Raw genomic sequence first — 288,358 nt, 5'->3', positions numbered from 1 at the left:
ATTAATCTTGTCAATAGTCAAAGGCGTCTTAAAAAACGCATTAGGCCCTATATAGATGGAAGGAGGGAGTATGAATCCATGTTATGTCCAATTAAATTTTTTTGTTGGCTGTATAATGCATGTAACCTACTCATACCAACATTTTAGTGCATTCCAAATGTCTATACTACCGCTGCAAGTCGAACTAAATTTGAATCGGTTTCTCTATTTCAATAAGAATCTACGATCATGATTGTTGCCAACTTCAACCATCATCCGTGTATTACCTTAACAACACACCACTTGATTACTATAGAGATAGATATGAACTAACTATATGAACTCGAATTCAATTTTTTGAATACACTTGATGTTGATTCCAAATAATAGTACATTTGATGTACTAACTAATATTCATAATCTAAACATTGTTCCATATGTACACCGTGTTTATCACACAAAGTATAGTGCCCCGCCCCCTACATTATGACAAGTATTTAGCCCTGAGCTGCAAAAGCCACGCATTAGCCCAAATTATAATCAATGTTCTATATATTATATGTAGTACTAGCAAGAAGCCCATGCATTCCACGGAACATCAAGATGATCGAGGGGAGGCCTTATTTGCAAATGTGGAGAGGGGTGTGGGTATCTTTTTTCAAAATTGCCATAGTTTCCTTCCTATCCGTCAGATATAAATCGGACGTCCTATATTGTAGGATGGCATGCACACCATCATCAACAACTCCATTTTTTTATAAAAGTAGAGATAAAATATATTATATGTAGTATAACATGTCCATAACCAAACCATGTGTATCACCGTTATATATATTCACGCATGTGTCGGTTTAAAACACTATGATAAATTCTTCAAATATCTGAATTCACTTTTTATAATGAATTATGATATCTATTCGTCTTTTACGCCCACACAATCCTCTTATCTTTGTAGCTAGCGCTAAATTTCTCTCGTGCATGCACACGCCCGCATCCCTCTCACCCTACCTCAGCATTCTCTAGCTCCATCGCACAAATTCGTCTTTTTACTTTAGGTCGTTCACCCACAGTGTGTGTAGGCCCCCAGCTCCTTCTTTACGGCACAAATCGATTGATATGCCTCTCTAGCCAGGTGTGCCTACCACAAACACAAGCTTTCCCTCTTCTCTTCTCACCGTCCATGCCGCACTCCCACCCCTCTTTTCATCGATCTCGTACTCGCACACTCCTTCCCCCTCGATATAGTATGCGTCTCGCACCACCTCCTAGCCGCATCCCTCTCTCTCTATCCTTCTCCCCAGGCCTTACTTGCTTATAAGACATACATGCATGTATACCGATCGATCTCCCTACATATACCTAGGTCGACTTTAACTATTCCCCCCCCCACATCGATCAACGTACCTCCCAAGTTATGTCTTCCCTTTCTCTGACAAAGCACGATTGATCTTCCTATGTACTTACGTCTGCTTACCAAAGCCATATCGCCCCCCTCATCATTCGTGGATGCCTCCTGACCCGTCTCTCACACGCACGTGCACAGACAGGCAGCCATCCCCTCTCTTATTGATATTGCAGGCGTGCCCTCCGTTTGTCTAGCAAGCCTCTCCCACCATTTGTTAGAAGCAACTCCACGACCACCCCCTCCAACACTCTAGCTCTGTCTCTCTCCCAACCTTATTCCTCTCCTACACATATGCATGGATGTCGATCGATCTCCCTCAATACATAAGGTAGGCCTCTCTCCTCCTCCACACACATACCAACCATTGTACCTCTATAGTTAATTAGGTCTCCCCCACCACCCCCACCACACACCGATAGTCGAGCGCTGTAGGTAGGTATCCATGCCACATAGACAAACTACACCTGTCCCCTCTCATGTTCCAATAGGCCAGCCACCCTATATCTTTGACGTGGGCACACACAAATTTGATGGCCCTCTTTATCGATCGCGCGCACACACACACATCATCGTCATCACCCCTCTCTTCGATTCTATGGATACCTCAAGCCGATGATACCTCCACTATCTTCTCGTGGATCGCCCCTCTATATATATGATATATCCAGGACTCTATTTCAGACAACTTGCACATGTTACATTTTTTGATTGAAATATCATTCACATATATTGCTTGTCTATTTCTCAACCCCCACCCCAAAAAAAACACTCACAAACCCACACACTATATCTCTCTACATTTGTATCTCTCTCACACAACCCCACATAGGTGGTGTACGTACACGAAGAGAATAGGTGCATGTACTCACGCTTCGTGCCCAGCCACACCCACACGGGTACACGGTGGAGCTCATTTCAGTATGAAATGGCAGCCCACGTGCTAATTTGAACGTGTGTAGCAGTTGTTTACCTACGGAGGTCGTGTACCACGCGTGCACGAAACAAAGTTCGACTTGATGCGTTGGCGCGTTATTTTTAAATAAAGTTATATCGCTCAATGGCACGTACACAAAATATAAAACGATTTTTATGGAGAAAAGGGTAGTCCGCTTCACTATATACAATGGAGCCTGCCTGCCTGGGTTTGTTTCTCTTCAGAGTATCTCACACAAGGCGGCGGTGGCCTCTCTCTCTCGCACCCTTGATCACTGATCCGACCGCATCCCATCTGCCAATGGAAAGGGAGGATGTGCATAGTTTCTTCGTTCGATGGTGCCGAGGCAGCACGTCCTGATCTGCGGTACCCGACATTCTCTTTGACCAAGCTCCGGCGCGGTAGGGCCTACGCCACTTGCTCACTACCGCAGTATGGGCAGATCCCGCCCGCCTCCGCTCTCCTAGTTACATCCCGACGACCCCTAGGTATCCCCTTCGGCCTTGCTCCACTTCCTGTATTCCCACGTCGCTGCATGTGGAAAATCTTGCATGTGGATCTTCCATAGTTCTTTTCCCAAAACGTAACTCGTCCGACGTACTTTCCATATTGCAATCTCGTACTCACACCGTTTTAGACAAACACAACCGTGTTGGTATCTTCCCTTAGGACAATGAATATGCTTTTTTGTCGTTGTATGTGTCATCAACTGTTATTGTCCTGTAATTGTTTCCTTTCTACCTCTTTTATGCAAACAGGGCTATGCATTTCACCTTGTTGCTATTGCAACCTTTTGGTGAACTGCACAAATCACTTTTTTCTTGCGAGTGTTTTGTGCAGTTGTACTAAAATATCACATGGGAACGTCTCTACATTTCAGTGCGACTACATAAAGGGAGATTGGTTTTGCTCTATCCTCCTCATCCAACTCCGAGCCTAATCTTCTCCAACTATTTGCTTAATCTTCTCCAACTAGTTAGTCTTAAGAGAGACTGCAAAGGTGATCGGCTTCTATTTGTGTGTTTATTGTTTCATCAGCAGTCCTCTATTATTGTAAATACACTTAATATCTTTCGAACAGGGACGTTCAGCTCTATTTTAGCGGAACTGCACAAAATGATCGGAATGTTGCATGCTCCAGACAGCTACTTTTTTTCCCAACATGCCTTGTTGATTTAGACAGAGCTGGGGGGACGTTGTTGCCAATGAAAGCATGGATCAATTTTAATTTAACACCTTCTCACAATTTTTTCTTCAGTTGGGATGTAAATATTAGCTCTGATTTGCTAATCATTGAGATGCATTAGCAAGGAAGTTAGTTTTTTATTGTTTCCGAAAGAGCATGGATGGCAAGACACATGAACAGAAGCTAAAAGCTGAGAGCATTGTACAATTTAATGTCACTGGAAAATTGTTTGTATAATACGTCAATTATGTAAACAAATGTTGGACGCTTGATAGCATTGCCAAAAGCCTCTTCAGCATCCGGGTCCATGTGCCATGCACAAAATTATACTTCCTCCGTTCCTAAATATTTATCTTTTTACAAATTTCAAGTGGACATATTTTAGAGTGTAGATTCACTCATTTTGCTTCAGATGTAGTCACTCATTGAAATCTCTAGAAAGACAAATACTGCGGAGGATATGTAATTATGGAGGGAGTAGTGCACAACCGCATGGGAGACTCAGCGCGGTCGTTGCGTCACATTAATAGTGAGTAATGAGCAATCAAATCATAATCCCAACCTTTTCCCACTATAAGTTGCTCCGAAGAAGTAACCATCAATAAGCTCTTCTTTGAATCCACTCATACTACTCCCTCCTTCACTGTTTATAGAGCGCTCTTCAAAAACAATCTCTGGGACCAAGGCGGCTAGCTATCGGCCTAAAAAATAGCATTGGTAGTTATAGCACACCATCTATTACTAGAGGAAATAATGCATACACATATGCATGTAGTGCTTCCACCCCGGGTACACACATGCATGCACTTACTCCACTCCATAGTACATCGAGAGAAAAATTGTGGACTTGATTGCGGTTACCATGCCCTAATTAATTAGGCATTAAACCAAACACGTATAAAGTCTCTCTGTGGTGGAAATGCATGGAGAGAAATTCATCAGAATGAAGCGCGCCCTATAAACTGTGACGGAGGGAGGAGTAGTATGAAGGTGCAAAACCAAGTACGCGTATGGCCAGTCGGTCAACGCACTTCCTCTTGGCATATCACTGACATTTGGGACCGTAGTGTGAGCAAACCAATCTCAATTGACGGCAAAATGACCAACCCACCGTTCCTTGAGAGAGACGAGGAGCGAGAACACATAAACGGGCTCGCACAGAGGCCAAGATACATTCGAGCATGGTTGATCGATATCATCATTACATGTTGGATGCTTCTAATACTACTATTGGCCTGTTGTTTTATGCCCTTCTCCCGAATAAATGTGTACTTTATCAGTGATTAAAATAAAACAAGAGTACAGACGCTCCACCATGCGGTTCTAGTAGTAGTACTACTCGTACTACTAAACCTCGCGCTTGGCTCTTCGCCTCTTCATGAAGTCGAACAATGATGGTACTCCGCATGTTGGGTACTACAGTGTATGCCTCTGGCAATCTGACACCGAATGAACTGCTGCATGTTCACCGCCTGGGCGAGGGTAGGTAGCATTAGTCAAAAGGCGTAAGCGAGCTTCACCTTGTCCTGCAAGCTTCTCCTCGTTCTACGAGTTGACGGGACAAACCAAAAATTAGTGCTAGTCCATACTCCCTCCTTTCTAGTTAATATGGCTTAATCTTTTTTGCAGGTAAATGAGAGAGCTTTATTCATATATAAGAATTCTTAGGACGATCAGCCAAGAGACTGGTCACTAGGAAGCAAGGTACCCCGCAAAAAAGAAGAAGAAGGAAGCGAGGTGTTTCATCAAGACAACTCTCGGCCACATTCAAAGTGCAGCAAGCATGGTTTGCACAAAGATGCGCCGCAAGGTCTGCAGAACTGTTTATATGCTGAATAACAAAAAAGAGAAAAATATTACCGAGCACTCCTATTTGTAACATGATATGAGCCAAAATTAAGTGAGAATTGTGGCAAGTGTTCCATGCAATCAACTTCCATTATCACATGCGAGAACCCTCGAAGAGAACCAAATGTGTTGAAGATTGCTTTATCACATTTTAAAATGAAATAAGAGTGCACACGCTCCTCCATCCGGTTCCTAGTAGTAGTACTAGTACTAGTAAACTTTGCGCTTGGCTGTTCACCTCTTTGGGAAGTCGAACAATAATGCTACTAGTATAGTGTATGCTTCTGGCAATCTGACAGCGAATTAACTATTGCACGTCCACCGCCTAAGCGAGGGAGAGCTTGCATTAGTCAAAAGTTTCTCCTTGTCCTGCGAGCCACCGCACGCAAGCTTCTCCCATCCTGCAAGCTTCTCCTCGTTCGGCAAGTTGACGGGACATAACAAAATAATGCTAGTCCATACTGCCTCCTTTCCGGTTAATATGGCTTAATTTCAAACGAGATAAATACACCGTCTGTCACTGTATATTTGTAATAATACGGCCAGTGGACTTCATAATATGCTCATTGCACTCAATATATACATTTTCCAGTGTTTATACGGTCACTAGCTCACCCTAGCTAAGTATGTGTGTGCATGCACGTGTAGGTTGAGCACTTGAGTGTGACCGCGTCTGTTCCGTCGTGTGCTCGGACATGCATTAGGGTGTTGCGTGCGTTTTTGCGTCCATGTGTACGTGTGACTATTGCATGCATGCATGAGGTTGTAGTCCTTCACATTCACATGTTCATAAGTCAATGCTTTGTCAAAACATTGCATGCAAGGTTTAATCATTCGTTTTTCATGCATGCATTCTCGATATTAATACCTTGGTAATGACAATTTCTTGAGGAAAATGAACCCATGAATTGAGTACAAAGGGGACCAATAAGCCAGGACAGAGGGAGTAATAGTAGTGAACCGGAAGGAGGGAGTAGGTACTAGTAGTACTATGTAACAATGTGCAGTAACAAAATTCCTCTATGCGCATCTTGTCTATGTGTCATGCAAGAAAATAGAGATAAGTACAAATGAGACTCAGGAACGGTCATACACGTAGGGGGAGTACGTGAAGGGGCCACTAAGGAGCAGCCAAATCACATAGTAAGTTAGTCGGAAGAAGCAACCATCATTTCACTCTTCAATGACACGTACGCAATATAAAATTGTTGATATGGAGAGAAAAAGAAAACCACTATATATACACTAGCAGGAACCTAAGCTACAAGCAAGCTTGCTTGGGTTGCTCTCTTCACAAGCATAGAACGATGGTGGCCACACCGCTGGTCACAGATCCATCCTGATCCCGCCGCTGGGGGAAGGGAACAATGTTCTGCGTAGACGCGGTCGATATCGGCGAGGGAGAAAACCCATAGTCGGTGCGTCCCAATCGAGGGTCCCGTGGTATGGGCTGATGCTACGTCCCAACTGCCCTTCTAGCTATAGCCTAATGTCCCAGGTACATCTTCCTATTGGAGCTGGCTTGCTCCACTGCCGTAGCTCCCCACGTAGATCCGTCTCCATGTCGATCTTTCTCTACTTCTATAGGCTTCTATTTGTAATGAGTTTATGTCTCATGAACTAGTGGCAGTACTATTATTCTAATCACACTTCTTCAATATCTTTCCCATCAGGGATGCTCAGCTCGATTTTTGTGGAATTGCACAAAAGCATCATATGATACGAGGGTGCCAGCCATCTTTCCTTCGACAGGTTCTACCTAGCCAGGAAATTAAATCCCGTTTAGGGTTTAGGGTTTAAGTCGTAGTGACCCCATCAGTAGTTTTTCTTTTGTGCACGCTCTCACAACTCTTGTCTTTAGCCGTGAAGTAAATATTGGCTATGATCTATGAATCATTGAGATGCATCAACATGCGTGTTAGTTTTCCTTTGTATTTGATGGAATGTTGTAATGGGGCAACCTTGGACTAGGAATGAAAATGGAGTGGAAGTTTTCCGTTTTTCCGGCGAAAAAATGGAAACGGAGAGAAACCAGCGTTTCGTTTCATTGGATCGCGCCATTGAGAAAAACCCACATTTAATTCACGTATGTCGCGTTCGTGTCTCACCCTCCTCCACGGCTCCACCCCACACGGCCGCTCAGCATGCCACTCACCGCAAACCGAGTATACAATAACTTTCCCGCCTGCTTGTCGATGGATCACGCCATGGAGTACTAGCACTACTGGAAGAGATTGACGAGTTGGAGGAGGATAGATAGCTGTAGCACGGACTCCCAAGAACTTTTTACATGCATGTTGTGGCCGGCTATTGCGACCTTTGAACGCGGAGCAGTCGCGTGCACCAGGAAGCGGCGCGGGCGATGCTCTCTCGGCTGGCGCGCCGCTTCAATGCCGGTGCCAGTGAGAGGTCGCTTCTGCTCTGGCCGGGCATGAATGCGGCATTGCCTGTTTTAGGCGGGAAGCACGCGCGGGTGATGAAGAGGGTCCGGGTTGGTCAGGAGTGGGCGTGGCAGCGGTCCGGATGCCCACAAACAAGAGATGTTGTACGTTAATATTGCTGCGTGTATAATTAACAATGTAAATAATGTGCCAGTTGGACAAATATGATTGGAGATGGAGATGGAGATGGAATTTTACGTAAACACGGATATGCATGTCTATGTCTATGTGTGTGTGCGCAACGACTCTCGCGGCCTAGAAGCGGGGGGGGGGGGTGTTTTTGATCGAGTTTTCTTTCTTGGTACATTAAAAAAATGTCTGCTAGTTTTCGTTTCTTTTTTCCGGGAACGCGCGTATTCTATTTAAAACCATTGCTATGGAGAGATTTCTTTACTCCATTGTATATATAGACTCTTGTTTGATAGGGTTTCTCGCGTCTCGCTCTCTCACCCTCTCCATATCAAAACAAGATGACAATGTCCACTCTATCTCTCTCCTCACCGGTGGTCACAGATCCGGCCGAATCCCGTCTGCTGCGGAAGGTGTGGAGGTGCAACATTGACGTTGTCGCCGTCGGCAATGGAGGAAGCTGATGCGCACCATCCTCTTGGAGACGGTGCTGGCATGGACGAAGGTCCTCCGCACCCTTGTTCACTGCCGTCATGTGGGCAGATCCTGCCCGCCCGCCTAAGCGACAACTCACCCACCTGAGGTATAACTTCTTGTACTGTTCCAGCTCCCCAGGTCACAAAATGCGGGTTTTCTTCTATCCGACTACTCCCTAGCTCCCCATGTACAGTAGCTAGGGTTCGTCGGCTAGTCCAACATCACCTACTATTATAGAGGAAATGCCACTCGAAAAGTTGTCCTGGTTTATGCCTCGGTGGATGTATACATGTTGTTTCGACAAAAAGTACAGGGTGGCTGTGCCGTCATTGTCCATATGCTCCTATTGCTGCTGCTAATCTAATACTATCACTGGTTAAATGAAGAAATGATTTTTTTGTCAGGTATCCTGGTTTAGTTCCCATCAAGATAATCATGATGCTTCTGTTTGTTGGTGTACTTTTCATTAATTCTTGTTGAAAATTGAGATGTCGCTGTTAATCTTGTACCACTGTCAAAACAAAGTAACAACACTATATCCCTTTTTTATATTTTTGCAAACAGCAATGCGTATCTCCATACCTGGGCATGTCTTCCGCAATTTTAGCGGAACTGCACAAAATTGGACGGCCCTTGTTGTTCCGCCTCACTGTCCTCTGCCACGTGGTTCTTCCTTCCTCGAGCTTGATTACTGAGAAGAAACAGACCACAGTGAGGATTTTTCGTAGTTCATAGGTGCTTCACCCAAACTTGATGCCAAATGGATGATGCATCACCATGATGACCTATCGTTTCTCATGGTTGTGCCTCATGGTTGCATCGGCTAGTGAAGCCGATCGATTTCCAATGAAAAACAAGCTGTCTTCCATCAGTGCTCTTTGCTTGTTACCCACAAAGATGATATCCTTCATCAGTTCACCTTGGTTGCGTTGGAGACGCATTCGTCTTTCACGTTGGTGCAATTTTATCACACAATTGGCTATGAACCAAATGTTTCCTTGAAGAAGGATCGACGTTGGTACTAAGAGCATAAGTTTTGTATTGATTTCTAAGCTTTCTCACAACTTTGTCTTCAGCTCCCCTGTAATTAATTTGTCCAAGTATTAAATTTGATTAAAAAATGGTGTGGACTAAAAATCCTGATGGACGTACTAGCCCTCCATTTTTATTTACTAAAGTTTGACCATGTTTAGGCGGAACACAACAAACCATAATTATTGAGAGAGGGCAAACTATACATACTCTCAAACCTTTCCGATAATTGAAATTAAATTTCTTTATTTGCACACACTCTCACACGTTTCCAATAATTCGGCTCATGTGTGGTTGTTCACTTAAGGGAGGGTAGTGTACCGCATGTAAAGGACATGAAGTGTGACCAGGATGCGTGGATCGTTAGTTCATCGGAAGTAGTAGTTTTCTTCACTGGTACATTAAATAAAGAGTTTCATTTCGTAATTACACAATTTAAAACGATTGTTATGGAGAGAATAAGAAAACCACTCCACTATATATTAGTAGTATACATGAGTACTATATGGACGCAACTTCATTGACTTAGTGCACCCGCCTTTGGGTGTATGATAGGTGGGCCTAAAATGTGGCTAGCCCACCTGTCATACAGCCAAAGGCAGGTGCAGTTAAGGCACCGGAGTTCAGTCCATACTACAGTATATATGTGGTACTATATAAGCTGGAGCCTCAGCGCTTGTTCCCTAGGGTTTGCACTCTCCACACTCTCGCCGCACTACATATATATATACATGCTGGAGGCTCAGTGTTCCTTTACTAGGGTTTGCCATATTCATAGTCTCTCACCCTCTTCACCATATCTAAACAAGACTGCGTTGGCCACTGTCTCTCTCCCCCCTCACGGCTGGTGAAGGAGGTGTCCGGATCCCGTCGTACAGGGAAGGGGAGGAGGTGCAGCGTTCACTCTATCGCCTTCAGCGAGGGAGGCAATCCACTACCAGCTACGTTGTTCTCTTTCACCCATCGCCTATGCGTGAGGGCCACCAACCCCTTCTTCCTCGCTGTCGCACGTAGTCTGGGCAGATCCAGCCTCCCGCCGCATGCCTAGCCACATATCGACGACCCAAAGGTATAAGTTTCTTTGAAACCGTCATTGCTCTAGCTGCATGCGGATTTTTTTGATTCTGTAGTCGAATCTAGGTCTTGGTTCCATGAGGAAAGAAGGGTGCGGTGGGGTGGAGCATGAATCTAGGACGTGGTTCAATGAGGAAATGAGGGAGGGAAAGTAGTATAGACTAGCTATCCAGCCGCTTTGTTGGTGAAAAAGGGAAAAAGGGGGTAACCGAGTACACACATCTGTAAGGAACCGATCTCTTTGTTGAAAAAAGAAAGAAACTGGGGGGGGGGTCGGGTAGTTTGTACAGGACTAGATTTGCTGCCCTCACATAGGAAAAAGATGCAAAGAGAACAAATATGGGACCAACGCAGATATGCTGCTTGGCAACTTACTCTGCATCACCCATTTATACGTGTGGACGCACATGGTGCTGGCATGTCCCATGTCCCATACAACTATTTTGCTGTTGTTAATCTAACAATGCCACTGGAAATTTGAAGAAATGCCACTATTAAAAGTAAATTGCATTTTTAACGAATGTTGTTTTAAGAGAATGTCTCTGTTAATATGAATCAATGCAACTGTTTTAGGAATGCTACTGTCCTACATTCTTTTCCATCAAGATAAGTTAGATGCTTCTTTTTGTTGCCGTTTGTTTCATCCTCCTTTATTGGCTAATAATTGTTTCCTTTTTTGCCTCTATTAAAATAGGGATATCTATTCAACTTGTTGCTATATCGAACTTAAATGTCACACCGGCAACTTTGCTTGATTTCAGTGCAACTACACAAAACGAGATTGGATTTCCTATTCGTGTTGGTAGATTCGTATTTTATCTTGTCTGTCTCATGAAAGGTCACTACAGGCCTTCATCCACATTATTGTGCAGTGTGCTTTGAGATGTTGTGCTACTTGTATTGCATTGTTTTAAATAAATGTTGAATTGAAGCTATTGAATTGCTCTCTTTCCCCATTAAGTAGTGAACAAAAATGGGACCAACCCATACATGATGCTTGTTTCTTTGTTACAATAAACACTACATCACCCCCTTTATATGTGTTGAGATCTCTTTCAGGTCTTGCTCACGAGTTGTTTCAAATCTTGGTCTTGAAAGGTCAGTACCGACTTTCTTTAGAATTAACTACTGAATCTTAGTTCAAAACTGCAACACTTGTTAGGGACCGGTGGGAGTACCATTTCTATTAGGGATCGGCCGGAGTACATGTTTAAGAAATGTATTTTTTAGATAATGTCTCTATTATTATATATCAGTTACAGTATTTTACAAATGGTACTATCCTGCTTTGTAGTTCTTTCTACATGTTTAAGCAAGGTATAGTTAAGATAATGTCTCTGTTAAAATGAATCAGTCGCATTGTTTTAGGAATGGTACTTTGTGCTTTGTCGTTCTTTATACATGTTGAAAGAAGGCATTGTTAAGATAATGTCTCAGTTAATATGAATGAATCACACTGATTGAGAATTTCTACTCTCCTGCTTTGTTTCCCATTAAGATAAGGTAGATCAGTAGATGTTTTTGTTCTGGGAGTACATTTCATCAACCATTATTTCTCATTAATTGTTTCCCTTATACCTATTGTTGCTTACAGGGATATCAAAACTGAAGCTCGGTTTTATTCCGACTTGGATTTTAGTTGAACTGCACAAAAGGAGCCAATGTGTCTAAGGCAAACTACCGCATTAGTGGGTCTAGTTGGTCTTACCTCTTTGCAGAAAGAAGCAGTCACTGTTTGCGCTACATTATAGAAGGAACGATCGAGAATCTTTACATGTATCACATTTGCTCACTGGCTCTACCTCAACCCATTTTGTGAATTTGTCAACTGCCACTAAAAGATGTGTCTTTTTATCTTTGGACCTTTTGAAAGGTCCGACCATGTCATGTCCCCAAACTGCGAACGGCCAAGTGATTGGAATCATCCGCAACTCTAGAGCTGGCACATGCGCTCGTCGTGCAAATTTTTGACATCCATCAAACCTTCTGACCAGATCCTCCGCATCAGCGTGAGCCGTTAGCTAGTAAAAACCATGACGAAAAGCTTTGGCCACAAGAGACTTTGACCCGACGTGATGACCACAATCCCCTTCATGGATCTCACGAAGTATTTCTTGACCTTCTTCAGGAGAAACACAACGCTGAAACGCTCCAGTGATGCTGCGATGATACAACTCTCCGTCAGAAATCATCATTGACTTAGACCGCCGGGTTATCTGTCGGGCCAGGGTCTCGTCCTCTGGCAAATCGCCCTGGTAATGTAAGCCAGGAACGATACTGTACAATCTGGAATAACATGAAGAGCCGCCACCAACTGTACCTCCGGGTCAGGAATGGCCAAATCTTCATCTATACGCAACTTAACAAACGGGTTATGTAAAACATCCAAAAAGGTGTTAGGTGGTACCGGCTTACGCCGAGATCCCAACCGGCTTAAGGCATTAGCCGCTTCATTCTTTTTGCGGTCAATGTGTTCCACTTGATAATCCTTAAAATGCCCCGCAACAGCGTCGACCTCGCGGCGATAAGCCGCTTTGAGAGGATCCTTGGAATCCCACTTGCCTGACACCTGTTGAGCCACCAAATCTGAATCACCAAGGCACCGGACCCGGCTCAGACTCATCTCTTTAGCCATTCGAAGACCATGGAGCAAGGCTTCATATTCTGCTATGTTGTTAGTACAAGGAAACATCAATCGCAACACATAACAAAACTTGTCCCCTCGAGGAGAAGTTAAAACAACTCCAGCCCCCGAGCCTTCCAACTATCTGGACCCATCAAAGTGAATCGTCCAATATGTGTTATCCGGTTTCTCCTCTGGCATCTGCAACTGTGTCCAGTCATTAATGAAGTCAACCAGCGCTTGAGATTTTATTGCAGTACGTGGCATATACTTCAAACCATGAGACCCAAGTTCAATAGCCCACTTGGCGACTCGTCCTGTGGCTTCTCTATTTTGAATGATGTCTCCTAGAGGAGCAGAGCTAACCACAGTGATTGGGTGACCCTGAAAGTAATGTTTGAGCTTCCGGCTTGCCATGAACACCCCATAAATGAGCTTCTGCCAATGTGGATATCTTTGTTTATATTCAATGAGCACCTCACTGACGTAGTAAACCGGCCGTTGGACCGGATGTTCCTTGCCAGCCTCCTTGCGCTCCACAACAATGGCCACACTGACAGCACGTGAGTTAGTAGCTACATATAACAACAACGACTCTTTCCCAACCGGAGCAGCAAGAACCGACGGCTCAGTGACCTGTTTCTTCAGATCCTCAAAAGCAGAGTTAGCAGCGTCACTCCAGACAAAGTCATCCACCTTTTTCATCATTGATACAAAGGCATCGCCTTCTCCCCTAACCGGCTTATGAACCGGCTTAAGGCAGCGACGCGACCCGCCAACCGCTGAATGTCATTGATGCACACCGGTTTGGCCAGAGATGTAATTGCCTTAGTTTTCTTCGGATTAGCCTTAATACCTCTGTTAGACACCAAAAAACCCAAGAGTTTGCCAGCTAGGACTCCAAAAACACATTTGGCCGGGTTAAGCATCATCTTGTAGACCCGGAGGTTATCAAAGGTCTCCTTCAGATTTGTTACCAAGGTTTCCTTCTCTCTGGATTTCACCACTATGTCATCCACATAAGCATGAACATTACGCCCAATCTGACTGTGAAGACAATTCTGTACACATCGTTGATAAATCACCTGGGCACTTTTCAGTCCAAAAGGCATAGACACATAGCAGAAGGCTCCAAACGGAGTGATGAAAGCTGTCTTCTCCTGGTCCTTAACTGCCATCTTGATCTGATGATAACCTGAATATGCATCCAAAAAACTCAAACGCTCGCAACCTGTTGTAGCATCAATGATCTGATCAATACGAGGGAGAGCAAAAGGGTCGGCCAGACAAGCCTTATTCAAATCGGTGTAATCCACACACATATGTCATGTGCCATGCTTCTTGAGTACAAGCACCGGGTTAGCCAACCACTCTGGGTGAAAAACTTCAACAGTGAACCCGGCCGCCAAGAGCCGGGCCACCTCTTCTCCAATGGCCTTGCGCCTTTCCTCGTTAAACTGTTGAAGAAATTTCCTGACCGGCTTAAACTTCAGATCAAATATTAAGAGTGTGCTCAGCGAGTTCTCTCGGGACACCCGGCATGTCAAAAGGTTTCCATGCAAAGATGTCCCGGTTCTCATGGATGAACTCAATGAGCACGCTTTCCTATTTTGGATCCAAGTTGGCACTGATGATGAACTGTTTGGATGAGTCGCCAGGCACAAAATCAGCCATCTTGGTGTCATCAGCTGACTTGAATTTCAACACCGGTTCATCCTCCGTAGTTGGCTTCTTCAAAGACGTCATGTCTGCCGGGTCAACATTATCTTTATAAAACTTTAACTCCTCTGTCGCACAAACAGACTCAGCATACACGGCATCACCATCTTCACATTCCAGGGCTATTTTCTGGCTTCCATGTACTGTGATGGTGCCTTTATAACCCGGCATCTTGAGCTGCAGATACACATAACACGGCGGAGCCATGAACTTGGCATAAGTCGGCTGTCCAAATAGAGCATGATATGGGCTTTTGATCTTAACCACCTCAAAAGTTAAATTCTCAGCCATGGAATCATATTCATCCCCAAAGGCTACTTCCAGTTCAATCCTATCAACTGGGTATGCCGACTTACCAGGCACAACACCATATAAACAGTGTTGGATTGTTTAAGACTCTTATCCATCAACCCCATCCGACGAAACATCTCATAATAGAGGATGTTGATGCTACTGCCTCCGTCCATGAGCACCTTAGTGAACTTATACCCACCAACCTGAGGTGCCACCACCAAGGCCAAGTGACCTGGATTATCAACCCGGGGAGGGTGATCTTCCCTACTCCACACAATAGGCTATTCTGACCACCTCAAATAACGTGGAATCGCCGGCCCAACAGCATTTACAACCCTCTTATAAAGCTTCTAGTCCCTCTTGCATAAACTAGTGGTAAATACGTGGTGTTGCCCACTATTCAACTATTTTGGGTTACTCTGGTACCCGGACTGTTGCTACTGTTGCTGCTGATTACTTTGGACGGGTTGCTGATTATAACCACCCTGGTTACCCGATGGCCCTGACCGTGAAAACCGCCTCGACCTGAACCGCCGCCAGGTCCGTGGCTACCATCAAACATGTTGGAATTTTTAAATGCCTTCATGATCGTACAGTCCTTCCACAGATGGGTAGTTGGCTTCTCCTGGGTGCCGTGTCTTGGACAAGGTTCATTCAATAATTGCTCGATGGTGGGACCTGACCCACCTGACCGAAGAGGTGGCCTACCCTTGTGTCGTTGGTTGTTGCCCTATGCATTGGTGTTAGCCACAAACTCGTCAGCCTTACGTTTATTACCTCCTTGATATTTCGGGTCATGCTGATGACCCTTGCCATTGTCGTTCTTCTTTCCCTTCCCTGTCTTCTCTTCATCCGACGCGGGATCCTTGGTACTGTCAGAATTATCATATTTGACCAGGGCCGCCATCAACTGGCCCATGTCATTACAATCACGCTTGAGCCGCCCCAGCTTCTGTTTTAGAGGTTCATAATGGCAATTTTTCTCCAACATTAAGACCGCAGAGCCGGCATCTATCTTATCAGATGAATGTATTATCTCCTTGACTCGGCGCACCCAATGGGTCATGGACTCACCTTCCTCTTGCTTACAATTAGTCAGGTCCATGATTGACATAGGTTGTTTACATGTGTCCTTGAAGTTCTGAATGAACCGGGCTTTTAACTCCGCCCATGAGCCGATGGAGTTGGGTGGCAACCCTTTCAACCAAGTGCGAGCTATTCCATCCAACATCATAGTGAAATACTTAGCCATTGCTGCATCGCGGACCTCCAACAGCTCCATCGCCATCTCATAACTTTCAATCCAAGCCCCAGGCTACAAGTCGGTCATGTAATTAGGCACCTTACGAGGCCCTTCAAAGTCCTTTGGAAAGCGCTCACTACGTAGAGCCGGCACCAGGCAAGGGACACCTCCTGTTCTTGTGGCCACTCCTTCCTCAACAGAGGTTGCCGGATAAAACAGAAAAGCCTGATGAGCCTCCTGCTCAGCTGCCAGTTGAACCGCCTGCTCAGCCTCTTGATGGATTCTCTCCTCATCCACCAAGTTAAGGGCTCCACCCTGCGCCGGCTCATGCCTGCGCGATTGGTTACGGCGTTGAGCATTGCTCAACATAGCGGCTGAGCCCATATGCCTGCTATAGCTCGGGCTCCGGCTTGGCCGAGGGGTTGAATGGATTCTGTCTCGAGTATAAGAGTGCGCGTCCTGCTATGCCAGAGCCGTCTGAAGAAGTTCTCTCACCCTTCTTGTTTCAATTGTTGTCGAAGAGTCGCCTTCCATCGGGAGAGCCACCAATCGAGCCGGCGCAGCGATGAGATTCTCCAAAGGGTTAGAAAAGTGACCCGGTGGGTGTGTAATGAGGCGGAGCAGTATTCATATGGGGTGGCTCCATGGCCCGCGGTTGAACTGGCGCCCCAGCCCCGAGTGTCGTGATCCGGTTTGCCTCCGGCGGGTTACTTGGACCAGCCTCGGGTGTGTGGAAGAGATTCCTAGGGTCGTAAGTCAGAGGCAGACGTGACTGAGTTTTCTGGTGCCTTCTCCTCATGAGCTCGTTTGATGCGTTCAGATCCACTGAGAGCCGAAAAGTTTCTGCTTGAAGCTGCTGAGCACGAGCATCCAGAGCCGCCCGTTCTGTAGCCATCCTGACCTCTTCCGCTGCTAAGTTTTCTTTGGCCTGCGCCATCTCTTCACGTAGTCGTGCCACCTCTGCATCATGCTGAGCCTTATCCACCGGCTCCACTACAGCAGTTAACAGAGCTGTCAACTTATCCATGAGGTCCATTAGTATCTGAGTCGGAGGGCGCACGGGGTCTCCTGACCCGGCTGCTGCCGACCTAGTGGTTATAGCTACCACGTCTATAGAATTATGCCCGGGTTGAGTGCCAGCCATGAAGACTCCAGCTTGATTCGGCAGCTTAGAGGGGTCCGGAATACTGCTGCCATCGAAACAACCCCCAAGCATGCCATCTTGTAGCTGATACAAAGAATCTGTCTCGCCTGTTGACGATGCAGCATCGGAATGGATGGCCGTCTCACCATCGTCTACCGATCCTTCAGAAAACTCCCCTCCATGGATGCAACCCACGAAGGTGCACCTCACGGCAGGTTGAGCCTGGGCGGGTCTCGCTCGCTGAGCCGTCTCGATGAGGTCGGTGCAGATGTCCGGCTCAGGGCCCGGCTCACCGATCCGGCCGATGAAGACGTGGATTCTGCCGAAGGGGACCCGGTATCCATACTCAATTGAGCCGGCGTCGGGGCCCCAGCCTTCGTCATCGATGTAGAGCTTGCCGCGACGACTCTTGGTCATCCGGCCCACAGCATATCCCTTGAGCCCTTCAAAATTGCCCTTCAAGAACTCAAATCCACCGTGCGTTGGCCCCACGGTGGGCGCCAACTGTCGTGGAATTGTCACGGCAGATGTCCTAGCGAAAGGACTTAGTCATAGGGCCATCGCAACTAGGAAGATTAAAGGGGTTAATCGGGACAAAGGACACGAGAGGTTTATACTGGTTCGGCCCCTTATGGTGAAGGTAAGGCCTAGTCCAGTTGATGTTTTATTGCTAGGTTTCGATTACCAAGGAGCAAATCCGCTAGCTTGGCTATCGATCTGTTGTTTCGTGTCCTAAGCCGCCGCCGGGTCGTCCCCTTATATACACGGGTTGACACCTGGCGGCCTGCAGAGTCCTGGCCGACTCATAAAACGTGTCCGGCTCGGTGACTTATTTTATATGCCTTTCTTTACAAGTCTTTCTTTACATATGGTGGTTCACAATATTGGGCCTTAAGCCACCTCTGGGCTTAAGCTTTCTACAAGTCTTAATAAACTATCACCTTGAACGTTTACTGGGCTTCTTCTCGTTACCCGCCATTGGGGTTGACCCGGCCCCTCCTGGGCGGGTCATACCTGGTAGCTATATCCCCAACAATATTAGTAGACGCTGGTGACATGACTAGTCTATAGAGAGCATAGGCAACTCTACAACACGTGGAGTGCACTAGGCAAAAAGTGCCCAAACAAGTACAAGAAGCCAGGACAGGACTCCAGGTCTGTCAATGTCATTCTAAGCGACAATGATGGGGCATCTGGGTATGGTAATTTGTTTACCGTACTTTCAGTTTGTTAGTCCACCGATTGGTGGGTTGACACTAGGGCCAATATTCATGTGTGTGCTGATGTGTCTTTGTTTTCTTGGAGCATATAAATACGAAATCCACAGGGATGCTCAGCTTGATTTTAGTGGAATTGCACAAAATGTTCAGATGGTTCGTGTCCTCCATAATACTTTATCATGCACAATACCTCGAATGGCTCTCTAATCATTCGTTGTCACCTTGAGCCACCGGACTATCAGATGACAAACTGATGGCAAGCCCTGTCTGTTCCACAATCATAGGCATTACATATTTTGAATGGGAAAAGCTGGTCAAAGTTTAATCATTGATGTTAGCAACAAGACATTAGTTTAATATATTGGAATTGGAAAACCTTATCAAATTTTGTTCATTGATGTTAGCTAGAAGACATGCATTTGATATTTTTGAGTGGGATGCCCTTTGCTGTGAGCAATGTCGATTGTTTTTTCCAATTCATGTCTTCAGTTCAGAAGTAAATATTTACTCTACTGAGATGCATAGTCACATGAATGTTGACTTATGTAAGGTATTTTAAGAGTTTGTTCTGAATGTTGTCTATGCAATGCCAGGCCTTGTGAGTTTGATGGCAAAGTTGTGCTTGGAATGCTGTGGCATGCGGCATGACAAGTTGTTCACCGTGCCTCCTGAGAATAATGCTTCATATTGTTTTGCATGTTGAGCCAATGCCTGTGATTTGCATGTTAAGAAGAGCATCCTCTTTTGTTGTTTCTATGGTTAAGAAGTTCATTGTCTTATGTTTCATTCATAGCCTATACGACATTGTCCTGAATGAGCAGCGGTGTAACACCCCGGATGTAACATTCCATAATTGTAACTCCAACTCTTGCCATTTTCGGCTATGTGATATGATATATCCTTCGTGGTTTGGTTTTTGTCTTTGTTTTGCATTTTGTTGATGTCATGCATTTCATCTCATGTCATCATGTGAATCTCATTTGCATTAGTGTTTGTCTCATGCATCTAGTCTTTTCCCTGTTGTCCGTTTTGGAATCTGACACTCACACTTGCACCCGATGCACCCCTCAAATCTCGTTTTGTGAGCGGGAGAAAAACTTTCTCGGAATGGGCCGAGATTTGTCGAGTGGCCTTGGTACATCACCGGTAGGCCGCCTGTCAAATTTCGTTCCATTTGGAGGTCGTTTGATGCCCCAATGATTAACCGGTTAACCGCAAAAGCCCCTCTCTCTTTGCAGCCCAACACCCCTCCGAAACAGACCACTAGCCCATCTAAACCCCCTCCATGCTCTCCGTCGTTGGATCACGATCGTGTGGGCGAAAACCGCACCTCATTTGGACACTCCTAGGTCCCCTACCTATAAATATGCCCTCTCCCTCGAAATTTGCGGATGAAATCCTAGTCTTCCCCTTCCTCCACGCGCCGGACACATCCGACCGGCGCCGGACACGTCTGCCGCGCCGCCCGAACCAATCAAATGCCGCCACGTGTCCCCGCCACCGTCATCCACCGCGCGCCACCGCGGGCCCATGGGAGCCCAGATCCGGCCCTCCCGGCCGCGACCGCGCCTGCACTCCTCCACCGCCGCGCCCGACTCTGCCCCGTCACCATTGCCAGCCCTCACTGCCATGTCGCCGGCGCGTCACGCCTCCATACCGGTCGCCTCCCGTGCCCGCCACCGGACGCCGTCGCCGCAATCTCTGCCCGGATCCGGTGCTCCCCCGCTTGGATCCGGCGCCCCCTCACCGGAGCTCCTCTTCCCTGACCTCGTCGGCCCAACTCCGGCGTCATCTCCGGCGACCTCGGTCTCCGTGCCGAAACCCTAGATCTGCGAGGTTGAATATTTTGCAAGTCCCGAATCCCTCAAATCATGTGCTCACCTTTGACATGCCATATCTCCATGCTCGTAGCTCCGTTTTGCGTGCATGATATATCAAAATGTTTGTCTCGTGATGCTCTTCATGCTAGTTTCATCTGCTTGCATGTTACTGTCAATATTGATGCCTTAATCTTCGTTGCAAAAGTTCTATATGATGTTGTCTGCTGGAATTCATCATAACTTGCTGATTTGTCATTTTCATTGCATTTTTCATGTGCATCCTATGAGCATGATGAATACATGTTTTAGGATCATCTTCATGCCATATTTATAGTGGTGCAAGCCTTGTATTTTTGTGAGCTCTATGGTGACTAGCACAAGCATGCAAAGTAGGCCACATGATGTTGCTGTTTTCAGACACTTAGTATTTTTGCTAAGTCCTTTCCTATCACATTTTGATGCTATATTGACATGTTTCCACAAGTAGATCCATGCATACGGATGTTTTGAAGCTATGGGTATGCTCTATCCATTTATGCCTTTGGTTGCAATTATGGAGTAGTGTACCTTGTCATTACCATGCTCTACTTTTGCTAAATATTGTTGCTGGCAGATTGTTAACATGAAGTGCAATTTTTCCATGTGTTTTGTTAGTGACCCATGCACCCCATGAACTTTATCTTGCCATGTTTAGCTTCGTAAGTGTGTCTACTTACTATTGGTTACCTTGTTATGCCATGAAATGCTTTGTGGTGAGTGGCATGAGCTTGCATAGTTGCAATCATGAAGCTGTTTCTACCATGCTATGTTTTTCCATAAGTCTGAAACTGATCATATCACTTGCCATGTTTGCATTGATGCTACCATCTTGTCTATGCATCTTTGGTTAAAGTTCAGTAAGGGAGTTTTGTTCTTTGTCATTGGTACTAGCATGCCATTCTTAAGTTTGCCATGAGATGTTCATGTAGCATGTTGTTTGCTAGCTCTAAACATTGCTACATGATGTTGTTTATACCATGTTTAGCATTTTCACTAAGTCTGAAACCTGTTTGTCATTTGCATTTTTGCCATGCTATTTCAGTCTTGTTCTAGTGGGTTCTAGCAGGAGCTCATTGTTCATGATTTGTAGAGCTTCACATGTACTTCACTTCCATGTGCTTTTTTGCTATGTTGGATTAATGTAGCATAGTTTCATGTTGCATCCTAAGTGCTATGATGCTGTTAAGAGCAGTTTTGCATCATACTTGTCTTGCTTGTCATTTGCAAACTGTGCATCCATTTCCGATGATCCTTATATCGATTTCGACCGAAATCACTCAGTCTTTCCAGCGGCATGCTTGGTTTGCCAAGTTGATGCCTTGATCATCCTTTCCCTTCCGTAGTAGCCATATACATTACACATCATAACTTGCATTCCATGCCATGTCTTGCATCATGTTGCTTGTGCATTGCACCATGATTGATTGTTGTTCTGTTGCTTGTGTTCTTGCTTTGGGTAGATCCGGGAGACGAGTTCGTGAACGAGGAACCTGTTGAGTACGTTTACGAGGAGCAGGCTTTCGACAACTCTGAGAACTTTGCAGGCAAGATGTTTATTACCCCCGATATCACTTCTATCTTTGCTGTCTAGTTGTTCGTTCTATCGCTATGTCGCGCTACCTACCACTTGTTTATCATGCCTACCATATTGCCATGTCAAGCCTCTAACCCACCTTCCTAGCAAATAGTTGTTTGGCTAAGTTACCGCTTTTGCTCAGCCCCTCGTGTAGCGTTGCTAGTTGAAGGTGCCTTGTAGGTTGGTCCATGTTGGAACATGGATATGTTGGGATATCACAATATCTCTTATTTAATTAATGCATCTATATACTTGGCAAAGGGTGGAAGGCTAGGCCTTTTGCTTGGTGTTTTGTTCCACTCTTGCCGCCCTAGTTTCCGTCATACCGGTGTTATGTTCCTTGATTTTGCGTCCCTAACACGATAAGGGTTTATGGGCCCTCTTGATAGTTTGCTTTGAATAAAACTCCTCCAGCAAGGCCCAACCTTGATTTTACCATTTGCCTAATAACAACTAAAACTTCCATAGTGACTTTCCAGACCCCGTGGACTTAATCAACCCCCCCCCCCCGAGCCAGTGCTCCTCATGAGTGTTGGTCCAAACTAGAGCACCATGCGGGACCGCCCCTTGGCAACTTGGGTTATGTTGGTACCTGTACGCTTAGCTCATCCAGTGTACCCTGAGAACGAGATCGTGCTACAACTATCAGGCTAGGTCGCTGCATCGGGAGGTCTTGCTAGACTAGTTTTACCATTGTCGAAATATCTTGTGCACTGGGATTCCGACTCTTATCGAAGGGTCCCGCGATGGAGGATTGTCTCCGCAGATCGTGAGCTTGTCATGGGCTATGTTGGGACACCCCTGCAGGGTTTAAACTTTCGAGAGCCCTGCCCGTGATTATGTGGAAGATGGGAATTTGTTAATATCCGGTTGTAGAGAACTTGACACTTGAGTTAATTAAAAGACACGAACCGCGCGTGTAACCGTGATGGTCTCTTTTCGACGAGGTTCGGGAAGAGAACACAGTGGGGTTATGTTTGAACATAAGTAGTTCAGGATCACTTCTAGTTTTCGACCGTTGCGTAGTTTCTCTTCTTAATCTTGTACTCGTATGTTAGCCACCAAATTTGCTTAGCGCTTGCTGCAGCTCCACCTCATAACCATATCCTACCCATAAGATTAAATAGTCTTGATCTCATGGGTTTTGAGATTGCTGAGTCCTCATGACTCACAGATACTACCAAAACAGTTGCAGTTGCCGATGATACCGATGCATGTGTTGCAACCGAGCTCAAGTGGGAGTTCGACGAGGACCTTGGTCGTTACTATGTTTTGTTTCCTGATGATCAGTAGTGGAGCCCAGCTGGGACGATCGGGATTTAGCATTTGGGGTTGTCTTCTTTTCTTTTGGGTTTGTCTGTAGTCGGACTATGTGTGTAGTCTGAATGATGTATGAATTATTTGATTATTGTGTGACGTGGCGATTGTAAGCCAACTCTAATTATCCCTTTCTTGTTCATTACATGGGATTGTGTGAAGATGACCCTTCTTGCGACAAAACGAACATGCGGTTATGCCTCTAAGTCATGCCTCGACATGTGGGAGATATAGCCACATCGTGGGCGTTACAAGTTGGTATCAGATCCATCCTCGACTTAGGAGCCCCCTGCTTGATAGAATCGCTGACGTTGTTGAGTCTAGAACAAAAATGTTTTGAGTCTTAGGATTATATATATATCGGAGAGTAGGATTCTTTTTACTCCTTAGTCCCCTACGTCGCTCTGGTTAGGTCTCCTGACGTAGATGTTTTGACTTTCCTCTCCTCATTTTCAGTGAAAAAAATTAGGATCACGCGGGTATCTTGGGACCATTCCGATATTCTTGTGACGAGAACATTGTTCTTGGTTCCTCCTGACATTTAGGGGTTGTGGCAGTGTCCCGGGGAGTTGAGCTCCGAGGTGTTGTGGAATACCTGAGTTTGCCGACATCAAAAATCTCTTTTATGTAGTTAGTGGTGAGATAACCTCAACGCCACCCAGTACTGGGGAGGGAGTTCGGGAGTATTGCCACAACTTGTATAACAGATGCTTTTCGAAGGTTGAGGTACACGATTTCTGGAGTTTTCTTGGTTATGTGTTGACGAATGGATACAGTTGGAGCATAGGGCTTATTAGTTGTGTGATATATATTGTGCCTCCCTGTATCCCCAACACCAAATTGCATAACTAGAAAGTTTCGGGAGTTTATAAGTGGGAATTCAAGTAGCTCTAGTTATTCTTCCCGCAGGTATTTGGTATGTGATTGGGTGATCCTTACCATTATTTGTTCCAGTCATACCTTGTTGTTTCATTCATCAATCTCTTTTAAAGTAGCTTCTCACCCTAATGGGCATGTAATATTAACTTTGGAATTCATTCGTTCAATTCTTGTTCGAATGTTTATTGTGAAGACTATATGTTGCAATTTCTATCCGTTGATTCAGCTTGTCTATCTATCTATCTATCTATCTATCTTGGTTCTAACGGATGTCACCCTCTTGAGGATTGCTCCTCCAATGCGTCTGAATCCGGACCGCAATGATGGGAGTTAGGCGAACCCTCCGCCTCCGCCACCTCCTCCGCCTCCGGAGGAATGGCAAGTTGTCATGGCAGCCACCAACGCCAACATCCAGATGCTTTTGCAACTCTTGCAAGAGCACAACCAAGGTCAAGGCAACCAAGGGAATCAAGGCCAAGGTCAATTCAACAATCAGCCGCAGTTTGCTACCCTCAACCAGTTCCTTGCAAATCAGGCAAAGTCTTTCACCTTTTGTGGTGAGGCCACGGACGCCGATGATTGGCTCGTGGACATCACCAAGCATTTTGAATGTAGCAATGTTAGGCCTGAGGACTACGTCAAGTTTTCTTCTTTCCAGCTCAAGGACCAAGCTGCTGATTGGTATCAACAATACAAAGATTCTAGAGGGGTTCGAGTGATTACCTGGACTAACTTCTGCTGGGACTTTCGAGCTCATCACGTTCCAACAAGTGTTGTTGAGAGCAAGCATGAGGAATTCCGCAATCTCAAGCAAGGAAGCATGTCCGTGTATCAATACAACATCCAGTTTCAGAAACCTGCTTGCTTTGCTAAACAAGAACTTCCTGATGAAAAGAGCATGATCTATCACTTCAGGGGTGGCCTCAGAGAAGATCTGCAGTTAGCTCTTGTTATTGTTGAGCCTACTAAGTTCGATCAGTTACATGGCCCTCAAGCAAGAAGGTGCTCAGCTCAAGTGTGAGGCTTCAATGAAGAGAATCAGGGATGCAGTTCAGTCTTCTTCTTCCTCACAAGTGGTAGCTAAGCAACAGAATTTCTGGCTTCCTCCTCCTCCTCCGTTTCGTCAGCCCTACCAGCAGAAGAACAAAGGTGGTCATGGATCTTCCCCCCCCCCCCACCCCCGCCATCAAAACAAGTCTCAGACTCAAGCTCCGAGGATAGGTGCTCCTCCTCCTTATCATCGTCCGCTTTCAGAGGTCACTTGTCACAGGTGTGGTTTGAAAGGGCATTACTCAAACAAGTGCACCCAGAAGCGCCTTCCGCCTCCTCCTCCGGTTAGGTCAGCAAGCAATGCGGTCGTGAATCACAATCCAAAGCATGCAAAGGTGAACATGTTGAACGCAACTCAAGTAGAGGATTCTTTAGATGTGATCATGGGTAACCTCTCGGTTGACTCTATTCCTACTAAAGTTTTATTTGATACTGGTGCATCGCATTGTTTCATGTCAAGACCATTTGTCGCTAAGCATGATTTCATTTTGGAGATGTTGAGAAAACCCATGGGAGTTGTTTCTCCGGGCTCTTCTATGAGGGCTACCGTGATGATTCCTGATGTTACCATCAAGATGGGAAATTATAAATTTCTAGCTTCCCCATTTGTTCTTGGCGATTCTGATATTGATCTAATTCTCGGCATGGATTGGCTCTCTAAGAACAAGGCTTCTCTTGATTGTGCTACCAGGGATATTAAATTGACACACTCTTCTGAGGATGTGATCATCTATGCCGCTCGTGATGAAACCATTCGGTTGTTCTCCCTCAATGAGAAGGGCGAGTTAGATGCAATTTCTTAGATTCCAGTTGTTTGTGAGTACCAAGATGTCTTTGCAAAAGAGCTTTCGAGTATGCCTCCTCACCGGCCAGTTGAGTTTGTTATCGATCTTGAGCCTGGTACTAAACCCATTTGCAAGCGTTCATACAAGCTTGGACCAAAGGAGCTGAAAGAATTGAAGAAAGAACTCGATGAACAAGAGCGTCTGGGTCTGATCAGACAGAGTTCATCTATGTGGAGTTGTGGTGTTCTTTTTGTCCAGAAGAAGGATGGCGCAGACCGACTTTGCGTTGATTAGCGTCCGTTGAACAAGAAGACAATAAAGAACAAATACCCACTTCCCAACATCAATGATTTATTCGAGCAACTTAAAGGTGCAAAGGTGTTTTCCAAGCTTGACCTCCATATGGGTTATCATCAGATTCGCATTCGTGAAGAAGATATCCCCAAGATAGCATTGAGAACAAGCTTTGGTTCTTATGAATATACTGTTATGTCTTTCGGCCTTGTCAATGCCCCTCCAACATTCTCTCGCATGCATGGTGAACTTTATCTTCAACCCCTACACCAATGAATTCATCCTGGTGTATCTCGATGATATCTTGGTGTTCTCCAAGAACAAGAAGGATCATGCCAAACATTTGCGATTGGTGCTGACAAGCTCAGAGGGTATCAATTCTATGCCAAGTTCTCCAAATGTGAGTTTTTTCTTGATGAATTTCTTTACCTTGGCCATATCATCTCTGCCAAAGGCATTGCTGTTAATCTAGAGAAGGTTTCTACAATTGTGAACTGGGAACCTCCTCAGAATGTGAAACAACTCTCCAGTTTCCTTGGGCTTGCAAGCTACTGCCGAAGATTCATTGAGAATTTCTCGAAGATTGCAAAGCCTCTTTCCAACCTCCTCCAGAAGCATGTCAAGTATTCCTGGAGGCCTGAGTGTGACGTTGCTTTCAACACTCTCAAAGAGAAGCTTGTCTCAGCTCCTGCCCTAACTCCTCCTGATGAATCCAAGCCATTCGAAGTTTTCTGTGATGCCTCATTGCAAGATCTTGGTGCCGTGTTAATGCAAGAGAAGAAAGTTGTGGCCTATACTTCTCGTCAGTTGAAGCCCAATGAAAGGAACTACCCCACTCACGATCTTGAGTTGGCTGCAGTTGTCCATGCATTGATAATATTGAGACATCTCTTGTTGGGAAGGCAAGTGGACATTTTCACCGATCACAAGAGCCTCAAGAATATCTTCACTCAACCCAACCTCAACCTCAGGCAAACTCGTTGGGTCAAAATGATTCAAGAGTACAATCCAAGTATTGAATATACTCCAGGTAAGGCGAATGTGATTGCAGATGCTTTGAGCAGAAAGGCTTATTGCAACAGTGTAATTCTCAAGCCATTCCAGCCGGATCTTTGCGAAGCTTTCCGGAAGCTCAACCTCCAAGTTGTTCCTCAAGGTTTTCTTGCCAACCTTCAAGTCACTCCTACTTTGGAAGACAAAATTCGCGAGGCACAACTCGTTGATACCATGGTGAAGAAGGTGAAACGCGGTATTGTCAAGGGCTTATCCAAATACAGGTGCTAGCGCATTGATGACAAGGACACCTTATTCTTCGAGGACCGGATTGTGGTTCCTAAAGGTGATCTAAGGAAGGTCATAATAAACAAAGTGCACAATTCTCTTCTTTCCATTCATCCAGGGAGTTCGAAGATGTACCATGACCTCAAGCAGTCGTATTGGTGGACTCGAATTAAGAGAGAGATTACTCAATTCGTGAATGAATGTGATGGCTTGCGAAGTGTGAAAGAAGAACACCAACGACCAGCTAGTCTCCTTCAACCTCTTGCTATTCCGGAATGGATGTTTGATCATATTCAAATGGACTTTGTCGCTGGCTTCTCAAAGTCCAAGCATGGGAATGATGCTATCTTCGTTGTCATCGACAAGCTTACAAAAGTGGCTCATTTCTTTCCAATCAAAGAATCTATCATGGCAACTCAGTTGGCAGAGCTATACACCTCCAAAATTGTCTCGGTGCATGGTATTCCATAGTTGATCTTGTCAGACCGTGGAAGCATTTCACTTCTAAGTTCTGGGACTCCTTCTAGAAGGCCATGGGCACCAACATTCGCTTTAGCACGACTTTCCATCCTCAAACAAGTGGCCAAGTCAAGAGAGTCAATCAAATCCTCGAAGACATGCTCAGAGCTTGTGTCATCTCTTTCGGTATGAAGTGGGAAGATTGTCTTCCATATGCCGAGTTCTCCTACAACAACAGCTTCCAAGCAACTTCGGGCAAGGCCCCATTCGAAATTCTTTATGGCAGAAAGTGTCGTACTCCTCTTAACTGGTCTAAGACAAGTGAACGGCAACTTCTTGGCAACGAATTGATCACAGAAGCTGAAGAAATGTGTAGAGTCATCCATCAAAATCTCAAAGTCGTGCAATCGCGCCAGAAGAGTTACTATGATAGCAAGCACCGTGACTGGGCTTTCGATATTGGAGACCATGTCTACCTCCGCGTATCTCCAATGAAAGGCACTCAACGCTTCGGTATCAAAGGGAAGCTTTCCCCGAGATACGTGGGTCCTTTCAAGGTCATTGGCAAAAGAGGCGACCTCACCTATCAACTGGAACTCCCGTCCAACTTTGCAAATGTGCATGATGTGTTTCACGTGTCACAGCTTCGCAAGTGCTTCAAGACGCCTGAATGCACTATGAACTTCGAAGAGATTGACCTCCAAGAAGATTTGTCATATCACGAGCGCCCCATTGCTATTCTTGAAGAAACCAAGCGCAAAACTCATAACAAGTCGATCAAATTCCCGAAAATTAAGTGGTCTCACCATTCCGATCGAGAAGCCACCTGGGAGCGCGAGGATCACCTCCGTTCCGAATATTTGGAGTTCTTTCAGTCCTAGATCTCAGTTTGATATACTCTTGTAGCGGTGGAGAGTTGTAACGCCCTGGATGTAACATTCCATAATTGTAACTCCAACTCTTGCCATTTCTGGCTATGTGATATAATATATCCTTCGTGGTAGGGTTTTTGTCTTTGTTTTGCATTTTGTTCATGAAATGCATTTCATCTCATGTCATCATGTGCATCTCATTTGCATTTGTGTTCGTCTATTGCATCTGGTCTTTTTCCCCGTTGTCCGTTTCGGAATCCGACACTCACACATGCACCCGATGCACCCCTCAAATCTCGTTTCGTGAGCGGGAGAAAAACTTTCTCGGAATGGGCCGAGATTTGTCGAGTGGCCTTGGTACATCACCGGTAGGCCGCCTGTCAAATTTCGTTCCATTTGGAGGTGGTTTGATGCCCCAACGGTTAACCGGGTAACCGCAAAAGCCCCTCTTTCTTTGCAGCCCAACACCCCTCCAAAACAGACCACTAGCCCATCTAAACCCGCTCCATGCTCTCCTTTTTGGATCACGATTGTGTGGGCAAAAACCGGACCTCATTTGGACACTCCTAGCTCCCCCTACCTATAAATATGCCCTCTCCCTCGAAATTTGCGGATGAAACCCTAGTCTTCTCCTTCCTCCGCGCGCCGGACACGTCCGACCGGCGCCGAACACGTCCTCCGTGCCGCCTGAACCAATCAAATGAAGCCATGTGTCCCCGCCGCCGTCCACCACCGCGTGCCGCCGCGGGCCCCCGGGAGCCCAGATCCGGCCCTCCCAGCCCGCGACCGCGCCCGCACTCCTATACCGCCGTGCCCAACTGCACCCCGTCGCCCCGCCACCCGACGCTGCTTCTCCGGCCGCCGCCCTCGCCGCCACGTCACCGGCGCGTCACGCCATGATCGATTGTATTATAGTGGAGTTTTTATGCCCAAACTACGGATGTCGTGTTCTCCACAGGGACTAGGCGACGGCAACTATGCTTGGTTAAAGCTAGGTAGCACGATATTTGGTGACGAAAACAGAAAATAAAACCTAAACTAACAAGGTAGCTCCTGAAGATTATGGAGAAAAAAAGAAACCAACTAGCATAATGAGGTTTAGATATTACTCGCGCGTAATAATAGAGTCATAAGCCACAATTCAGTTCCCGGATCAACAATTTAAAATCACAGATACAAAACTTTTAAGATCACAGATACAAAACTAACACAGGAACTAAAATTGCAAGCCACTGATCCAATACTCACAGATCAACAAAGTAAGTACTAAACGAGCACAAGAATCTGACCAAACAAAATCACACACATCAATTCTTATGAAGTATACACACACACGAACACTCAGACACACGAATACACACACACACACACAAATACGACTATGGTATTACAGGGCACTGTTCTAATACTCTCCGATGAACAAAAACAGTTCTACTGTACTAAACAATCACAAGTCTGAAACTGAACATGTCATAGCATTATTATACAGTTATGAATCTGAACCAATAGCAGGTTTCAAGAACTATTTAAATATGAATATTACATACGATCTCAAGTCTACAGAAATTTAGAGAATGAGGGAGAGTAGCAGCAGGGGTCTGAGATAGAAGAAGAAGAAGAACAATGGCAGCGCTAAGGGAAAAGCAGCAGCAAGAGAAGTGCAGCAGCAGTAGGGACGAGGGGGAGGTTCAGAGCAGAGTTTCAGCAAGTGAGATGCAGTAGGGGGCGCAGGAGAAGGAGCAGCAGTGTGGAGTTGAGTGAAGGGCAGCAGGGAAGAGCAGCGACAGAAGGGGCAAGGGGATAAGAAGCAGCAGTAGGGATGGGGAAGAGGAGCAGCGGCAGAAGGCAGGGTCGCGCGGGTACCCAGACACCCGTCTGGTCAGGCGCGCGAGGTGCGGCGGTGGAGTGATGGCACTGTGGTGGAGATGGTGGCGCTGGTGGAGATGAGTGAATGGATGGCTGAGTGGCGCAGGTGGATGGAGGTGATGGTGGTGCTGGGTGGAGTGGTGGAGGTCGCGGAGGCGCACCACCATGCCACCCTGGCCGTTGCGGCGGCCGGAGGTGGAGAAGGAGGGGTGAGGGACAGAGATGTGTGGCCAGGTTCGGAGGGGATCGAAGGAGATGGCTAGGGATTTGACCCCTCTCGATCAGATCTGCATTCTTCTTGTTTAGCCCTCCTTGTTTTCTTCTTTATTCCCAAGTTGGTCCCCTTCTTCATCAGCTAGCCACCTGGAGGTTAATTCTTCTTCACACTCGAGTCCCTCCGCAAAATGCAGCGACCGCAACCTCTTAGACACTCCAATATAGAAGGATTTGGGCGTTTTCGCCCTTTTCTGCAAAAGATGGAGTAGTGTTGTAAATGTGACATAATATGAGTATTTGAATATCTTTCCAGTAAATAATGTGAGAATATGATTAAAATTTGATGCAAAAGGCTAAAAAGATTATATGAGGAAATGCTCTATCAAGTTCCCCCACACTTAAATCTTTGCTTGTCCTCAAGCAAAGGCATATGACAAGAGGAAGAGTATGAACAGTGAGCTGACTAGAGATTGCCAAGTTAAGTAGATCTCTAAACAGTGCATGCTTTGGACTTAGCTAGTGAAAATTAATGGTTAGGAGTGCTTCAATGCGGTAGGATACTAGTAGACTTGACCATTTTAAACTTTTACAATGATAAAAGAGGATCAACAAGTTTAAGTGATGACTGAGCCAAATGGTTCCTAAAGAGAGCATGATCCCGAGAAACACTTATTACCATGAACACAACATTGTGGTAAAACCACTTATTGAATTTGGAGGAAGCAAAAATGATAATATTTTACCGGGCTCACCAAAGGAACATACCACCGATCCCGAGAACATGGTATACACCTGGCTCGAGCAATATTTAGTTTTTTTGTTTGTCTCCCCAAAGGAACATACCACCGATCCCGAGAACATGGTATACATCTGGTTCGACAATTACATTATTTTAGTATAATTAACTCCTATCCGATCCAACCACATTTCACAAGCCACCGATCCAGGGAACTTGACATGCTACTGTTAGGTAAGATCAGATAATTATTCATTATAAGATATTTTTTTAATGAACAACACATAAGCACAAAAAAAGGAATCCTCACTTCTCCATGTCTGGTTCACATGCTACCGATCCAGGGAACATAGCATGCTAATCCATAGTGGTTAGGTGATTGCTCTCAATGGAACACACTTCGCACAAATTCAGCATCTAAACATGGTGATCTAGGTGTATCATAGTAAATGCAGAAAATGACGAAGTTTTCTAGTGTACTAGGGATTTGAGCACTCCAAACTAATAGTTCTCACTAATTTCAGCCAAGCATGCATGGTGTAGATCACTAGTTTATAAGGCATCCAGGAATCAAGTTCACAAATTCACATCAAGCACGATGCCAAAGGTGAATTTCAGCTTGACAACAAGTAATAACTGGCTCAAGCAACCCAACTAGCAATTGAATTCAACATGTATTTATGATGTTCAGAATGGGTCATGAAACAGCTCACCGGGCACTATGAAGTAATACTCGCTTGATCACTCTCTAAGCTACAACTCTCTCCTTTTTCTTCCTCATACATGCTCCAGCTTCGCTCTTCCTCATGTGTTCTCTTTGCTTCTCCTCGTCACCTTGCCGTGAATCCACCAGGATCCCAGGGAATGTCATTTCGAACTCGGTCAACTCGCCGTAAATGGTGCACAAGTGTAAACCTGAAAGAACACTCAACAACCAAGCCAATACAAGTGACAGAGAGAATGCCCTCTAAGTCATCGATAGAGTACCCTATCATATAAGTATATCTATTGAGCAAATCAGGAACATGTATCAACAAGTCACATGGTGCATAGGCAATATCAGCGATATGACATAACTTATCCAGAAAGCTGAGATAATACCTGAAACGGCCTTGGAGAAGTTTTATGACTACCTCAACTGAAGATACCATGGAAGGCATGGTAGTAGAAACTTCCACCGGGCTCGTATCGACAGGTGAAATAGTAGGGCTTTGCTCCTTGACATCTGAAGTGACCTCATCATAATCAACAATGAAGATTTCCATCTCAGGCTCAAGCGTTGAAGAATCGATGTGGCTAACATCATCAAAGGTGAACTTTTCCATATCTGGCTCTAGCAGCACATGATCAATATCAACTAAAGGTATCTCCTCAATATCAAAAGTAACTAACTGTAGCTCTGGTTCATCCACAGAAGAATCATCACAATGCAAAACTGAATCTAGAATGCTAGTATCCATATGATCTGAAGTGTGTGTGTCAACTAGGATGGTGTCATCATCATCAAAGATAATCCATGAAAGCTCAATCTTGTCACACGGAGAAACTGGTTCCGGCTTTTGTGTAAGAGATTCTTGCTGAGGTGAAGTGATTTGTTGCAAGCAAGCAACTGGGCCAGAGGTGGGCTTCTCATTGTACCACTGAAGTTGGTGGAAGGCTATGTTCTCAATCAGCAGAAAAGCATCATCATGTGTCTTGTTTGTAATAGCTCCACCCGCTGCCATATCGACGTAAGATCGAGTGTCCGAAGTCAATCCTCTATAGAATAGCTGCAGCTCTAACCATCTCTCGAGCCCGTGGTTAGGACATCTCCTGAATAAGGCTTTGTACCTCTCCCAAGCATCATACAAGCTCTCGCCTTCACTCTGAACGAAGCTGAAGATCTCATCTCGAATTGTGTACTGCTTGTGTAGTGGGAAATATTTATCCAAGAAAGATCATGGTATCTCATTCCAACTGAATGATCTTGATGGCAAGGATCGATACCAAGCACGAGCATCATCTCGGAGAGAGAATGTGAACAGCATGCACTTGATAACATCTTGAGGAACTCCATGATACTTTACTGTATCTGAATACTCCATGACTCGGAGCAAGTGCTCATAAGGGTCTTCAGTAGGCAGTCCTCCAAACTGTTGTTGTTGAACCAAAGCAATAAGACTAGGTTTCAGCTCGAAGTTCTCTGCCTCAATAGTTGGCCAAACCGGTCTTGTGATATACTTTTGGACATCCAAAGATCATGAAGCAATGCCATCTTAACCGAGTGTAACTATAGAACAACCTGCAATTAGTTCAGATTTCCTACGCACACTCATAAACAGTAAACACTAGTCAGAAAGTTAGTATCCTAATAAGCCGAAGCAACAAAAAGTAAGAAGGTAAAAGAAGCACCGAAATAAATTTGACTGGAAATTTAAACAAAAACTATACTAAGCCTAGTCTATAGCTTCACACAATCGTTCGACACTAGTCCCAAACTACAGATATCGTGTTCTCCACAGGGACTAGGCGACGACAACTATGCTCGGTTAAAGCTAGGTAGCACGATATTTGGTGACGAAAGCAGAAAATAAAACCTAAACTAACAAGGTAGCTCCTGAAGATTATGGAGAAAGAAAGAAACCAACTAGCATAATGAGGTTCAGATATTACTCGCGCGTAATAATAGAGAGTCATAAGCCACAATTCAGTTCCCGAATCAACAATTTAAAATCACAGATACAAAACTTTTAAAACCACAGATACAAAACTAACACAGGAACTAAAATTGCAAGCCACTGATCCAATACTCACAGATCAACAAAGTAAGTACTAAACGAGCACAAGAATCTGACCGAACAAAATCACACACATCAATTCTTATGAAGTATACACACACACGAACACTCAGACACACGAACACACACACACACACACACACACACACACACACACACACACACACACACACAAATACGACTATGGTATTACAGGGCACTGTTCTAATACTCTCCGATGAACAAAAACAGTTCTACTGTACTAAACAATCACAAGTCTGAAACTGAACATGTCATAGCATTATTATACAGTTATGAATCTGAACCAATAGCAGGTTTCAAGCACTAGTCAAATATGAATATTACATAGGATCTCAAGTCTACAGAAATTTAGAGAATGAGGGAGAGTAGCAGCAGGGGTCTGGGATAGAAGAAGAAGAGCAATGGCAGCGCTAAGGGAAAAGCAGCAGCAAGAGAAGTGCAGCAGCAGTAGGGACGAGGGGGAGGTTCAGAGCAGAGTTTCAGCAAGTGAGATGCAGCAGGGGACGCAGGAGAAGAAGGAGCAGCAGCATGGGGTTGAGAGAAGGGCAGCAGGGAAGAGCAGCAACAGAAGGGGCAAGGGGAGAAGAAGCAGCAGTAGGGATGGGGAAGAGGAGCAGCGGCAGAAGGCAGGGTCGCGCGGGTACCCAGACACCCGTCCGGTCAGGCGCGCGAGGTGCGGCGGTGGAGTGATGGCGTTGTGGTGGAGATGGTGGCGCTGGTGGAGATGAGTGAATGGATGGCTGAGTGGCGCAGGTGGATGGAGGTGATGGTGGTGCTGGGTGGAGTGGTGGAGCTCGCGGAGGTGCACCACCACGCCAGCCTGGCCATGGTGGTGGCCGGAGGTGGAGAAGGAGGTGTGAGGGAGAGAGATGTGTGGCCAGGCTCGGAGGGAATCGAAGGAGATGGCTAGGGATTTGACCCCTCTCGATCAGATCTGCATTCTTCTTGTTTAGCCCTCCTTGTTTTCTTATTCTTCCCAAGTTGCCCCCCTTCTTCATCAGCTAGCCCCCTGGAGGTTAATTCTTCTTCACACTCGAGTCCCTTCAGAAAATGCAGCAACCGCAACCTCTTAGACACTCCAATATAGAAGGATTTGGGCCTTTTCGCCCTTTTCTGCAAAAGATGGAGTAGTGTTGTAAATGTGACATAATATGAGTATTTGAATATCTTTTGAGTAAATAATGTGAGAACATGATTACAATTTGATGAAAAAAGGCTAAAAAGATTATATGAGGAAATGCTCTATCACGCCGCCACCCCGGTCGCCTCCCGCGCCCGCCACCGGATGCCGCCGCCGCCATCTCCGTCCAGATCCGGCGCTCCCCCGCCCAAATCCGGCGCCCCCTCGCCGGAGCTCCTCTTCCCCGACCTCGCCGGCCCAACTCTGGCATCATCTCTGGCTACCTCGGTCTCCGTGCCAAAACCCTAGATTGCGAGGTTGGATATTTTCCAAGTTCTGAATCCCTCACATTATGTGCTCACCTTTGACATGCCATATCTCCATGCTCGTAGCTCCGTTTTGCATGCATGATATATCAAAATATTCGCCTCGCGGTGCTCTTCATGCTAGTGTCATTTGCATGCCTGTTATTGTCCATATTGATGCATTAATCTTCGTTGCAAAAGTGCTATTTGATATTGTCTGCTGGAATTCATCATAACTTGATGATTTGTCATTTTCATTGCATTTTGTGTGTGCATCCTATGAGCATGATGTTTACATGTTTTAGGATCGTCTTCATGCCATCTTTACAGTGGTGCAAGCCTAGTATTTTTATGAGCTTTGTGGTGACTAGAAGAAGCTTGCAAAGTAGGCCACATGATGTTGCTATTTTCAGACACTTCGTATTTTTGCTAAGTCCTTTCCTGTCACATTTTGATGCTATGTTGACATGTTGCCACAAGTAGATCCATGCATATTTTGAGGTACTTTAGTAAGGATGTTTTGAAGCTATGGTTATGCGCTATGCATTCATGCCTCTGGTTGCAATTATGGAGTAGTCTAGCTTGTCATTATCATGCTCTACTTTTGCTAAATATTGTTGCTGGCAGATTGTTACCATGCTCTACTTTTGCTAAATATTGCCCCCGGGCCAGTGCTCCTCATGAGTGTTGGTCCAAACTGGAGCACCGTGCGGGACCGCCCCTTGGCAACTTGGGTTATGTTGGTACCTGTACGCTTAGCTCATCCGGTGTACCCTGAGAACGAGATCGTGCTACTCCTATCAGGCTAGGTCGGTGCATCTAGAGGTCTTGCTGGACTAGTTTTACCATTGTCGAAATATCTTGTGCACCGGGATTCCGAGTCTGATTGGAGGGTCCCGCGGTGGAGGATTGTCTCCGCATATCGTGATCTTGTCATGGGCTAAGTTGGGACACACCTACAGGGTTTAAACTTTCGAGAGCCATGCCCGCGGGTATGTGAAAGATGGGAATTTGTTAATATCCGGCTGTAGAGAACTTGACACTTGACTTAATTAAAAGACACCAACCGCATGTGTAACCGTGATGGTCTATTTTCGACGAGGTTCGGGAAGAGAACACAGTGGGGTTATGTTTGAACGTAAGTAGTTCAGGATCACTTCTTGATCACTTCTAGTTTTCGACTATTGCGTAGTTTCTCTTCTTACTCTTGTACTTGTATGTTAGCCACCATATTTGCTTAGTGCTTGCTGCAGCTCCACCTCATAAGCATATCCTACCCATAAGCTTAAATAGTCTTGATCTCGTGGGTTTTGAGATTGCTGAGTCCTCGTGACGCACAGTTACTACCAAAACAGTTGCAGGTGCCGATGATACCGATGCAGGTATTGCAACCGAGCTCAAGTGGGAGCTCGACGAGGACCTTGGTCGTTACTATGTTTCGTTTCCTGATGATCAGGAGTGGTGCCCAGTTGGGGATTTAGCATTTGGGGTTGTCTTCTTTTCTTTTGAATTTGTCCGTAGTCAGACTATGTGTGTACTCTGAATGATATATGAATTATTTGATCATTGTGGGACGTGGTGATTGTAAGGCAACTCTATTTATCCCTTTCTTGTTCATTACATGGGATTGTGTGAATTTGACCCTTCTTGTGACAAAACCAATATGCGATTATACCTCTAAGTCGTGCCTCGACACGTCGGAGATATAGCTGCATCTCGGGCATTAAAAGCGGGCATTGTATCAGACCATCCTTTGGGCCCGCGAGGCCCTCTTCGTTGTCCTTCGAGTTGTTGCGCTCGCCTTGGAATCGAGCATTGTCAACATGGTCAATGAACATGAAGATTCAGGAGATGACTTTATTTTGACTGGATGACAGTAGGGACCCACTAGGGCCATAGCCGTACGTACGCAAGTTCCACCTTATTTTATACAACTATAATTTTTTTGCTTCCTCTTGGTTTCCTGACATCACGATTCCACACCATCGTCAACGTATATAGTCAATAAATGAGAGAATTGCACAAGGAGCGGCCGACAGTTGGGTCCCAGCAGCTCGAGCAGTATTTGTCTTTTTAGGTGTAAGCGGAGTTTTTCTTGAGCGATGTTTTTGTTGTTGTTCAGGGCAGCATGGTATCAACTGGGCGGGCTGTGGCCTGTCTAGCACATGCTATTATTTTATGTCGACCAAATATCCAGCCTAGATATTATTTTTTCAAGGTGAAAATGGCTAGCCCAGCTATAATTTTTTTGCAAAATACCGAACCCATGTCAACTTGTTATTCTCCGCCCCGCTGGTTATAAACCTTTCCTATTAGGCCTAACAAGAAAATGGGCTTTAAGAAATAATAAATGGGATGTAATTATAAAAATGGGTTGTAAATATTCAAAAACGGACCAAGCAGGTAATTAGTTTCAAAAATATTAATGTTTGAATTTCGAAATTTTCATTTCATTACTTATTGCGAGTGTAGTATTTTTTAGATTTTTACCTAATACAAATTCATTTTGAAATTATATTTAATCTGACTCGAAATTTCGGGATAATTTTTTCCGGATCCCATCAACATGTGGGATTTTTGGTTGAATTCTATTTTGATAGGTTGGTTTAAATTATTAATCGTTGTTCTTGCTAGAAAATGGGTTGTAATTTTAACACACTATAAATGGGTTGTAGTAAATAAATTCCATTAGAATTCATAAATGGGTTGTACACTATTACAAATCACAAATGGACTATATGTTCTTTGCCACAGATGTGATGCTCACTTGTGGGCCTACTATTTTTTTGATAATTATAGTCAGTGAGGCGTACTGAAGTCTTGTGGGCCTACTAAGGCGTACAAAAGGCTTTGTAAACTTATAGTCAAGACACGATTCTAGCAGCAGTGGCCGTTGGATGTCCATCCAATGGCTATAGTGCATCTTCGATCTAGGATATTCTTGCTTCAGCCGCCCAAACCACCGCCGGCGGTACCGCCTCCCGTGGCTGGCTGTGCCGCCCACGCAGGCTTTACCGGCCCACTCTTGTCCCAAACGACGTCCAGGCCATTCCTCTACTCACCAACACCTCCTGTTCTTCAACGGTGACGGCAGTCTCACACCATAGCCGAAGTAGTGAACCCTCGTACTCCCCTCCGTGTGGGCATCCACTGCTGTGTCTTCGCCGGCTCCGGGTCATTCCCTTTGTAATACTCGCCATCGTTCACTGTGTTGGTTCTCTCGGCGCGGCGTGGTCAACTTTATCAACAAATGACAGCCATCGGGGACAGAGATCCAGTGCCTTGCCCACAGCAAGGCACGGCGTAACTGGCTGCGAGCCAGCCTATGGATAAGGGGGGTGCAGCTCAAATGAGTCATGTACGTGGATTGGTTGACAGTAGGGACGCACATGGCCCATGGCCGCATGCAGCAAGTGCCCCCGTATTATGCGAAAACAAATAATTTCTCCCCTGACAGGTTTGACCCACCAGCTACATCTCGCACGCAAGGAAGTGCTTCCTTTATTACGTGGAAATAAAAAGTTACATCTCCGTGACAGCTGGGGCCCACCAGCTTTACTATGATCCTTTGCGTGAAAATATAGATTGTACCGAAGATCCTAAATTGTTTTCTTTTTATTCTAACTCGAAAAAGAACAAATAAAAAAACTAGAAAACATCTTCACACGCAAGGAAGTGCCACCTTATTACGCGAAAAAATTGATTCCCCTGCTAACTAGGACCCACCAGAATTGTAGGCTGACTTGTGGACATACTAAGTTAACACGTACACAGGGCTTTGTCAACTTAGTCAATAAACGATTCTAGCTGCACTGGCCGTTCGATGTTAATCCAACGGCCAAGATGCGTCTTCAACCTCTGGTCTTGTTGCTCTCGCCGCCCAAACGTGCGCCCGCCGTACCGCCTACTCCAGCCTCCCGTGGCCGGCTGTGTTGCCGCGCAGGCCTCACCGCCCGACCATACTACTATTGGCCGAGCCTTCCTTCTACTCACCCACACCCCCTGTTATTCTCCACAGACGACAGCCTCAAACCACAACCGAAGTAGTCAACCCTCGTACTCCCCTCCGCGTGGGCATCCACTATTGCGTATTCCCCGGCTCAGGGACGTTCCCTTCCTAGGTCGCACCGTCGTCCACCACCTTGGTGCTCTCGGGCGCTACAGCGTCATCAACACGGTCAAAGAACGATAGCCATCAGAAGAGGACTATAAGTGGAGAGGCTAACAGTTGGGTCCATGGCCGCACACAAGGAAGTTCCTCCTTATTACATGCAAAATAATGATTCCTCCACCTGACACCTCGGACCTACCGGAAGGGCCTCTGTATTTCACGAAAAAATGTTTCTCCCCTGACAGTTGGGACCCATTGGCTTTATATTCGCATGAAAGAAACTGCCATCTTACCCCCTGACAGCTGGGACACACCAGGTTGAAGCGAAGGTAGCGTTATATGTCCGGTCGTGAATGTGTACGTACAAAGCGATCGATCAGTGTCTCTGCAGCGACGTACTGTGGCCGAGTAAGGAGTGGCACGTGTTGAAGTAGAGGCGTCGACGTAGCATGTCACATAGTTTCGTCTATATCGTGTACGCGTACGTACGTCCATAGTAAATACGGCTATGTACGTACATACGGGCGGGGTCTCTAATGCGTACAACGACTAACCCAGTTCATCGGAAGCTAACTTGCTGGGTCGGAATGGAGAAACTGCATCGTCGTGTTCATCGGGAGGCAATGGGATGCGTCGTGTTCATCGGGAGGCAACGGAATACGTCGTGTTCATCGGGAGCCAACTAGCTTGGATGGAACAGCCGATTGAAACAAGGCCTGGTGGACAGCAGAACAGAGGAAACGGCCTTGTGTTCGACCGGCCACGGTCGAAATGGGATCCTATTCATCGGGAGGGGTCTGGCGTACCGCAAAACGGAGGAAACAGACTTCTGTTTGACCTCCTACGGTCGAAACGGGGTCCTGTTGATCAGGAGGGATGTGGCTTAGCACAAAACGGAGGAAACAGACTTGTGTTGGAGTGCTACAGTCGAAATGTGGGTCCTGTGCATCGGGAGGGGTGTGGTGTACCGCAAAATGGGACTCCACGAGATACTGTTCATCTCCACCGTCGACTACCTCCACGGGCTACTGTTCATCCACCGTCGACCTCCTCCAGCCTCCACCTATGACTGTTCATCCACGAGCTCCTGTTCATCCAACCTCCACCACCGACTACTATTCAACCAGCCCTTTCCACGGGGTCCTGTTCAACCACCCCTCCACGGGCTACTGTTCATCCAGCCCTCCACCAGCTACTGTTCAACCAGCCCTCCATGGGGTCCTGTTCATCCAGCCCCCCATGGGGTCCGGTTCATCCACCCCCAACAGGCTCGATCAGGGTCCTATTCATCCAGCGGCAACGGCCTCTACTACCACGGGGTCCTGTTCATCCAACACCCCATCGGGAACTGTTCATCCAACCCCCCCAACAACACTCACTGTTCATCTAGAGGAAGCATCGATCGACTTCAGTTAGCAGTAGTAGCGAAGGAATTGCTCGATCGTGTTCAGTTAACAGCCATTGATCGATCGCTCGGGTTCAGTAACGCGTAGCTTGCAGTGCAATCGCTCGGGTTCAGTAGGCGAACGTCTCGCTCGGGTTCAGTTAGTGCCCAACGCCTCGCACCCACGCGCGTACGTGTACGAGAGAAACACGCATCGCTCGGGCCCCGACCACCGACCATAACCGGTAACTCCCTGATATTTTCCTCACCCTCGCTTCTACCACGGTTTTCTCCGTCATGGACGGCCCAAAGAATGTCATGCAGCTGCGTCTCCGGCCCGGACAGGACGAAAAGCCCATTTTTCTGTCATGATTTTTTGTCATAGAAGTAGGAGCCCACCACATCTATGATGATACCGGGTTTTGTCACAATTATCATCATAGAAGTGTCATAAGCATGACAAAAAAAATTTCGTTCGGCCCAAAATGTCACGGATGTGTCTTTTTTGTAGTGGTGCCTCGTATTACGCGTAAAATAATTATTCCTCCACCAGAAAGTAGGGACCCACAGGAAGGGACTCTATATTTTGCCAAAAAAAACCCCTGACAGCTGGGACCCACCAGCTACATCTTCGCACACAAGGAAGTGCATCCTTATTACGGGCAAAGAAAATGATTCTTCCCCCTAACAGCTGGGACCCACCAACTATATCTTCGCACACAATGAAGTGTGTCCTTATCCTCCCTGATAGCTGGGACCCACCCAGTTGAAGCGTACGTAGCGTTGTCTGTGTACATACCGGTCGATCGATCTATCTGCCATGATGAACCATGGCCGAGTAAGGAGCGGTAGCAGTTCAGGCAGTCTAGTCAAAACTGTGTACACATACATACAACCAAATGCCAAAAAATACGGCCACATACATACATACGGGCGGGGTCTCGAACGCGTACTCACGCATACGTATGACCAGGGCTCATGTACATGGAGAGGCAATGGACGCCAGCAACGGCGTCCTGTTCATCGGAAGCCAACTGAAAGTGCCAGTTATCGACTAGAGGGGGAGTGAATAGGCGACTTTTATGAAAGTCTTCAAAACACAAGGTCATTAATGACAAACAGTAGAAATGAACCTATTGATATGCAGTAGAAGGTAGACTACACTAGACAAGCCATAGTCAAGTAATCAATGAAGTGAAAGCACCAAGACTATCAGCAGCTAGGTAGTATGGATCAGGATGGAAGACAGTATGAAGCCAACAGTAAATAGTCGACACTCAGTGAAGTAAATCAGATCAGACAAGCAGGCAATGACTTCATGAAGAAAAACTGTGAAGTAAAGGGAAGTGAAGGATAGAACCAGTTGATTGGTGAAGACAAGGATTTGGTAGATCAGTTCCAGTTGTTGCGACAATTGTACGTCTAGTTAGGGAGGCTAAGATTTAACTCAGAAGACCACGTCTTCACCTTATTCCCCTCGAGCTAAGGACACCCAGTCCTCGCCCAATCACTCTAGCAAGTCTTCAAGGTAGACTTACAAACATTCACAGACTTCGTTCACTAGTGATCCACAATGGCTCTTGGATGATCAGAACGTGACGCCTAACTGGCTGGAGGATTCACAGTCCTCAAGTGTAACAAGTCTTCAGGTCACGCGGACAGAAATACTTCAATGATGCCTAACACTCTTTGGCTCTGGGTGTTTTGGGCTTTGTCCTCGCAATGATTTCTCTCTCAAATGCTTCGGAGGTGGGTTTCTCTCAAACGACAAAAGCCATGGACTAACTATGAGCAGCCACCAATTTATGGTGTAGGGGTGGGCCATTTATAGCTAGGAGGCAATCTGACCAGATTTTTCCGAAATGACCCTGGGTCACTAAGGAACCAACACGTGTCTAACGGTCGGATTTCAAACACATGCGGCAGCTTGACTTGGGCTATAAGTAATGCTGACTCATCCAGCTCTGGATAGGATTTGCTCTCATTGTCTTCGCTCGAAGACATAGGATTTTGGTTGAGCATCACATCAGCCCCTCTAACTTTGTTCACTTGGACCCCACTTAACTGTACGGTGGTTCCTATGAATCAACAAAGAAGAAAAGGAAACTACGAAACAACTATGTCTTCACACTCCATAGTCTTCACATGACTGTCTTCTCATGTCATAATCTTCACCATGAATGTCTTCACGAACCACCATTGTCTTCAATGTCTTCACACATTTTTAGGGGTCATCTCTGGTAGGTAAACAGAATCAATAACAGACTACTACCTTTGTTATCCTGCAATTCTCACAAACACATTAGTCCCTCAACCAAGTTTGTCGTCAATACTCCAAAACCAACTAGGGGTGGAACTAGATGCACTTACAATCTCCCCCTTTTTGGTGATTGATGACAAACCGGTTGAAGTTTTCAACAGGGATAAAAGTATGTGAGAGTTAAGGATAAAGGCATTGTCTTCATAAGTTACAAGAGGCTCCCCCTGAAGATGTGCATATAAGTAGTTTGTTTTTGAATGAAAATGCACATGGTAGGTTTTTCTTTGTGATGATCCTCTTCATCTTACGAAGACCATTCATCATGCATACATAAGAATAACAAAGATAATGACATGCACAATGAAAAATGGGCGTCTGGAGAATGACTTCATGCGGAATTTATCATCGCATCACAAAGTAGCAGTAAAGAGAGCAGACGACCATCGAGTTTAAGTGTTACAACTCAAAAGCCAAATAGTTTCAAAACGAGAGTTGTAAGAACTTAGCAAAAATAATGCAACCACCCATAGGGACCCGCTTGAAGACTATCAACCTCATATGCTTCTCCCCCTTTTGCCGGTAATGACCAAAAAGGTTTGAAGACATAGAGGATCTACTCGTTCCTAGTTGGAGTAGAGGATGGAGCAGGGTCGTCGTTGGAGTTTGGTGGTGCTGACGGGCCGGACGCAGGATCGTGATGCAGTGCAGCCAAGGTTGATGAAGTGGTGTCGTCTTCTTCATTGACGACTCTCGAAACAATAGTTGCAGCCAAAGATGAATGCTCAGAATCTTCGATAGAGGGACTGGGACACCAGCTTGAATTTTGAGGAGGCCTGGAGTCAAACTTGAAGTTCTCTGAGAAGTCATCTGTGTGTAGATCATCTTCAGAACAGAGCAATGTGAGGCTCTTCCAGGACCGTCGATAGGCTTCATGTGCAACATATGTGTTTTTGGTGGCCAAGTTATGAATTCGATTGACATCCACCAAGAGACTCTGCATCTGACGCTTCAGCCAGTCATGATGTTTATCTTGCTTTTGATGAAAAGCCACCAGAAGATCTCGGCATTGTGTACACAAGGACGCTTCTGAGGCATTTGAGAAATTGTGCTTGCAGTGGCTTCAGTGTTGGCTCGGTGCGGTATGTGCATGTTTCCAGCCAGAGGGCATGCAGGAGTTGCAGCATTGGGCACATGAATCCCTTCAATAGACTGCGTGAACCTCTGGAACTCTGCATTCTGAAGGTGGATTGGCTTCTTTGCTGGCTCGGGGTAGATGGCTTCAATAGACATATCAACATCAGGCAGAAAGACAATGTGGTTGTGCGCTGAGGTTTGATAGCCAATGGTTGAATGAAGCTTAATCAAGCGCATCACCCATGGAGCATAATATTTCAGGCCAAACAGATCAATCCCAGTAGCAGCAAGCTGTAGAATAAAGATATCCCGAGTGTTGATTCTGTTGCCATTGATGATATAGAATACCAAAGTCTTCATGGCGCCTTCAAGTTTAGCTTCAGAAGAATTTCCTTTAATGGGCTAGAGAGTACGCCTTAGAATATGGTATGTTGTGTGTGGCATGTACTCGAGGTCCTTGACAAAAAACTCCTTTGGGTATTCAGCGTCTTGTGGAATTGGCTTCATCATGCTAAGCATTTGGCTCATATTTGGCTCAGGCTTCTAAAAAATGCTCTGCAGCTCATTCTGATGAGGCTGACAACCAGGTTCCTATAACTCACTTGGAGTGGGCAAGGAAGTAAGCTTGATGATATCTTGAGCTTTGGCTTCGTGATGTACATCACCTATCATCCACTCAAGGATCCAAGTCTTCGGATCCCTATTGCAGCCTCAAATATGGAGAGTAGCATAGAACTGTAGCAGAAGATCTTCGTTCCAATGTTCCTTGTTGGTCACAAAGGGCAAAAGACCAACATCCCTAAAGCAGTCAAGGGCATCTTCAAGACACGGTAGCCTATCCGTAGCATCACAATCCAGACGCTTCTGCGGAAAAATCCGGTCTTGGTTGTACAGGATGCAAGAGTAATAGCTTCGCTGTAGATGGCTCCAAAATCTGTTAGAGGTGATCTTGGGCTTCGTGTACGGGTTCTTGGCGCTGTCAAGGAAAGTATTGTGATCTCTGAAGCAGAGCACACTGAATGAACCCTGGGTTGTGATAGTACTTGGAAGCCTTTGGCAGACGCGACTTTGGCTTCTGAACTTGAGGCCTCTACTCCACATGATAATCATACTGTGGCCCGAGAGCAGCGGGTGGAACCATAATTGGCCATCTGAAAGTCACTAATTCGCCATGATTGAACACACGTTCCATAGTATGTGGCCTTCGAGGAGGAAAGGCGCCATCAGAGGTGATTGGCGTCATAGTGGTGTCAGCATTCACATTGGCTTCGGGCTCCACATTATCTTCAGCCATGATGGAGTCATTGGCTTCAGTGGCGTTGTTGGTCGCAGCCTTAGTGTTTTCAACCTCCATCTTTTCAACAAAGGGAGGGTCGGGCACGATCACATTCTCTTCAAGAATGACTGGATCATTGGCAGGGGGTGTGGCTTCTCTTTCTTCTTCGGCTGGTGCAGCCGGAATGTCTTCGGCAATCTTGGCTTCAGACTCAGAGGCAGTCGCAGAAGGTGTGGCTTCAGGAAACACTTGACGTGCTACTAAGCTAGTGTGTTGCGCTTCTTCTTCTAGAATGCTTGACATGGAGATCTTTTGCCTAAGGCCCTTATGAAGCCTGCGAAACGCTGGCGACGCATTGGGAGAAGGAGTGGTCTGTTCGATGTAGTCTTCATCATCAAGCACTCAAGAGGTGACTTGATCAGAGGGAGTACGTGGTATCTCATCTTGTACTGGGGTGTCTTGTTGTTGGCACTCAGCCCATGAGCCATCTTGAGAAATTGGCATCAATGGACAGCCAATGCTAATGAGTTCACAGCTCGTGGGAGCAGGCGATGATACGGACTGGGGCTTGAACTGAGGAAGGACTTCATCATCATGCACATTGTCTTCACGACCAATGTCTTCAGCTGCTTTGGGGTCAACAGCTGGAACTTCTTCACTTTCTAGAGCCTCTGGGGAAGCAGGCTCATGAATCACAAGGCGACGATCTTGGTTGGTTGAGGCGGGGAGAGCAACAGAGATGGGTTCAACTATGAGGGGTTTTGGGGAGACAGCTCGCTCTTTCTTCGAAGACTTTGAAGCTTTCGTCTTCAACTTCTTCTTGGGCGGAGCATCATCAGATGTATCTTTGAGCTCCCTCTTCCTGGCTTCGGCTTCAGCATGCCTGGTTTTCTTCAGCTCTAAAGCTGCTGATGTGACCTTTGGCTTCGAGCCAGTCATACTGGTAGGGAAGACTATGCTTGGTCGTTCCTTCCGTTGAGCTTCAGGTTGGGTGTAAGCAGACTTCTTCTTTTGCTTGGTAGCCATTCTGGGGTCGATGCCAGGACGCCTAAGATACTTTCTCTTCTCATCTTGATTGTGTGCTGGAACACATTTATGTGAATAGTATTTCATGCGCTCGTGGGAGCCTTTGGCTTCTTCACGCTTCTTGTGAAATTCAGCCTTGAGATCATGCAACATCTTCCTGAAGATTTGCACATCACCCACACTGAGCTTGGCCATGTTCTTCTTGAAATGCTGCTTCTCATGATCAATCTTGTTCTTGAGCTCGACAATTTTCTGAGCAATGGCCACTTCATTTGGAATGGCTCCATGAAAGGTGACGCTGATGTCCACAGGCAGCTGTAGGTCATCAATGCTGATGCTCTGGTCGTGAAACCTTTCATTGATGAAGTTGTTCAGTATATCTACATCAAAGAGGGGAAGATAACTGAAGATCTCAGCCTCTTGCTTGCTCTTGATCAGCATATCTAGAGCTTCATCACAAAGATCTTCATCACTGGACAGATCAATGGTGTCTTCCTCGTTGCGCAGAACGGCAGCAGGAGTCAGGTTGTGCCCTGATACGTCTCCAACATATCTATAATTTTTTATTGTTACATGCTATTATATTATCTGTTTTAGATGTTAATGGGCTCACTTTTATATTATTTTTGCGACTACCCTACTAACCGGAGGCCCAGCCCAAATTGCTGTTTTTTGCCTATTTCAGTGTTTCGCAGAAAAGGAATATCAAACAACGCCCAAATGGAATGAAACCTTCAGGAACATGATTTTTGGAACAAACTTGATCCACAGGACTTAGAGTGGACGTCAAGAAACAAATGAGGCGGCCACGAGGCGGGGGGCGTGCCCTCCCCCTCGTGGCTCAGCCGGCCTACTTCTTCATCCTATATATGTTCACATACCCCGAAAACATCCAGTAGCACCATGAAACCCTATTTCCACCGCCGCAACCTTCTGTACCCAAGAGATCCCATCTTGGGGCCTTTTCCGGAGCTCCGTCGGAGGGGCATTGATCACGGAGGGCCTCTACATCAACTCCATGGCCCCTCCCATGATGTGTGAGTAGTTTACCTCAGACCTTCGAGTCCATAGCTAGTAGCTAGATGGCTTCTTCTCTCTCTTTGGATCTCAATACAAAGTTCTCCTCGATTCTCTTGGAGATCTATTTGACGCAATCTTATTTTGTGGTGTGTTTGTCGAGATTCGATGAATTGTGGGTTTATGATCAAGTCTATCTATGAACAATATTTGAATCTTCTCTGAATTCTTTTATGTATGATTGGTTTATCTTTGCAAGTCTCTTCGAATTATCAGTTTGGTTTGGCCTACTAGATTGATCTTTCTTGCAATGGGAGAACTACTTAGCTTTGGGTTCAATCTTGCGTTGCTCAATCCCAGTGATAGAAAGGGAAACGACACGTATTGTATTATTGCCATCGAGGATAAAAAGATAGGGTTTACATCATATTGCATGAGTCTATCCCTCTACATCATGTCATCTTGCTTAAGGCGTTACTCTGTTCTTATGAACTTAATACTCTAGATGCATGTTGGATAATGGTCGATGTGTGGAGTAATAGTAGTAGATGCAGGCAGGAGTCAGTCTACTTGTCACGGACGTGATGCCTATATACATGATCATACCTAGGTATTCTCATAATTATTCGCTTTTCTATCAATTGCTCGACAGTAATTTTTTCACCCACCGTAATACTTATGCTATCTTGAGAGAAGCCACTAGTGAAACCTATGGCCCCCGGGTCTATTTTCCATCATACAAGTTTCCAATCTATTTTATTTCGCAATCTTTACTTTCAATCTACATCATAAAAATACCAAAAATATTTATCTTATTATTATCATCTCCATCAGATCTCACTCTTGCAAGTGGCCGTGAAGGGATTGACAACCCCTTTATCATGTTGGTTGCGAGGTTCTTATTTGTTTGTGTAGGTACGAGGTGACTCGCGCGTGGTCTCCTACTGGATTGATACCTTGGTTCTCAAAAACTGAGGGAAATACTTACACTGCTTTACTGCATCACCCTGTCCTCTTCAATGGAAAACCAACGCAGTGCTCGAGAGGTAGCAAGAAGGATTTCTGGCGCCGTTGCTGGGGAGATCTACGCCAAGTCAAGACATACCAAGTACCCCTCACAAACTCTTCTCCCTCGCATTACATTATTTGCCATTTGCCTCTCGTTTTCCTCTCCCCCACTTCACCCTTGCCATTTTATTCGCCCTTCTTCTGTTCATCTTTCCATTTGCTTTGATGTCTTACTTGGCTCGTTTGCTTGTTTGGAATAGTTGTTTATTTATTTCTAAACAGAGAATGTAAGATCTATGGATCCTCATCCACTTGCTAATCTTTTTAAGAGATCCAATTATGATGAACCAATTGCTAGTGAGTTTTGTGCACTAGATTATCTTTATGAAGTTTTGCTTGAAATTCGTGAATCTGAAAATTGCGATGAAGTACTTTATGAAGTGATTCATGATAGCTCCTTGAATGAAAAGCATGATTGCAATGATATTATTACAAATTCTATTAATGTCAATTGTGTTCATGATTTGCAAAACCCCAAGCTTGGGGATGCTAGTTTTGCTATGCCTACTACTTGTTGCAATGATCATGATTGGGGTGATTCTTCTTATGATCTTGAAAATTTATTTAAGCCCCATGATGAATATGAGACTGATTATAATGTTTGCAATAATATTTAAAGTGGGTTTGGAAGAGTGTCAACTTTAGATCCCACATATTTGGAGAATGTTCAATCTTATAAAGTTTTTGATAAAAGTGGGTTTGGAGAGGTCATGACTTTAGTTAATATTAATCGCACTATTTTGGAAGAGTGTAAACTTTGCATGCATGTGGACCGTGTTGAAAATATTTTATGTGATAGCTATTTTGTTGAATCTGCTTATGATCCTACATGTAATTATTATTAGAGAGGAATATATGGTTGTAGAAATTTTCATGTTACTAAACTACCTCTCGTTATGTTGAGATTGCTATTGTTTGTTTCCGCTTCCTTGCATATGCTAGTTTTTGCTTGCCTTGATAATTTCTTTGCCTATAATATGCCTATTCATAGGAAGTATGTTAGACTTAGATGTGTTTGTCACATGTTTCATGATGCTTTCTTTCTGTTTTAATTCTTGTCTTTCTTGTGAGCATCGTTGAAATCTTATGCCTAGCTATAAGGCTTTAAAGAAAAGCGCTTGTTGGGAGACAACCCAATATTTTTCCTTGCTTTTATTTAATAAATAATTTATCTAGCCTCAGTTTTGGTTGTGTTTTTTGTGTTTAATTAGTGTTTGTGCCAAGTAGAACCGTTGGGATGACTTGGCGAAAGTCTTTTTGATCTTGCTGTAAAAAACAGAAACTTTAGCGCTCACGAGAACTGCTGCCATTTTTTAATGGAGAGTGATATTTAGTTAATTATTTTTGAAGATGATTAATAGATAAATTCCTCACGTCCTGAAATTTATTTTAGAATTTTTGGGGTTCCATAAGTATTCGAAACCTACATATTACTACAGACTGTTCTGTTTTTGACAGATTCTGTTTTTCGTGTGTTGTTTGCTTATTTTGATGAAACTATGGCTAGTAATAGAGTTTATGAACCATTGAAAAGTTGGAATACAGTAGTTTTAACACCAATATAAATCAAGAATGTGTTCATTACAGTACCTAGAAGTGGTGGTTTGTGTTCTTTTACTAACGGAACTCACGAAGATTTTCTTTTAAGTTTTGTGTTGTGAAGTTTTCAAGTTTTGGGTAAGGATTTGATGGATTATGGAACAAGGAGTGGCAAGATCCTAAGATTGGGGATTCCCAAGGCACCCCAAGTTAAAATCCAAGGACAACCAAAAGCCTAAGCTTGGGGTTGCCCCGGAAGGCATCCCCTCTTTCTTCTTCGTCCATCGGTAACTTTACTTGGAGCTATATTTTTATTCGCCTCATCATACGTGTTTTGCTTGGAGCGTCTTGTATGATTTGAGTCTTTGCTTTTTAGCTTACCACAATCATCCTTGCTGTACACACCTTTTTGGAGAGACACACATGAATTGGAATTTATTAGAATACTCTATGTGCTTCACTTATATCTTTTGAGTTGGATAATTTTTGCTCTAGTGCTTCGCTTATATCTTTTAGAGCACGGCGGTGGTTCTATTTTATAGAAATAATTGATCTCTCATGATTCACTTATATCATTTTGTGAGTCCTTTAGAACAGCATGGTAATTAACTTTGGTTATAAATTTTAAATGCTAAGAGAAGTTGGATGATTGATAGATGGTTTTGAGATATAAAGGTGGTAATATTAGAAGTGTGCTAGTTGAGTAATTGTGAAATTGATGAATACTTGTGTTGAAGTTGGCAAGTCCCGTAGCATGCACATATGGTGAACGTTATGTGACAAATTTGAATCATGGAGTGTTCTTTGATTGCTTTCCTTATGAGTGGCGGTTGGGGACGAGCGATGGTCTTTTCCTACCAATCTATCCCCCTAGGAGCATGCACGTAGTGCTTGGTTTTGATGACTTATAGATTTTTGCAAAAAGTATGTGAGTTCTTTATGACTAATGTTGAGTTCATGGATTATACGCACTCTCACCCTTCCATCATTGCTAGCCTCTTCGCTACCGTGCGTTGCCCTTTCTCACCTTGAGAGTTGGTGCAAACTTTGCCGGTGCATCGAAACCCCGTGATATGATACGCTCTATCACACATAAGTCTCCTTATATCTTCCTCAAAATAGCCACCATAGCTACCTATTATGACATTTCCATAGCCATTCTGAGATATATTGCCATGCAACTTTCCACCGTTCCATTTATTATGACACACATCATCATTGTCATATTGCTTTGCATGATCATGTAGTTGACATCGTATTTGTGGCAAAGCCACCGTTCATAATTTTTTCATATATGTCACTCTTGATTCATCGCAATCTCGGTACACCGCCGGAGGCATTCACATAGAGTCATATTTTGTTCTAAATATCGAGTTGTAATTCTTGAGTTGTAAGAAAATAAAAGTGTGATGATCATCATTAGAGCATTGTCCCATGTGAGGAAAGGATGATGGAGACTATGATTCCCCCACAAGTCGGGATGAGACTCCAGACGAAAAAAGAGAGAAAAGAGGACAAAAGAAAAAAAGCCCAAATAAAAAGAAAAAAAGAAAAAATAAATGAGAGAAAAAGAGAGAAGGGACAATGTTACTATCCTTTTTCCACACTTGTGCTTCAAAGTAGCACCATGATCTTCATGATAGAGAGTCTCTTATTTTGTCACTTTCATATACTAGTGGGAATTTTTCATTATAGAACTTGGCTTGTATATTCCAATGATGGGCTTCCTCAAATGCCCTAGGTATTCGTGAGCAAGCGAGTTGGATGCACACCCACTTAGTTTCTTTGATGAGCTTTCACATATTTATAGCTCTAGTGCATCAGTTGCATGGGAATCCCTACTCCTTGAATTGACATCAATTGGTGGGCATCTCCATAGCCCATTGATTAGTCGCGTCAATGTGATACTTTCTCCCCTTTTGTCTTCTCACATTGCCTCAATCATCATATTCTATTCCACCCATAGTGCTATGTCTATGGCTCGTGCTCATAAATTGCGTGAAAGTTGAAAGAGTTTGAAAAGGCTAAGTATGAAACAATTGCTTGGCTTGTCATTGGGGTTGTGCATGATGAGAGCATTTTGTGTGACGAAAATGAAGCATGGCCAAACTATATGACTTTGTAGGGATAAGTTTTATTTGGGTATGGTATTTTGATAAGACATAATTGCTTGATTAGCATACTTGGAGTATTACTATTTTTATGTCAACAATAAACTTTTATCTTGAATCTTTCGGATCTGAACATTCATGCCACAATAGAGAAAAATACATTGAAGAATATTTTAGAAAGCATTCCACATCAAAAATTCTGTTTTTATCATTTACGTACTCGAGGACGAGTAGGAATTAAGCTTGGGGATGCTCGATACGTCTTGAACGTACCTATAATTTTTGATTGTTCCGTGCTATTATATTATCTATTTTAGATGTTAATGGGCTTTATTTTACACTTTTATATTATTTTTGGGACTAACCTATTAACTGGAGGCCCATCCCAAATTGATGTCTTTTTGCCTATTTCAGTGTTTCACAGAAAAGGAATATCAAACGGATCCCAAATGGAATGAAACGTTTGGGAATGTGATTTTTGGAACAAACGTGATCCAGAGGACTTGGAGTGGACGTCAAGAAACGAACAAGGCGGCCACGAGGCAGGGGGGCGCGCTTACCCACTAGGCGCGCCCTCCCCCCTCGTGGGCCCCTCGGGGCTCAACCGACCTACTTCTTCCTCCTATATATGTTCACATACCCCGAAAACATCTAGGAGCACCATGAAACCCTATTTCCACCGCCGCAACCTTCTGTACCCAAGAGATCCCATCTTGGGGCCTTTTCCGGAGCTCCGCCAGAGGGGGCATTGATCATAGAGGGCCTCTACATCATCTCCATGGCCCCTCCGATGATGTGTGAGTAGTTTACCTCAGACCTTCGGGTCCATAGCTAGTAGCTAGATGGCTTCTTCTCTCTCTTTGGATCTCAATACAAAGTTCTCCTCGATTCTCTTGGAGATATATTTTATGTAATCTTCTTTTGCGGTGTGTTTGTCGAGATCCGATGAATTGTTGGTTTATGATCAAGTCTATCTATGAACAATATTTGAATCTTCACTGAATTCTTTTATGTATGATTGGTTTATCTTTGCAAGTCTCTTCGAATTATAGGTTTGGTTTGGCCTTCTAGATTGATCTTTCTTGCAATGGGAGAAGTGCTTAGCTTTGGGTTCAATTTTGCGGTGCTCGATCCCAGTGACAGAAAGGGAAACGATACATATTGTACTGTTGCCATCGAGGATAAAAAGGTAGGGTTTACATCATATTGCATGAGTTTATCCCTCTACATCATGTCATCTTGGTTAAGCCGTTACTCTATTCTTATGAACTTAATACTCTAGATGCATGCTGGATAGCGGTCGATGTGTGGAGTAATAGTAGTAGATGCAGGCAGGAGTCGGTCTACTTGTCACGGACGTGATGCCTATATACACGATCATACCTAGATATTCTCATAATTATTCGCTTTTCTATCAATGGCTCGAAGTAATTTGTTCACCCACCACAATACTTATGCTATCTTGAGAGAAGCCACTAGTGAAACCTATGGCCCCCGGGTCTATTTTCCATCATACAAGTTTCCAATCTATTTTATTTTGCAATCTTTACTCTCAATCTATATCATAAAAATACCAAAAATATTTATCTTATTATTATCATCTCTATCAGATCTCACTCTTGCAAGTGGCCGTGAAGGGATTGACAACCCCTTTATCGCGTTGGTTGCAAGGTTCTTATTTGTTTGTGTAGGTACGAGGTGACTCGCGCGTGGTATCCTACTGGATTGATACCTTGGTTCTCAAAAATTGAGGGAAATACTTACACTTCTTTACTGCATCACCGATTCCTCTTCAAGGGAAAACCAACGCAGTGCTCAAGAGGTAGCATGCCCAGAAATTTTCTTGGGCTGCTTGGTCTCCTTGGTCCTCTTGGACACGCGAGGCAGGTCTTCAGACTGCACACTGAGTTCAGGAGGTGCAGTCTTCAAGGGCTTCACAGGCGAAGCAGTTGGTGCAGCAGAGGGCTTTGAAGCTTTTGTCTTCTTCTTCTTATTATACTTCTGCCTTGGTGGTGCAGGAGCATCTTCAGAATCTGCGTCATCAGCAGACTGATCCACTGTGGCCCTCTGAGTAGCAATGTGGGAGAGGAGCCCATCGAAGCTATTAAAGGGCCCGATGATATTGGGATTGGCTTCACGAGTGCCATCCTGTCTTGGAGAAGACGGACCAGGGTTGAAGTTGAGTCCGAAGGCTTTATTGTTCTTTGCAGCTGACTCCTTAGCAAACTGAAAGTTGCGCTTGAAGAGATTGTCATCACGACACCATAACAAAGATGATGGGTCGGCATTCTCAGCTTGCAGTCCTCGAACCATGCAAGGATAGAAGTCTTGGGCAATAGATTTAGGCTTGGACTTGGGTTGTAGATTCTTATAGAGAATATCGCCCCACGGGTGCTCGATAGCGTTCTTCTCAGCATATTCAGCAGTGACGAAGTTGTACTTGAATGACAGTTCTGCCCAATATCTTCGGATCCATAATCCTAGTCACCAGCATAATCAACATCTGAGAATCCAACTAGATCAAACTCTGAGCTCTTTGGATACCATAATCCTAGTGTTAGGGTGTAAGCCAAATATCGAAGAATTTGCTTCGCAGCTAAGTGATGCGATTCCTTTGGTGCCGCTTGGAATCGGGCACACATGCAAATGCTAAGCATTATACAGGCCTAGATGCACATAAGTAAAGTAAAGAACCAACCATTGAGCGGTATACCTTTTGGTCAAACTCTTTACCATTGTTGTCGGGGCCCAATTTACCTTTGGTTGGCATTGGCGTCGTGTACCCTCCGCAGTCCTGCATTCCAAACTTCTTTAGGCAATCTTTGAGGTATTTTCTTGTGATATGAAGATGCCATTACTCTGCTGACGGATTTGAAGACCAAGGAAGAATTTCAGCTCACCCATCATGGACATCTGATATTGCTCTTGTATCATATGCCCAAACTCATCACTGTATCTCTTGTCAGTGCAGACGAAGATAATGGCATCCACATATATTTGGCATACACATAGTCACCATCATCTGTCTTCATGAAGAGAGTGGGATCTAGAGAACCAGGTTTGAAGCCTTTTCTCTTTAGGAAGTCTTTGAGTGTGTCATACCAAGCACGAGGTGCTTTTTTGAGGCGATACAGTGCCTTGTTGAGCTTTTATACCATATCAGGATGCTTTGGGTCTGCAAAACCAGGTGGTTGTGCAACATACACTTCTTCTTCAATTTTGTCATTGAGAAAGGCTGTAACGCCCAGATATACTTTCCATATTTGTATCCAACTCTTGCCGTCTCCGGCGCTAAGTTATATTTATTTCTCGGGTTCGGGTCTTTGTCTCCGTGTGTTGTTTTCTTTTTCGTGCATCTCATATCATGTCATCTCGTGCATTGCATTTGCATACACGTTCATCTCATGCCTTTGAGCATTTTCCCCGTTGTCCGTTTTGCATTCCGGCGCTTCGTTCTCCTCCGGTGGCCATTTCTAACTTTCTTTCGTGTGTGGGGTTCAAACATTTCCGGATTGGACCGAGACTTGTCATGCGGCCTTGGTTTACTACCGTTAGACCGCCCTGTCAAGTTTCGTATCATTTGGACTTCGTTTGATACTCCAACGGTTAACCGAGGGACCGAAAAGGCCTCGTGTGTGTTGCAGCCTAACACCCCTCCAATTTGGCCCAAAACCCACCTAACTCTGCTCCATGTCCTAGAGCGTTCGATCACGATCGCGTGGGCGAAAACCGCACCTCATTTGGACTCTCCTAGCTCCACTTATGCCTATATATACCCCTCCATTCGGATCTCCTCTTCCCCCGTTCAAAACCCTAAAAAAAAGATTCCAGATCCGCCGCCGGACGCGTCCGCCCGGCGCCGGACGTGTCCGCCCCGCCTCCCCGCAAATCGCGCGCCGCCACTTGGCGGGCGGACCACCTCGCCGCCGGCCCGCAGGCCCGAGGCGGGCCCTCCTCTCCACCTCGCCGGGCCCGAGGAGCCCCGCCGCCGCCGCCCTTCTTCTCCTCCTCCGGCCGCCGCCCCGCCGTCGCTCGTCGCCTCGCCGGGCCGCCGCACGCCGGCCGCCACCGGCCGGCGCCGCCCCGGACGCCCACCGCCCGCGGTCGCCGCCTCCTCCTCCGGCGCCGCCCGGCCTCGCCCCGGCTTCTTCTTCCTCCTCCCCGACCGGCGACCCCCGCGTCTCCGGCGAGCTACAGTAACTCCGGCGCCGCCTCGGGAATCCGTGCGCTGGATCTAGATCTGGGTTGACCCCTCTCCCCCGACCTAATCCCAGATTTTATGCATTCTTTGACTGCTCGTATCTCCGCAACCGTAGCTCCGTTTTGGGCATATGATATATCAAAATCTTCGTCTCGACATGTACATCATTTCATTCCATTGCATCATTTGCATTTGAGGTCATCTTGTTGCCCAAAATGCTGTTAGAAGGAGGCTTCGTGAGTTAAATTGCAGATCCGTTAGTTCATCATGCACTTTTGTCATTTTTGCCATGTTTAATCCGTGCATGATATGCCTGTGCCCCTTTGGGATGAATTGTTAAGCATTTTGTCTTCTTTCCAGAGGTGCCACCCATGCATTTTTAGGATGTGTGTGTTGTCTTGTGCAAGCTTGCGAAGAGAGGTACCTGAGATTGCTGATTTCAGGGACTTAGTGATTTTCACTAAGTCTGGGATATTTTAGTTCATGATGCTATATGTCCAGCTTGTTTCCTAGTGATCCGTGCCTCTTTTGAGGATGATCAGTAAGGGAGTTTTGATATTTATGTTATGCTCTATCCATCCATGTCTTTGTTTGCATATGTGGAGTGCTCTAGGTTGACTCAATCGAGCTCAACTTTTGCTTCGTTGTTAATCTGGGCAGATCGTCAACTTGTTTGCGATTTTGCCGATGCTACCGTTAGTGTTCCATGCATGCTATGCCTTTGTTCTTGCCATGTGTAGCTAGCATATTGTGCCTTCTTGCTGGTTATATGCTTTCCTTGCCATGACTTGCACCGTAGTGAGTGCATCGAGCTCGTTTACATGCCTTCGTGAGTTAAATTTCTGCATGTCTCAGTTTTCACTAAGTCTGAAAACTGATTGTGTTCGAGCTATGTTCGTGAGCTCGGTAGAGTATTTTGTGAACCCTTTTGGCCCCAGGTCACTTTGGGTGTTTTGTTAAGCTTGTTGAGTAGCTCCATGCCATGTTCTTACTTGTCATGTTCAGGTTTTGTATCATGTTGTTTTGCTGCTCCGAAGAGGGCTTCGTGATCTGAAATTTCAGGCTAGTGTTAATTTCACTAAGTCTGGAATCTGTTTTGCATATTCATTTTTGCCATGCTTGTTTGAACCTCTTAATGGATGAATTTGCCTATGGCTCAGTGCTAGTGTTTTGTTAACCATCTTGTGTACATCACTGCCATGTATTTTGTTTTCATGTTTGGTGGCTGTAGCATGTTCATTTCGTTGCATTTAGGAGCCTACTTGCTGTATATCGCAGATCGGTTCGTTTCGTAAAACGCTCGCCATTTCCAAACCGTAGCTCCGATTCCTATGATCTTTATATTGTTTTCAGGTGATTTCTTCCCCTCTATCCAGTGGCACACTTGGTTTTCCAAGTTGAGGCCAAGTTCATGCATTTTCTGTCACGTCTTGCATTTTGCATCCCGCATCGCATCCCGCATAGCATACCATCTTTGCATATTATTGTTGCCCTTGCACGTGGTTGATTGTTCCTTGTTGCTTGTTTGTGTTGTTTGGGTAGAGCCGGGAGACGAGTTCGCTAACGAGGAGCCCGTTGAGTGTGCTTTTGAGGATCCAGTCAACTCTGACAGCTTTGCAGGCAAGATGATCATACCCTCGAAATCACTACTATCTTTGCTATGCTAGTTTGCTCGCTCTTTTGCTTTGCCACTGCTACGATGCCTACCACTTGCTTGTCAGCCTCCCAATTGCATGATTGAACCTCTAACCTACCATTGTCCTAGCAAACCGTTGATTGGCTATGTTACCGCTTTGCTCAGCCCCTCTTATAGCGTTGCTAGTTGCAGGTGAAGATTGGAGCCGTTCCTTGTTGGAACATTTATTTACTTGTTGGGATATCATTATATTGCTATGTTATCTTAATGCATCTATATACTTGGTAAAGGGTGGAAGGCTCGGCCTCTCGCCTAGTGTTTTGTTCCACTCTTGCCGCCCTAGTTTCCGTCATATCGGTGTTATGTTCCCGGATTGTTGCGTCCCTTACGCGGTTGGGCTATAATGGGAACCCCTTGATAGTTCGCCTTGATTAAAGCTTTTCCAGCAATGCCCAACATTGGTTTTATCATTTGCCGCCTACCCCCTTTTCCCTTGGGTTTCCGGAGCCCGAGGGTCATCTTTATTTTAGCCCCCCACGGGCCAGTGCTCCTCTGAGTGTTGGTCCGAACTAGAGCCCTGTGCAGCGCCACCTCGGGGAAACTCAAGGGCTGGTTTTAGTTGTACGGATTGCTCATCTGAGTGTGCCCTGAGAAAGAGATATGTGCAGCTCCTATCGGGATTTGTCGGCACATTCGGGCGGTGTTGCTGGACTTGTTTTAACCTGTCGAATCATCTTGTTGTACCGAGATACCGAGTCTGATCGGTGTGTCTTGGGTGGAGGTCTATTCCTTCGTTGACCGTGAGAGCTTGTTATGGGCTAAGTTGGGACTCCCCTGCAGGGATTGATCTTTCGAAAGCCGTGCCCGCGGTTATGGGCAGATGGGAATTTGTTAATGTCCGGTTGTAGATAACTTTAACTAAACTTAATTAAAATGAATCAACCGTGTGTGTTACCGTGATGGCCCCTTCTCGGCGGAGTCCGGGAAGTGGACACGGTGTTGGAGTTATGCTTGCGCAGGATGTTCCTTTAGCTTCTCGCTCGTGCTTCGCCTTCTCTTCTCGCTCTCATTTGCGTATAAGTTAGCCACCATATATGCTAGTCGCTTGCTGCAGCTCCACTTATATTGCCGTACCTGTCCTATAAGCTTAAATAGTCTTGATCGCGTGGGTGTGAGATTGCTGAGTCCCTGTGGCTCACAGATACTACAACTCCAGATGCAGGTCCAGGTGTTTCTGCTCCAGTTGACGATTACGAGCTCAAGTGGGAGTTCGACGAGGACTCTCAGCGATACTACGTGTCTTTTCCGGATGATCAGTAGTGGTGCCTAGTTGGGGTTATCGATTCAGGGCCTTGTCGCATGTTGGGGGTCTTTTCTATTTTGGCACCGTAGTCGGGCCATGAGTGATTTGTATGATGGATGTTATTTATGTACTTTGATGTGACGTGGCGAGTGTAAGCCAACTACGTTTCTCCCCTTTATATTATTTATGTACATGGGATGTGTAATGATTTCCCGACTTGCGACATTGCTTTCAATGCGGTTATGCCTCTAAGTCGTGCCTCGACACGTGGGAGATATAGCCGCATCGAGGGCGTTACAAGTTGGTAATCAGAGCCTTCCCCGACCTTAGGAGCCCCCATTGCTTGATCGTTTTTAGCAGCCGAGTTGTGTCTAGAAAAATGTTTTGAGTCCTTAGGAATTATATATCGGAGAGCTTAGGAATTCTTTTTACTTCCCAGCCTCCTCATCGCTCTGGTAAGGCATCCTGACGTAGAGTTTTGACTCTTCTCTTCTCAAATTTCACAAAATTTTTTTTAGGATCACGCGAGTATCTTGGTTTTGTTCCGATGGTTTTGTGACGAGAACATTGTTCTTGGTGCCTCCTGTCTTTAGGGGTTGTGGCAGTGTCCCGGGGAGTTGAGCTCCGAGGTGTTGTCGTCACAATTTTATCGTTGCAATTCTGGTATACTTGAGATATGTGCGCGACATCAAAAATCTCCTTTATGAAGTTCGTTGGTGAGATAACCTCGACGCCACCCAGTACTGGGGCGAGAGTTCGAGAGTATCGCCATAACTTGTATAACGGATGCTTTTCGAAGGTTGAGATAGATGGTTTCCGAAGGTTTCTTGGTTATGTGTTGAAGGATGGATACAGCTGGATGTAGGATTGCTAGCTTGAGTGAGATATTATGCTCCCCTGTATCCCCAACACCTGATTGCATAACCGGGAAAATTTCGGGAGTTTCATAGGTGGGAATTCAAGTAGTCTTAGGATATCTTTCCCATAGATGTATGATATGAAATTGGGGTTCGACGTCTAGTGGTTCGCCTATTCACGGTCGATTTTACAGTGGTCTCGTTGTGTCTTAAAGAGTCCTTGGCTATGCTGACTCGGGGACGCTTCGTATGTCATCTGCACTGCCTTGTACATGATGGTGCTGTACGATCGAGCCCGTGTAGGTCCCACCACGAAAACTTCGGACGGAATTTCTATCATGTATTTGTTCCGGCTTATTCCGCAAGCCAACCCTTGGTTTTATTTCGAGTTGTGGCATTCGTTTTGCTTCGACGTCATATGTTGATTCCATCCCTCGTTGTTGTACCCCTTCTACCTGATTCTTCGTGGCTTCGCAATTTAGGAATATGTGACCACTTCAAGAGAAGTGCATTCGTTCATTTTGTTCGGATGTGAAGACTTTATGTTGCAATTTTCATTCCGTTGGATTCAGCTTCAATATTTGTCTATTTGTGTGCTAATGGTGGTCAACCTATTCAGGATGGCTCCTCCAACGCGCACGACTCCGAATCCTGACCCGCCTCCACCTCCGCCTCCTCCGGAAGCATGGCAAGCTGTGATGGCCGCTACTAATGCAAACACACAGTTGATCATGCAAATCCTCCAAGAGCGCAATCAAGGCAGTCAAGGGAATCAAGGCAGCAATCAGTACCACTTTGCTACTCTGAACCAGTTCCTCGCAAATAGTCCAAAGACGTTCAGCAATTGTGTTGAGGCTACCGATGCTGACGATTGGCTAGTGGATCTGGGCAAGCATTTTGAATGCAGCAACGTCAGGCCTGAAGATTTCGTCAAGTTCGCTTCTTTCCAGCTCAAAGATCAGGCTGCAGAGTGGTTCCAGCAGTACAAGGATTCCAGAGGTGGACGTGTGATCACTTGGGATGATTTCCGTCAAGATTTCCGCGCTCATCACATTCCTCAAAGTGTGGTTGAAAGTAAGCGTCAGGAATTCCGCAATCTGAAGCAAGGCTCTTTGTCTGTCTATGACTACAACAAGTTGTTCCAGAAGCTCGCCCGTTTTGCCAAGCAGGATGTTCCTGATGAGAAGAGCATGATCTATCAGTTCAGGGGTGGTCTTCGTGAGGAGATTCAGCTCGCTCTTGTCCTCTTTGAGCCGTTGAGATACGATGAGTTCTACAACATGGCACTGAAGCAAGAGGCTGCTCAGTTGAGGTGTGATGCTTCCAGGAAGCGTGCCAGAGATGTTACTCCGTCTTCCTCTACTCAAGTGGCCAAGCAGCAGAAGTATTGGCTTCCTCCTCCTCCGTTCCGTCAGCCGTATCAGCAGAAGAGCAAAGGTGGCAGTGGTTTCTCCCACCCACCCAACCCAGGCTTTCAGAACAAGTCTTCGTCTCAAGCTCAAAGACCGAGTGCTCCGTATCACCGTCCGCTTTCAGAGGTCACGCGCAACAAGTGCCAACAGAAGGGTCACTATGCCAACAAGTGTTTCAACCAGAGGCATCTTCCTCCTCCTCCTCCTGTTAGATCGGCAAGTACAGCTATGGTCAAGCACAATCCCAAGCATGCCAAGGTCAATATGGTGAATGCAGCTCAGGCAGAGGATTCTTCAGATGTGATCATGGGTAACCTTCCTGTTAATGATATTCCTGCAAAAGTTCTTTTTGACACTGGTGCATCGCATTGTTTCATCTCGAGACCTTTTGCTTCCAAGCATGATTTTGTTACTCAAATGTTGCCGAGACCGTTGTCTATTGACTCTCCGGCCAGCCTCTTGACATCTCGAGTGTGTGTTCCGGATGTTACTATCACGATGGGCGATTTCAAGTTTCTTGCTTCTCCTATGGTTCTTGGTAACTCGGATATCGATCTTATTCTTGGGATGGACTGGCTCTCTAAGCATAAAGCTCAGCTAGATTGTGCAGCCAGGCAGATTCAACTGACTCATTCGTCTGAGGATGTAATTGTCTTTGCTGCTCGGGATAATACCATCCGGTTGTTTTCTCTCAATGAGAAGGGTGAATTGGATGCTATTTCGCAGATTCCGGTTGTTTGTGAGTATCAAGACGTCTTCCCAGAAGAACTCCCAGGGATGCCTCCAAACCGGCCCGTTGAATTTGTTATTGAACTTGAGCCCGGTACGGAACCTGTGTGCAAACGTCCCTACAAGCTCGGCCCCGAAGAGTTGAAGGAGTTGAAGAAACAACTCGATGAGCAAGAAAGATTGGGTCTCATCCGGCCTAGTACTTCTCCGTGGGGTTGTGGTGTTCTTTTTGTGAAGAAGAAGGATGGATCGAGTCGACTTTGTGTTGATTACCGTCCAGTGAACAAGAAGACCATCAAGAACAAATACCCACTTCCCAACATCAATGAGCTGTTCGAACAACTCAAGGGTGCCCAAGTATTCTCCAAGCTTGATCTCCGTATGGGTTATCATCAGATTCGTATTTGTGAGCAAGATATTCCCAAGACGGCGTTCAGAACAAGCTTTGGTTCATATGAATACACCGTCATGTCTTTTGGCCTCGCCAACGCTCCTCCGTCGTTCTCTCGCATGATGAACTTCATCTTCAGCCCCTACACCAATGACTTCGTTTTGGTCTATCTTGACGACATTCTGGTTTTCTCGAAGAACAAGGAAGATCATGCCAAGCACTTGCGTTTGGTTCTTGACAAGCTCAGGGAACATCAGTTCTACGCCAAGTTCTCCAAGTGTGAATTTTGGCTCGATGAAGTTCTTTATCTTGGTCATATCATCTCTGCCAAGGGTATTTCCGTGAATCCTGAGAAGGTGTCTGCAATTGTGAATTGGGAACCTCCTCAGAACGTGAGCAACTCCGCAGTTTCCTCGGTCTCGCAAGCTATTGCAGAAGATTCATTGAAAACTTTTCTAAGATCGCCAAGCCTCTCTCAAATCTTCTTCAGAAGCACGTCAAGTACGTTTGGTCTCCGGAGTGTGATATTGCTTTCAACACTTTGAAAGAGAAGTTGATCACTGCTCCAGTTCTGACTCCGCCTGATGAAACCAAACCGTACGAGGTCTTTTGTGATGCCTCTCTCCAAGGTCTCGGTGCTATACTGATGCAAGAGAAGAAAGTTGTTGCTTATACCTCTCGCCAGTTGAAGCCTAATGAGAAGAACTACCCCACTCATGATCTCGAGTTGGCGGCAGTTGTGCACGCTTTGTTGACTTGGAGACATCTTCTATTGGGAAGAAAAGTGGACATTTTCACTGATCACAAGAGTCTCAAGTACATCTTCACCCAGCCTAATCTCAACCTCAGGCAAACTTGATGGGTCGAAATGATTCAAGAGTACAATCCGAGTATTGAGTATACTCCAGGCAAGGCCAATGTGATTGCTGACGCTTTGAGCAGGAAAGCATATTGCAACAGTCTGATTCTCAAGCCCTATCAACCCGAGCTTTGTGAAGCTTTCCGCAAGCTGAATCTTCAAATTGTTCCTCAAGGTTTCCTCGCCAACCTTCAAGTTTCTCCTACCTTGGAAGACCAGATTCGCCAAGCCCAGCTTCTTGATGCTATGGTGAAAAAGGTGAAGATTGGTATTGCAAAGAGTCAGTCCAAGTACAAGTGTTACCGACTTGATGACAAGGACACTCTCTTCTTCGAGGATCGAATTGTTGTGCCCAAAGGTGAACTTCGTAAAGTGATCATGAACGAGGCTCACAACTCTCTCCTCTCCATCCACCCTGGTAGTACGAAGATGTATCAGGATCTCAAGCAAGCTTATTGGTGGACTCGAATGAAGCACGAGATCGCTCAATTCGTGAATGAGTGTGATGTCTGCAGAAGAGTGAAGGCAGAACACCAAAGGCCAGCAGGTCTCCTCCAACCTCTTGCCATTCCAGAATGGAAGTTTGACCACATCAAAATGGACTTCGTGACTGGGTTTCCAAAGTCCAAGCGTGGCAATGATGCTATATTCGTCGTCATCGACAAGCTCACCAAAGTGGCTCACTTTCTTCCTATCAAAGAGTCGATCACTGCAGCTCAATTGGCGGAACTCTATACCTCTCGCATTGTCTCTCTGCACGGTATTCCTCAAGTGATATCTTCAGACCGTGGCAGCATCTTTACCTCCAAGTTTTAGGATTCTTTTCAGAAGGCCATGGGCACCAGCATCCGCTTCAGCACTGCTTTCCATCCTCAAACGAGCGGTCAAGTCGAGCGTGTCAACCAGATTCTCGAAGACATGCTCAGGGCTTGTGTGATTTCTTTCGGCATGAAGTGGGAGGACTGTCTTCCTTATGCTGAATTCTCATACAACAATAGCTTTCAAGAAAGTTCGGGCAAGGCCCCCTTTGAAATTCTATATGGCAGGAAGTTCCGTACCCCTCTCAACTGGTCTGAAACCGGTGAACGTCAGCTGCTGGGTAATGACCTGATCACAGAGGCAGAAGATATGTGCAAGGTCATTCGTGATAACCTCAAAGCAGCCCAATCCCGCCAGAAGAGCTACTATGACAGTAAGCACTGTGATATGGCTTTCGAGATCAGAGATCACGTTTACCTCCGCGTCTCTCCTATGAAAGGTACTCGTCGCTTCGGTATCAAAGGGAAGCTTACCCCCAGATATGTCGGGCCTTTCAAGATTGCTAGCAAGAGAGGCGACCTCGCCTATCAGCTCGAGCTTCCTTCAAACTTTGCCAATGTTCATGATGTGTTCCATGTCTCCCAACTCAGAAAGTGCTTCAAGACGCCTGAACGCACCGTCAACTTCGAGGACATTGAGCTCCAAGAAGATCTCTCTTACCGTGAGCACCCAGTTGCCATTCTTGAAGAGACTGAACGCAGAACTCGCAACAAGTCAATTAAATTTCTCAAAGTCAAGTGGTCTCACCATTCCGACCGTGAAGCTACCTGGGAATGCGAGGATCACCTCCGTTCTGAGTACCCGGAGTTCTTTCAGTCCTAGATCTCGGGACGAGATCTTTTCGTAGTGGTGGAGTGTTGTAACGCCCCAGATATACTTTCCATATTTGTATCCAACTCTTGCCGTCTCCGGCGCTAAGTTATATTTATTTCTCGGGTTCGGGTCTTTGTCTCCGTGTGTTGTTTTCTTTTTCGTGCATCTCATATCATGTCATCTCATGCATTGCATTTTCATACACGTTCATCTCATGCCTTTGAGCATTTTCCCCGTTGTCCGTTTTGCATTCCGGCGCTTCGTTCTCCTCCGGTGGCCATTTCTAGCTTTCTTTCGTGTGTGGGGTTCAAACATTTCCGGATTGGACCGAGACTTGTCATGCGGCCTTGGTTTACTACCGTTAGACCGCCCGTCAAGTTTCGGGTCATTTGGACTTCGTTTGATACTCCAACGGTTAACCGAGGGACCGAAAAGGCCTCGTGTGTGTTGCAGCCCAACACCCCCCAAATTTGTCCCAAAACCCACCAAACTCTGCTCCATGTCCTAGATCGTTCGATCACGATCGCGTGGGCGAAAACCGCACCTCATTTGGACTCTCCTAGCTCCACTTATGCCTATATATACACCCCCCCATTTCGGATCTCGTCTTCCTCCCCGTCCTCCTCCTCCTAAAAAAAACAGATCTCCTTCCTCCGCCGCCGACGGACGTGTCCGGCCCGCGCCGGACAGCGTCCGCTCCACCCTGCCGCCACTCAGCCTCCGCCACGTGGCCCGGGGTACCGCTTCGCCGCCGCCGGCCCTCCAGGCCCGTGGGAAGCCCTCCGCGGCCGCCACCATCGACGCCCGGCCGGCGCCGCACCCCTCCGCCGCCTCCTCGCCGCCTCCTCGTCGCCGGCAGCCGCCACGGCCACGGCCCCCTCGCCGGCGAGCTACAGGAGCTCCGGTGTGAACAGTACTCCGGCGCCGCCTCGGGATCCGTGCGCTGGATCTAGATCTGGGGTTGACCCCTCTCCCCCGAAACCCTAACTCCCAGATTTTTATGCATTCTTTGACTGCTCGTATCTCCGCAACCGTAGCCCCGTTTTGGGCATATGATATATCAAAATCTTCAACTCGACATGTACATCATTTCGTTCCATTGCATCATTTGCATTTGAGGTCATCTTGTTGCCCAAAATGCTGTTAAAAGGAGGCTTCGTGAGTTAAATTGCAGATCCGTTAGTTCATCATGCACTTTTGTCATTTTTGCCATGTTTAATCCGTGCATGATATGCCTGTGCCCCTTTGGGATGAATTGTTAAGCATTTTGTCTTCTTTCCAGAGGTGCCACCCATGCATTTTTAGGATGTGTGTGTTGTCTTGTGCAAGCTTGCGAAGAGAGGTACCTGAGATTGCTGATTTCAGGGACTTAGTGATTTTCACCAAGTCTGGGATATTTTAGTTCATGATGCTATATGTCCAGCTTGTTTCCTAGTGATCCGTGCCTCTTTTGAGGATGATCAGTAAGGTAGTTTTGATATTTATGTTATGCTCTATCCGTCCATGTCTTTTTTTGCATATGTGGAGTGCTCTAGGTTGACTCAGTCGAGCTCAACTTTTGCTTCGTTGTTAATCTGGGCAGATCGTCAACTTGTTTGCGATTTTGCCGATGCTACCGTTAGTGTTCCGTGCATGCTATGCCTTTTTTCTTGCCATGTGTAGCTAGCATATTGTGCCTTCTTGCTGGTTATATGCTTTCCTTGCCATTACTTGCACCGTAGTGAGTGCATCGAGCTCGTTTACATGCCTTCGTGAGTTAAATTTCTGCATGTCTCAGTTTTCACTAAGTCTGAAAACTGATTGTGTTCGAGCTATGTTCGTGAGCTCGGTAGAGTATTTTGTGGACCCTTTTGGCCCCATGTCACTTTGGGTGTTTTGTTAAGCTTGTTGAGTAGCTCCATGCCATGTTCTTACTTGTCATTTTCAGGTTTTGTATCATGTTGTTTTGCTGCTCCGAAGAGGGCTTCGTGATCTGAAATTTCAGGCTAGTGTTAATTTCACTAAGTCTAGAATCTGTTTTGCATATTCATTTTTGCCATGCTTGTTTGAACCTCTTAATGGATGAATTTGCCTATGGCTCAGTGCTAGTGTTTTGTTAACCATCTTGTGTACATCACTGCCATGTATTTTGTTTTCATGTTTGGTGGCTGTAGCATGTTCATTTCGTTGCATTTAGGAGCCTACTTGCTGTATATCGCAGATCGGTTCGTTTCGTAAAACGCTCGCCATTTCCAAACCGTAGCTCCGATTCCTATGTTCTTTATATTGTTTTGAGGTGATTTCTTCCCCTCTATCCAGTGGCACACTTGGTTTTCCAAGTTGAGGCCAAGTTCATGCATTTTCTGTAACGTCTTGCATTTTGCATCCCGCATCGCATCCCGCATAGCATACCGTCTTTGCATATTATTGTTGCCCTTGCACGTGGTTGATTGTATCCTTGTTGCTTGTTTGTGTTGTTGGGTAGAGCCGGGAGACGAGTTCGCTAACGAGGAGCCCGTTGAGTGTGCTTTTGAGGATCCAGTCAACTCTGACAGCTTTGCAGGCAAGATGATCATACCCTCGAAATCACTACTATCTTTGCTATGCTAGTTTGCTTGCTCTTTTGCTTTGCCACTGCTACGATGCCTACCACTTGCTTTTCAGCCTCCCAATTGCATGATTGAACCTCTAACCTACCATTGTCCTAGCAAACCGTTGATTGGCTATGTTACCGCTTTGCTCAACCCTTCTTATAGCGTTGTTAGTTGCAGGTGAAGATTGGAGCCGTTCCTTGTTGGAACATTTATTTACTTGTTGGGATATCATTATATTGCTATGCTATCTTAATGCATCTATATACTTGGTAAAGGGTGGAAGGCTATGCCTCTTTCCTAGTGTTGTGTTCCACTCTTGCCGCCCTAGTTTCCGTCATATCGGTGTTATGTTCCCGGATTGTTGCGTCCCTTACGCGGTTGGGCTATAATGGGAACCCCTTGATAGTTCGCCTTGATTAAAGCTTTTCCAGCAATGCCCAACATTGGTTTTATCATTTGCCGCCTACCCCCTTTTCCCTTGGCTTTCCGGAGCCCGAGGGTCATCTTTATTTTAGCCCCCCACGGGCCAGTGCTCCTCTGAGTGTTGGTCCGAACTAGAGCCCTGTGCAGCGCCACCTCGGGGAAACTCAAGGGCTGGTTTTAGTTGTACGGATTGCTCATCTGAGTGTGCCCTGAGAAAGAGATATGTGCAGCTCCTATCGGGATTTGTCGGCACATTCGGGCGGTGTTGCTGGACTTGTTTTAACCTGTCGAATCATCTTGTTGTACCGAGATACCGAGTCTGATCGGTGTGTCTTGGGTGGAGGTCTATTCCTTCGTTGACCGTGAGAGCTTGTTATGGGCTAAGTTGGGACTCCCCTGCAGGGATTGATCTTTCGAAAGCCGTGCCCGCGGTTATGGGCAGATGGGAATTTGTTAATGTCCGGTTGTAGATAACTTGAACTAAAACTTAATTAAAATGAATCAACCGTGTGTGTTACCGTGATGGCCCCTTCTCGGCGGAGTCCAGGAAGTGGACACGGTGTTGGAGTTATGCTTGCGCAGGATGTTCCTTTAGCTTCTCGCTCGTGCTTCGCCTTCTCTTCTCGCTCTCATTTGCGTATAAGTTAGCCACCATATATGCTAGTCGCTTGCTGCAGCTCCACTTATATTGCCGTACCTGTCCTATAAGCTTAAATAGTCTTGATCGCGTGGGTGTGAGATTGCTGAGTCCCTGTGGCTCACAGATACTACAACTCCAGATGCAGGTCCAGGTGTTTCTACTCCAGTTGACGATTACGAGCTCAAGTGGGAGTTCGACGAGGACTCTCAGCGATACTACGTGTCTTTTCCGGATGATCAGTAGTGGTGCCTAGTTGGGGTTATCGATTCAGGGCCTTGTCGCATGTTGGGGGTCTTTTCTATTTTGGCACCGTAGTCGGGACATGAGTGATTTGTATGATGGATGTTATTTATGTACTTTGATGTGACGTGGCGAGTGTAAGCCAACTACGTTTCTCCCCTTTATATTATTTATGTACATGGGATGTGTAATGATTTCCCGACTTGCGACATTGCTTTCAATGCGGTTATGCCTCTAAGTCGTGCCTCGACATGTGGGAGATATAGCCGCATCGAGGGCGTTACAAAGGCACTCTTTACATCCATTTGGTACAGAAGAATGTTGTTGTGGTTGGCACAGGCTAGTAGTATGTGAATGGCTTCAAGCCTAGCCATAGGAGCAAATGTTTCATCGAAGTCAATCCCTTCAACTTGTGTGTAACCTTGAGTAACGAGACGAGCCTTGTTTCTAACAACTTCACCATGCTCATCTTTTTTGTTGCGATAGATCCATTTGGTGCCGATGATATTGTGCTTGCGAGGATCTGGACGCTTTACAAGCTCCCATACATTGTTCAGCTCGAACTGTTGAAGCTCTTCTTGCATTGCTTGAACCCATTCAGGTTCCATGAAGGCTTCGTCAACTTTCTTGGGTTCAGATATAGAGACAAAAGCAAAATGTCCACACAAATTTGCTAGCTGTGTTGCTCTTGAATGAGTGATTGGACCAGGTGCATTGATGCTATCAATTATCTTATCAATTTGTACTTCATTTGCAACACGAGGATGAACTAGAAGAAGATTTTGCCCTTGCTGATCATTGTCTTCGTCTTCAGCATTGGCTTCAGGCTCATTAGGTGCAGAAATGATGATTTCCTCTTCAGCATGTGCCTATGAAGGTATGATTTCTCCACTACCCATAAGCTTGATAGATTCACTTGGTGTTGCTTCATCTAGCACAATTGACAGGTGCTGTCTTTGCGAGCCATTAGTCTCATCAAACCGCACATCCACAGTTTCAACCACTTTGTAGTGAAAGAGGTTGAAGACTTTGTAGGAGTGCGAGTCCTTCCCGTAGCCAAGCATAAAACCTTCATGTGCTTTTGGTGCAAATTTTGAAGTGTGATGTGGATCCTTGATCCAGCACCTAGCAACAAAGACTCTCAAATAGCTGACGTTTGGCTTCTTACCAGTCAGGAGCTCATATGATATCTTCTTTAGGAACTTGTGAAGATAAACACGGTTGATGACGTGGCATGTAGTGTCAATAGCTTCAGGCTATAACTTCATTGGAGTCTTGTACTCATCAAGCATCGTCCGTGCCATCTCAATGAGGGTTCTGTTCTTGCGCTCCATGATGCCATTCTGCTGAGGTGTGTATGGATCTGAGAACTCATGTGTGATGCCCAATGTATCAAGTGTCGAGGCCGGTGTTCTTGAATTCAGTGAAGTTGTCACTTCTGATGTGCCTGATCTTGCTGCCATAGTTGGTCATGGCACGATTGGTGAACCGCCTGAAGACATCCTACACTTCAGTCTTCTAGAGAATTATGTGCACCCATGTATATCTTGAGTAATCATCAAGAATGACGAAACCATAGAGGCAAGAAGTGGTAGTAAGGGTAGAGTAGTGAGTAGGGCCGAATAAGTCCATGTGAAGCAGCTCGAAGGGATGTGTCGTCGTCATGATTGTCTTTGAGGGATGCTTGGCCCTATTAATCTTTCCAGCCTCGCAGGCACCGCATAGATGATCCTTCTTGAACTTGACCCCCTCGATGCCTATGACATGCTTCTTCTTTACGAGAGTGTATAAGTTCCTCATGCCCGCATGCCCTAGCCTCCGATGCCAGAGCCAGCACTCTGAAGCTTTTTCTAGAAGACATACGACCAACTGTGGTCCTGCGGAGAAATCTACCGTATATAAATCGTATTTTCGATATCCTCCGAAGACTAGAGATTTGTCAGATTCCATAAGCACAAGGCAACGATATTTTCAAAATATCACAATCATGTTCAGATCACAAAGCATTGATGTAGCGCCCAAGATGCGATTATATCCCAATCACGTGAAGAAGTCATGATTTGGGCACAACCGCATTTCGAACGCATAGCAAGGCGGATATCATTACAACATACCATGTATTGAATAGATGAGAATACAAGATAAAGGCTTACACTCGCCACAAGCTACAACATGAATACAACAGTTCATCAATACATAGCAATCATCATACAGAAGAGCAGGATCCGACTATGGATGAAATCGAATGAAAAAGTAGAATGACATCCACCCTACTAGCCCAGGCTCTCCTGACCCAGAACCTATCCCTTGATCAAAGAAGAAGAAGAACTCCAAAAGCAGTCAAGCATCGCTCTCACGTCAGATCATCGCATTACCTGTACTTGCAACTACTGTTGTAGTAATCTATGAGCCACAAAGACATAGCAATCCCATTACCATAGGTATCAAGACTAGCAAAGCTTAATTGGTATGGAAAAAGGATAAGTGGTGAGGTTGCAGCAGTGTCTAAGTCATATATGGTGGTTAACTTACGAGTACCAGAGTAAGAGGTATCAAGACTAGCAAAGCTTAATGGGTATGGAAAAAGGATAAGTGGTGAGGTTGCAGCAGCGTCTAAGTCATGTATGGTGGTTAACTTACGAGTACAAGAGTAAGATGAGAAACTACACAACGGTCGCAGACTAGTAATGATCAAGAAGTGATCCTGAACTACTAACGTTCAAACATAACCTCATCGTGTTCTCCTCTCAAACTTCCCTGAAAGGAGACGGTCACGGTTACGCATGCGGTTGGTGTATTTTAGTTGAGTTTACTTCAAGTCCTCTACAACCGGATATTAACAAGTTCCCATCTGCCACATAACCGCGGGCACGTCTCTCGAAAGTTTAAAACCCTGCAGGGTTCCCCAACTTAGCCCATGACAAGCTCATGATTCGCGGAGACAATCCTCCATCTCGGGACCCTCCGATCAGACTCAGAATCCCGGTGCATAATACATTTCGACAATGGTAAAACAAGTCCAACAAGACCTCCCGACGTGCCGACACCCTGATAGTAGCCGCACGTATCTCGTCTCAGGCCACGATGGATGAGCTAAGCGTACAGTTACCAACATACCCCAAGTTTCCTAGGGGCCATCCCGCATGGTGCTCTAGTTTGGGACCAACACCGTCAGCACAGCCCCATGCTATGTAGAAAATCCTCGGGTTCGTGACGCCCTATGACAATTAATTATTAGGTTCAAGTATTATTATGGCAAATGTTAAAACTAATGTTGGGCGTTGCTAGAAGAGTTTTATTTAAAGCAAACTATCAATAGGGGCCCATAAACCCTCATCGTGTTAGGGACACAAAATCAAGTAACATAACACCGGTATGACAGAAACTAGGGCGGCAAGAGTGGAACAAAACACCAGGCAAAAGGCCGAGCATTCCACCCTTTACCAAGTATATAGATGCATTAATTAAATAAGAGATATTGTGATATCCCATGATATCCATGTCCCAACATGGAACAACCTGCAACTGCACCCGCAACTAGCAACACTATAAGAGGGGCTGAGCAAAGCGGTAACCTAGCCAAACAACAGTTTGCTAGGAAGGGTAAAAAGTTTAGAGGCTATTTCATGGCAATGTGGGAGGCTTGATAAAGAAGTGGTAGGTAGCGTGACATAGCGATAGCATCAAGATAACTAGCATAGCAAAGATAGTAGTGAGATCCAAGGTGACGGTCATCTTGCCTGAAATCCCGCTAGGAAGAAGACCGAGTCCATGAAGTAGACGAACCAACGTAGTCGAATGGATCCTCAGAATCGCAACATAACCGGAACTATCAAGAAGAAGAACAACCGGAAAGAAGCAAAAAACATGGTAAACCAACAAGCATAATCATGACATGATGCATGTCCATTTAAATAAGGCATGGCATGGAAAAGTGCAACAAACAATACTACAAGTTAAGTGGAGCTCAATATGCAACGAGTTGCATATTGGAGAAACACCACATTTAATTATTAAGTTAACTCCTATTTATGTACCAAACGATATTAAATGTTATTAAACATGGAAGGTGGTGAAGCATAAAGAAACTATCTATTTAGGCAAATTTAAATGAGGCCGGAAACATCAAACAACAATTTCGGTAAATCCTCATTTGCATATAGCAATTTGATGCAAACAACAATTTTAAGTATTTTAAATGGTGTTATCATGATGTGGTTGACATATTCATGGTTGGATGCAATTTTATGAAGAAGTCACATGAGCATGATATGAAGCATTTTTCACCATGGTGGAAAGAAAGGGTGTCACGACGACGAATCCGAAAATGATGCCACGGCAACATATCAGTTCCGATAGCTCGCGGAGATACTAGTGCAAAAGGTAGTGGGCATGAGCATGTCATGCAAGGACGGGGGGTTGATCCCGGCAACTGGGCTCCCACGGGTCGACGGCGTGGCAAGCGAGGAGGAACGTGCAACGTCAATCGCATACGGTGAAAACACATGTTTCATCTCATACATCACTCATGCATTTGTTCACGGGCGTCGTCTCGGGGTTATACCTTCGAAGCGTGCTTTTTCGGAGCGGATCGGGTTCGATGCGGTGTAGAGGTACATGGGTCCTCGGTAGAGGTTCTCGCATGCTCCAGGGTCGTCGGTAGAGGTTCTCGCGATCTCGGTGATGGTAGTGTTACACGTTTTCGTAGATGTTCGAGTCGTCGGTAGCGGTACTTGGTGAATCCTGAAATGGTCTTGGCGTCTTCACGCGTAGGTGTACTTGGCGTTTCCGTGTGGTACTTGGAAAAAATCTCGAAGATGGCCTTGGCGTTCCTGGTTCGATGGTTGTGGAGTCGGGGTCGGTCCCGACCGAGTTGAGGAGAGGAGCAGTCCGTAAGCAGGACCAGCAGCAGCGGCACAAACGCGGATATCGGCGACAGCAAGCAGAGGCGGTGGAGCGGGGCGACGAGGATGGTCGGCGGAGATGCAGGCAGCAACACGCCAAGGGAGGTGGAGCTCGTCGTAGGAGGGAGCAGGGCGTGGAGCAGGAGGCAAGATGGCACTGTGGCGAGGATGAGCACGACAGGAAGGACACACACGGCGCCTCCAGTCGCCAGCGGTCATGGTTGCAGAGGAGGTCGGCAGGCGAGGAGCAGCGCTGCTCTCTCCCTGTCTCTCTCTCTCTCTCTCTGACGGCACACACATAGGAGGGAGGAAGGGATCAATGGGGAGGAAGAGAGATGGCTGGAAGGGAGATGGGGATCGAGGAGAGGGGGAGATGGATCGGGCAAGCGGCAGCGGGCAAAGGGAATGAGGGAGAGAGTGGGGGTTCGGTCGGGGCTAGGCTTAGAAGGTCCAGATGGGCCTTGGGCCAACTGGTGGTGGGCTGGCTGATGGGCTCCCTTCTCCCTCTCTCTTCTGTTCTTAAAATAGGAAAAAAAGGAAGGAAGCAAAAGAGAGAAAAATAAGGATTAGGGGAGGAATTTGGGATTGGGGTTAATTTTCCTCGACTCGTGAAAATGCGAGGAATTTGACAAAATTAGCCTGAGGATTTTTAGTGGAAGTAAAATCCACGCCTGTTGGATTTAACTCACAAGTTTGAATTTCGAAACCCATTCAAATAAACTCCAAATGGGTTGAAATTATCGGGGGTGACCCTACACACCAGATGTGATTTATGGGCACATTTGGAACATTTATGGGAAGTAAAATTGCAACTCAATTTTACTAAAAGGTCGAAAAGGAAGGATAGGAAGTTGAGTCAGATAAAAGAAGAGTTGAAGAATAATGCAAGTGTGTTATTGGTGATTCCAAGTTAATGAAATATTTATTATAGCTTCCTGATAATAGTAGGAGACTTTTATATGTTTTAAACAGAATTTCACCATGTGAATCTCCCTCGATTTAAATGGATCGAAGATCCATATGGTTTATTTAGATGATTTTTAAAAGGGGTGCAAGATGACATGATGCAATGCACATGATGCAAAGATGCATGCAACGAACCAAACAAATCACACGACAAATCTCGGAATCCATGGAAGTCATCTGGAGCACCAGTTTTGGGGCGTCACAATTGAGACAGACATTAAGTTGAAACCAAGGGATTCAACAAGCATCACTTTATCCATGTGTTGATCCTTTGAGATTGCAACTCTACCTAGGCCGAATACCTTGCTTTTACCAATGTCAGCAAATGTGATGTGACTCTTTTCAGGCGGACGTAGGGTTGAATCCATAAGAAGACTTCGATCACCAGTCATGTGGTTAGTGCATCCACTGTCCATAATTCACTCAGAAGCCTTTGGTGTCGTACCCTACAGCGCAGTTTGGGGGATAGGCTTCGCCAAGGGAAATGTGAAGCATAAACATTTGACGAACAAGCATATTATCAATGTTCAGATCCTTGTTAGGGTAGATAGGATGTTTGTCAAGAAATCCTGCGACGAAATACATAGTAAGACCATTTTGGCATTTTATCTTGTGTCCCAGAAGATGTTTTAGGTCCCCGGCATAAGGATCAGAAGACTTTGATTTCCGACTAGAGACCTTTCCATGCAAAAGACAATTAATTTTTCTTAACCACTCACATCTTCAGGGGTGGCTTAGAAGCAATGAGTCTAAGTGCAGCATATGAGAACTTTGGCTTTGGAACCCTAGCAAATAGCCTTGCAGGTGGTGAATAATACTCATAAGAATAAGCAGAAAAGTTCTTGGTCTTATGAACATTGCAGTTTGATGAAACACGCTCATATTCATAAGTCTGAGTATGGTTTCCCTGCAAAACATTGGCGTTAGGGTGACCCTGGTATGTTCTCTATCTGTATGAATCCTTTGAACCATATGACGCCTTTGGTGTGGGGTTTGTCTTCTTCCCATGTGGTGTCATGATGGCATTCACAGGAAGCTTATCAAGACAACTTTTAGGCACCCAAATCTTCTTCAAAGGAGGCCCATTCCTGTAGTTAGTACCAATATACCTGGCAAACACTTCACCATTATGATTCTTAAACAATTTATAGTTTGCACCAAAGGATTCATCAATGACAATCGGGTTAGCACAAGTGAAACCAGATAAGGTAGATGGATCCACTGAAGGACCCTTTGAAGCAACCCATGTGGTTTTGGGGTACTGCTCAGGCTTCCAGTATGAACCATCAATGTTCATTTTCCTCTCGATCCCAACACCCTCTTTCCTAGGGTTTCGGTTCAGAATTTGTTTCTTGAGGACATCACATAGTGTCTGATGCCCTTTGTGGATTTTGTACATCCCTGTTTCAAGCAATGTGTCGTGGAATTGTCACAGCAGATGTCCTAGCAAAAGGACTTAGTCATAGGGCCATCGCAACTAGGAAGATTAAAGGGGTTAATCAGGACAAAGGACACGAGAGGTTTATACTAGTTCGGCCCCTTATGATGAAGGTAAAAGCCTACGTCTAGTTGTGTTGGAATTGCCGGGGTTTCGATCACCAAGGAGTTAATCCGCCGGCTTGGTTATCGATCTCCTATTTTTTGTCCTAAGCCGCCGCCGGGTCATCCCCTTATATACATGGGTTGACGACTGGTGGCCTACGGAGTCTCGGCCGGCTCATAAGACGTGTCCGGCTCGGTGACTTCTTCTATATGCCTTTCTTTACAAGTCTTTCCTTACATATTGTAACACCCTCGATGCGACTATAGCTCCCACGTGTCGAGGCACGACTTAGAGACATAATCGCATTGAAGGCATATGTCGCAAGTTAGGCAATCTTCACAACATCCCATGTAATATGAATAATAAAGGGGAGAACATAGTTGGCTTACACTCGCCACGTCAATCAAGAACATAAATAACATTACATCATCCAAACACTCATGGCCCGACTACGGCACCAAAATAAAAGAGAACCCAACATGCGACACGGTCCCAATCACCCCCAACTAGGCACCACTACTGATCATCGGGAAAGGAAACATAGTATCGTTGAGAGTCTTCGTTGAACTCCCACTTGAGCTCATACGCGTCTCCTGGAGCAGAATCATCAGGCCCTGCATCTGGTGTAATAGTAATCTGTGAGCCACGGGGACTCAGCAATCTCGCACTCTCGCGATCAAGACTATTTAAGCTTATAGGTGTGGCAAGGTAAAATATGAGTGAAGCTGCAGCAAGCGACTAGCAAGTATGGTGGCTAACTTATTCGCAAAAGAGAGCGAGAAGAGGAGGCAAGGCACGAGCGAGAAGCTAGAGAACAACCTGCGCAAACATTACTCCAACACCGTGTCCACTTCCCGGACTCCGCCGAGAAGAGGCCATCACGGTAACACACTCAGTTGATTCATTTTAATTAATTAAGGTTCAAGTTGTCTACAACTGGACATTAACAAATTCCCATCTGCCCATAACCGCGGGAACGGCTTTCAAAAGTTCAATCCCTGCAGGGGAGTCCCAACTTAGCCCATGACAAGCTCTCACGGTCAACGAAGGAATAGACCTCCTCCCAAGACGTTCCGATCAGACTCGGTATCTCGGTAACTCAAGACACTTCGACAGGTTAAAACAAGACCAGCAACACCGCCCGAATGTGCTGACAAATCCCGATAGGAGCTGCACATATCTCTTTCTCAGGGCACACTCAGATTGTCTTAGGTACGGGTAAGCCAGCCCAGAGTTGCCCCTGGTGGCCACCGGCAGCTGACAGGTGGACCAACACTCAGAGGAGCACTGGCCCGGGTGGGTTAAAATAAGATGACCCTTGAGTCTGCAGAACCCAAGGGAAGAAAAGGCTAGGTGGCAAATGGTAAAACCAAGGTTGGGCATTGCTGGACAAGCTTTAATCAAGGAGAAATATCAAGGGGTTCCCATTATAACCCAACCGCGTAAGGAACGCAAAAATCCGGGAACATAACACCGATATGACGGAAACTAGGGCGGCAAGAGTGGAACAAAACACTAGGCGAGAGGCCGAGCCTTCCACCCTTTACCAAGTATATAGATGCATTAAGATAACATAGCAATATAATGATATCCCAACAAGTAAATAAATGTTCCGACAAGGAACGCCTCCAAACTTCACCTGCAACTAGCAACGCTATAAGAGGGGCTTAGCAAAGCGGTAACATAGCCAATCAACGGTTTGCTAGGACAATGGTGGGTTAGAGGTTCAACATGGAAATTGGGAGGCTGACAAGCAAAAGGTAGGCATCGTAGCATTGGCATAGCAAAAGAGCGAGCAAACTAGCATAGCAAAGATAGTAGTGATTTCGAGGGTATGATCATCTTGCCTGCACAGTTGTCAGAGTTGACTTGATCCTCAAAAGCAAACTCAACGGGCTCCTCGTTAGCGAACTCGTCTCCCGGCTCTACCCAAACAAGACAAACAAGCAACAAGAATACAATCAACCACGTGCAAACTCAATCAAAAAGATGCAATGATGACATGCTATGCGGGATGCGATGCGGGATGCAAAATGCAGGATATGACAGGAAATGCATGAACCTGGCCTCAACTTGGAAATCCAAGTGTGCCACTAGAAAGGTGGGATGAAATCGCTTGAAAACGATATAAAGAACGCCGGAATCGGAGTTACGGTTTGGAAATGGCAAGCGATTTAAGAATGACACCGGTCTGCGATTTACAGCAAGTAGGCATCTAAATGCAACGAAATGAACATGCTACAGCCACCAAACATGACAACAAAATACATGGCAGGGATGCACACAAGATGCTTAACAAAAGTCTAGCACTGAGCTACGGCCAAATCATCCATTATGAGGTTCAAACAAGCATGGAAAAAACGCAAATGCAAAACAGATCTCAGACTTAGTGAAATTAACACTTGTCTGAAATTTCAGATCATGAAGCCCTCTTCGGAGCATCAAAACAACATGCTACAGGACCTGAACATGAAAAATAAAGACATGGCATGGAGCTACTCAACAATCTTAACAAAAGTCCCTTAGTGACCTTGAGCCAAAAGGGATCACAAAATATACTAACAAGCACACGAACATAGCAAAAACATAATCAGTTTTCAGACTTAGTGAAAACTGGGACATGCTGAAATATAACTCACGAAGGCATGTAAACGAGCTCGATGCAATCACTACGGTGCCATTCATGGCAATGCAATCATACACCCATAAATAAGGCACAAAATACAATCTAGACATGGCAAGAACAATGGAATAGCATGCACGGATCAACTACAATAACATCGGCAAAATCGCAAACTAGTTGACGATCTGCCCAGATTCACAACGAAGCAAAAGTAGAGCTCGATTGACTCAAGCTAGGGTGCTCCATAATTGCAAACAAAGAAATGGATGGATATATCATAACAAGATTAACAAAACTCCTTTACTGATTATCCTCAAAAGAGGCACGGATCACTAGGAAACAGCATGGACATATGGCATCATGAACTAAGTAATCCCAGACTTAGTGAAAACTACTAAGTCCCTGAAAACAGATTTACCGGGTGCCACACTTTGCAAGCTTGCACAAGTCACCACACACATCACAAAAATGCATGGGTTGCACCTCTGGAAAGAAGACAAAATCCTTAACAAAACATATGAAGGACTCACGGGCATAGCATGCACACATCAATCATAGCAAAAATGACAAAAGTCTAAGATGAACTAGCAGATCTGACAATTAACTCATGAAGCCTCCTTCTAATAGCATTTCGGGCATCAAGATGAGCTCAAATGAAAATGATGCAATGGAATGAAATGATGTACTCCCTGAGATGAACATTTTGATATGCTATATGCATGAATCGGAGCTACAGATGCAAAGTTACGGAGCCTCGAACAAAGCAACTTGGACTGAAAATTTAATGACTTGGAGAAAAAAAACAACCCCAGATCTAGGGTTGCACGGAAACCGAGGCGCGGCCGGGGCACTGTTCATGGCGGCGTGCACTGTAGCACGGCGGGGCGAGGACGGCGGCTGACGAGGACGAGGCCGGCGGAGGCGAGGTCGCAGGCGACCGGGGCGGCGGCGTAGGGCCCCGCGGCGGCCGGAGCTAGGAGCGACGCGGCGGGCTCCTGCGGCGGCTCGGGCGGTGGCCAGCCGGCGGCAAGCGGCGGGCGACGGCTCCGGTGCCTCGGGCGTCCGGGCGCGAAGAGGAGGGCGGCGGCTGGCGGTAGGCGGCGGGGCGATGCGGGCCGGGGAGGGCCCGCCCCGGGCTTCGCGGGCTGGCGGCGCGGCGATGTGGGGCGGCGGCGGCGGCCAGTGGGAGGCGGACACGTGGCGGCGGGGCTCGGGTCGGACACGTCCGGCCTGGCAGATTTTGTCCGGCGGCGGCGGATCTAGGGTTAGGGGGGAGAGGATCCGGGAATTTCGAATGGGGGGGTGTATATATAGGCATAGAGGGAGCTAGGAGAGTCCAAATGAGGTGCGGTTTTCGGCCACGCGATCGTGATCGAACGCTCTAGGACATGGAGCAGAGTTTGGTGGGTTTTGGGCCAAATTGGAGGGGTGTTGGGCTGCAACACACACGAGGCCTTTTTGGTCCCTCGGTTAACCGTTGGAGTATCAAACGAAGTCCAAATGGTACGAAACTTGACAGGCGGTCTACCGGTAGTAAACCAAGGCCGCTTGGCAAGTCTCGGTCCAATCCGGAAATGTTTAATCCCCACACACGAAAGAAAGCTAGAAAAGACCACCAGAGGAGAACGAAGCGCCGGAATGCAAAACGGACAACGGGGAAAATGCTCGAATGCATGAGACGAACACGTATGCAAATGCAATGCACATGATGAAATGATATGAGATGCATGACCAAGACAACAACACACGGAGACAAAGACCCGAACCCGAGAAAATAAAATAACTTAACGCCGGAAACGGCAAGAGTTGGAGTACAAATATGGAAAGTTACATCCGGGGTGTTACACATATGGCGGTTTACAATACTGGGCCTTAAGCTGCCTCTGGGCTTAGGCCTTCTACAAGTCTTAATAAACTATCACCTTGAATATTACTGGGCTTCTTTTGTAACCTGCCATTGGGGTTAACCCGGCCCCTTCTGGGCGGGTCTTACCTGGTAGCTATATTCCCAACATTAGGCCCCAGGTTGACTTGAACTTTGTTCTTTGTCAATCTTCAATACTTAAACGAAATCCATCTTCCTCTCTCTGTAAAAACTATGTAACCCGCCATGATGTCATCTTCTAAAAACACGAAATCTTGCTATGACGTCATCTTCAACGGATCTTTTATCCTTAAATGTCTTCCGAGAATCGAGGCGTCCGTTTAGTTGGATAATCATTATTTGGGTCTTCCTCGATTTTCACGCCTGCCTGTTCGCTTATCCCCTTATAAATAGGCATGACCTGGTCCTTCCTCATTCTTACCTCTCTTCATCTTCTTCCTCTCGCAACCCTACTGCTTCCCGAGCTCCGCCGCCGTCACAGAGCACCTCGTCTTCGTCGACCCTGGCCGCTGCATCAGCCTGAATCGGACCAGAGAACGGCGGCGACCCTCCGCAGAAGATCTGTGGCTGTAAGTGCTTTACCTTCTTGCTCCTTCGATCCGCATTAGGGTTTCTAGGTTTCTGCATGTTCTTCATAGTTCATCACAGTTTCTTCATAGTTCTTCCACTGCAACTTCTTCTTGATCCAAAAAGAACATAGATTGTGCGGTAGTTGTTTTGTACCCATTTTTAATACTAGTAGATCCCTTTTCCTGGTACAAAGACCTCATTAGAACTCACGAACTCATCTGTGCTAGATTTTTAGGTCTAGAATATTTTCCATTTTTGCACGGCCATTTGATCTAGAATAATATCAAAAAATTAGAAAACTTCTTCGCCTCAACACTTGGCCAACTCTGTTTCTGGCATTGTTCAAATTTCCGTAGTTATGGAAGCTTATTACGCCAGATTACTTTTACCTTATATGACATTAGCCCTTACTTAAGCCACCATTATTCATTTGCACCATCATCATTTAACTTCACCATTGAATTGAACCGGCACATTATTTTCTTTTCAGCTCGTCCTTTGATCATAATGCCGTCAAAAGAACCAACTGTCTGCAACTGGGTCCCCTCCACAGTCACTGAGGATAACTTGAAGGAATTATTCACCATAGGATTTTTGCCAGGGAAGAATGTTATTTCTTACCGTGCACCTGACCCGGACGAGGAACGGCCTAATCCCAAAGACGGTGAAGTTATTGTCTTCTCTGACCACATGAATCGGGGTTTTTCACCACCCGGCTCAAAGTTCTTCAAAGACGTTCTTCATTTTTTCAAACTCCACCCTCAAGATCTTGGACCCAATTCCATATCCAATATTTGCAACTTCCAAGTTCTCTGTGAGGTGTATCTTCAAGAAGAGCCGACTATGGAACTCTTCAGAGAGTATTTTTATCTGAACCGCCAGAACGAGTGTACCAATGGCCATAGCTTGGAGCTTGGTGGAATCTCAATTCAGCGCCGACAGGGCGCTGTCTTTCCCTTAATAGTCTTACCGAGTCATCCTAAAGAATGGAATCAGACCTGGTTCTATTGCCAAGACACGTCTCCAGCCAATGAAAAACCACTGCCGGGTTATCGTGCGGAGCGTCTAGATTCCAAGTTTGCACTCCCTGATAAGCTTACTACCGCTGAACGCAAGAAGCTTATTCCATCTATCAAAAGGATTAACGCCTTATTGGGGAATGGCTTAACCGGAGTTGACTTGACCCGCTGCTAGATCTCTGTGGCACCCCGGCTCAGAGAATACTGGAACGCCCCGTATTCCAGCCCAGAGATCGAGGAGAAGTCTTCTGGAATACGACACTGCTTAGCATAGAACAAACTAGCTTTCTATTATTACACGAATATGATTACAAGGTCTCTGATATTACAATGAGTAACATCGGCATGGCGACACTACGCCATCATCAGTTGCTCTATGCAAGCAGCAGAACAACTCGAAGCAGCGGAATAACTGTAGCAGCGGAAAAACTGTTGGCATCGGAACAACGGCGACGGTGGTGAATGGACTCCAATCCGCAGGGACTCTGGCTGGAACGCTTATCCTAGCTCGCGAACACAGGAACAACACCAAACAAGCAAGCAATCCAGGCACGACCTGCAAGCTGGCATGACACGCCAGGTCAGTACATTGAATGTACTTGCAAGCTCACAATTAACCAGAAGCATTCAAGACAAACAACAACATGGCAATTACAGGTTAAGCAGGAATTAACATGAGATCCTTATAACAACATGACATGAGCACATGATATCCAAAGTAATACTCCAAATTAATACCAGATACCATCATGAAAATAATCATAATAGCCACTAAGAATCCAAAGGCAACATGAACCTGATACAGCTAGAACAATATTAACATTGCATGAACATATAGATTTGACGCTACTAGCACGCAACATGATGACACTACATGCACCAATTATTCTGCTCGGGTTATCTCGCAACCATCACGCGCATCACTTACCCACCTCGGACATTACACGATCATCTCAGGATCAAATCAAGCTTGGCATAAACAATACCGTAGTAATCATTAAATGGCCACAAGGAGCTTGATCTTTACCCATGATTCTCGCACAACATCACGAGTATCCAACAACTCGGTATCCTCGATACCACGGGGATCATTCCGGCGATCACAACCAAAGTAACTCATGATCCTTACAGTGATCATCACCAAAGTAACTTGTGATCCTTATGGCGATCACCACCAAAGTAACTCGTGATTCTTACGGCGATCACCACCAACTTGTTTCATCACCGAACCGGGGTTGTCATTAATCAAGTTATTATTAATACTGTTGACTCACGGTGGGACCGACACGAATTGGGCCCTTATCCGCGAGCGCGGCTATCGATAGATTTAATATACACTCTGCAGAGGTAGCACACTGTACCCACACCACGAAACCCATGGCCTCGCACTCCCATTCGGGTGGACCAACGACGTTCTGACAAAACCGATCTATTGCCGTGACACTCTCCCGGCCACTCCGATCCACTGCCAACTGGGGCTAGTCCTGGGTGGCCCCGTGTCTACCAAAGACACCTCGACCACCGTCGTGGTCAAAACTCCGTCACGGGGACCGGATCCATAAAAATAAAAAAAACAACGGACACACAAGGTTATGTCCGCCTACCTGATTAGGTAAGCATGCCCATAACCTTCCCTCGTGGGAGGCACCGGCAAGATGCACGGCAATAGACCCAGTTAGGACCTTACCCATACAGTAAGAGTGGTTGGACTGGTCAGTTTCGATATGGTGGCACCATGACTCAGCCAACAGTTGTTCAAGTTCAATTAAATCCGGTTAAACTTGAATGCAATATGCTGAGCCATGATAAAATAACATGATGCATTTACAAAGCATGAGCATGATATCAACATAATCATGGGATGCAACATAACTATCCACCACATCAACTATGAAATAATCTCCAACTGAACATGGGATAATGACGAGCATAAATATTACAAGTGCAACACTACTCATAGTATAACATAACATGACCACTAGCATCAACCATAAATAACATGCAAGAACTTATCAATAACATCACCGAGTAACACTTAACCAACTAACATCAACGGAACAATTCCTATTACAGTACTCGGTAACCGACGTTAGTCATGCACCGTAGAGCAAGACCAACCCAACATGTACTACTATAAAGCATGGCAATATGAAAGTAATACTAGCAACTAGCAGGGCATGATAACCAGGTGCATAACAACATAGCAAACAAGTAAGCACAATCCCAGAAGCATTTCCGAAACAACAATAACCATATTTTAAACAAGCAATCATTTAACAAATATTCAAGTTGAAAACCATGGCTCCCACATGACTATCATGCAAGTGGGTATTGTGGCTTACCTGGGGGTGAAGAAGGCACCGAGAAGGAGTGTGGTGAAGCCGCGTAAAGATTTGCCGGAAACTGTTCTCTCTCGGAGGGGCTGTTTACGTGCAAGGGCAAAAAGGTCATTTCACAGTGTCAAACCATAGTGAAAATGAAACCAACAGAACGGGCTCGACGAAACGAAGAAGTGGGCTTTGGAATCACCTCATTTGGAATTGGGAGTAAAAAGATATGAGGTGTTTTCTGCCAGGGACCCATCTCTAATGAAAATATTTACAGACTGGGCCAAAACAGAAAAGCTGAAAGCGCATTACAGGAACTACGCTTTCGGGACAGTGAAGGCGTATTTTCGGCCGAAGCCGTAGCTGTTTATGCTTTCACTAAAACGAAAGCGTATCCACGGGATTACGCTTCCACTAAACTGATGTGGCAGCACGGGGCCGGGCTTGAGGCACTGACAGGTGGGGTCCGCAGGGAGGGGCCCATCGACCTGACTGTCTTCAACCTCCCGCTCGGGGAGCTCCTGGCCGAGGGGAGAGGCACGCCCAGACGGCGATTGCCGGTGCTACGGGGCATCTCCGGCGAGGCTCAGGCTATGGATGGACTCAGCGCTCAACGACGCATCCAAAGATCCTATCCACGGCCGGTGGGAGGACCTGAGACGACGATCAGCTTGGTGCCGGCGGACAGGTGCTTCTGCCATCGGAGAACTCCTGGCAAGAGGCAACCGGAGGAGGACTAGGGGTGCTGGGGTGGATCTAGGGTGTGGATGGGGGCCTCTAGAGGTGGAAGGAGAGGGGGAGCGGCTTGCCACTACCGAAATCGTGGAGGACAGAGACGGCGACCACTGGGGGGGGGGGGGGGGGGGGGGGGGGGGGGGGGGGGGGGGCTCAGGAGCTGTTGGAGCCCAAGGGAGGGGTTGGGGAGGACTGAGAGAGTGAGTCGACGCTGCTGGTGAAGAGAAACGCGCTCGGGGTGGCCTATATATAGCCGGGGCGAGAGGGATGGGCTCGGGTGCCGCCGCTCGCGCTCGGCCAAGGCTCTGGCGATGGTAGCGATCATGGGAGGGCGTTGGATCACGACGAGGGAGACGAGGACGTGCTACAGAGGTGCACAGGGACGAGGAGAGCTCGGGGACAAGAGGGGAAACGACCACGGTGCCATTAATGCTCGGTCGGCCACAGTACGCCTGTGAGCGCGCGGCGACGAGCACTGCCGGAGGGGCTGACGGAGGGGAAGATGGCTCTAGGAGAACTGCGACAACGCGGGCTAGCTCCTGGACATGCCCGTGCTCGCTGAGATGCCGAGCAGAGAAGGGGCCCGAGCAAGAAGCCATTCTGGGCGCGGCTATTGCATGCCAAAACGGTGGTCACCGCGTGCACTGGTGCACACAGTGCTACGAGCTAAGCCAAATGATGTCTGGGGTGGAGTTCTTCCTAGGGAGGTTGCATCTGAGGTGGCAGTTTGGTTAAAATCGCTCTGGTTAAAAGGTAATCAAACTCTAAAGTTTATTGCAGTAAACTTGTTCGAGCACTGCTGATCCACAGAGACTTGATTGAGGTCAATGGAGTTGTGTGGTAAATTGAGGTAAAGAAGGAGTTACATCCTGGTAATTTTGAGAAGAATTGGACCACTAATTAATATAGTTGCTTTACCACTAAGTAATCTAGTCCAGAATGAAGATCATGATGATGCTCTCAAATGGAGGAGCCACTTGAGCTGAACTTTGGCAAGGCAGGCTTATTTGGCCATATTAAGATGCTGCAAAAGGTTTCATACCAATTGGATAAACCAAAATGTTACTTCCTTCACAAACATTTCCACTGACCAGAAACTTGAAAAAATTCTAGAGGACAAATGGCTTGATGAAACATGTCCAAAATGGGTGGAGGTTGGTTATATGGATAATAGAAGGCCTAGAAAAATTGGCAGCCATAATGGAGCAAGATACAATATACTTGCTTCACAAACTGAAATTTCGGACAAAATCAAAGAATTGATGGTGAGCTAACATGGAGGCATGACCTGAGCTCTACTTTGGCGGAGAGTGATGATTTGGTTATGTGAAGGGTAATGCAAAATTGCAACTCTTTTGAATATGCCTAGCTTGTACTTCCTTCACAACCACTTCCCTCAGACAAAAACTTTAGAAAAATCATAATTAAATAATTACTAGGAAAATGAGGTTGCACTTTGGCATGTGGCAATGATATGGACAGGAAAAGGTGTCCAAGGAGTTTGAGGTCAATTGGGAAAAGATAAATGACACTTGCTTCACATTCTGCCATTCAGGACAGAATAGGAAATGAATTATTTGAGCATGATGGGGAACATGGCAAATTAAATATTTTGCCATGTTTGATGAAGATAGGACCCAAACAATTTATGGGAATTATTTGGGAATTTTAGGAGTGATAGAAATAAAGGTTGCTTGACAACCTAGGGCAATTTGAGTTATTCCTTTAATAGAAAAGGAATATTCTCAATAAAAAGAATATTGGGATTTGGGCTAGGATGAAAATGACAGGGTCTAGGGAAGGATTTGGGTATGACAAGCCACTCTGGAAACAAAGAAGAGGGCATCTTCTTCACTTTCCAGACCATAAAGCCACGGAAAAAGAAAAATCTTGCAAAAACCTCAGAAAAACAAAACAAAAAGAAAGGGCCAAAAATCAGGCTGTCACAAACCTTACCCCCTTAAAGAAATCTCATCCTCGAGATTTGGTTACTCAGGGAACAAGTATGAAAATACTGACTTAAGGAAACTGTTTCCAACTCGGGTATCCTTTTTCTTATTTTTGTTCCCACTAAATTTTTATCTGACTGGCCCTGGAGTGGTTTGCTTTAATATATCTATATTCTGACAGATCTTACCTTGCTTGTTCATGCTTACACAGACTCGAGTTTCTTTTTAGATCTGCTGACTTAACTGGCTGTGATGGATTCTCACGACTGAAATATATGTCGGTCTCACAAATCCAAGAGTGATTTCCGTTGGGTGTGTCATCCGGAACTGACAATCTTTCCTGAAGTGGTGATCAGATTTTCCTAGTGGACACCCAAGCTCTAACTCCTTGCATTGGGTTTCTCCACTAAATGCAGGTCCTTTGGGTTCCAAACAGTGAATTGGGTCATAACTGCTTTCCTGACAAATTCTGGCTTATCGCGGAAGTTTCGGATTCATCTTAACTAGTTCCACTGTCTTGAGTATCGGATCCGTACCAAATATTTGATTGTTGCCTGTCGTGGCTAACATAGGAGTTTGACCTGTAGGCTAATATCTGCAGACTTGACTGGCGGCGGTTCTGCACCACGCGGGTCTTGCAACAATTTTCATACCCACATTACTGGTCTTGCTCCTTCATTATTGTTTTCTTGGTCTGGATCTTGGTTGAAAGAGCTGGGTCATATTGCTTCCTTGTATCACCATAGGTATTGTCGGTGCAATTTTTCTTCAATTGCAGTTTATCCTCATTTTTCTGACAGGGTACCCCATTAAATGGCGGTTTCAACTCCCCTCAAGTTCTGACTGATTCTTGCTTCTGACCAAAATTTTGCAGATCTGGTTCTTGGGATTCACTGCCATATGCTGTCAATTCATAGCGTACTACATTGTACCAATGTCTTACTGAGGAAGATTGGCTGGCTTGTGCTTGAAACTTTCATCGGACAGCTTGCTGAAGAAGACTGGGTATCGTGCTTCAGAAGTTTACCCCCTTAAAGACTTTGCTGGGGAAAGACTCAGTACCTTATTCCGGAATCTTTTGCGGTTGCTTACTGAAGAAGGAAGAGTACCTTGTATGGAAAATCATCCATATATCATACTGAGGAAGATAGATGAATCTTGCATTGGAAGCTTTTAAGGTATCTTGCGAGGGAGACTTGGGTTGCTTACACCAGAAGCTTCTTATTGTGATATGCGGACCGATTTCCACATATATAACTATCTTACAATTTTTGTTATTGATTTCTTGAATGAAACGGGGTTTTGCAGGACTATCCTCCTTTCTGAGTACATGCCATATTCTTGCTTGCTTCCAGGTACGTCGGGTTCCAAAATCATCCTCAACGAAAAATTAAACTTGTATCTAAGCCATACCTATGATGATATTTTGTCAACCTTGCACACAATTTATCTTCTTGCTGATTTGATCATTTCGGCTATGAGGAGTGCACACTGAGGCACACTTGACACTCAGTAACATGATCAGATATTCCCCAATCTGAATGCAGTCGGCTGAGAATTCCATATTGTGGTGTGGAGTGCATGCTAATGCAAACTTTATACTGACATTCCATCCAGGATTTCTTTTGTATTCAGACGAGCTATTTCCAATTTCACTGCAGTCTGCTGACAATTCCAGTTTGTTTAGCTGAGTTTCCAAATATATGCATTTCTTGCTGACTCTTCGGGTCCGGTGTTGGCTGACGAGCAACTTTAATAGGGAAAAAATTTGTAACACCGAAGGCCCAAAGAAAGAAACAAAAGAAATGAGTAAAACAAAAGCACACAAGCATACTACTAATATAATTAATCAAACAATCATCACATATTACTGCTACTCACACAATAATATGCATGCACACCTAAGCACACATATCTCGCAGAAACTCTGGTATTACGGTCTAATATGTGTGGCGGTGTGCATGAAAATTATATCCATGCGTGGAAGGAGTTGGCGTAACCGAAGCTACACCAAGCACTGGCTGAACAGTGGCTGGATCTGGATGGATACACAGGTAAGAATGGACTTGACAATCAAGTAGTGAGACACAAAAGTCACGACCACCTCTTCATCAAGCGTACGAAGGGAATCGTACCCGTCCAAAGAATGACAAGGCAAGATAATAGTGGAATACTGGGTTTATTGGCATTGCCCTTTTTTTGATAACCAAGATCAGTAAGGGTTTCCAAGGGAACGAGATGGAGGGCAATGGATGATGATATGGTCGCATCACACCGAGGAGCAGGCATGCTAAGAAAGATGGTGCAGGCGGTCGACCGAAAACTATGCCACCTACACTCACAAGATTAATCGTTAGCGACAAAATAACAATCTATATGCATGCTATGCGTCAAACAAATGCAACAATCAAGTGCAACAAACCAACTGGGGTCTATACTACCGCTTTCTAATGTTCGCGCGGGCTAGGGCATCCTACAGCCAGACCTGCTCTGATACCAAGCACTGTGGCACCCCGACTCAGAGAAAACCGGAATGCCCCGTATTCCAGCCTAGAGATCGAGGAGAAGTCTTCTGGAATACGGCACTGCTTAGCATAGAACAAACCAGCTTTCTATTATTACACGAATATGATTACAAGGTCTCCGATATTACAATGAATAACATCGACATGGCGACCCTACGCCGTCCTCAGTTGCTCTATGCAAGCAGCAGAACAACTCGAAGCAGCAGAATAACTCTAGCAGCGGAAAAACTGTTGGTAGTGGAACAATGACGACGGTGGTGAATGGACTCCAATCCGTAGGGACTCTAGTTGGAACGCTTATCCTATCTCGCGAACACAGGAACAACACCAAACAAGCAAGCAATCCAGGCACGACCTGCAAGCTGGCATGATACGCCAGGTCAGTACATTGATTGTACTTGCAAGCTCGCAATTAACCAGAAGCATTCAAGACAAACAACAACATGGCAATTATAGGTTAAGCAGGAATTAACATGAGATCCTTATAACAACATGACATGAGCACATTCTATCCAAAGTAATACTCCAAATTAATACCAGATACCATCATGAAAATAATCATAATAGCCACTAAGAATCCAAAGGCAACATGAACCTGATACAGCTAGAACAATATGATCATGGCATGAACATATAGATCTGACGCTACTAGCATGCAACATGATGACACTATATGCACCAATTATTCTACTCGGGTTATCTCGCAACCATCATGCGCATCACTTACCCACCTCGGACATTACACGATTATCTCAGGATTAAATCAAGCTTGGTATAAACAATACCGTAGTAATCATTAAATGACCACAAGGAGCTTGATCTTTACCCATGATTCTCGCACAACATCACAAATATCCAACAACTCAGTATCCTCGATACCACGGTGGTCATTTCGGCGATCACAACCAAAGTAACTCATGATCCTTACGGCGATCATCACCAAAGTAACTCGTGATCCTTACGGCGATCACCACCAAAGTAACTCGTGATCCTTATGGCGATCACCACCAACTTATTTCATCACCGAACCGAGGTTGTCATTAATCAAGTTATTATTAATACTGTTGACTCACGGTGGGACCGACACGAATTGGGCCCTTATCCACGGGCGCGGCTATTGATATATTTAATATACACTCTGCAAAGGTAGCACACTTTACCCACACCACAGAACCCATGGCCTCGCACTCCCATTCGAGTGGACCAATGGCGTTCCGACAAAACCGATCTATTGCCGTGACACTCTCCCGGCCACTCCGACCCACTCCCAACTGGGCTAGTCCTGGGTGGCCCCGTGTCTACCAGAGACACCCCGACCACCGTCGTGGTCAAAACTCCCTCACGGGGACCGGGTCCATAATAATAAAAAAACAACGGGCACACAAGGTTATTCGCCTACCTGATCAGGGTAAGCACGCCCATAACCTTCCCTCATGGGAGGCACTGGCGAGATGCACGACAATAGACCCAGTTAGGACCTTACCCATACGGTAAGTGTGGTTGCACTGGTCAGTTTCGATATGGTGGCACCATGACTCAGCCAACAGTTGTTCAAGTTCAATTAAATCCGGTTAAACTTGAATGCAATATGCTGAGCCATGATAAAATAACATGATGCATTAACAAAGCATGAGCATGATATCACCATAATCACGGGATGCAACATAACTATCCACCACATCAACTATGAAATAATCTCCAACTGAACATGGCATAATGACGAGCATAAATATTACAAGTGCAACACTACTCATAGTATAACATAACATGACCACTAGCATCAACCATTAATAACATGCAAGAACATATCAATAACATCACCGAGTAACACTTAACCAACTAACAGCAACGGTACAATGCCTATTACAGTACTCGGTAACCGACGTTGGTCATGCACCGAAGAGCATGACCAACCCAACATGTACTACGATCAAGCATGGCAATATGAAAGTAATACTAGCAACTAGCAGGGCATGATAACCAGGTGCATAACAACATAGCAAACAAGTAAGCACAATCCCAGAAGCATTTCCGAAACAACGATAACCATATTTTAAACAAGCAATCATTTAATAAATATTCAAGTTGAAAACCATGGCTACCGCATGACTATCATGCAAGTGGGTATTGTGGCTTGCCTGGGGGTGAAGAAGGCACCGGGAAGGAGTGTGCCGAAGCCGCGAAAAGATTTGCCGGAAACAGTTCTCTCTCGGAGGGGCTATTTACGTGCAAGGGCAAAAAGGTCATTTTCATAGTTTCAAACCATAGTGAAATGAAACCAACAGAACGGGCTCGACGAAACGAAGAAGTGGGCTTTGGAATCACCTCATTTGGAATTGGGAGTAAAAAGATATGAGGTGTTTTCTGCCAGGGACCCATCTGTAATGAAAATATTTATAGACTGGGCCAAAACAGAAAAGCTGAAAGCACATTCCAGGAACTACGCTTGCGGGACAGTGAAGGCGTATTTCCGGCCGAAGCCGCAGCTGTTTACGCTTCACTGAAACGAAAGCGTATCCACGGGATTACGCTTCCACTTAACTGACGTGGGAACGCGGGGTCGGGCTTGAGGCACTGACAGGTGGGGTCCACGGGGAGGGGCCCGTCGACCTGACTATCTTCAACCTTCCGCTCGGGGAGCTCCTGGCCGAGGGGAGAGGCATGCCCCGATGGCGATTGCCGGCGCTATGGGGCATCTCCGATGAGGCTCCTGCTACGGATGGACTCAGCGCTTAACGACGCATCCAAAGATCCTATCCACGGCCGGTGGGAGGACCCGAGACGACGACGAGCTTGGTGCCAGCAGACAGGGGCTTCGGCCATCAGAGAACTCCTAGCAAGAGGCCACCGGAGGAGGACTGGGGGTGCTGGGGTGGATCTACGGTGTGGATGGGGGCCTCTAGAGGTGGAAGGAGAGGGGGAGCGGCTCGCCACTGCCAAAATCGTGGAGGACAGAGACGGCGGCCATGGCGGCCATTGGGGTGCTCGGGAGCTCTTGGAGCCTAAGGGAGGGGTCGGGGAGGACTGAGATAGTGAGGCGAGGCTGCTGGTGAAGAGAAACGCGCTCGGGGTGGCCTATATATAGCCGGGGCGAGAGGGATGGGCTCGGGTGCCGCCGCTCGTGCTCGGCCAAGGCTCTAGCGACGGCAGCAATCACGGGAGGGCGCTGGATCACGACGAGGGAGAAGAGGACGTGCTACAGAGGTACACAGGGATGAGTAGAGCTCGGAGACAAGAGGGGAAACGGCCACGGCGCCATTACTGCCCGGTCGGCCACAGTACGCTCGTGGGCGCGCGGCGACGAGCGATGATAGAGGGGCTGATGGAGGGGAAGATGGCTCCAGGAGAACGGCGACAACGCGGGCTAGCTGCTGGACATGCCCGTGCTCGCTGAGATGCCGAGCAGAGAAGGGGCCCGAGCAAGAAGCCATTCTAGGCGCGGCTATTGCATGCCAAAATGGTGGTCACCGCGTGCACTGGTGCTCACAGTGCCACAAGCTAAGCCAAACGATGTCTGGGGTGGAGTTCTTCCTAGGGAGGTTGCATCTGAGGTTGTAGTTTGGTTAAAATCGCTCTAGTTAAAAGGAAATCAAGCTCTAAAGTTTACTGCAGTAAACTTGATCGAGCATTGCTGATCCACAGAGACTTGATTGAGGTCAATGGAGTTGTCTAGTAAATTGAGGTAAAGAAGGACTTACATCCTGGTAATTTTGAGAAGAATTGGACCACTAATTAATATAGTTGCTTTACAAATAAGTAATCTGGTCCAGAAAGAAGATCATGATGATGCTCTCAAATGGAGGAGCCACTTGAGCTGAACTTTGGCAAGGCAGGCTTATTTGGCCATATGAAGATGCTGCAAAAGGTTTCATACTAATTGGATAAACCAAAATGGTACTTCCTTCACAAACATTTCCACTGACCAGAAACTTGCAAAAATTCTAGAGGAGAAATGGCTTGATGAAACATGCCCAAAATGGGTGGAGGTAGGTTATATGGATAATAGAATGCCTAGAAAAATTGGCAGCCATAATGGAGCAAGATACAATATACTTGCTTCACAAACTGAAATTTTGGACAGAATCAAAGAATTGATGGTGAGCTCACATGGAGGCATGACATGAGCTCTACTTTGGTGGAGAGTGATGTTTGGTTATATGAAGGGTCATGCAAAGTTGCAACTCTTTTGGATATGCCTGGCTTGTACTTGCTTCACAACCACTTCCCTCAGACAGGAACTTTGGAAAAATCATAATTAAATAATTACTAGGAAAATGAGGTTGCACTTTGGCATGTGGCAATGATATGGACAGGAAAAGGTGTCCAAGGAGTTTGAGGTCAATTGGGAAAAGATAAATGGCACTTGCTTCACATTCTGCCATTCAGGACAGAGTAGGAAATGAATTATTTGAGCATGATGGGGAAAATGGGAAATGAAATATTTTTCCATATTTGATGAATATAGGACCCAAACAATTTATGAGAATTATTTGGGAATTTTAGGAGTGATAGAAATAAAGGTTTCTTCACAACCTAGGGCAATTTGAGTTATTCCTTTAATAGAAAAGGAATATTCTCAATAAAAAGAATATTGGGATTTGGGCTAGGATGAAAATGGCAGGGTCTAGGGAAGGATTTGGGTATGACAAGCCACTCTGGAAACAAAGAAGAGGGCATCTTATTCACTTTCCAGACCACAAAACCACGGAAAAAGAAAACTCAAGCAAAAACCTCAGAAAAACAAAAGAAAAAGAAAGGGCCAAAAATCAGGCTGTCACAATCTCATGGCGGGTCATCCCTCTAAGCCGCTGATCCAAATTGATGTATGACTATGGCGGAGGCCCAGATGACTCTCTTCGTCACAGCTCTGTTCAGCTAACTAAAGAAGATATTGTTTCAATGTCAACCCTCCTGGTGAAAGGCAAATATGAAGACTGCAGTAAAGTCGGGTTAAACCCCTTCTGCAAACTTAACCCGGCGCCAGAGGTAAAAAACTCCTAACCTCTTTCTCTTTGTATTTTCCTCAGCAGTTTTAAATACTTGCATGACCTTTTATCTTGTTTATTTGTTTACAGGCCAAATCTGACTTTTGGAAAGCTAAGTATGACCATGAAGCTGCCAAGAAGGCTAGAGCCGCCGCCATAGCCGCCAGGAAGAAGACCCGGAGGTCCAAGAAGAAAAAGAGCACTGCTGAGGACCTGTTAAAGCTTGACGATGATTCTGAGTCGGAGGTAGCCCTTGACTGCCTTGGCCAGTTTTTTAATAACCTTATTGACACTAACTATTTCCAGGACGACACGGGGCCAGTCAGGCCGTAGAAGAAGAGGTAACTATTTCCTCCGACTCAGCCCATTTGCCAAGACAGAAACTTTGACTAGTAACCTAGAAAGTAATGTTTTCGCACCCTTTAGCTTATTTGGACCCTCATTTTCTTTTGAAAAAGCAGCAACATGAGAGCCGCCATCAAGCACGTAACGATGATGAACCGCCTTCCATTGTACACCAAACTCCTCAAAAACGCCACAATGAGGTCTCTTTTATCTTCATCATCTGCTTTTCTTAATGAGTCTATTCTCTTGCATTACTGGCATTATTTTACCTTTTGTAGGAGGTTTCTCGCTCTTCTGGTGACTCATCGCAGACTGAATTTCCGGCTTTCAAGACTACCCCCGGGTAAGGAAAAAATTGTCTTTCCTCTGCATCTTTAAAATTGCATCATTGTACTAACTGTCTCATAAAATCTTTCTTTAGTGGTCAAGCCAAGTCCAAGAAGGACAAGGTGATTAAACCGGTAGAAGACCCGTCAGTTCTTGCACCTGAACCGGCCATGCCAACTTCTCCCCCTCGAACTGAAGCGCTAGAAGACCCGGCTGTTCATACTCAATTGGATCCATCTGAGCCGTCAGTTGATGATACCATTGTTAATCCCCCTACCGCCAGACCATCCAGTTCAGCTAACCCGCCATCATCTTCTGATCATGATGTTCTGATCTCTAGTAGCCGTTTTGTTGAACCGGGGACTCCCACTATGTTAGCTCGGCACACTGCTAAACAAGAAGCCTTGGAGAGGCAGAAAGTGTGTTTTGATATCTCTCACTACACTCATCTGAATGCTAGTGATATACTTTCCGGCTATCTCAGTCATGTTCATTCCAGCCGTGAGTCAGACATTGAGATGGTCAAGCAATTGCAGCTAAAGTATGAGGTATGTTCTCCGGTTCACTTATACTCTGCCAGCCCCCAAATCTTCAGATGATGAACCTAAATGATCTGTAGATTTTATGATATAGGTTAATACTTTGTCTCTAAGTCCCACAAAGTAGCATAAACTTCACCTGTAGTCCCCAAGGACCGGCACAATTTATCATAAAATGAACTGGTACTTAAGTTCATAACTTTCCTTTACTGGTCTATTGCAACCCGGCTCAATCTTGATAAACTTTCTGAATGTCATGCATTAGCCCCCAAGTGCCAAGTGTTATTACTTTGTAAAACACTTGGGACTTGAAACATATAAGAGTCATAAAAGATTGTTTTGGCAGACATTAGCCCCCAAGTGTCAAGTGGTATTGCAGTGCAAAGTACTTGAGACTTGAATATTTGAGTTTAAGCCTTGACACACCTGTGTATGTTTTGTAGAACACCCTATCTGAATTAGGCTCCCAATTGACTGAGCCAAAGACCCAGCTGGTTGATCAGGAGGCAGAAATCAAGATTGCTAACTCTAAACTCCAACTGAGTCTTTCTAAGACAGAAAAATTGAAAACCAGCCTGATTGCCAAAAGGAAATCCTGGGCCGAAGAAAATACGCTGCTGACACAACATGCTGAAAAAGCTGAAGCGGCTCTTGAGGAGGTTACCATGGAACTCACCGGCTTAAAGAACCGGGTGTCTCAAATGGTCTCCGCCATCTTTGGTAAAGTCATCTGTATTAATCACTTATGCCTTCTTGTGACCCGGGAAATAAACCGCCTGCTGACCCATTGTTTAAAAAATATTCGCAGGTCCGCTGAAAGGATCGAGAAGAGGTGTCTAGAGGGGGGGGGGGTGATTAGACACTAAGTGCCAAAAGTTGCAGTTTTTAATATTGTTAAGTTTAAGTGGAGTTTAAGCACAAGTTTAACAAACACAATACATATCAAGCAAGCATGCAATGAGTATATGAGCAACGGAAAGTAAAGCATGCAACTTGCAAGAATGTAAAGAGAAGGGTTTGGAGTATTCAAACGCAATTGGAGACACGGATGTTTTTGTCGTGGTTCCGATAGGTGGTGCTATCGTACATCCATGTTGATGGAGACTTCAACCCACGAAGGGTAACGGTTGCGCGAGTCCACGGAGGGCTCCACCCACGAAGGGTCCACGAAGAAGCAACCTTGTCTATTCCATCACGGCCGTCGCCCACGAAGAACTTGCCTCACTAGCGGTAGATCTTCACGAAGTAGGGGATCTCCTTGCCCTTACAAACTGCTTGGTTCAACTCCACAATCTTGTTGGAGGCTCCCAAGTGACACCTAGCCAATCTAGGAGACAACACTCTCCAAGAAGTAACAAATGGTGTGTTGATGATGAACTCCTTGCTCTTGTGCTTCAAATGATAGTCTCCCCAACACTCAACTCTCTCTCACATGATTTGGATTTGATGGAAAGAAGATTTGAGTGGAAAGCAACTTGGGGAAGGCTAGAGATCAAGATTCATATGGTTGGAATGGAATATCTTGACCTCAACACAAGTGTATGTGGTTCTCTCTCAAAAAATGTGTATTGGAAGTGTAGGTATGTTCTGATGGCTCTCTCCACGAATGAAGAGTGGGTGGAGGGGTATATATAGCATCCACACAGAATCTAACCGTTACACACAATTTTCCAAACTCGGTGGGACCGAATGGTTAAACTCGGTCGGTCCGATTCAGCAAACCTAGTGACCGTTAGGATTTTCGGTGGGACTGAGATGCAACTCGGTAGGACCGATATGGTTAGGGTTAGGGCATAACCGTAATCTCGGTGTGACCGATTACACAAACTCGGTGGGACCGATTTTGGTAATAAGCTAACCAGAGAGTTGGTCAGGTAAACTCGGTGGGACCGATTCGCTCATCTCGGTGAGACCGAAATGTTACAAAAGGGAAACAGAGAGTTTACATTGCAATCTCGGTGGGACCGATCGCTCATCTCGGTAAGACCGAAACGTTACGAAGGGAAACAGAGAGATTACAATCCCATCTCGGTGAGACCGAGATCCCTATCGGTGAGACCGATTTGCCTAGGGTTTGTGGCAGTGGCTATGACATTTGAAACTCGGTGGCGCCGGATAGAAAGAATCGGTGGGGCCGAGTTTGACTTTTGGTTTAGGTCATATGTGGATGTGGGAAGGTAGTTGAGGATTTTGGAGCATATCACTAAGCACTTTGAGCAAGCAAGCCATTAAGCAACACCTCATCCCTCCTTGATAGTATTGGCTTTTCCTATAGACTCAATGTGATCTTGGATCACTAAAATATAAAATGTAGAGTCTTGAGCTTCAAGCTTGAGCCAAACTTTTTGTCCTTAGAATTTTGAGGTATCCACATCCTCTAGTCCATGCCACTCCGTTGTTGAACTTATCTGAAACATACTAGGTAAAAGCGTTAGTCCAACAAGAGATATGTTGACATTCATTACCAAAACCACCCAGGGAGCACTTGTGCTTTCAATATCCCCCTTTCTAGTAATTGATGACAACATACATCAAAGATTTAGATAAAGGTATAGAGAATAGCAAGTAAAGCTTTGGAAAGACATGTAATATGCATAGGCTCCCCTACATGTATGCAATCATGTGAATATTGAATATAGGAGCATGTGAATGCGTAAACATGACAGAGTAAGCAATGTGTTACATGTATCTTGGCTATATGCATCAGAGCACATGATGTGAATGTGAGAAATGTACCTTCATGCTCATGAGTCCTTCTTGCAAACAATATGTACATCAGCAAGAACTTCTCATTCACATGACTGTGATACATATACTTACCTTGTGGTCTTGAGTTGGCTTAGGATGGGATGAACCTGTGCAAACAAGGTTAAATAACACAGATACACCTACTGACCAGAGCAAGCAAGAGAAACCACAAGAGAACCAAGACTGGGATGACATGTAGAGTGAGTACTAAGTACCACATTGGATATAGACATGTCCCCAAAGATAAAGATATGCAACAAAATCAGAGATTTCCATCCCTTAGATGTCTTGCTCCCCCTGAATCTGCATGGGATATTGGGAGAAGATAGGGAATAGAAAATCAGAGCAACAAAAAAAGGAAACAACAGAGTTTGAGCTAAAGCAAGCAACCAAACATGTCTTTCCCCTCTTAAAGACATGTGACATCTCTCCTCTTGAACACCAAGCATCTGGGGTCTTTGATGATATTACTTTCTCCTAGTTGAGAAACTCTCTCCCCTTGAGTATTCTCTCTTTCTCCCCCTATAGGAAGGATTAAGCTTTGATGTGATCTCTCTCCCCCCCTTTGACATCAATTTCCAAGAAGGGCTCTTCTGGACATGTGATACAAATGGGTTGGTCCTTGAGTCATAGAGCAAAGCAGCATGTCTAATATGATGCTGGTAGAGGACAAGAATCATTGAGTGGAGCTGGAGCAAACAGAAATCAGGAATAAGTGGCAAGTTGGTTTTCCTGTGATGGAATCGGTGACTCCGAGTTGTGTGCTTCGGTTGCACCAAAAGATTTCGGTTGGCCCGAAGAGAACAAACCGGTGTGACTGAGTTCATCAGAGTGAAACCACTTGTCACCTCAGCTCACTAGACAAGTAAGATCTCACAAGGATATGCAAGGAATTTACTGAAAGATTTGCAATGAATTGGATGCAGAAAATGCAGAACAAAAAGGAAAGAAAAGAAACTAAAAGTTCTAGATGAAGTTTTTTTTGAAAGGGGAAACAAATATGCAAATGCAAAAGCACGGAGAAACACTAGAGAACTTCATCTAGAAATGGTCGGTGACAAAGTCACCTATGTTAGAGTATATTGACTTAGGAGTCAAGTGAGAGCACTTGATCATAGGTCATACTCATCGTTTAATCTCAAGATGGGGTTACCATTTTTCGTTTAAGCATCTTGATGTATTCACATCTTGTCGAGTTGCTTTGACTCATGACTTGGAGTAAAGCTTCTCTAAGATGGAATAACATACCTTGGGTGGTGGTGTTGATCTTTATCATGTAGTTGAACTTGTGTGGGTTGCTCAAGGTTGATGTAGTTCATCAAGAGTTGGGAGCACCACTTGGAGTTTGAGTTCATCTACCTACATGGGTTAGCTTTGCAAGGAAGAGCACTTGTGTATCCAAAATGACAATCATGAGACTCAACATAGAATTTGCCAAAGGATATGTTTGAATGGTTTCGTGCTTCCTTGTCTTCAACCACCATTGTGTAGAGGCTTGGTGATGTAGAAATTTCTCAAGATGTGAGTGTGTGGCAATCTCATAGATTTAGATTCATCCAAGTACCTACACGGGTTAGATAACATGCAAGGTACAAATATATCCAAGACATATGAATAGCATCATAAGAGAAATATCGAGGATTAGTCATAGGCTCATGCCTCACACGTATAAAATGGAGTTCCTACTCCAAGTTTGAAGCATCAATGATGTTCAATTCACCTCTCAACCTGCAAAACACTTTCTCATCAAGTGGTTTAGTGAATATATCCGCCAATTGCTTATCGGTGCGAACATGCTTAAGGTTAATGTCCCCTTTTGCAACATGATCTTGAATGAAATGATGATGAACTTCAATATGCTTAGTTCGAGAATGTTGCACGGGATTGTGAGCAATCTTAATAGCACTTTCATTGTAACATAGCAATGGAACATGTTTCACATATATCCCATAATCTTTAAGAGTTTGGGTCATCCAAAGTAATTGAGCGCAACATGAACCAGTGACAATGTATTCCGCTTCGGTGGTGGATAAGGATACCGAGTTTTGTTTCTTGCAAGACCAAGACACAAGAGATCTACCAAGGAATTGACAAGTACCTGAAGTGGATTTTCTATCAACCTTGTCTCCGGCATAGTCCAAATCAGAGTAGCCAACAAGATCAAAAGATGACCTCTTAGGATACCAAATGCCAAAATTTGGTGTATGGATTAGGTATCTCACTATCCTTTTCACAGCCTTAAGATGACACTCTTTAGGAGCAGATTGATATCGTGCACACATGTACACACTTAGCATAATATCGGGACGAGAGGCACATAGATATAACAATGAACCAATCATAGAGCGATAAACCTTTTGATCAACCGGTTCACCATCTTTGGTCAAATCAAGATGTCCACTAGTAGGCATGGGTGTAGTCATACCTTTTCATTCTTGCATATTGAACTTCTTGAATAAGTCCTTGGTGTACTTCGTTTGAGAGACAAAGGTACCTTCCTTAGTTTGCTTGATTTGCAAACCGAGAAAGAATTTGAGTTCACTCATCATAGACATCTCAAACTTCTCCGACATTAGCTTTCCAAACTTCTCACTAAAATGAGGGTTAGTTGAACCAAATATGATATCATCAACATAAATTTGGCACACAAATAGTTCTCCATTAACCCTTTTAGTAAAAAGAGTAGAATCAATTTTACCAATTTCAAAGCCTTTTTCAATAAGGAACTTGGTCAAGCATTTATACCATGCTCTAGGAGCTTGTTTAAGACCATAAAGGGCTTTGTGAAGTTTGTAAATATGATTAGATTTCTTAGGATTGACGAAGCCGGGAGGTTGCTTAACATAAACTTCCTCCTTGATTTTGCCATTTAGAAAAGCACTTTTAATGTCCATTTGGTACAAGGTGATATTATGGTGATTAGCATAAGCAAGTAAGATGCGAATGGACTCAAGTCTAGCAACGGGAGCATATGTCTCACCATAGTCCATACCTTCAACTTGTGTGTAGCCTTGGGCGACGAGACGTGCTTTGTTGCGAACCACTTTTCCATCTTCATCTTGCTTGTTGCGAAACACCCATTTGGTACTGATGATGTTGTGGTTGTTGTCAGGCTCTCGACCAATGTCCACACTTGATTTCTCTCAATGTTGTGTAGCTCTTCATGCATAGCGTTTATCCAATCCGGATCCTCCAATGCTTCTTCAACCTTCATAGGTTCAATGCTAGAGATGAATGAGTAATGTTCACAAAAGTTAGCTAAACGAGTTTTAGAGCGAGTGATTCTCCCGGTTTGGATATCATTGTAGATTTGCTCGACGTGATGATCTTTGGTAATTCTTGCTCGAACTCGTGAAAGCTTTTGCTTGGGTCGGGGTGGAACATCCTCTTCATCTTGTTCTTCTTCTTGGCCTTCTTCATTGTTGACGTTGTTGTTCTCTTATCGTGGTGGAGAAGGGGGTTGTTGATGTTCATCTTGGTGCGCTTCCTCGTTTTCTTCATCTTGGCATGTCCCACTTGTGGATGCTTCCGTATCAACTCTTGGTTCACCTTGTCGTGAGGTAGAAGCTTCCACTTGGACGGACGAGGTACTCTCCTTCACTTCCGTTGGAGGAATCTTGCCAATGGACAAGTCTTGAATTGCTTCCGAAGGGTCTTTGTCTCCTACATCAATTGGCAATTGCTCTACTTGCGAGCCGTTAGATTCATCAAACTTCACATCTACCGTTTCTTCAACCTTTCGGGTGAAATTGTTGTAGACACGGTAAGTGTGAGAGTTTGAGCCATAACCAAGTAGGAAACCTTCATGAGATTTAGGAGCAAATTTAGAACGACGATGCTTATCAAGAATGTAGCACTTTGAGCCGAATACTCGAAAGTATCCAACTTGGGGTTTGTTACCGGTGAGGAGCTCGTATGCCGTCTTGCTGAGTAGCTTGTGAACAGACAAGCGATTTGTTGCATGACAAGCTGTCTCAACCGCTTCCGCCCAAAAGTGCTTTGGCGTTTTGTACTCATCAAGCATCGTTCTTGCCATCTCGATAAGAGTCTGGTTCTTCCTTTCAACAACTCCATTTTGTTGAGGTGTGTACGTAGACGAGAACTCGTGTGAAATCCCTTCTTCGTCAAGAAAGGTGTCCACATTTGCGTTCTTGAACTCCGTTCCATTGTCGCTCCGAACCTTCTTGATCTTCACGTCAAACTGATTTTGGGCCTTCCTAGCGAAGTTTTTGAAGATCTTTTGGACCTGCGATTTGTCATCAAGAAAGAACACCCACGTAAATCTTGAAAAATCATCAACTATGACTAGACCAAATGAGTTACCACCGAGACTCTTGTAGGCATTGGGACCAAAGAGATCCATGTGAAGTAGCTCGAGTGGTCTTCTTGTGGTCATGATGTTCTTCGCACGGTGACTTCCTCCAACTTGTTTCCCTGCTTGACAAGCACTACAAAGTCTATCCTTGTCAAATATGACATCTTTTATTCCAAGGATATGATCACCTTTAATAAGCTTATCAAGATTTCGCATACCAACATGACCTAGTCTTCTATGCCACAACCAGCCTTTAGAAGATTTGGCAATTAAGCAAGTTTTGGGTTGAGCCTTTTTAGTGAAATCAACAATGTAAAGATCTCCTCTACGTATACCGGTAAAGACCATTTTATGATTATCTCTACGAAACACTTGGCAGTCTACTTCAGTAAATAGGACATTGAAACCAAAATCAGCAAGTCTAGATACTGAAAGTAAGTTGTAGCCAAGAGATTCAACGAGCATGACATTTTGTATGGAGCTATCATGTGAGATGGCCACCTTACCAAGGCCAACCACCTTATCCTTTGAATTATCACCAAAAGTGACATACTTTCGAGGGCCGTCATTTTTAGCAAGCTCACGGAACATGTCTTTATCTCCGGTCATATGATCAGTACATCCACTATCAAGGACCCATTCCTTTCCTCCAGCCATGTAGCCGCGAAGATTTGCCATAAGACCAAAGTGTCTCATCGCATCATCGAGATCATAGTCACTATCATCATCATCATCATCCGAGTATTCATGTTCAACATCATCTTGTGATTGATCAATTCCTAGAGAGGGCAATTCATTAGATAAATGATCATTTCTATAGTTATCTTTATGAATTCTAATAGCTCTGGAAATGATATTGCTAATGATTCCAACATCTCCTTTGGCACTCGTAAGATTAGTAAGCTTAAATAAGCAGTCACCAAATTTGGGATCATTGGAACTCATCTTAATCAAAGCAATAGACTTATGGAGGATTTCATCTAGATCTTTCAAGGAGTACTTAGGAAAGAGTTCCTCAAGAAATTTCCATATGGTGTAGGCACACTTAAGAGTCGGCAAACATCCAATCAAGTTTCTAGGCAAGCCTCTAATGATGAGCTCAACAGTTCTAAGATTACGAATCATGTCAATATCTTGTTTTTTTACTATTCATGTCAATATCTTCATCTAGGGTAGGGTGCAAAGGATCAACATGAGGTGCACAAGGGCTAGTAATGTACTTGTTCAAATGGTATTCATTGAAAATCTCAAGCATTTCATTTTTCCACTCATGAAAATACTCTCCATCAAGAATAGGCACTCTATGTCTAAGACTCCCCAAAGTAGACACATCCATCTTCCTCCAATGGTGTTTAAACCAAGGCAATGGAGACCAAAGCTCTGATACCAATTGAAAGGATCGAGAAGAGGTGTCTAGAGGGGGGGGGGGGTGATTAGACACTAAGTGCCAAAAGTTGCAGTTTTTAATATTCTTAAGTTTAAGTGGAGTTTAAGCACAAGTTTAACAAACACAATACATATCAAGCAAGCATGCAATGAGTATATGAGCAGCGGAAAGTAAAGCATGCAACTTGCAAGAATGTAAAGAGAAGGGTTTGGAGTATTCAAACGCAATTGGAGACATGGATGTTTTTGTCGTGGTTTCGATAGGTGGTGCTATCGTACATCCATGTTGATGGAGACTTCAAACCACGGAGGGTAACGGTTGCGCGAGTCCACGGAGGGCTCCACCCACGAAGGGTCCACGAAGAAGCAACCTTGTCTATTCCATCACGGCCGTCGCCCATGAAGGACTTGCCTCACTAGCGGTAGATCTTCACGAAGTAGGCGATCTCCTTGCCCTTACAAACTCCTTGGTTCAACTCCACAATCTTATTGTAGGCTCCCAAGTGACACCTAGCCAATCTAGGAGACAACACTCTCCAAGAAGTAACAAATGGTGTGTTGATGATGAACTCCTTGCTCTTGTGCTTCAAATGATAGTCTCCCCAACACTCAACTCTCGCTCACAGGATTTGGATTTGATGGAAAGAAGATTTGAGTGGAAAGCAACTTGGGGAAGGCTAGAGATCAAGATTCATATGGTTGGAATGGAATATCTTGACCTCAACACAAGTGTAGGTGGTTCTCTCTCAAAAAATGTGTATTGGAAGTGTAGGTATGTTCTGATGGCTCTCTCCACGAATGAAGAGTGGGTGGAGGGGTATATATAGCATCCACACAGAATCTAACCGTTACACACAATTTTCCAAACTCGGTGGGACCGAATGGTTAAACTCGGTCGGTCCGATTCAGCAAACCTAGTGACCGTTAGGATTTTCGGTGGGACTGAGATGCAACTCGGTAGGACCGATATGGTTAGGGTTAGGGCATAACGTAATCTCGGTGTGACCGATTACACAAACTCGGTGGGACCGATTTTGGTAATAAGCTAACCAGAGAGTTGGTCACGTAAACTCGGTGGGACCGATTCGCTCATCTCGGTGAGACCGAAATGTTACAAAAGGGAAACAGAGAGTTTACATTGCAATCTTGGTGGGACCGATCGCTCATCTCGGTAAGACCAACACGTTATGAAGGGAAACAGAGAGATTACAATCCCATCTCGGTGAGACCGAGATCCCTATCGGTGAGACCGATTTGCCTAGGGTTTGTGGCAGTGGCTATGACATTTGAAATTCGGTGGCGCCGGATAGAAAGAATCGGTGGGGCCGAGTTTGACTTTTGGTTTAGGTCATATGTGGATGTGGGAGAGTAGTTGAGGATTTTGGAGCATATCACTAAGCACTTTGAGCAAGCAAGCCATTAAGCAACACCTCATCCCTCCTTGATAGTATTGGCTTTTCCTATAGACTCAATGTGATCTTGGATCACTAAAATATAAAATGTAGAGTCTTGAGCTTCAAGCTTGAGCCAAACTTTTTGTCCTTAGAATTTTGAGGTATCCACATCCTCTAGTCCATGCCACTCCGTTGTTGAACTTATCTGAAACATACTAGGTAAAAGCGTTAGTCCAACAAGAGATATGTTGACATTCATTACCAAAACCACCCAGGGAGCACTTGTGCTTTCAATATCCCCCTTTCTAGTAATTGATGACAACATAAATCAAAGATTTAGATAAAGGTATAGAGAATAGCAAGTAAAGCTTTGGAAAGACATGTAATATGCATAGGCTCCCCTACATGTATGCAATCATGTGAATATTGAATATAGGAGCATGTGAATGCGTAAACATGACAGAGTAAGCAATGTGTTACATGTATCTTGGCTATATGCATCAGAGCACATGATGTGAATGTGAGAAATGTACCTTCATGCTCATGAGTCCTTCTTGCAAACAATATGTACATCAGCAAGAACTTCTCATTCACATGACTTAAGTGTTAAAAGAGATACGTTGACATTAATTACCAAAACCACCCAGGGAGCACTTGTGCTTTCATCCGCGAAAAAATCTGAGCCAAGATAGTGTGACCAAACTGAAGGCGGTTTACACCTTAGTGGAGCAGTTGTATACTGGCGCTCAACGAGCACTTGCTGCTATCTCTCCTGCCAACCAAGGACCCAATCGGCTGAGCGATGTCTTGAAGAAATTGTCAATCTTACCCGCCAGGTTTCGGGAGGTCAAATGATCATGTGCCAGAGCCAGAGCCCTGACTGCCCTGAGCCGCTCCAAAGCCTGGGTGCCAGATCTAGACCCCGTGGATGTGGCTAAGGGGTACCCCACTTTGAAGGAAGAATGGACTCTATTTGAGCAGGATGACTTCATTGCCTGCGTGAGGGGAGTTCGACCTCAAGCCACCGTTCTTGAAGATGAGACTAATGTTGATAAATATCACCCGGCTTTTGATTTGGAGAATAAGAAGATGGCGACTCCCTCTTATAAAGTGACCGATCTTATCCCGCAGGTTCGCCAACATACATTTGCCCCAGAGATTGATCCGGCCGGCTTAATTGATGATGAGGCTGAGTTCATTGCTCTGAACGACTTTGATTGGTCTAATTCCGGCTTTCAACTAGTGGAGGAGATGAACCGGCCAAGGGGGAGTCGTAACCATTTGAACAATCCTGCTTTTAGCTTAGGACCTGTCTTAAGAGAGAGAAACAGTAACCTTTTGGGCTCTTAATGCTTTGTAATAGGTTAGTTTAAAAAATTGCATATTTTGCCTATGCCATCATGCATAAGATGCCGTGTGTGACTCTTTGTTCCTGATGTCAATATATGCGTCACCTCTATGGTTACATCTGCAATGTTCTAACTTTGCTCCTACAAAAAATGAAAGATCTGGCCTGGCGGTTTAACACCGGACGGGTCAAAAACACTAGGTATATGTTTTTATTTGAAAAGATAAATAAGGCTGAAAAAACGTGTTCATGAACAACACTGTCATACCTGTGTTTCTGGACTACCGGTTTGCATGATCCGGATGATAAGGTTGATGACCCAATCTTTTTGAGAAGTCAATGCTTCCATAAACCTGATGGTTATTATGCCTTTGGCGGCTTATTGTCAAATAATCAAGCCGACTTTAAATAAAAAACCATATTGATAATTGAAATTCGAGACAATAAAAAACTAATAAGGCAAAATAGCAGATTTACAATGACATAAATTTGGGGGTTTCTGATTCGAATACGATCAGTAAACCGGACCAAAGGGGTTAAGCCAAGATTCGAATACGATCATATAGCCCCCAGTGGCTTTGGCGTTGCACCGATCAAGAGGGTACCGACAGCTATGCTCTGTTTGGTTCGAATACTACCCATGTTTGAACAGGAAGCCCCCAAATGACCTTGAGAGGTGTTTAACAACCCTGCTTCGGATTCGATCCAAGTCGGACCCAAAAGGGGTTAAGCTATGATTCAGATACGATCAGGAAGCCCCCAAGTGAGTTTTGCTTTGAGCCGATCAAGAGGGTTACGACAGCTATGTTCTCTTTGGTTCGAATACGACCTATGTTTGAACAGGAAGCCCCCAAGTGATTATGAGATTTACAGGTAGATTCGAATACGATCATAAGCTGGACCAAAAAGGTTAAACTAGATTCAGATATGATCAGCTCCTTAATAGTCATGTAAATAGTGAAAATAGTAAAAACATATGATCTTTAAAGAGGAAAAAGGCAGAGGTCCTGCTTTATTACTTATCATAATATATACAATGTCAAAGTATGTACATGACGAGAGCCGGTAGCTCAGGTGTAGTATGGCCGAAGCTGAGCAATGTTCCACGGCCGGCGGGTCTCCTCCTCCGACTTACGTGAGTCTTTGTGCTCTCGAACGTCAATGAGGTAATATGACCCATTTTTTAAATTCTTACTGACCACAAAAGGTCCTTCCCAATGCGGGGATAATTTGTTTGCATCTGACAGATCCTGAATGAGCCAGAGCACCTAGTCACCTTCTTGAAAGGTCCTGGATTTAACCCGGCGGCTGTGATAACGGCGCAGGTCCTGTTAATAAATTGCTGATCGAGCCACTGCCAAGTCTCTTTCCTCATCTAACATGTCAAGCGCATCTTGTCGGGCTTGCTCATTATTAGCTTCAATGTAAGCCGCCACGTGGGGTGATTCATGACGGATATCACTGGCAGCACCGCTTCCGCTCCATAAACCATGAAAAAGGTGTATAACCTGTAGACCTGTTAGGAGTGGTGTTGATACTCCACAGCACCGAGGGTAATTCCTCTACCCAACAACCCGGCGTCCGTTGTAAGGGAACCATAAGCCGGGGTTTGAGACCTTTTAAGATTTCCTAATTTTCTCTCTCAGCTTGACCATTGGATTGAGGGTGAGCTACTGAAGAAACATCAAGCCGAATATGCTCTCGTTGACAAAACTCCTCCATAATACCTTGGGACAAATTAGTGCCATTGTCAGTGATAATGCTGTGTGGAAAACCAAAGCGAAAAATCACCTTTTTCATGAACTGAACCGTCGTGGCTGCATCACACTTACACACTGGCTCTGCCTCAACACATTTTGTAAATTTGTCAACTGCCACTAAAAGATGTGTCTTTTTATCCTTGGACCTTTTGAAAGGTCCGACCATGTCAAGCCCCCAAACTACAAACGGCCAAGTGATTGGAATCATCCGCAACTCTTGAGCCGGCACATGCGCTCGTCATGCAAATTTTTTACATCCATCACACCTACTGACCAGATCCTCTGCATCAGCGTGAGCCGTTAACCAATAAAAACCATGACGAAAAGCTTTGGCCACAAGAGACTTTGACCCGGCGTGATGACCAGAATCCCCTTCATGGATCTCATGAAGTATTTCTTGGCCTTCTTCAGGAGAAACACAACGCTGAAACGCTCCAATGACGCTGCGATGGTACAACTCTCAGTCAGAAATCGTCATTGACTTGGACCGCCGGGTTATCTGTCGGGCCAGGGTCTCGTCCTCTGGCAACTTGCCCCGGGTCACGTGAGCCAAAAACGGTACTGTCCAATATGGAATGACGTGAAGAGCCGCCGCCAACTGTGCTTCCGGGTCAGGAACAGCGAAATCTTCCTCTATAGGTAACTTAACAGACGGGTTATGCAAAACATCTAAAAAGGTGTTAGGTGGCACCGGCTTACGTTGAGATCCTAACCGGCTTAAGGCATCGGCCGCTTCGTTCTTCCTACGGTCGATGTGTTCCACTTCATGACCCTTAAAGTGTCCTGCAACAACGTCAACTTCACGGCGATTAGCCGCCATGAGAGGGTCCTTGGAATCCCACTTGCCTGACACCTGTTGGGCCACCAAGTCTGAATCGCCAAGGCACCGGACACGGCTCAGACTCATTTCTTTAGCCATCCAAAGACCATGGAGCAAGGCTTCGTATTTAGCTGCGTTGTTAGTGCACGAAAACATCAATCGCAACACATAACAAAATTTGTCACCTCGGGGAGAGGTTAAAACAACTCCAGCCCCCGAGCCTTCCAATTGTCTGGCCCCGTCAAAATGAATTGTCCAATATGTGTTGTCTGGCTTCTCCTCCGATATCTGCAATTCTGTCCAGTCATTAATGAAGTCAACCAGTGCTTGAGACTTGATCGCAGTGCGTGGCACATATTTTAAACCATGAGATCCAAGTTCAATGGCCCACTTGGCGACTCGTCCGGTGGCTTCTCTATTCCGAATATTATCTCCTAGAGGGTAGAGCTAACCACAGTAATTGGGTGACCCTGAAAGTAATGCTTGAGCTTCCAGCTTGCCATGAACACCCCATAAACCAGTTTTTGCCAATGTGGATATCTCTGTTTGGACTCAATGAGCACCTCACTGACGTAGTAAACCGGCCGTTGAACCGGATGTTCCTTGCCGACCTCCTTGCGCTCTACAACAATAGCCGCGCTGACCGCATGTGAGTTAACAGCCACGTACAACAACAACGGCTCCTTCGCAACTGGAGCAGCAAGAACCGGTGGCTCAGCGAGCTGTTTCTTCAGATCCTCAAAAGTAGACTTAGCAGCGTCACTCCAGACAAAGTCATCCGCCTTTTTCATCATTTGATACAAAGGCATTTCCTTCTCCCCTAACCGGCTTATGAACCGGCTTAAGGCAGCGACGCGACCTGCCAGCCGTTGAACGTCATTGATGCACACCGGTTTGGCCAGAGATGTAATTGCTTTAATTTTCTCTGGGTTAGCATCAATACCTCTGTTAAACACCAAAAAACCCAAGAGTTTGCCAGTTGGGACTCCAAAAACACACTTGGCCGAGTTAAGCATCATCTTCTAGACCTGGAGGTTATCAAAGGTCTCCTTCAGATCTGTTACCAAGGTTTCCTCTTTTCTGGACTTCACCACTATATCATCCACATAAGCATGAACATTACGCCCAATCTGATTGTGAAGGCAATTATGCAAAAACCATTGATAAGTCGCCTGGGCACTCTTAAGCCCAAAAGGCATAGACACATAGTAGAAGGCTCCAAACGGAGTAATGAAAGTTGTCTTCTCCTGGTCCTTAACTGCCATCTTGATTTGATGATAACCTGAATAGGCATCCAGAAAACTCAACCGCTCACAACCCGCCGTAGCATCAATGATCTGATCAATACGGGGGAGAGCAAAAAGGTCAGCCGGACAAGCTTTGTTCAAATCGGTGTAATCTACACACATACGCCAGGTGCCATTCTTCTTGAGTACAAGCACCGGGTTAGCCAACCATTCTGGGTGAAAAACTTCAAGAATGAACCCGGCAGCTAAGAGCCGGGCCACCTCTTCTCTAATGGCCTTGCGCCTTTCCTCATTAAACCGTTGAAGGAACTGCCTGACCGACTTAAACTTTGGATCAATATTCAGAGTGTGCTCAGCGAGTTCTCTCGGGACACCCGGCATGTCAGAAGGCTTCCATGCAAAGATGTACCAGTTCTCACGGATGAACTCGATGAGCGCACTTTCCTATTTTGGGTCCAAGTTGGCACTGACGATGAACTGTTTGGATGAATCGCCAGGCACAAAATCAAGCATCTTGGTGTCATTAGCTGACTTGAATTTCAACACGGGCTCATGCTCCGCAGTTGGCTTCTTCAAAGACGTCATGTCCGCCGGGTCAACATTATCTTTATAAAACTTTAACTCCTCCATCGCATAGACAGACTTGGCGTAAGCAACATCCCCTTCTTCACATTCCAGGGCTATTTTCCGGCTTCCATGTACTGTGATGGTGCCTTTATAACCCGACATCTTGAGCTGCAGATATACATAACATGGCTGAGCAATAAACTTGGCACAAGCCGACCGTCAAAACAGAGCATGTTATGGGCTTTTGATCTTAACCACCTCAAAAGTTAACTTCTTAGCCCTGGAATCATATTCATCCCCAAAGGCTACTTCCAGTTCAATCTTACCAACTTGGTATGCCGACTTACCAGGCACAACACCATGAAAAATGGTGTTGGATTGTTTAAGACTCTTATCCGTCAACCCCACCCAACGAAACGTCTCGTAATAGAGGATGTTGATGCTACTGCCTCCATCCATGAGCACCTTAGTGAATTTATATCCACCAACCTGAGGTGCCACCACCAAGGCCAAGTGACCCGGATTATCAACCCGGGGAGGGTGATCTTCCCTGCTCCACACAATAGGTTGTTCTAACCACCTCAAATAATGTGGGATCGCCGGCTCAACAGCATTGACATCCCTCATATGGAGCTTTTGGTCCCTCTTGCATAAACTAGTGGTAAATACATGGTACTGCCCACTATTCAACTGTTTTGGGTTGCTCTGATACCCGGACTGTTGCTTTTGTTGCTGTAGATTACCTTTGGCCGGGTTGCTGATTATAGCCACCATGGTTACCCAGATGGCCCTGGCCGTGAAAACCGTCCCCTCCTGAACCGGCGCCCGGGCCATGAAAGCCGCCTCCACCTAAACTGCCGCCAGGCCCGTGACTACCATCAAACATGTTGGAATTTTTAAATGCCTTCATTATCGTACAGTCCTTCCATAGATGGGTAGCTGGCTTCTCCCAGGTGCCGTGTCTTCGACAAGGTTCATTCAATAGTTGTTCGAGGGTGGGACCTGACCCGCTTGACCGAGGAGGTGGCCTACCCTTGCGCCGTTGGTTGTTGCCCTCCGTATTGGTGTTAGCCACAAACTCATCAGCCTTACGTTTATTACCTCCTTGATTTGCCGGGTTATGCTGGTGACCCTTGCCGTTGCCGTTCTTCTTTCCCTTCCCTGTTATCTCTTCATCAGACACGAGATCCTTGGTACTGTCAGAATCAACATATTTGACCAGAGCCACATTCAACTGGCCCATGTCATTACAGTCACGCTTGAGCCACCCCAGCTTCTCCTTCAGAGGTTCAAAACGGCAATTTTTCTCCAACATTAAGATTGCATTGCTGGCATCCATCTTATCAGATGAATGTATTATCTCCTTGACCCGGCACCCAATGGGTCGTGGACTCATATTCCTCTTGCTTACAATTAGTCAGGTCCATGATTGACATAGGTTGTTTACATGTGTCCTTGAAGTTCTGAATGAACTGGGCCTTTAACTCCGCCCATGAGCTGATGGAATTGGGTGGCAACCCTTTCAACCAAGTGCGAGCAGTTCCATCCAACATCATAGTGAAATACTTAGCCATTGCTGCATCGCTGACCTCCAACAGCTCCATCGCCATCTCATAACTTTCAATCCATGCCCTAGGCTGCAAATCGGCCGTGTAATTAGGCACCTTACGAGGCCCCTTAAAGTCTTTTGGTAAGCGCTCATTACGTATAGCCGGCACCAGGCAAGGGACACCTCCTATTCTTGTGGCTACTCCTGCCTCAACAGAGGTTGCCGGATAAGCCGGAAAAGCCTGATGAGCCGCCTGCTCAGCTGCCAGTTGAACTGCCCGCTCAGCCTCTTGACAGATCCTCTCCTGATTCTCCAAGTTAAGGGCTCAACCCTATGCCGGCTCATGCCTGCGCGGTTGGTTACGGCGTTGAGCGTTGCTTGACATAGCGGTTTAGTCCATATGCCTGCTATAGCTCGGGCTCCGGCATGGGTGAGGGGTTGAATAGATTCTGTCTCGACCGTAAGAGAACGCATCCTGCTGTGCTAGAGCAGTCTGAAGAAGTTCTCTCACCCTTCGTGTTTCGATTGCTGCCGGAGAGTCGCCTTCCATCGGGAGAGCCGCCAAACGAGCCGACACAGCAATGAGATTCTCCAAAGGATTGGAAAAGTGACCCGGCGGTATTGGTGTATAATGAGGCAGAGCTGTATTCATACGAGATGGTTCCATGGCCCGCGGCTGAACTGGCGCCCTTGCCTCGCATGTCGTGATCCGGTTTGCCTCCAGTGGGTTACTTGGACCAGCCCCGGGTGTGTGGAAAAGGTTACTAGGATCGTACGCCAGAGGCAGGCATGACTGAGTTTTCTGGTGCCTTCTCCTCATGACCTTGTTTGACGCGTTCAGATCCACCGAGAGCCGGAAGTCTCTGCTTGAAGCTGCTGAGCACGAGCATCCAAAGCCGCCCGCTCCGCGGCCATCCTGACCTCTTCTATTGCTAAATTTTCCTTGGCCTGTGCCATCTCTTCGTGTACCCGTGCCACCTCCGCGTCATGCTGAGCGTAATCCATCGGCTCCACCACAGCAGTCAACAGAGCCGTCAACTTATCCATGAGGTCCATTAGCATCAGAGCCAGGGGGCGCACGGGGTCTCCTGACCCGGCTGCTGCCGACCCGGTGGTTACTGCTGCCGCAGCCGTAGAGTTCTGCCTGGTTTGATTGCCAGCCATGAAAACTCTGGCTTGATTCGGCGGCTCAGAGAGGTCCGGAATACTGCTGCCATCGGAATAGCCCCCAAGCACGTCATCTTGTAGCTGATACAAAGAATCAGTCTCGCCTAAGGATGACTCACTGTCGGAACAGATGGCCGTCTCTCCGCCATCCACTGATCCTTCAGAGAACTCACCTCCATGGATGCAACCCACAAAGGCATGCTTTACGGTAGGTCGGGCCTAGGCAGATCTCGCGCGCTGAGCCATCTCGATGAGGTTGGTGCAGACGTCCGGCTCGAGGCCTGACTCATCGATCCGGCCAATGAAGACATGGATTCCACCGAAGGGGACCCGATACCCGTACTCAATTGAGCCGGCCTCGGGGCCCCAGCCTTTGTCGTTGATGTAGAGCTTGCCGCGACGACTCTTGGTCATCCGGCCCACAGCATATCCCTTGAGCCCTTCGAAGTTGCCCTTCAAGAACTCAAATCCACCGTGCGCTGGCCCCACGGTGGGCGCCAACTATCGTGGAATTGTCATGACAGATGTCCTAGCAAAAGGACTTAGTCGTAGGGCCATCGCAACTAGGAAGCTTAAAGGGGTTAATTGGGACAAAGGACCCGAGAGGTTTATACTAGTTCGGCCCCTTACGATGAAGGTAAAAGCCTATGTCTAGTTGTGTTGGAATTGTTGGGGTTTCGATCACCAAGGAGCTAGTCCGCCGACTTGGTTATCGATCTCCTGTTTCTTGTCCTAAGCTGCCGTGGGGTCGTCCCCTTATATACATGGGTTGACGCCTGGCAGCCGACGGAGTCCCGGCCGGCTCATAAAACATGTCTGGCTCGGTGACTTCTTCTATATGCCTTTCTTTACAAGTCTTTCCTTACATACGGCGGTTTACAATACTAGTCCTTAAGCCGCCTCTGGGCTTAGGCCTTCTACAAGTCTTAATAAACTATCACCTTGCATATTACTGGGCTTCTTTTGTAACCCGCCATTGGGGTTGACCCGGCCCCTCCTGGGCGGGTCTTACCTGGTAGCTATATTCCCAACACAATGTCTTCAACCTAGCATTATCATCAGCAATAGTAGTGGTATCCTCAAAAGAGGGGTTAGTTACCACATTAGCAGTTGAAGATATAGCAATAGTAGCAGCAGTAGAACATTCAGCAACAGAGACAACATTATCACACTTAAGACATTTTAAACATGGTGGCCAAGAGTCTTCCTGAGCGGTACTAATCTGTTGAGCGCGAAGTGACTCGTTCTCCTTTTGAAGATCTTCATGAGACGCCCTCAGGTTCTCAAGTTCTTGCTTCCTTTGAAGATAATCATAGGAAAGCTTCTCATGAGTAGCTGAGAGTGTTTCATGAGGACTTTCAAGTTCCTCGTACTTAACGTGAAGATTTTGAATGCCTTCAATTAAGGACTGAGTTCAGGTCATTTCTGTCTCCAACAGGCCATCACTTTTGTCTAGCAACTTTTGAATATGTCCCATCGCATTTTGTTGTTCAGTTGCAATTTTAGCAAGTGTTTTGTAGCTAGGTTTAGATTCACACTCAGAGTAAGTATCGCGTGAGTTTACCTTGGCACCACGTGCCATGAAGTAGTAGGTAGGAGCAGAGTCATCCTCATCATCAGCATTAGCATCGCCGACGAAGCCATTGTCTTCGGTGTTGAAGATTGACTTGGCGACGTAAGCTGAAACTAGAGCCAGGCTTGCCACGCCTGAATCGGACTCCTCCTCAGACTCCACCTCCGCCTCCTCAGAAGCAGACTCCTCCTCTGAATCCATCTCCTTGCCAACAAACGCACGAGCCTTGCTGGATGAGCTCTTATTGTGAGATGAAGACTTTGAAAAAGACTTTGAGGATTTCTTCTTCTTCTTGTCATCGGGATAATATTCCTTGCTCTTCTTCTTCTTCTTATTCTTGGTCTCATTGTCCCATTGAGGACACTCAGAGATGTAGTGACCGGGTTTCTTGCATTTGTGGCATGTTCTCTTCTTGTGGTCGCGAGTGGAAGCTTCATCATTTCTTGAGCTGGATCTTAAAGACGTTCTGAAACCTTTCTTCTTGGAGAACTTCTGGAACTTCTTCATGAGCATAGCTAGCCCCTTTCCAATGTCTTCAGGATCCCCAGAACTGTAGTCAGATTCTTCTTCAGATGAGGACACAACCTTTTCCTTCAAAGCCCGTGTTCGGCCATAGTTGGGGCCATAGATGTCTCTCTTCCCAGATAACTGGAACTCATGTGTGTTGAGCCTCTCAAGTATGTCAGACGGATCGAGATTTTTGAAGTTAGGACATTCTTGAATCATCAGGGCCATGGTGTCGAATGAGCTGTCAAGTGATCTCAGGAGCTTCTTGACGATTTCATGCTTGGTGATCTTAGTGGTGCCAAATGCGTGAAGCTCATTTGTGATATCAGTGAGGCGATCAAATGTGAGCTGGACATTCTCATTGTCATTTCTCTTGAATCAGTTGAAGAGGTTACCAAGAACATCAATCCTTGAATCTCTTTGAGTTGAAACGCCTTCGTTGACCTTGGAGAGCCAGTCCCAGACTAGCTTCGCAGTTTCTAGTGCACTCACACGGCTATACCGTCCTTTGGTCAGATGAACATAGATGATGTTCTTGGCAGTCGAATTTAGCTGAATGAACCTCTTGATATCAGCAGTGGTGACACCTTCACCGACCTTGGGAGCGCCATTCTTGGCGACATACCAGAGGTCGATATCAATGGCTTCAAGATGCATGTGCATCTTATTCTTCCAGTAGGGGTAATCAGTGCCATCGAAGACTGGGCACGCAGAAGAGACCTTGATTATCCCTGCAGTTGACATAGCTAAACTCCAGGTGGTTAAACCGAATCACACATAACAGGTGAGCACCTTGCTCTGATACCAATTGAAAATGCTAGTTATCGACTAGAGGGGGGGTGAATAGGCGATTTTTATGAAAGTCTTCAAAAGACGAGGTCTTTGAAGACAAATAGTAGAAATGAACCTATTGATATGCAGAGGAAGGTAGACTACACTAGACAAGCCATAGTCAAGTAATCAATGAAGTGAAAGCACGAAGACTATCAGAAGCTAGGTAGTATGGATCATGATGGAAGATAGTATGAAGCCAACAATAAATAGTGTACACTTAGTGAAGTCAATCAGATTAGACAAGCAGGCAATGACTTCACGAAGACAAACTATAAAGTAAAGGGGAGTGAAGGATAGAACAAGTTGCTTGGTGAAGACAAGGATTTGGTAGACCAGTTCCAGTTGCTGTGACAATTGTACATCTGGTTAGGGAGGCTAAGATTTAACTCAGAAGGCCGCGTCTTCACCTTATTCCCCTTGAGCTAAGGACACCCAGTCCTCGCCCAATCATTCTGGTAAGTCTTCAAGGTAGACTTCCGAACCTTCATAGACTTCGTTCATTGGCGATCCACAATGGCTCGTGGATGCTCAGAATGCGACGCCTAACCTGCTCGAGGATTCACAGTCCTCAAGTGTAACAATTCTTTAGGCCACGTAGACATAAAGACTTTAGTGATGCCTAACACTCTTTGGCTCTGGGTGTTTTGGGCTTTATCCTCGCAAGGATTTCTCTCTCAAATGCTTTGGAGGTGGGTTGCTCTCCAATGACAAAAGTCGTACACTAACTCTGAGTAGCCACCAATTTATGGTGTAGGGGGTGGGCTATTTATAGCCAGGAGGCAACCCGACCTGATTTGTCTAAAATGACCCTAGGTCACTAAGGAACCGACACGTGTCCAACGGTCGGATTTCAAACACATGTGGCAGCTTGACTTGGGCTACAAGTAAAGCTGACTCATCCAACTCTGGATAAGATTTGCCCTCATTGTCTTCACTCGAAGACATATGAATTTGGTTGAGCATCACATCAGTCACTCTGACTTTGTTCACTTGGACCCCACTTAATAGTACTGTGGTTCCTATGACTCAACAAAGAAGAAAAGGAAACTACGAAACAACTATATCTTCGCCCTCCATAATCTTCACATGAATGTCTTCTCATGTCATAATCTTCAACGTGAATGTCTTCACGAACCACCATTGTCTTCAATGTCTTCACACATTTTTAGGGGTCATCTCTGGTAGGTAAACCAAATCAATAAGGGACTACTACCTGTGTTATCCTGCAATTCTCACAAACACATTAGTCCCTCAACCAAGTTTGTAGTCAATACTCCAAAACCAACTAGGGGTGGCACTAGATGCACTTACACCAACCGACTGGGTCAGAATGGAGAAAATGTGTCGTGTTCATCGGGAGGCAATGGAATGCGTTGTGTTCATCTGGAGGCAATGGAATTCGTCATGTTCATCGGGAGCCAACCGGCTTGGACGGAACAACCGAACCGAGGTCTGGCGTACCGCAGAACGGAGGAAACGGGCCTTCTGCTCGACCGCATACGATCGAAATGGGGTCCTGTTCATCGGGAAGGGTCTGATGTACCATAAAACAGAGAAAACATACTTGTGTTGGAGTGCCTACGGTCGAAACAGGGTCCTGTTGATCGGGAGGGGTGTGGCGTACCACAAAATAGAGGAAACGGACTTGTGTTGGAGCTCCTACGGTCGAAACGGGGTCCTATTCATCCACCGTCTACTGCCTCACTCCAGCCTCCATGGGCTAGTGTTCGTCCACCGTCGACCTCCTCCAGCCTCCACGGGCTACTATTCATCGATGGCTTCTGTTCATCCAGCCTCCACCAGCCGTTGTTCATAGAGTCTCCACAGGGTCCTGTTCATCCACCCCAATCAGCTGGGGTGCGGCGGCCTCCTCGGGGTCTTGTTCATCCAGCGGCAACGGCCTACTACCACGGGGTCCTGTTCATCCAACCCCCACCGGGAGCTGTTCATCCAGAGCCAACGAACCGACTTGACTCACCATGTCTTGACTCGTTCTACGTACCGCACGCACGGTAGCAATGGTCACTGTTCATCAAGAGGCAACCCAACACTGGCTGGCTACGTCTTGCACGGGGGCTCGATCGGCTTCAGTAAGCAGCAGCAGTGATGGCTCGCTCGGGTTCAGTTAGCACAAGTAGCGAAGGAATCTCTCGGGTTCAGTCAGCAGCAAATGAATCGCACGGGCTCACTTAACAGCCATGGGATCGATCGCTTAGGTTTAGTAACGTAGCTAGCAGTGCGATTGCTCGGGTTCAGTTAGAGCCAATGCCTCGCACACACACGCGTACATGAGAGAAACGCGCAAACCACAGTGCATCGCTCGGCCCCGACCACCCACCATTACCGGGAACTCCCCAATATTTTCCTCGCCCTCGCTTCTACCATGATTTTTTCCGTCATGGACGGCCCAAAGAATGTCATGCAGCTGCATCTCCGGCCCGCCCAGGACGAAAAGCCCATTTTTTGTCATGACTTTTTGTCATAGAAGTAGTCGCCCACCATATCTATGATGATACCGGGTTTTGTCACAATTATCGTCATAGAAGTCTCATAAGCATGACAGAAAAAAAAATTGTTCAGCCCAAAAAGTGACGGTGTATCTTTTTTTGTAGTGGGAGCGGGATCGCCTGGACAAGCTAAAGAGGGAGGTGGAGAGGGCCCAGGCGTCCCATGCCTAGCTCGTCTCCAAGGCGACGGACCAGCCGGAGGCCAGGGAGAAGACCCTCGCCACCGCTGAGAAAACGACGGCCCTGGAACACAAGGCCTTCCTTTAGCTCGAGCTCAGGTGTCGCGAGGCGCCGCGCTCCATCCATGGGAGAGGGGTACGATGAGACGTTGGCAACACCGGAGGACGGCCTTGATGGGCTTCTTCCCCATCTTGCTAATGTGCTTGAGGGTGCCATCGCTGGAGTGGACTCCTAGGTGGAGGGGGAGTGTCGCACGCTCTTCACCGCGGCCGCGATGCGCGTCTTCAGCCACCTCCACATCCAGGACCCAGGCTTCATCACTATTGGTCACTGAAAGGTCATTGTTTTTCATCTGCGACATTTTTGTGACCAAAAATAGAAGGTCAAAAGCTGGCGGTCGTAAACTGAAATTAACAACCTTCTCTGTAGGAAGGTCATGGAATTCCACGACCAAAACAAAAGGTCGTTGATTCTATGACCTTCTGTTTTGGTCGCTAGCTCTCTGCCTAGACCATGTCGGATCCGACGTGGCAATCTGACGTGGCAAAATTGCGACCAATTGAAAAGGTCATTGATAAGATTCAGCCCGATCCGATTAGGTGTCTATATGGGTCGAGCCAAACAATTCAGCCCATTTAGTATTTTTTTTCATTGAATGTTTTCGGGCCTTTCTATCATGGGCCTTTACCTTTCTGCATAGTTCATTTCCTTTTTGTTTCTATTTTCTATTTGAGTCGAGGCCTGCTTATAGTACTTCTGAATAGCTTTTCCACCCAGGTTATTTTGGGCCATGGCATGTTAATAGTACAAGTATATTTGGGCCGTGGCCACTATCAGGTCCTGTAAGAACATTTTCTGGAGAATTTAATGTTCAAGTACATACAACAACAGATAAAATTTCATTTCACTCCTATAGCTCACTACATCATAGACAATACATGACAATCCTTCAATTTTTTACTAGGCAGTAGACGAGTACATCTCATTTCAAATAAATAGTACTACTCTTGGAAGCAAAATAGGCCGCCACACGCCATGGTGTGCCATCTTATTCGATCTGGCCCCAAGTAACCAGCAGCGCTGCTTGCTCCCTTGGCCCAGCTCCTTACTGCCGAGGATGGATGAGACTCACATGCGGAGCTCCCTGCACATGACATATTGTGTCAATGCTTGCAGCAATAGAAGGAACTCACATACCATAGAACTTGCACAGTAGTGTATCAACACCCCAAAGATTGACTGAATTGAATGGTTATATAACCAAGTTAGAGATGGCAAAAGTTGCAGGTAAATAAACATCCATAGAGCTAACATGCTGTATTTCTGTAGAAAGAAGCATCAACTCACTATTCTACACAAAAAGCTAGACCATACATGCAGAGACACCAGAACGGTACATAGAATGAAGCACAGGGCTAGTACTTGCTACCCTGACATTTCAGGCATTCTAGTGTTTAGGAGATTTGACTTCTAGTAGAAAACTAAGTCAATCAACAACCCTAGCTAATAATAGCAAATTAAACTGTATACTACCAGGCCAGACACAAACTGCGAGTCCTGATATGAAGTGCAAGGATCTTAAGTAGTTGAATCTAACACATAGTCATATATCAACCGGTAGTAAGGGGCAAAAAGAACAGGCAACAACGAGGTTATACCTGATCTTCTTGAGCCTCTCAAGATCATCCCTGAGCTTCATGTCGATGGCGTTGGAGACGACCTGGGCGAACCTCCCATCCTTGTAGTCCTTCTTCCTGTTCAGGAACCAGTCCGGCACCTTGAACTGGCGTGGGATGTGCACCGCCGCCATCAGAAATCCCTGTCATTTTAACATTCAGTGTGTGCATACACTAATTACATATTAATACAAAGGGCCAACAACAACCATGCTAAAATCCTTGTATGTTCATAGGAAAGCTTTATAAGCATATGAAAGTTCCAATTTGATCAAAATTTCTAGTAGACTACCAGTGTTACAATTTATTTAACACAATGACCACCACTATCACAACATGGTGTTTATATAATATCTTAAGTGATCTTAAATATCTAGCAACAAAGTCTACTGCAATATCCCAGTCAATTAAATCACATACGGTGGTGGGACTATGATTAACCAAAACAGTGCAAATCAATCTATTATAAGACAACATAATGCTCATTTAACAAAATATCAACACCAAGCACTCATTCAACTGCACCAAATTAACAGTACCATAATCTGTATGGTTAATTTTCAAACACACATGTGAAATCATATTGTCAAATGCATGCACATATACCACTAATATCTTTGCAGCAGCATTTGCCTGCCATTTTACACATTAAATAAGATTAAGAATGTGAAGCAGTGCATCTCCATTTTCACGACACTGAGAATGGTAGCAGAAAAAAAATCGACCAGGTTACAAAGAGGTAGCAAAGTAAGCAAGCGAGCAAGCAAAATCCTGCAGCTCGAACAATTTCTAGCGGATCCAGTGGCCTTCTTTGCACTCATCTGTTAAATGAAAGACACTTGAACACAAGTCTAGGAGCTAGAATCAGAATCTACATTAAGCTAGATAGGAAACTAATTCAACATACAAAAGGCATGTGGAGTATAAAGATTAGAGACTAGAACTAGATTAATATGTAGCTGCCACAACAAGAATGATTAATTCCAACAGGATAATCAGGTCCATATATTTATGTCAAGATGGCAGCATGGAGCAGCAATAGCCTTCCCACTTCTGTCTTGTCCATGCCAGGAGCTTGCTAGTGTTCGAAACCAGCAGTTTATGTAACAAGTAACTGAAACTATGTAAATGTAAAAAAAAGAAATCTAAAGATGTATGAGAGCACATCAATCAAATTTAGGATTCGGCTATACCTCCTCGGACAACCTTTTAGATGGTGACTTGTCAACATTGATGGGTGGCAGCGTGGACCGGTGAGCACCTGCGAAGAGAGGAGAAGAAGACGTCGCTGCAGCATGCTGCGTGCAACAACCCGATTCTCCTCATGCATCGCATAAATCACCAAAAGTTGAGAAGAGCCCCTGGCTTGTCATAACCGGTATGGTTATATGTAATTTTTAATTCCAACAACTATATGTTTTGAGTTGTAATAAACAAGTAGATGTTTACTGCTTATTCTCCTTTTTTTTCTCAATTTCTTGGTGTAACGAACTTTGTTGGATAAAAAATATTTTGAAGTGGCAAGTCATGTTATAAATAAGAATAGTTGAATACAAATAATCAAGCTACACAATATTACTATGTTATAAATCAGACATGGGTTAGACAGAGTAATTTCTTATGTCAGGATCAGATTGCATGGCAGGACTACAGTATATAGGAGATCCAGGCTTGGATAAAGTAGTACTACTTCAGAAGCAGAACAAGACAACATCACTAAGAAGTAAGAAGATAATCAGAACCAAGTTGCTGTTGGACGGTTGACAAACAACATCTTATAGATGCAGTTCCAATTACTGGTTGAGCATGCACATTAACCATTAGCATGTGTTGATATGCAACATCGTTTGAACAGGGTACAACCTAGGAATTTTTAGTTTTTTCGTAAATACCTAAGAGCAATAGTCTCCTCTAACCTTGGACAAACAACATCTTACAAAAGCTGACAGGAAGACAGTGAGACAAACGTGCAAGGGTTGGCATCTTCTTTGTAGCAGGAAGAACAACAGCTTAGGACTTGGTCTTGAATGGGATCGCTCTGATGACCACCTGCTGGTAGACGACGGCCATCGTGGTGCCGATGAAGGGGCTGACCCAGAAGATCCACTGCAAAGTCTAAATATTTGAGGAAAACAGTTAGCACTTATAAGAAGAACAATGCTAAATTATTTCCTAGATGACATTTTTTTAAATCAATTCCTAGATAATATTAATCTATAATGGGCACTCAAGTCACTGTCCTACTACCAGAAGGCAACAATGGTTGGGTGCCACGCTTGTTGGGGAACGTAGCAATAATTCAAAATTTTCCTATGTGTCACCAAGATCAATCTAGGAGATACTAGCAACGAGAGAGAGGGAGTGCATCTTCATACCCTTGAAGATGGCTAAGTGGAAGCGTTACAAGAACGCGGTTGGAGGAGTCATACACGTAGAGATTCAGATCGCGGCCGAATCCGATCTAAGCACTGAACAACGGTGCCTCCACGTTCAACACACATGCAGCCCGATGACGTCTGCCGCGCCTTGATCTAGCAAGGAGGAGGGAGAGGTTGAGGAAGAAGCTCCAACAGCAGCACGACAGCGTGGTGGTGATGGAATGGCAGTTCTCCGGCAGGGCTTCGCCAAGATCACCCGGAGGAGGAGAGGTGTTGGGGAGGGGAGGGGCTACGCCTTGGATGTGGTGCTGCAGCCCTCCCGTCGCCCCTCTATTTATAGGTACAAGGGGGAAGGGGGCTGACCCCTCTAGATGAGACCTAGAGGGGGGCGGCGGCCAAGGGGGAGGGGGCTTGCCCCCCAAGCAAGGGTGGCGCCCCCCTTTAGGATTCCCCCCAAACCCTAGGCGCATGGGTCCTATGGTGGGATGGCGCCCAACCCACTAGGGGCTGGTTCCCTTTCACCTATAGCCCATAAGGCCCTCCGGGGCAGGTGGACCCTCCCGGTGGACCCCCGGAACCCCTCCGGTGGTCCCGGTACAATACCGACATACCCTCGAATATTTCCGGTGACCGTATGATGACTTCCCATATATAAATCTTCACCTCCGGACTATTCCGGAACTCCTCGTGACGTCCGGGATCTCATCCGGGACTCCGAACAACATTCGGTAATCACATACAAATCTTCCTAATAACCCTAGCGTCATCGAACCTTAAGTGTGTAGACCCTACAGGTTCGGGAACCATGCAGACATGACTGAGACAACTCTCCGGCCAATAACCAACAGCGGGATCTGGATACCCATGTTGGCTCCCACATGTTCCACAATGATCTCATCGGATGAACCATGATGTCGAGGATTCAAGCAATCCTGTATACAATTCCCTTTGTCAATCGGTACATTACTTGCCCGAGATTCGATCGTCGGTATCCCAATGCCTTGTTCAATCTCGTTACTAGCAAGTCACATTACTCGTTCCGTAATGCATTATCCCATGACCAACTACTTAGTCACAATGAGCTCATGGTGATGCATTACCGAGTGGGCCCAGAGATTCCTCTTCGTCATACGGTGTGACAAATCCCAGTCTCGATTCGTGCCAACCCAACAGACACTTTTGGAGATACCTGTAGTGCACCTTTATAGCCACCCAGTTACGTTGTGACGTTGTGACGTTGTGACCTTTATAGTCTCCTAATGATGTGATCCCGTTATCAATGACATCCAATGGCCATGGTCAGGAAACCGTAACCATCTATTGATCAACGAGCTAGTCAACTAGAGGCTTACTAGGGACATGTTGTGGTCTATGTATTCACACATGTATTACGGTTTCTGGTTAATACAATTATAGCATGAACAATAGAAAATTATCATGAACAAGGAAATACAATAATAACCATTTTATTATTGCCTCTAGGGCATATTTCCAACAACGCTGCGGCAAGTCTCGGCATTTCCCTTGAGATCAGGGTAGACTTTCCATATCTGAATAACCAGCAGATGATACAGTACCATCATCAGCTATAACTGCTCGATTATTGCAGCTACTGTCACATTGGTTCACCAGATTGATAAACTTCCCAATCTCACATCGGGTATTTAGGTGTGCAATAGAGAGTAGCTAAGCGGCTGCATCAACTTTAAGTTACTTCTGAATGCTACCACATGCCCGCAGTTATTACCACTACTGCAGAAAACAAGCAAGGGCCATGCTTTCAAGTTCAGATAAAGGAAAGGAGGGGTGTTTGGTTTCAGTTTCGGTTTTAGTTCACTCACGTGGTCTGACCAGGCGTGCTCCCTGTTGTAGATGATAGCCGCGCCGAGGCTCCTCGCCGGTTTGATATCGGTGCTGATGATGGCGATGGTGGCCAGGTGGAGCAAGAACACTTCGAACCCGATTGGCGGCGTAGCAACTGTCAGATCCTTCTCCGGCCACGGACTCTGAACCGCCTGCGCCCGTTCCTATCAAATCTGATTGGGCGCCGATCATGGAGTTTACCTCCGTGGATATTTTTCAGCACTCGCCCTCTGGCGACATACTGAACTCATTAAGGTCTCTCTCCTTATCAGGAGGATCCTGGCCGAACTATTTCCGGCAGGACTGGGATGCGGACGACGAAGAAATTCGCGACCCACCCACCACCCACTTAGTAGCCACTGTCGATGACTTAACCAACATGCTCGACTTCGACTCCGAAGACATCGACGGTATGGACGACGATGCGGGAGACTAACAGGAACCACTGCCCACAGGGCACTGGACATCCACCTCATCACATGACGTATACATGGTAGACACACCAAAGGAAAACGACGACAAGGAACGGAAGGATGCAACGAAGGGTTGTCCCCTCGAGAAGCAGTCAAAGCGGCGGCGTAAGCGCCGCCCCAAATCCGGCCTCGACAGAAACAATGATCATACAGACCCAACGTTAGAGCAGGCGAACCACTGCAGAACCACGGCAACACGGAGAATCAAACCGAACAAACCAACTCTGTCAAGGATAATAGTCCGGAGGACATAACACCGGACAAACACCCGGAGCAACAAAATGCCCATCAAAGGCTTGTTGCCACCGCCAGGAGTCTAAAAAGGCAGAAGCAAAGGCTCAAGGCGGCGCAAGACACACTCCAAATCAGATGGAGTAAAGTACTCAACACAGCAGCGAAGTATGGCGGTAATCGCCTCACCAAGAGCTACCCGAAGCGGAAGTTGCTACCTGAATTCGATGAGGCCTTAGATCCCCCGCAACCAAAAATTAAAACGGCCACCCGGCCGGATAGACGACCTCACGGCCAACATGGAGCGGCAAGCAACGCCGCACAGAAGCCAATACGCGATCCACGCAAGTGCTCGCATCAAAAGGACGGAGCAACTAGATCCATCTATGGACCGCGCAAGCGCGCTCCAGCACACGATGCAACACACCAAACATCCGAACACAACGGCACGACCAGATACAGGGGCGCCGCACACCCCCTATGTTTCACCGATGAGGTGCTGGACCATGAATTTCTAGAGGGATTCAAACCCGTAAATATAGAGGCATACGACGGAACAACAGACCCTAGGTCTGGATTGAGGACTATATCCTCCACATCCATATGGCTCGAGGAGACGATCTCCACGCCATTAAATACTTACCCCTCAAACTCAAAGGGCCAGCTCGGCACTGGCTTAAAAGCCTCCCCGAAAACTCTATTGGAAGCTGGGAAGAGCTCGAAGACGCTTTTCGGGAAAATTTTCAAGGGACTTATGTCCGACCTCCGGACGCGGACGATTTGAGTCATATAACTCAATAGCCCGGAGAGTAAGCCCGAAAGCTTTGGAATAGGTTTCTTACTAAAAAGAAACAAATAGTCGACTGTCCGGACGCCGAAGCCTTGGCAGCTTTTAAGCATAGCATCCATGACGAATGGCTCGCCAGACTCCTCGGCCAAGAAAAGCCAAGAACAATGGCAGCATTAACAAACCTCATGACCCGCTTTTGCGCGGGTGAGGATAGCTGGCTAGCCATATGCAGCACCAGTGACCCTAGTACATCCGAAGCTAGAGATGGAAACGGGAAATCATGGCGCAATAACAATAACAAACGCCAGAATAAAGAAGAAAACACAAAGAGCACGACAGTAAACGCCGGATTCAAAAGCTCTCGGCCAAGTCAGCAAAAGCCGCCCTCTAAAGGCGCCAGAGACGAACTGTCCAGCCTAAACAAAATTCTGGACCAAGTATGTCAGATCCATAGCACCCCTGGTAAACCCGCTAATCATAACCACAGAGAATGTTGGGTCTTCAAGTAGTCCGGCAAGCTCAACGCCGTACACAAGGGGGAGGATACACCAAGCGAAGACGAGGATGAGCCTCTCAAGCAAGACATTGGGGAACAAAAGAAGTTTCCACCAGAAGTCAAAAAGTCAACATGTTACACGTGATCAAGGGAAGCAAAGCGGCAGAGGGAGTCCTGAACTAGGGGGTCTCCGGACAACCGGACTATCTCCATTGGCCGGACTGTTAGACTATGAAGATACAAGATTGAAGACTTCGTCTCATGTCCGGATGGGACTCTACTTGGCGTGGAAGGCAAGCTAGGCAATACATATATGGATATCTCCTCCTTTGTAACCGACCTTGTGTAACCCTAACCCTCTCCGGTGTCTATATAAACCGAAGAGTTTTAGTCCGTAGGACAACAATCACAACATACAATCATACCGTCGGCTAGCTTCTAGGGTTTAGCCTCTCTGATCTCGTGGTAGATCTACTGTTGTAACACCCATATCATCAATATCAATCGAGCAGGACGTAGGGTTTTACCTCCATCAAGAGGGCCCGAACCTGGGTAAAACTTCGTGTCCCTTGCCTCCTGTTACCATTCGGCCTAGACACACAGTTCGGGACCCCCTACCCAAGATCCGCCGGTTTTGACACCGACATTGGTGCTTTCATTGAGAGTTCCTCTGTGTCCTCGCCGTTAGGCTTGATGGCTCCTACTATCATTGGTAGCGATGCGGTCCAGGGTGAGACTTTTCTCCCCGGACAGATCTTCATATTTGGCGGCTTTGCACTGCGGGCTAATTCGCTTGGCCATCTAGAGAAGATTGAAAGCTACGCCCCTGGCCATCAGATCAGATTTGGAAGTTTGAACTACACGGCCGACATCCGCGGAGACCTGATCTTCGACGGATTCAAGCCACAACTGGGCGCGCCACACTGTCTCTATGGGAATGACCTAGCTCTGCCACCGGACGGTACTCCAGAGGCCGCGCCCACACCAGCTCCGACCCTTCGCCCGGAGCCAACTGTGCCAACCAAGGACGGGTGGCTAGACACCGCCTCAGTGGCTACAGTCTTGACGGCGATCGAGCCAAACACCAGCATAATCCTCTGCGCAGCCAGTGACTCCAAGTTGCCGGACTCTCTTCCGGACCCCGAACCATCCGCGCCCCAGCCAATCGAATCCGAGTGGGCGCCGATCATGGAATTCACCGCCGCGGATATCTTTCAGCACTCACCCTTCGGCGATATTCTGAATTCACTAAGATCTCTCTTTGTCAGGAGAGCCCTGGCCGGATTATGGCCAACAGGACTAGGATGCGGACGAAGAAGAAATTCGACGCCCACCCACCACCCACTTTGTAGCCACTGTCGATGATTTAACCGACATTCTCGACTTCGACTCCGAAGACATCGACGGTATGGACGACGATGTAGGAGATGAACATGAACCAGCACCTATAGCGCACTGGAAAGCCACCTCGTCGTATGACATATACATGGTGGACACACCCAATGAAGGCAATGGCGACGAGATAGCGGAGTATGACCCCTCCAAGAAGCAACCTAAGTGCCGAGGACAGCGGCGCTGCTCTAAGTCCCGCCAAAGCAAAAGTGGTGATACCGGCGCAGGAGATAATAACACTCCGGATAGCACCGAAAATAACGAAAACCCCCTCTAGCAAGAGTTAGATCAGGAGGATGAAGGTGCCAGCTCTCCGGAGAAAGCGGCTAGCGGAGAGGAGGAGGATGACAATTAGATGCCCCCCTCTGAAGACGAGGCAAGCCTCGGCGACGATGAATTCGCCGTACCAGAGGATCCCGTCAAACAAGAGCGCTTCAAGCGCAGGCTTATGGCCACGGCAAATAGCCTGAAGAAAAAGCAGCAACAACTTCAAGATGATCAAGATCTGCTAGCTGTCAAATGGACTGAAGTCCTCGCAGCCGAGGAATATAAACTCGAGCGTCCCTCCAAGAGTTAACCAAGGCGCAGGTTACTACCCCGATTGGAGGAAGAAGCGTATGATACGGCTGACCGGCCACCTCGTGGCCATGATAGAGAGGCATTCCTGCCGAAAGCTCAGCCTCCACCCCAACGCCATCCAAATAAAAATGCATGGGGAGATACGCCAGACTTGCGAGACATATTGGAGGACAAAGCAAAGCACTCAAGATCAATCTACGGATCACGAGGGCGCACCACTCTACGAGATGGTAAACGTCACGCCGGATACAGTAAAAGCAAATCCGGTCGGGCCGAACATAGCAGGCAGGACCCATACGAGCTATGTCGTGATATAGCCCAATACAGAGGCGCCACACACCCTTTATGCTTCACAGACGAAGTAATGGAACATCAATTCCCAGAAGGTTTCAAACCTGTAAACATTGAATCATACGATGACACAATAGATCCCGCGATATGGATTGAGGACTTCCTCCTCCACATCGACATGGCCCGAGGTGATGACTTACATGCCATCAAGTACCTCCCACTAAAACTCAAAGGACCAGCACGGCATTGGCTTAATAGCTTGCCAGCGGACTCCATTAACTATTGGAAAGATCTGGAAGCCGCATTCCAAGACAACTTTCAGGGCACTTATGTGCGACCACCAAACACTGATGACTTGAGCCACATAATTCAGCAGCCAGAAGAGTCGGCCAGGCAATTCTGGACTCGGTTCCTTACAAAGAAAAACCAAATCGTCGACTGTCCGGATGCGGAGGCCTTAGCAGCTTTCAAGCACAACATCCGAGATGAGTGGCTAGCCCGGCACCTTGGTCAGGAAAAGCCAAAATCTATGGCAGCCCTCACAACGCTCATGACCTGCTTTTGTGCGGGAGAAGACAGCTGCTTGGCTCGCAGTAACAACATATCAAAGAACCATGGTACCTCATATACCAAGGACGGTAACAGCAGGTTGTCTCGCAACAAGCATAAGCGCCGCATTAATAGCGAAAGTACTGAGGATACGGCAGTCAACGCCGGATTCAACGGCTCTATACCCGGTCAGCAGACAAAGCCATTCAAACAAAGTACGCCGGGTCCGTCCATCTTGGACCGTATACTCGATTGCTCGTGCCATATACACGGCACCCCAGACAAGCCAGCCAATCACACCAATAGGGATTGTTGGGTGTTCAAGCAGGCCGGCAAGTTAATCGCCGAAAACAAGGACAAGGGGCCACATAGCGATGACGAGGAAGAACCCCGGCAGCCGCACACTGGAGGAAAGAAAAGGTTTCCCCCGCAAGTGCGGACGGTGAACATGATATACGCGACCCACATCCCCAAGAGGGAGCGGAAGCGTGCGCTCAGGGATGTATATGCGTTGGAGCCAGTCGCCGCAAAGTTCAACCCTTGGTCCTCCTGTCTGATCACCTTCGATTGCAGGGACCTCCCCACTAGTATCCGTCTCGGCGGATTCTCTGCACTAGTCCTAGACCCAATCATCGACGGATTTCACCTCACTCGAGTCCTTATGGACGGCGGCAGCAGCCTGAACCTGCTTTATCAGGACACAGTGCGCAAAATGGGCATAGACCCTTCAAGGATCAAACCCACAAAGACGACCTTTAAAGGCGTCATTCCAGGTGCAGAGGCCCACTGCACACGCTCAATTACACTAGAAGTGGTCTTCGGATCCCCGGATAACTTCCCAAGCGAAGAGTTAATCTTCGATATAGTCCCGTTCCGCAGTGGTTATCACGCATTGCTCGGACGAACCGCATTCGCTAGATTCAATGCGGTACCACATTATGCATACCTCAAGCTCAAGATGCCAGGACCTCGCGAAGTTATTACAGTCAATTGAAACAAAGAGCGCTCTCTCCGAACAGAGGAGCACACCACGGCCCTCGCAGCAGAAGCGCAAAGCAGCCTCTCAAGGCAATCTACCAGTTCGGTGTTTCAAAGCCCGGACACCTTCAAGCGCGCTCGGGGCAATCGGCAAATAGACCGCCTGGCGCGATCTTAGCTCGTGTAGCAATACGACGGCTACCCCAATCCCAGCCCAACGATGTTGTTCGTGCCACGCGTACATCATTACGCATTAAAAATACCATGGGCACAGATGGGGAGGGGGAGGCACAACTACGGCACGTCCCAAAACGCGGCCTAAACCGCACCAGGGGCTTCCCGTTTGGTTCTTTTTCTTTTTCTTTCAGGACTTCAATCTCTGGAAACACTGTCCGGCAGCTCTATTGCCAAACACATGATACAGCAACCAAGGAGGCCGACGACTACCGAATTCCCAGGTGGATTACAGATTTCACATAATTCCTCAGCTCGCCCTTGGAAGGGACATAGTCCTACTCTTTTGCTCATTACACTATCTATATCATTCTGCTTTAATGCAATTTCTTAATATACAATGCATGACATTATGCTTATTATCGCACTTTTGTTATATGTATACATATCTATGTGTTCATTAATGACGCCTAGCAACCGTACACTCTGGTACGGCCAATGCACCAGGGGCTTACGTACCCACAATATGGTGTAAAAAGTCCTAACACTTTCACAAGTGTGGCACCCCAAACTTATAGCATTATATGCATCAACTCGAATCATGTCTTTGGTCAAATGTTGGGTTTGCCCGGCTCCTATGTTTTGGTACCTTACATTCCGCTCTATCGGCTAAGGTAGCGCTAGGAGAACTACTGCGATTGTGCCTCGGTTCTGCCGGGCAGAGCACCTCAGTAGAGAAAGCTAAAACTGACTGTCATGATAAGGCGAGAGACTGGTCGTTGTTCGGTGAGGTTTTTCGAGTCCCTAAAGACTTATGCCGCTGAGGGTGAGGGGCCAGCTCCGTCCGGCTTACAGGCGTGTATCGCGCCACGAATTCGGCCTTCCGAATACCAGGGGCTTCGCCGAAATTTAAAATTATAGAATTCTATGGCTAAGTGAGAGTGATAAAGCATTATTAGTCCGGTTGCCTTGTTTGTTGTGCTGAGCACCTCCATCGAAGGACCCAAACATGGGAACAAGAGTGCTCAGGTTTATCCCGAACACCCCGGCACTCGTGGCATGGGGGCAGAAGCCGAGGACTAGCCATCTCTCAGATTGGATAAACAGCCAAACAAAAGGTAATATTTTAAATTCACACAAGCATTGCATACCGCATATGAAACAAGTTTTCATTACACATGATAAAAAACGAGCAAGTCTCATTCAAATATTACATTTTGTGAACACTCATCCGCGATAAGACGGGCGCCCAGCAGAACACCCTCATAGTACATCTCGGGGTGGCGGTGCTCCTTGCCCTCCGGCGGCCCCTCCTTGATAAGCTTCACGGCGTCTAGCTTGACCCACTGCGTTTTCACATGGGCGAAGGCCCGACGTGCACCTTCAATGCAGACGGATCGCTTGACGACCTCCAGCCGTGGGCAGGCATCCACAAGCCGCCTCACCAGGCCGAAGAAGCTGTTCGGAAGGGCGTCGCCAGGCCACAACCGGACTATGAAGCCCTTCATGTCCTGATCGTCCGCCTTGTGTACCTCGGCCATCTGCTTTAGCTGGTCGCTCATTGGCACCGGATGTTCAGCCTAAGCATACTAAGACCAGAACAACTTCTTTGTCGAGCTTTCGTCCTCGGCCTGGTAGAATAGTTCGGCATCGGACACACTGCGGGGCAAATCTGTGAATGCTCCTGAAGAGCTCCGGATTCGAGTAAGTAATCGGTAATTCACCCTTGCATGCTTGCTTTGCATATAGAAAGCCTTACCCTCCACTATCTTCTTCATCGCGTCGATCTCCTGAAGGGCCTTCTGGGCCTCGGCCTTGGCATTCTTCGCGCTCTCACGGGCCGCGGCAAGCTCAGACTCTCTCGTCTTCAAGTCAAGCTCCAACGCCTCGTGCTTCGTCACAAGAGCTTGGAGCTCTTGCTGCACCTCGCCCACTCGAGCCTCGTGCCTCTCTCGCTCGGTGCACTCCTGGGCCGCCTTTTCTTCGGCCTGGGACAACGCTTGCTTCCGGGTCGCCACCTCGGTCGTGGCCCCTGGCAAACATACAATGATCCTGTCATTTAGCAATCGCGTCCGTTTTTCTCATCTATAGACGGGGTATTACTTACCCTTGTTCTCCTCGAGCCGCCTCTTAGCAAGGCCGAGCTCTTTCTTGGACCCCTCGAGGGTCTCCTTCAGCACGGAGACCTCCGCAGTTAGTGCGGCGGACGCCAGCAGCAAAGCCTGCATATGCATATTGACATACTTATATTAGACTCCTGCGATATTATTTGATCCTCTATTCGGCTTTTCTTTGTGAACACCGAACACAACATCAGGGGCTACTGTCTATGCGGTAACACTTCTACTACATTTTAAAATACTTACCTCGAAGCCTGTTAGAAGGCTAGTACAGGCTTCAGTCAATCCGCTCTTCGCGGACTGAACCTTCTGGATCACCGCACTCATGATAGTGCGGTTCTCCTACACGATGGAAGCGCTGCGAAGTGCTTCCAACATAGTGTCCGCCGCCTCTGGGTGGACAGAGGTCACCGGCACTGGTGTCTCACCCTCCTTAGAAGGGGACTGCCTACCCGAGCTCGGATCTGTTGGAGGGTCCGGCGCGGTGTTCGACTGAGCGCCAAACTCAGAGCTTCCGGGGACCTCGTCCCCTCGGCTCCCGGAGTCCGGAAGGTCGCCTTGAGGCGCCTCCGGGATTGTCCCCCCCTGATCCGGTGCCTCTTGAGACAGCACCTCGGTGTCGTCGGCCAGATGAGGGGAGGTGGCCGTCGGGACTGGATCGCTATCCATGTCCGACGCGCCCAGGGAGCCGTCCGAGGATACCTCGATATTGGCTCAGGGCGGCCTGCACAATTGAGTTCGGCATTAGGGAAAGCAATGCGATAAAGGAATCCTATGGGTTACTTTGGTATCCGAATACTTACGATCTCCCCTGGGGCTTGCCCCTGGGTAACCACTCGTCTTCACTTTCATCGGCGGCGGTGGAGCTGTCCGGAAGGAGCGTCCTTCCCTTCTTGGACCCTTCGGCCTCCCCAGTTGGGGCGGCCTTCCTTTTCTTGTCTCCCCCAGTCAGTGGGGGAGCCTCTTCTTCCTCTTCCTCGTCTTTGGGGGAAGTGTGCACCGCAGAGTCATCGAACGGTGAGTCCGATGACGCCTGGCGTTGGGAACTCTTTCGAGCTCCGTTGGCCTTCTTGGTCTTCTCCGGCACCTTATAAGGGGCCGGAGTCAGCATCTTCATCGGAAGAGCATCTGCGGGGCCTTCGGGCAAGGGAGCCGGACAGTCGATCTGTCCAGCCATCTTTTGCCAGTCCTGTCAAAATTACTGGAGTTTAGATCCCGCATAGAGCCAATCTATATATATATATATATAAAATATCCTGTAAGAGGTAAAACAACTTACCGCACTGGCGTGGCGCTTCGTGCTGAATCCGCGATCCTCAGTAATGGGGGGAGGGACTGTGGCGCCCTTGAATAGCACCCTCCAGGCGTCTTCATGAGTCGTGTCGAAGAGCCTGTTCAGAGTTCGGTGCTGCGCCGGATTGAACTCCCACAAGGTAAACTCCCGTTGTTGGCACGGGAGTATCCGGTGAACAAGCATAACCTGGACTATGTTGACAAGCTTGAGCTTCTTATCCACCATGTTCTGAATACATGACTGGAGTCCGTTCAGCTCTTTTGAATTACACCAGGACAGGCCCTTCTCTTTCCTGGAGGTGAGCCGCATAGGGATGCCAAATTGGAACTCGGGGGCCGCTACCCATGCGGGGTCGCGTGGCTCGGTGATATAGAACCACCCCGATTGCCACCCTTTTATGGTGTCCATGAAGGTGCCCTCGAGCCATGTGATGTTGGGCATCTTTCCCACCATGGCGCCTCCGCACTCCACCTGGCGGCTGCTCACTACCTTTGGCTTGACATTAAAGGTCTTCAGCCAGAAGCCGAAGTGGGGCTTGATGCGAAGGAAGGCCTCACACACGATGATAAACGCCAAGATATTGAGGATGAAGTTCGGGGCCAGATCGTGGAAATCCAGGCTGTAATAAAACATGAGCCCCCGGACGAAGGGATGGAGAGGAAATCCCAGTCCGCGGAGGAAATGAGTGAGGAATACCACCCTCTCATGGGGATCGGTGGTGGGGATGAGCTGTCCCTCATCTGGGAGCCGGTGCGCGATGTCGTCGTGCAGGTATCCGGCTCTCCTCAGTTTCCTGACATCTCCCTCCATGACGGAGGAGACCATCCACTTGCCTCCTGCTCCGGACATGGTTGGAGAAGGTTGAGGGGGAAGTGAGATCTTGGGCGCTAGAGCTCGAGTATGCGGGAGCGGATGAGCAGAGGAGGAAGAAGGCGTGGATAGAAAGGTGAATCATTATCCCTTTATATGGGCGGACAAAATTAAACGTCCCCACTTGCCTAGTAAAACTCGCTTATCCCCCAAGCGCTGCAATTGATGGCGCGGTTGGGTTACCCATGCCCGTATTGATGAGAATCCCGTAATAGTGGGTCACGATCTCTGCGTTGACAAGACGTGTTGAAAAACTGCCTCGCGTTATGTGTGGGGCTGGTTAAAAGAAACGGTTCGAATAATCACCGAGCCATGACGTAACGTCATGTTGCCAAAGCAAGCTAGCGGATTAGATCTACAAAGCATTATTCTCTCTATGGTGGAATGTGGAACTTATTTTGCAGGGTCGGACACTATCCTCGTATTCAAATTCTTCTGTGATGTATTCGGAGAAGGAACCCGCCTTGCAATGCCGAAGACAACTGCGCGCCGGACTCATCGTGATTGAAGCCTGGTTCAGGGGCTACTAAGGGAGTCCTGTACTAGGGGGTCTCCGGACAGCCGGACTATCTCCATTGGCCGGACTATTAGACTATGAAGATACAAGATTGAAGACTTCGTCTCGTGTCCGGATGGGACTCTACTTGGCGTGGAAGGCAAGCTAGGCAATACATATATGGATATCTCCTCCTTTGTAACCGACCTTGTGTAACCCTAACCCTCTCCGGTGTCTATATAAACTGAAGAGTTTTAGTTCGTAGGACAACAATCACAACATACAATCCTACCGTAGGCTAGCTTCTAGGGTTTAGCCTCTCTGATCTCGTGGTAGATCTACTATTGTAACCCCCATATCATCAATATCAATCGAGCAGGACGTAGGGTTTTACCTCCATCAAGAGGGCCCGAACCTGGGTAAAACTTCATGTCCCTTGCCTCGTGTTACCATCCGGCCTAGACGCACAGTTCGGGACCCCCTACCCGAGATCCGCGGGTTTTGACACCGACAGCGGCACTCCCAGAGAGACATGCCCAAGGGCCTATCACAGTGAAGTCCTACCACTGGTCGTCTCAAACGATCACTTTTGACCATCGTGATTACTCAGCAAGTATCCGGCGTGCAGGATGGGCTGCCCTGGTATTAGACCCAATAATTGACTGATACCACTTTACACGAGTCCTTATGGACGGTGGCAACAGTTTAAACCTGATATACCAGGATACAATCCACGAAATGGGGATACACCCAACGAAAATCCGCCATAGCAACACTACCTTTAAAGGAGTAACGCCAGGCCCAGGGGCTCACTGCACGGGCTCCCTGCTACTAAAGGTTATATTTGGCTTCCTCGATAACTTCTATAGCAAACATTTAACCTTCCACATTGCTCCGTTCCAAAGTGGTTATCAAGCACTACTTGGACGCGAAGCTTTTGCTCGCTTTAATGCAATACCGCATTACGCTTCCCTTACGCTCAAGATGTCCGGTCCACGTGGCATCATTACAGTGAATAGAAATATTGAGCGATCTTTGAGCACTGAAAAGAATGCGACTGCCTTAGCAGCCGCACACTAAAAACGGCCTCACCAACTAAAGCATTCGATAGGTCGTCAAGACCACGGACACGGTTAGACGAGTCTGGTGCAGCTATATGTAATTCATACCGGATTGAGGGCCACACCCCTATTACAAATACAAGGGGCTCAACGCGCGCAGACAAGTGGCAATTTTTTACTCATTTTTTATTATATATGGTTTCTTTAAAAAACTACCTTTTTGCACGACAACTTTTTTCACCTAAGTTCCTCTCTTTTACAGATGACCATCGTGCTACACCCGTCCAGGATACGGCACAATAGAGACACAAGCGGAGACGTGCAGCAGGGACCCGCTCCAAGGATTCTTTCTAGATTAAGACCCTGCGTAAACCTTTTTCACTGTCTCTTATTGACACACGTCCCTCGGTTTCTCAGCACAATTGAGAAGGATGCTGACGTCTTGGCATGTGGCCATGTCAGAATAATGCACGTACCTGGACACAAGGGGCTTCTTACAAAGGGCACTATTTAGGCCTGGTTTATACCATAAAGACCGAATACCTTAGGGAGTGTTCGGCATCGCGAGTTTGGCCTTATATGCATCAGCTCCGAATCATTGTCTTTGGTCAAATGTTGGGTTTGCCCGGCTCTTGCGTTTTGGTGCCTTACGTTCCTCTTTATCGGCTAAGGCAGCACCAGGAGAACTACTGCTATTGTGCCCTGGTTCATCCGGATGAGCAGCTCAGTAGAGAAAGCTGAAAACTGACTGTCATGATATAGCATGAGACTGGTCAACCACTCGATGACCTATCGGAATGTTAGAATTCCTCCGCCTTAACGAAGGGCCGTTTTCCGGCCAGGCATGTACGCACCCCGAGATCGGGAGAGTGCGGAGCCACCAGGGGCTATCTAGTAGCCCCACTATCAAACTCCTATGGCTAAGTGAAAGTGTTAAAGCATTATAGTCCGGTTGCCTCGTTCACTGCGCTATCTCCTCCTTAATAGGACCAAGACGTTGGGTTAAGTGTGAACACGCGTTTTTTGCGAGCACCTCTATATGCGTGCGGTTTGAAGCCGACGACTGCAATCTTTCAGGTTATATACATATATACATAAACGGCCGCACAGGAGGCATCATATTACTTTCCGGCAAAAGTATAAATACAGCCTTACTACATTTCATAAAACATTGTGTTTACAATGGGAATACATGTCACTCAAACATAATATTCTTCAAGCACTGGTACTCTATCAAACGAGCACCCTCAAGAACCTCTTCAAAATAGTGCTCGGCAGCTACTCGGCCTATGGCCGAACCTTGCGCCGCAACAGTGGTAGCATCCATCTCCGCCCAGTATGCCTTGACACGGGCAAAGGCCATCCGCGAGCCTTCTATGCACGCCGACCTCTTCATCGCGTTGATGCGCGGCACCGCACCAAGGAACTGCTGCACTATGCTGAAATAGTTGTTCGGCTTCGGCTTCTCCGGCCACAAATGATCTACAACGGACCTCATGGCGAGTCCGGACAACCTATTAAGTTCGGCCCATTCGGCTAGCTGATCAGTCAAGGGAAGCGGATGCTCTGGAACGTTAAGTTGCGACCAGAACAGCTTGTCTACTTCATGATCTGACTGATCTCGGAAGTATTCGACCGCATCGATAGCGCTTGCCGCCAAGTCCATATATGCGTCTGTCGAACTCCACAGCCGATCCAGAGGGGCATACCGTGGATCTCCGAACTTACTCTATAGCAGAAAGGGCTTCCCAGCCACAATATTCCCGGCTTCGCGCAACTCCTCCTTCTTCGCCCTCATAGCAGAGCGAGTGTCCTTGGTCGCCATCGTGGCCTTCTCAAGGTCCGCTGCCTTCACTCGGTTCTCTTCTTCAGGGAACTGGCAACGGTCGACAGTGCCTTTTAATTCTACGGCCATCTTGGCCATATTTTCTTTGCTTTCGCAATGGGCGGCCTTCTCGGCTCTTAACTCTTCGGCCGCCTTTAAAGCAGCCGTGTTACTAACCCTCGCTTGTTCCTTGGCTCGGGGGAGTTCCGCCCGAAGGGTCTCCACAGTGGCAGCTCCGTCTGCAGTCACAATATATTAAAGATACTGGCATCATGCTGCTCTTATTATGTGACATTCACCAGAAAACATTACTTACCCTGTGATTCGTCGAGCCGCTTGTTAACAAGCTCGATGTCAGCGCCTGCCGCGTCCAGTTGCCGCTTTAATTCGGCAAACTCACTAATCCGTCTAGCCACCGGAGCTTCCACCACCTGCATATAAAGGCAGTCTGGTTATTGCCTGGGACTATGATCCTCTGTTTGCCGCCGTTCTCGATGACAACCAGAGTCTCAGGGGCTACTATCTACACAGGGCACACCTAACATGTGCGGTACTATCAAATATCATTTCACGTACCTCAAAGCCTGTCAGTAGACTCATAAAGGCTTCATGTAATCCGCTTTTGGCGGACGAAATTCTTTCCATCACAGTAGCCATTAGCGCACGGTGTTCTTCTGAGATGGCCGCTCGCTCCAACAGCTCCCTCAGAACGTCCGACCGCATACCAAACGGTGTCGGACTCTTTTGTTTGCTCTCTTTGAGAGCCGGACGCTGGGGACTTCGGGTGACTATGGGATTATCTTCTGGCCTCACCGGATCTGGAGAGGCCCTCCGTGATGACATTTCGGGGTCGCCCGCTTCTTGAGCGGAGGAGTCATCATCTCCGGAAGAAGATCCCCCGAAGACGAGCTCAGCTGAGAAGGGCTAAGACCTGAACTGCATGATATATGCGGCGGTTATTTTCCTCAGAGGAAAGGTAGTATACCTTCACTATTAAAGTATTTTTTGAATCACTTACGACTCGTTGGAGGGCTGATCCCCCCGCGGACTTTGTGCGGCAAGAGCACCCCCCGAGGCAGGACCCTCTGTTGGAGACTTCTTCTCTCGTTTGGAGGCCTCGGCTTCCGGATCCTCAGAAGCAGTCCTCTTCCGCCCCCGATTATCCTCCTTTATGGAGGTGCTCATTCCCTCGATTGGAACTGGCAGCGATGGGGGCCCGCTTTCGCCCATATTATTCCCCCTGTATCTTCCTTCGAGGGCTTCGGGCAAGGTGCGAGCTCGAGCATCTTTTCCAGCACCCGATTTTCCAAACCCTCAGGGAGGGGGACCGAACACTGAATCATCTTCGCTTTTGTTAGCCAGTCCTGGTCAAAGAGCGATTTCTTAGAGATGACGTCATGATGAATAAAAGACGATGTGTTCGGCTAGAGGATTACTTACTTGTTCGGCGGCGCGGTTACTGCTTAGGCCCACGTCCTCGGTAGTGTCCGGACACTCTATTTGAGGTCCGAAGAATGACTTGTACATTTCCTCGTGCGTCAGGCCGTGGAAACTTTGAATAGCATGCGGTCCTTCTGGGTTGAACTCCCATAAGCAAGGGGCCGGCGTTTGCAGGGCTGGACTCGACGAACCAGCATAACTTGCATTACCATAACCAAATTAAAATCTCCCTCGAAGAGATCTTGAATGCGGCTTTGCAGCGTAAGCACGTCCTTGGCTGGACCCCAGCTCAGCCCTCTGCTAATCCATGACATCAGTTGTGGTGGGGGGCCTGAGCGGAAAACAGGGGCAACCGCCCACTTGGCACTTCTGGGAGCTGCGATGTAAAACCACTCCCGTTGCCATAATCCGGACACCTCTGGAAAGGAACCTTTCGTCCACGGAGCTCCTTCCATCTTGCTTATTGGTGCGCCTCCGCACGCTGCATGTTGCCCCTCGATCATCTTCGGCTTCATATCAAAGGTCTTGAGCCACAGGCTGAAGTGAGGGGTAACGCGGAGGAAGGCCTCACACACAACAATAAATGTCGAGATGTGGAGAAAGGAGTCCGGAGCTAGATCGTGGAAATCTAGCCCGTAATAGAACATCAAACCCTTGACGAAGGGATCCAGAGTGAGGCCTAGGCCTCAGAGGAAGTGGGAGACGAACACGACGTTCTCGTTGGGTTCGGGAGTGGGGACGACCTGCCCTCGAGCAGGCAGCCGATGCGAAACCTCGGCGGTAAGGTATCTGGCCTCCCTCAACTTCTTGATATCCTCTTCCGTAACGGAGGAGGGCATCCATCGGCCTTGAAGGCTAGATCCGGACATGATTGAAGATCCGGAGCACCTGACCTGGGCTTTGGGTGTTAGAACTCAAGGCGGGGGAAGGGTTCGATTGAGCACGAGAGGGAAAAGCGAAAACCATGTCCCTTTATAAAGAGGGTGAATATCAAGCGTCCTCTCCGTGGCCGTTTGGACTTGCCTATAATCTAGGAGTCCTAGGCACAGTTGGGTTACCCATGACAGTATTAATGAGAATCCCGCAATTAGGGGAACACGATCTCTACTTTGACAAGACGTGTCAAGAAACCGCCTTGCGTTATGTGTGGAGCTGGTTGAAGAAAAACGGTTCGAATAAGCACCGGGCCATCGCATGATGTCATATTGCCAAAACGTGTCAGCAGATTAAGATTTGTGGAAATATTATTCTCTACGGTGGTATGTGGAACTTATTTTGCAGGGTCGGACACTATCCTTACATTCAAAATTCTTCCGTGGTGTATTCGGAGGAGGAAACCTCCTTGCAATGCCGAAGACAATACTGCGCGCCGGACTCATCGTCATTGAAATCCTGGTTCAGGGGCTACTGTGGGAGTCCTGGATTAGGGGGTCCCCGGACAGCCGGACTGTATCGATTGTCCGGACTGTTAGACTATAAAGATACAAGATTGAAGACTTCGTCTCGTGTCCGGATGGGACTCTACTTGGCGTGGAAGGCAAGCTAGGCAATACGGATATGTATATCTCCTCCTTTGTAACCGACCTTGTGTAACCCTAATCTCTTTGGTGTCTATATAAACCGGAGAGTTTTAGTCCGTAGGACAACATACAATCATACCATAGGCTAGCTTCTAGGGTTTAGCCTCTCTGATCTCGTGGTAGATCTACTCTTGTACTACCCATATCATCAATATTAATCAAGCAGGACGTAGGGTTTTACCTCCATCAAGAGGGCCCGAACCTGGGTAAAACATTGTGTCCCCTGCCTCCTGTTACCATCCATTCTAGACGCACAGTTTGGGACCCCCTACCTGAGATCCGCCAGTTTTGACACCGGCAGCACCTCTTCCCATTGCAAGATAAATAGATCAAGTTGGCCAAATAAAACCCAAATATCGGAGAAGAAATACAAGGCTATAAGTAATCATGCATATAAGAGATCAAAGAAACTCAAATAACTTTCATGGATATAAAAAGATAGATCTGATCATAAACTCAAAATTCATCCGTTCCCAACAAACACACCTCAAAAGGAGTTACATCATATGGATCTCCAGGAGACCATTGTATTAAGAATCAAACAAGAGAGAGGAAGCCATATAGGTACTAACTACGGACCTGAAGGTCTACAAAGAACTACTCACGCATCATCGGAGAGGCACCAATGGAAGTGGTGAACCCCTCCATGATGGTGTCTAGATTGGATCTGGTGGTTTTGGACTCTGCGGCGGCTGTAGTTTATTTTCATTGACTCCCCTAGGGTTTATGGAATATTGCGGTATTTATAGAGGAAAGAGGCGGTTCGGGGGGCAACCGAGGTGGGCATAACCCACCAGGGCGCGCCTGGGCCTCCTGGCTTGCCCTAGTGGGTTGTGCTCTCCTCGAAGCACTGCCGAGGCGCGGCCTTGACCCATTAGTTGTCTTCTGGTCCATAAAAAATCTCTGTAAAGTTTCATTGCATTTGGACTCCATTTGGTATGCTCGCAAAAAACAGCAACTGGCACTTGGCACTATGTCAATATGTTAGTACCAAAAATGATATTAAATGAATATAAAACGGTTATAAAACATCCAAGATTGATAATATAACAGCATGGAACAATAAAAAATTGTAGATACGTTGGAGACGTAACAGCATCGCCAGGCTTAACTCCTACTCGTCATCAAGTAGGTAAGTGATAAAAACAGAATTTTTGATGTGGAATGCTGCCTAACATGTCATATCATATTTTCTTTTCTTTATAGCATGGACATTTGGACTTTTATATTGTTCAAAGCAATAGTCTAATTTTGACATGATAACTTAAATACTCAAGCATATCAACAAGCAACTATATCTTTCAAAGCATCAACACTAAAATAAGGTGTCCCTAGCCCATCATGCTCAATCATTGATCCATTCATGAAACACACACGCATATTAACTACACCCAATGCTCAAGTAAGATCATAGTGCCTCCTAATTGGTGCTTTTATAAGGGAAGATGGAGACATAAATTCAAAATAAAAATTGCATAAAGTAAAAGAAAGGCCCTTCGTAGAGGGGAGTAGGGATTTGTAGAGGTGCCAGAGCTCAAAGCGAAAAACTTAGAGATAATTTTTTTTGGGAGGTGTGTCCTTCCCACCAACGAAAACGACTTAGAGTTACCAACACTTCCCATGCTAGATATATCATAGGCGCTTCCCAAACAGAAAATAAAGTTTATTCCTTTTTCCACCATACATCCACTTTCCATGGCTAACCGTATCCACGGGTGCCTTCCATACCAACACTTTCCAAGGAATTTATTATTTGACAACATAAAGTAAATTCATTTTTTCATTTCGGGATTGGGCATCCCTAATACCTTTGCCTTACTCTCGTGCAATGACAAGTGAATAAACACTCATTGTGAGAATAACACATCTAGCATGGAAAATATTAGCCACCCCTGTCGGATTTCTGGTTTCGGCAAAACCCTTGAGGTTCAAACACTGGGGTGCGCACAAAGATCTCTCCTCCCTCTAGCTCACGCCCTCACCACAACCTCAAGGCTCAGCGTGTCGAACTCACAGAACAAAGGGACACAAGATTTATACTGGTTCGGGCCACCGATGTGGTGTAATACCCTACTCCAGTGTGGTGTGGTAGATTGCCTCTTGGGCTGAGGATGAACAGTTACAAGGGAAGAACAGCTTCCTAAGGAGAGGTGCTCTTGTGCTTGGTGAGTTTGTGTGGTGGCCTTGGTGGAATGGATCTGGTCCAAGATGAGATGCCTCCCTACGGTGGTGGCTAGTGATAACCCACAAGTATAGGGGATCGTAATAGTTTTTTAGGGTAGTGTATTCAACCCAAATTTATTGATTCAACACAAGGGGAGCCAAAGAATATTCTCAAGTATTTGCAGCTGAGTTGTCAATTCAACCACACCTAGATAACTTAATATCTGCAGCAAATTTTTTAGTAGCAAAGTAATATTATAGTAGTGGTAATGGTAGCAAAAGTAACGATAGTAGTTTTTGGGTTTTATAGTGATTGTAACAGTACCAACGGAAAAGTAAATAAGCGAAAAAGAACATATAAAAAGCTCACGCATTGGATCAGTGATGGAGAATTATGTCGGATGCAATTCCTCATGTAAAAGTTATAACCTAGGGTGACACAAAACTAGCTCCAGTTCATCAATGTAATGTAGGCATGTATTCGAGTAGTCATACGTGCTTATGGAAAAGAACTTGCGTGACATCTTTTGTCCTACCCTCCCGTGGCAGTGGGGTCCTATTGGAAACTAAGGGATATTACGGCTTTTAATAGAGTACCGGACCAAAGCATTAACACATAGTGAATACATGAACTCCTCAAACTACGGTCATCACCGGGAGTGGTCCCGATTATTGTCACTTCGGGGTTGCGGGATCATAACACATAGTAGGTGACTATAGACTTGCAAGATAGGATCAAGAACTCACATATATTCATGAAAACATAATAGGTTCAGATCTGAAATCATGGCACTCGGGCCCTAGTGACAAGCATTAAGCATCGCAAAGTCATAGCAACATCAATCTCAGAACATAGTGGATACTAGGGATCAAACCCTAACAAAACTAACTCAATTACATGATAAATCTCATCCAACCCATCACTGTCCAGCAAGCCTACGATGGAATTACTCACGCACAGCGGTGAGCATCATGAAATTGGTGATGGAGGAAGGTTGATGATGACGATGGCGAGGTATTCCCCTCTCCGGAGCCTCGAACGGACTCCAGATCAGTCCTCCCGAGAGAGTTTAGGGCTTGGCGGTGGCTCTGTATTGTAAAACGCGATCAATCCTTCTCCCTGATTTTTTCTCCCCGAACACGAATATATGGAGTTGGAGTTGAGGTCGGTGGAGCGTCAGGGGCCCACGAGGCAGGAGGGCGTGCCCAGGGGGTAGGCGCACCCCCACCCTCGTGGACAGGGTGTGGGCCCCTGATGTGGATTCTTCGTCCACTATTTTTTATATATTTAAAAAATAATCTCCGTTGATTTTCAGGTCATTCCGAGAACTTTTATTTCTGCACAAAAATAACACCATGACAATTCTGCTGAAAACAGTGTTAGTCCGGGTTAGTTCCATTCAAATCATGCAAGTTAGAGTCCAAAACATGGGCAAAAGTGTTTGGAAAAGCAGATACGATGGAGACGTATCAACTCCCCCAAGCTTAAACCTTTGCTTGTCCTCAAGCAATTTAGTTGATAAACTGAAAGTGATAAAGAAAAACTTTTACAAACTCTGTTTGCTCTTGTAGTTGTAAATATGTAAAGCCATCATTCAAGTTTTCAGCAAAGATTATGAACTAACCATATTCACAATAACATTTAGGTCTCATGTTTACTCATATCAATGACATAATGAACTAGCGAGCAATAATACTAAATCTCAGATGACGCCACTTTCTCAAAACAATCATAATATGATATAACAAGATGGTATCTCGCTAGCCCTTTCTGAGACCGCAAAACATAAATGCAGAGCACCTTTAAAGATCAAGGACTGACTAGACATTATAATTCATGGTAAAAGAGATCCAATCAAGTCATACTCAATGTAAACTAACAGTAATGGATGCAAATGACAACGGTGCTCTCCAACTGGTGCTTTTTAATAAGAGGATGATGACTCAACATAAAAGTAAATAGATAGGCCCTTCACAGAGAGAAGCAGGGATTTGTAGAGGTGCCAGAGCTCAGCTTTGAAATAGATATGAATAATATTTTGAGCGGTATACTTTCATTGTCAACATAACAACCGAGAGATCTCGATATCTTCCATGCTACACACATTATAGGCGGTTCCCAAATAGAATGGTAAAGTTTATACTCCCCCACCACCAACAAGCATCAATCCATGGCTTGCCCAAAACAATGGGTGCCTCCAACTAACAAAAATCTTGGGGGAGTTTTGCTTGCAATTATTTTGATTTGATTTGCTTAAAGCATGGGACTGGGCATCCCAGTGGACAGCCATTTTCTCGTGAGTGAGGAGCGGAGTCCACTCCTCTTGAGAATAACCCGCCTAGCATGGAGGATACAGACAGCCCTAGTTGATACATGAGCTCTTCGAGCATACAAAACAAAATGTTTATTTGAAGGTTTAGAGTTTGGCACATACAAATTTACTTGGAACGGCAGGTAGATACCGTATATAGGTAGGTATGGTGGACTCATATGGAACAACTTTGGGGTTTATGGAACTGGATGCACAAGCAGTATTCCCACTTAGTACAAGTGAAGGCTAGAAAAAACTGGGAAGCGACCAGCTAGAGAGCGACAACAGTCATGAACATGCATTAAAATTAATCGACACTGAATTCAAGCATGAGTAGGATATAATGCACCATGAACATAAATATCGTAGAGGCTATGTTGATTTTGTTTCGACTACAAGCGTGAACATGTGCCAAGTCAAGCCACTCAAATCATTCAAAAGAGGATACCACCCTATCATACCACATCACAACCATTTTAATAGCATGTTGGCACGCAAGGTAAACCATTATAAGCTCCTAGCTAATTAAGCATGGCATAAGCAACTATAATCTCTAATTGTCATTGCAAATATGTTTTCATTCATAATAGGCTAAATCAGGAACGATGGACTAATCATATTTACAAAAACAAGAGAGGTCGAGTTCATACCAGCTTTTCGCATCTCAATCAGTTCATCAAATAATCATCATTATTGCCTTTCACTTGCACGACCGAACTATGTGGATAATAATAATAGTGCACATGCAGTGGACTAAGTTGGAATTTGCAAGCATTCAATTCAAGAGTGAAGGCAAGGTAATATGGGCTCTTTGTTAGATCAACACTAATGCATATGAGAGCCACTCAACATTTTCATTGTGGTCTTCTCCTCTTGACCCCAAAGGAAAGAAAAGAAATAAAACTATTTAAACGAGAAAGCTCCCAACAAGCAAAATAAGAACGAGAAATCTTTTTGGGTTTTCTTTTAATTACTACTACTAAAAGCATGAAAAGTAAACTAACTAAAAGCTAGAACGAATATTTTTGGTTTTTCTTAAGGTTTTTCAAACACACAAGAAGAAAACGGGAAAATGAAAATAACCTAGCATGGATGATACAATGAAAAAGTATGAGCACTGACAACTGGCATGAGTGTGTGAACATGAATGTAATGTCGGTGAGAGATACGTACTCCCCCAAGCTTAGGCTTTTGGCCTAAGTTGGTCTATGCCCATGGATCAAAACTGTAGTTGGGGTCGTACTGAGACGGGTCCTCAGATTGCCACTGACTGGCGATCTCCTCCGGATTCCATTGATAAACAGACTGACGTGAGGGTCAGATGGTGGCTCCGGCTCTGCAGCTGATATCTGGCTCCGGTAGGCATGAATGTCCTCCGGCGGAACTAGGTATATGCCTGAAAATATGTTAAACAAAGAGGGCGCAGTCAAGGTAATAAACTCACAATATTTTTTGTTAAATATCAATTTATATTTGAGTATCTTATTTTTATCCTTAACAATAAACTCATCTGCTACCATACTCTTATAACCTAAAGCAATAGGAGGCAACAACTTTTCCTCTTTCTCATAATGCCTGATAGGTATGTTAAAGTGTGCAGCAAGGCGCGAGGCAAAGATGCCTCCGAGGACGGGGCCCTTCTACAGTTCAGATTTAACCGTCTAGCAACAATAGCGCCTAAGCTGAAAGTAGTATCATGAAACAAGGTATGGCGCAAAATAGCAATATCAGGAGCACTAAGGTTCCCACAGTTCCCGCGACCAATTAAGTATCTACTAGCAAATATTGCGAAGTAACGTAGAACAGGAAAATGTATGCTAGTGATTCTCGCATAGGAAATTTTCCTTGTTTCCCCTATATCAATCATATCAATAAATCCCTCCACATCATTACGATGTGGTTCCTCTATGCAGCCGTCAAAGGGTATCAAATAGACCTGGCAAAAATCATAAAGTGACATCTCCTTATCCACATCATATAAATAAAATTCCACCGAAGGTGGTGATCTCCTAGCATGGAAATGAAAGTTTTGCACAAAGATATTGGTGAGTAAGAGATACTATTCATGCTGGTCGTGGAGGAAGGAGGTGAGGCCTGCATTCTCAGCCAAATGATAAAAATCTTCATGAATCCCAGCTTCTCTTAAGAACTCATCACAAGGCCATTCACATGGCCGAACCTCCGCAGTACGAGCGATATTATACTTGGGCTTCTTGTTCTCTTCGCTTTGCTTATCCTTCGAGCTTCGGCTCGATGAGCCCCTCAAAACTCTCTTCATCTTTTTCTGAAAATTTCTGAAATTTTTAGTAACTTAAAATAAAAGTGAACCAAACTCAACAAAATTGATAGCAACTACTCCTACAAGTGTCTAGAGGCTAAATCATGCATTAAAACTACTTTTGACCACATAAATTTGACATGTAAGATCAAGAACAGGGTCACCTAAGTAGAATTTTTTTGTAATGAATAAAGCACTAGAACAAAAACTAATTGTACCATTGGAGGAGTCACATACCAAAGAACAATCCCCCAAAGAAGTTTTGTGAATGGAGCTTTGAGCAAGGAGATCGAAAATGGCAGTAAGATGATCAAGAACTCGGGTTTGAGCTGGCTAGTGATTTTTTTGGGAGGAAGAAGGAGTGTGTGGTGGCTGGAATAAGTGGAGGGGACCCATGTGGGGTCCACGAGGTAGGGGGCGCGCCCTCCACCCTCGTGGGCACGTGGCTGCTCCCCCTACTGTGTTCTCAGTGCCAGATATTCTCAAATATTCTAGAAAAAATCATATTTAATTTTCAGGGCTTTTGGGGAACTTTTATTTTCGGGGTATTTTTATTGCATGGATAATCCAGAAAATATACAGAAAATACTAATTTTATTTTATTAAATATAAATAAAAGAAAGTAAAAAGAGGGTACAGAGAGTTGTGTTTTCTAAATTCATCCATCTCATGCTCATCAAAAGGAATCCACTAACATGGTTGATCAAGTCTTGTTAACAAACTCATTCCGAATTGCATGAAACCAAATAGCACTATGTTACCTCAACGGGGATATGCACGTCCCCAATAATAAGAATATCATATTTCTTCTTGACAGTAGGTAGAGGAAATTCAAAACCTCCAAAAATAATCGATGTAATTTTCCAATAGAGTTTATACTATGAACTTGAGGTTGTTTCCTCGGAAAGTGTACCGTATGCTCATTACCATTAACATGAAAAGTGACATTGCCTTTGTTGCAATCAATAACAGCCCTTGTAGTATTCAAAAAGGGTCTTCCAAGAATAATAGACATACTATCATCCTCGGGAATATCAAGAATAACAAAGTCCGTTAAAATAGTAACGTTTGCAACCACAACAAGCACATCCTCATAAATACCGATAGGTATAGCAGTTGATTTATCAACCATTTGCAAAGATATTTCAGTAGGTGTCAACTTATTCAAATCAAGTCTATGATATAAAGAGAGAGGCATAACACTAACACTGTGTAACGCCCTCGATGCATGAAACGAACACGTATGCAAATGCAATGCACATGATGACATGGTATGAGATGCATGACACGCAAGCAATGACATGGCAACAACAGCGAATAACTGGAGGACATAGGAGCGCCGGAATGCAACACGGACAATGACGAACATGTATGCAAATGCGATGCACATGATGACAAGATATGCCATGCATGACACACAAGCAAAGGCAAGGCAACAACAGCGAATAACTGGAAGACACCTGGCACATCGGTCTCGGGGCGTTACACACAGGCTCCAAGATCACATAAAGTAGTTTTAACATAGTTTATTTTAATGGAGCATGGTATAGTTGGTACTCCTGTATCTCCAAGTTTCTTTGGTATTCCACCCTTAAAAGTATAATTAGCGAGCATGGTGGAAATTTCAGCCTCTAGTATCTTTCTCTTATTTGTAACAATATCCTTCATATACTTAGCATAAGGATTCATTTTAAGCATGTCGGTCAAACGCATACGCAAAAAGATAGGTCTAATCATTTCAGTAAAGCGCTCAAAATCCTCATCATCCTTTTTCTTGGATCGTTTAGGAGGAAAAGGCATGGGTTTCTGAACCCATGGTTCTCTTTCTTTACCGTGCTTCCTAGCTACAAAGTGTCTCTTATCATAACGTTGATTCTTTGATTGTGGGTTATCAAGATCAACAACAGGTTCAATTTCTACATCATTATTATTGCTAGGTTGAGCATCAACATGAACATCATCATTAACATTATCACTAGGTTCATGTTCATTACCAGATTTTGTTTCAACATCCGAAATAGAAATATCATTGGGATTCTCAGGTGTGTCTACAACAGGTTCACTAGAAGCATGCAAAGTCCTATCATTTTTCTTTCTCTTCTTTTTAGAAGGACTAGGTGCATCTATAGTAGTTCTCTGAGAATCTTGCTCCATTCTCTTAGGGTGGCCCTCGGGATACAAAGGCTCATGAGTCATTTTACCACCTCTAGTAATAACTCCAACAGCATTATCATTCTTATTGTTTAATTCATTGAGCAAAACATTCTGAGCTTTAAGTACTTGTTCTACTTGAGTGGTAACCATAGAAGCATGTTTACTAATAAGTTTAAGTTCACCTTTAACACTGGCCATATAATCACTCAAGTGTTCAATCATATAAGCATTATGTTTCAATTGTCTACCAACATAAGCATTGATGTTTTCTTCCTTAACCATAAAGTTATCAAATTCATCCAAACATTGGTTAGCAAACTTAGCATGAGGGATTTCAGCTTTATCATACCTATAGAGAGAGTTTACCTTTACTACCTGTGTCGGGTTATCAAGACCGTGTATTTCTTCAATAGGTGATGAATTAAGACCATGTATTTATTCAACATGAGGTAAATTCTTAACATCTTCAGCTTTTATACATTTTCTTTCATAGATTTCTTTGCCTCTTGCATATCTTCGGGATTGACAAATAGAATACCCCTTTTCTTCGGAGTTGGCTTAGGAGTTGGTTCAGGAAGTGTCCAATTATTTTCATTAGTCAACATATTATTCAATAGAATTTCAGCTTGATCAACTGTTCTTTCCATGAAAACACAACCAGCACAACTCTCCAGGTGGTCTCTGGAAGCATTGGTTAGTCCATTATAAAAGATATCGAGTATTTCATTTTTCTGGAGAGGATGATCAGGTAAAGCATTAAGTAATTGGAGAAGCCTCCCCCAAGCTTGTGGGAGACTCTCTTCTTCAGTTTGCACAAAATTATATATTTCCCTTAAAGCAGCTTGTTTCTTATGAGCAGGGAAATATTTAGCAGAGAATTAATAAATCATATCCTGGGGACTACGCACACAACCAGGATCAAGAGAATTAAACCATGTTTTAGCATCTCCCTTTAATGAGAACGGAAATAATTTAAGGATATAATAGTAGCGAGTTTTCTCATCATTAGTGAACAGGGTAGCTATGTCATTTAATATAGTAAGATGTGCCACAATAGTTTCAGATTCATAGCCATATAAAGGATCAGATTCAACCAAAGTAATTATATCAGGATCAACTGAGAAATCATAATCCTTATCAGTAATAAAGATAGGTGAAGTAGCATAAGCAGGATCATATTTCATTCTAGCATTCAAAGATTTCTCTTTCAGCTTAGCTAATAGTTTTTTAAGATTACTTCTATCATTGCAGGCAAGAAAGTCTCTAGCAGTTTCTTCATCCATAACATAACCCTCAGGAACAACAGGAATTGATATCTAGAGGGAGAATCCTCATCATCACTTTCATCAATATTATCTGTTGGGGATATTACTACTAGGCATAAACCGGCCTACCTGGGCCGGATTAACTCCATCAGTAGTTCAAAGGTGTTAAAGCCCAAAGAGGCAGATAAAGGCCCAGGGCCCGTAGTCGGTTTACAACCTGTAGCCGTACATCAGCTTTGTGGATATACTTGTAATATAGGTTAGGAACAAGGAGAGACCAACCCGGATACGAGTATGAACCGGTGTTGGGACTCTCTGAACCGGCAGGCGTCACCCATGTATATAAGGGGACGACCCAACGGCGGTTCAGGGAGAGACAACTGGAGACATAGGCGAAGCTTGTTTGCTCCCTAGTCATCGAAACCCCATCAATTCCATCAGGGAGAGACAACTAGACGTAGGCTTTACCTTCCTCAAAGGGGACGAACTAGTATAAACTCTCTTGGGTCCTTGTGTCCGCTTTAACCCCTTCCAGCTAACCCGTCGCGATGGCTCCATGACTAAGTCCTTTCTCTAGGACATCTGCCGTGACAACCCCACGACAGTTGGCGCCCACCGTGTGGCTATCACATGATGGTTTCCGGTTCTTGGAGGGCCTCTTTGAAGGACTCAAGGGCTACGTTGTAGGCCGGATGACTAAAAGTCGTCGCAGCAAACTCTACATCAACGACGCAGGCTGGGGCCCCGAGGCCGGCTCAATTGAGTACGGGTACCGGGTCCCCTTTGGTAGCATTCACGTTTTCATTGGCAAGATTGGTGAACCGGGCCCTGAGCCGGACATCTGCGCCGACCTCGTCGAGACGGCTCAGCGTGCGCGATCTGCCCGGGTTAAACCGGCCATGAAGCGTGCCTTCGTGGGAATGATCCATGGAGGGAGTTATGAGGATGTATCGGAGCTTCGTGGGGCAATTACCGTTTGTTCCGGTGACGACTCTTCGACCGGAGAAACCGAATCTCTTTATCAGCTACAAGATGGCCGGATTGAGAGCGGTTCCGATGGTGACAGTATTCCGGACCCCTCTGATCTGCCTAACCGGGTTGGAATATTTATGACCAGAACACAAGCAGCGCTTCACTCTTCAACAGCCGCGGCAGCGATCTCCGGTTCAGCAGCGGCAACGGCTGCCGAGGCAGGAGGCCCTGTGCGCCCGCCGGCTCAGGTTCTATCAGAACTGTTTGATGCGTTGGCTGTGCTTATGGCAGAAGTTAATCCGCCAGACCAGGACGCTCACAACACGGAGATTGCAAAGGTAAAGGAACAAATCACCCAGGTCAAAATGGATCTGGTGGCTAAGGACACCAGGATGGCCGCAGAGCGGACCGCTTTAGATGCACAGGCCTACAGGCTTATGTTGGACCAGAGCGCGTCGCATGAAGTCATGAGGAGGAAGCACCGATCCCGCTTACCTCTGGTTTTCGAGGCCAGGGACCTTTTCAACACTCCAGGACCAAGAGCCAACAATCCGCTAGAGGGGAACCAGGCAGAAGCCCCTGGGACCGGTGCGCCGGTTCAGCCCCGTCAGATGGACCCGCCTCGTCAAAACACTGTTATACCTCGGGATGCTTTAACACCTCCGGGTCACTACTCCAACCCAATGGACAATCTTGTTGCCACTGCTGCACGACTGGAGGCCATTCCAGTTGAAGGTGACTCGCCGCAAGCAGTAGAGACACGACGGGTCAAGGAACTTCTGAGGACAGCTTTGGCCCAACAGGAGGCGTACCTTGCGTAGGGAGGCCGAGTTAGCAGCACAGCATCAGGTTCGTCCAACCATTTCGATCGAGCCTGGTGTTACTTCTAGTTCTTTGGGGGTGCCTTGCCTCGTCCCCGCTCTACGCAACGTGCGTTTGCCCAAGGATTTCAAAGGCCCACGCAAGGTACCAAATTATACGGCGGATCAACCACCAGAGACATGGGTAGAGAGCTATGAGATGGCCATGGAGATGCTTGATGTGGATGACACGGCGTGTGCGAAATACTTCACCATGATGCTTGAAGGAACGGCCCGTACTTGGCTAAAAGGCTTGCCCGCTAATTCTATCATCTCGTGGGCCCAATTACGAGCCCGGTTTATCAACAATTTCAAGGATACCTGTAAACAGCCTATGTCGATAGTGGACTTAGCGGCATGCGTCCAGGAGGAAGGAGAGCCAACGACTCATTGGGTGCGCCGCGTTTCACAAGTGTTTCACTCCTCAGACCGCATCAACGCTGACACCGCAGTATTAACCCTAGAAGGCAACTGCCAGTTTGGGCCCCTGAAGTTGAAATTGGGACGGATGAAGCGTCATTGCACCGACATGGGAACCCTCTTGGCCGCTTTGGTAAAATATGCTGATTCTGATAGTACCAAGGATCCCGAGTCTGATGATGACAAGACAGGGAAGGGGAAGAAGAACAGCAGCTCCAAAGGTCAGCAGCATCACTGGGTAGGCAATGGCGGAGGAGGCAAGCGTAAAGCGGATGGCAACATGGATTTTGTGGCTAATACCAACGTACAGGACAATGGCCAGCGGCGCAAGGGCAGGCCGAAAAATCGTAGTGGAGCGCCCAACCCCAACCCAAACCGCCTGAACTATTTGCTAAACCAGCCCTGTCCAAAACATGGGACGAAGGAGGAGCCAGCAAACCACCTTTGGAAGGATTGTTTTATTATGCAGGAGTTCAAGAATTCTAATAATTTCCGGTATGATCACGGATCTGGCGGCGGCTCAGGATCCGGGCCGGGTTACGGTGGAGGAAGTTCCGGTTCAGGATTTAATGGTAATCCGGGCGGGCATAATGGTCAAAATAGTCAGAACAACCAGGGTGGTTACAACTAATAGCAGCAACAGTCAGGTTACCAAAGCAACCCAAAGCAGTTGAGTAGTGGGCAGTACCATGTCTTTACCACTAGCTTGGACAAGCGATACTAGAAGGTTCAGAGGCGGGAAGTCAACTCTGTTGAACCGGCCACACCCTGTTATCTATGTTGGTCTGAACAGCCAATCATATGGAGCAGAGAGGATCACCCACTCCAGGTTGATAATCCGAGTCAGTTGGCTCTGGTGGTGGTGCCTCAGGTGGGAGGTTACAAGTTCACCAAGGTGCTCATGGATGGAGGGATCAGCATTAACATCCTATACTATGAGACCTTCCGTCGTATGGGACTAACAGATAAGAATCTCAAACCGTCCAATACAGTATTCCACGGTGTAGTGCCTGGCAGATCAGCATATCCCGTTGGTAAGATAGCTCTTGAAGTGGCCTTTGGGGATGATCATGATTCCAGGTCGGAGACATTAACGTTTGAAGTGGTGAAAATCCAAAGTCCATATCATGCCCTGTTTGGGCGTCCGGCATACGCCAAGTTTATGGCTCGGCCCTGTTATGTGTATTTGCAGCTCAAGATGCCGGGTCACAAGGGGACAATAACGGTTCATGGAACCCGCAAAATCGCTTTGGAATGCGAGGAAGGAGATGCGGCTTATGCAGAGTCGGTTTGTGCCACCGAGGAGTTAAAGTGCTATAAAGACAATGTTGATCCGACAGACATGACTCCGTTGAAGAAGCCAACTACGGAGCATGATCCGGCCCTGAAGTTCAAATCGGCAGCAGAAACTAAGCTTGTTGACTTCGTGCTTGGCGATTCGTCCAAGCAGTTCAGCATTAGTGCCAACTTGGATCCGAAATAGGAAAGCGCGCTCATCGAGTTCATCCGTGAGAATCGGGACATTTTTGCATGGAAGCCCTCTGACATGCCAGGTGTACCGAGGCAACTCACTGAGCACACACTTAATGTGGATCCTAAATACAAACCGGTGAAACAGTTCCTCCGCCGGTTTAACGAAGAAAGACGCAAGGCGATTGGAGAAGAGGTAGCCAGGCTCTTAGCAGCTGGTTTTATTGTTGAAGTTTTTCACCCTGAGTGGCTTGCCAATCCTGTGCTAGTCCTTAAGAAAAACGGCACCTGGCATATGTGTGTGGATTACACAGATCATAATAAGGCTTGTCCAGTAGATCTTTTTGCCCTCCCCCGTATTGATCAAATTATTGATGCTACGGCGGGTTGTGAGCATCTCAGTTTTTTGGATGCGTATTCTGGCTATCATCAGATCAAAATGGCAGTTAAGGACCAGGAGAAGACAGCATTTATAACTCGCTTTGGAGCCTTCTGCTATGTGTCTATGCCCTTCAGGCTCAAGAGTGCCCAGGCAACTTACCAACGGTGTGTACAAAATTGTCTGCACAAGCAGATTGGCCGTAATGTACATGCTTACGTGGATGATATCATGGTTAAATCCAGGGAGAAGGAGACTCTGATTGATGATTTGAAAGAAACCTTTGATAATCTGAGAACATACAAGATGATGCTTAATCCGGACAAGTGTGTTTTTGGTGTACCGGCAGGCAAGCTATTGGGTTTTCTAGTGTCCAACAGGGGAATTGAGGCTAATCCGGAGAAGATCACAGCTATCACCTCCCTGGATAAACCGAAGTGTATCAATGATGTTCAACGCCTGGTAGGCAGGATTGCTGCGCTAAGCCGGTTTATCAGTCGCCTGGGTGAGAAGGCAATCCCTTTGTATCAGATGTTGAAAAAGACGGATCAGTTTGTCTGGAATTCTGCTGCTGATGAAGTGTTTGAGGACTTAAAGCGGCAATTGGCCAATCCGCCTGTGCTCGCTGCTACCATTGACAAGGAGCCGTTACTGCTATATGTTGCTGCTAATTCTCGTGCGGTCAGCGTGGCTATTGTGGTGGAACGAAAGGAGGCAGGTAAGGAGCATCCGGTTCAACGTCCGGTCTATTATATCAGCGAGGTACTCATTGAGTCCAAGCAAAGGTAACCGCATTGGCAGAAGCTGGTGTACAGAGTTTTTATGACAAGCCGGAAGCTTAAGCAATACTTCCAAGGGCACCCAATTACGGTGGTCAGTTCTGCTCCTTTGGGAGATATCATCCAGAACTGGGAAGCAACTGGCCGGATTGCAAAGTGAGCTATAGAGCTGGGGCCGTACGGTTTGAAATATGTGCCTCGGACAGCGATTAAGTCTCAAGCACTTGTTGATTTCATCAATGATTGGACGGAAATGCAAGCACCTGAAGAAAAGCCGGATCATACGTATTGGACCATCCATTTTGACGGATCTAGGCAGTTGGAAGGCTCGGGGGCTGGAGTCGTATTAACTTCCCCACGAGGTGATAAGTTTTGTTATGTTCTCCGTTTAATGTTCCCTTGTACTAATAATGCAGCTGAGTATGAAGCCTTGCTCCATGGTCTTCGGATGGCTAAGGAGATGAATCTAAGTCGAGTTAAGTGCTTCGGTGATTCGGACCTTGTGGCTCAACAAGTGTCTGGCACTTGGGACTCCAAGGACCCGCTCATGGCAGCATATCGTCGTGAGGTGGATATTGTTGCAGGTTATTTCAGAGGCTATCAGGTGGACCACGTGGACCGGCGGAAAAATGAAGCGGCAGACGCTTTAAGCCGACTGGGCTCTCAGCGCAAACCGGTCCCACCCAATGTCTTTCTGGATGTGCTGCACAACCCGTCGGTGAAGATCCCTGGTGAAGAGGATTTGGCCATTCCTGATCCGGAGGCTCAATTGGTGGTAGTTCTTCATGTTATTCCGGATTGGACGCTTCCTTATCTGGCGTACAAGAACCGGGGCGAGTTGCCAGAAGATGAGGTTCTGGCCCGACAGATAATCCGGCGATCCAAGTCCATGGCTGTCATCAACGGTGAGTTACATCATTGCAGTGTATCAGGAGCTTTTCAACGTTGCGTGTCTCCTGAAGAAGGCCGTGAAATTTTGCGGGAGATCCACAAAGGAGATTGTGGTCACCACGCTGGTTCAAAGTCTCTGGTGGATAAAGCATTTCGCCATGGTTTCTATTGGTTAACTGCTCATGCTGATGCGAAGGATCTGGTCAGACGATGTGATGGTTGCCAAAGGTTTTCAAGACGTGCCCATGTACCGGCTCAAGAATTGAGGATGATTCCAATTACTTGGCCGTTTGCGACTTGGGGGCTGGATATGGTTGGGCCTTTCAAAAGGTCCAAAGATAAGAAGACCCACCTCCTGGTGGCGGTGGACAAATTTACAAAGTGGGTGGAGGCAGAACCTATTAGCAAGTGTGATGCGGCCATGGCGGTTCAGTTCATCAAAAAGGTGATTTTCCGGTTTGGCTTTCCGCACAGTATTATCACAGATAATGGTACCAATTTATCCAAAGGTGCTATGAGGAGTTCTGCGAACGGGAGCACATCCGGCTCGACGATTCATCAGTGGCACATCCACAGCCCAATGGTCAAGCAGAAAGAGCTAATCAAGAGATCTTGAGAGGCATCAAGCCCCGGCTCATGGTTCCTTTGCAGAGAACGCCGGGTTGTTGGGTAGAAGAATTACCATCTGTGTTATGGAGCATCAATACAACACCCAACAGATCAACAGGATACACACCGTTCTTCATGGTTTATGGAGCGGAGGCGGTTCTCCCCAGCGATATCCGTCATGACTCACCTCGTGTCACGGCTTATGTTGAAGCGGACAATGAGACAGCACAGCAAGATGCTTTGGACCGGTTGGATGAGGAGCGTGACATCGCAGCCGCCCAGTCGGCGATTTACCAGCAGGATTTTCGTCGTCATCACAGTCGCCGAGTCAGAACCAGAGCCTTCCAGGAAGGAGATTTGGTGCTTCGGCTCATCCAAGATCAGACTGATATGCATAAGCTATCCCCACCTTGGGAGGGGCCTTTCGTGGTCAGCAAGAATCTGCACAATGGGTCGTACTATCTGATCGATATTCGAGAGCATAAGGACTCACGTACATCAGAGGAAGAGACTAACAGGCCGTGGAATATAGCTCATCTTCGGCCTTACTATACCTGAGCCATTGGCTATACTTATGTACATACAATGTATATATTATGATTAAGTATAATAAACCGGAACCTCAGCTAAAGCAGGGTATCTGTTCTTTTACATCATGTGAGGTTACACGGAGTTGCTCTAAAATGGCCTCCGGTTTACCCCTTGAGTTCGCTTTGCTAAAAGCATCGTGTTATATCACTTGGAGGATTGGTCGTGTCCGAACCAATACCATGCCTCTTGATAGGCGAAAGCCACCAGATCACTTGGGGACTTGGTCATGTCTGAACCAGTCATGCCTCTTGATCGGCCTAAGGCCACAGAATCACCTGGGGGCTTGGTCGAACCCGAACCATGACCACGCCATTTGGTCGGCATAAATGCCACAAGAATCACTTGGGGACCTGGCTAACTAGAACCATAGTTACACCTAACGGGAGCTTGGTCGTGTTTGGCCATGGTTACGCCATTTGATCAGCTTAAATAAATCTTTTTTGGCAAAAGTTTTTGTTGTTGCTTTTGCTTCATACTTTTCTTTTAAGGGTTTTTTTGCTTTTTATTGTGTTCTTTAAACCGACAAAGTTTTTTAACCAATCAATTGACGGAACACAGTTCACGTCAATCCGGAGACTATTTGTCCAGTTTGATCCTTGTTGTTAACATCCTCTTATGGAGTAACACGATGTTTATCATAACCCGACACGGTTTACATGGTAAGCCAGCGTCATATATATATACAGGAGTTGTTATCTCCTCCAAACAGCATGGGCTTGCAAAACTCCGCTTCAAGATTGGCCAAGCCAACTTCACGCTTAATGACGGCAGGTATTATGTATCTCAAAATTTGGTCATACTTAAAATTTTGTTTTGATTTCATATATGCAGACATCATATTCCGCCTGACGGTACAACCGTGGTGGCACTTGACGAATTTTTCATTTCAGAAAGTGTTTTGGAAAGTTCATTGCCACAGGAAGAACAAATTATGCACGAAGGCATATCAACATCAAAGGTATCAGCTAGCCTATTACAAGGCAACATGGTGCCCATAATAATATAATTGTTTTTCGCGAAGAAGAGGCAGTTTTAAACCGGCGTCCGGTTCAAGCTTGGTCACCAGCCTGGCCTGATGGTTGTGGGTCATCCTGCGCCGCTTCAGCCTCCGTATCCCTACCCAGTGGCTGGAAATCCACAGTTGTCCAGTCGATTCCCATTAATGCTTGAAAAACAGCTTCATCGTGGATCACCAAGGACGGGTCAATATTGGGAGCGTAAGTATGCTTACGGATTGGAGGAATCAGATTTTCCGATTCATGGATTGGCGCAGCTATTCGCTTGTTCTGACTGTCATATTGCGCTTGATAACGAGACAAGTCTGCTTCCTTAGCCAACTGAGAAGCAAGTGGATGCACCTCCTGGTTTATCGCTCGCAGATCCGCTTCACCGAATTTTGATCCGTCTTCCTTCAAGCTGGGATAGCCCTGAGCCGCTTTAACAGGATCAAAGTCCGGCACCCAGGCTTTTGCCCGGATTAAAGCATTGATTGCGCCGGTTCGAGCAGCAGATTTCTTTAGCTCTTCAATCCGGGCAGGAAGCACCGACAGTTTCATCAAAGTATCTTGAATCAAAGTAGGCGCCGGTTTGTTATGAGAGGCGGTACAGATGATCCGCTGGGCACCAGTATACAATTGTTCAACCAATGTATAGGCGGCTTTTAGCTTCTTCCGTACATCTGACCCCAAGTGACCAATGCGTGTCCCTGAAATACCATAAAGGGTTAATAAGCCGGCGACTTTGTCAGAAGGCAGAGCCAATTCAGTAGAAAAATTGGCTTACCAAAGATAGCAGCAGTCATGGCATGCACGTGCCGCTTTATGCTGGTCAGTTCATCTGCCACTGGTTTTAGTGCAGCCTCAGCATCCTCTGCTCGTTTGATCAAAGCGGATTTCTCAGTGGCCCAGTCCTCCCGTTTCTTTTTGAAGTTTTCCTTAAGTTGTTCCATGGCGTTTAAAGCACTGGCCAATTCCTCTTTTGCTTTGGAGGTTTCATCTTGTTGGGTTTTCAGGGCTTCTTGAAGATCGATGACTTGGTTCTCTTTCGTCTTCAGCTCCGCCTGCATGCATACAGATATATGCTTCAGCAAACTGGTAGAAGGATTCAAGTACCAACCACATAACAAGTTGTGCGCTTAGTACTTGGGGGCTAATGCATATTTGATCTAAAGCGGCCTCCGATTTACCCCTTCATCTTTCGATTGTTTACAAAGTCCCAAGATCAATACAAGTATTCAACTTGGCACTTGGGGGCTAATGGCTATTTGATCATATGTATTCTGATGCGGCAGTTTCATTTACTTAAAGTACCGGTTTAACTACGGTAAGTTGAACCGGCCCTTGGGGACTACATCAGCAAATTTCAAAGCATCAAGATTCATATTATTAAGTCCCGGTTTGAAAGAATATTTCAAATCAGCCCTTAGGGGCTAGGAGAGTCAACAAGAATGAAAGCATACAAGCAAGAAGGAGCATATGGAAGTTACCTCATACTTATCCTTCATCATATTAACCAGACCGACTTCATAGTCACGGCTAGTATACAGTCGGTTCAGATAGCCAGAATGGATATCTCGGGCGTTCAGAGCAGCGTAAGCCGTCAGATCAGCATTCCACTTGCCTTTGCCAAAAGCAGCTAATTCCTCCTTGGCAGAATGTTTGGATAAAGCGACAGGGTTGCTTGGCTCAGTATGGCCAGTGCCAGTAATGACAACTTCATCATCATTCGTACCGCCGGTTTGCACTGGAACTGTTGGCTTGTCAGTAGGTTTCGCGAGACCGGTGGAGCTTTCAACCCGGAGGGAATCTGTGGGCTGATGGATAGGACCTGAGGTATCAGTAGGTCTTTCCTCAGCAGTAAGATCATCATCTGGCTGCGGTGGATCATTGGGAATATCCTCAGGAATAGCCGCTTCAAGATTGGGTGTTGTGCCTGGTTCAAGAATGACATCTTCTTCGGCCGCTTTATCCAGGCGGGCCTTCTTGCTCGGCCTAGGTTTGGCCCTGAGAAAAATAACAAAATTAATATAGCATATGTTCTAAGGCAATATAATGCAAACATCACAATAAATATAGCTTACCCAAGCACCGTTTTGAGCGGTGGGAGCTGAGTAGCCGACGACTCGCCAGAAGATGAGTGGGAAATAGCCTGATAATCGGAGTCAGACGGATTAAGAGGTTGACGAAAGCAGCCCGCTTTAGGAAAAGTACTAACAAGAGAATTAGAGACCTCGGAATGACGTTTCCGAACTGGACTGTTCGGTAAACCGGTAGAGGTAACTACCTGGCCGCTGTGCTGGGTGGTGCGGCGAGCTTCGTGTTGTTGAGTCTTCATAAGAAGTTTAGGATCCAAATAAGCAAGAGGATGAGAAAATTTAACTTTCCGGTTTGCCTAACGGATTTTTTGTGAAGGCAAAGTTTCTGAATCGGAAGGGAGAATAATTACCTCTGCAACATCCGCATGGCTGTCTTCGGCATCATCCTGACAAATATCATCATCAATAAGATGCATGAAAAATAAACCAAGTGAGTCAAGCTCTACCTCAAAGTCCGGATTATCCACCTCGTCATCAGGGGCCCAATTAAAAGATGCAGTGGTTCTTTTCCGTTGGGCAGTCTTCTTCACAACTTTAGTTTTTTGCCGGGTTACTCTTTCCGGTTTATCTGTTTTCTCTGGTTTCTCCTACGGCAGCTTTTTGCTCGAAAATGGATCATCACCCTGATTATGCAGACACTAATATTAGAAACAATGGCCAGACATATCGATAACAGATTCAGCAAAGAGAAAAATCAAAGTCTTACAGCTGGCGGTTTGTTGGTGGCGCAGAAGGGAAGCAGGCTGGTTCTAGCGCAGATGTGCTCAGGTTCATTTAGTATCTTACGCACAGCTTCCGTGATTTCTTCACCGGACAGCTGGAGTCTTGAATGTCGCAGTGGGTCATCCACACTATCAGTATATTCGCACATCAAACCGGAGCGCTGACTAAGGGGCAGTATGCTCCATGATATCCAACAGCGAGCAAGGTCAACCCCTATTAAACCATTGGCCATAAAGGCTCTCAGCTTTGACAGTTGGGGAGCATATTTGCTTCTCTCCTGGGCAGTCAATCGTAGAGGAAAAGGATGGGTATTGCTGAGCCGCTCCGGATGAAAACCAGGCAAGGGATTCTCACCAGCAGGGGAGGTGTCTTTGCAGTAGAACCATGTCTGATTCCACTCCTTGGGGTGACTATGCAGCTTGGCGTGAGGGTATGTGACCTCTTTCCTTCTTTGAATCGCCATGCCACCCAACTCCGTATTAGAGCCATCAGTAAACTCAGTATGGCAGTTTAGATGGAAAAGATCTCCGAATAATTCCACCGTGGGCTCCTCTTGAAAGAACACCTCACAGAGCACTTGGAAGTGGCACATATTTGTAACAGAGTTGGGGCCAGTGTCTTGCGGATGGAGTTGGAAATCAGCTAGAACATCCCGGTAAAATTTAGAACCGGGCGGTTTAAAACCCCGGGCTAAGTGGTCTACGAAGACAACAACCTCTCCTTCTCGAGGTGTGGGGGGCATTCTTTGCCAGGAGCCCTCCAATGGATGGTGTCTTTGCTTCCCAAGGCGCCAATCAGGACTAAATCGTCCAGTTGATCCTCTGTGACGCGAGAAGGGACCCAATTGCACTCATACACTTGCTTGGCCATGATGAAATCTACAAGGTACATTGATATGTGCAACGTTAAACCGGAAGCAGATCTATCTAAACCGGAGTTTTATGAAGCAACAACATATGGCGGTTCAACAAGGGGACTAATGGCATATACCGGTTTGGAAAATTTTCTATCAGGTTAAACCGCCTGATCTAAACATTGAAGCAATTGAGATTGCGGATGGTTAAGTATGCAGAAACAGGTTTCACAAGGTCTTGTTACGGCATTGGATCTGAAGCAAGTTCAGAAAATAAGAAAAATAGTCGAAGATCAAAGCAGAACAGTATTGAATCAATGGGCAGAAGTATATGTGAGATCTACGGTTTTGGGCAGGAAACTAATGGCGGATACTAAAAGTTACCGCTACACAAAGCAAGGGTTCACATGTGCATCCAGGAGATAGTACATGAGTATGAACAAGTGATGAACACCGCAAGAACACGAAGCCCTGGATCAGATCTATGTTGAGAAGAACAGAAGACCTACCAGAGCTCAGGAAAACGCGGAAGGTCGCCGCGGCTTTCTGGCACGTTCAAGTTGATGTAGCGGCCAAGGGTGATGCAGAAGACGACGGCGGCGGCGGAGCTCTGAGACTGGCGACGTGAGGAAGACGAAGAGGAAGGGCACGAAGGGAAGAAAAGAAATGACCCTTCGGGCCTATTTATAAGGCAAAGGACATGTGTCAGGCGCGGGAATCAAGGGACCGCAGATTTTGGAAGTAGGGCGGTCTCCTCGGTCATTGTGAATCTATTAAACAAGAAGATATCATGGATGTTTTCTTTATGACAGATGATGTCACGCCGGTTTACAGCAAACAGAGAAGATGACGTCACGGCGGTTCAACAACTACAAGAAGATGTTGAAGATGAAGATTTTTGCTAAGGATTGACATGAACCTGTTCAAATCAATCTGGGGCCTAATGTTGGGGATATTACTACTGGGCATAAACCGGCCTACCTGGGCCGGATTACTCCATCATTAGTTCAAAGGTGTTAAAGCCCAAAGAGGCAGATAAAGGCCCAGGGCCCGTAGTCAGTTTACAACCTGTAGCCGTACATCAGCTTTGTGCATATACTTGTAATATAGGTTAGGAACAAGGAGAGACCAACCCGGATACGAGTATGAACCGGTGTTGGGACTCTCTGAACCGGCAGGCGTCACCCATGTATATAAGGGGACGACCCGGCGGCGGTTCAGGGAGAGACAACTGGAGACATAGGCGAAGCTTGTTTGCTCCCTAGTCATCGAAACCCCATCAATTCCATCACAACTAGACGTAGGCTTTACCTTCCTCGAAGGGGCCGAACTAGTATAAACTCTCTTGCGTCCTTGTGTCCGCTTTAACCCCTTCCAGCTAACCCGTCGCGATGGCTCCACGACTAAGTCCTTTCTCTAGGACATCTGCCGTGACAACCCCACGACATTATCAGTTTCAATAATTTCATTCTCCTTAGCCCTAGCAAGTTGTTCATCAAGAAATTCACCTAGTGGCATGGTAGTATCAAGCATTGAAGTAGTTTCATCATAAGTATCATGCAAAACAGAAGTGGCATCATCAATAACATGCGACATATCAGAATGACTAGCAGGAGTAGGTGTCGCAAGTTTACTCAAAACAAAAGGTGAATCAATTGCAGAGCTAGATGGCAGTTCCTTACCCCCCCTCGTAGTTGAGGGAAAAATCTTGGTTCTTTGATCTTTCAAGTTCTTCATAATGATAGGCATATATAAATCCCAAGTGACTCAAAGAATAGAGCTATGCTCCCCGGCAATGGCGCCAGAAAATGGTCTTGATAACCCACAAGTATAGGGGATCGCAACAGTTTTCGAGGGAAGAGTATTCAACCCAAATTTATTGATTCGACACAAGGGGAGCCAAAGAATATTCTCAAGTATTTGCAGCTGAGTTGTCAATTCAACCGCACCTGGATAACTAAATATCTGCAGCAAATTGTTTAGTAGCAAAGTAATATGATAGTAGTGGTAACGGTAGCAAAAGTAACAATAGCAGTTTTGGGGTTTTATAGTGATTGTAACAGTAGCAACGGAAAAGTAAATAAGCGAAGAACAATATATGAAAATCTCGTAGGCATTGGATCGGTGATGGAGAATTATGTCGGATGCAATTCCTCATGTAGAAGTTATAACCTAGGGTGACACAAAACTAGCTCTAGTTCATCAATGTAATGTAGGCATGTATTCCGAATATAGTCATACGTGCTTATGGAAAAGAACTTGCATGACATCTTTTGTCTTACCCTCCCGTGGCAGCGGGTTCCTATTGGAAAGTAAGAGATATCCAGGCCTCCTTTTAATAGAGTACTGGACCAAAGCATTAACACATAGTGAATACATGAACTCCTCAAACTACGGTCATCACCGGGAGTGGTCCCGATTATTGTCACTTCGGGGTTGCCGGATCATAACACATAGTAGGTGACTATAGACTTCCAAGATTGGATCAAGAACTCACATATATTCATGAAAACATAATAGTTTCAGATCTTAAATCATGGCAATCGGGTCCTAGTTACAAGCATAAAGCATAGCAAAGTCATAGCAACATCAATCTCAGAACATAGTGGATACTAGGGATCAAACCCTAACAAAACTAACTCGATTACATGATAAATCTCACCCAACCCATCACCGTCCAGCAAGCCTACGATGTAATTACTCACGCACGGCAGTGAGCATCATGAAATTGGTGATGGGGGAAGGCTGATGATGACGATGGCGACGGATTCCCCTCTCCGGAGCCCCGAACGGACTCCAAATCAGCCCTCCTGAGAGAGTTTAGGGCTTGGCGGCGGCTCCGTACTGTAAATAGATGAATCCTTCTCCCTGAGTTTTTTTCTCCCCGAACAAGAATATATGGAGTTGGAGTTGAGGTCGGTGGAGCGTCAGGGGGGCCACGAGACAGGGGGCGTGCCCAGGGGGTACGCGCGCCCCCACCCTCGTGGACAGGGTGTGGGCCCCCCTGACGTGGATTCTTCTTCAGTATTTTTTATGTATTCCAAAAATAATCTCCGTTGATTTTCATGTCATTCCGAGAACTTTTATTTCTGCACAAAAATAACACCATGGCAATTCTGCTAAAAACAGCGTTTGTCTGGGTTAGTTCCATTCAAATCATGCAAGTTAGAGTCCAAAACAAGGGAAAAAGTGTTTGGAAAAGTAGATACGACGGAGAGGTATCAACTTGTCCTATATATAGAGGCCCGGGTCCTCTTCCCAAATATTAGGCGGGAAGGGATCCCACAATGGCCAATTTAAAGGGGGACAGCTAGTACAAGCTATCCTGACCGAAGATGGTCTCAGCCTGCCAAAGGCTCTGGTGGTGACGCCGTCCTGGGCTCCATGGTGACCTCTGTCCTACCGTCCTACTGGTCTTGGTCCCGTTGCGCTGATATTGGAAACCTTTGCCTGATGCCTCGGGACTCCTCGCTTGCGCTTGCCTCTTTAGCACCACAGAGGAAACGAGGACACCGTGCGCGCTGGCACCTGCCTGGTGCCCACCTGGCCCCGGTCATCATGGCTTGCGTCACACGAACCTCGCGAGGTGCCCCTTGCCTTGATCTCTACGCCCCTCGCGAGCCAGCCTTGTGAGGCCGCCCCCTAGGAGGTCTTGCGTCGTCCTCCTCGCGAGTCTCGGCTCCTCGTCAGGGTCTTGAGTGTTTGCTGGTGAAGATGGGTCCTACGGGGCCGGTGATGGAGCCACGCCATGGGCCGCAGGCAGGAAAGTCTGGGGACCCCCGTTCCCAGGACGCCGACAACCCCTCACTGCTCCGCGAGCAGAACGAGCACACAAAAGAGAAGTTTATTTTGAAAATTAGAGATGGCACATACAAATTTTCTTAGAATGGCAAAAGAATACCACATATAGGTAGATATAGTGGACTCATGTGGCAAAACTAGTTTAAAGGTTTTTGGATGCACAAGTAGTTATCATACTTAGTGCAAAATGAAGGCTAGCAAAAGATTGAGAAGCGACCAACCAAGGAATGAATAATCTCATAAGTGAGCATTAAGCATAATTAACACCAAATAATGCACCACAAGTAGGATATAATTTCATTGCATAATTATTGACATTCTTGCTTGCATAGGGAATCACAAACCTTAACACCAATATTCCTACTAAAGCATAATTACTCATCAACATAACTCACATATCACATCATCATATCTCAAAACTATTATGACGAATCAAGTTTATTTTGTCCAATGATCTTCATGAAAGATTTTATTATATCCTTCTTTGATATCTATCACTTTGGGACTAATTTTTATGTGTTGCTTTTGACAACCTCAAACAAATATAAGTGAAGATCATGAGCATAATATTTCTTTCTCTCAAATTAATTTAAGTGAAGCAACAGATCAGTTCTTCAAAAATACTAAAGCACAACATGCTCAACAAGATATAAGTGAAGCACTAGAGCAAGTCCATAGCTCATAAAAATTTAAGTGAAGCTTAGAGAGCAATTCTAACAAGTCATGACATAATTTTGGCTCTCTCAAATAGGTGTGTCCAGCAAGGAATCAAGACTTAAAACACAAAATAAAACCAAAAAAGACTCATATCATACAAGACGCTCCAAGCAAAACACATAGTATATGACGAATAAAAATATAGCTTCGAGTAAATACCGATGGTTGTTAGAAGAAAAAGGGGATGCCACTTGGGGGCATCCCCAAGTTTAGTTGCTTGCTCCCTTTTGGATAATAGCTTGGGGTGCCGGGGCATCCCCAAGCTTAGGCTCTTCTTACTCCTTATTCCTTCATCCATCGTAGGATAACCCAAAGCTTGATAACTTCAATCACACAAAACTCAACAAAAGCCTTTGTGAGATCCGTTAGTATAAGAAAACAAATAACTACTATAAGTTCTGTAGTAAACCAATTAACATTTTATTCTTGCATTATATATACTGTATTCCAACTTTTCTATGGCAAAAACTTATCAAAGAAAACCATAGAGCCATCAAAACAAGCACACAACGCAAAGAAAACGGAATCTGTCAAAACAGAACAGTTTGTAGCAATCTGGGTATTTCGAATACTTCTATAACTCCAAAAACTCTGAAAAATTAGGACGACCTGAGAAATTTTTATATTGATCTACTTCAAAAGGAATGGGTATTTTCTCGCTCTCTGCTTAAAAATGAGAATTATTTTTGTGAGCGCAAAAGTTTCTATTTTTTCAGCAAGATCAAACAACTATCACCCAAGAAGATCCTAAAGGCTTTACTTGGCACATACACTAATTAAAACATAAAACACAATTATAAACGTATAATAATTGTGCTAACACTCAAGAACAGGAAGCAAAAATCAAAAATAAATTTTATCCATTGGGTTGCCTCCCAACAAGCGCTATAGTTTCACGCCCTTAGCTAGGCATAAAGCAAGGATCTAAGTTTTGTCATCTTTGTTTCAATATCCATAAGATGCCCTCATGATTGATTCATATGGTGGCCAAATTCTTGTTCTAGGGAAGTATTCCATACCCTTCTTCAAAGGAAATTCGAATTTAATAGTGCCTTCTTTCATATCAATCACGGCACCAATAGTGCGTAAAAATGGTCTACCAAGAATAATTGGACAAGACGGATTGCAATCAATATCAAGAACAAAAAAAATCAATGGGCACATAATTCCTATTTGCAAGAATAAGAACATCATTAGTTCTTCCCATAGGCTTTTTAATAGTAGAATCTGCCAAGGCAAATTTAAAGAACATGATTCAATATCAATAAGACCAAGCACATCACATAAAGATTTCGGAATTGTACAAACACTAACACCCAAGTCACACAAAGAAAAACACTCATAATTTTTTAATCTTGACTTCAATAGAAGATTCCCATTCATCATGCAATTTTCTAGAAATTGAAACTTCTAGTTCCAACTTTTCTTCTAAAGCTTTCATCATAGCATCAATAATATGTTTGGTAAAAGCTTTATTTTGTTCATAAGCATGGGGTGAATTTATCATGGATTGCAAAAAATAAATACAATCAATCAAAGAGAAACTATCATAATTAAAGTCTTTGTAATCCAAAAGAGTGGGCACATCACTAGCTATAGTTTTGACCTCTTCAAACCCACTTTTATAAATTTTCTCAACAAGATGTTCACCCTCTGAAATATCGGGACGCCTTCTAACTAAAGTTGACTCTTGTCCAGTCCCTTTTTGATCATTCTTAACTTTACTTAACAAGGAATCAATAGAAGAAACACCAATCATTTTAATATCTTTATCACTTTTGCGAAAGTAATCACTAGAAAACGCTTTTTCTAAAAATTCTCTTTTAGCTCTAAGCATAGCGGTTCTTTTCTTACTTTCATCCATAGAAACATAGAGACCTTTAATTGATTCATCTACTTTAGGCACACAAATTTTCATCTTGGGATTTTCCACATCATGAGAAATTATATCAACACTTCTAGATAAATCATCAATATTATTCAACTTTTCTTCTATGGTAGTGTTCAAAACTTTTTGCATGTTGATAAATTATTTAATATTATTCTCAAGATGAGAGGTGTTCATATTTTTATTATAAGAAGGATTTCCGTAGGAATTACCATAATTATTAGAGGAATTACTAGGAAGAGGCCTAGGATTAAAATTACCTCTATAGGCATTGTTGTTGAAATTATTTCGAGAGATAAAACTCACATCTACGACATCACTACTTTGGTTAATCAAAGAAGATAATGGCATATCATTAAAAATCAATAGGAGCACTTTTACTAGCAACCATTTACCTAACAGTATCAACTTTTACACCCAAATAGGAAATTTCTTCAACCGAATTAACTTTTTTACTAGTAGGAGCTCTTTCGGTATGCCATTGTGAATACTTTGCCATAATATTATCAAGCAATTTAGTTGCTTCACCCGAAGTAATTTCCATAAAAGTACCACCCGCGGCGGAATCTAAAAGATTACGAGAAACGAAATTCAGCCCCGCATAAAATTTTTGTATGATCATCCAAAGTTTTAACCCATGAGTTGGGCAATTCCTTAGCATCATTTTCATCCTTTCTCAAGATTGTGCAACATGCTCATGTTCAAGTTTCTTAAAACTCATGATATGGGTTCTATGGGAAATAATTTTTGCGGGTGGAAAATACTTAGTGATAAAAGCATCTTTGCATTTATTCCAAGAATTGATACTATTACGAGGCAAAGAAGAGAACCAATTTTTTGAAGAATCACGCAAAGAAAATGGAAATAATTTCATGTTCACCGCATCATTGTCCACATCTTTTTTCTTTTGCATATCTCATAATTCCATGAAGATATTAAGATGGGACGCGGAATCCTCATTAGGAGTATCGGAAAATTGATCTTTCGTAACAAGATTAAGCAAAGCAGTATTAATATCACAATACTCTGCACTGGTGGCGGGAGTAGCAAGCGGAGTGCGAATAAAATCAATGTTGTTGGTAATTGAGAAATCACACAACTTGGTGTTCTCTTGAGTCATGATGACTACGCAAAAAGATTGCCCTCAAAAATAGATCCGGCAAGAAAACGGTGAACAGAAAAGAGGGGCAAATAAAACGGCATTTTTTTGTGAACTGGGGAGAAGAAAATGAGAGGCAAATGGGGAATAATGTCAATTGCAAGGAGATGAGATTGTGATTAGGAACCTGGTATATGTTGAAGATCCTCCCCGGCACCGGCGCTAGAAATTCCTTTTGATGTCGCTTGAAGCTGCGTCGATATTTCCCCAAAGAGGAAGGGATGATGCAGCACAGTGGCGGTATGTATTTCCCCCAGATGTGAAACCAAGGTTATCGAACCATTAGGATAAACAAGCAACACAACGTAAATAGCACCTGCACACAAATAACAACTACTCGCAACCCGACGTGTAAAAGGGGTTGTCAATCCCTTTCGGGTAACGGTGCCACAAATTGAAAAACAGATGTGAGATAAAATTGTAGATATTGATAGATTGAACGCCAAATAAAATAAATTGCAGCAAGGTATTTTTGTATTTTTGATTTAATAGATCTGAAAATAAAAGGAAAATAAAATAGATCGCGATGGCAAATAACATGTGAAGGAGACCCGGGGGCCATAGGTTTCACTAGTGGCTTCTCTCGAGAAAAATAGCAAACGATGGGTAAAGAAATTACTGTTGGGCAATTGATAGAACTTCAGATACTCATGACGATATCCAGGCAATGATCATTATATAGGCATCACGTCCAAGATTGGTAGACCGACTCCTGCCTGCATCTACTACTATTACTCCACACATCGACCGCTATCCAACATGCATCTAGTGTATTAAGTTCATGGAGAAATGGAGTAATGCAATAAGAACGATGACATGATGTAGACAAGATCTATCTATGTAGAGATAGACCCCATCATTTTATCCTTAGTAGCAATGATACATACGTGACGGTTCCCCTTCTGTTACTAGGATCAAGCACTGTAAGATCGAATCCACTACAAAGCACCTCTTCCCATTGGAAGATAAATAGATCAAGTTGGACAAACAAAACCCAAATATCGGCGAAGAAATATGAGGCTATAAGGAATCATGCACATAAGAGATCAAAGAAACTCAAATAACTTTCATGGATATAAAAAGATAGATCTGATCATAAACTCAAAGTTCATCCGATCCCAACAAACACACTGCAAAAGAGTTACATCATATGGATCTCCAAGAGACCATTGTATGGAGAATCAAACGAGAGAGAGGAAGCCATGTAGCTACTAAATATAGACCCAAAGGTCTACAAAGAACTACTCACGCATCATCATAGAGGCACCAATGGAAGTGGTGAACCGCTCTCTGATGGTGTCTAGATTGGATCTGGTGGTTCTGGACTCTACGGTGGCTGGAATTGATTTTTGTCGACTCCCCTAGGGTTTCTGGAATATTGGGGTATTTATAGAGCAAAGAGGCGGTCCAGGGGCACAACCCACCAGGGCGTGCCCGGGCCTCCTGGCGTGCCCTGGTGGGTTGTGCTCTCCTCGGAGCACCCCAAGCGTAGCCTTGGCCCATTAGGTGTCTTCTGGTCCATAAAAATCTCCGTAAAGTTTCCTTGCATTTGGACTCTGTTTGGCATTGATTTTCTGTGATGTAAAAAACATGCAAAATACAACAACTTGCACTTGGCACTATGTCGATCGGTTAGTACCAAAAAATGATTAAATAACTATAAAATGATTATAAAACATCCAAGATTGATAATATAACAACATGGAACAATCAAAAATTATAGATACGTTTGAGACGTATCAATTAGCTCATGCGAGAACAAGGCACCATGGACCATGGGAGGTGACATGACGGGAGCTGGCCTGCGAGACAGAGCTCGACCACTTGGGTTTAGCGATGCTGCAGGGACGGACCCGAGCACAGACGATGTGCCAGTCCTTAATAATGAGGCGGTCGCAGGCGGGTTTGTGAGGGCACACAACATTCATGGTGGAGAAGCACCGGACAGCATGTTGCAATATTAATTAATTCATAAAAGGTGAAGCCAGTTCTGATACACGCGCAAAGCGATACAGGTTCCAGGGGTGGGCCCTGATAGCTTGAGGATAATGCAGCCCGAGGGGCACCCTCAACTGAACAAACCAAAAAGTCACCTGGCACCGTCATTGTAGAAGTGTTGGAGTAGCTGAGGACGCGCGCTGCAGAGGTCGCTCCTCACGAGCCGACTGACTCCCGAGCCCCGGGAGGCTCCGCAGGGCTGGGGAGCTCGCAAGGGTCCGACACCTCCTTCGTCAGGATTGCCTGGCGCCTCACCTTGTGAGCCACCAAGACACCCTGCATGTAGCGTTGGTGTGAGGCAACCACGTTTAGCAGGACAAACGGCATGCGGATGTGGCTGCATGAGTAGCCCCTGCTCCGGCCGACGCGGGACGGCCAGAAGAGCTCCTAAGAAGCAGCCCTGTTGAGGCCTGCGATGTTGACGCAGACGTGCAGCTAGCCGCCCATGTTAGGGGCGGCGGCTGCAATGGATGGTGTGGGGCGACGCTTCTTGATAACACACAAGTATAGGGGATCACAACAGTTTTCGATAAGTAAGAGTGTCGAACCCAACGAGGAGCTAAAGGTAGAACAAATATTCCCTCAAGTTCTATCGACCACCGATACAACTCTACGCACGCTTGACGTTCACTTTACCTAGAACAACTATGAAACTAGAAGTATTATGTAGGTGTTTTTGGATAGGTTTGCAAGATAATAAAGAGTGCATAAATAAAAAGTATGGGCTGTTTAGATAAAGACACAACTAAGTTAGGTTTGGTAAAGAGCTTGTTGTTACGAGAAAGTTATTTGTCCCTAGGCAACCGATAACTAAACCGGTAATCATTATTGCAATTTTATATGAGGGAGAGGCATAAGCTAACATACTTTCTCTACTTGGATCATATGCACTTATGATTGGAACTCTAGCAAGCATCCGCAACTACTAAAGATCATTAAGGTAAAACCCAACCATAGCATTAAAGCATCAAATCCTCTTTATCCCATAAGCAAGAACCCCTTACTCGGGTTTGTGTTTTAGTCACTCACACAACCCACTATAAGCGAATCATGAACGTACTGCAACACCCTACAGTGGGGATCCGTCATGCTTGCGCGACACGGAGAGCACCATAGGACAACACCAATAATAAAACATGCAATTCAAACCAATCTTGATCATCAAATAGCCCATAGGCCAAAACGAATCTACTCAAACATCATAGGATAGCCATACATCATTGGGAAATAATATATAGCGTTGAGCACCATGTTTAAGTAGATATTACAGCGGGTAAGAGAGAGGTTACGCCGCTGCATAGAGGGGGGAAGAGTTGGTGATGATGGCAGTGAAGTTGTTGGTGAAGATTGCGGTGATGATGATGGCCCCCGGTGGCACTCCAGTGCCACCGAAAGTGAGGGGGAGAGATCCCCCCTCCTTCTTCTTCTTCCTTGACCTCCTCCCTAGATGGGTGAAGGGTTTCCCCTCTGGTCCATGGCCTCCATGGCGTGGGAGGGGCGAAAGCCCCTCCGAGATTGGATCTGTCTCTTTCTCTCTCTGATTCTGCGTTCTCAGATTCTACCCTTTCACCGTTTCTTATATTCCCGGAGATCTGGAACTCCGATTGGGCTGAAATTTTAACACGATCTCTATCCGGATATTAGCTTTCTTGCAGCGAAATAAGGGCATCAACCGCCTTACAAGGTGGCCACGAGGGTCAGGGGCGCGCCCCCTGCCTCATGGGCCCCTCAGGCATCGTCTCGCATGGATTTTTCTTCCCAAAAATCGTATATATTCCAAAAAAATCTCCGTCAGTTTTTATCCCGTTTGGACTCCGTTTGATATGGATATTCTTCGAAACAAAAAACACGCAACAAACAGGAACTGGCACTGGGCACTAGATCAATATGTTAGTCCCAAAAATAGTATAAAAATTTGCCAAAAGTATATGAAAGTTGTAGAATATTGGCATGGAACAATCAAAAATTATAGATACGACCGAGACGTATCAGCATCCCCAAGCTTAATTCATGCTCATCCTCGAGTAGGTAAATGATAAAAAAGATAATTTTTGATGTGGAATGCTACCTAGCATAATCTGGATCACATATCTAATCATGGCATGAATATTAAGACACGAGTGATTCAAAGCAATAGTCTATCATTTGACATAAAAACAATAATACTTCCAGCCTACTAATAAAGCAATCATGTCTTTTCAAAATAAAATGGCCAAAGAAAGTTATCCCTACAGAATCATATAGTCTGGCTATGCTCCATCTTCACCACACAAAATATTCACATCATGCACAACCCTGATGACAAGCAAAGCAATTGTTTCATACTTTTGACATTCTCAAACCTTTTGAACTCTCACGCAATAAATGAGCATGAGCCATGGACATAGCACTATAGGTGGAATAGAATGGTGGTTGTGGAGAAGACAAAAAGGAGAAGATAGTCTCACATCAACTAGGCATATCAATGGGCTATGGAGATGTCCATCAATAGATATCAATGTGAGTGAGTAGGGATTGCCATGCAAGGGATGCACTAAGAGCTATAAGTGTATGAAAGCTCAGACTAAAAACTAAGTGGGTGTGAATCCAACTTGCTTGCTCATGAAGACCTCGGGTGTTTGAGGAAGCCCATCATCGGAATATACAAGCCAAGTTCTATAATGAAAATTCCCACTAGTATATGAAAGTGATAACTCAAGAGTCTCTCTATATGAAGAACATGGTGCTATTCTGAAGCACAAGTGTGGTAAAAGGATAGTAACATTGCCCCTTCTCTCTTTTTCTCTCATTTTATTTTATTTTATTTTATTTTATTTTTATATATTTTTTTCTTTTTTTGTGGGCTTCTTTGGCCTCTCTTTTTGTGGGCTTCTTTGGCCTCTTTTATTTATTTTTATATTCCGGAGTCTCATCCCGACTTGTGGGGGAATCATAGTCTCCATCATCCTTTCCTCACTGGGCAATGCTCTAATAATGATGATCATCACACTTTTATTTACTTACAACTCAATATTACAACTCGATATCTAGAACAAAGATATGACTCTATATGAATGCCTCCGGCGGTGTACCGGGATGTGCAATGATCTAGCGTAGCAATGCCATCAAAAAACGGACAAGCTATGAAAACATCATGCTAGCTATCTTACGATCATGCAAAGCAATATGACAATGAATGCTCAAGTCATGTATGTGATGATGATGGAAGTTGCATGTCAATATATCTCGGAATGGCTATGGAAATGCCATGATAGGTACGTATGGTGGCTGTTTTAAGGAAGGTATATGGTGGGTTTATGGTACCGGCGAAAGTTGCGCGGTACTAGAGAGGCTAACAATGGTGGAAGGGTGAGAGTGCGTATAATCCATGGACTCAACATTAGTCATAAAGAACTCACATACTTATTGCAAAAGTCTATTAGCTATCGAAACAAAGTACTATGAGCATACTCCTAGGGGGGGTAGATTGGTAGGAAAAGACCATCGCTCGTCCCCGACCGCCACTCATAAGGAAGACAATCAATAAATAAATCATGCTCCGACTTCATCACATAACGCTTCACCATACGTGCATGCTACGGGAATCAAAAACCTCAACAAAAGTATTTATACTAATCCACAACTGCACACTATCATGACTCTAATATCACCATCTTTATATCGCAAAACTATTGCAAGGAATCAAACATATCATATTCAGTGATCTACAAGTTTTATGTAGGATTTTATGACTAACCATGTGAATGACCAGTTCCTGTCATCTCTCTAAATAGATATAAGTGAAGCAAGAGAGTTTAATTCTTTCTACAAAATATGAGCCCACGCTCTAACAAATATAAGTGAAGAAAAAGAGCATTCTACAAATGGCGGTTGTCTATGTAAAGAGAAATAGGCAATCCAAACTTCAAATGATATAACTGAAGCACATGAAGCATTCTTTAAAGCCATACTCAAAAGATATAAGTGAAGTGCAAAGAGAATTCTATAAATAAACCAAGTACTATCTCATACCAGCATGGTGCATAAAATAAAAATGAAAACTAAATGCAAAAGATGCTCCAAGATTGCACATATCGCATGAACGAAACGAATCCGAAAACATACCGATACTTGTTGAAGAAAGAGGGGATGCCTTCCGAGGCATCCCCAAGCTTAGACGCTTGAGTCTCCTTGAATATTTACTTGGGGTGCCTCAGGCATCCCCAAGCTTGAGCTCTTGCCTCTCTTCCTTATTCTCACATCGAGACCTTCTCGATCCTCGAACACTTCATCCACACAAAACTTCAATAGAAAACTCGGTAAGATCCGTTAGTATAATAAAGCAAATCACTTCTGTAAGTACTGTTGAAAACCAATTCATATTTTGTTTTTGCATTGTGACTACTGTAATATAACTTTTCCATGGCTTAATCCATTGACATAAATCGTTAGTTTCATCAAAACAAGCAAACTATGCATCAAAAACAGAATCTGTCTAAAACAGAACAGTCTGTAACAATCTGAACATTCACCATACTTATGATACTTGAAAAATTCTGTAAAAATTAGGAAAAATAAAAAATTTGTATAGAAATACATTGAAAAAAGAATCAGAACCATTTGACGTTCCAGCTAAAAATGTAAAATCGTGAACTACAGCCAAAGTTTCTGTCATGCACCGTACAAATCATCAAGCAAATGTAAACATCCTAAAGGCAAACCTTGGCACATTATTTTTATAATACAATGGAATTGTACAAGGGGATAATTATTTTTGTTGAAAATTTTCTGTAATCAAGATTTACAAAGTTGCCATGAGCATGAACAAAGTTCAAGGAGCTCTCCCACTTCAACAATTCTTGTCTTTCTCACTTTCACTTTCCTTTTTGAAAAAGTTTTGGGTTCCCCTCTTTATTTTTGTTGTTTTTAAACTATATAAAAGCACTCAACAGAAATAAATGACTCACTAAAACTTCCGGGTTGTCTCCCTGGCAGCGCTTTCTTTAAATCCATTAAGCTAGGCATATAGTGCTCAAGTAATGATTCCACCCGGATCCCAAGGTATATCAAACTACGAAGTCTAACTCTCTTCCTATGCATCGGCATGTCATAAAAGAACAATTCATGCACACATAGTAAAGGCCAATGCATAGTGTAAATAGTTTCTTGCAATTTTATCATATTGGAAACATAGAGAGGTGGAGATATAGTTCCTCTCTCATAATAATTGCAAGTAGGAGCAGCAGGCACATGCATATTTGTCGGTGTACAAAACTAGGGGCACATTTTTGTACCCCTTTACATGTGCACGAGCAGTCAGAGTCGCGCCCGTGACCACACCGAGCAGAGCAAGGGTGGTAAGCCAAGGTAAGATTGAAGCCCAAGACGAAGCAAAGCAACGACAAGGACCAAGGCCACAAAGATCAGATGGGCAAAGCAGGTTTCCCCGGCAAGGACCCTTCCCGGGGCAGCTCGCCCACGCCAGCCGAGCGAGCCACTCGAGCCCACCAACACTCGACAAATGCATTGGACAGGGCTCGGGAGGAACCTCTACGATGGCATGCAGATCTTTGTGAAGACAAAGAATAGTCAAGGTCAAATGAGGATAGGAAGGCAGCCATCCTCACCGAAGAAACCCACAAGACCACCGGAAAGATCCTTGCCGGGGACGCCTGCATGCCACGGCAAGACCCTTGCTGGGCCACCCGGCAAGGCCCTCGCCAAGCGCACCAGCAGGTCCACCGTCAGGCCCACACCAGCCAAGTCTCTGCCGCCGTTCGCATGCAGCTGCCGACCCAACCAGCCGGGCAGGCACCTACGTGGCGACATGCAGCCCTTCATGGAGACTCCACCACCGCGCCACCTCAACTGCCTGCCTACCTACATGGCACCGCATGCATCACTAGCCAGGGCGCGTGTCGAAGCTTGGAGGAGCAGCGACGGACGGGACGGGCCTCGCCCCCGCCCCCGATAAAGTGGAGGGACACATAAGCCTCGCATTTAATGTGCGTTGTCCTGTAATACCAGGATAACCTCGCAACACTGTTGCCTTTCCACCTCCTGTGCACCACTGTGGCAACCCCTTTTTCTCTAAAAGGAGGCCCAAGTCGACGAGGGGAGGGATTCGGCTTTTTGGAACACGTTACACCCCGTAGTTAGTTCAAGCACGTAGAATACATCCACGAAAGCAGGACTAGGGTTTTACGCATCCTCGTGGCCCGAACTTGGATAAACGAACCACATGCTCTCTGTTAGACCCGCTCTTCTCTCAACCCCGCGCCCCGCAACCACAGTAGGGATTCTTGTGATCCCATAGGTGTCATTTCCCACTGACATCTTTGGTGCGCCAGGTAGGGGGTGCAATTGTGAGAATCGGTTTTAGCAGTTAAGTGAGCATTTCTTCATGGAGATGGCTCTAAGAGAAGCAGGAGAAGGGGTTGAAAGATCGATGTCGGCGCGACTACAAGCAGAAGCTAAGTCACACCGAACCCTGACTACTTTCTTTCCTCTTTATACAAGGTTATTTCCCTCGGAGATGTCATTCCTTTGTATGGAAAACCTGCACGCCAGGGGGCTCTCCCGCTATCGGCAACGCCCTTGCCCTGTTTCGAGTCCGCTCAACAGCTCAAGCGGTCGCGTCGAGTGCGGCAGGGTTAGCCTTCCGCGATTGACAACGCTCTCGATTCTTACTCGAGTCAAGCTCGACAGTTCGAGCGGCCACATTAAGATTGGTAAGGTGGCTCGTCCGGCAGCACGCATAGGCAGGCCAATGGGGATCCATCCCCAAGACACCGCCTTGGGCTTCCGCGCCGGCAAGCCTCCCTAGTTGGCGTAGGGTGCGTATACAAAGGGAAATCGAACAGGGAAATAACATGCATAGTACTGAAAATGCTGCAGAGTTATGTTACATCAAATTGTTGCCGCGGTTCTAACTAGAGATAGCAATTGTCTTGGTTGTGAACCTGCAGCGGCAATGAGGAACGGGATGCCTAATCCCGGCGCTGGCCCTCCACCCTCAGAATTCTGCCGACACGGCTAATGATGGGCTTGATGCGCTCCCTGAGCAGCGCGAGGTCAACACCCTCTGGCAAGCTCTCCAGCCCGGTGTCGAAGTCGAGGTTGGGGTACCAGTGCGCCAACTTGGTGAGGACCTTGGTCATGGCGCCCTCGCAAAGCATCCAGGACTCCTCGGCCAGTGAGGCCGCCCGGTTGGCGTGGAGCTGCTCCAGAGCATGGACGACCTTCTCAAAGAACAAGGTCAGGGTGCAATGGGCGCTCACGGTCCGCTCTGGGGCATACCACACGTCCGGCATCCCCATGGTGGCTGAAGAAGGAGGGAGGAGCGGAGGGCGGCAGAAGCACAACGGCGGCGAGCGGAGGCGAAGCTTGGAGAAGAAGAGGGAGACAGGCAGAGGTTTCCGAGATTGGGGTCACGCGAAGGGTAAAAGGAACAGTGCACCCGCGGTTAACCCTTTTTAAGGGGAAGCCGCGGGTCACGCCGCCCATTTACCATGATGTGACGCCTGCGTGTGGAAACCACCCACGCATGCCACCCACGTCACGCACGCCCCTCCACCCCATGCCGCGTGCGCGGGTCGTGGGGAGCACAACGCGTGAAAAATCATACCGCGGTAAAAACCACCCCGCCTGCCCGCGCACCATTTTGGGCCTGACCCAACAACGTGTCGCACTTATGTGTGGCCCAGGTCCGGGGGCTCCTGTCGGTGTACAAAACTAGGGGCACATTTTTGTACCCCTTTACCCGTGCACGGGCAGTTAGAGCCACGCCCGTGACCACACCGAGCAGGGCAATGGAGGTAAGCCAAGGTAAGATCGAAGCCCAAGACGAAGCAAAACAACGACAAGGACCAAGGCCACAAAGATCAGATGGGCAAAGCAGGTTTCCCCGGCAAGGACCCTTGCCGGGGCAGCCTCAGCGGCCCCGGCAAGACCCTTTCCGGGGCAGCTCGCCCACGCCAGCCGAGCGAGCCACCCTCGAGCCCACCAACACTCGACAAATGCATTGGACAGGGCTCGGGAGGCATCTCTATGATGGCATGCAGATCTTCGTGAAGACAAAGAATAGTCAAGGTCAAATGAGGATAGGAAGGCAGCCATCCTCACCGAAGAAACCCACAAGACCCCCGGCAAGATCCTTGCCGGGGACGCCTGCACGCCACGACAAGACCCTTACCGGGCCACCCAACAAGGCCCTCGCCAAGCGCACCAGCAGGGCCACCGTCAGGCCCACACCAGCCAAGTCTCCGCCGCCATTCGCATGCAGCTGCCGACCCAACCAGCTGGGCAGGCACCTGCGTGGCGACGTGCAGCCCTTTGTGGAGACTCCACCACCGCACCACCTCAACTCTCTGCCTACCTACATGGCACCGCATGCATCGCTGGCCAGGGCGCGTGTCGAAACTTGGAGGAGTGGCGACAGACGGGACGAGCCTTGCCCCCGCCCCTAATAAAGTGGAGGGACACCTAAGCCTCGCATTTGATGCGCTTTGTCCTGTAATACCAGGATAACCTCGCAACACTGTTGCCTTTCCACCTCCTGTGTGCCACTGTGGCAACCCCTTTTTTATAAATGGAGGCCCAAGGCGACGAGGGAAGGGATTCGGCTTTTTGGAACTCGTTACACCCTGTAGCTAGTTCAAGCACTCAAAATACATCCACCAAAGTAGGACTAGGGTGTTACGCATCCTCACGACCCGAACCTGGATAAACGAACCGCGTGCTCTCTGTTAGACCCGCTCTTCTCTCAACCCCGCGCCTTGCAACCGCAGTAGGGATTATTGTGATCCCATAGGTGTTGTTTCCCACCGACAATATTATATTCATCAAAATCATTATGTGCAACGGTATAAGGCAACCCATCAATATAGTCCTTAATAAGCACAAACCTCTCTGATATAGTGTAGTTTGGAGAATTCAAAAAGATAATAGGACTATCATGTGTGGGTGCAATAGCAACAATTTCATGTTTAACATAAGGAAGTATAGCAAGTTCATCTCCATAAGCATAATTCATATTGGCATGTTGGCCACAAGCATCATCAAAAAGGGATATTTCAAGAGAATCAACGGGATCATAATAGTCATCATAGCAATCATCCTTCGGTAAGCATGAAGGGGAATTAAACAATGTATGAGTTGAAGAGTTACTCTCATTAGAAGGTGGGAACGGGTGATCAATCCACTCTTCCTCCTTTTGTTATTTGCTCTCTTCCTCATCTTTTTCATCCAATGAGCTCATAGTTTCATCAACTTCTTCTTCCATAGATTCCTGCAAAATATTAGTCTCTTCTTGGACAGCGGAGACTTTCTCAATAAGTGCATTAATATCGGAATTGTATTCATAATTCTCATAGCAATATTTAAGGATAGCTAAATTTTCAGGTCTATAAACCGAATCATCAAAATCTTCAAACTATTTAAACATAGATTCAATTTCATAAGCACCCATAAAAGCAACAAATTCTTCTATTTGTTCCACATCATAGTAATAATATATACCATTAGCATAAGAAGCTAAGGTTTTATTATCATTAAATTCACATGAAAAGGGAAGGTGTGGAGCCTTCACCTTAGAGCAACAAGTATAATCACATCTCAAGCATAGTTGCCTAGCATACCAATTCAATATATGAATTTGATCCCATAATAGTTTCCCTTTTTGTGTCAAGCAGTAATCCCTAAACTATTCACGTTGATCCAATGTTACTCCAATTACATAATTGAATGGGGTTTTCTAATGATTATTAAAGTAGTACATAATATATTTCACATAACCAGCATCGAGGGTTTTAGGAGGTTCCCCATCTCCATGAGCAGAAAGTACACCCAATTTTTTTGGTATTTCACGTTCCATAACCATAACTAAAGATAAAGAACAACTAAGAACAGCAAATAAAAATTACTTAGTGATAAAACAAACAAGCACGCACGAGAATATTCACCCCACGCTATTGCTCCCCAGCAATGGTGCCAGAAAAAGGTCTTGATAACCCACAAGTATAGGGGATCACAACAGTTTTCGATAAGTAAGAGTGTCGAACCCAACGAGGAGCTAAAGGTAGAACAAATATTCCCTCAAGTTCTATCGACCACCGATACAACTCTACGCACGCTTGACGTTCACTTTACCTAGAACAAGTATGAAACCAGAAGTATTATGTAGGTGTTTTTGGATAGGTTTGCAAGATAATAAAGAGTGCATAAATAAAAAGTAGGGGCTGTTTAGATAAAGACACAACTAAGTTAGGTTTAGTAAATAGCTTGTTGTTACGAGAAAGTTATTTGTCCCTAGGCATTCGATAACTAAACCGGTAATCATTATTGCAATTTTATATGAGGGAGAGGCATAAGCTAACATACTTTCTCTACTTGGATCATATGCACTTATGATTGGAACTCTAGCAAGAATCCGCAACTACTAAAGATCATTAAGGTAAAACCCAACCATAGCATTAAAGCATCAAGTCCTCTTTATCCCATACGCAACAATCCCCTTACTGGGGTTTGTGTTTCAGTCACTCAGGCAACCCACTATAAGCGAATCATGAACGTATTGCAAAACCCTACAGTGGGGATCCCTCACGCTTGCGCGACACGGCGAGCACCATAGGACAGCACCAGTAATAAAACATGCAACTCAAACCAATCTTGATCATCAAATAGCCCATAGGACAAAACAGATCTACCGAAACATCATAGGATAGACATACATCATTGGGAAATAATATATAGCATTGAGCACCATGTTTAAGTAGAGATTACAGCGGGTAAGAGAGAGGTTACACCGCTGCATAGAGGGGGGAATAGTTGGTGGTGATGGCGGTGAAGTTGTTGGTGAAGATTGCGGTGATGATGATGGCCCCCGGTGGCACTCCAGCGCCACCGGAAGCGATGGGGAGAGATCCCCCCTCCTTATTATTCTACCTTGACCTCCTCCCTAGATGGGAGAAGGGTTTCCCCTCTGGTCCATGGCCTCCATGGCGTGGGAGGGGCGAGAGCCCCTCGGAGATTGGATCTGTCTCTCTCTGTTTCTGTGTTCTCAGATTCTACCCTTTCACCGTTTCTTATATTCCTGGAGATCCGTAACTCCAATTGGGCTGAAATTTTAACACGATATCTATCCGGATATTAGCTTTCTCGTGGTGAAAGAAGGGCATCAACCGCATTACGGGGTGGCCATGAGGGTCAGGGGTGCGCCTGCCTCCCTGGGGCGCCCCCCTGCCTCGTGGCCCCCTCGGGCATCGTCTCGCATGGATTTTTCTTCCCAAAAATCATATATATTCCAAAAAATTCTCCTTCAGTTTTTATCCCATTTGGACTCCGTTTGATATGGATATTCTGCGAAACAAAAAACATGCAACAAACAGGAACTGGCACTGGGCACTGGATCAATATGTTAGTCCCAAAAATAGTATAAAAAGTTGCCAAAAGTATATGAAAGTTGTAGAATATTGGCATGGAACAATCAAAAATTATAGATACGATGGAGACGTATCAACGCTCGCCACGCATGGCTTGCACCTCCTGATGCTCCTCGATTGCCTTGGTGATGAACTCCTGAGTGCCTTGCAGTTTGCTTACGGAAGCGTGCATTGAAGCACGCCTCCATGTGGTGCCCGAACGCCTCCCTCATGATGCTGGTCAGGTCAGAGGCCCTCCAGATGAGAGCCCCCGAGCCCGTCCTAAGAGGGGTGCCGGGCGCGCCTTCCTATGTGTAGGTGGGAAACGACACCAATGGGATCACAAGAATCCCTACTACGGTTGCCGGGGCATGGGGTCGTGAGAAGAGTAGGATTAATAGTCAGCACGAGGATCGTTTACCCAGGTTCGGGCCGCGAGGATGCGTAAAACCGTAGTCCTGCTTTGGTGGATGTATTGAGTGTTCTTGGGCTCTCGAACTAGCTACGGTGGCTGTGTAGTTCAAAATAGCCGAACCCCCCTCCAGTACGCCATAGGCCTCCTTTTATAGTCGAAAGGGGCTGCCACCGTGGCACATAGGAGGTGGAAAGGCCTACAGTACTACGAGCTTATCGCCAGTATTATAGTACAAGACGCATTTAATGCATCGCTTAGGTGTCCCTTAGCTTTATCGGGGATGGGAACTAGCCCCGTCCCGTCTGTCGCTGCTCCTTCTCGCTTTGACACGTGCCCAGGCTAGCGATGCATGTAGTTCCATGTAGAGAGGCAGGTAGCTGGGGTGGTGCGGTGGGAGGGCCTTCATGAAGGTCCGCACGCCTCCACGCAGGTGCGTGCTGATTTGGCCTGGAAGTTGTATGTTACCACACAGGTGCCTGCCAAGCTGGTTGGGCTGGCAGCTGCATGCGAACGACGGTGGTAGTCTTGGCTGGTACGGGTCTGGCAGTGGCCCTGCTGATGCCCTCGGCAAGGGTCTTGCCGTGGCGTTGCCGTCATCCCCGGCAAGGGTCTTGCTGGGGGCCTTGCTGTCATCCTCGGCATGGGTCTTGCCGAGGGCCTCGTGGACTTCCACGGCTAGGATCCCGTCGAGGGTCGCCGTGTTCTAGTCCTCATCTAATCCTGAGTGTTTATCTGTCTTCACAAAGATCTGCATGCCACCATGGAGGTGCCTCCCGAGCCCTGGCCCAATGTGGTTGATGGTGTTAGAAACCGTGGGCTCAAGGGTGGCGCGCTCCGCTGGTGTTGGGCGAGCTGCCCCGACAAGGGTCTTATCGGGGCCGCTGAGGCTGCCCCGGCAAGGGTCTTGCCAGGGGAACCTGCTTCATCCCTCTACTCTTTGTGCTCTCGGCCTCGGTGTTGTCTTGTTTGCCTTGGTGCTTCGGCTTCTCTCCGGCTTCCCTCCTCTGCCCTGCTAAGTGTGGCCGGGGCGCGTGGCTCTGACCGCCCGCGCAGAAGTAAAGGGGTCAAAAGGAGAGCCCCACTTTTGTACACCGACAGGAGCCCCCGGACCTGGGCCATACATAAGCGCGACGCGTTGTTGGGCTAGGCCCAGAACGGTGCGCGAGCAGGTGGGGTGGATTTTACTGCAGTAACTTCTCATTCGCTGCGCTTCCGCACGACCAGCGTTGAACGCGCGACATGGACGGTCGTGCGTGACGTGGGGGTCATGCGTGGGACGGTTTCCTCACGCATGCGTAACATCACAGTTAATGGGAAAGGAGGCGGCTCGCGTCTTCCCCATAAAAAAAGAATAACCGCGGGTGCTCTGTTCACTTTACCCCCTTCCCTGCGTCTTCTCCAATATCAGAGTCACCGCCCCCTTCCTTCCTCCTTCTCGAGCTCTCGCTTTCTCTTTCCGCCACTGTGTCTCCGCCGTCTTCTGTCTCTTGCTCCCCCAGCCACCATGGCGCCCAAATCCACCAAGGGCAAGGGAGTGGCCAAGGATGCCTTAGCGACGGACCTGCCAGAGAGTGCGTTGGCGGTGCAGCAGACGCAGCTCGCCTACTTCCCCTTGACGGTCGACGTGTTCGAGCTCCGGGACAGCTTCAAGCCCCTGTGGGGGTGCAAGATGGGGGTGGGGGAGGAGACGGGGCATCCAGCCATGCGCGTCATCCCCGCCAACTGCGCCAAGGCCGCCCCGAATCGTTACCCGTTTTTCGTTGACTACTTCTCTTGCGGCCTCTGCCCGCCTTTCTCCGATTTCTTCAATGATGTCATGCACACATTTGGCTTCCACCTTTTGGATTTTACCCCAAATGCCATGGCATGCATGGCTCTTTTTGCTCACCTTTGTGAGGGATTCGCCGGAGTCATCCCCAACACGGCGCTCTTCCTCCACTACTTTCACCCTCGCATCCAGGGGGAGGCGCCATCTCTAATTTCATCACCTGGATCCCGAGGTCCAAAGGGGCCGCGTAACCAGATGGCACCCAGAAGGAGAGGTGGGAAGAATGGCGGAGCCGGTGGTGCTGGATCGAGGAGGACGACCAACAAGAGTTCTGCCGGGTTCGCCAGGCGCCGACGGTTCGCAGACCTGACTGGGGTGACGTCGACACCCAGGACGACAAGCTCAAGGTTGCCGTCACTCGGATTCTCCGCCTCAACGAGGCCGGGCTCACCCTTGAGATGATCGGGGCAGATTTCATCCACCGCCAGATCGCTCCGCTGCATAACAAGGGGAGGCCGGCCTGGCTCTTCACGAATGAGACCGATATCATGAGGCTTCGCCTCGGCCTCGACCACAACTTCACGGTGCTGGCGCATGCCCACTTCTACCAGCGGCTCTTCCAGCTGGACATGGGCCACGACGGCAAGGCGAAGAGGTCCGGCAAGGCCGCAAGGGCCAGCAAGGTCGCCAAGGGGCCCTTGTTTGGGTTGTCGGTGGGGGTGGGCCCGCTGAGCAATAACTCGCGCCGGAACGACATCTTCACCATGACGCCGGACTGTAATGCGCATGGCCCCGTCCCCAACTAGGCCGTACCGTCAGAGGAGCGGGTGCAGGACTTCTTCAACAATTTGGAGGAGAAGTACGTCCGCGACGAGCCGCGGCTCTTCTAGGACACCACCCAGGCGGAGCTGGACTACATCGCCGCCAGGATGGCGGAGGCGGAGCTCGCCAAGGAGGCCGGCAGCGCTGATGGCGTGGAGGACAAGGCCGCGGCGGCTGCAGAGGAGAAGGAACTGGCCCAGTGGGTGGAGTCTGCTGGGGAGGCCAGCAGCACCCGAGCCGAGGCATCTCTCATCGAGGATGACGACGATGAGTCGTCTGGGTAGGAAGCCAAAGCCGTCGAGACCCCAACCGTGGGGAAAGGGCGAGTCTTGTGGTGGGCCAGCTCCGGCGAGCCGGTTCGGCCCGGTAGGGCCGCGCGACCCCAGCACGCCCAGGAGGTGTCCGCGCGCTGAACGAGGGCCATGACGTCGAAGAAATTGGTGAAGGCCGTGGTGGCAAAGAAGAAAGTATCTGCCTCTTGTTCGTCCAAGCGTTCCCCAACCCCGTCTGCTTCCCCTCCTCCACCTGCTTCCCCTCCTCCCTCAGGCGACGACATGGAGGTCTTCTTCAACCTCGGATCTCTCAGCTCAAGGAGGAAGAGGAAGGCCGCAGAAGAGGAGGTGGAGGACAAGTAAGCGCCGTTTCCTTTTGTCATCCCCAGCCCCCTCTAACTGTGCTCCCCTATCTTGACTTGTTTTCGTCTTGGCAGGGATGCAGAGACGCTGGCCCAAAGAGTAAAGAGGGCCAGGTCTTCAGCAGGCGGCCAGCCCCCGACGGGCACCTCCAAGGCGCCACTACTGGTGGTGAGTAGCCCAGATAGCAGCCCCGGCGCAGCCCTCAACGTAAGTTTTCCACTCACTTCCCGTCGACATGTACCAAGGGCATGATCCTTGGCACTGACCTTGCCGCGATCCCAGGGAGAGGACAGCAGCAGGAGGAGCCCCTGAGGGCTACCCCCAACACGCAGCCTCCGTCGACCACGCCGCCCCGAGGGGCGTCCCCGGCAAGGGTGCCAAGCTCCGAGCCCATGCACACGGAGGAGGAGGAGGCAGGCTTGGGCACCGGCGGCCGCACCTCGGCGCCTGATGCTAGCAGAGAGGGGCTCTCTGCTCCCCAGCATGGCATGGATAAGCCACTCGCCTTCCATCCCTTCTATTCTGTTCTTCTTGAATCCTGGTCTTGGCTTCACCCCCCTTCCGATACCCAGATCCTCTCCCGGCGGACCGGGAGGACCTGGACACCGTTACTGAGGATGTCGCCAAGAACTCCGCGGCGGAAGCCGAGAAGACCACCGCTAAAGAGGCCGCCGCCAAGGGGCCTGCCGGGGAGCCCAGCAAGGCTACTGCCGAGGAGGCTGGCAAGGGACCTGCTGGGGAGCCCGACAAGCCCACTGCCGAGAAGGAGGTGGCTGATGACCAGCCTTCCTCCTCCACTGCATCTGGCTCCGACATGTATCTGAGGGTGGGCGACAACCTTTTCGTCCACCTTCCAGGGGCGTCCAGCTCCAGGGCACCCATCAAGGGAGAGGTGTTCGACAAGGAGGTGCTTGCCGCCACCGGGCTCGAGGTCGTTGACAAGCCAAACGCCGGTGGCGATGGTTCTCAGGAGGAGCGGCTTCTCCAGGCCATGGGTGCCATCTTCCGGAAGCTCCAAGCGCTCCAGCGCGCCTGCCTGGACAAGGCCAAGTCCAGGGTGGCAACGGTGGACAAGGCAGAGGCGGACCTCAAGGCGCGCATCACCGAGACGCAGAATTGGTTCCGCCAAGCTTGTGAGGAGCTCAAGGTCGCCCAGGGCGAGCTGGCCAAGTGTGAGGTCGAGCTCACCATGAAGCAGGCCGATATTGAGAAGGCCCAGGAGACGGCGGAGAGCTTGGCTGCCGCAGCCAAGATCGCTTGAGTCCAGCACCAGGCCGTGCTGAACTCCCAGGAGGAGGACCTTGCCGCGCGTGAGGAGAAGCTTGCCGCAATGCTCCGCGGCAAGGATGAGGAGGTGGAGAAGCTCGTCGCGGAGCGGACCCAGGGGCTGGAGCAGAGGCACAGGGAGGCACTCAATGCCCAGGCCCAGGTTCACACCGACAAGACGAAGGAGCTGGAGGTGGAGCGGGACGGGCTGAAAAACTAGGTCCTGGCACTGTCCAAGGAGAAGGACACGCTCAACAGCGCCCTGATGAAGGCGCAGGGCGCGGTCCTCAGCAGGGCCGGGGAGCTCTCCGAGGCCAACAACTCCATCAAAGACCTCATGCTGAAGCTGGAGGGTCTCGAGGGGATGTTGTCGGAGAGCAAGGCACGGGAGGAGACCCTGACCAAGAACCTGGAGACCGAGAAGCAGCTATGGAAGGACGACGTCCTCACTCACAAGAAGCACGTGGAGGGCGGGAACCGCTGGCTCAATCGCCTCGCCGCCGTTGCCGACAAGGCCACCAAGCAGCTGGCTACCATGGGGATAACGGATGTGAGGTACACCCCGGAGCCGAACTTGAGCACCAACTGTATCCTGACCCTGTTCTTTGAGAGGGTTGTCGGTGCCCTGGAGCGGCTTCGTGCCAACCGGGCGGCCTCGGTGGCCAATGAGGCCCGGAGGCTTTGCCAGGGTGCCATGACCAAGGTTCTCACCAAGATGGCATACTGGAACCCCAACCTCGACTTCGACGCGCGCTAGACAGCTTGCCGGCGGGTGTGGACCTCGCAACTCTCAAGGAGTGTATCAAGCCCATCATCAGCCGCATCGGTGAAATCGAGAGGGTGGAGGGCCAGCGCTGAGATTAGGCACCCCTTCTCCCACTGTTGCTGCAGGTTCATGCCCAAGACAGTTTTTATCTTTAGTTAGTACTGCAGCAACAATTGATGTACTATAACTCTGCAGCACTTTTGGTACGATGCATGTTATCTTCCTGTTCGATCTTCCCTTTGTATGTTTGCCCTACGTTAAACAGGTAGGCTTGCCGGCGCATAAACCCAAGGCTGCACCTTGAGGACGGATCCCCAATGGCCTACTGGGTGTGCTTGCTGCCGAGCGAACCACCTTACCACTCTCAACACAGCCGCTCGAACTATTGAGCTTGACTCGAGTCTGAATCAAGAGCGTTGCCGATTGCGGGAGGCTACCCTGCCACTCTCGACGCGGCCACTTGAGTTGTTGAGCGGACTCGAAACAGAACAAGGGCGTTGCCAATTTTGGAAGGGCCCCTTTGCGGGCAGGCTTTCATACATAGGGCGGGACCTTCGAGGATAATAATCTCACATAAAAAATGAAATTGCTTAAAGTTTCGGATGAGTTAGCTTTCCTGTCGCCGGATCGGCGTCTTCCGCGCTTGCAGGCAGCGGTGTCCTCTCGGCCGTCCTTTTCTCCGGAAGCCATGGCAACGAAGAACTGCTAGGCTCTCTGCTAGACCAGATTCTCACAACAGTGAGCCCTACCTGGCACGCCAAAGATGTCGGTGGGAAACGACCCCTATGGGATCACAAGAATCCCTACTACAGTTGCCGAGGTGCGGGGTCGTGAGAAGAGCAGGATTAACAGTCGGCACAAGGATTGTTTACCCAGGTTTGGGCCGCGAGGATGCGTAAAACCCTAATCCTGCTTTGGTGGATGTATTGAGTGTTCTTGGGCTCTCGAACTAGCTACGGTGGCTATGTAGTTAAAAAGAGCCGAATCCCCCTCCAGTACGCCATTAGCCTCCTTTTATAGTCGAAAGGGGCTGCCACAGTGGCACACAGGAGGTGAAAGGCCTACAGTACAGCGAGCTTATCGCCAGTATTATAGGACAAGACGCATTTAATGCATCACTTAGGTGTCCCTTAGCTTTATCGGGGACGGGAACGAGGCCCGTCCCGTCCGTCGCCGCTCTTCCTTGCTTCGACACGCGCCCAGGCTAGCGATGCTTGTAGTGCCATGTAGACAGGCAAGCGGGTGAGGTGGTGCGGTGGTAGGGCCTTCATGAAGGTCCGCACGCCTCCACGTAGGTGACTGCTGATTTGGCCTGGAAGTTGTATGTTGCCATTCAGGTGCCTGCCCAGCTGGTTGGGCTGGCAGCTGCATGCGAACGGCGGTGGTAGTCTTGGCTGGTACGGCTCTAGCAGTGGCCCTGATGATGCCCTCGGCAAGGGCCTTACCGGGGGCCCGACAAGGGTCTTGCCGTGGCGTTGCCGTCATCCCCGGCAAGGATCTTGCTGGGGGCCTTGCTGTCATCCTCGGCAAGGCTCTTGCCGGGGGCCTTGTGGACTTCCTCGGGTAGGATCCCGCCGAGGGTCGCCGTCTTCTGGTCCTCATGTGATCCTGAGTGTTTCTCTGTCTTCACAAAGATCTGCATGCCACCATGGAGGTGCCTCCCGAGCCCTGGCCCAACGTGGTTGATGGTGTTGGAAACCGTGGGCTCAAGGGTGGCGCGCTCTGCTAGTGTTGGGCGAGCTGCCCTGGCAAGGGTCTTGTCGGTGCCGCTGAGGCTGCCCCGACAAGGGTCTTGCCGGGGGAACCTACTTCGTCCCTCTGCTCTTTGTGCTCTCGGCCTCGGCATTGTCTTGTTTGCCTTGGTGCTTCGGCTTATCTCTGGCTGCACTCCTCTGCCTTGCTAAGTGTGGCCGCGGCACGTGGCTCTGACCGCCCGCGCGCAAGTAAAGGGGTCAAAAGGAGAGCCCCTACTTTCGACACTATGCAATAGGGCAGGGCGCCCAAGCAGCGGGGGCAGGTCCTGAGGCATGGTCGACAGGCGCCTCAGGCTCCTGGCGGCCCTTCAGGAGGAGCTTCTTCTTCTTCTTGGGGACGGCCTCAGGAGACTAGATGGCACCCTCGTCATCAGAGTTCTTGACCGCCGCAGCCTGGTAGGCACGCTCGAGGGAGCACACCACATACTTCTCGTCGCAAGCGACTGTGATGATATCGCCACTTCCTAGCATCTTGAGGACATTGTAGCCATGGTGTGTCACCGCCATGAACTCGGCAAGGGCCGGATACCCAAGAATGGCATTGTACGGGAGGCGAATGTGGGCAACGTTGTAGTCGATTATCTCGGTGTGGTAGTTGTTGCTATTGTCGAAGGTGACAGGGAGGGAAATCTGCCCTATGGGGATGGTGGGGCCGTCGATCACTCCCGAGAAGGGCTTGGCGGGAAGGAGCTGGTCGTAGGGCACCTAGAGATTCTCGAACGTCTTGACGGAGAGCGCATTGAGCCCCGCGCCACCATCGATAAGGGTCTTGGTGACGAGGACATTGCTGATTGTTGGCGCATAGAGCACTAGGAGCGCACCAGCGGCAGCTGAGCACTTGAGCTGGTTCGAGGAGGCGATGGTGATGACGTGCTTCGACCACCTCAGGGGACATGATGCCTCAATCTTGGGAAGGACCGCGATGAGATGCGGGGGCTTGGGCGCCACCCAGGATGCATGCGATAGCACGAGGCTCCTGGAAGCCCCCAGCCCCATCATCTTGGCGGTTGTCATCGTTTCTCCTTGGTGGCAGTGGCAGCAGAGGGAGGCCAACATTGCCCTAAGGACGGTCCTAGCGAGGCTGGTCACGCCAGGGGCCATCACGAGGTAGGCCCTGCCAGCGGTCCTCACGGGGTTGGTCGCGCCATTCCTAGTGAGGGCCGCGGTTGTCCCAGCAGCCATCACCATGGCCAAGGAGCTCGTCGCAGATTGCCCCAAGCTCCAAACAGTCATTGGTGTTGTGGCTATGGACGTTGTGGTAGACGTAGAACAGGAAGTTGCCCCTGGGGGGCTCATCATGGTCACGACCATGCTTCATTCCGGGCTCCGCGGCTAGCAGGGCAGGGCCCTTACACTTCACTTCCTGAGCCTTGGCTTTATTGTCTTCAGGATCGACCTTCGAAAGCTCTAGGAGGGAGAGGCGACCTTGCTCTTCCCCCGCGCACCTGATTGCCATATTGAACATCTCTAGAGCTGAACACAGGTCCTAATGTATGGCGTGTTCTTCCTTCATCTTGACATCCCGGATGCCATCAAAGAATGCCAAAATGATGGCCTTGTCCGACACATTTGGGATATCGAGGAGAACATTCGTGAAGCGCTGTATGTACTTGTGCAAGGTCTCTCCTGGCTGCTGCTTTATGCGCCACAGGTCACCTACCGCAGGAGCGCGGTCGCGAGTGCCCTGCAAGTTAGTGACGAAACACTCGCGTAGCTGATCCCAGGAGGAGATTAACCCCACCGGGAGGTTCAAGAGCCATGAACGTGCGCCATCCTTGAGGGCCATGGGGAACCAGTTCGCCATAACCTTTTCGTAGCCGTTCGCCGCCTTGATGCTTAGCTCATAGAGCTGGAGGAACTCTGCGGGGTTGGGAGTGCCGTCGTAGCGGGGAGGCAGGTCTAGCTTGAACTTGACAGGCCAAACGATGCGGCGCAGGTCCGGGGTGAAAGCACGACAGCCTGCCGCACTGCCCGTGGCCGGTCATATGGGGGGAGCCTGATCCTGATGCCCACGTGCCACTGCTTCTGGTGGCACGTGGTCTTGACACGGCAGCGCTGGGAGCGCACGCGCTTCTCTTTGGGGCCGCTGCACCACATGACATCTTTCTTCATCACACACCGGCGCCCTGCGCGGCGGGTCGGACCGGTGTGCCTCACGCCTAGGCTTGGGGTCAACGTCGTACAGAGGAGGAGGAGGAGCGCCGTGAGCCATGTCGCCCACCAGAGATGGCGGAGGACAAGGCGAACGGGACGGTGCAGGGGCTTTGCCGGTGGCGTTGACGAGCTCGGCGATTCGGCCAAGCCAGTCATCATAGATGTCATTGGACGGACGGTATCACAGAAGCTCAGATGCCATGAGCAGCGCAACCTACGAGTTTGCCGTCCTGCGACGAGCATGAGAAGACGACGCCGTCAGAGTGGGTGATGGAGTCGCGGTGCGGCCGTCGCGCCGCACTGATGGTGGCAGCGATGAATCCTGCTTTTTGCGGGCAGTAGGGTCGGTGGAGGCATTAGCCACCAGAGAGGCGGAGCGGCGAGGAGAGTCGTTGCCCACAGGTGCTGTTTGGGCGACACGAGTGGCCTGGCGCATGGCATGAACATGAGAGTGTCAGCCATAGGAACGAAGGGATGGCGGCATAACGAATAGTGGCGGAGAGGCTTCGACACGCCCCTACCCGACGCGCCAAATATCGGATTCAGGGCTCCGCAGACCCAAGATGGATTCAAACTCTAGGGCGTGTGCGAAGAACTCAACCTATCCGGCCTACCAGCCCGTTGCTCCACAACCTAGCTCGATGAACAAAGAAGAAGATGAACACGGCAATTTACCCAGGTTCGGGCCAGCTTGCGGTGTAAGACCCTACTCCTGCTTTGGGGTGGATTGGCCTCATGAGGGTCTGGGGATGAACTAGTACAAGGGATGAAAAACCTCGCGAGGTCTGCTCTAGCGAGGGAATGAGTCGACCGAGTTCGGATCCTCGCTACGGTGGTGGCTATCCTATACTTATAGTAGCCTCGGGCCTCTTCCACCAAAACATAAGCGGGAAGGGATCCCAAAGTGGCCAATTTGAAAGGGGCCAAGTAGTACATCTTATCCTGACGAAAGGTGGTCTTCGCCTACAAAGCTTCTGGTCATGACGCTACGGTGGGCTCAGCGATGATATCCGTCCTGCCATCCTGGCGGTCTTGGTCTTGTTGCACGGGAATGGAAAACCTTTGCCTGAGTCCTCGGGAACCCATGCCTGCACTTGCCTCCTCAGCACCAAAGAGGAAACTGCCCCTTCTGCACTTGCTGGCGCCCGCCTGGCGTTGGTCGTCACGGCTTGCGTCATCACAACCTCACGAGGTTGGACACCTACATGGAAATCTCTGCTCCTCAGGAGGCCGCCTATGGAGGCCGCTCCCTCCGAAGGTCTTGGTGTCATCCGCCTCACGAGGCTTGGTCCCTCATGAGGGTCTTGTCTTGGCGGTCTTGTAGATGGGCCATACCAGGCCGTTGATGAAGCCGTGTTTTGGGCCGCAGACAGGAAAGTCTGGGTACTCTGGTCCCTAGAACGCCGACAATGATAACCATGAAACTTGTTATCATGATTTTAATTTTGAATTGGATTATGCCTCCCATGATAGTTATTTTGTTGAATTTGCTCCCACTATTATGAATGAGAAGAATTTTGCTTATGTGGTGAGTAGTACAATTTCTATGCTTGTGGATCATGAAAATAATGCTTTATGTGATAGTTATATTGTTGAATTCCTCCATGATTCTACTGAAAATTACTATGCGAGAGGAACATATGCTTTTACACATCTCAATAATATCAAGTTTCCTCTCTATGTTTTGAAGGTTTTGAAGTTGCACTTGTTTTGCCTTCCTATGCTAGTTGATTCTCGCTCGCAAAAATTATTTGTTGACAAAATCCCTATGCATAGGAAGTGGGTTAGGCTTAAATGTGCTAGTAATATGCTTCATGATGCTCTCTTTGTGTTTCAATTCTTATATTTTATGTGAGCATCATTGAAATCATCATGCCTAGCTAGAAAGGCATTACAGAAATGCACTTGTTGGGAGAAAACCCAACATTTATCCCTACTATTTTTGTGTGTGCACATGATTAAGCTACAATATTAATCATGTTTTATAGCTTTGTTTCAATAAAGTGCCATGTAAGACCTTTTGGATGGTTTATGGTGAGAGTTGATTTCATCTTGTTGAAAAATAAAAACTTTTGCGCTCATTGAAAGAATTTTGGAAATTGACAAAATCTTGATTTTGATCTGAATTTCTTACACACAATTTATATAAAAATTTCCTAGATTGTCCTAAATTTTCAGAATTTTTGGAGTTACATAAGTATACGAAGTTTCCAGATTAATACATATTGTTCCGTTTTTGACAAATTCTGTTTTCATTGTGTTGTTTGCTTATTTTGACGAATCTATGGGCAGTATCGGAGGGTATAAACCATGGAGAAGTTAGAATACAGTATATATAACACCAATATAAATTTACAATGAGTTTACAATTGTACCTAAGTGGTTATTTGCTTTATTATACTAATGGAGCTTACGAGTTTTCTGTTGAGTTTTGTGTTGTGAAGTTTTCCAGTTTTGGGTGAAGTTTTGATGGACTAGGGAATAAGAATTGGAAAGAGACTAAGCTTGAGGATGACCAAGGCACCCCAAGGTAATATTCAAGGACAACCAAGCATCTAATCTTCGGGATGTCCCGGATGGCATCCCCTCTTTTGTCTTCAATCCATCGGTAAAATTACTTGAGGCTATATTTCTATTCACCACATGTATGAGTTTTGCTTGGAGCGTTATTTTCTTCTATTGGTATTTGATTGTTGTTATTTTGAATAAAGTTTTGCATATTCCATTTCAATAAAAGGTCAAGTATAGCCTTTACCATGCTTATTCTGCAAGTCTATATGTTGTTGTTTTGAAAACAAAAAGTTTTCTATCATTGTATGAATTATTCAGGAAACTTAGAACGTCATAAAATTTTCTACAGTATGGTAATTTTTCAGAATTTTTGGAGTTAGAAAAGTATGAATCTTCTTGCATCATTTACAGGTTGTCCTGTTTAGATAGATTGCTGTTATGTTTGCATTGTTTGCATATGTTTGCATGTTTAATGATTCTACTTGAGGATAGGAGTGTTAAATATGTAGAGGTATTTAGTAGGCAATATCAAGTTATAATTTTACTGATTTCCTACAATAGAGAATAATAAGGTTATGCATTGATTTATACTAACTCATCTCACGAGTTCTTGTTGAGTTTTGTGTGATGAAGTTTTTAAGATTTAGGGAAACAGTGATATAAAAGGAATTAAGCAGACACAAAGATCAAGCTTGGGGATGCCCAAGGCATCCCAAGATAATATTTCAAGAAGTTTCAAGCATCTAAGCTTGGGGATGCCCCGGTAGGCATCCCACCTTTCTTCATCAACAATTATCGATTAGCCTCAGTTGAGCCTAAGTTTTTGCTTCTTCTCATGATATGTGATATTCTTGAAATGTCATTTTATTTTGTTTTGCTTGTTGTTTTAATAATATCCCAAGATCTGAAATTTTTAAGTGAGAGAGAGTCTTCACATAGCTACATAAATATTCAACTAATCATTGATCTTCACTTATATCTTTTGGAGTAGTTTGTCATTTACTCTCATGCTTCACTTATATCTTATTGAGAGTCTTATAAATAGTAATGGTAACATGCATGTGTTATGAAATTGGTCCCAATATAATAGATATTTAAGAAGGATACAATAAAAACATTCATATAAAGAGCATTGAATATATGAGAAGTTTGATTCCTTGTAATTTTTTTTGAGATATAATTAAAGATGGTGATATTAGATTCATTATGTGGGTAATTGTGGACTGGTAGAAATACTTGTGTTAAAGTTCGTGATTCCTGTAGGATGCACGTATGGTGAAACGTTATGTGATGAAGTCGCATCATGATTTATTTTCGTGATTGTCATCCTTTGTGTGGAGGTCGGGAGTGCGCGATGGTTAACTCCTACCAACCTCTCCCCTAGGAGCATGCGTATTAGTACTTTGTTTTGATGGCTCATAAACTTTTATAATAAGTATATGAGTTCTTTATGACTAATGTTGAGTCCATGGATTATACGCACTCTCACCCTTCCACCATTGCTAGTATCTCTAGTACCGTGCAACTTTCGCCGATGCATTAAACCCACCATGTAACCCTCCTCAAAACAGCCACCATACCTACCTATTATGGCATTTCCATAGCCATTTCAAGATATACTGCCATGCAACTTCCACCGTTCCATTTTTATTATGACACATACCATCATTATCATATTTCTTTGCATGATCATGTAGTTGGCATAGTATTTGTTGCTTGGCCACCGTTCATAATTTTTTATACATGTCACTCTTGATCATTGCACATCCTTGTACACCGCCGGAGGCATTCTTATATAGTCATATCCTTGTTCTAGTATCGAGTTATAATCCTTGAGTTGTAAGTAAATAAAAGTGTGATGATCATCATTATTATAGCATTATCCGATGTGACGAAAGGATGATGGAGGATATGATTCCCTCACAAGTTGGGATGAGACTCCGGACTTAAAAAAAGAGGCCAAAGAGCCCAAACAAAAAAAGAAAATAAAAGAGAAAATAAAAAAATGAGAGAAAAAGAGAGAAGGGACAATGCTACTATCCTTTTCCACACTTGTGCATCAAAGTAGCACCCTGTTCTTCATGATAGAGAGTCTCCTATTTTATCACTTTCATATACTAGTGGGAATTTTACATTATAGAACTTGTCTTGTATATTCCAGTGATGGGCTTCCTCAAATTGCCCTAGGTCTTCATGAGCAAGCAGGTTGGATGCACACCTACTTAGTTTTCATTTTGAGCTTTCATACACTTATAACTCTAGTGCATCTGTTGCATGGCAATCCCTACTCACTTGCATCGATATCAATTGATGGGCATCTCCATAGCCCATTAATTTGCCTAGTTGATGTGAGACTTTCTCCTTCTTTTTGTCTTATCCACACCCACCATATTCTATTTCACCTATAGTGTTATATCCATGGCTCATGCTCATGTATTGCGTGAAGGTTGAAAAAGTCTAAGAACACTAAAAGTATGAAACAATTTCTTGGCTAACACTGGGGTTGTGCATGATGAAATTCGTTGTGTGATGGAGATGGAGCTTAGCCAGACTATATGATTTTGTAGGGATAAGTTTCTTTGGCCATGATATTTTGAGAAGACATGATTGCTTTATTAGTATTCTTGAAGTATTATTGTTTTTATGTCAATATTAAAATTTTGTTTTGAACATTATGGATCTGAACATTCATGCCACAATAAAGAAGATTAGATTGATAAATATGTTAGGTAGCATTCACACATCATAAATTCTTTCTTTTATCATTTACCTAGTCAAGGATGAGCAGGAATTAAGCTTGGGGATGCTGATACGTCTCTAGCGTATCTATAATTTATGAAGTATTCATGCCATGTTTGTAACAATTTTATATGGTTTTGGTATGATTTGATTAGAACTAACCCGGACTGACGCTGTTTTCACCAGAACTACCGTGGTGTCATTTTTTTGCAGAAATAGAAGTTCTCGGAATAGGCTAAAAATTTATGGTGATTTTTATGGACCAAAAGATACCCCCAAAGCACTGGAGCAGGACCAGAAGAGTCCCGAGGAGTCCACAAGCCATGGGGGTGTGCCCTACCCCCCAGGGCGTGCCCTGAGGGCATGTGGCCCCCTCGGGCATGCCCTAACTTGTTTCCAACACCGAAAATTCTTATAAATATAGAAACCTCCGAAAATAACCCTAGATTGGAAGTTCCACTTCCGAAAGCTCTATAGCCATGAAAACCCAACCGGGAGCCCGTTCTGGCACCTTGCCGGAGGGCGAAACCATCACCGGAGGCCATCTTCATCATCCCAGCGGTCTCCATGACGAGGAGGGAGTAGTTCACCCTTGGGGCTGAGGGTATGTACGAGTAGCTATTTGTTTGATCTCTCTCTCTCTCTCATGTTCTTGATTTGGCACGTTCTTGATGTACCGCGAGCTTTGTTACTACAGTTGGATCATATGGTATTCTTCCCCCTCTTCCTTCTTGTGATGAATTGATTCTTTCTCTTTGAGGTTTCGTTATGTTGGATTGAATATTGTATTTGAGAACACTTGATGTATTTCTGGCGATGGGATATTTGTGGTGACAATGGGATGTTCTGTTGATTCATTTGGTGTTTGTGGCACTCAACTCACAGATTCCCGGGGTGACATTGGGGTAATCTATGCATAGGGGTTGATGCACGTTTTCGTCCTACATTCTCCGATAGAAACTTTGAAGTGATTCTTTGTTGCATGTTGAGGGATTGTTATATGATCCAACTATGTTATCATTGTTGAGAGAATTTGCACTAGTGAAAGTATGAACCCTAGGCCTTGCTTTCAAGCATTGCAATACCGTTTTTGCTCACTTTTGGCACTTGATACCTTGCTGTTTTTATACTTTCAGATTACAAAAACCTATATCTACCATCCGTATTACACTTGTATCACCATCTCTTCGCTGAACTAGTGCACCTATACAATTTACCATTGTATTGGATGTGTTGGGGACACAAGAGACTCTTTGTTATTTGGTTGCAAGGTTGTTCGAGAGAGACCATATTCATCCTACACCTCGCACATATTGATAAACCTTAGGTCATCCACTTGAGGGAAATTTGATACTGTCCTACAAAACTCTGCGCTTGGAGGCCCAACACGAGTCTACAAGAAGAAGGTTGCGTAGTAGACATCATGATTCTAGTGGCATGGACTCATGTCATTTGGACATTGTGTGTTTGTGTTGAATCCTGGTCATGGGTCTAATCCAAGGGGTCCCCCGCCATCAAATTTTAGGCCTCCTTCGGTTCATAGGATAGGATTATCATGGGACTAGGACAACCATAGGAGTGAGATGAAATGTATCTCAATTCCTATAGGGAAAGACACGCCATTTGATGCATAGGATATGATTTTTTTCTTCATTGAATCTAGGATAATCTTTTTTCCTTTGAAACGTGAGAGATTGATTCATATTCATATCCTTCATAGGAATAGGAATACATTCCTACAAACCAAGGGGCTTCAAAGGATTATTTTCCCTTCAAAAGTCCTATCCTTTAGAATTTCTACAAAATTCCCATGAACCAAAGAAGGCCTATTTATTATTAATTGTTTATTATTATAAATTATAGTAGCAATGTGTAGAATATTATCTAATAGGACATCACACCATGCCATAAACCTTTCGCTGCACCGGTGTGTCGTATGGATTTAGCGCAGATCTTCAGGTTGGTGATACGCGCGTTCCAGGTGAGGCTGGGTTGACCAGAGCAGCCTTGGATCTTGTGAGGCACGTGTCTTCTCCGTTTACCTAGAAACTATTGATCCTCACTCGTTTGACTTATTTGAGCATGAGCAGCCTTTCTCCAAAGATGAGATCTTGGAGGCGATCAAGAAACTTCCATCCGATAAGGCTCTGGGGCCTGATTGCTTCACCACGGAATTCCTCTGAGCTTGTTGGCTGATCGGGAAGCATGACATGTGTGAGGCATTCCACAAGTTATTATCCCTCAAAGGTCAAGATTTTTAGAAGTTGAAAGAAGCTCTAATCACCCTTATCCCCAAGAGGGCAGACACCTCGGCGATTTTCAACTACCGTCCCATCAGCCTTATTCACCTGATTGCCAAGCTATTTGCCAAAGATTTTTTCCCTTCGAATTGGACCATGGCTTGGAGAGATTGTGTCCACCAATCATACCTTCATAGAGGGCTCCAGCTTCCATGACAAGTTCTTGTTGGTCCAGCTGATACCGAGGCAGCTACACAACCTCAAGTCTCCTCATGTTCTTCTCAAGATAGCATTGTGCGTGCCTTCAATTCCGTGTAATGGCCCTTTTTGCTTGATACCTTGGCACACATTGGTTCCGGTCCTCGTTGGCGAGAATGGGTCTCCATCCTCATCTCCATGGCTTCCACGTTTGTTTTGATCAATGGTGCTCCTGGAACGCCAAACTCACTACAAAAAAATACACTTCTGTGATGATACATGTTTGTCACAGTAGGTCGTGTTTTCTGTCATGCATGTACATCCATGACGATTTTATGACAGAATCAAGATAGTCATACATGTGCTGTCGTAGAAGTGTTCCATGACATTACCAAAATTATCATCACGGAAGTGTCCACTTCCATGACGATAAATCGCACGTCACAGAATTGCTTTTGGCAAGGGTGAGCGACACGTGGCATCCACCGTAACGGAATGCCGTTAAGCTATCGGGTCGGGTTTGGATCTAATAACCCATTAACAGCCCCGACCAATGGGGATTTTCGACGTGTAAAATCATCATTGGCTGGAGGAAACACGTGCCGGCTCATTGCTGGGACAGATGTCATCCACTCATTGGACAAAAGGCGCCTATGATACGTCAACATGTGGCACGGCCCAACAGAGGCCCATTCCTATGAAAATGCCGGCCCGTTTGACTTGGTCAAAAGGTGGCGGGCCGGCCCATGGAAACCCTGTTAACGGCATGTTCACATATAGCCCATTTACAGCCCGCTAATCCAAGGCCCGTAACGCCCTATTCGAATTAGGCCCAGTAGCGTCATCTAGCCATCCAATATGATTCCAGCCTGTTTTCACTTCTGGCCCATGTATGGCCCATGACATCTTTCGGCCCATATGAGGCCCTATGTAACTCTTGGCCTATTAACGGCCCGTGGTGAAACTGGCCCGTAATGAAGAGTGTATCACTTTACACCCATTAACGGCCCGTGGTGAAACTAGCCCGTAAAGAACAGTGTATCACTTTATACCCATTAACGGCTCATTATTCCATTGGGCCGTTTCCAGTCCATGTTATCTTTCGGCCTTCTCGGAGCCCATTTATTCTTGGTCTATTTTCCAGCATTCATTTACTTATGGCCTGTTATTGTCATTTTCTGCTTGTGGGCCAATTTCAGCCCGTGGTTACAGTCGGCCCGTTTGTGGTCCATTAATACATTGGGCCATTTTCATAGCGTCATCAAATACGGCCTATTAACGATGGCCCGTTATGGTCGGCCCATGAACGGACGATTCCAACTCTAGCCCGTTTACGGCCAGAATGCGGTCTGTTTGGCCCATGTTTGGCCAATCGATCATACGGCCTGTATAAGGCCCATTGATGATACGGCCCATAGAAGGCCCATTGTTTCTATGGCCCATAGAAGGTCCACTGTTTATACGACCCGTAGAAGGCCCAATGTCTCTACGGCCCGTAGGAGGCCCAATGTCACTACAGTAAATATTAGCCCATGATTATTGTGGCCTAGTTTAAAAAAATAGGTTATTGCAGCCACTAGCAAACCGCAGAAAAAGAACTGCACTGACTACAAGCAAACAAATAAACAAGACAACAAGGAAATAAATAAGCAAGCAACTTACACTAGGCTATCACAGCTATTACACATATTACATCCACTGGGCATCAAAGTTCGCCACCAGTGCAAATATAGGGAACACAACAGCATATAAATGCCGCAACAAAACAAGTCCAGAACTGAAACCACTTCAAAAGAGCTCAAGAAACAATATCCTGGGTACCCATGATGCTGGCAAGATGCTTAGCAAGCTTATTAACTTTCTCTTGTTTGGTGCTTAAGTCCTCCAGCGCTTGCTGTTGCACCAGAAAGTATGCATCTGAATTCTGCAGGGACTTCCTCAGTCCTTCGGCTTCCTATCGCATAACATCTGATCGATGTCTTTCAACTTGAAGTTGAGACTCAATAAGCCGAACTGATTCAGGCAACGAGTTCGAAGAGCTGGTGCCAGCAGTGGTAGCCAGTAACTCAAACACTACATCAAGACAGGACTTTGGGGTTGTCTCAGTGTCTTCAATATAGTTTTTATCAGCTCTCTTGGAGACCAACAGGGATGTCTCACTATCTTGAACGTTATCTGCATTACTTCCTTTACCATTGCATAACAGGGTAATCTTCTCCAATATTTTATCCGCGTTCTAAAAGAGAAACAAACAAACACATCTCAGGTTTACAATGTAGTATATGAAACTCATTTTGGTAAACCAGTTCAGTAGTAAGGTGGACAGGATAACAACATGAAACAAACATATATCTGTGTAGTATGGTCATTGTATGGTTTATATCATTCTAGTTTATGTTGCCAAATCAAGATAGATACAGTTCGAATCATATCTATTTAAGACAAAGCAGCATAGACAGAATATAAGTGTGGGAAACTACACAGCAATAACAACACTTGTAATGTGCATGGCATGAGAACATAACTGTTTATTCAATTGAAACTGAAATCAACATAGAGCAAGTTACAACAGCAAACAACCAAACACATTGAAGAAACAGGTTTAAAACATACATGTTGCGCCATTGGAGTTTCAATTGCATCCTTCAAATTTTAAATTAGTTGGTATCAGTAAATAGAGTGATGCAAGAGAAAAGTAGTATGGACCATAGCTACGGAACCTGACCGGAGAACAATTCTTCTTCTGCTTTAAGCATTGACTTCGGGTTTCGAGTGGTGGTCCTCGTGATTTGGGCACTGCAGTTGCCTTACTAACTGCTCGTGTTTGGGTGCTCTGTGGTGGAGACGGTGTTGTGTCAACGGGAACTGGGTGTCTATCTTCTGGGGTTGGGGTTAGAAGGGGTGTAGCTGGTTCTCTGTCCAACTGGGTAGGGGTACAATCTGCATGAGTGTGGGTTATGTGTGGTGGCGCTGGTTCTTGGGCAAGTACAACCGTGGTTCTATTTGCATCGACAGGTAGCACGATCTTTTCTAAAGACCGTGTTTTTACTTCCACAGATACTGCCATCACTCCCTCCAATTGAAATGGCTGATAAACAAGAAAAGTAATTGAATGTACAGACATTGTAAGATATACAGGTGCAACGGATAGTAGGGAAGAAAACAGGGCATGAAATAATTCACATTTATGTTGTCTAAGCAAACAGAATAGCAGGACATAATTTCACATATATGATGGCTAATTAAACAGGATAGCATGACACAATTTCACATGTATGATGGCTAACTAAACAGGATAGAATGACATACTTAAAAATATGATGACTATGTAAACAGGATGACATGATATAACTATACGATGTGTCTATTAAAGTGGTTGGCATGCCATAAATCACAAACATGTCGTTGATGGAAACATGATGGCATGATATAATTCACGGATAGAATGACATAATTTAAAATATCATGACTATGTAAACAGGATGAGATGATATAACTATATTATGTCTTTAGAAAATGGGTTGGCATGCCATAATTCAGATACATGCTGCCTATGTAAACATCATGGCATGCCATAATTCAAATATATGATTTATATACTAAGGAAGTGAGCAGAGGGCAATCGCATATATGATGTGTCAACTAAGGAGATGGCATTCAATATTGTGTCTATGATGTAAAAACTAAGCATTGCAATACAACATATGCATTATATGAGTAATATAACCCTGCCAAGTTTGAGCATACACCTTAGGGGGATAATAGGACTGGTCATCTGCCTCTGAATCCTCCTCTGAAGAGCTATCTGTAACCAGCAAGATATCTGCTTCAGTAGGTAGCATTGTCTACTCCGAAGACCTTGTTTTCACTCCAGATTTCTCCATCACCAATTCAAATGGCTGATGCACAGGAAGAGCAGTTGAATATACAAACATTGTCGACAAAAGCAATGAGAAATACAAAAAAAGGACGGCATGATATAATTCACATATATGACGCTTGCCTAAACAGCATGGCATTGCATAATTCACAAACATAATGCCTTGCAACAAGATAACATTGCATAATTCACATATATAATGTCTTGCAACAAGATGGCATTGCATAATTCACATATATGGTAATTAGACGCTAAACAGGTGGTATTCACACAAAGCATGTCTAAACTAAGCAAATGACATAGCAATGCAAGATACCATACGCACGATATGAGCAACATAACCCTGCCAAGTTAGGGCATGCACCATGGGGGGGATATGACTGGTCCTGTGAGGAGCTATCGGTAACCAGCAAGACATGCGCTTCGTCAGCTAGCATTCTCTGCTCTGAAGCCCTTGTTTTCACTCCAGATTTTTCCATGACCGTGCCGAATGGCTAATGCACAGGAAGAGTAATTGAATGTACTAAAATTGTTGACAAATTTAACACGTAATAAAAAAATGATGGCATGATATAATTCACATATAAGATGACTGGCTAACCAGGGTGGCATTGCAAAATTCACATATATGGTCCCTGGCTAGACAAGATGGCATTGCATGATTCACATATACGATAAAGAAACTAAACAGATGGCATTGACACAAAGCATGTCTAAACTAAGCAGATGACATCTTTAATGTATACAGTAAGCAATGCAAGGCACCATATGCATGATATTACCAACATCAACATGCCAAGTTAGAGCGAAGACCTCATGGGGTAAATAGGAGTGGTCTTCTCCTTCTGAATCCCCCTCGGAACAATTATCTTCCTCTTGATTACGATCCGAAATGGGTGGAGGGGGGCTGCCTTTGTGCCCACCATGGAACGACGTCTGCATGAAATTTTATTGCCACGCAAGGCTCATCTCTTTTCCTCTACATGATCAGTTCCATTGTGTACAATAACTGGCATGCATAGGAATAAAACATAGTGAGATTATGTAAGGAGTGCATGCACAAATCTAGAGTGATGGTAGCAAACTGTGGATAGACCCAAAACCAATGATAGCAGGTAGATAATAGCTTTAGTTAAAAAATATAGATAATGGCTCCTTTAATGTTTGTTTGCACCCAACATGAAACTCATAGTAGACACCGGAGATTAACCAGATAGTAGACAGATAGTACTGATTGCTGCCCCAATATGTACCCCACAACCATTTAAAAACTCAAGTTTCAGCATTAGTTTGGACCTGTCTCGAGTCTAATAGGTGAACACGACGATAATGTAGCATGTCATCATATTAAGCGACGCATAACATAAGCATACACGGAAGAGTGTGACCTCTCTTTCGGACCCGTGTAGTCCTCAAGGTCATCTGCTTAGTTGATGATGGTAATGCAGTTGTCGTGGCTGCCGGCGGCGGGGAAGAAGATCTGAGGTGGCGAACGACAGTCTGGAGAGCGGATCCCTACTGTGGTGAACCCTTCGGTCATTGGAGTAGCTGAGTTGGGGTGGAACACAACGCCGTAGGAGCAGGACAAACCACACAATGTTTTCTTTGACACATATATGTAACAGAAGTAATTGAGTAAGGGCTTGTTTGAATTTGAGGATTCTAACAATGCAGGGATAGGAAATAGACAGGAATAGGATAGGAATGCACGTGCAAAACGGGGAATTTAAAAACAAAGTATTTCTGCCAATCTGGGTGTTTGATTCACAATAATTGGAAGATCACATGATGCAAAAAAGCATGGTGAGATTAAGTCAAACCACAAGAAAATGTACGGTTTTAATGCTATTATGCTACTATCTCTTAGTCTTGTGCTTGATGAATAGGAATATGAAAAGGAGGAGAAGTGGAAATTAGAATTCCTACGATTTTTCTTTCAAGGAGACACTAAAGGAACAAATCCTACAGTTTTCCTTCGCTCCGTTCCTTTGCACCAAATTCATGAAAAGTAGTACCATAGGAAACTTTCCAATTCCGATGTTTTTCATTCATTTTTCCTTTCAAGCACTGGCGATTCTAGTAGGCAGGCTTGAGCAAGGAAAATCCTACACTAAAAAAATGTTTTTGTGCTACTTCTGTTATTTTGGACCCAGGCCACTGCCATACTAGCTCAACTCCCAGGCCCATCGACAAATGCACAGCTCAAACACGCAGAGATAAATAATGATGGCGTTCAAGAGAGTCCATCATGGATAGCTAAGTTGCCTGGTACCTCACTGCTTGTCATATAGTAGGATAAAATAATCGTATTTCCCGTTACTACGAGTGCTCAGTGGACAATATATATAACATGTAGAGTAAAAAAGAGATGCAACAAGTGTACAACCTCTTTGGTGAAGCCATGTCGATCTCAGCGTGATTGGGTTGGCCGGTGAGGATGCTCCGGCTGACTTGGCTGTCGGAGGAGGGGAAGAAGATCTTAGGCGTCTCGAGATGGAGCCCGAGGTACTGCTCCGCTGTGATGGAGGGTTTTGTCGTTGGAGCAGCTCTGGTGAGTTGTACGACACCGAGGCTGAAGCAGGACAAGAGAGACAACGAACAACGTTAACCTGAGTGGAATTCTAATAGCATCTCCAATACATGACATAAAATACATAACCACAAAGTGCTGGATGTAAAATACATCAGCCGCTCATCTTTGAACTTAATTGTCGAAACTGAATTTAACTGTCGAAACTGAACTGAACTGTCAAAACTGAACAAAACTGTCGAAACTGAACTTAACTATCAAAACTGAATTTTGCTATCGAAACTGAATTTTGCGGTCGAAACTAAACGCACTAGTAAGGTGAGGCTACACGTCGGTCGACTGAATTTTTCATCTCTGGTCAGTCGATTTTGCAGCTGTTGGATACGAAATCAAGGGCCTGCGGTTCATCTTCAACCTCCACCCCCTGAGCCACCAGCCACCACCGGCCAAATAGCAGCCCCCCACCGCCCGCGGCCGGCGGTGCGCCACACCGCCCGCCCCGAAAACACTCCCCACCACCGGTCTGCCGCCGCCCCGGCCATCCCTCTAGGCCCCCCCGTGTCGAGATTTTTCTTCGGCAATCCCCACGCCACCGCCCTGCCAATGCCCCGCCACCGCCGGCGACCACCGACCCATCCTGAACCCTAGGATAGATAGTGGGGTACCTCTCCGGCGAGCCCCCCTCCCCGCTGCGGCTAGTTCTTCCTTCACCCCGGCGAGCCCCCCCACCCCCCGAAAATCGACTGACCCAAAAGTCGATTCAGTCGACTAAAGTGTAGCTAAATCGAAGCAACATTGCAAGCAAGAGCAAGAGCGAGAGCAGCAGTGCGAGCAAGAGCAGACTAGGCAGGGGCCGAGAGGAAGAGTAGAGCAGCAGCGCAAGCGAGAGCTAAAGCAGCAGCAGCTCCTACTGACGTGGACGTCGCCGCCGAGGGAGCGACGCCATGGAGGAAGTGGCCGGCGACGCCGCCGTGGATGGAGCCGCGTCATGTCGGCTCGGGACCGAGCGCCGGCAGCACCGTGAGATCGAATCAAGAAGAAAATGCGGCGATTAGTGTACAACCTCTTTGGTGGCGCCGATTAGGCCGCAGCTTCATCCGAGGAAACAGTGATGATCATGCTCTTCCAGTGGCGCAGGTGAAGACGGCGATGTGGGAATGGAGGTGGCGCGAAAGACGAGGGGAACATCGGGGCAGCTCCTTGGAGGTGGAGGACGGGGTGGCTGAACTGACGGGACGATGAGATCGACGAAGGATCCTCATCCGGTATGGTAGATGAGGGACGTCGAGGTGTTGTTGTGGACGACGTCGTCAGGGAAGAGGCTCCGGCTGGGTGGCAGACGGAGCAGGGTGTGGGGTTTCGTCGCGGGTTTTCGTGGCTTCGGTGTACGAATGGGTGGGCGGATGGGAGAGCAGTGGGGAACCATGGCTTAGAGACGCACTTGTCCGAAATGTGGGGTAAGTTACGAAAGGACCCCCACCGATTTGAGGCGGTTCTTTCGGTTCAGGGGTACCACGGGCATTTCGCGTGTCGGGATTTCACAAGAGGTGGGAGTTTTTTCGTGCGCGTTGTAATTTCAGAATAGCAAGGCTTGGGTTGAGATGGAGGGAATTGTTGGATCACAACGAGACAAAGATATATCTTAAATATTTCGGGCTAACAAGGCGCGGGTTGAAGAGGCGGGAGTTTCGCAGCACGATAGACAGAGACGCTAGCTTGAATTTTCGGCATAACAAGGCGCGGCTTTAAATTTCGGAAGAACAAGCTTAACGTGTACCCAAAAAAAAGACAATTTGCACCTCAACACGCACAACACACACACAAACACCATTTAGACTAGAGAAAGGTACACGTGCATTGCACGCATGAGATTTGGCAACCAAATTATGAATAAATACCATGTTATAGCATGCAAGCTTTGAGTCATATATGCGTGATGTAGATGTTCATTTAATTCTTATAGTTCATTTCATTCAAAATCATCTAGTTTTTATAAGAAAGCTAATCTATTTTAAGATTCATGGAATTGTGCGTCGTAAGACATAAAGTAAAAACAAATAATGGCAAATCATGTAGAAAAACATTTGGGAAATTCTGATATGGAAGATTCTAGAACAAATAAGAAGTTCTTGTGTTTTGATGTTTGTGCATCATGCTTAAGTTCAACCATGGAGTCTTCTAGATTATACATGTGGCGAAATCTAGTGGAATCTAGATGATATCCAACGGCCAGTAGTGCTCAAATTTGCCATCTTGGGACAATCGGATTCGCCTCATCCAACGACCATCTTTCAAAGTTAAAGTTACCCGCACACAATATAAAAAAATATAAAATATAATATATATAGGGGTATAGATATAGATATGTGATGCGAAAGCCACCCATCATCTCCAATGAGAATAGTGTGTCCATGCACAGATGCGACGTGGCCATATGATGTCTGCCATCAGTATCTCAAATTCAAATCAGTCTGACCTTGTTCAATGTGTATACATTACAACATGCTCGTTTCCAAACCACACTGCGCAGATCTCCGTTATATTCATGCATGCATGGGTTTCAAACATCAGGATCTCTTATTCAAATATTTGAATTCAACTTTACATTGATTATGACCTCACCTATTCTTTTACACCCACACATTAGTCTTCTCTTTATAATTGTACCACTAACTTTCTCTCGTGCATTCATGCACACACACTACCAGTCGGCATTATCCATCGCACGCATGCAATCTTTTTCTTCAGGTCGGTCTCCCATGAAGGCACACACCCTCTCCGTCATATTGGACATTCTTTATCTCCCACGCGTGCATGCGCAACGATCGATGTTCCTCTATGTATGTGTGTATATAGCTAGGTCTTTCATAGTTTTCCACACAAACCGATCAATCAATATATCCAGTGAGGTCTCACCATCTTTCCCACATCCACATCGATCAATCTATACCTCTCTATATAGGATTAACATATATAGCAAATACACCCACATTAATTATATATCCAACGTCCCCCTCTCATCATCCATGCCTTCTGCTTCATCTCTCAGACGCGTGCACAATGGCGAAGACAGGGGGCAGTAAGGCCCCTGCCCCCTCCCCCCTAACATCACTATATATCGAGGCTAATATGAATGTGATCATTAGACAATTTCTGCTAAAAATGGTTCAAGTTCATGAATTGACCCTCCTCGTAAAGGATTAGCAATGCTTGGCCCCCTAGCTCATTTATTTTTCATGGCTCCGCCACTGCGTGCAACGGCGCATGTGTTCGCCTCCTCTCTCTAAATATCGATCTCGCACTTGTGCATTCCTTCATAATCTCCCTCCACTCGGCCCCTCGCACCATCTTCTACCCCCCACCAGATTTTGCCACATGTACAATCTAGCAGACTCCATGGTTGAACTTAAGCATAATGGACAAACCTCAAAACAACAGTGGTTCTCTTTTGTTCTAGAATCTTCTGTATCATAACTGCCAAAACTTTTTTCTAGTTGAATTGCCATTATTTGTTTTTACTTTATGCTTTACAACACACAATTCCATGAATCATAAAATAGATTAAGGGCTTCTTTGATTCAAAGGATTCTCAAAGGAATTTTGGAGGATTCTAATCATTAGGAATTTTTTCCTATCCTGGTTGTTTGATTCGTAGGATTGTAAACCATAGGAATTTTTTCATATGATTCATTTGCACTAGATTTCATAGGAAATATCCCATCCACTCAAACCTCTTTGAAAGAATTCTGCGTTTTTTCTATGCACAATCAAACACTCGTACAATCTTGTAGGATTCAAGATGACATTCCACTATAATCCCATGTTCTTCCTATTCCCACGTTCTTAGCTTTTTTATAAAAACTAATTGATTTTGAATGAGATGAACTATAAGAATTAAACAAAGGGCTACATCAGGCATATCTGACTCAGAGCTTACATGCTATAGTGTGGTATTTATTCATAATTTGGTTGCAAAATCTGATGCGTACAATGCATGTGTACCTTACTAGTACTTCGAGTATGTGCAAAACACGTAAATGAGAATACCAATGGCACGCTACACAGTGTCTCTCTTACAGTTCATGAAGCCACGTGGCACATGTGGAGGCGTTGTCGCGACCTCGTTGCGTGGATTGATCATAGTGACGTGCTGCTGGTTCCAGAAGAATGTACACGTCCTCCCTGAGCCATACTGGCGGTACATGCACGAAGCGAAGATGTGCACGCACGGCACGCACGTACTCATTCCCTCGCACGCACACACGGGTACACGGGAGGACGCAATTTTGTACCAAGATCCACCCCATGTGATAATTTGACGCGTGTAAAGTCATTCACTTCATTGATGGTCAATTAATACAGCGCATGCAAATTAAGTGGATGTGAGGGCGGAAGAAAGACATTATTACTCCACTGCGCACATGCGAGTAGTTAAACCATGGGTTACTAGTAGTACTTCCATTGGTCTCCTTCGTATTTTGTGCCAATTTTTGACAGTAACATAATATTTACGCATTTGAGCAGTGTAGTACTTGAAATTTATGTTCCGCTAAACTCATCGGGAGCCGTTTCGGGCCTCGAAACCAAAACCATCAATTAATCTTTACCTTGTTCCCATCACATTCGAAAGCCTACTCACACCTACTAGTACGTACGAAACCTGAACGTGTTCCCACTATGCAGGTATTACTACTAGTGCTAGTACTTAGGTTATAAAAAGGGGAACTACCTAACCGAAAATTACTCTACCTTTCCTCCTCATAAGTGCTTCTCCTTCGTCCGTCGTTACCATGGCCGGTGAGCAGAGCTCTAGCTCGAGAACTACTCGTAACAAGGGAGTGGCAACCAAGGCTACGAAAAAGAAAGAGAGGGCTCGCCGCCACGCAGAGACCTCGAAAGATCTCCCACGGGCAGGCGATGGCTCCCAGGAGCGCCCTAGCCGCGGAGGCGAACATGCCGAGCCGGCGGAGCTGGAGTCGGTATCCCTCGACGGCATGCCCGATCGGCTCAATAAGCACCTCAATAAGAAGAAGGAGTTCATCCAAGGCTTGATGGAGTTGTTGAAGGAGAGCCTTGATGACATGCCCGCTGAACTCAATCAGCAGGGGGAGTTGACCGCCGGCTTGGTGATGCTGCTGAAGAAGAGCATTGCCTCGGAGAAGAAGGCGATGGCGAAATCCTGCGACTTCAGGATGACAAAGCGAAGCTCTGCCACGAGATCGACCTGTTGAAGGAGAAGAACGCCGGCTGGAAGAAGCTGCATGAGAATAGTAGTTCCTCCATGAAGATGCTGCATCGAGCACCCGGCTGCTGTCAAGGTACGTAATGCGGCCGTGGAATAGATGATGATGGCTCGCGTCGAGAAATCCCGCATCATGGACAAAATGAAGAAGATGGAGGAGGAGAAGCGCAAGGAGATGGAGGTCATGGAGGCGATGAAGAAGCAGTTACAACTCCCGATGAATTAGATCATTTGGGGTGATAATCTTCGTTCTTCTTTTTCTCCCGTGTTTCATCTTTTGCTTCGGGTGTTTCGCCGCACGTGTCATGTTCTCTGCGAGGCATGAATAGAACAATGGTTTTTTTGAGGGAATGAATAGAACAATGCTAACAATGAGATGACTAGCAAATTAGATCATTTTTATCGCCATATGGCACTGGCTGCCATGTTTCGTGCTCCTCCGTCACAGTACTACTCCAGTGGAAAACTTGAGTATACTGCATGGTTCTTTGCTCCTCCTCGATCAGGTCGTTGGTGCATTTATACGAGCAGTCAAATCACAAGGCCCCGCCTTCTAGCAGTAATGAGCCGTCAAATCACAAAGGCCCTCGCCTCTCGTGAAACTGACCAAGCTAGACTGCCCCGCCCTCTAGCCTTTTAAAAATGTATACTTTTGTATAGCAGTAGTATCGATGGATTGCGCCATGGAGCAAAACTTGAAATTAAAAAAAGGTGGTACATATAGAGAGCGCTCGTCGCCAAATTATGCATATAGTACTATTAAAAAGGCTAGTCACAATAATGGTGTCCAGCACAACCCACCCCTCAAATAAAACTAAGAGGGTGCTTGGATACGTTTTAGTCCCATGACTAAAAGTAGTGGGACTAAAACCTGCTAGCCTCACCCATGCTTGGATCCAAATACTAAAAAGGCTAAAATCAAGTTAATGAGCATTTATTATCCTCCAAACCATCCAATCCAGAACTCGCCTGTGTTAAAGGAGAGGAGTTAAATGAGTAGAGAGAGGACTAATCCACATTTTAGTAGGGGTACCCCTGACTAAAAATTTTTAGTCTCAAGACTAGTTTTGGCCCCTCTTTAGTCAGGGGTGCTTGGAACTTTAGGCTCTTAAAGAGACTATTTTTAGTCAGACTAAAATAAGTCCCTTGGATCCAAGCACCCTCTAAGCATCCTGGAATTCTTTGACAAAACTAAGCACCCTGAAATTCTTTGACAACTAAACTGCTGGCTATATGATGTTGGCCATATATATTGTACGTATATAATGTGAAGAAACGAGTGGTAGTACTATACCAACTAAAAGATGAAATGTAAGAAATACTAGTGTGTACGTACTGAAGAGTTAAAGTAACGAGAAGAAACATAACATAGTTCTGCTGGGGGCTCAACACAACACACCCCTCAAATTAAACTAAGCACACCTGAAATTAAACTTTGCAACTATTCCGGTAGACACTGCATTAGAACCACCATGAGCAACGAAACTGCCACCTTACTCGGAGTCCTCGTCCACGTCCTCGACTTCGTCCTTTTCCCTCTTCCTCTTGGCCGATACTTCTTTGCTTGAACCTCACACTTGGCTGTTGCTCTTCATCCAACCCTTGTAGATATTGAAGCAAAGGTAGCCATGCATTGCAGCGTAGTGGATGTGGTCTATATCTAGTACATTTCGCTGCCATGCATGACGATGAAACATGTATCGAGGTTTCTCCAGTTTACCATACGAAGGATGAACCATGGCTCCTGCCAGGGTCAACATTGAAGGCTGATGAGAGGACACCAGCCGATTCTTCTGGAGGTCGAAGGCGTTGCCTACAACAAGGCCTATCCGACGTAGGACTTCTTTGTCGTTACCAAAGTCTACAGTAACGAATTTGACTAGGTTGCTCTGGAGGAAGTCCTTAAAATCCTGGCACTCAACGTCGGCATGGCATATGTGGTAGACCAAGCATAAGTCATGCACGCAAACCTGGATCATGGCGGGCTTCTTCCTCTCTTCATCCTTTAGATCCTTCTCTGGTCCCAGGACTGTTGTCTACTCAAAATCTAGCCCAGCGACCCACTCATCATCTGAGTCTTCGAACATGCGTCTAAAACGAGAAAGGCATCCTTTCACCGTCGCAGAAGAACGGGTGTAGATGACGTCGAACTCATTGCCGATGATGGTTCTAACCTTGTACTCACCGCCGATCATAGAAATTTGGGACGCCATGGATTTGGGAGGAGGGTTAGGATTAGTGGAACTGCCGTAATGTGAATGGACGGGACGACTAGGAGCGAACCTCCATAGTATTGAAGGACGTGCGGGGATGAGTAGGAGCGACATTAATTAATTGCATCGTCTCGCCTCCCTCCGCATGCAGCCGCATGCAAGCCTCACACGCACATCCCTAGTGCATGCTACGGCTGGGTATTTATTTCTCCCACTTAGCGTACGCAACGAGCAGCGGAATCAGTGTAATATGTGGTGATTTAATTACAGCGGGATTAATAAAAATGGGACTAATATGTGGTGATTTAATCATCTTCTCCTCTTAAACCACCGCTGCTCCTCTCTTGTTCCAATCTAAATGCAGCGCCGCTCCTCTCCTCTTCCATTTCAAAACCACCTCCACTCCTCTCCTGTTCCAGTCCAAAACCAGCGTCGCTCCTCTCTCGTTCTAATCCAAAACCAGCGCTGCTCCTCTCCTCTTCCATTCAAAAACCACCGCCGGAGAGTGAAGGTGTTGTGGAGAAGTAGATCGATGGAGGAGTACAACCGATACGTGAGGATCACAGACGGCGACCCTGTGAAGCTAGCTAGGATGTTGGAGATACAGTCTTGGTTTGACAACAAGGACCAACTAGCGGTGACGGTGACATCCATGGCCAAATATCTGCAACAGAGCGAAAAGGCGGCGATACTCCCGGAGGGAGTTGCGCCAGAGTACATAGAGCTGCTCCTCTGGGCCATGGAGCAAACAGATTCACCGAATCCGATCGTGAGGGAGCGGTGGTGGGAGTATCGATCCCAGATGGAGCATCCACCAGAGATTGAAGGATCGAGCATCTACAGGGTGCTGTTTGTGACGGTGTCCTGCCAGAGCAAGCCGGTGGAGTCTTCATCGACCGAACCCAACTACAAGACGAGAAAAGCAGTTGGCCCGACAACACTTCCCTGCCATCATCTCCCTTGCTGTTCACATCGTCTCACGGGGCGGCTGTCTGCCGCCGAGGAATAGGAGGGGGCTGCCCCCCTAGCCCAATAGTCGGGCAGGTTGTGAATTGTCAGGAGGAGCTTAGGATTGTCAGTATTTGCAGGTTGTGAATTGTGTTTTGTGTTGTGTATTTTGAGAGTACTTTCAGATATGAATGTCTTTTGAATTTCAGATTGCAGTATTGAGCATATGAAGGATTTTATGAATTCTAGAGATATATTATTATCAGTTAAAAAATGTAGTTTCATAGGAGTATAAAAGTGCAGACAATGTGATTCTCAGAGAAGAAACTGCAAGTTCCATTTTCAGATAAGAAACTGCAAGTTTAGTTTCAGATAAGAAACTGCAACTTTCAGAGTTAGAGCATTTATATTAACACGGCCTTTTCAAACAGGGTTAATATCGTGTTGTAAGTTTTATTCATGGTAGAAAATGGAACTACCAGCCAGTTAACATCATGCTGATCAACATTCATGCATAGCACATCTTCATATGATGCACAGTCAAAATGCCCACACAATGTCGAGTGTGCGAAAGTCAGAGAAAACGAGGGATGAAGTTTTGGCAAGTGTTGGACGTGGTTTTGGGCTGCCCCGTCTAGGCTTTCATTTTTAACATGCGCAGCCCACGACCTCGGATGGGAGGTCCATAGGCCTATTTGTATTTTCGTAGGGGCGTCATGTATCGACCGGCCTATGGACCTCCCATCCGAGGTTTTATTTTTGGCAGCCCAATTTATGTATTTTTTTGAAGAAAACACAGAAGTCTGTTTTATTTTTCTATATAAGAATAGGAACGCTAGGTCGAACTTATGTTTCCCTTCTAACTATATTATATATATTTAAATTATTTTATATGTTATTATATATTATTTCTATTGTCATCATATATTTAACAGATACTTACATATGTAAGAAAACAATATCCCACATCTTATTAACTTATAAAAATAATTTCATAACAAATAAAATCCTGGATTGTTTTGGCACGAAAATCCTAGTGATTGTGTACAAAAGCTTGGTAAGATTTAAGGACGAATGTAATAATATCAGTTATTATTTAAATACATTTATAACAAAATGCTCAGCCCCTTTTTATTTTTTGATAACATTGCTAGCCCAACCGAGCATTATAATTAGAATCAACCCAGCAAAATCGTGTATTTTGAGAAAGTGCAAATGGCCTGTAATTTTTTAGGAAATAAAATAAATGGGCCGCATGGACGCAACATTATTTGTTCACCCAGCCCAACTAATGGCTGTAATTCAAAAAATATATCAAATAGATTATAAATTCTACCGCACAAAAAAAAGACTGTAAATTCTAAAAAAATGGGTTGAATACGTGCCACATTTTTGGAGGCTGAAATGTGGGCCAATAGGTCGAAGCCAACACAAGTTGTTGTCAATTTAGTCAACAAATGATTCTGACATGTTAGCCGTTGGATTTACATGCAACACCGGCATCCATCTTCAATCTCTCGTCTTCTTCCTCCAGCGCCACCGGGACCACCTCCCACGTCCTACTGCTAGCAGCTCTGCTTAGCACGCTTCGCTATGAAGCGCTACTCCACCATTGGCCAGGCCATCCCTCCACCCCTCCACACCTCCTGTTCTTCTCCACCGACTACCGAACCACACCGCACTAGAACCAGTTAACCCTCGTATACCTCTCCGTATGCGACTCTACTCCCGCGTCTTCCCATCTCTGGCTCGTTGCTGTTCGGGGCCTCGCCGTCGTCCACCACCTTGGATGCACTCGGCGCGGCGTGGTCAATGTGGTCAACGAACGACACCATCAGAAGTAGACTGTGCGTGGAGAGGCTGACAGCTGGGTCCACGGCCACACACAAGGAAATGCCTCCTTATTACGCGCAAAATAATGATTCCTCCACCTGACATCTGTGACCCACTGGAAGGGCCTATGTATTTCGTGAAAATAACGTACCCCCTGCTGATATGTCAGACCCACCAGCTATCTTCGCACGCAAGGAAGTGCCTCCTTATTACGCACAAAAAAATGAATATCCCCCCTACCAGTTGGAACCCAGCATAGTCGGAGGCTGACTTGTGGGCCTACCAAGTTGACGGGGGTGGAAGGCTTTGTCAACTTAGTCAATATGAACGATTCTAGCTCCTGTTACCGTACGATGTTCATCCAACGGTCGTAGTGCTTCTTCAACCTTTGGTCTTCTTGCTCCAGCCGCCCAAACCAGCACCGGTCGTGCCGCGTGCTCCTGCCTCCCATGGTCGGCTGTGATGCCGCGGAGGCCTCACCCCCCTACTACTCCCACCGCTGGCCAGGCCATCCCTCTACTCACCCATACCCCCTGTTATTCTGCGGCGACAGTAGCCTCACACTGCAGCCGAACCAGTGAACCCTCGTACTCCTCTTTGTGTGGGCATCCACTGTTGCTTCTTCCCCGGCTCCGAGTCGTCCCCTTCCTAGTCCTCGCCGTCATCCACCGCCGTGGTGCTCTCGGCGCGGCGTGGTCAACATGGTCAAGGAACGACTTCCATCGGACGTGGACTATACGTGGAGAGGCTGACAGCTGGGTCCACGGCCGCAACAAGGAAGTGCCTCCTTATTACGGGCAAAATAATGATTCCTCCACCTGACAGCGGGGACCCACCGGACGGGCCACCGTATTTCGCGAAAAAAATATTTCCCCTGACTGCTGGGACCCACCAGCTACATCTACGCACGCAAGGAAGTGCGTCCCGGCAAAAAAACCGATTGGCCCCCCTAACTGCTAGGACCCACCAGCTACATCTTTGCATGCAAGGAAGTGCGTCCGGGTAAAAAAAACGATTCGCCCCCCTGACTGCTGGGACCCATGAGCTTCATCTTCGCACGCAAGGAAGTGCCTGACTGTTGGGACCCACGAGCTTCGAAGCGTACGTAGCGTTGTCATTCTGGTCGCGAACGTGTACGTACATATATACTGGTGGATGTAGAGGCGCGCATGTGTCGTAGTAGAGGCACGTATGTGGCATTGTAGAGGCGCGCACATAGCATGTACACGTACGTACAGCGGCCAGGGTGCAAGAAAGAAAATACGGCCACGTATGTGTACATACAGGCGGGGTCTCGAACGCCTACTCGCACATACGTACGGCCAGGGATCGTGTACATGGCTAGGTCGGAACGGAGAAACAACGTCGTCGTCGTGTTCATGGGGAGGCAATAGAATGCCTCGTGTTCATGGGGAGGCAATGTAATGCATCGTGTTCATAGGGAGGCAACAAAATGCGTCGTGTTCATCGGGAGGCAACGGAACGTGTGGGAGCCAACCGGCTGGGTCAGAACAGAATGCATGGTCGTGTTCATCGGGAGGGCTTGGATGGAACAGGCGATGGAAACGAGGCCTGGTGTACTGCAAAATGGAGGAAACAGACCTCCTATGTTCGGAACGGGGTCCTGTTGATCGGAAGGGGTGTGGCGTATCGCAAAACGGAGGAAACGGTCCTCCTATGGTCGAAACGGGGGTCCTGTTGATCGGGAGGGGTGTGGCGTACCGCGAAACGGATGAAACAGACCTTATACGGTCGAAACGGGGGTCTTGTTGATCGGGAGGGATGTGGCGTACTGCAAAACGGATGAAACGGACCTCCTACGGTCGAAACGGGGGTCCTGTTCATCGGGAGGGGTGTGGCGTACCGCAAAACGGGACTCCACGGGATACTGTTCATCTCCACCGTCGACCTCCTCCAGCCTCCACGGGCTACCATTGACCTCCTCCAGCCTCCATGGCTCCTATTCATCCAGCATCCACCGCGCGCTACTCCACCTGCTACTGTTCAACCACCCCTCCACGGGCACCCCTCCACCGTCTACTGTTCATCCAGCCCTCCACATCATGGGGTCCTATTCAACCACCCCTCCACGGGCACCCCTCCACCATCTATTGTTCATCCATCCCTCCACACCACGGGGCCTGTTCATCCAGAGGCAACGCCACCGCTCACTGTTCATCCAACCCCCCCTGCAACGCTCACTGTTCATCCAATCGATCGGCTTCAGTTTGCAGTAGTAGCGAAGGAATCGCTCGATCGGGTTCAGTTAACAGCCATCGATCGATCGCTCGGGTTCAGTAACGCGTAGCCTGCAGTGCAATCGCTCGGGTTCAGTTAGAGCCCAACGCCTCGCTCGGGTTCAGTTAGAGCCAACGCCTCGCACACACACGCGTATGTGTACGAGAGAAATGCGCATCGCGCATCGCTCGACCCCCGACCTCCCACCGTAACCAGGAACTCCCCGAAATTTTCCTCCCCCTCACTCCTACCAGGGTTTTTTTCCATCATGGACGGCCCAAAGAATGTCATGCACCTGCGTCTCCGGCCCGCCCAGGATGAAAGCCCATTTTCTGTCATGATTTTTTTTCATAGAAGTAGGATCCCACCACATCTATGATGATACCGGGTTTTGTCACAATTATCGTCATAGAAGTGTCATATGTATGACAGAAATTTTTTTCGTTCGGCCCAAAATGTCACGGATGTGTCTTTTTTTGTAGTGACTGCCACGCCTACTACTTGCGACAAGGCTACCCCTTTCATCGAAGCTCTTCACCATTTTTCATAGTTTCCCTGGACACTCTGCTACAATGCGTGGTTTAGGTTGGAGTTGTTAAACACCTCCTACCTGACACGCAGTGTCCAGCGTATCCCTTTTTGGTGATGACGTGGTGGTATTTTGCCACCCTGACTGATTCGAGCTGCTAGCCATCCGACATCTCTTGGACACGTTTGGTTCCACCTTTGGTCGGCGAATGAACTTTGCCAAAATGCTTAGCCACTCCCCTCCAGTGCTTGTTTCCTACCAATGATGATATTGCTACCATGCTAAATTGCGTGGTGACACCCTTTCCTATTCAGTACCTTGGCGTTCCTTTATCCATTCACAAGGTGGCATCTTCTCTAATCCTACAGCTGGTAAATGAGCTCTTAATGAAACTCGCTACATGGAAAGCCTCCTTTCTCTCGTGAGGCGAATGCTTGGCCCAGGTGCATCATGTTCTATCGGCGGTGCCAATTCACATTCTTCTTGCCATGGCGATTTTTCCTCCTATCCTCAAAAAGGTCATCCGAGTCATCCGAGATTTCTTTTGGCACAACCGGAAGGATGCTAGCACCGGCTCTTGCTTGGTTAGTTAGTCCAAAGTGTGTCGCCCACTAGATCATGGTGGGCTGGGAGTGCATGTTCTCCATTGCAATCACATCTGCCTCCGTGTTCATTGGCTCTGGTTGCAAGTGACTGACTCTTCTTGGCCTTTGTCTCACCTTCCGCCTCCAAGCGACCTCGAGGTTCGCTACTTCTTTCGCTCCTCCACCATTTGGAATCTTGGCGATGGCCGCACGTATCGCTTTTGGTTGGACCATTAGCTCCATGGCAAATCTCTGCCGAAAATCACAACCTTGCCGCCGCCATCAATGATCTCGGTCCTTGCATGAGGCGCTACAAGGCAAAACCTGGACCTTTGACATCCAGGGATCCTTGTCTCCTACTGCCTTTCTTGAGTACTTCGAGGTCTGGCACCTCATTCAGATTGTTGTGCTAATCATGAACCCCGACTTGATCAATTGGAAGTGGACAGACAATGGAGTTTATTCTGCGAACTCCTGCTACAAGGCTGTTTTCTCAGGCAGCACAATTTCCAACAATTCGCGCCTTATTTGGAAGAACTCGGCATCACTTGGAGTTAAATTCTTCCTCTGGCTTGAGATACATCTCCAACGTATATAATTTTTGATTGTTCCATGGTGTTATATTATCATTCTCGGATGTTCTATAATCATTTTATAGAAACTTTATATCATTTTTGGGACTAACCTATTAACATAGTGCCTAGTGCCAGATGCTGTTTTTTGCTTGTTTTTTACTTCGTAGAATATCAGTACCAAACGGAGTCCAAACAAAACAAAACTTTTTCAAGATTTTTTCTAGACCAGAAGATACCCAGTGGGCCAAAGAAGTACCAGAGGGGAAGCCCGTGGGGAGCACAACCCACCTGTGTGTGCCTAGGAGCCCAGGCGCACCTTGGGGGTTGTTGTCGGTGTCAAAACCGGCCGATCTCGGGTAGGGGGTCCCGAACTATGCATCTGAGGATCGAAGGTAACAGGAGACAAGGGGGACACAATGTTTACCCAGGTTCGGGCCCTCTTAATGGAGGTAAAAACCCTACGTCCTGCTTGATTGTATTTGATGAGTATAGGGGTTACAAGAGATGATCTATCTCGAGATCGTAATGGCTAAACCCTAGATGTCTAGCCTATATGAATTATGATAGCCTCTACGGACTAAACTTCCAGTTTATATAGACATCGGAGGGGCCTAGGGTTGTACAGAGAAAGGAAATTACACATCCGGACGTTAAGCTTGTCATCCATGCAAAGGAGAGTCCCACTCGGACACGGGGGAAGGCCTTCAATCTTGTACTTCATGGCCCATCAGTCCGGCCCATGCTACTCAGCTCGGACACGAGGACCCCATAATCCAGGACTCCCTCAGTAGCCCCCAAACTTGCCTTCAATGACTATGTAATATTTGGCCCATGTCTTCGGCTTTGTAAGGCGGGTTCTTCATTATAATCCGGACTAATGACAATCCGGCGATAACCTCGATGTTTTTTAAGACCCCCCTGTCGACGCTTTGATTTTCATGCGCTGGGTGAATACGAACTATCCATGCTTTTTCGCAAATAAGCCCTTCCCCACACTCGTATGGCATCTATATAAGGAGATATGGATCTCCAAATGCCATCTCACAACGCGCAGAAGGAAAACGGCCAAGTCTAGCCACAAACAAAGCCTTCCATCATGGCCGGTGCCCCAGGCTCCTCTTTGCTCCCCCATGGCCCTCAAGAGGGTGATTGGTAGAGTTGCTCCATGCCTCATCTTAAGCTAAGCCGGCTCCAGACGCAGGGCGCTGTGGGGATGGAGTAGCCGCGATAGACGAGGCGATCGTCGGAGCAGCTCCTTGGAGGTGGTGGACGGGGTGGCTGAACCCGCGGGACGTTTAGATGGATGACGGATCCTCATCCAGGGAGGTGGACAAGGGACGTCGAGCTGTTGCGGTGGACGACGTCGTCGGGGAAGAGGCTCCAGCTGCGCAGTGGTGACGTGGCGGACGGAGGAGGGTGGGGTTTCGCGGCTGGAGTGGAGAGGTTATGGCAGCCTGGGATTTCGAATGGCGAAAAGGGGGCGATGGGAGGGGGTGAAGCATGACTTAGGGACACGCTTGTCCAAAATGTAGGGTGTGTTACAAAAGTACCCCCCATCGATTTGAACTAGCGGCCCTTTCTGCTAAGGGTTAGAAGGGGGATTTCGCGTGTCGGGATTTCGCAGCTGGAGGGAGTTTTCGCGCGTGTTGTAATTTCGGGATAGCAAGGCGTGGGTTGTGAAGGCGCCAGTTTTGGGAGCACGATATCTGAATTTTCGGGATATAACAAGACGCGGGTTGAATTTTAGGGACAAGCCTAACGTGTAGTAATATTGTACTTGTACATACCAAATCAATTCACACTTCCCTCAACCAAAAATAAAACGAAAAAAATAAAACTATTCACACCACACAAAGAGAGAGTCTTGCCCCGTTTTACCATACAAATGATATTCAAAGCTACTCCCTCCTTCCATCTATATACAGCCTAATGCGTTTATCGATGCTAACTTCGACCAAATATTAGAGCAATGATATATGACATGCAACTTACAGAAAGCACACCGTTAAATTCGTCTGTGAAAGGTTCTTTCAATGATATAATTTTCACATTGTGCATGTCATGTACTATTAATCTTGTCAATAGTCAAAGGCGGTCTTAAAAATCTCATTACACCCTATATAGATGGAAGGAGGGAGTATGAATCCATGTTACGTCCGATTAAATTTTTTCGCTTGCTGTATAATGCATGTAACCTACTCATACCAACATTTTAGTGCATTCCAAATGTCTATACTACCGCTGCAATTTGAACTAAATTTGAATTCGTTTCTCTATTTCAATAAGAATCTACAATCATGATTGTTGCCAACTTCAACCATCATAGTTTCCTTGCTATCTGCCAGATATAAATTGGACGGCCTATAATGCAGGATGGCAGGCACACCATCATCAACAACTCCGTTTTTATAAGAGCAGAGATAAAATATATTAAATGTAGTATAACATGTTCATAACCACACCATGTGTATCACCGTTATATATATTCACACATGCATCAGTTTGAAACACTATGATAAATTCTTCAAATATCTGAATTCGCTTTTTATAATGATGTATATATGATCTCTATTTGTCTTTTACACCAACACAACCCTCTTATCTTCGTACCTAGCGCTAACTTTCTCTTGTGCATGCACACGCCCGCATCCCTCTCACCCTCCCTCAGCATTCTCTAGCTCCATCGCGCAAATTCGTCTTTTCACTTTAGGTCGTTCACCCACGGTGTGTGTAGGCCCCCCAGCTCCTTCTTTACGACACACATCAATCGATATGCCTCTCTAGCCAGGTGTGCCTAGCACAAACACAAGATTCCCCTCTTTTCTTGTCACCGTCCATGCCTTACTCCCACCATTCTTTTCATCGTTCTCGTACTCGCACACTCCTCCCCCCTCGATATAGTATGCCTCTCGTACCACCTCCTAAATGCATCCCCCTCGCTCTATCCTTCTCCTCGTGCCTCATTTGCTTCTAACACACACATGCATGTATACCAATCGATCTCCCAACATATCCCTAGATCGACTTTAAGTACCCCCCATCAATCGACGTACCTCACAAGTTATGTCTCTCCTTTCTCTAACAAAGGGCGATTGATCTTCCTATGTAGTTACGTCTGCTTACCACAGCCACATTGTCCCCCCTCATCATTCGTGTATGCCTCCTGACCCGTCTCTCACACGCACGTGCACAGACAAAAAGCAGCCATCTCCTCTCTTATTGATATTGCGGGCGTGCCCTCCGTTTGTCTAGCAAGCCTATCCCACCATTTGTTAGAAGCAACTCCACTACCACCCCCTCCAACACTCTAGCTCTGTCTCTCTCCCAACCTTATTCCTCTCCTGCACATATGCATGGATGCCGATCGAGCTCCCTTAATACATGAGGCAGATCGATCTCCTTAATACACGAGGTAGGCCTCTCTCCTCCTCCACACATATACCAGTCATTGTACCTCTATAGTTAATTGGGCTTCCCTCTTCCCCCACCACACACCAATAGTCGAGCGCTGTAGGTAGGTATCCATGGCACAGAGACAAACTGCACATGTCCCATCTCACGTTCCAGTAGGCCAGCCACTCTATATCTTTGACGTGGGCACACACAAATTCGATGGCACTCTTTATCGATCGCGGGCGCGCACACACACACATCATCCCTCTCTTCAATTCTATGGACACCTCAAACCAATGATACCTCCACTCTCTTCTCGCGGATCGCCCCCTCTATATATATGTTATATCCATGACTCTATTTCACACACATTGCATATGTTACATTTTTTGATTGACCCCCCCCCCCAAAAAAAACTCTCAAGAACCCACACACTATATCTCTCTAGGTTTGTATCTCTCTCACACAACCCCACATAGGTGGTGTACGTATACAAGAAGAGAATAGGTGCACCGTGCACATACTCACGCTTCGTGCCCAGCCACACCCGCGCGGGTACACGGTGGAGCTCATTTCTTTACGAAATGGCAGCCCACGTGCTAATTTGAACGCCTGTAGCTGTTGTTTACCTAGGGAGGTCGTGTACCACGTGTGCACAAAACAAAGTTCGACTTGATGCGTTGCCGCATTATTTTTAAATAAAGTTATATCGCTCAATGGGACGTACAAAAAATATAAAATGATTTTTATGGAGAAAAAGGTAGTCCGCTCACTATATACAATGGAGCCTACCTGCCTGGTTTGTCGCTCTTCAAAGTATCTCACACAAGGCTGTGTTGGCCTCTCTCTCTCACCGTTGGTCACTGATCCGGCCGCATCCCGTCCGCCGGGGGAAAGGGAGTGCGGTGGGCTCTCTCTCTCACCGTTGGTCACTGATCCAGCCGCATCCCGTCCGCCGGGGGAAAGGGAGGAAGTGCATCGTTTCTCCGTTCAAAGGCGCTGAGGCAGCACGTCCCGATCTGCGGTACACGTCATTCTCTCTGACGAAGCTCTGGCGCGGCAGGGCCTACGCCACCTGCTCGCAGATTCCGCCCACCACCGCTCACCTAGTTACATCCCTACGACCTCCAGGTAGCCCCTCCGGCCTTGCTCCAATGCCCTTCTTCCCACGTCGCTGCATGTGGATCTTCCATAGTTCTTTGCCCAAAACATAGCTTGTCCGACGTACTTTCCATATTGCATTCTCGTCCTCACACCGTTTTAGACAGAACACAACCGTGTTGTTATCTTCCCTTAGGACAAGGAATATGCTTCTTTTTTGTCATCGCATGTGTCATCAACTGTTATTGGCCAGTAACTGTTTCCTTTGTACCTCTTTTTTGCAAACAGGGCTATCCATTTCACCTCGTTGCTATTGCGACCTTTTGGTGAACTGCACAAATCACTTTTTTCTTAAGAGTGTTTTGTGTGGTTGTACTAAAATGTCACACGGGCAACGTCTCTACATTTCAGTGCGACTGCATAAAGGGAGATTGGTTTTGCTCTATCCTCCTCATCCAACTCCAAGCCTAATCTTCTCCAACTAGTTAGTCTTAAGAGAGACTGCAGAGGTGACCGACTTCTATTTGTGTGTTTATTGTTTCATCAGCAGTCCTCTATTATCGTAATCACACTTAATATCTTTGGAATAGGGACGCTCAGCTATATTTTAGTGGAACTGCACAAAATGATCGGAATGTTGCATGCTCCAGACAGCTACTTTTTTTCCCAACATGCCTTGTTGATTTAGACACAGCTGGGGGGACGTTGCTGCCAATGAAAGCATGGATCAATTTTAATTTAACACCTTCTCACAATTCTGTCTTCAGTTGTGATGTAATTATTAGCTCTGGTCTGCTAATAATTGACATGCATTAGCAAGGAAGTTAGTTTTTTATTGTTTCCGAAAGAGCATCGATGGCAAGACACGCGAAACAAAAGCTGAAAGCTCACACCATTGTAGAAGTTCATGTCGCTGGAAAATTATTTGTATAGTACGTCAATTATGTAAACAAATGATGGAAGCTTGATAGCATTGCCAGAAGCCTCTTCATCATCCGGGTCCATGTGCCATGCACAAAATTATACTCCTTTGTTCCTAAATATTTATCTTTTTACAAATTTCAAACGGGCATATTTTAGAGTGTAGATTCACTCATTTTGCTTTATATGTGTACTCCCTCCGTTCCTAAATATTCTATTCGTATTTCTAGAGATTTCAACAAGTGACTACATACGGAGCAATATGAGTGAATCTACACTCTAAAGTATGTCTATATACATCCGTATGTGCCAGTCCATTTGAAATCTCTAAAAAGACAAATATTTGAGTAGTCACTCGTTGAAATCTCTAGAAAGACAAATACTCTGAGGTATATTTAAGAACCGAGGGTGTAGTGCACAACCGCATGGGAGACTCAGCCCGGTCGTTGCGCCGCATTAATAGTGAGTAATGAGCATTCAAATCATAAGCCCCACCTTTCCCACTGTAAGTTGCTCTGAAGAAGCAACCATCAATACACTCTTCTTTGAATCCGCTAATACTACTCCATCCATCACTGTTTATACAGCGCGCTTCAGAAAAAAGAAAAAAAATCTGTGGGACCAAGGCGACTAGCGATCGGCCTGAAAAATAGCATTGGTAGTTATAGCACGGCGTCTATTACTAGAGGGAATAATGCGTACACACATGCATGCAGTGCTTCCACCCCGGGTACACACATGCATGCACTTACTCCACTCCGTAGTAGTACAGTACATGGAGAGAAAATTGTGGACTTGATTGCGGTTACCACGCCCTAATTAATTGAGCATTAAACCAAACGCGTCTAAAGTCTCTCTGGTGGTGGAAATGCATTGAGAGAAATGCATCATAATGAAGCGCGCCCTGTAAACTATGACGGAGGGAGGAGTAGTATGAAGGTGCAAAACCAAATATGCGTTTGGCCAGTCGGTCAACGCACGTCCTCTTGGCATATCACTGACATGTGGGACAGGAGTGTTAGCAAACCGATCTCAATTGACGACAAAGAGCCAACCCGCCGTTCCTTGAGAGAGACGAGGGGGCTGTTTGGTTCTTAGCCTAAGGTTGCCATGTCTAACCTTAGTCATGCCACAACACCTTAGGCATATGTTTGGTTTATTGCCACACTTTTCTAGTTATACGGCCCACAAGTCATAGGCTCAATTTTTTGCCAAATCTTGCCACACTTGTGGTGGCCATTTTGTTAGCCACACTTTTTGTGGCAGCCATAGTTTGCCTAAGATTAGTTGTGGCAAAGTTAGTCATGAACCAAACAAGCCCGAGGAGTGAGAACACACAGACGGGCTCGCACGGAGGCCAAGATATATTCGAGCATGGTTGGTTGATTGATATCATTCATTACATGTTGGGCTGCCATTTTCCGCCCTTCTCCGGAATAAACGTGTACTTTATCAGACATAAAAAAAGTACAGATGCTCCACCATGCGGTTCTAGTAGTAGTACTACTCGTACTACTGTGCTTGGCTCTTGGCCTCTTCGTGAAGTCGAACAATGATGGTACTCCGCATGTTGGGTACTACAGTGTATGCCTCTCACAATCTGACACCGAATGGACTGATGCATGTCCACCAAGGGTAGGTTGCATTAGTCAAAAGGCGTAAGCGAGCTTCACCATGTCCTGCAAGCTTCTCCTCGTTCTGCGAGTTGATAGGACACACCAAAAAGTAGTGCTAGTCCATACTCCCTCCTTTCTGGTTAATATGGCTTCGAAACTAGGAGTACTATGCAGACGATACTTGTTCGGACGAAAGTTGGACGATGGTGAATCCATTGGAATGTCGTAGTTTTCTCATAGGCATGGACGGCTTGATTAGCACTGTCGTGCAAGAATCGTGCACCATGAGTCGTCTGCATAGCAGCGCTCATATGGCTTAATATTTTTTGCGGGTAAATGAGAGAGCTTTATTCGTATATAAGCATTCTTAGGACGATCAGCCAAGACACTTGTCACTAGGAAGCGAGGTACCCCGCAAAGAAAGAAGTAGGAAGCGAGGTGTTTCATCCAGCCAGCTCTCAGCCACATTCAAAGTGCAGCAAGCACGGTTCGCACGAAGATGCGCCGCAAGGTTTGTTGACCTTTTTACATGCTGAATAACAAGAAAAGAGGAAATATTACCGAGCGCTACTATTTGTAACAGGATATGAGCCAGAATTAAGCGAGAATTGTGGCGAGTGTTCCATGCAATCAACTTCCATTATCACATGCGAGAACCCTCGAAGAGAACCAAATGTGTTGAAGATTGCTTTATCACATTTTAAAATTATAATAAGAGTGCAGACGCTCCTCCATCCGGTTTATACTAGTATAGTACGTACCTTTATAGACTATAGTAGTAGTACTAGTAAACTTTGTGCTTGGATGTTTGCCTATTCGGGAAGTCGAACAATAATAGCACTAGTAGTAGTATAGTGTATCCTTCTGGCAATCTGACACTGAATTAAATGTTGCAGGTCCACCGCCTGAGCGAGGGAGAGCTTGCATTAGTTAAAAGTGTCTCCTTGTCCCGCGAGCCACCTTGCGCAAGCTTCTCCCATCGTGCAACCTTCTCCTCGTCCGGCAAGTTGACGGGACACAAAAAGTAATGCTAGTCCATACTGCCTCCTCTCCGGTTAATATGGCTTAAATTCAAACGAGATAAACACACTGTTTGTCACTGTATATTTGTAAAAATACGGTTAGTGGACTTCATAATACGCTCATTGCGCTCAATATATATATTATCCGGTGTTTATACGGTCACTAGCTCACCCTGACTGAGTATGTGTGTGCATGCACGTGTAGGTTGAGCACTTGAGCGTGACCGTGTGCGTTCCGTCGTGTGCTCGGACATGCATGCATTAGGGCATCGCACGCGTTTTTGCATCCATGTGTACGTGTGACTGTTGCATACACGTAGGGGGAGTACGTGTAGGGGCCACTAAGGAGCAGTCAAATCACACATTAAGGTAGTCGGAAGAAGCAACCATCATTTCACTCTTGAATGACACATACGGAATATAAAATGGTTGATATGGAGAGAAAAAGAAAACCACTATATATACACTAGCAGGAGCCTAAGCTACAAGCCTGCTTGCTTAGGTTGCTCTCTTCACAAGCATAGAACGACGGGCCTGATCCCACAGCTGGGGGAAGGGAACAATGTTCTGCGTAGACGCGGTCGACATCGGCGAGGGAGAAAACCCACAGTCGGTGCGTCCCAATCGGGGGTCACCACGGTATGGGCCGATGCCGCGTCACAACCGCCCTTATAGCTACAGCCCGACGTCCTAGGTAGTCCATCTTCCTTTTGGAGCCAGCTTGCTCCACTGCCGTAGCTCCATCTCCATGTCGATCTTTCTCTACTTCTACCGGCTTCTACTTGTGATGAGTTTATGTCTCATGAACTAGTGCTAGTACTATTATTCTAATCACACTTCTTCAATATCTTTGCCATCAGGGATGCTTAGGTCGATTTTAGTGGAACTGCACAAAAGCATCGTATGATCCGAGGGTGCCAGCCGTCTTTCCTTCGACAGGTTCTACCTGGCCAGGAAATTAAATCATGTTTAGGGTTTAGGGTTTAAGTCGCAGTGACCCCATCAGTAGTTTTCCTTTCGTACATGCTCTCACAACTTTTGTCTTTAGTTGTGCAGTAAATATTGGCTATGATCTGTGAATCATTGAGATGCATCAGCATGCGTGTTAGTTTTCCTTTGTATTTGATGGAATGTTGTAACGGGGCAACCTTGGAATAGGAATCAAAATGGAGTGGAAAGTTTCCATTTTTCCATAGAAAAAATGGAAACGGAGAGAAACCAATGTTTCATTTCGTTGAATCGCGCCATCGACCAAAACCAGCGTTTAAATCATGTCTGTCATATTCGTGTCTCACCCTCCTCCACGGCTTGACCCCACATGGTCGCTGGGCATGCCACTCACTGCAAACCGAGTATACGATAACTTTCCCGCCTGCTTGTCGATGGATCGCGCCATGGAGTACTAGCACTATTGGAAGAGATTGGCGAGTTGTGGGAGGACAGCTAGCTCTAGCACGGACTCCCAAGAACTTTTTACATGCATGCTGTAGCCGGCTATTGCGACTTTTGAATGCGGAGCAGCCGCGTGCACCCGGAAGCGGCGCGGGCGACGCTCTCTCGGCCAGCGCGCCGCTTCAATGCCGGCGCTAGTGAGAGGTCGCGTCCGCTCTAGCCGGGCATGAATGCAGCACTGACCGTTTCGGGTGGGAAGCATGTGCGGGTGATGAAGAGGGTTCGGGTTGGTCGGGACCGGCCGTGGCAGCGGTCCGGAAGTGCGCAAACAAGAGATGTTGTACGTTAATATTGCGGCATATATAATTAACAACGTAAATAATGTGCCAGTTGGACAAATATGATTGGAGATGGAGATGGAAATGGAATTTTACGTAAACACGGATATGCATGTCTATGTCTATGTGTGTGCCGCGACGATTCCCGCGACCTGGAAGTGGGGGCGTGTTTTTGATCGAGTTTTGTTTCTTGGCATGTTAGAAAATCAGTTTGTCTAATTCACATCTAGATGTTATTTAAGGATATCACATCTAAGCTCCCACAAGTACATAATGTAGCAACAAGAAACAAAAAAACTAGGAAAAAATAGACCACAAACAGAGTGGACATCAACTTAGGGTTTGCACTCTCCACACGCTCGCCGCACTACATATATGTTACACGCTGGAGGCTCAGCGTTCATTTGCTAGGGTTTGCTATATTCATAGTCTCTGACCCTCTCTTCACCAGATCTAAACAAGACTGCTTTGGCCTCTTGTCTCTCTCTCCCCCCTCAGAGCTGGTGAAGGAGGCGTCCATATCCCATCGCACCGGGAAGGGGAGGAGGTGTAGCATTCACTCTATCGCCTTCGGCAAGGGAGGCAATCCACAACCGACTGCGCTGTTCTCTTTCACCCAGCGCTTGTGCGGGAGGGCCACCGACCCCTTCTTCCTCGCTGCCGTACGTAGTGTGGGTAGATCCAGCCTCCCGCCGCACGCCTTGCCACATCCCGACGACCCTAAGGTATATGTTTCTTTGAAACCGTCGTTGCTCTAGCTGCATGTGGATCTTTTTCAATCTGTAGTCGAATCTAGGTCTTGGTTCAAAGAGTAAAGAATGGTGCGGTGGGCTGGAGCAAGAATCTAGGATGTGGTTCAATGAGGAAAGGAGGGGCGGAAAGTAGTATAGACAGGCTATCCAACTGCTTTGTAGGTCGAAAAGGGAAAAAGGGGGTAACCCAGTACACACATCTGTAAGGAACCGATCTCTTTGTTGAAAAGGGAAAGAAACTGGGGGGTCGAGTAGTTTGTGCAGGACTAGATTTGCTGCCCTCACATAGGAAGAAGGTTCAAAGAGAACAAATATGGGACCAGCGCATATATGCTGCTTGGCTACATACTCTGCATCACCCATTTATACGTGTGGACGCACATGGTGCTGGCATGTCCCATACAGCTATTTTGCTGTTGTTAATATAAGAATGCCGCCGAAAAATTGAAGCAATGCCACTGTTAAAAGCAAATTACATTTTTTAACGAATGTTGTTTCAAGAAAATGTCTCTGTTAATATGAATCAATGCAACCGTTTTAGAAATGCTATTGTCCTACTTTGTTTTCCATCCAAGATAAGTTAGATGCTTCTTTCTATCACCGTTTGTTTCATCCTCCTTTATCGGCAAGTAATTGTTTCCTTTTTTGCCTCTGTTAAAACAGGGGTATCGATTCAACTTGTTGCTATTGCACATTTTGCTTTGCTACTCGAAACACTTATGTTTTAAGAGTTTTTTGTGCAGTTCAACTTGAATGTCACACCGGTGACTTTGCTTAATTTTGGTGGAACTACACAAAAGGAGATCGAGATTTGTTTCCAGTCTTCATATCGATTTAACTTGTTGCTATTGCGACATTTTGCTTCGCTACGCGAAACACTTTGCTTGATTTTAGTGCAACTGCACAAAACGAGATTGGATTTCCTATTCGTGTTGGCAGATTCGTATTTTATCTTGTCCGTCTCATGAAAGGTCAGTACAGGCCTTCATCCACATGATTGTACAGTGTGCTTTGAGATGTTGTGCTATTTGCATTGGTACTGTTTTAAATAAATGTTGAATTGAAGTTATTGTATTGTTGTCTTTTCCCATTAAGTAGTGAACAAAAATGGGACCAACCCAGACATGATGCTTGTTGCTTTGTTACAACAAACTCTGCATCACCCCCTTTATAAGTAGATGGAAGCACATACTGTTGTTGCGCCCACTCTCCCTGGAATTGTTTATACTTTTTGTTAATCTAATGCCGCTGGTAAAATTAAGCAATGCCACTCTCAGAATTAATTAACTACTGAATCTTAGTTCAAAACTGCAAGACTTGTTAGGAATGGTACTATCCTGCTTTGTAGTTCTTTCTACATGTTTAACCAAGGTATTATTAAGATAATTTCTCTGTTAAAATGAATCAGTTGCATTGTTTTAGGAATGGTACTTTTCTGCTTTGTCGTTCTTTATACATGTTGAAACAAGGCATTGTTAAGATAATGTCTCAGTCAATATGAATGAATCACACTGATGGAGAATTGCTACTCTCCTGCTTTGTTTCCCATTAAGATAAAGTAGATCAGTAGATGCTTTTCTTCTAGGAGTACAAGTCATCAACTGTTATTTCTCAGTCATTGTTTCCCTTATACATATTGTTGCTTACAGGGATATCAAAATTAAAGCTCGGCTTTATTCCGACTTCGATTTTAGTTGAACTGTACAAAAGGAGCCAATGTGTCCAAGGCAAACTGCTGCATTACTGGGTCTAGTTGGTCGTTCCACTTTGTAGAAAGAAGCAATCACAATTTGCGCTACATTACAGAAGAAATGACCGAGAAGCTTTACAAAGTATTATTATACACCGGTGACATGACTAGTTTGCAGAGACCATTGGCAATTTAACAACACGTGGAGTGCCCTCGGCAAAAAGTGCCCAAAAAAGTACAAGAAGCTACGCCAGGACGATCATAGGCATTACATATTTTCAATGGGAAAATCTTGTCAAAGTTTAATCATTGATGTTAGGAAGAAGACGTTAGTTTAATATATTGGAATTAGAAAACCTTGTCAAAATTTTCTCATTGATGTTATCCAGAAGACATGCATTTGATATTTTTGAGTGGGACGCCCTTGTTGTGAGCAGCCTCGAGTATTTTTTCCTATTCCTGTGTTCAGTTTAGAAGTTAATAGTTACTCTGCTGAGATATTCTTGTGTTAAGAGTTTGTTCTGAATATTGTCTATGTAATGCCAGGCCTTGTGTTTGATTGCAAAGTTGAGCTTGGAATGTTGTGGCATGCGGCATCACGAGCTGTTCACCGTGCCTCCTGAGAATAATGCTTCGTATTGTTTTACATGTCGATCTAATGCCAGTGAATTGCTTGTTAAGAAGATCATCATCTTCTGTTGTTTCCGTGCTTAAGAAGTTCATCGTCTGATGTTTCATTCATAGCCTATACGACAAGTCAGGTAGGTTCGACGTGAAACCATATGATCTTCCGACCAACTCATGATATTAGGTCGTGATCAGATCATCGTTTTCCAACCAAAACCGCTTGTAAAACCGATGCTTGTAAATTAAAGCAGATGGTCTCGGGCGAAGGCGCTTGGTTGGTTGATTTCAACTAGTAAAATATTGAAAGTACTTCACACACGATAAAAACGCTGAACGACACTCGGACGATTGCTAATCCAGCCATTAGCTGCTGTTTCAGCCTTGCCCATGGATGGCATGATACGCACGTCGTGCATGTATCTTCTGGTAATGTCGTCCATATAGCAGTGCTCGTAAAATATACACTGGTCTCTCAAATTACACGCGTAACCCACCGGTTTTACTTACAGACCTCGGGCCCTCGGTTTCCTTACGCCTGTATTTTATGCGTTGTTTCCGATGACGAGTAAATTACACCTGTATGTTAATACAGGTTTGAAATAAACCAGAGCTCCCAAGCGCGGCCTTACCGTTTCATGCCGTCTCAGTTTCTCAAAGGTGCTCATAGGTGTCCGATGATCCTGGCTTCCTGAATGAGCAGCGGGTGCTGTATCAGACCATCCGAAGGGCCCGCGAGGCCCTCTCCATTGTCCTTCGAGTTGTTGTGCTCGCCGTGGCGTCGAGCATTGTTAACATCGTAAACGAACATGAGGATTCAGGAGAGGACTTTATTTTGACTGTATGACACTAGGGACCCACTAGGGCCATAGCCGTACGTACGCAAGTGCCTCCTTATTATGTACAACTATTTTTTTGCTTTCTCCTGGTTTCCTGATATCACGGTCCCACAGAATTGCACAAGGTGCGGCCGATAGCTGGGACCAAGCAGCTCGAGCAGTATTTGTGTTTTTGAGGCGTGAGCACTGCAGAGTTTTTCTTGGTGATGATTTCGTTGTTGTTCAGAGGAGAGCAGGGTATTAACTAGGTGGGCGATGGCCCGTCTAGCCCAGGCCAGATATCCAGCCTAGATACTAATTTTTTCAAGATGAAAATGGCTAGCCCAGCTATACGTCTTTTTGAGGAATACCCAGGCAAGGTCAACTTGTTATTCTCCGCCCCACTGGGCTGCAAATCTTTCCTAGGAGGGATGCATTAGGCTTAACAGGAAAATGGGCTTTAAAAATAATAAATGAGATGTAATTATAAAAACTGGGCAGTAACTATAAAAAAATGCACCAAACACGAAATTATTTTATAAAATATTATTTATGGATTTTGAAAATCTTAAATTTCCATTGTTGCGCGCACAATGTTTCGTTGGATTTTTACGTAGTACAAATTTATATTTAATCTGACTAGAAATTTCGAGATAAAAATATTTCGGATCCCATCAAAATGTGGAAAATTTTATTGAATTCTGTCTTCAACGGTTGGTTGAAATTATTAATCGTTGTCCTAGCTAGAAAATGGGTTGTACTTTTAACAAACTGTAAATGGGCTATTGTAAATTCCATTAGAATTCAAAAATGGGCTGTACATTCTTACAAAACGCAAATGGGCTATAAGTTCTCTGCCACACACTTGTGGGCCTAATAAGTGACGCGTCCCCTAAAAAAATAAGTTGACGTGTATGCAAGGCTTTGTCAACTTATTATAGTCAACAAACGCTTCTAGCAGCAATGGCCGTTGGATGTCTACCAACGGAGGTCGTGCTTCTTCTTCAATCTCGGATATTCTTAGCTTCGGCCGCCCAAAAAATGATTCCTTCCCCTGACATCCAGGGCGCGCCGTTTCGGAGGCTGACCTGTGGACCTACTAAGTTGGAGCGTACCAAGGGCTTTGTCAACTTAGTCAGTATAAACGATTCTTGCTTCAGTGACCATATAATGTCCATCCAACAACCATAGTGCTTCTTCAACCTCTGATCTTCTTGGTCCAGCCGCCCAAAGCAGCGCTGGTCGTGCCACCTACTCCTGCCTCCCGTGGCCGTCTGTGCTGCCGCGGAGGCCTCACCACACCCATACTACTCCCACCGCTGGCCAGGCCATCCCTCCACTCACCCACACCCCCTGTTATTTTGCGGCGATGGCAGCCTCACACCGCAGCCGAACCAGTGAACGCTCGTACTCCTCTCCGCGTGGGCATCCACTGCCGCGTCTTGCCTAGCTCCACGTCGTCCCCTTCCTAGGCCTCGCCGTCGTCCACTGCCATGGTCCTCTCGGCACGGAATGGTCAATGTGGTCAATGACCGACTTCCATCGGAAGAGTACTGTACATGGAGAGGCTGACAGCTGGGTCCACGGCAACCGCAAGGAAGTGCCTCCTTATTACGCGGAAAATAATTATTCTTCCACCTGACAGAGGGGACCCACCAGACGGGCCACCAGTATTTTGCGAAAAAAATCGTTTCCCCCTGACTAGTGGGACCCACCGGACGGGCCACCGTATTTCGCGAAAAAAACGTTCCCCCCGCTGTCAGCTCGGACCCACCGGAAGTGCCTCCTTATTATGCACAAAAAAATGAATACTCCCCTGACTAGCTGGGACCCACCTTGGTGGGAGGCTGACTTGTGGGCCTACTAAGTTGACGGGGTGAAGGGCTTTGTCAACTTAGTCAATATGAACGATTCTAGCTCCAGTGACCGTATGATGTCCATCCAACGACCGTAGTGCTTCTTCAACCTCTGGTCTTCTTGCTCTAGCCGCCCAAAGCAGCGCCGGTCGTGCCACATGCTCCTGCCTCCCGTGGCCGGTTGTGCTGCCGCAGAGGCCTCACCGCCCCCTACTATGCCCACCACTGGCCAGGCCCTGCGGCGACGAAAGCCTCACACCGCAGCCGAAACAGTGAACCCTCGTACTCCTCTCCGCGCGGGCTTCCACTACCGCGTCTTCCCCGGCTCCGCATCGTCCCCTTCCTAGGCCTCGCCGTCGTCCACCGCCGTGGTGCTCTCCACGCGGCGTGGTCAACATGGTCAATGAACGACTTCCATCAGAAGAGTGTTGTACGTGGAGAGGCTGACAGCTGGGTCCATGGCCACATCCCAGTTTTTTGTGATTTTCCACGTAAGTCGCTTTGTCAGGCCCGTTGGGCTGCAAATCTTTCAAGACGAGGAGAGCTTTCATTCGGCTGGCCGAGAAAATTGCCCATCGGTAATGAGAAATGGGTTGTACATTTTTAAAACACATCAAACTGGCAATTAGTTTCAAATATCTTTTTTTTCATTTCAAGATTTTAAATTACATTAATTTTTATGCATGGAGAATTTGTTGGATTTTATATTGATATACATTTATTTTTAAAATCAGTTTGAATGTGAGTCGAAATTTCAGGATTAAAAACAGTTCGGACCGCACCGAAATATGCAAAATTTCGTATAATTTTTTAACCGTGGCCACAATATGGGTTGTAATGCTAACAAAAAGAATATGGGCTCCAAAAAAACCTTAAGAATTAGCAAATGGGTTGTAAATTATTAGAAATAATGGCAGATGGGATGTATGCTCTTTTCCACAGATTTGAGGCTTTCCTAAAAAAAGGTTGACGCTCAAGCATTGACTGTTGAATGTCCATCCAACGGTCGTCGTGCTTCTTCAATCTCTGCTCTTCCTGCTCCAGCCGCTCAAACAAGCGCAGGCCTCACCACCCCACCGTACTCCCATCGCTGGCCTAACCATCCCTCTACTCACCCACACCTGCTGCTATTCTCCGGCGACGGCAGACAAACCAGTAAACCCTCGTACAGTCGTACTCCCCTCCGCGTGGGAAACAACTGCCGACTCTTCCCTGCCTCTGTGTTGTCCCCTTCCTAGGCTTCACCGTCGTCGACCGCTGTGGTGCTCTCGGTGCGGCGTGGTCAATGTGGTCAACGACCGACTTCCATCGGAAGAGTACTGTGTGTGGAGACGCTGACAGCTGCGTCCACGGCCGCAGCAAGGAAGTGCCTCCTTATTACACGCAAAATAATTATTCCTCCACCTGACAGCGGGGACCCACCGGACGGGCCACCATATTTCGTGAAAAAATGTTTCCCCCCTGACTGCTAGGACCCACCAGCTACACCTTCTCACGCAAGGAAGTGCGTCCGGGCAAAAAAACAAAACGATTTGCCCCCCTAACTGCTGGGACCCACCAGCTACATCTTCGCACGGAAGGAAGTGCGTCCGGGCAAAAAAAAAAACAAAACGATTCGCCCCCTGACTGCTGGGACCGACCAGCTACATCTTCGCACGCAAGGAAGTGCCTGACAGTCGGGACCCACCTGGTCGAAGCGTACGTAGCGTTGTCATTCTGGTCGTGAACGTGTACGTACCTATATACTGGTGAATGTAGAGGCGTGCACGTGTCATAGTAGAGGCGCGCACGTAGCATGTACACGTACGTACATCGACCAGGGTGCAAGAAGAAAATACGACCACGTATTTGTACATACGGGCGGTGTCTCAAACGCCTACTCGCGCATACGTACGGCCAGGGCTCGTTGACATGGCTGGGTCAGAACGGAGAAACAGCGTCGTCGTCGTGTTCATGGGAAGGCAATGGAATGTGTTGTGTTCATCGGTAGGCAACGGAATGCGTGGGAGCCAACCGGCTGGGTCGGAACGGAATGCGTGGTCGTGTTCATCGGGAGGGCTTGGATGGAACAGGCCATGGAAACGAGGCCTGGCGTACCGCACAATGGAGGAAACGGCCTTGTGTTCGACCAGCCACATTCGAAATGGGATCCTATTGATCGGGAGGGGTCTGGTGTACCGCGAAATGGAGGAAACGGACCTCCTACGGTCGAAACGGGAGTCCTGTTGATTGGGAGGGGTGTGGCGTACCGCAAAACGGACGAAACGGACTTGTGTTGGAGCACTACGGTCGAAACGGGGGTCCTGTTGATTGGGAGGGGTGTGGCGTACCGCAAAACGGGACTCCACGGGATACTGTTCATCTCCACCGTCGACCTCCTCCAGCCTGCACGGGCTACCGTCGACCTCATCCGGCCTCCACGGGCTCCTGTTCATCCAGCCTCCACCGCGCGCTACTCCACCGGCTACTGTTCAACCACCCCTCCACCATCTACTGTTCATCCATCCCTCCACACTACAAGGTCCTATTCAACCACCCCTCCACGGGCACCCCTCCACTGTCTACTGTTCATCCAGCCCTCCACCACACCACGAGGTCCTGTTCATCCAGAGGCAACGCCACCGCTCACTGTTCATCCACCCCCCCCCGCAACGCTCACTGTTCATCCGAGAGGCCGCATCGATCGGCTTTTGTTAGCAGTAGTACCGAAGGAATCGCTCGATCAGGTTCAGTTAACAGCTATCGATCGAACACTTGGGTTCAGTAACGCGTAACCTGCAGTGCAATTGCTCGGGTTCAGTTAGAGCCAACGCCTCGCACACACACGCGTACGTGTATGAGAGAAACGCGCATCGCTTGGCCCCGACCTCCCACCGTAACCGGGAACTCCCCGAAATTTTCCTCGCCCTCGCTTCTACCATGGTTTTTTCCATCATGGACGGCCCAAAGAATGTCATGCAGCTGTGTCTCCGGCCCGCCCAGGACGAAAATCCCATTTTCTGTCATGATTTTTTGTCATAGAAGTAGGAGCCCACCACATCTATGATGATACCGGGTTTTGTCACAATTATCGTCACAGAAGTGTCATATGTATGACAGAAAAAATTTCCCTTCTACCAAAATGTCACGGATGTGTCAGGACTCTGATTCCAAGTCACATCGATCTAGCCGGTAACACCTCATATCACTTTGCGGCCTCACGCACGGTTTTCCCACGGGTGTTGCCTTACCATGGCCCGGGACCGTTTGCGCCTTTTGGCTCACATATATGATAGTGTTGCTAGCATCCATATGACAGAGAACCCGGGCCGACATGACTAGTCGTGAACCCAAAGTGGCACTAACTTACGGGGACAGGCATACATGAATCAACATCAAGCATGTCGGTCAGCAGCGTGCGAATCCGGGCTGTAGCACTGGGCTAACAGGACTCCGATGAACCGGGCTGTAGCAGGCTAGGTAGGACTCCGGATGTCACCGCGTGACATTTCCCCGAAGGGACAGACACAGGAACGAAGTGAATCACATGCCGGCCAGTCAAGTGTTCCGGAGCAGTAGTGATGGGCTAGCAGGACTCCGGTGAACCGGGCTGTAGCGGACTACTATGGCCCATGGAAGCACAAGACTACATTTCCCCATAAGAGAGGCTACTAAGGCTAAACAACTAGGTTGTCGGATCCCACACATACCAAGCATTTCAATCATACACACAATGTGCTCAATATGTGCAATACAACATGGCATCACAACAAGACTCTACGACTCAGAGTATTATTCATTAGGCTCCGAGGAGCGAGATATTACAAACATGGGTCTCATGACCCAACAATCATAGCATACAATCAAGCACATGCGGAAGCTTAACATGTCTGAGTACAGACATCTATAAATGAAAAAGGCTAAGAAGCATGACTATCTACCAGATCCTGCTGAGGGCACAAGATCGTAGCTGAGGTATCAAGCTAAACATCGAAGTCCACACTGAACTACTAGCGAGACTGACGTCTCTGCAAAACATAAAATAGGCAAACGTGAATACAAATGTACCCAGCAAGACTTACATCAGAACTATCTACATATGCGTCGGTATCAACAAAGGGGTGGTGGACTTTAACTGCAGCAAGCCAGCTTTGACTCGATGGCTATCCTGAACTACGACTACAAGTAACTCTTTTGAGGTGGCGCACACGAGTCCACATATTCACCATACCAATACACCACTATGGATCCGCCCCCGTCTCCCTACGAGAACGCCATCCCTAGCACTCACACTTATCTTGCGCATTTTGGAGTATCCACTTTCACTTGTCTATGAACTATGCAAGGGGTCCAAGTTTCCATATCCGAGGAATCTGGCTATTCGAATAGATAATGATAACCCTGCAGGGGTGTACTTCTGTAACGCCCCGTGACCGATGTGCCAGGTGTCGTCCAGTGATTCGCTGTTGTTGCATTGTCATTGCTTGCGTGTCTTGCATTGCATATCATGTCATCATGTGCATTTCTTTTGCATACATGTTCGTCTCATGCATCCGAACATTTTCCCCGTTGTCCGCTTTGCAATCCGGCGCTTCATTCTCCTCCGGTGGTCATTTCTACCTTTCTTTCATGTGTGGGGATTCAACATTTCCGGATTGGACCGAGACTTGCCAAGCGGCCTTGGTTTACTAGCGGTAGACCGCCTGTCAAGTTTCGTATCATTTGGACTTCGTTTGATACTCCAACGGTTAACCGAGGGACCGAGAAGGCCTCGTGTGTGTTGCAGCCCAACACCCCTCCATTTTGGCCCAAAACCCACCTAAGTCTTCTCCACCATCTAGAGTGTTCGATCACGATCGCATGGCCAAAAACCGCACCTCATTTGGACTCTCCTAGCTCCCTCTACCTATATATATATGTGATCCCCTCCGATTTATTCACGGATGAAACCCTAAAATCACTCTCCTCGCGCCGCCGGACGCGTCCACGCCGTGCCGGACGTGTCCACCGCCTGCCACCACCTCACTCCCACCAATGGGGAGCCACCGCGTCATCCTCGCCGCTGCTCCAATCCAATCGGCGCCCGCCACCTCACCCGGCCAGCTCTCTCTCTCCGCCGCGCGGCCCGCGGGGCCCAGATCCGTCCCGCGCGAGCTCGGTCGCCGCCGCCGCCCGAGGCTCTCGCCTCCCCGCGCCTGCTTCCCCTTCGCCGCCGCCCGCGCCGTGCGCGGCCTTCGCCGCCGGCCACCGCGCCCCGCTGCCTCGCCTCTCGCTGGCGCGCACCTCCGCCGCCGCGCCATTGCAGCTCCGCCCCGCCGCCGCTCTTCGCCACCGGCGCTGCCGCCCGGACGCCGCCACCTCTGCCGCCTCCCGCCGCCCGTCTCGTCATGCGCCGCCGCCGCACGTCGCTGGCCCCGCCTTGTGCATCGCCGGCGCCGCCCGCATCGCCTCGCCGCCCCGCCGTCCTCGCCGGATTCGACGATTCCGGCCATCTCCCCCAACTCTGGCGAGCTCCACGGCCGTCCTCGTCATCCGCGCCAACCGGGACCAGATCCACCACTCCCTCCATCCAAACACAGCCCCGCGCCGCCCGGATCTCCTCGTCCCGGATATCCTCATCCGCCCGTGGACTTTCCGGAGGTGTAAATTTCTTCTAAGTCCTGAGTTTCCCAGATCCATATGCACATGTTCATCGCATCGTAACTTTACATCCGTAGCTCCGATTCATGCATATAGCATATAAAAATGTTCATCTCAGAGAGTACATCATTTCATTCCATTGAATCATTTTCATTTGAGTTCATCTTGATGCCCGAAATAATGTTAGAAGAGGGCTACTTGAGTTAATTGTCAGATCTGCTACTCCGTTTAGGTTTTTGTCATTTTTGCCATGATTAATGTGTGCATGTTATTTCCTGATGTTCTACATGTGTTTTGTTAAGGGTTTTTTCATCTTTCCAGAGGTGCATCCCATGTATTTTTGTGATGTGTGTGGTGTCTAGCGCAAGCTTGCCAAGTGGTGCACTTGCTAATTCTGTTTTCAGGGACTTAGTAATTTCACTAAGTCCTGGAGCTGTTTATCTCATGATGCCATATGTTCATGTTGTTTTCTAGTGATCCGTGCCTCTTTTGAGGATGATCAGTAAGGATGTTTTGTTAATGTTGTAGTGCTCTATCCATCCATTTCTTTGTTTGCAATTACGGAGCACCCTAGCTTGAGTCAATCGAGCTCTACTTTTGCTACTTTGTGAATCTGGGCAGATTGTCAACTTGTTTGCAATTTTGCCGATGTTGCTGTAGTTGATCCGTGCATGCTATGCTTTTGTTCTTGCCATGTATAGATTGCATTTTGTGCCTTCTTGATGGGTGCATGCTTGTCTTTCCATGACTTGCAACGTAGTGAGTGCATCGATCTCGTGAACATGCCTACTTGAGTTATATTTCAGCATGTGCTAGTTTTCACTAAGTCTAAAAACTGATTATGTTTTTGCTATGTTCACATGCTTGCAATTGTATTTTCTGATCCCTTTTGGCTCAAGGTCACTAAGGGACTTTTGTTAAGCTCTTTGAGTAGCTCCATGCCATGATTTACTTTGCCAGTTTCAGGTCCTGTAGCATGTAGTTTTGTTGCTCCGAAGAGGGCTACCTGATCTGAAATTCCAGACAAGTTTTAATTTCACTAAGTCTGAGATCTGTTTGTCATTTGCATTTTTGCCATGCTTGTTTGAACCTGTTAATGGATGAATTGGCCGTAGCTCAGTGCTAGACTTTTGTTAAAAATCTTGTATGCATCCCTGCCATGTATTTTGTTGTCATGTTTGGGTGCTGTATCATGTTCATCTCATTGCATTTAGATGCCTACTTACTGTAAATCGCAGACCGGTGTCATTTTTGGATCGCTTGCCATTTCCAAACCGTAACTCCGATTCCAGCATTCTTTATATTGTTTTCAAGCGATTTCGTCTCATCTTTCCAGTGGCACACTTGGATTTCCAAGTTGAGTCCAGGTTCATGCATTTCCTGTCATATCTTGCATTTTGCATCCCGCGTCGCATCCCGCATAGCATCTCATCTTTGCATTGCGTTGTTTGAGTTTTGCACGTGGTTGATTGTATCCTTGTTGCTTGTTTGTCTTGTTTGGGTAGAGTCGGGAGACGAGTTCGCTAACGAGGAGCCCGTTCAGTTTGCTTTCGAGGATCCAGTCAACTCTGACAACTGTGCAGGCAAGATGATCATACCCTCGAAATCACTACTATCTTTGCTATGCTAGTTTGCTCGCTCTTTTGCTATGCCAATGCTACGATGCCAACCACTTGCTTGCAAGCCTCCCAAATTGCCTTGTCAAACCTCTAACCCAGCATTGTCCTAGCAAACCGTTGATTGGCTATGTTATCGCTTTGCTTAGCCCCTCTTATAGCGTTGCTAGTTGCAGGTGAAGATTGGAGGCCGTTCCTTGTTGGAACATTTATTTACTTGTTGGGATATCATTATATTATCTTGTTATCTTAATGCATCTATATACTTGGTAAAGGGTGGAAGGCTCGGCCTCTCGCCTAGTGTTTTGTTCCACTCTTGCCGCCCTAGTTTCCGTCATATTGGTGTTTTGTTCCCGGATTTTGCGTTCCTTACGCGGTTGGGTTATAATGGGAACCCCTTGATATTTCGCCTTGATTAAAGCTTTTCCAGCAATGCCCAACATTGGTCTTACCATTTGCCACCTAGCCTCTTTTTCCCTTGGGTTTCCGGAGCCCAAGGGTCATCTTATTTTAACCCCCCCCCGGGCCAGTGCTCCTCTGAGTGTTGGTCCAACCTAGAGTCCTGTGCAGCGCCCCCTCAGGGAAACTCGAGGTTTGGTTTTAGTTGTATGGAGCGCTCATCTGAGTGTGCCCTGAGAAAGAGATATGTGCAGCTCCTATCAGGATTTGTCGGCACATTCGGGCAGTGTTGCTGGTCTTGTTTTAACCTGTCGAAGTGTCTTGAGTTACCGAGATACCAAGTCTGATCGGAACGTCTTGGGACGAGGTCTATTCCTTCGTTGACCGTGAGAGCTTGTCATGGGCTAAGTTGGGACTCCCCTGCAGGGATTTGAACTTTTGAAAGCCGTGCCCGCGGTTATGGGCATATAGGAATTTGTTAATGTCCTGTTGTAGATAACTTGAACCTTATTTTAATTAAAATGAATCAACTGAGTGTGTTACCGTGATGGCCTCTTATCGGCGGAGTCCGGGAAGTGGACACGGTGTTGGAGTAATGTTTGCGCAGGTTGTTCTCTAGTTTCTCGCTCGTGCTTTGCCTTCTCTTCTCGCTCTCTTTTGCGAATAAGCTAGCCACCATACTTGCTAGTCGCTTGCTGCAGCTCCACATATAATTACCTTGCCTTACCTATAAGCTTAAAAAGTCTTGATCGCAAGGGTGCGAGATTGCTGAGTCCCTGTGGCTCACAGATTACTATTACACCAGATGCAGGGCCTGATGATTCCGCTCCAGGAGACGCGTATGAGCTCAAGTGGGAGTTCGACGAGGACTCTCAACGTTACTATCTTTCCTTCCCCGATGATCAGTAGTGGTGCCCAGTTGGGGGTGATTGGGACCGTGTCGCATGTTGGGTTATCTTTTATTTTGGCGCCGTAGTCGGGCCATGAGTGTTTGGATGATGTAATGTTATTTATGTACTTGATTGATGTGGCGAGTGTAAGCCAACTATTGTTATCTCCCCTTTATTATTTATATTACATGGGATGTTGTGAAGATTGCCTAACTTGCGACATATGCCTTCAATGCGATTATGTCGCTAAGTCGTGCCTCGACACGTGGGAGCTATAGTCGCATCGAGGGTGTTTCAAGTTGGTAATCAGAGCCTTCCCCGACCTTAGGAGCCCCATTGCTTGATCGTTTTTAGCGGCCGAGTTGTGTCTAGAAAAATGTTTTGAGTCTTTAGGAATTATATATCGGAGAGTTTAGGAATTCTTTTTACATACCAGTCTCCTCATTGCTCTGGTAAGGCATCCTGACATAGAGTTTTGACTCTTCTCTTCTCAAATTTCACTAAAAAAATTTTTAGGATCACGCGGGTATCTTGGAATCGTTCCGATGGTTTTATGATGAGAACATTGTCTTGGTGCCTCCTGTCAGGGGTTTAGTGGAAGTGTCCCGGGGAGTTGAGCTCTGAGGTGTTGTCATCATAATTTTATCGTTGCAATTCTGGAATACCTGAGTTTAGTACGCCGACATCGAAAATCTCTTTTATGCAGTTCGTTGGTGAGATAACCTCGACGCCACCCAGTATTGGGGTGGGAGTTCAGGAGTATCGCCATAACTCTTTATAATGGATGCTTTTCGAAGGTTGAGGTAGATGGTTTCCGAAGGTTTCTTGGTTATGTGTTGAAGGATGGATACAGCTGGATGTAGGATTTGCTAGTTTGGGTGAGATATTATGCTTCCCCTGTATCCCCAACACCTGATTGCATAACCGGAAAGGTTCGGGAATTTCATAGGTGGGAATTCAAGTAGCTCTTAGGATATCTTTCCGACAGATGTATGATATGAAATTGGGGTTCGACGTCTAGTGGTCCGCCTATTCATGGTCGGTTTTACAGTGGTCTCGTTGTGTCTTAAAGATTCCTTGGCTATGCCGACTCGGGGACGCTTCGTATGTCATGTGCACTGCCTTGTACATGATGGTGCTGTACGGTCGAGCCCGTGTAGGCCCCACCATGAAAACTTCGGACGAAATCTCTATCATATGTTTGTTCCGGCTTATTCTACAAGCCAATCCTTTGTTTTGTTTTGAGTTGTGGTATTCGAGTTGCTTCAATGTCAAGTGTTGATTCCATACCTTTACGAAATGGTGTTCTCATATTCCTATGTGAATACTAATCCTTCTTGATCATCAAGTTTGTCATGTCAATTCTTTTCAACCGGTGTGTTTCTCTTCAAGCGGATCCGATCATTTCAACAACCGCAAGATCAAGTATCAGTTCGTCTCAATGGTGTTTGTTTCATCCGTCTCCAAGCTGCCTTTGTTTTTTCCCGCCCACCCACCCTTTTTCTTCGAGGACCCAGATTTCTTCATCGGGTATCCATTCAATTCATGTGAAGTCACTCTATTCTTTTTCGTCAATATTCTTACCCGGTGGTTCTCAAGGACATGTTCTACTAGTTCGTCATTCTTCATTCTTTTCTTCTCCGGTGGAACCAATTCAATCTTTTGGTGTTGATCATATCCTTTTTCCTCGTTTCAAATGTCTTTTCATGCCGGTGCACCTCTTAAAACTTCCCCGCTTGCTATTCTATTGTTCCGGAGTGCACAAGATATCTCGATGATTCGTGTTTTCCACTCTACATTCATTCAAGCTCTTTTGAGGATGTTATCTCATTCAAGCCATTTAATTCAACCGGTGCTTTCTCTCTTTTGAATCGTTCTACGGTGTATCTTTTCAGTGGGCCCTAACCCACAGGTCTTTTTCTAGGATCTTACCCGACTCTTCTATTTTCCCGGAGCTACCATCAAATTCTTTTCGAATTTGACGTAAGAATGCATTGTCATCAGTCAAATGTCTTTCTCCAAGATCTTTCATTTGTTTTCATAGTTGGTTCAACCTTTAAAAATCATCATTCCCGGTGCCTCAATAATTCTTTGTGGTGTTTCTCGTTGTCATTCGCATCTTTTGAAGACCGAAGAAGAATTTTCCTCCATATCTTGCTCCATTCTCTTCAAGATTCGTGATTCTAGCTTGTTGCCATCCTCTCATAGTTGTTTTTGGATTGCGAGAATTCTTTTCAACTATCCGGAGCTAATTGAAGATTCTTCTCAATTTGTTATCCGGAGTCCATCAATTCAGGTGTATTCTTTCTTAGCTTTCAGTTATCATTCTCCAATCTTACCGGTGCTTCGTTTAAGTGATCTTCAATCAGCTCGTGATCTCTTTGTTCTCTTGTATTTAAATTCTCTCAAGCTTCTTCATTCATTTTCTAATTCTTACCCGGTGTTTCTTTTTCTTCTCAACGTTCTTTTCAACTTTTACGGTGGTTCGCTCAAGGTCTCTTCCTTGGTTGTCATACTAATTCTTTCGTTGTTTTTCTATCCTATCGGTGACTTGATGAAGACTTTCTCAAGTTGGCGCTATATCTATCATAATCCTTTCTACGAGAATAAGTAGTATGCGAATTCCATTGCTTGTCACCAATTTTAATTGGTGAAGGATACGCATAATGTAATTCTTATTCTTGTTTCATCGAGTTTATTTAATTCCTGTTTTCCGGAGTGGCTCATTATTCTTATTCTTGGTTCCAATAGCTCATCTTTCTTTCCCGGAGTTCCAAGCTCTAATTATCACGGAGATCCATCTAAATCATTACAAGGTTTCACTTTGTGTTTTCAACTTCTTTTTCTTTTCGTTTGATACTCCTTCTCGAAGTGTTCATCGAGATTCTTTTCTAAGGAGCTCAAGCATTCTTCATCTTGCAATCCGGAGTTCAATTCTTTCTACCGTATCATTTGAGGTGGTATTATGTCATTCTTGATGATTTCCCTATGTGGTTCATGATTCACATGTTGTCAATATTGAGATATCTTAAATCCATCAATCTCATCATGGGAGTTAACTTGGGTTATATTTCACATAAAGCCTTCCCTAAGGATTGTTGCTATCTATGGTGCTCATAAATGATCCAAGCTCTTCTTTATCCTTCCCGGTGAAATTAGTTTCTCGTCTCCTTTGTTGATATCAATCCAATCCATTATTTTTCGTCAGTGGAAAAATTCCACCTCATAATTTTGAGATGTGTTCCATAAGACCATATCAATCTTATTCGTTTCGTTTTGATTTTCCAACAACTCCGTTCAACCCTTCTCCTAAAGATGCCTTTTCAGGCTCTTTTGTAGCAGAAGTAGGCATTGTCTTCTACATTCGTTTGTCTCAATTATCTTTGCTCTACTTTTTCATTCCGGAGGCATTGTGACGTTGCTCTCTGCAACCCATCTTCTTGTTTTGTCAGGATCGTGTTCTTTTTCGTCCTTATCCTTTTTAACCGGAGTGGTTTCAATATACATCTTGCCCTTCAACCTCAAGGTTTTTTTCCGCAACATTCTTTGTCCCTCTTTCCTAACAGAGTGTTTTCGACCTTGTTCACCTTCGTTGTATTCTTTTCTCGAATTTGTTCAACCTCTCAAGGTTCTTTGGTTTCATTCGTTTGTCAAAGAAGAAACTTAGTTTTACCTCTCCTCTCTTCCTTCCGTTGTTTCCCCGGTGCCATTCTAGATCTCGGGACGAGATCCTCTCGTAGTGGTAGAGTGTTGTAACGCCCCGTGACCGATGTGCCAGGTGTCGTCCAGTGATTCGCTGTTGTTGCGTTGTCATTGCTTGCGTGTCTTGCATTGCATATCATGTCATCATGTGCATTTCTTTTGCATACATGTTCGTCTCATGCATCCAAGCATTTTCCCCGTTGTCCGCTTTGCAATCCGGCGCTTCGTTCTCCTCCGGTGGTCATTTCTACCTTTCTTTCATGTGTGGGGATTCAACATTTCCGGATTGGACCGAGACTTGCCAAGCGGCCTTGGTTTACTACCGGTAGACCGCCTGTCAGGTTTCGTATCATTTGGACTTCGTTTGATAGTCCAACGGTTAACCGAGGGACCGAGAAGGCCTCGTGTGTGTTGCAGCCCAACACCCCTCCATTTTGGCCCAAAACCCACCTAAGTCTTCTCCACCATCTAGAGCGTTCGATCACGATCGCGTGGCCGAAAACCGCACCTCATTTGGACTCTCCTAGCTCCCTGTACCTATATATATGTGATCCCCTCCGACTTATTCACGGATGAAACCCTAAAATCACTCTCCTCGCGCCGCCGGACGCGTCCACGCCGCGCTGGACGTGTCCACCGCCTGCCGCCACCTCACTCCCACCAATGTGGAGCCACCACGTCATCCTCGCCGCCGCTCCAGGCCAATCGGCGCCCGCCACCTGACCCGACCAGCTCTCTCTCTCCGCCGCGCGGCCCAGATCCGGCCCGCCCGGGCCCGGTCACCGCCGCCGCCCGAGGCTCTCGCCTCCCCGCGCCTGCTTCCCCGAGCCGCCGCCCGCGCCATGCGCCGCCTCCGCCGCCGGCCACCGCACCCCGCCGCCTCGCCTCTCGACGGCGCGCACCTCCGCCGCCGCGCCATTGCAGCTTCGCCCCGCCGCCGCTCTTCGCCACCGGCGCTGCCGCCCGGTCGCCGCCACCTCTGCCACCTCCCGCTGCCCGTCTCGTCATGCGCCGCCGCCGCGCGTCGCCGGCCCCGCCGTGTGCATCGCCAGCGCCGCCCGCATCGCCTCGCCGCCCCGCCGTCCTCGCCGGATTCGATGATTCCGGCCATCTCCTCCAACTCTGGCGAGCTCCACGGCCGTCCTCGTCATCCGCGCCAACCGGGACCAAATCCACCACTCCCTCCATCCAAACACAGCCCCGCGCCGCCCGGATCTCCTCGTCCCGGATATCCTCATCCGCCCGTTGACTTTCCGGAGGTGAAAATTTCTTCTAAGTCCTGAGTTTCCCAGATCCATATGCACAGGTTCATCGCATCATAACTTTGCATCCCTAGCTCCGATTCATGCATATAGCATATCAAAATGTTCATCTCAGAGAGTACATCATTTCATTCCATTGCATCATTTTCATTTGAGTTCATCTTGATGCCCGAAATACTGTTAGAAGAGGGCTACTTGAGTTAATTGTGAGATCTGCTACTCCGTTTAGGTTTTGTCATTTTTGCCATGATTAATGTGTACATGTTATGCCCTGATGTTCTACATGTGTTTTGTTAAGGGTTTTGTCATCTTTCCAGAGGTGCAATCCATGTATTTTTGTGATGTGTGGTGTGTCTAGTGCAAGCTTGCCAAGTGGTGCACTTGCTAATTCTGTTTTCAGGGACTTGGTAATTTCACTAAGTCCTGGAGCTGTTTATCTCATGATGCCATATGTTCATGTTGTTTCCTAGTGATCCGTGCCTCTTTTGAGGATGATCAGTAAGGATGTTTCGTTAATGTTGTAGTTCTCTATCCATCCATGTCTTTGTTTGCAATTATGGAGCACCCTAACTTGAGTCAATCGAGCTCTACTTTTGCTAGTTTATGAATCTGGGCAGATTGTCAACTTGTTTGCAATTTTGCCGATGTTGTTGTAGTTGATCCGTGCATGCTATGCTTTTGTTCTTGCCTTGTATAGATTGCGTTTTGTGCCTTCTTGATGGGTGCATGCTTGTCTTGCCATGACCTGTAACGTAGTGAGTGCATCGAGCTCGTGAACATGCCTACTTGAGTTATATTTCAGCATGTGCCAGTTTTCACTAAGTCTGAAAACTGATTATGTTTTTGCTATGTTCACATGCTTGCAATTGTATTTTACGATCCCTTTTGGCTCAAGGTCACTAAGGGACTTTTTTTAAGCTCTTTGAGTAACTCCATGCCATGCTTTACTTTGCTAGGTTCAGGTCCTGTAGCATGTAGTTTTGTTGCTCCGAAGAGGGCTACCTGATCTGAAATTCCAGACAAGTGTTAATTTGCATTTTTGCCATGCTTGTTTGAACCTGTTAATGGACTAATTGGCCGTAGCTCAGTGCTAGACTTTTGTTAAGAATCTTGTATGCATCCCTGCCATGTATTTTGTTGTCATGTTTGGGTGCTGTATCATGTTCATCTCATTGCATTTAGATGCCTACTTACTGTAAATCGCAGACCGGTGTTATTTTTGGATCGCTTGCCATTTCCAAACCGTAACTCCGATTCTGGCGTTCTTTATATTGTTTTCAAGCGATTTCGTCTCATATTTCCAGTGGCACACTTGGATTTCCAAGTTGAGGCCAGGTTCATGCATTTCTTGTCATATCTTGCATTTTGCATCCCGCGTCGCATCCCGCATAGCATCTCATCTTTGCATTGCGTTGTTTGAGTTTTGCACGTGGTTGATTGTATCCTTGTTGCTTGTTTGTCTTGTTTGGGTAGAGCCGGGAGACGAGTTCGATAACGAGGAGCCCGTTGAGTTTGCTTTCGAGGATCCAGTCAACTCTGACAACTGTGCAGGCAAGATGATCATACCCTCGAAATCACTAGTATCTTTGCTATGCTAGTTTGCTCGCTCTTTTGGTATGCCAATGCTACGATGCCTACCACTTGCTTGCAAGCCTCCCAAATTGCCTTGTCAAACCTCTAACCCACCACTGTCCTAGCAAACCGTTGATTGACTATGTTACCGCTTTGCTCAGCCTCTCTTATAGCGTTGCTAGTTGCAGGTGAAGATTGGAGGCCGTTCCTTGTTGGAACGTTTATTTACTTGTTGGGATATAATTATATTATCTTGTTATCTTAATGCGTCTATATACTTGGTAAAGGGTGGAAGGCTCGGCCTCTCGCCTAGTGTTTTGTTCCATTCTTGCCGCCCTAGTTTCCGTCATATCGGTGTTATGTTCCCGGATTTTGCGTTCCTTACGCGGTTGGGTTATAATGGGAACCCCTTGATATTTCGCCTTGATTAAAGCTTTTCCCGCAATGCCCAACATTGGTCTTACCATTTGCCACCTAGCCTCTTTTTCCCTTGGGTTTCCGGAGCCCAAGGGTCATCTTATTTTAACCCCCCCCCCTCGGGCCAGTGCTACTCTGAGTGCTGGTCCAACCTAGAGTCCTGTGCAGCGCCCCCTCGGGGAAACTCGAGGTTTGGTTTTAGTTGTATGGAGCGCTCATCTGAGTGTGCCCTGAGAAAGAGATATGTGCAGCTCCTATCGGGATTTGTCGGTACATTGGGGCGGTGTTGCTGGTCTTGTTTTAACCTGTCGAAGTGTCTTGAGTTACCGAGATACCGAGTCTGATCGGAACGTCTTGGGAGGAGGTCTATTCCTTCGTTGACCGTGAGAGCTTGTCATGGGCTAAGTTGGGACTCCCCTGCAGGGATTTGAACTTTCGAAAGTCGTGCCCGCGGTTATGGGCAGATGGGAATTTGTTAATGTCCGGTTGTAGATAACTTGAACCTTAATTTAATTAAAATGAATCAACTGAGTGCATTACCGTGATGGCCTCTTCTCGGTGGAGTCCGGGAAGTGGACACGATGTTGGAGTAATGTTTGCGCAGGTTGTTCTCTAGTTTCTCGCTCGTGCTTTGCCTTCTCTTCTCGCTCTCTTTTGCGAATAAGTTAGCCACCATACTTGCTAGTCGCTTGCTGCAGCTCCACATATAATTACCTTGCCTTACCTATAAGCTTAAATAGTCTTGATCGCGAGGGTGCGAGATTGCTGAGTCCCTGTGGCTCACAGATTACTATTACACCAGATGCAGGGCCTGATGATTCTGCTCCAGTTGACGCGTATGAGCTCAAGTGGGAGTTCGACGAGGACTCTCAACGTTACTATGTTTCCTTCCCCGATGATCAGTAGTGGTGCCCAGTTGGGGGTGATTGGGACCGTGTCGCATGTTGGGTTATCTTTTATTTTGGCGTCGTAGTTGGGCCATGAGTGTTTGGATGATGTAATGTTATTTATGTACTTGATTGACGTGGCGAGTGTAAGCCAACTATTGTTATCTCCCCTTTATTATTTACATTACATGGGATGTTGTGAAGATTGCCTAACTTGCGACATATGCTTCAATGCGATTATGTCTCCAAGTCGTGCCTCGACACGTGGGAGCTATAGTCGCATCGAGGGTGTTTCAACTTCTTCACACATGCTCTCTCCACTTATCGCCCTGTACACGTCATGTACCTAGGCAACCTTCAAGCGGAAGCCGGGCGAGGGAGTCGGCCACGACCTGACTAACCAACAAGTCTCTAGTCCAGGTTTATCGCCTATTCGGGTTCCATCCGCAAGGAGATCCGGCCGGGGAGTCACTCACGGCCCCAAACGATGTGTGCAGGGTTCCCAAGCCCACCATTCGGGTGCTACTTGGTACACCATGCCACTGTGCCTAGTCTCTCCCAAGCCCACCTGTACTGGGTGCCACTTGGTAGACTACTAACACTACCTACAAACACCAGAAACTAGTTGCAACTCCTGGACAGAGATCGAGTTGATTAATAAGACGAGAGGGGCCGAGTTACCGTAACCCAATGTGTGGTAGTAACTGTTCATGGATCACAAACACAGAACTTAGTTCCTGAGGACGGCTGCAATGAGACAACCCACCATGTACTCCTACATGGCCTCTCACCGCTACCTTTACCAAATCGTGTTCACACACTTAGCTCTCAACGGTAGGACATGTTCACCATGTTCCAATTCATTCCCGATGAATCAGACCGGACTCAACTCTAAGCAGTAGCAGGCATGACAACAAGCATGAATGAGTAGGCACATCAGGGCTCAAACAATTCCTACTCATGCTAGTGGGTTTCATCTATTTACTGTGGCAATGACAGGTCATGCAGAGGAAAGGGGTTCAGCTACCGCAGCATGTAACAGTTGAAACGGTGTTGTCCCAATGTAGTAAAAGAGAGCAGGAGCTAGAGAGTGGGATTGTATCGGAATGAACAAGGGGTTTTTGCTTGCCTAGCACTTCTGAAGATATTATAGCTCTTCGTCGGTGTCATCGAACTCATCGTCGGAAGCACGTCTATCGAGAGGGGTCGAATACCCGCAACAGAGTGGGAGAGCACAATCAATGCAATGCAACAATATGATGCATGATCATGACATGGCAATATGTTGTTGATTGAGCTAATGCAACTAGCAACACAATTAAATGAAGTTGGTTTGAACCCAAAGTTCAAATTCAAACTCCACATGTGGTTATTTAAATACCATTCATTTGATTTGTCCTAAACAGTGTCCTTAAGTTGTTCTAACATGCATGAAAATGGTACAGATGGATTCCTTGAATTTTTCTGATAATTTTTCATATATAATTTATTTCATTTGGAGTTACGGTTGAATTTCTATGATTTTTAGAAGTTTTAACTATTTTCTGGAATTTCTAAATCATTTCTGAATAAGAAAAACCAGAAAAGCATCTACTACGTGAGCATGACATCGGTGTGACGTCAGCAAGTCAACAGGGCGCGGTCCAGGTCAAACCTGACCAGTGGGGTCGACACGTCAGTGACACAATTAACTAATAGGGTTAATTAAATCTAACTAATCAAATTAACATCCACTGGGCCCACTGTCAGTGTTAGCGGGGGTAATTAGTCCTAAACTAATCTAGTCAAGGGCGGGCCCACGTGTGTTGACCCCAGGGAGGTTAAACCCCGGGTCGAACAGGTCAAACCTGCCAGCGACTTGACGCCGGCGAGGCTAGACACGGCGGCGAGGCTCGGAAATCTTCCTCCGGCGACCAAATCAACGGCGAAGCCCATCTACGAGTAGCTGGAGCTCGCGCGCGTCGAGTGGTGCAGGCGGTTGGGTGCGGGGAGGCCGGAAACGATGCCGGCGAGCTTGGCAGCGATAGCCGGAGTTCGGGCGACCACGGGTTCGATGCTGCCGAGAGCGAGCGGGCTAGTTTTTGTGCTAGGAATGCTCTACGGGGCACTATGAACGCGTTGAGCTCGCCGGGGTGACCAAATGGTCACCGGAGCTACGCCGACGGCGAGCTTAGGCGGAAACTTGCTACGGCCATCAGCGAAACGACGGCTACGGCGAGCGGCAAGCCACAGGTTTAGGGGAAAACGTGCAGGAGCTCACGGTGGGTTGGATGCGGTAGAGGGCGAGCTCGGGGAGGCGGAGACGACGGCGAATCGACCGGCGAAGTCCGGCGAGCAGATGCGGTGGTGACGAGCTCGAAGACGATGGCATGGTGATCCTCAGCTTGCGCGGCTTGGCGAGGAGGAAGAGGGGGACCAGGCGGAGCCTCTTGGGCTGCTCAGGGCGACACGGGAGCGGCGGTGGCTACGCAGGCAGTGAACGGCAGCGACGGATGCGCTCGGCCGGTGAGAGGGAGAGAGCCAGGGGGAATGGGGACGAGGGAGAGCGAGAGGGAGTCGGGGTAGCGTGGCGTCACCAGAGAAGGCCAGGGCATCGAGGGCGAGCGGCAAGCAGGAGGTGGTCGGGCGTGCGCCGGCCACGCGCTCGTCCTCCTGGCAAGGAGGAAGACGACAGGGGAGGGGCCAGGTGGGCTGGGCCGGCCACTTGGGCCGCCAGGTGGCTGCACAGGTGAGTTGGCCCAGGTAAGTTCTTCTGTTCTGCTCTATCTTATTTTCTGTTTGTTTTCTAATTTCTGACATTTGTTTTAATTTGATTAAACCATCAAATCATTTTCTTAGCTTCTGAAAATTATCATGTAGCTACATATGATATATTCAGAGCCACTAGCCATTTTTCAGAATTATTGGATTTATAGACTAATTATTAGGAATATAAATCCAACTCAAATAATATATGGATTAATTCAAAGGCCCAAGCAAAATACTTCTGAACCTCCAAAAATATTAGTTTGAGTTTTATTCTTGCCAATATTTTCCAAAGCTAAAAAGGAAAATTTCCTTGCGAATATTTGAATATATTTTGGTTGATCCTTTTGTATGAAATATCTTCTGAGGCTCTCCACTTTCCCCAATTCAATTTTATAGGAAAATTTAAACATGATGCATGGATGCCACTCACTGATGCAACTAATTACGAAGCCGAATTCTAGGGCTGTGACAGGATGTGTCTCTTTTTGTAGTGTATTTTGAGTACGGAGTTGCGGTAGGCCGCCATCGTTTTCTGTTGTAAAGTTTTCAAGTTTTGGGTAAAGATTCGATGGACTATGGAATAAGGAGTGGAAAGAGCCTAAACTTGGGGATGCCCAAGGAACCCCAAGGTAAAATTCAAGGACAACAAAGAGCCTAAGCTTGGGGATGCCCCAGATGGCATCCCCTCTTTCGTATTCGTTCATCGGTAACTTTACTTGAGGCTATATTTTTATTCACCACATGATATGTGTGTTGCTTGGAGCTTCATTTTATTATCTTTTGTTTTGCTTGTTGTTTGAATAATATACCAAGATCTGAAATTCTTAAATGTTAGATTGTCTTCACATAGTTGCATAATTATTCGACTACTCATTGATCTTCACTTATATCTTTCGGAGTGGTTTGTCATTTGCTCTAGTGCTTCACTTATATCCTTTTAGAGCACGGCGGTGGTTTTATTTTGAAGAAATAGATAAACTCTCGTGCTTCACTTATATTATTTTGAGAGTCTTTTAGAACATCATGGTAATTTTCATTGGTTATAAAATTACTCCTAATATGATGGGCATTCAAGATGGGTATAATAAAAACTTTCATATAGAGTGCATTGAATACTATGAGAAGTTTGATAGTTTATGATTGTTTTGAGATATGAAGATGGTGATATTAGAGTCGTGCTAGTTGAGTAATTGTGAAATTGATAAATACTTGTGTTGAGGTTTGCAAGTCCCGTAGCATGCACGGATGGTAGCCGTTGTGTGACAAATTTGAAGCATGTGGGGTTCTTTGATTGCTTTCCTTATGAGTGGCGGTCGGGGATGAGCGATGGTCTTTTCCTACCAATATATCCCCCTAGGAGCATGCGCGTAGTGCTTTGGGTTTGATGACTTGTATATTTTTGCAATAAGTATGTGAGTTCTTTATGACTAATGTTGAGTCCATGGATTATACGCACTCTCACCCTTCCATCATTGCTAGCCTCTTCGGTACTGTGCATTGCCCTTTCTCACCTCGAGAGTTGGTGCAAACTTCGCCGGTGCATCCAAATCCCGTGATATGATACGCTCTATCACACATAAGCCTCCTTATATCTTCCACAAAACAACCACCATACCTACCTATTATGGCATTTCCATAGCTATTCCGAGATATATTGCCATGCAACTTTCCACCGTTCCATTTATTATGACACACTTCATCATTGTCATATTTCCTTGCATGATCATGTAGTTGACATCGTATTTGTGGCAAGGCCACCATTCATTTTTCATACATGTCACTCTTGATTCATTGCACATCCCGATACACCGCCGAAGGCATTCGTATAGAGTCATATTTTGTTCTAGTATCGAGTTGTAATTTTTGAGTTTTAAATAAATAGAAGTGTGATGATCATCATTATTAGAGCATTGTACCGTGTGAGGAAATAAAAAAGAGAAAGGCCAAAAAAAGAGAAGGCCTAGAAAAAGAACAAAAACAAAAAATGAGAGAAAAAGAGAGAAGGGGCAATGCTACTATCCTTCTTCCACACTTGTGCTTCAAAGTAGCACCATGATCTTCATGATAGAGAGTCTCTTATTTTGTCACTTTCATATACTAGTGGGAATTTTCATTATAGAACTTGGCTTGTATATTACAACAACGGGCTCCTCAAAATGCCCTAGGTCTTCGTGAGCAAGCAAGTTGGATGCACACCCACTTAGTTTCTTTTGTTGACCTTTCATACATTTATAGCTCTAGTGCATCCGTTGCATGGCAATCCCTGCTCCTCGCATTGACATCAGTTGATGGCACCTCCATTGCATTTTGATTAGCCGCGTCATTGTGAGACTTTCTCCATTTTTGTCTTCTCCACACAACCTCCATCATCATACTCTTTTCCATCCATAGTGTTATGTCCATGGCTCTCGGTCATGTATTGCGTGCAAGTTGAAAAAGTTTGAGAATACTAAAGTATGAAACAATTGCTTGGCTTGTCATCGGGGTTGTGCATGATGGGAGCATTCTGTGTGACGAAGATGGAGCATGGCCAAACTATATGATTTTGTAGGGATGAGCTTTCTTTCGCTATGTTATTTTGAGAGGACATAATTGCTTGGTTAGTATGCTTGAAGTATTATTGTTTTCATGTCAATATTAAACTTTTGTCTTGAATCTTTCGGATCTGAAAATTCATGCCACAATAAAGAAAATTACATTGAAAATTATGTTAGGTAGCATTCCACAACAAAAATTATGTTTTTATCATTTACCTACTCGAGGACGAGCGGGAATTAAGCTTGGGGATGCTTGATACGTCTCCAACGTATCTATAATTTTTGATTGTTCCATGCTATTATATTATCCATCTAGGATGTTTTATATGCATTTATATGCTATTTTATATGATTTTTGGGACTAACCTATTAACCTAGAGCCCAGAGCCAGTTTCTGTTTTTTCCTTGTTTTTGAGTTTTACAGAAAAGGAATACCAAACAGAATCCAATTGGCATGCCAATTTTTGATTATTTTTTATGGACCAAAAGAAGCCCCCGGAGTAAAATAGTTGGGCCAGAAGAGTCCCGATCCATCCACGAGATAGGAGGGCAAGCCCAAGGGGGTAGGGCGCGCCCTCCACCCTCGTGGAAGACTTGGAGACCCCCCTGATGTGAGACCGACGCCAAAAATTCCTATAAATATAGAAACCTCTAGAAAATAACCTAGACACGGAGTTCCACCGCCGCAAGCCTCTGTATCCACCGAAAACCAATCTAGACCCGTTCCGGCACCCTGCTGGGGGGATCCCTCTCCGGTGGCCATCTTCATCATCCCGGCGCTCTCCATGACGAGGAGGGAGCAGTTCACCCTTGGGGCTGAGGGTATGTACCAGTAGCTCTGTGTTTGATATCTCTCTCTCTCTCATGTTCTTGATTTTGCATGATCTTGATGTATCGCGAGCTTTGCTATTATAGTTGGATCTTATGATGTTTCTCCCCCTCTATCCCCTTGTGATGAATTGAGTTTTCCCTTTGAAGCTATCTTATCGGATTGAGTCTTTAAGGATTTGAGAACACTTGAAGTATGTCTTGCATGTGCTTATCTATGGTGACAATGGGATATTCATGTGATCTACTTGATGTATGTTTCGACGATCAACTTGCGGGTTCAGTGACCTTGTGAACTTATGCATAGGGGTTGGCACACGTTTTCGTCTTGACTCTCCGGTAAAAACTTTGGGGCACTCTTTGAAGTTCTTTGTGTTGGTTGAATAGATGAATCTAAGATTGTGTGATGCATATTGTACAACCATACCCATAGATACTTGAGGTGACATTGGAGTATCTAGGTGACATTAGGGTTTTGGTTGATTTGTGTCTTAAGCTGTTATTCTAGTACGAACTCGAGGATAGATCGAACGGAAAGAATAGCTTCGTGTTATTTTACTACGGACTCTTGAATAGATCGATCAGAAAGGGTAAATTTGAGGTGGTTTCGTACCCTACAATAATGTCTTCGTTTGTTCTCCGCTATTAGTGACTTTGGAGTGACTCTTTGTTGCTTGTTGAGGGATAGTTATATGTTCCAATTATGTTATTATTGTTGAGAGAACTTGCACTAGTGAAAGTATGAACCCTAGGCCTTGTTTCCTAGCATTGCAATACCATTTACGCTCACTTTTATCATTAGTTACCTTGCTGTTTTTATATTTTCAGATTACAAAATCCTATATCTATCATCCATATTGCACTTGTATCACCATCTCTTCGCTGAACTAGTGCACCTATACAATTTACCATTGTATTGGGTGTGTTGGGGACACAAGAGACTCTGTGCTATTTGGTTGCAGGGTTGTTCGAGAGATACCATCTTCCTCCTACACCTCCCACTGATTGATAAACCTTAGGTCATCCACTTGAGGGAAATTTGCTACTGTCCTACAAACCTCTGCACTTGGAGGCCCAACAATGTCTACAAGAAGAAGGTTGTGTAGTAGACATCAGCAACCCAATGAATAAATTTTATTTTCGCCTTTTTCTTCATGTCCTTCTTTATTTGCACAATTATGCTACTGTTATGATTGTGTTTTTATGTTTTAATTAGTGTTTGTGCCAAGTAAAGCCTTTGGGATCATGTTTGGTGATAGTTAATTTGATCTTGTTGAAAAACATAAACTTTTGTGCAAGTAAAATAATTTGCGTAAATCACAGAAGCGTGATAAAATTATGAATTTTTTATACACGATTTATATACAAATTTCCTAGGTTTTCCTCATTTTTCAGAATGTTTGGATTTATATAAGTATATGAAGTTTCCACATTACTACAGACTATTTTGTTTTTACATATTCTGGTTTCTTTGCATTGTGTGCTTATTTTGATGAATCTGTGGATTGTATTGGGGCAGTATAAGACATGGTAAATTTAGAATACAGTAGGTATAATGCAAAAATAAAATATGAATGGGTTTGGAACATTACTTAGAGTGGTGATTTTCTTTGTTATACTAACGGATCTCACGAAGGTTTTGTTATGTTTTGTGTGATTGAAGTTTTCAAGTTTTGGGTGAGATCACGATGGATGAAGGAATAAGGAGTGAAAAGAGCCTAAGCTTGGGGATGCCCCATGGAATCCATAGTTATTATTCAAGGATAACCAAGCAACTAAGCTTGGGGATGCCCCGGAAGGCACCCCTCTTTCTTCTAACGACCATCAATATTTTACTTGGAGCTATATTTTTATTTGTCACATATCATGAGTTTTGCTTGGAGCGTCTTGTATTATATGAGTCTTTGCTTGTTTTGCTTTTATATTTGTGCCATCTATCCTTGTTGGACACACCTATTTGAGAGAGCCAAAATTATGCTATGATTTGATAGAATTGCTCTATGTGCTTCACTTAAAAATATCTATGGAATTGCTCAAGTGCTTCACTTATATCTTTTCGAGGAAAATGTGCTTTAATATTTTTGAAGAAATTCTCTCATGCTCCACATAGATTTATTCAAGAGTTAGTAAAATTTTGAAGATATTCTCTCATGCTTCACTTATATTATTTTGAGAGAAGAAAATTTTTATGCTCATGATCTTCATTTAAATTTGTTTAAGCTTATGAAAAAAATTGCAACGCATGAAATTAGTCCCAAAGTGATAGATATTCAAGAGGGATATAATGAAAACTTTCATGAAGATCACTAGACCAAATAAACTTGATTCCTTGTAATATTTTTGAGATATGATGATAGTGATATGTGAGTCATGTTGGTGAGTAATTATGCTTTACTAAGAATATTGGTGTTAAGGTTTGTGATTCCCTATGCAAGCACAGAAGTCATTAGTTATGCAATGAAATTACATCCTACTTGTGGTGCATTATTCGGTGTTAGTTATGCTTAATGCTTGCTTATGAAATTTTTCGTTTCTTGGTGGGTTGCTTCTCAATCTATTTGCTAGATTCCACTTGTACTAAGTAGAAATACTACTTGTGCACCCAAAATCTTTAAACCAATTTTGCCATATGAGTCCACCATACATACCTATATGTGGTATTTCTGTGCCGTTATAAACAAATTTGTATGTGTCATCTCTAATTTTCAAAATGAATTTCCTTTTTGTGTGCTCGTACCTATCATGAAGCGGCAGGGGGTGGCCAATATGTTCCATGCTAGATGTGTTATTCTCAATATGAGTGTTTATTCACTTGTCATTGCACGAGAGTATGGTGGTATAGGGATGCCCAGTCCCGAAATGAAAAATAAATTTACTTTATGTTGTCAAATAATTAATTCCTTGGAAAGTGTTGGTATGGAAGGCACCAGTGGATACGGCTAGCCAAGGATTGTGAAATAATGGTGGTAAAAGGAATAAACTTCATTTTTTTGTTTGGGAATTGCCTACGATATATCTAGCATGGAAAGTTTTGGGAATTACTCGATCGTTTTCGTTAACGGGAAAAGTATGCCTCTCAAAAAAAATTATCTCTCAATTTAAGCTTTGAGATCTAGCACCTCTACAAATCTTTGCTTCCCTCTGCGAAGGGCCTTTCTATTTACTTTATGCAATTTTATTTTTATTTGAGTCTCCATCTTCTCTTATAAGGCACCAACTAGGGAGCACTATGATCGCACTTGAGCATTGGATGTAGCTAATATGCAAGTGTGTTTCATGAATGGATCAATGCTTGAGCATGACGGTCTAGGGATAACTTTCTTTAGTGTTGATATTTTTAAAGACATGGTTGCTTGTGTATTGAAATCTTCATGTCAAAACTAGACTATTGCTTTGATCCATATAAGAGTCCAAATGTCCATGCCATAAAAGAAACGAATATGTGATGAACATGTTAGGCAGCATTCCACATCAAAAATTTTGTTTTTATCATTTACCTACTAGAGGATGAGTAGGAATTAAGCTTGGGGATGTTGATACGTCTCCAACGTATCTATAATTCTTGATTGTTCCATGCTGTTATATTATAATTCTTGGATGTTTTACAATCATTTTATAGCAACTTTATATCATTTTTTGGAACTAACCTATTGACATAGTGCCCAGTGCCAGTTGTTGTTTTTTGCTTGTTTTTTAATTCGCAGAATATCAGTACCAAAGGGAGTCCAATTGCAGCAAAACTTTTTGGAGATTTTTTCTGGACCGGAAGACACCTAGTGGGCCAAAGAAGTACTAGAGGGGAGGCCCATGGGGAGCAAAACCCACCAAGGCAAGCCTAATGGGGCTGTGCCCCCCCATGGAGCCCCCCTACACCGCCTCTTCGCCCTATAAATTCCCAAATATTCCAGAAACCCTAGGGGAGTCGACAAAACACCATTCCGGCCTCCACAAGTTCCAAAACCACGAGATCTAAACTAACACCATCACGGAGGGGTTTATCATCCTCATTGGTGCCTCTCCGATGATGCATGAGTAGTCCACCATAGACCTACGGGTCCATAGGCTGTAGCTAGATAGCTTCTTCCCTCCTTTTGATTCTCAATACAATGGTCTCTTGGAGATCTATTTGATGTAACTCTTTTTGAGGTGTGTTTGTTGGGTCCGATGAACTTTGAGTTTATGATCAGATCTATATCCATGAATATTATTTGAGTCTTCCACTACTACTTGATGGTCCAAACGTGACACTATGATCAGAGACCCTACCACAAAGCTGTGTGCGATGCCATAATCACAAACAGTGGTGTAAAAACCCGTCAAAAAGGTGCAAAACGTTTGCGATGACGGATGCATCAAACACAGTTCAGATTTTAGTTGCGTGTGCTATGTAGGGCATACGGTTCAGTTCAATTAACTGTTTGGGATGAGGAGGAACAAAAGAAACGGGTAGCAAGATGAAGGTGTGTGCGATATACAACATACGGTTCACTAGGATGAACTGTGTGTGATTAGGCAACACAATGGAAATGGTTCAACTGAACAAGATGTGTGTGATACACGGCAAACAGGTCCGTAATCAGAAATGTGTGCGAGGACCAATAATAACACCGACGATTGCTCAAATGGGAAAAAAAATTACCACGACATGTTAATGCCGATCCATGATAGCATGCCAAGTTTCATGAATTTCGGACGAGTTTTGGATTTACTAGAATTTAAAAACCAGGTATCTCAATGCTTGCGACCGACTGACGGTGGCAGGGTGTTTGACATTCATTCCCATTTCTTGCACAGGACCTAAGCATGCAACCAAGAACACAGATTTGAATTTTCAACCAATTTATATGCATTAGAGCATGTGCATGTAGTTAAAATTTGAATTATGCACATGAATGCAATGAAAACTCAGTCAATGCATAAAAATGTCCAAACGAACCCTGAAAAATCACAAAAATTGACACAACACTCCTATTGTTATATGTTGACACGAGAATTTTTTTGAAAGCAATAAGAGGCAATGGATATAGTTTCGTCCCCAAAGGTAGGACATTCCCTACCGAAACTATCATGCTTGTTGTGAGAAGCTCTGGTTTGTGAGAAGCATATATAGAAACCTGCCCCCAAATGAGACAAAAATTTTACTACGACAAGTTGATGCCACTTCATGATAGCATGCCAAGTTTCATGAATTTCAGACGAGTTTTGCATTTACTAGAATTTAAAAACCAGGTATCTCAATGTTTGCGGCCGAGTGACGGTCGTAGGGTGTTTGACATTCATTCCCATTTCTTGCATGGGACCTAAGCATGCAACCAAGGACACAGATTTGAATTTTCAACCAATTTATAGGCATTAGAGCATGTGCATGTAGTTTAAATTTGAATTATGCACATAAATGCATAGAAAACTCAGTTAATGTATAAAAATGTCCAAGCGAACCCCGAAAAATCCCAAAAATTGACACAACACTCTTGTTGTTCTATGTTGACACTAGGAAAAAAATTGAAATCGAGAAGAGGTAACGGATATCGTTTCGTCCAGAAAGGTGAAACGTTCCCTACCGAAACCATCGCACTTGTTGTGAGAATCTCTGGTTTATGAGAAGCTTATACCCAAACCTACCCCAATTGGGACAAAAAATTTACCACTTCATGTTGATGCCGGTCCATGATATTATGCCAAGTTTCATGAATTTTGAACGAATTTTGGATTTATTAGAATTACAAAAGCAAGTACGTCGATGTTTGCCAGAGAGCCACAGTGCCGTGGTGTCTGAATTTCATCCCCATTTCTTGCATGGGACATAAGCATAAACCCATGGACACAAATATGATTTTACAACCGATGTTGGTGCACCGGACCATGTGCATGTAGTTTAATTTTGAATTGTGCACCTGAAATGGCTAGAAAACCAATTTAACGTGTAAAATGTTCAAACGAACCCTGAATAATTCCAATCTTTTACGACACACACATATAGTTGCATGTTCACTGCAGATAAAAGGTCTAGCAATTCAAACACCGTCCATTGCTTCTGTGACCCCATTATGTAATTCAAATCAAGATGAAAAATCAAGTAGATCCCACATAGTTTATTATCACCAACTGTGTGAGATGCAACACAAAATATCCTATAGCACCATCGGTGTATAGTATGACTATGGCTTACGCGAGAAGGTGTGTCGGCTATAGTCCCCAACCAGCGTCTCAAGCACACTAGCTCGCTCCCTAAATATCATTTCATTGTTCAATCGTCGCCGGTGAAAGATGGGCATGTAGACTCGCGTTGTGAGGGAAACTTTGGTGGCCCACTTCAGTGAGAGCGCGGTCGCAGCCGCCATGCTTGTACTAACAAGGTGCATGAGTGCAGCCGCAATCTGCGACCGGGTGGCCAAGGCAGCCCAAACGGCCATTCTTGCTTCTCAGGTGGCGGCAGCAACATCTGCCTCAGGGATAGCAACTGCCGAGAGTGGCACAACAGCTGTCTGTTCCGCAACGGAGGCCTCCCACGACCATTCGAGGCCACCCACGCCCAACTAATGGCAGTCACCGCACAAATCGAACAAAGCTTCTCCGACAACGGTCGGCAACCCATAGACGAAGAGTTGGCAATCGCCGAGAGCGTTCGAGCAGCCGTCCATTCCTCTACCGCATACCTTGCGATGACGGAGCTCGTCCAAGCCTAGATCAAGGCCACCCATGCCCAGCTCGTGGCGGCCTTTTCCAAAGAGATGGCGAACGCGGATGGTGAGATGCTTGCCGAGTATGGTGCGATGGATGCCATTGAGCCCCTTCCCCTGGAGACTGTCGGGCGCGAGTTGGACATGGAGGCGGCAGCGGAGATCGACGAGAACTAGCCGTAGTAGTACTCTTTGTTTTGTTTAATTAAGAGCGCCAGTCTTCAATTTTTTAGAGTAATGTTTAGGTCAGCTAGCTCTATTTAATTGGTGAACTTTCTCGATTAAGAAGTGTGGGTTTGCTGTAGTCTCCTTTGTGTACCCAAATTATGCAATGATGTGGATGACCACTGTAACCTGGGAAATTCGAACCAAATTTTTTGACGGTCAAACTCATCACACACAGGTTAAGCTATCTGAATCATTTGTGATGTTCACATATCATACATAGTTCTGAATAAGGGACCGTGTCTGATGACACTTTGCGCGCCAGTTTTTTCACAGAAGCAATTCCAAATTTTCGGCTTCTGCGGAAATATCTACCTCCTCGCCCCCTTCCCCTTAACAAAAGCCACATTTCCCCTGTTTTCGCCTTCCTTTCCAAGTTGAAACCTTCACTCCTTGCTTGCAGCGCCGCCTCCTCGCCGGTGACCCTCCTTCACGCTGCTCGGCCTCGTCTATCCATATAGGTAATCCACACCTGACCCCCGTGCTCCTCCTCCTTCCACATCCCACATGCCCCGACCGGCAGCGCGACACCTTCCACCCAAATCACCGACCCCGCCACCAAATAAGCACCGCCCTAAGGCATGGTGTCGGTGTCAAAACCGGCGGATCTCGGGTAGGGGGTTCCGAACTGTGCGTCTAAGGCGGATGGTAACAGGAGGCGGGGGACACAATGTTTACCCAGGTTCGGGCCCTCTCGATGGAGGTAATACCCGACTTCCTGCTCTATTGATCTTGATGATATGAGTATTACAAGAGTTGATATACCACGAGATCGGAGAGGCTAAACCCTAGAAGCTAGCCTATGGTATTATTGTTGTTGTCCTACGGACTAAACCCTCCGGTTTATATAGACACCGGAGGGGGCTAGGGTTACACAGAGTCAGCTACAAGGGAGGAGATCTACATATCCGAATCGCGAAGCTTTCCTTCCGCGCAAAGGAGAGCCCCACCCGGACACGGGACGGAGTCTTCAATCTTGTATCTTCATAGTCCAACAGTCCAGCCAAAGGATATAGTCCGGCTGTCCGAGGACCCCCTAATCCAGGACTCCCTCAGTATCCCCTGAACCACGCTTCAATGACGATGAGTCCGGCGCGCAGATTGTCTTCGACATTGCAAGGCGGGTTCCTCCTCCGAATACTCCATAGAGGATTTTGAACACAAGGACAGTGTCTGGCTCTGCAAAACAAATTCCACATACCACCGTAGAGAGTATAATATTTCCACAAATCTAATCTTCTGACAACTTTTCATAACGTGACATCACGCTATGGCTATGGTTATTATTCAAACCGTTTTTCTCAACCAGCTACTGCACACATTGCGAGGCGGTTTTCTTGGCACATCTTATTGAAGCAGAGATCGTGTCCTCCTATCACGGGATCACGACACTGGGGGAATAGGTGAATTTGCTAGGCAGGTGGGGAGGCATATAGTTTCTTCCGCCTTATAAAGGGATAAGGGTTCCACCTTTTTACCCACGCCTTCTTCTGTCCTGCCCATCCATTCTCGCGTACTCGAGCTCCAGCGCCCAAGTTCGCATTTTCTCCGAAGAACCACTCCAATATGTCCGGAGTGGGAGGCAAGTGGATGTCCTCTACCGTCTGGAAGAAGGACATTAAGAAACTTCGGGAGGCCCGGTATCTAGCCCAGAAAATCGGCCAGCGTCTCCCGACGGCGGGACAGATCATCCCTCCCCCGGAACCCCACGAAAGGGTCGTATTCCTCCCTCATTTTATCCATGGGCTAGGGTTTCCCCACCAACCATTTGTTCGCGGCATCATGTATTATTACGGGATCGATTTTCATGATCTATCCCCTAATTCCTTCCTCAACATCTCGACATTCATTGTCGTGTGCGAGGCTTTTCTCCACATCCCACCACACTTCGACTTATGGCTGAAGATCTTTAATGTGAAACCCAAGGTAGTGGGCGGTGAGCACGCTGAGTACGGGGGCGCTATGGTGAGCAAGATGCCCAACGTCACATGGCCAACAGGTACCTTCAATGATGCCGTTAGGGTGTGGCAACAGGAGTGGTTTCACATTACTGAGCTGCGTGGCACGAAGTGGGCCGCTGCTCCTGAGTTCCGATCCGGAGCCCCTCTACGGCTCACATCCTGGCTCAAGAAGGGCCTGGCCTGGTCATCGTCCGACGAACTATTGGCGCTCCAGACGCACATCAAGGATATGGAAGACAAGAATATCGAACTTGTCAATGTAGTCTAGGTGATCTTAGTCCGTCGGATCCTACCTTGTGAACGCCAGACTTGCAATCTATGGGATTCGATCCGGCCAAGCACCAGATCCTGCGAGACCTCTTTGGTTCCTCGCATGAAGACATCTGGAAGGTGCTTTTTAAGCCCCGCAAATCATGGCCGAACTCGGCCAAGGACCGCGGGTACCAACTGTCCTGCCCTGCAAGCTCAGTAAGTTACCATACATTTTATTCGCATAACTCAAGGGAAATGCTAAATGTGTTTTACGCAACTCTCCTAGAGCTGTACGAAGAAGGCGGGGCGGATCCAATGTCTGGCCCCGCTGCCCGAAGAACCGGCCAACCCACTTCTGACGAAGATGTTGGACCGGGCGCCTTACAAGGTGCCGGAGAAGAAGACCGAAAAGGAGGCCAAAAAGACCCGGGGCAGCCTTCGTCACCATGCCCGACCCGCCTCCGAAGAGGACGAGGAGGAGGAAGACGAATCCCCAGTAGGGGGAAGAAAGAAGAGGATGGCCTCCGTACACTTGGAGGCCGAGTCACCTAAAAGGGGAAAACTCTTCTTCTGGAAGAGTTCACTGCCATCGCCGATAGCAGCTCGGCGTGGGATCCTAGGGCCCGGCCCCTAGTGAACTCGTAAGTATATAAAATCCGAACATGTTCATGTGTCTGGACCCATCATGGCATAGTATTTTAACCTGAGCATAAATTTTTTGTAGTCCGACGGGGTCCCGTTCCGAACAATCCTCGTCTGAGGATTTCCTGAGCTCGGATGCTATGGAGAGCGGGACGCCTCCGAAGGCCCCTCCCCCCAAACATGTGATCAACACCGAGGCTTCGTCCTAGAGGGACTCCGTCCAAGGAGGGGCAGAGAAAATCGTGAAGGCGGCACCTGGAGGTCAAACTTCAAGGGCCGGAGACATGGGGGATAAGATCCCCACAGGAGTCGACGGCGGGGACCATCTTTAATTCGGCCGCCAGCCGGACACAGTTTCGGAGACCAATATGGCTCCGGAATCAAGCAGGCGGCCTTCCTCTGTTGGAGAGGGCGTCCCTGTTCCACCGGCGACCTCTGTCCAACCAGAGTGCTGGGTGCTTTATTGGCGGCGCTGAAGAGCACCTCCATCGTCGATGAACACCATGCCCTTATGGGTGCAGTGATTGAGAAAATTTAGTCTGCTGAAAATGGACTGAATGAAGCCTCTATCGACCTTATAAGAGGTTTTGAGGTATGCTTTATACGGTTTCGAAGAGTGTCATAGTATGGATAGTAGCCACTGATACACTGTCCGGTGAACGAAAGAACCAGACAGAGGATCAAATATATTTTTCAAAGGAAGACTCATTTGATGACATCTATCTCTCTTCTTTCGTAAGCTGGCATCTGCAGCGGCTACTGCCGCTCATACCACGGAGTTTTCCGGACTGAATCAAAGTCTGGAGCGGGCCGAAGCGGAGCTTGGCTAGTTAAAAAGGCAGTTCGAAGATCAACAAGGTATGCACAAATCTTGTTTGCATTCAGTGCGAACAAATTTTCAGTATGATAGTATATGTGTCATGATTTGCGCCAGGGGTGATGAGCGAAGTTGAGGCTCTAAAGAAGGTTGTTGTCGAGGCCGAGGAAAAGGCAGCCGTAGAGCAGGCTCTTCATGAAAAGCACGAGGCCAAGGTTGTGGAAGCTAGGCGAGAGCTCCATGAGGCCATGAAAAAATGCGAGACCCTGGAGCAGAGTTTAACGGGGAAAGAATCCGAACTCACCAGGGCTCATCAGGCCGTGTGTGATGCCCGTGGGGAAACCCGAGGTGCCCTGTAGGAGATCCAAGAGGCGAGGGAGATCACGGCGGGTAAGGTCTTTTTCCATGTAAAGCAAGTATTTCAGGAGAAAATTATTCTTTGTAATTTTAAGTTCGGATTTCTCCAGGGGTATTTGCAGAATTTCCTCGTAGCATATCGGATGCCGCCCAATTCTACCGAGCCGAGGAGGGGAATACTATGGATAAGCTCTTCTGGTCGCAGTATCTGGCACTGAATTATCCGGTGCCTTTTACCGATCAACTGAAACAGCTGATTGAACTGCATAAGGCGGCCGAACTAGCCATGAAGGATTTGATTATCCGACTATGGCCCACCGAGCCGACTCCAGGTAGTTACTTCGGGCTCATGAAGCGACTTGTTAGTGCTTGCCCTCGACTTGACGTCATCAAGCGGTCGGTCTGCATAGAAGGTGCACGAATGGCCTTTGCCCGCGCAAAGGTGCACTGGGGGAAGATGGATGCTGAAAAGCGGATGACCGAGGGACCACCAGAGGGAAAGGAGCACCGCAAGCCAGAATTGTATTATGAAAGTGTCCTGAAAGGATGTTGCCTTGCGGTGGGGCAATGCACCAAGGACATTGTATTTCCATGAATATAGTCATGTTGTCCATTGTAATGTGTGAACAAGGTCATTTCTATTATTTATTGCTTGTTATAAAAGTTTACCCTCCTATGCGGCCGTTTTATATATTAAACCTGAGAATTGGCCAGTCGTCGGCTTCTGCCCCCTCGTAAGAAATACGGGGGTGTTCGGGATAAACCTGATCACTCTTTACCCCAATGTTCGGTCCTTTGAAGGAGGTGTTCAGCACAGCGAACCAGGCAATCACACTATAGGGCTTTATCATTCTCACTTAGCCATAGGAGCATTAGGAAGGTAGGCGCAGCCCCTAGTGTTCAGAAGACCGCATGAGGGGCCCTATAGGCACCTGATCGGAAGAAGAACCGATCCATCGCATGCTGCATTGGTTATGGCATTATGCGGGAGAAATCCTTAAAGATCTTACAACCTCTCGAACAGCTGACCAGCTCTCGCCGTATGATGACAGTCAGTTTTCGACTTTCTCTACTGAGGTGCTCGTCCGGAAGAACCGGGACACAATCGCAGTAGTTCTCCCTATGTCACCTTAGCCGATATAGCGGAACGTAAGGCAGCAAAACATGGGAGTCGGGCAAACCCAACATTTGACCCAAGACATGATTCAGAGCTGATGCATATAATACTATAAGTTTGGGGTGCTGAACTTCTGTGAAGGTGTTCAGACTTTATTGTCGTATTATGGGTAAAACAAAGCCCCTGGCAAAGGCATATCGCGGTGTATGGATGCCACTTAACAAAAGAGTTTCAATGAGAAATAACAGCAAATAAGCGCCATATAAATCCACATGTTGTATTTGAATGATACGTCGATGCGTATGAGTATAGGTAATGTGATAAAAAAGGGGAATATGATTGTGGAACCTGCTGGGAGCAGGGAGGAAGAAGCTGTGTGCAGATCTGGAGTGTAGTCGGATGGACGTTGCGAGGAATATCTAAAGATTCCCTGGTGCGTTCGAGCTGTTACCATGTCACCAGTCCCGGTCTGCGCAAAGGTGAGCCTGCAAAGGAAATGTAAGAAAATTTGTGTGCCAGAGAGCGGTTGAGCCGTGATATGTGGCATGTTCTGGACTTCGCCGGAATGTTTAGTCGAGCCCTGGATGAGCCGGGCTATCCTGCCGTGAAGTAGTCCGGACTACTTTGAATGTGTCTGGGGGTTTGGCCGTCGAATCAAGATTTGACTGAAAGGTGCCCTCCATTGCTTCTGCTGTTTAAAGCGGCGGCGTACTTTATGGTACCGAGGGAGACTTCGGCCTCGCCATTAACTGTGATGACGCCGCGCGGACCAGGCATCTTGAGTTTACGGTAGGTAAAATGTGGCACCGCGTTGAATCGAGCAAACGTAGTTCGCCCGAGCAGTGCCTGATAATCACTGCAAAAGGGGACGATGTCGAAGATTAACTCTTCGGCGCGGTAATTGTCTGGTGATCCGAAGACTACCTCGAGGGTGATGGAGCCGGTACAGCTAGCCCCCATGCCTGGTATAATACCTCTAAAGGTGGCTTTAGTGGGTTTGATTATCGAATGATCGACGCCCTGTGTCCTGGTAAAGCAGTTATAGATTGCTGCCTCCGTCCATAAGGACTCGTGTGAGGTGGAACCCGTCAATTATTGGGTTGAGGACTAGTTCTGCTAGATTGCCATGACTGGTGTTGATCGGACGATCCATTTGGTTGAAGGTGATCGGCCCTAGTTTGTATTGCGGGCTGATTGGTTTCGTTAGGTCGACATCCCTAAGGGTGTGCATCCGGTCCGGGTTGGGAGCGTGTGTAACGCCCCGTATGTAACTTGCCATATTTGTATTCCAACTCTTGCCATTTTCGGCACTAAGTTATGATATTCCTCGTGGTTGGGTTTTGTCTTCATTTTGCATTTTGTCCATGTCATGCATCTCATACCGTGTCATCAAGTGCATCGCATTTTCATACGTGTTCGTCTCATGCATCCGAGCATTTTCCCCATTGTCCGTTTTACATTCCGGCACTCCTACGTCCTCCGACGTCCCCTTTTGCCTCTTTTCATGTGCGAGTGTTAAACGTTCTCTGATTGGACCGAGACTTGCCAAGCGGCCTTGGTTCACTACCGGTAGACCACCTGTCAAGTTTGGTGCCATTTGGACTTTGTTTGATACTCCAACGATTAACCGAGGGACTGAGGGAGTCCTGGATTAGGGAGAGTTCGGGTAGCCGGACTATACCTTCAGCCGGACTCCTGGACTATGAAGATACAAGATAGTAGACTTCGTCCCGTGTCCGGATGTGACTTTCCTTGGCGTGGAAGGCAAGCTTGGCGACGCGGATATTCAAGATCTCCTACCATTGTAACTGACTCTGTGTAACCCTAACCCTATCCGGTGTCTATATAAACCGGAGGGTTGTAGTCCGTAGGCAATCAACTCCATACACAACAATCATACCATAGGCTAGCTTCTAGGGTTTAGCCTCCTTGATCTCGTGGTAGATCTACTCTTGTACTACCCATATCATCAATATTAATCAAGCAGGAGTAGGGTATTACCTCCATCGAGAGGGCCCGAACCAGGGTAAAAAACATCGTGTCCCTTGTCTCCTGTTACCATCTGGCTTAGGCGCACAGTTCGGGACCCCCTACCCGAGATCCACCGGTTTTGACACCGACATTGGTGCTTTCATTGAGAGTTCCTCTGTGTTGTCGCCTTTAGGCCCGATGGCTCCTTTGATCATCAACAACGATGCGGTCCAGGGTGAGACTTTTCTCCCCGGACAGATCTTCGTCTTCGGTGGCTTCAATCTGCGGGCCAATTCGCTCAGCCACCTGGAGCAGATGGAAAGCTACGCCCCTGGCCATCAAGTTAGGTTTGGAAGCTTAAACTATACGGCTGACATCCGCGGAGACTTGATCTTCGACGGGTTCGAGCCACGGCCAAGCGCGCCGCACTATCTCAAGGGGCATGATCTAGCTCTGCCCCCGGACAGTGTCCTGGAGGCCGCACACGCATCGGTTCCAACCCCCCACTCGTAGCCTATTGCGCCAATCGAGGATGAGCGGTTGGACGTCACCTCAGAGGCTGCGATCCCAAAAGCGATCGAGCCGAACACTAGCCCCGCACTCTGCACGACCCGTGACTCCGAGGATCCGGACTCCTCCCCGGACTCCTAACCCCCCGCGCCCCTGCCAATCGAATCCGATTGGGCGCCGATAATGGAGTTCACCGCCGCATACTTCTTTCAGCATTTGCCTTTTGGCGACATCCTGAATTCTCTTAAGTCTCTCTCTTTATCAGGAGAGCCCAGGCCGGACTACGGTCAGTGAGGATGGGATACAGACGATGAGGAAATTCAAAGCCCACCCACCACCCACGTTGTAGCCACTGTCGACGATCTAACCGACATGCTTAACTTCAGCTCCGAAGACATCGACGGCATGGACGACGATGTAGGAGACGAACAGGAACCAGCACCTGTAGGGCGCTGGAAGGCCACCTCGTCATATGACATATACATGGTGGACACTCCAAAAGATGGAGATGGCGATGGAACAGTTGGGGATGACGCCCCCAAGAAATAGCCAAAGCGTCGGCGTCAGTGGCACCGCTCTAAATCCCGCCAAAGCAAAAACGGTGATTCCGGCACGGGAGATAATACTACCCTGGATAGCGCCGAAGAACACCCACCTCAGCAAGATTCGGCACAGGAAGATGGAGAAGCCAGCCCTCATGAGAGAGCGGCAGACCGAGAGGTCGAGGATGATAACTATACGCCTCCCTCCGAAGACGAGGCAAGCCTCGATGACGACGAATTCGTCATACCATCAGACCGCGCCGAACAAGAGCGTTTTAAACGCAGGCTTTTAGCCACGGCAAGCAGCCTCAAGGAAAAGCAGCAACAGCTTAGAGCTGCCCAAGATTTGCTAGCTGACAGATGGACTGAAGTCCTTGCGGCCGAAGAGTATGAACTCGAACGCCCCTCCAAGAGTTACCTGCAGCGCAGGCCGCTACCCCGATCAGAGGAGGAAGCACCTACATCACCAGCGCATGACATGGCAGACCGGCCACCTCGCGGCCGCGACAGAGAGGCATCTCGGCCCTCCACCCAAGCCATGCCCCGACGCCTCTCAACTAAGGCACGGGAAAATGCGCCCGACCTGCGAGACATACTGGAGGATAAGGCAAGACAAACAAGATCGATCTACGGATCGCGCAGGCACCCTACGGCATGTGACAATGATCTTCACGCCGGATACAACAAATCCGGCCGGGCCAAACACAACAGACATAGCTCTTCCGAGCTGCGTCGTGATATAGTCCAGTACAGAGGCGCCGCACACCCGCTATGCTTCACGAATGAAGTAATGGATCATAAAATCCCAGAGGGTTTCAAACCCGTAAACATCGAATCATACGATGGCACAACAGATCCGGCGGTATGGATCGAGGATTATCTCCTTCACATCCACATGGCACACGGCGATGATCTACACGCCATCAAATACCTCCTGCTCAAACTTAAAGGACCGGCCCGGCATTGGCTTAACAGCTTGCCAGCAGACTCAATCGGTTCTTGGGAGGACCTGGAAGCCGCATTCCTCGACAACTTCCAGGGCACTTACGTGCGACCGCCGGATGCCGATGATTTAAGCCACATAATTCAGCAGCCAGAGGAATCGGCCAGACAATTCTGGACACGGTTCCTAACAAAGAAAAACCAGATAGTCGACTGTCCGAACGCAGAGGCCCTAGCAGCCTTCAAGCATAACATCCGCGACGAGTGGCTTGCCCGGCACCTGGGACAGGAAAAGCCGAAATCCATGGCAGCCCTCACGACACTCATGACCCACTTTTGGGCGGGAGAAGACAGCTGGCTAGCTTGCAGTAACAACTTATCAAAGAACCCTGGTAATTCGGATACCAAGGACAAAAGTGGCAGGACACGTCAGAATAAGCAAAAACGCCGCGTTAACAGCGACAGCAATGAAGACACGGCAGTCAATGCCGGATTCAAAGGCTATAAATCCGGTCAGCGGAAAAAGCCATTCAAAAAGAATACTCAGGGCCCGTCCAGTTTGGACCAAATACTCGATCGATTGTGCCAGATACATGGCACCCCCAAAAGGCCAGCCAATCACACTAACAGGGATTGTTGGGTGTTCAAGCAGGCAGGCAAGTTAAGGGCCGAATACAGAGACAAGGGGCTGCACAGCAACGATGAGGAGCCCAAGCCGCCAAACAACAATGGACAAAAGAGCTTTCCCCCACAAGTGTGGACGGTGAACATGATATATGCAACCCACATTCCCAAGAGGGAGGGGAAGCGTGCGCTACGGGATGTATACGCGATAGAGCCAGTTGCCCCAAAGTTCAACCCATGGTCCTCCTGCCCGATCACTTTTGATCGAAGGGACCATCCCACTAGCATCCGTCATGGCGGCTTCGCCGCATTGGTTCTCGACCCAATCATCGACGGATTTCATCTCACAAGAGTCCTCATGGACGGCGGCAGTAGCCTGAACCTGCTTTATCAGGATACAGTGCAGAAAATGGGCATAGATCCCTCAAGGATTAAGCCCACAAGAACGACCTTTAAAGGCGTTATACCAGGTGTAGAAGCCAACTGTACAGGCTCAGTAACACTTGACGTGGTCTTCGGATCCCTGGACAATTTCTAATGCGAAGAGTTAATCTTCGATATAGTCCCGTTTCGCAGTGGCTATCACGGCCTGCTCGGACGAACCGCATTTGCAAAGTTCAATGCGGTGCCGCACTATGCATATCTCAAGCTCAAGATGCCAGTCCCTCGACGAGTAATTACGGTCAACGGAAACACTGGACGCTCCCTTCGTACGGAGGAGCATACGGCGGCTGTCGCAGCGGAGGTACAAAGTAGCCTTCTCAGGCAATTCTCCAGTCCGGCCATTAAAAAGCCACACACTGCCAAGCGCGCCCGGAGTAACCCACAGCAGGACCGCCTGGCACACTCTGAGCAAGCGTAGCAATGCGGCCCGAACCCCAGCTTTCGCGATATAGCGAAACCAATACCTCGCGTACATAACTACGCCCTTGAAATACCCTGGGCACAGGGGAAGGGGCACAATAACGGCACGCCCAAAATACGGCTTAAAATGTACTAGGGGCTGCCGGATTCTTTTTTTAATTTTTTCTTACTTTCAGGACTCCATACTTCAGACGACCTGTTCGGCAATTCGACTGCCGCACAAACGATGCAACATCCAGGGAGGCAGACAAGCCATGCCGCATTATGGAACTCCCAGGTGGTCTCTGTTACGAGCGGTATACCTGTTTTAAATGCAATTCCGCGGCCTGCCCCTGGTCAGGACATACTGAATAGTCCAATATCTTTTGCTTACCGCATTATTTGTATCGTTCAGCTTTGATAAATAGCCTCTCTATAAACAATGCTTAGCTTCTTGTCTATTTTTTGCATTATCTTCTTTTCACATTTATGTTTATTAAATGACATGATTGCACCCGTACACCATGGTACGGGAAGCACGCCAGGGGCTTCAGTACCCCTCATAATGGTGTGAGAAGTCCGTACAATTTCACAAGTGCGGCACCCCGAACTTATAGCACTATATGCATCGGCTCCGAATCATGATTTGGGTCAATAGTTGGGTTTGCCCGGATCCTATGTTTTGGTGAGTTATGTTCCGCTTTATCGGCTAAGGTAGCACTAGGAGAACCACTGTGATTGTGCCCCGGTTCAGCTGGGTTAAGCACCTCAATGGAGAAAGCTAAAACTGACTGTCATGATGTGGTAAGAGACCGGTCGCTGTTCGAGAGGTTTTTCGAGTCCCTAAAGACTTATGTCGCTTCGAGCAAGGAGCTAGCTTTGTCCAGCCAAGGCGTGGATAGTGCCCTGAACTTGGTCTTCCGAACTAGGGGCTTCGCCGAAATTTAAAATTATAAAGTTCTATGGCTAAGTGAGAGTGTTCAAGCATTATAGTCCGATTGCCTGGTTCATTGTGCTAAGCGCCTCCCTCGAAGGACCCAACCATGGGAAAAAGAGCGCTCAGGTTTATCCCGAACACCCCAGCACTAGTGGCATTGGGGCAGAAGCCGACGACTGGCCATCTCTCAATTTTTGATAAACGGCCGCACAGAAAATCATATTTTAAATTCAATAAGCATTGCTTAGCGCATATGAACAAGTTTTCAGCGCACAAGATAAACACTAGCGAGTTCATTCAAAAATTACATCCTTGGTACATTCATGTGCCACAAGGCGGGCACCCGCAAGAACATCCTTATAGTAGTTCTCGGGCTTGCGATGCTCCTTCCCCGGCGGCGGCCCGTCCCTCACAAGCTTTTCACCGTCTAGCTTACCCCAGTGCACCTTTGCACGGGCAAGGGCCCTTTGGGCACCTTCGATGCAGACGGAGCGCTTGATGACCTCGAGCCTTGGACAGGCCTCCAACAGCCGCCGAACCAGCCCGAAGTAGCTCCCAGGCAGGGCCTCTCCGAGCCACAACCGAACTATGAAGCCCTTCATGGCCTGTTCGGCCGCCTTGTGGAGCTCGACCAGCTGTTTCAGCTGGTCGCTCAAGGGCACAGGGTGTCCGGCCTCAGCATACTGAGACCAGAACACATTCTCTGTCGAGCTGCCCTCTTCAGCTCGATAGAATGCAGCGGCGTCGGATACGCTTCAGGGAAGATCTCCGAATGCCTCTAGAGAGCTCCGGATTCGGACTTGGCAGTCTCTAGGGCCACCGCGAGCTCGGATGCTTGCGTCTTTGACTCAAGCTCCAAACTCTCATGTTTTTTAATGAGATCCTGAAGCTCTTGCTGCACCTCGCCGACCTGGGCCTCAAGTTTCTCTCGCTCGGTGCGCTCCGCAGCCGCTTTCTTTTCGAACTCGGAAAGCGCCTGCTTGAGGGTCGCCACCTCAGTCATGGCCCCTATAATAAGCAGTGCAATCCTGTTATTTTTTGCAATCACGTCTTTTTATAGGCACCTTCTCTGTAAGGTATTTTCTTACCTTCTTTCTCCTCGAGCTGCCGCTTGGCAAGGACGAGCTCTTGCTCGGTCCGCTCGAGGCCCTGTTTCAGGGCACCCACCTCCGCAGTCAGTGCGGCGGTGGCTAGCAGCGAAGCCTGCATACGCATATTGACTCTTTGTTTTTAGACTCCTGTGAAATTTAATATATCCTCTATTCGGCTTTTCTTTCCGAATGCCAAACAGATCATCAGGGGCTACTGTCTATGCGGTTATATTTTTACATATTTTTTACTTACCTTGAAGCCTGTTAGGAGGCTAGCGCAAGCTTCACTCAGTCCGCTCTTGGCGGACTGAACCTTCTAGATCACCATACTCATAATAGTACGGTGCTCCTCGTCGATGGAGGCGCCGTCAAGCACCTCAAGCAGATTGTCCGGCACCTCCGGTTGGACGGAGGCCGCCGGCTCAGAAGGCTTGCTCGTCTTGGAAGGAGTTCGCCTACCGCAGTCCGGAACTGTTGAAGATTCCGGCACGGTGTCTGGCACAAATCCGGACTTGGAGCCCTGGGGGGTCTTGTCCCCTTTACTCCTGGGGTTCGGGAGGTCGCCTTGCGGCTCCTCCAGGACCACCTCCTCCTGCCCCGGAGCTCGTTGCGACGCCACTTCGGCGTCGTCCGCAGTGCGGGGGGAGACAGCAGGTGGAACTGAGTTCACGTCCGATGAATCCAGGGAGCCGCTCGACGACTCGTTGAGTTCGGCCCGGGGCGGGCTGCATAATTATGTTCGACATTAGGGAAAGCTGTGCGACAAAGGAATGTCACGAGTTACTCTGATATTCGAATACTTACGATTTCGCCGGACGCTTGGCCCTATCTGGCCACTCCTCTTCGTCCTCTTCGGCGTCGGGGGAGTAGTTCGGCGGAGGGGTCTTCCTCTTCCTGGACCCTTCGGCCTCCCCCGTTGGGGTGGCCTTCCTTTTCTTTCCTCCCCCCGCTGGAGGGGGAGAGTTTTCTTCTTCCTCCTCCTCGTTCTCACGGGAGGAGAGCGTCTCGGACTCGTCGGATGACGAGTCTGACACCACCACATTACGGGCACTCTTTCGAGTCCCCGTGGCCTTCTTCTTCTTGGCCTTCTTCTCCGGCACCACATAAGGCGCCGGAACCAGCAGCTTCACTAGGAGAGCAAGGGCTGGGTCTTCGGGCAAGGGAGCCGGACAGTTAATCGATCCGGACTGCGCCTGCGAAGCCTGTCAAAGGTGAGGGAGTTTAGATCCCGCATAGAGTCAAACTATGAAAAAAGCTTAACATCCTGTAAAAGGTGAAGATAGCTTACCTCGCTAGCGTGACGCTGCGAGCTATATCCGCGGTCCTCGAAAGCGGATGCGGGAGCCTCGGCGCCCTTGAATAGCACCTTCCAGGCATCTTCATATGTCGTGTCGAAGAGCGTACTAAGGGTTTGGTGCTGCGCCGGGTCGAACTCCCATAGATTAAAATCCCGTTGCTGGCACGGGAGGATCCGGTGGACGAGCATAACCTGGATTACATTAACAAGCCGAAATGGCTTGTTCACCAGGGACTGGATGCAGGTTTGCAATCCGGTCACCTCTTTTTCATCACCCCACGATAGGCCCGTCTCTTTTGAGGACATAAGCCGCGTGGGGGGTCCGGATCAGAACTCGGGGGCTGCGATCCATTTCGGATCGCGTGGCTCGGTGATGTAAAACCACCACGATTGCCACCCCTTCAGGGTCTCCATGAAGGAGCCCTCGAGCCATAGGACGTTAGCCATCTTGCCCGCCATGGCGCCTCCGCACTCCGCCTGGCTGCCGCGCACCACCTTGGGCTTGACGTTGAAGGTCTTCAGCCAGAGGCCGAAATGGGGGCGGATGCAGAGGAAAGCCTCGCACACGACGATAAACGCCGAGATGTTGAGGACGAAGTTCGGGGCCAGATCGTGGAAATCCAGGCCATAGTAAAACATGAGCCCCCGAACAAATGGGTGGAGTGGAAAACCCAGTCCGCGGAGGAAGTGGGGAAGGAATACTACCCTCTCATGGGGCCTTGGGGTGGGGAGAAGCTGCCCCTCCTCGGGAAGCCGGTGCGCGATGTCTCTGGACAAGTATCCAGCCTTCCTTAGCTTTTTGACATGGCCCTCCATGACGGAGGAGACCATCCACTTGCCTCCCGCTCCGGACATTGCTGGAGAAGGTTGAGGTGGGAAGTGCGGGCTTGGGCGCTGGAGCTCGAGTGCGCAGGAGATGGATAGGCAAAGGAGGAAGAAGGCGTAGGTAAAAAGGTGGATCCTTATCCCCTTATATGGGCGGATGCGGTTGTGCGTCCCCACCAGCCGAGTAAAACTCGCTTGTCTCCCAAGCGCCGTGACAAATGGCGCGGTTGGGTTACCCACGTCTGTATTGATGAGAATCCCGTAAAAGGGGTACACGATCTCTGCTTTGACAAGACGTGCCAAGGAAACCGCCTCGCAAAAACGTGCTGAGGTGGAAAAGTAAAAACGATTTGAGTAAAGGACTTGGCCGTAGTGTGATGACGCACTGCGGAATACGTCGGCAGATTTGATTTGTGTCAATATTATTCTCTCTATGGCAATATGTGGAAACTTATTTTGCAGAGCCGAACACTGCTCTTGGTGTTTACAATCTTCTACGAAGGACTTGGAGGAGGAACCCGCCTTGCAATGCCGAAGACAATTTGCGCATCAGACTCGTCGTCATTGAAGCCTGGTTCAGGGGCTACTGAGGGAGTCCTGGATTAGGGGGTGTTCGGGTAGCCGGACTATACCTTCAGCCGGACTCCTGGACTATGAAGATACAAGATTAAAGACTTCGTCCCGTGTCCGGATGGGACTTTCCTTGGCGTGAAAGGCAAGCTTGGCGATGCGGATATTCAAGATCTCCTACCATTGTAACCGACTCTGTGTAACCCTAACCCAATCCGGTGTCAATATAAACCGAAGGGTTGTAGTCCGTAGGCAATCAACTCCATACACAACAATCATACCATAGGCTAGCTTCTTGGGTTTAGCCTCCTTGATCTCGTGGTAGATCTACTCTTGTACTACCCGTATCATCAATATTAATCAAGCAGGAGTAGGGTATTACCTCCATCGAGAGGGCCCGAACCTGGGTAAAAAACATCGTGTCCCTTGTCTCCTGTTACCATCCGGCTTAGACGCACAGTTCGGGACCCCCTACCCGAGATCCGCCGGTTTTGACACCGACAAGGACCGTAAAGGCCTCGTGTGTGTTGCAGACCAACACCTCTCCAAAGTGGCCCAAAACCCATCCAAACCACCTCCATCCTCTCGTCCGTTCGATCATGATCGCGTGGCCCAAAACCGCTCCTTATTTGGACTCTCCTAGCTCCCTCTACCTATAAATATGTGCAACCCTCTCCAAATCCCGGATGAACCCTAGCATTTTTTCCATCGCGCCGCTGGACAACTTCTCTTCCACCGAAGGACACGTCCTCCCCGCTCCCCATGTCCGACCGCGCGCCGCCATGTGGCGGGCCGCGCCCCACTTCGCTACCCCCGCGCACCGGCCCGCCGGGGCCCAGGCGGGGCCCTTCCTGCCCACGCGCCGCCGCCGCCCACCCGGCTTGCCCGCGCCGCCCGCCTCCTGGCGTCGCTCGCCCGCACCGGCGCTGACCTCGCGCCCCGCCGCCGCACGCCTCCAGTCGCCCCGGGCTGCGCGCCCTCGTCGGACTCCGCCACCGTGCCGGTGCCGTGTACCGCCGCCCCGCACCGCGCCGCCTGCTCCTCCACCCGCACCGCCTTGGATCCGCCCTCCCCCGATTCTCCGGCGACGTCTCCAACTCCGGCGAGTTCCACTCTGGCGAGCCTTGGGATCCACACCAAGAGGAACCCAAGATATAGATCCACAGGTCGACCCCGATTTCTTCCAAGTCTTTTTCTGAGATATTTTTAGCTCCTGTTCATCGCCTGATATCTCCGAGAATACTGCTCCGTTTTGCGTGCATGTTATATCAAAATGTTCATCAGGAGATGCTCTACTTTTTGTTCCATTGTGCCATGTTCATTTGAGTTCATCTTGATTCCCTAAATGCTCTTGCAAGAGTGCTATAAAATGTTAGTTTCTATTTCTTGACAGATTATGGACATTTGTCATTTTTGCCATGATTATTTTGTGCCTCCTAGGAACTTGAGCCCTACATGTGTTTTGGGCTATGCCATGCCATCTTTACAGGGGTGTATGCCATGTATTTTTGTGTTCAATGTGGTGACTAGCACAAGCATGCAAAGTAGCTCTTAAGATAACAAAGCATGCAAAGTCATTTCCCTGATGTTATTTTTATGCCATGTATTCATGTTGCTACAGAGTGATCCATGCCTATTTTGAGCATGTTCAGTAAGGATGATTGTCGGTGTCAAAACTGGCGGATCTCGGGTAGGGGGTCCCGAACTGTGCGTCTAGGCCGGATGGTAACAGGAGGCAAGGGACATGAAGTTTCACCCAGGTTCGGGCCGTCTCGATGGAGGTAAAACCCTACGTCCTGCTTGATTAATATTGATGATATGGGTAGTACAAGAGTAGATCTACCACGAGATCGAGGAGGCTAAACCCTAGAATCTAGCCTATGGTATGATTGTTGATATGTACGTTGTCCTACGGACTGAAACCCTCCGGTTTATATAGACATCGGAGAGGGTTAGGTTTACACAAAGTCGGTTACAATGGTAGGAGATTTTCATATCCGTATCGCCAAGATTTCCTTCCACGCTAAGGAAAATCCCTTCCGGACACGGGACGAAATCTTCAATCTTGTATCTTCATAGTCCAGGAGTCCGGCTGAAGGTATAGTCCGGCTGAAGGTATAGTCCGGCTGTCCGAACACCCCCTAATCCAGGACTCCCTCAGTAGCCCCTGAACCAGGCTTCAATGACGACGAGTCCGGCGCGCTGATTGTCTTCGGCATTGCAAGGCGGGTTCCTCCTCCAAGTACTTCATATAATATTTTGAACACAAAGATAGTGTCCGGATTTGCAAAAATAAGTTTCCACATATCGCCACAGAGAGAATAATGTTTACACCAATCTAATCTGCTCACGTATTCCGTAGCGTGTCACACCACGGCTAAGCCTTTATCCGAGTCGTTTCATTATCCCACCTCAGCACGTCATGCGAGGCGGTTTCCTTGGCACGTTTTGTTAAAGCAGAGATCGTGTCCCCTTATCCCGGGATTCTCATCAATACGGGCGTGGGTAACCCAACCGCGCCATTGATTATGGCGCTTGGAGATAAGCGAGTATTACCAGGCTGGTGGGGACATGTAGTTGCGTCCACCCATATAAGGGGATAAGGATCCACCTTTTCACCTACGCCTTCTTCCTCCTTCGCCTATCCATTCTTACACACTCGAGCTCGAGCGCCCAAGTCCGCACACCCCACCTCAACCTTCTCCAGCCATGTCCGGAGCGGGAGGCAAGTGGATGGTCTCCTCCGTCACGGAGGGACACATCAAAAAGCTGAGGAAAGCCGGATACCTGTCTAACGACATCGCGTACCGGCTTCCCGAAAAGGGGCAGCTCATCCCTACCCCTAGGCCCCATGAGAGGGTGGTGTTCCTCTCTTATTTCCTCCGCGGACTGGGCTTCCCTCTCCACCCATTTGTCCGAGGGCTCATGTTCTACTACGGCCTGGATTTCCACGATCTGGCCTGAACTTCGTCCTCAATATCTTGGCGTTTATCATCGTGTGCGAGGCCTTCCTCCGCATCCGCCCCCATTTCAGCCTCTGGCTCAAGACTTTCAACGTCAAGCCGAAGGTGGTGCGCGGAATCCAGGCAGAGTGCGGAGGCGCCATGGTGGGCAAGATGGCCAACGTCCTATGGCTCGAGGGCTCCTTTGTGGAGACCCTGAAGGGGTGGCAATCAGGGTATTTTTACATCACCGAGCCGTGTGACGCCGAATGGGTCGCACCGCCCGAGTTTCGATCCGGACCCCCTACGCGGCTCACCTCCTGGAAGGAGACGGGCCTATCTTGGGGTAAAAAAGGAGAACTGACCAGACTCCAAACATGCATCCAAACCCTGGCGGACAAGAAGCTCAAACTTGTCAACGTAGTCCAGGTTAAGCTCATCCGCCTGATCCTCCCGTGTCAATAACGGGCTTTCAACCTGTGGGAGTTCGACCCGGCGCGGCACCAAACTCTAAGCAGGCTCTTCGACACGATGTACGAAGATGCCTGGAAGGTGCTTTTCAAAGGCGCCGAGGATCCCGCATCGGCTACCGAGGATCGCGGATTCAGCGTGCAGCATCACGCTCTCGCGGTAAGCTTTTTTTCTTTTACAGGGTATCAGTTTTTCATGGTTTGACTCCATGCGGGATCTAAGCTCCCTTACCTTTGACAGGATTGGCAGGTGACGTCCGGACAGATCAACTGTCCGGCTCCTTTGCCCGAAGGCCCAGCGGTTGCTCGCTTGGCGAAGCTGTTGGTTTCGGCACCCTATGTGGTGCCGGAGAAGAAGGCCGCGAAAAAGGCCGCGGGGACTCGAAAGAGTGCCCGGTGCCAGGAGGTGTCGGATCCATCATCCGATGGTTCCGAGGCGCATTCC

General features: G+C 46.5%; 1 protein-coding gene and 1 non-coding gene across 2 annotated transcripts; one reads left to right on the top strand and one right to left on the bottom strand.

Annotated features, from left to right (window-relative positions):
• Positions 1-30,405: 30,405 nt before the first annotated feature.
• On the bottom strand, positions 30,406-35,645 carry LOC125508296. Its single transcript, XM_048672953.1, has 2 exons — positions 33,040-35,645; positions 30,406-32,853 (listed from the first exon to the last, which is right to left on the bottom strand). Exons 1-2 carry the CDS (start codon positions 33,660-33,662, stop codon positions 32,769-32,771), a joined length of 708 nt encoding a protein of 235 aa, XP_048528910.1. The 5' UTR covers positions 33,663-35,645; the 3' UTR covers positions 30,406-32,768.
• On the top strand, positions 33,730-33,836 carry LOC125511736. The gene has a single exon (XR_007285091.1). It is a non-coding gene; the product is annotated as a small nucleolar RNA R71 (small nucleolar RNA).
• Positions 35,646-288,358: the final 252,713 nt, after the last annotated feature.

The sequence above is a fragment of the Triticum urartu genome, chromosome 5 (assembly GCF_003073215.2).
Source record: "Triticum urartu cultivar G1812 chromosome 5, Tu2.1, whole genome shotgun sequence".
NCBI classification, from domain to species: Eukaryota; Viridiplantae; Streptophyta; class Magnoliopsida; order Poales; family Poaceae; genus Triticum; species Triticum urartu.
The sequence above is the reverse complement of the archived record's forward strand: the minus strand, read 5'-3'. Positions and strand labels throughout refer to the sequence as shown.

Bases quoted from the DNA above. Each gene is read 5' to 3' on its own strand.
- LOC125508296 (XM_048672953.1), bottom strand. From the start codon at position 33,662: ATGGCAGCGGGTGGAGCTATTACAAACAAGACACATGATGATGCTTTT. The intron at 32,854-33,039 runs GTATTATCTCAG...GTGTTCTTTCAG, and splicing joins CTTCTCCAAGGCCGTTTCAG to GTTTACACTTGTGCACCATT.